Source organism: Mustela erminea, chromosome 11, assembly GCF_009829155.1.
Source record: "Mustela erminea isolate mMusErm1 chromosome 11, mMusErm1.Pri, whole genome shotgun sequence".
NCBI lineage: Eukaryota > Metazoa > Chordata > Mammalia > Carnivora > Mustelidae > Mustela > Mustela erminea.
Genome location: NC_045624.1, coordinates 5921328 through 6152665, shown reverse-complemented (window position 1 = coordinate 6152665; position 231338 = coordinate 5921328). Strand labels below are relative to the sequence as shown.

General features: G+C 51.7%; 12 protein-coding genes and 1 pseudogene across 38 annotated transcripts; 9 read left to right on the top strand and 4 right to left on the bottom strand.

Moving 5' to 3' along the window:
* The first annotated feature begins 15256 nt into the window (after positions 1-15256).
* On the top strand, positions 15257-22431 carry ZNF862 (zinc finger protein 862). The gene is given in 7 exon segments (XM_032305246.1): positions 15257-15260; positions 15441-15448; positions 16567-17189; positions 17192-17585; positions 18317-18328; positions 19155-19300; positions 19303-22431. Coding segments are annotated over 6 exon segments (1212 nt in total). The 5' UTR covers positions 15257-15260; positions 15441-15447; the 3' UTR covers positions 19339-22431.
* Positions 22411-28545, top strand: ATP6V0E2 (ATPase H+ transporting V0 subunit e2). Its single transcript, XM_032305245.1, has 4 exons — positions 22411-22644; positions 23969-24016; positions 26041-26155; positions 26807-28545. Exons 1-3 carry the CDS (start codon positions 22541-22543, stop codon positions 26132-26134), a joined length of 246 nt encoding a protein of 81 aa, XP_032161136.1. The 5' UTR covers positions 22411-22540; the 3' UTR covers positions 26135-26155; positions 26807-28545.
* Positions 28546-36714: 8169 nt separating this feature from the next.
* LRRC61 (leucine rich repeat containing 61) lies at positions 36715-48567 on the top strand. 2 transcript variants are annotated; one of them, XM_032305941.1, is made up of 2 exons: positions 36715-36828; positions 47081-48567. In XM_032305941.1, exon 2 carries the CDS (start codon positions 47250-47252, stop codon positions 48027-48029), a length of 780 nt encoding a protein of 259 aa, XP_032161832.1. In that variant the 5' UTR covers positions 36715-36828; positions 47081-47249; the 3' UTR covers positions 48030-48567. The 2 variants fall into 2 exon arrangements, with proteins under 2 accessions (XP_032161832.1, XP_032161833.1); XM_032305942.1 differs by lacking the exon at positions 36715-36828 and adding an exon at positions 38691-38773.
* Positions 36724-43875, top strand: ZBED6CL (ZBED6 C-terminal like). 2 transcript variants are annotated; one of them, XM_032305924.1, is made up of 2 exons: positions 36724-36828; positions 39276-43875. In XM_032305924.1, exon 2 carries the CDS (start codon positions 39314-39316, stop codon positions 42557-42559), a length of 3246 nt encoding a protein of 1081 aa, XP_032161815.1. In that variant the 5' UTR covers positions 36724-36828; positions 39276-39313; the 3' UTR covers positions 42560-43875. The 2 variants fall into 2 exon arrangements, with proteins under 2 accessions (XP_032161815.1, XP_032161817.1); XM_032305926.1 differs by lacking the exon at positions 36724-36828 and adding an exon at positions 38697-38773.
* A 180-nt stretch (positions 48568-48747) lies between the features above and the next one.
* Positions 48748-52249, bottom strand: RARRES2 (retinoic acid receptor responder 2). 3 transcript variants are annotated; one of them, XM_032305955.1, is made up of 6 exons: positions 52125-52249; positions 50904-51101; positions 50572-50676; positions 49541-49636; positions 49056-49188; positions 48748-48865 (listed from the first exon to the last, which is right to left on the bottom strand). In XM_032305955.1, the coding sequence occupies exons 2-5, from the start codon at positions 51075-51077 to the stop codon at positions 49072-49074; spliced, it is 492 nt and encodes a 163-aa protein (XP_032161846.1). In that variant the 5' UTR covers positions 51078-51101; positions 52125-52249; the 3' UTR covers positions 48748-48865; positions 49056-49071. The 3 variants fall into 3 exon arrangements, with proteins under 3 accessions (XP_032161846.1, XP_032161844.1, XP_032161845.1); XM_032305953.1 differs by having other exon boundaries at positions 52033-52248; XM_032305954.1 differs by lacking the exon at positions 52125-52249 and adding an exon at positions 51496-51626.
* Positions 52250-68261: 16012 nt separating this feature from the next.
* On the top strand, positions 68262-74364 carry REPIN1 (replication initiator 1). 7 transcript variants are annotated; one of them, XR_004277097.1, is made up of 4 exons: positions 68262-68628; positions 69374-69500; positions 70860-73151; positions 74212-74364. XR_004277097.1 is itself a non-coding variant. In XM_032305928.1 (3 exons), the coding sequence occupies exons 1-3, from the start codon at positions 68368-68370 to the stop codon at positions 72587-72589; spliced, it is 2115 nt and encodes a 704-aa protein (XP_032161819.1). In that variant the 5' UTR covers positions 68262-68367; the 3' UTR covers positions 72590-73693. The 7 variants fall into 7 exon arrangements, 5 of the variants coding, with proteins under 5 accessions (XP_032161819.1, XP_032161818.1, XP_032161820.1 ...); XR_004277096.1 differs by lacking the exon at positions 74212-74364 and adding an exon at positions 73373-73693; XM_032305928.1 differs by lacking the exon at positions 74212-74364 and having other exon boundaries at positions 70863-73693.
* Positions 74365-76505: 2141 nt separating this feature from the next.
* ZNF775 (zinc finger protein 775) lies at positions 76506-93746 on the top strand. 8 transcript variants are annotated; one of them, XM_032305932.1, is made up of 5 exons: positions 76506-77322; positions 81379-81431; positions 81469-81560; positions 86526-86595; positions 91722-93746. In XM_032305932.1, exons 1-5 carry the CDS (start codon positions 77192-77194, stop codon positions 93317-93319), a joined length of 1944 nt encoding a protein of 647 aa, XP_032161823.1. In that variant the 5' UTR covers positions 76506-77191; the 3' UTR covers positions 93320-93746. The 8 variants fall into 8 exon arrangements, with proteins under 8 accessions (XP_032161823.1, XP_032161827.1, XP_032161828.1 ...); XM_032305936.1 differs by lacking the exons at positions 81379-81431; positions 81469-81560 and adding an exon at positions 87229-87317 and having other exon boundaries at positions 76507-77322; XM_032305935.1 differs by lacking the exons at positions 81379-81431; positions 81469-81560 and having other exon boundaries at positions 76508-77322.
* Positions 93747-94170: 424 nt separating this feature from the next.
* On the top strand, positions 94171-107813 carry LOC116569599 (zinc finger and SCAN domain-containing protein 2-like). 8 transcript variants are annotated; one of them, XM_032305949.1, is made up of 5 exons: positions 95729-96404; positions 99657-99756; positions 102748-103634; positions 103764-103905; positions 105291-107813. In XM_032305949.1, exon 3 carries the CDS (start codon positions 102776-102778, stop codon positions 103385-103387), a length of 612 nt encoding a protein of 203 aa, XP_032161840.1. In that variant the 5' UTR covers positions 95729-96404; positions 99657-99756; positions 102748-102775; the 3' UTR covers positions 103388-103634; positions 103764-103905; positions 105291-107813. The 8 variants fall into 8 exon arrangements, with proteins under 8 accessions (XP_032161839.1, XP_032161840.1, XP_032161834.1 ...); XM_032305948.1 differs by lacking the exons at positions 95729-96404; positions 99657-99756 and adding an exon at positions 94171-95220; XM_032305943.1 differs by lacking the exon at positions 99657-99756.
* Positions 107814-132384: 24571 nt separating this feature from the next.
* GIMAP8 (GTPase, IMAP family member 8) lies at positions 132385-150155 on the top strand. The gene is given in 11 exon segments (XM_032305807.1): positions 132385-132403; positions 133827-134011; positions 134013-134194; positions 134196-134456; positions 134782-134979; positions 140847-141278; positions 141385-141606; positions 143190-143734; positions 143737-143956; positions 148589-148601; positions 150120-150155. Coding segments are annotated over 11 exon segments (2313 nt in total).
* A 9587-nt stretch (positions 150156-159742) lies between these two features.
* On the bottom strand, positions 159743-160885 carry LOC116569513 (GTPase IMAP family member 1-like). The gene is given in 4 exon segments (XM_032305806.1): positions 159743-159915; positions 159918-160040; positions 160043-160276; positions 160279-160885. Coding segments are annotated over 4 exon segments (1137 nt in total).
* A 17553-nt stretch (positions 160886-178438) lies between these two features.
* Positions 178439-183378, bottom strand: LOC116569512 (annotated as a pseudogene).
* Positions 183379-203395: 20017 nt separating this feature from the next.
* On the bottom strand, positions 203396-211792 carry TMEM176B (transmembrane protein 176B). Of its 3 annotated transcripts, XM_032305323.1 has the most exons (9): positions 211708-211792; positions 211375-211570; positions 208013-208224; positions 206220-206330; positions 205835-205891; positions 205610-205622; positions 205392-205492; positions 204314-204433; positions 203396-203954 (listed from the first exon to the last, which is right to left on the bottom strand). In XM_032305323.1, exons 3-9 carry the CDS (start codon positions 208214-208216, stop codon positions 203862-203864), a joined length of 699 nt encoding a protein of 232 aa, XP_032161214.1. In that variant the 5' UTR covers positions 208217-208224; positions 211375-211570; positions 211708-211792; the 3' UTR covers positions 203396-203861. The 3 variants fall into 3 exon arrangements, with proteins under 3 accessions (XP_032161214.1, XP_032161212.1, XP_032161213.1); XM_032305321.1 differs by having other exon boundaries at positions 205392-205622; XM_032305322.1 differs by having other exon boundaries at positions 205392-205622; positions 208013-208221.
* On the top strand, positions 211687-216409 carry TMEM176A (transmembrane protein 176A). Its single transcript, XM_032305324.1, has 8 exons — positions 211687-212042; positions 212762-212798; positions 212847-213068; positions 213493-213603; positions 214677-214733; positions 214891-215112; positions 215641-215751; positions 216112-216409. The coding sequence occupies exons 1-8, from the start codon at positions 211693-211695 to the stop codon at positions 216166-216168; spliced, it is 1167 nt and encodes a 388-aa protein (XP_032161215.1). The 5' UTR covers positions 211687-211692; the 3' UTR covers positions 216169-216409.
* Positions 216410-231338: the final 14929 nt, after the last annotated feature.

The following is a 231338-nucleotide window of genomic DNA, read 5'->3' as shown; positions in this document are numbered from 1 at the left end:
ACAGGGAGCCCAAGACTTCAGAAACACTAACTGATTTTGTTTTCCAAGGCATGGCTTTAAAAAAAAACATTTTATTAATTTATTTGACAGAGGGGGTGGAGGGGGAGAGCACAAGCAGGGGAAATAGCAGGCAGAGGGAGAGGGAGAAGTAGGCTTTCTGCCAAGCAGGGAGCCTTATGTGGGGCTCCCTCCCAGGATCCAGGGTTCATGACCTGAGCCGAAGGCAGATGCTTAACCGACTGTGCCACGCAGGTGTCCCCAATGCTTGGCTCTTAATTTTGACTCTGCTTTCTCTTTATTAGCCACTTTGTGCTCCTGGGTTGGCTACAATTGTATAGATTGGTCTGTTGGCCTGGAGCAAAAAGCCTTGAGTCCTTGGCCACTGGGCATCTGCACTTGATGCATAAGAAGTTACTGCATAAGAAATGGCTGTGGAGGGGTTTAAAGCTGCCTAAGCTGTATTTCATCTAAGGAGTGAATAAAGAAACTTCTAGTTTAGCTTGAAAGAAAAATCTTAGTGAGTTCATGAGAGTTGTTTCCTCTTTGGAAGGGCTGTGGTGTGAGAGAGGACTTGAGTCTCTCTAGGGGACTGAGGTAGCGACCCTGAGTGGAAGTAACTCAGAAGTGGATCACAGGGGCACCTGGGTGGCTCAGTGGGTTAAAGCCTCTGCCTTCAGCTCAGGTCATGAACCCAGCGTCCTGGGATGGAGCTCCGCATCGGGCTCTCTGTTCAGCAGGGAGCCTGCTTCCCCCCACCTCTCTCTGCCTGCTTCTCTGCCTACTTGTGATCTCTATCTGATAAATAAATAAAATCTTAAAAAAAAGTAGATCACAGCTTAAGGCAAACTTGGGACCAAGCGCATCTACCCAGGAGGTAGGTCATCCCCTTACCCAAAAGACACGAGCCAAATGCAAATGCCTGTCTGGTAGGGGTCCTGGAGAAGGGCATTCCTGCTGAGGACAGAATTCCAGGATTTGGCTTTAATTATCTTCTTTAGCCAACATTTTATTAAATTCAGTGTTCCTATCCATAAATAAGTTGGAACTCCTGAAGACGGTACCGCTGTCTTAGGTTGCCGAGATGAAACTGCAGGGATCTCTTTCTGGCCAGGTTATCTGCCCTTTAAACTTCAAACGGGGGGAGATGCTTAAAGCTCATTTGATTGTCTTCTGTGTCAGGTCCAGTGGGCCTGGGGAGCTGGGGGTCTGAGAGAAGAGAATTCCAAGTAGAGCCTGGGCCACTCTTGCGTGATTTCCAGCTCTTGTATTGCTACACCGAGAGGCCTGTGAGGTACAGTGACCCTAACTATAGGATTTCCGAGCAAATTCCATTGGTCTCTTTTCTCTAAAGGGAAAAACAAGATGGGCCGCATGGAAGAAAGGGACTCACGAAGTCCAGCAGGAGAAGCCAGATGGGACCTGACCCCACAGAAGAAAGCCTGCCTTTCCCACTTCATTACTGAGCATGGCACCACTGAGGTAGATTGTGCAGAAAAAAGCAAAAAAAACCTTGAAACCCCGCTCTATCCAGAAGTCTTGGTTTACGCAGTTCCCATGGTTGGTCATGAATGAGGAGCAGACGGCTCTCTTTTGCTCTGCTTGCCGAGAATATCCATCTGTCAGGGACAAATGGTCAAGATTGATAGAAGGTTATACAGGACCATTCAAGGTGGAGACTCTCAAATACCACGCCAAGAGCAAAGCTCACCTGTTCTGTGTCAATTCCTTGGCAGCATGGGACCCTATCTGCGCAGCCTGTTTCCAGAGTGTCCGAGAGGAATATGAAGATGTCCTGCCCAGCCCAGAGCACCTCTTCACGGCAAAGTACCCCATACTTTACTCCCCGGGGGCTCTGGAAGCCTCTGATAACATGGCCCAGCTCCTGCCAGCACAGGGGCTGAACTGGAGGACCCCGGGGGGAATGGAGCAGTTCCTACACTGTATCTAGACTGCATTCCTGAGTTGAGGCAAAAAGAAATTGCTGATGATGCCCACAGCTCCTCAAAGGTCAACATTTTGCACGATGACACTGCTGAACCCTGTGGCCAGGTAATGTGTTTGTAACGATTGCTGTGTCTCAAGGGGGAAAGATTCCATGCTAGCAGCAACAGGTGTCACAAGACAACGACGGAAAATTAATAGTCATATCTGCTGTGAACATTATAACATTCCATACACTAACATGCTTAGGAGGCACTAGGTGTGGTTTTGGGTGCTTTACTAGTGTTATCTCATTTATTTAAAGGTTTTCTTGTTTATTTTAGAGAGTGAGAGAGTACGCATGGGGGGAGAAGCAGAGGGAGAAGGAGAGAGAGAATCTCAAGCAGACTCCACACTGAGCGTGGAGGCCGATGCGGGGCTGGATCTCACCAGTCTGAGATCAGGACCTGAGCCAGCCGAAACCTGCACTTAACAACCGAGCCACCCAGGTGCTCCATGTTATCTCATTTATTTAAGACCACAGCCCTATTATTTTCATCTCCTTTTTTAGATAACAAAACATAATTAGTGGGACAGAACATTCCAGCTTCTGATAAAAAGGCAACCTCTAAGTTCAGGATAATAATCTTTATCCAGAATCCCAAACAGTCACAGAACTCAGTAAATAATACACGAGCACCAAACCCCAGAGCTCTTAAATAATTAATTTCTAAAATGTTTTCGACTTTAACTTAAGAATCACGCAGCGCTGTTAAACACTGCAGTTCCCTCACACAAGCTGTTTCATGTGATGATTCCGATGCTGCTCTGAGGCCCATGGAACAAGTCCGACTGAACTGGGCTTGTTGGGAGGTCACAGAGCAACCAAGGGACGGATGTGGCCAGAGCCCGAGGGCTCACGGGTGCGCCTAAGCCTGGGCGTGGCCACAGACGGCACCGCCCCCACCCTGCGCATGCGCACAGCGGGACCGGAAGCTCTAGCGCTCACCTCGCGGGTACCTCGCTAGTTCCTCGTTCTTTGCAAAGTTGGCTGTGAGGAACCTCTGCGAACTGCAGTTTTGTGTAACGGAACTTCACCGTTTCTGAACTATTTGATGCAAGCGGGATTTTACTAGAAACCATTCTGAGTGCCCCTCCGGTATCCCCGTGAGAAAAGCCTAGTTGTTCGTACATCATAAGGGCCCAGCTCAAGTTAGGAAGCTTGGATTTTTCCGGAATCTAGAAAAGTGAAGAAGCTCATTTCTCTTCCTGTTCATGTTCCTTCTACTTTTCAGTGTTAGAACCTGCTGAGAAGGTCTGACCGTTTGTGATTTGAATTCCCTTAGGAACAAGGCGTGCGTCCGCCGGGTCACGGAATATAAGCGCCTTCCGTTCTTCGGCATTTCTTCTTCTTCCGCCCTCTCCCAGCGGGGGGTCACGGCCGGGGCTAGAGGCGCAGGGTCACCGCGGTGGTCACGGAGGGGTGGAAGCACCCCCTGGGGACCGGACGGGGCCGAGGGCAGTCATAAGGCTCTAGCATCGGGCCGAGGCTCATTTGTTTTACCAGCTAACTCTGGGCCTCACGAATTGGCTACTTCGACGTTGGATGGAGTCCTTAGTTCCTCCGAGTTACATCTGGGCCTCTCGGCGAGCCCCCAAGAGAAGCAGGCCTCGCTCGAGAAGGACCCTAAAGGTATGCGGCCGCGTGTCTGGCGTAAGAGGCGAGTCGACTGACTGCTGCTCTTTGCTGCAGATCCTTCTGAAGAGGGGCTGTTTGAGGAGGTTCCTGTGGAGTCTGAGGAGCTCCCGGCGGTGTGTGAGGATGTGGCGGTGTGTTTCAGCCGGGAGGCGTGGGGCCTGCCAGTCAAGCGGCAGGAGGAGCTGTACAGAGACGTGATGCGGGGAATTAGGGGCTGTTGGCTTCCCTGGGTAAAGACTCACGTAGACCCTTGTTCGCCATCATCCTCCGACATGGGAAACGCACAAGGGCAGCTGTGGCTTGTGGTCTTCTTCCCACCTCTGCCCTCTCCCCTCTCTGCCCTCTCCCCGTCCACAGGCAGAGAGAGATGGTATTTTTTGCACCTCAGAACTCTCCCCGCTTCGGGCTGCGGTTTTCACCCGGTGCGTCCATCTCGCCGGCCGTCAACCATGCTCCACCGAACACGTGCTGACTTACCTCCTCCGCCCAGATGAGCACAAGCACAGCAAGGTCTCACTTTCGGGGGGGGGGGCGGGGGGCTGGCAGGTTTTCAGGAGAGACAGACACTTGAGTAAGAAACTCTGAATAACACGAGCTCGGTAAAGGGAGTTCAGAAAAGTGCCCTGGGGCTGCTGGGAAGGGTGATTCCATTTTGCTGGGCATGGGTGGGAGGAGTCAGGAAAGTCTTTACAGCGTACAACATGTTTGAACGGAGTCAAAGGACAGGACAGGTGACAGGAGAAGGAAGGCCATCCGGACATGACAGAAGAAAGGACAGCATGACCAGAGGCGTGGAGGCACCTCTCCTTCTGCACCAGGCCTGCTGCCTCGTGCCTGGGGGCCAGCAAGGGTCAGTGGGCTCAGCCGAGGGGTCACTAGGGGGGGCTCTGCAGAAAGAGGAACATGATCGTGCTGGTTACCTTCTCAGAAGAGTGCTCTCTCTCGAATCTGCCTCCCGGTCTCTTTACCTCCTGTATCCGGGGTTCAGGGCTCTCAGGGTCATCAGGAGGGAAAGACAGCTTTTCATCTTAGAAAGCTCTCATTTACGTACTAGCATGTCTGATGACAGCAACCTTCCGGAAGAGGCTGCTGTACGTGACCCAGGAATACAGCAGCCATCCGCACTGTGGCTTCTACAGGAAAGGACCTAAGAATATTTGTGATTTCATTGATGTCCTAGCCCTCGGTCTCTACTGCCCTTTCATGCGCAGCTAAGATATGGATTATGTCCTGCACATTCCTGACCCGTATGCTTGTTTTTATCATTGTTCATCATTTTTAAATGGCTCCCCAAACATTCAGAAATGATGTAACTGGTTTCTTTTATGATGATAGAGGTATTGTCATCATGCCCTCAGTCCAGGGCACTCGTACGAAGTACATCTTCAAAGAGCATCACTATCCCTGTTTAAAAGCAGTGAGAATGGGGATGCCTGAGTGGCTCAGTTGGTTAGGCTGCTGCCTTCGGCTCGGGTCATGATCCCGGGGTCCTGGGATCGAGTCCCGCATTGGGCTCCTTGCTTGGCGGGGAGCCTGCTTCTCTCGCTGCCTCTGCCTGCCACTCTGCCTGCTTGTGTGTACTCTCTCTCTCTCTGACAAATAAATAAATAAAATCGGTGGCAATGAAGGGAAATTCATTTTTGAGAAGTGCACACTCACTTAAAATAAGTTGGCTTTTCCTTGAAAGGAACGTGCAGTAGTGATGCGCCTTGCCCTCGGGACCCGTGGAATGTGGTGGGTGACTGGTGTGGGGCACGGGGCATCTCTGGACGCTGGGCTGGCTGCGCTCCATGTAAGCACTGGTCAGGTTCTCTTTAACTGACATGAGTGAGGAATGGGGAAACCTTTGCTCCCTGGGGGAGATAAGGGATGGTTCGGTCTGGGTTAGGTTCTGTTTGGATGAACGATAAGTATCATCAGAGGAAGGGCAATGAACTTGGCGTGAGGGTTGCAGCAGGAGTCAGGGAAGGCTTTGTAGAGAAAGGGGGCTGTCCTAGTCAGTTACCTGGGGGACTGAAACAGGTGCAGAAGTCTAGAAACAGAGCTGTGTGTGCGACCCCTTTTTGTGACTTTAATTAGGTCTCTAGCAACTATCCTTTAATTGCTGTCTGATTTGGACACTTTTCATGTGTGAGGTATAAAACTTTAAGGAGCCTTCAGAATATAACTGGGAACAGGGCACCTGGGTGGCTCAGTGGGTTAAAGCCTCTGCCTTTGGCTCAGGTCATGATCCCAGGATCCTGGGATCGAGTCCCCCTCGGGCTCTCTGCTCAGCAGGGAGCCTGCTTCCTCCTCTCTCTCTCTGCCTGCCTCTCTGCCCACTTGTGATCTCTGTCAAATAAATAAATAAAATCTTTTTGAAAATGCAAGAATATAACTGGGGACAAACAAAAATGATTTTTATGTTTAAAAATGACCTTTTGAAGGGCGTTGAGCTGATCACTGGGAGACAGAACAGAGTTGAAATACAGTGCAGGTGCTCTTTTGCGTTGGCGAGTGTTTTTTCTCCCATGCTTCATCCTCCCGTGACAACCACTTCAAGAGTTGAGAATCAAATAGTATTTGGTACTTTTAATTATTATTATTATTATTATTTTATGAATAGAACTTCTTGGAGGGAACTTAAATTTTGAAAAAGGAAGCCCCATCATGATTTTCAGAGCCAAGAAAAGTTCTGTTGGCCTTTGAACCAAATCTTCTGTCCATTTTTAACATTTCTTATATTTTGTCTTGAAATACTATGGTCTGCTTATACGGGGTGTTTGGGAGGCTTCTGTGTCTTTCTTTTAGTCTTATGTCTGGAAATCGTAACAGTGCCTTGTGCTGGTTCCTGAGTACATGCCTCGTGTGGGTCCTGTGTTGTGTCTCCTGTCTATACCCTCTCTAATCCTTAAACCAGTCCTCCCAGGTGGGTGGTAGTAGTCTTTACAGGTGAGAAAACAGACCTGGGAATCCCAGCCATGTAGCCGGAAAACGGAGAGACTGAATTTCTTCCTAGTCTGTGTGTTGCGTGTGCCTTACGCTCCCGCTCGTGGGTGTTTATTGCCGGCTGGACTCTCATCTCTTTCCGTTTCAAGATTTGCACAAATCATGTTGTTAATATAATAATAATAATAATACTCCTCCAGGTATAAGATGAGTTTAAGACTTCAAAGAGTATCAGAGTTTTCTAGTCTCCGCTCCCATCCCCAGATCCCCCTGCAGGAGGCTGCTCGTTTGCCCTGCCCTTTCACACCTTCGGGACGGTCACCGTCAGCTTCCTCCCTCTGCCAGAACTGGCTGGAGCAAGGGGACTGGCTGCGCCTGGTGATCAGGTGATCAGCTCGTGCTGCTACAGCTTAGCAGGTGGGGCTCCGGTGGTGGCGGTCACCGGTCATCGCGCTGTTGATTTCCTGTTGCTCGTCTCTGCTGAGGAAACCCAGCTAATGTGTCCATTGTTCTGGTTAGGGTTGACAACTAGTAGATTCATTCTTTTAGATTTTATAATTATTTTACCTGTTCTTAAAAAGACAGTCTCAACTTGATATAGTCAGACTTAGTATTACTTTCTGTCAGATGTTTGGCAGTTAAGTTGCGTAGACGGAAGCTTTTCAACAGATGGAGTGTTTGCAGGGCGAGTCCGCTCACCTGTCACCCCGTCCTCGGCCTCAACAGCTGTCTTTCCAATAGGACTGAACATGTAGAGGACAGTCACTTTGTTTATGGAGAAAAGAAGAGCCGTGTGTTTTGTTTTTAATGCTTTCCTAGTTCAGCCTTTTCTAAAGTAGACTTGCTTATTGGAGCTATTTAATTTATCATTCTACAGAGTTTCCAATTGTTCTTTTATTTCTGTACTTTAAATTCTGGTTTCAGACTTTGGTCATATTTGATGACGTCTCTCGCTTTCCTCCAGAAAGAGAACTCAATGAGATTCCGTTGTTAAGAAATTAATATTGAGGGGGGGCACCTGGGTGGCTCAGTGGGTTAAAGCCTCTGCCTTCGGCTCAGGTCATGATCTCAAGGTCCTGGGATCAAGCCCCACCTCGGGCTCTCTGCTCAGCAGAGGCTCTCTGGCTCTCTGCCTCTCTGCCTACTTGTGATCTCTGTCAAATAAATAAATAAAATCTTAAAAAAAAAAAAAGAAACCAATATTGGTCGGTAACACATTGGCAAAGTAGACATGCCAATATGGGGACTTTGTGGAATCCCTTGTTTTTATTAGTAAAGGTGTTATCATCTGCTATGTGGCAGGTCATACACTTCAGGTGGGCCGTGCCGTGCCTTTTCTATAGGTGAGGTCATCAGCTACAGCTAGACCTCACGGAGCAGGGGCCAGAAGTCACACCTCTAGGGAGAAGCCAAAACCAAGTGAGCAGGCCCTCAGTGAGAGATGAGCTGGGGTTCAAATGGCTCATATGATGTGCCGGAGGCCCCTGCTGCGTGGTGGGCCATGCGATGGCCCCCACATGGGGGCGCTGCAGGAACTAGGAGAGAACCAAGGCAGGGTGCCTGGGCAACTGTCTCCCAGTGCTTCATGGGTGTGGCCTGCCAACCTTGGGATGGCGTGAGCCTGGAAGGGTTAGAAGTCTGCGTGTAAGCCAAACGATTTTTATGGACTTTTATGGAATAGGTGTGTGTGTGTGTGTGTGTGTGTGTGTGTGTACGTATATGCGCCCTTGCTATAGTCAGGTCCCCTTTGCCATTTTTCCATTACTAAAACTTAAAAAAAATTGTTTGAAATTTCCCTCTGTCTCACTCGTTCTGAAGGGAGCAGAAAGGAAAGGTTTTGGGCAACATTTTAGCCACAGCTTCCAAGAAGTCCAGTTGGGGCCCACTATTCCCCAGGGCCAGCGCGGTGATGGGGGGGCAGGCAGAGGGGACCAGTCCCGAAGGAAAATATAAATGAAGTGCACAGATTCGGGGATAGTCAGTGTCCTGTATGTTTCCAGTTACTTACAAGTATTTCTTCATAATTACTTTTTTTTTTAATCTGCATAGTTCTAACAAGACTTAATCCAAAAATGACAGCACCCTGTCCCACCTTTCTGTGTTGCTGGGTCCTCCTCCCCAGAGGCTCTTAGCTGCTTCCTCAGTAACATGCCTCATGATTTCTAAGAAATACACACAGCTGTTATTTTCAAAAGAGTGAAGCTCAGAGAACGCACTCAGAAGACCGCTCTATTCTTCCCGACCGCTACTTGCCTGGGTCAGCTCTGTGCGGCTTTTTTTTCCTCACCCTTTGGGTTGTCCGAAGAAAATCCAAGGAGCTTTACTTGGTATGAATATCACAGGGAGCAAGAAAGGAGCTGTTCACGAACAGGGAGACTTCAAGCCCAAGGTGGTTAAGAGTGTGGCTATCAGCCTTTAAAGCTCAGGTTTTAAACTATGTCCGGGGGAGTTGTTTTGTTTTTGTTTTTGATTTTTTATTGTAATTGGTTACTAGAAATTTACATTCTTTCTGGGGTAGTAGCGCTGTGGAAGTTTTCTTGTGCATAGTGACTGGCTTGGATGTTGTAGTAAGTCACACTGTCATGAAGAAAGCTTCAGTTTCCTTTAAAACCAGTGTCCCTGTATAGGCGAAATGAGGGCGGTTTAAGATTTGATGAGTGTTCGGTCTGGGGCTCTATTCAAACTGTGGCCTCCATTCTGGTTTCTCTTGAGCAGGTGACTTCAGTTGCCATACAGTAAACGATCACAAATCCAGTGGCTAGATATCTGACTCATTTAGAACCTTACCATTCTGGAGGTCAGAAGTCCAGATGGGCTCAGCTGGGTTCTCTGCTTAGGGTCTCACATGGCCAAAGTCAGGGTGTCCATCAGACTAGCCAGGAGGCTCTGGGAAGAATCACTGCCAGCCGCATTCGGGTCATTGGCAGAATTCAGTTCCTTTCAGTTGTAGGACTGAGGTCCCCGTTTGCTGGCTGGCTTTCCCCAGGCAGCATTCTCAGCTCCTACAGGCCGCTCTCTCGTCCCCTCCACATGGGCCGGCAGCCGTGTGTCAATCACTGCTAGTGCTCTGAAGATCCACCTGGCTCTGCTTTTCGAGGGCTGATGTGGTTGGCGGAAGTCACCCAGATAACCTCTCTTTGTCCACGTAACGTCACATAATCACAGGTGTGGTGTCAGGGCACACGTTCCAGCCAGACCGTAAGGAGTGGGGGTGAGGAAAGGCTGGGGTCTGGGAGCTCGTGTTAGAATTCTGCCCACCCCAGGGGAGAATGTCCTTTTTCTTGAGTGATGCGTGCCGAAACATTTCAGGGTAAAGTGGGCATGAAACAATTTCCTCTCAATGGTTTAGAAAAATATTGCCTCTATATTATTTATATATTATTCATACACATACACAGAGGGGGCAAAAGGGGGGGAAGGCACAAGAACGCAAGAGCGTGATAGGGCAAATGAGACAAAATGTTAATGATTGGAGTTCTTCGTATTATTATTGAAGCTTTTTAAAATTCTAAATTTTTTTTATTATTGAAACTTTTTAAAAAGATTTCTACTTATTAGTTGACAGAGAGAGAAAGAAAGCACAATCAGGGGGAGGGGTAGAGGGGTAGAGAAGGGAAAAAAACCAGGAGGGTAGAGGAAGGAAAAATAGGCTCCTCGTGGGGCAGGGAACCCCTCGTGGAGCCGATCCAAGGACCCCGGATCATGACCTGAGCCGAAGGCAGATGCTTTGCCGACTGAGCCACCCGGGTCCCCTATTGAAACTTTTTTAATGGGTTTTAAATGCTACAGAAATGTACACCCTCCCCCCAAATTAGGAAACAAAAGTGTAGTCTTTGTGTAGTAGTTAAAAATCTGGCCTTCAGCTAAAGCTAAAGTTTCTCTTCTCTCCCTCCTCCTGGCCCAGGTGTGGAATCTGGAATGTTGTGGTAGGAAGGAGGAGGTCCTCCTCGTCCCCCTGGGCTGGTTCCATGAATTCTGCTCTGTCCTGGCTGGGAACATGGTGGGTGAATGGGGGGCAGAGGTACACAGGAGGTTGGGACTGTGGAAAGCGGATTCTCTGAGTGAGTGTGGGTTCTCCGCGTCCCCGCCATCACTCGCCGCGGTCCCCTCTACACCGGCGAGCGTCTCCTTTGGCAGTCAGCCCCACGGGGGGCTCATTCTTGGGCTCCCAACAGACAGTCGGGGGCAGAGTCCTTTGAAGTGTGAAGTGGCTCCAGGCTTCTCTTTCCCCCTGGGGCCACATCCAGACCATGGAAGACATATCCTTTCCTTCGACAGACCCTGGGAATGTAGGCTGTTCCCAACATGGCCACCACGAAGGAGCCCATCTGTCAGATTCTGCCTTCAGTCTTCTGCAAGCCTGGATTCATGAGGAGCCCCATAGCCCAGGGGACAGGACAGGATGTCATTCCTTAGGCTTAAAGTCAGGGGAAAGCAGCCCACACCACCGCTCCCCATGGTGGTGAGGGGGGCTCACGGTACAACTGACGTCTCTTTCCAGAAACATCTCTAATATCCAGCTTCCTGACCTCTTCACTTCCAGTGCTCCGACTCCTTCTTTCCGTCGAGGGCTAGGGTCACAGCCCCGTGTTTCGGCCACCCTCTTATCCAAGTCAGGCCTCGGTGATCTAGCTTTCGGACGGGGGACAGTTGGCTCCTATCTTTTTAGACCTTGAGCAAAACAGGCAGACAGACTGACTCACACTTCAGTTTCCTGTTGCATGTGTTTATCGCTGCTCCTGATTTGTTGATTTTGCATGGATTCTCCCTCTTGATTCCTACCTTGGAAGGTGAAGATCCAGCCATCTCCTGCTACCCCGGGCCCCATCCTGTCCCTCTACCCTCTCAGAACAAGAACATCGCACTTTCTTGATGAGTTCAATGTAAATTGTTTCCCTGATTATGATTATGATTACTTATTTCTAATCAAAGTGACATATTAGGATGTTTTTCCTTTGTTGGAGGATGTTACCCCCCCTAATTGAAATATTTTCTTATTTTTTATTTTGCTAGTTTTCTGTCTTCTCCACAATTTTTTAGTATTATTTTTAATTAACATATAATGTATTATGTGCCCCAGGGGTACAGGTCTGTGAGTCATCAGGCTTACACACTTCACAGCACGCACCGTAGCCCATTCTTCTCAACGATTCTTCTCCGGCTCTCCTAGGGAGTTATAAAATTCCTCTGAAGAGTCTTTGTGCCTTGATCAGGCATCCTGCAATGGATCAACTTCCCTTTCTCTGGGGACGTCCGTTACGGAGTCCAGTCCTCCCACTCCGTCTACACTGGTTTTTCCTTAGGTCTACACAGCTGTGGCCTCACACTTCCCTTTGTCCCACTCCCGTCCCCCGGCTTCTTCCAGGTTTATATCTTCATTTCACTGGAGCTCAGCCTCCAGGAACTTCCCAAGAAAGGGCACGCGGGAGGCATGCCTTACTCTGCCCTTAGAGTTGGAAGGTTGGGCATAGAATTCTAGGTTGGAAGGAGTTTTCCTCAGTATTTCGAAAACATTGCCTTCAGGTTTTACTGGTGTTGAGGAATCTAAATGCCTTTTTATAACTAAATCTTTGAACACAGCTGATTTTTTCTACTCTGAAAGGCTCTAAGATTTAGTCCAGTGTTCTGAAGGGTTTAATAATATCGGCGACGTTTCACTTCTCGTCCTGGGCGTCTGGTGCTTCCCTTCGAAGCGAAAACTCGCGTTTTCCAATTTGGGGAAATGTTCTTGTAGGACTTCTTCTTATCGATTTTCTCTTTCTTTCTTCCAGAAAGTCCTGTTAGTTAGATATCAGACTTCCTAAATTGAGCCTCCGGTTTTAGTTTATTTTTTTCTCCTTCTATTTTCTGCTTCTGTCTTTTTTGTTCTACTTTCTTGGAGATTTCTCAAGTTTATTCTCTAACAATTCTGTTGAATGTTTTAATTTCTTCTGTCATATTTTAATTTAATTTAATTTATTTATTTGAGAGAGAGTGTGTGCTGGGGGAGGACCGGGGGGGGGGGGGGAGAACTGCCAGCAGACTCCCGCTGAGCACAGAGCCCCACACAGGGCTCGATCGCATGACCCAGCAATCACAACCTGAGCCAAAACCAAGAGTCGGCAGCCTAACTGACTGAGCTACCCAGGCGCCCCTCTTCTATCTTACTTTGAACCTCAAAGCCCCTGTTGCTCCTTTTGCGATTGACTCTCAACATCTGGGAACATGAATTCTGCTTTTTAATTCTTTTTTTTTTTTTTTTTTTAGTTCCGCTTTGTTCCCAGCAGTTTCTGTAGGTCCTCTGATCCCTTTTCCTACTGATTTCATGTTAGAGGCTTGTCTTAAATAACTGTCCTGTGGCTCACCCAGGTTTCAGAGTGAAGCCTTGAGAAACCCGTCTAGCGGCTCTGCGTGGAGGCTGGGGCTCGTGAAGACGCAGATTTCCCTGCAGGTCTCACTGGAGAGCGGCAGGAGTCGGTGCCCTGTGCGCCCCGGGGGCAGCGGGGAGTGCGGAGGGGCATTTCTGTTTCTCCAAAGACGACTTGCCCAAGTCCCTGCTTGGGGTGGGCCGCCGAGCCTGGGTGTAACCTTGGCGCTGAGTAGCGCACGCATCAGAACGCAGACTGTCTCCATCACTACAGCCTTCTCCTTCCTGTCCCACCACCCCCTCTCTCACTGCTCTAGAACCTTTCTGGTTCAGTTTTTCCAGGAGCTAAACCTCCATTCTCCTCCTCGGGTGAGGGTGGGCAAAGGTGGTGGCGTTCTCGGTTCCCGTGGAGTAGGTGGGAAGCCCCGGGCTGGAGTGGCGTCTGCAGACGGCGCGCCCGCCCTTCCCTCCCGTTCCTTACCTGTCACCTGCCACGGCTCCGGGCGCCTCCAGTCCCTGAGTCTTTCGGACACCCTGCAGTCAGACTCGCTTCCTTCTCCATGCTGCCCCCTTTGCAGCTTTTGGTGTTCGGCTCTGTTCCTTCTTCTCCTTCCCTTCTTCCAAAAGTGCATTAACATTTCTTTGTATTATTTTATTTTATTTTACTTTATTTTTTTAAGATTTTATTTATTTGACAGAGAGAGAGAAATCACAAGTAGGCAGAGAGGCAGGCAGAGAGAGAGAGGGGAGGAAGCAGGCTCCCTGCGGAGCAGAGAGCCCGACGTGGGGCTTGATCCCAGGACCCTGGGATCATGACCTGAGCCGAAGGCTTTAACCCACTGAGCCACCCAGGCGCCCCCATTTCTTTGTATTAGTAGTAGTAGTAGTACTACTCCTTGGCCCTCATCTTAGAGATGTTTTAAGAAGGATACGTGTTCAGTCTACGGCACTTTAACAATGTATGTAATTACATTTTTATGAGTGAATATACGGATACACACATGCACATGTAACAGATATAAATATATACATGCATTCCCGTGATCTGAAACCTGCGGGGTGACAGTGATGACTCTGGCCCCAGAAGCCACAGTTTGCAGTCGCTGCCATGTCCTTCCGCAGAAAGTTTATGCACACATTCACGCACATACCAAAGCACGTAAGTAGATACTGGTGGATTTTATTTTAAATCAAGAAAGCAATTTCTTTTCATACCCTTGAGAATATTTGTATCTTCAGTAAAGGGCAGTGCTTAACCCCAAGGCATGAATCTCTTCTAGTCAGTTTAAGATTCCGTGGCAGGTGTGGCCATTTTTAAGGGGCCTTTTGAGTCTCGTGCGGCTCTCCCATCCCTGCCCACTCCTGCTGTTGCACCCCGTGGCCCCTCCAGACGCGCTCAGCTGACTCCTGGCCCCCACGGCTGGCCCACGGAGCTGAGGCTGTGATTTATCCTGGCCGAGGGCTGCACCTGAATCTGACCGCCTGCTGGGTTTTAGGGCTAGACTGGCACATCAGATGGGAATGTTCTCATCGTGGCCCTGGCTGAGTAGACTTTATTACGAGATAGACATAGAGGCTGAGCTGAACATTTCGGTTTCCACGAGTAGCTCCGGGCGGGCTACCTGACTTGATGGTTCAGAGCAGGGACCTCAGTGTGACTCTCCATCCCCGCGACAGGGCCCACCGCTGCCAAACCGAACTTGATCTCAAAACTGGGACGCCGAGCTGCACCCTGGATCAAGGACCCAGTCGGGCCGAAGTGGGGGAAAGGTTGTCCTCCAGGTGAGTCTTGACCTACCGAGTTCTGAAGGGCACATCCTGGGGCCTCTGTGGCCACGGCAAGTCACCCCTGTCCATTCGGTTGTCCCTGTCCTGCTCCTGCGGCGCACTGGGCCTTGTGTCAGGCTCTGCTGGGCAAAGACGAGCAAGAAACTACCTCTGCCCTCCGAGTGTCAAGTAGGGGAACAGGGACAGTGCGGGACAAAGGGGGCCCTTTGATGAGCAGATGTGCTCACAGGACCCATGGTGGAGCTCACGGGGGCTCATGCGGGAGGCCTGGTTGCAAGGAACTGTGTGACCCTTGGGCCTGGGAGCCGCCCTTCTTCCCTCCTCCTCCGGTTTCCAGGGCTAGTTCCACTGGTCTGTGCGAGCTCCCCGTTCTGCGTCTCTTAGTCGGGGCTTACTGGCTTGCTGCTGCTGCGTAGAATCCTTTCTAAGGCTCATGAGACTTACAGATGTTTAACCTCATTTTTTTGCTGCCTCAAAAGAGGATTAAAGTCACCTGTTCATCCAGTAGCAGCTATGGCCAAGGTGGCTGATTAAGCTTATGAGCTGCTGATGTCACATGATCACAGAGGGGCTGCGTGGGTAGAGACGGAGAGCCCACAAGGATAGCACAAATGTCCTCGGGAGCAGGCTGACTTGCACAGATGATAGTGCGGAAGGGTTTAAAGAGAAGTCACAGATGATCTCTAGAAAGGTAGATAAATCACACTCAACTCTGCATGAGGGACACTCAGTAAATTGGGATGTCTTCACTGAGGGGAGGCTGCAGAGTTCTGGGCAGCAAAACCAAACTCATTTTTATTTGTTGCAAAGGGAAGAAGAAGATGGGGGCCAGAAGAGAGGCAGACACACAAGCCTTGCCCATAGACTCGCCCGTGCCTCCGGCAGCTCCTCTGGAGACACGTAGCTCCTACTGCAATTCCAGCCTTTGTGCAGTCGGAGCAGATGGCCCTGGGATGATCAAGAGAACGTACAGACCCCGTTCCATTCAGAGGTCATGGTTTGGGCAGTTCCCGTGGTTAGTAATTGACCCAAAGGAGACCAAGCTCTTCTGCTCAGCTTGCAAAGAAAGACCGAGTCTCCACGACCAGTCGTCACGGTTAGTCCAAGGTTACACGGGGCCTTTTAAAGTGGAGACTTTAAAATACCACGAGGTCAGCAAAGCACACAAGCTCTGTGTCAACACTGTCGAAATCACCGAGGACACGCCTCCCGCCGCTCTGGTCCCGGAGATGTCCGGTGACCTGATGGCGAGCATGGGCTACCTCTTCAACACTGCCTACTCCATCGCGTACCACTCGCGGCCCCTGAACGACTTCGAGAAGATCCTGCAACTCCTCCAGAGCACCGGGACCATGATTTTGGGCAAGTACCAGAATCGCACAGCCTGCACGCAGCTCATCAAGTACATCTCCAAGACCCTAAGGAAGGAGATCCTCGAGGACGTCCGAAACTCGCCGTGCATGAGCGTGCTGCTGGACCGCTGCACGGACGCCTCAGACCAGGCCTGTCTGGGGATTTATCTCCGCTACTTTACGGGGACGGAGGTGAAAGAGTCGTACATCACCTTAGCCCCTCTCTACAGTGAGACGGTGGACGGCTACTTCGAGACCGTGATCTCTGCCCTGGATGAGTTGGACATCCCCTTCCAGAAGCCTGGCTGGGTGGTGGGCCTGGGAACCGACGGCTCCGCTGTGCTGAGCAGCAGAGGGGGCCTGGTGGAAAAGTTCCAAGAGGTCATCCCCCAGCTGCTGCCCGTCCACTGTGTCGCCCGCCAGCTGCACCTGGCCGTGGTGGACGCGTGTGGGGGCATCGATCTGGTGAAGAAGTGTGACCGGCACATTCGTACGATTTTCAAGTTCTGTCAGTCCTGGAGCAAGAGGCTGAGTGGGCGCGGGGCCCCTGGAGCAGGAGATCCTCCGTCTCAAGGACCTGAACGCCGTGCGCTGGGTGGCCAGCAGGAGGTGCACGCTCAACGCGCTTGTCGTGAGCTGGCCGGCCCTGGCTGGGCACCTCCAGGCTGTGGCGGAAGCTGGGGGCCAGACGGGGCCCAGGGCCAAGGGCCTGCTGAAGCTGATGAAGAGCTTCCACTTCGTCAAGTTCTGCCACTGCCTTTTGGACTTCCTGAGCATCTACAGGCCCCTGTCGGAGGTGTGCCAGAAGGAGATGGTGCCGATCACAGAGGTGAACTCGGCACTGGGACAGGCCTACGCAGCCCTGGAGGCCCTGCGACACCAGGCGGGTCCCAAGGAGGAGGAGTTCAACGCAGGCTTCCGAGAGGGGTGGCTGCACGGCATCTCCCTGGACAGACAGGAGGGGGCGGGGCAGTGCTTGGCAGCGGACTGGGAGAAGGTGATCCTCACGGGGATCGAGTACCTCCAGCGAAGGTTTGACATGGCCCGGGCCCCGCAGCTCAAGAACATGGAGGTGTTTGACACCGTGGCCTGGCCAAGTGGGCTGCAACTGGCCAGTTTCGGGACCGAGGATATTCTGGCCCTTGCCAGGTCCTTCGCGAGCTCTCGCTCCCCACAGGATACGGCAAGGAGGCGCTCCTGGAGGAGTGGCTGGGCCTGAAAGCCCTGGGCAGGAACCTCCCGTTCTCCATGCTCTGTAAGAACGCCATGGCGCAGGGCTGCCGCTTCCCGCTGCTGAGCAGGCTCTTGGCCATCGTGGTCTGCGTGCCCGTGTCCACTGCCTGCTGCGAGCGGGGCTTCAGTGCCATGACCCGGATCAGGACCGATGAGAGGACCAAGCTCTCCAATGAGGTGATCAACATGCTCATGATGACAGCGGTGAACGGGGTGGCCGTCACGGAGTACGACCCACAGCCTGCCATCCAGCACTGGTACCTGACCTCCTCGGGCCGGCGGTTCAGCCATGTCTACGTGTGCGCCCAAGTGCCGCCCCGTAAGCACCGGTGACAGGGTCTCCCGGTGCAGGAGAGCAAGGAAAGCCAGTCTGAGCTTCGTGATCCCACGCTGACCTTGAAGTCTGGGACAGTCTGGCAATGGCAGCTGTCACCTGAGGCTTGGTCTTGGGCATCCCCAGTGGGTGCTCCAGAGGTGACCCGTGCCCTCAGCTTCTAATCCAGAGAGGGAGTCGGGGCACGCGCGCGTGAACACACACACACACACACACACACACCCCAACCGGCAGGGCGTCCGGCTTGGAGTGTGTATCTTCCTAGCCCGTCTGCCCCAGGCTCAGATTCTGGCTCTGCTCACTGCTGGTGACCTCGGGCCAGCTCACCCTGTGCTTTGGTGTTTCTCCGGCCGAGGACATAGCATCTGGCAGGGGATGCCAGTGGCACCCTGTGGAGGTCCAGCCCACTGCCCCAAGTAACCGGAGCACAGAGCAGGGGACAGGCGAGGGCAGCAAGAGCACGTTCTCCACGGGGCTGGGTAGACTCTTTCGGGAAGGAAGAAGTCAGTGCGGTGGCCAGGTTGCAGAGAGGCCTGGGGCTTGCCGGGTCGGGAGGCGTCCTTGACGAGCGGGGCCTCACCGTCCCCCCGGAGCGCTAGGCTGGAGGGCTGGCGTCGGACCTGGCTGGAGGGGAAACTACTTTCTGTGGCAGGTGAGTTACTGGATCTGAGGCAAGACGTTTTCCTCAGTCCAAGTAGTCCTGGAAAACCAAAGAGGCTCTCCAGGCTGTTCACGTTTTATTTCCCAGCGACAGCAGTGAAGTTTCTTCCTTGACAATTTCTTATTTCTGGAAACCTTCCAGCGCTTGTGCTCTCGTGGGCTGCTGCCGGGTCTGTGGTCAGCAGGGGACCGGGTCTCAGGATTGACAGAGGCTCCTCAGGAAGCAGGGTGCCCCGGCCCCACTGCTGGGCAAGGCGAGGGGCCCGGGCTCGAAGTGGAGAGAAGAGACGGGGGGCCCGGGGTGGGGAGGCAGGCGGCGCGTCCTCCATGCACGCATTCGCTGCGTGAGCTGCTCCCCGCGTCCAGTCCTGTGGGGGTGAAGGAGAAAGACCTTCTCGGGCGTGTTCTCACTGGCGTAGAGGGCTTGGTGCCCCTGAAGCAAATAGGGGACACCACCCAGTTGGATAGGATAAGGCCCTCCTTCCTAGGCAGGATTCTCAACCTCTGCCCTGTCGGCACTGAGGGCCGGATCACTCCTTGCCGTGGTACCTGGCCTGTGCCTGGGGATCTTCAGCTTCCCTGACCTGTACCCCGTACACCCACTGGGTCCCCAGAGCAATCACCCAGCTGTAGTGATCAGAAGTGTCTCCAGGCATTGCCATGTGTCCCCGGGAGGGCAGAGTCGCCCTGGGTGAGACCGATGCCCCAGGGTGAGAGAGACCAGAGCAGGACTAGAGCCGGCCTGCCGAGGGCAGCCGCTGTCCCCTCTCTAGCCTGTTCTGCGTGCCATCCTCACCGAGCATACCTTGGGGTACAGCTGACATGGGAAGGGAATCGTCATCCAGTCTGTTCTCCCCTCGGTGTAACTGTGGGTTCTCTTTCCTCTCGCACAAGGAGCGGGGTTCAGGAAGGAGAAGACGGGGCCACTCTTTATGGCGGAGGCTGTGACCCAGAAGCCACCCTTTCCAGCCTACAGGGAGCCAGCGGAGATCCCGAAGGACTGCACTGTGGACCCTCCTGACAGATTCCTATACCCCCACACCCCCACACCAGCCAAGAGGCCCCTGAGCTGTCCTGACAGAGAGCTCCCATAGGACTCCTTGGGATTGCCTTGGAGAACCCCCTGCTGCCCTGACCCTTGGGATTGTGGTGACAGGCTCTCTGCAGAATCTAGGCTGCCCTAGAATCTTCCTTTGCGGGGACTCTGTAAGTACCAGGAAGTGGGCAGTGACAAGCCGGTTAAGCCCATCTCCCAGAGATGCAGGGTAATCAGGAGCAGAAGCCTGTTTACCAAGGCCCCTCTTGAAGCAGCGGTGACCCCACAGCACTGAAACAGGCAGAAGGGTTCCCATCTCAGATTCATCTTCAAGGTGCTTCAGGAAATGATCCTATCAGGAAAGATGTCACTCCATGTTCTGGGGGCAAGAGGACTTCTCTGAAGTGGGAGAAACTGTTGGGGGTAAGGGCTAAAAGGAGCCCCTCAGCCCCCCAGGATGGGGCGGGAGCATTCCAGGGAGGCGGTGGCACGGAGGAGGTGCCTGGGGACCGGCGGAGGGTGACCAGGCTCTGGGGACAACTGGCCTGGCTCTGGGATCTATCACCCTGGCTCCATGGCAGACACAGGGAAGCCTCCACTGCAGACAGGAGACACAGCAGAGAATTCCTTCCCCTCCTCCAGGGCCTCCCTTAGGATGAGCCAAGCAAAACCCTCTACACAAAGCCCTCAAGAGAGGCCGCCTTCCTGTAGCCCCAGGACCACAGAGGAAAGTCTTTCTGGGGGTGAGCTGCTTCCTCTCAGCGGTGGCAGCCCTTCTGTGTGACTTGCACCAGTGCTGGACGTGAGCCCGGGCTCTAGAGGGGCGGACATGGCCATGCTTGCCCCGGGGAGGCTTACGGTCCAGCCCCAGCTCTGCTGCAGGCAGAGGTTCAATCATAATTAATCCCTTCCTCTTTTCTGTGCCTCGATTTCCCTCTCCGTGACATGGCAGCAGAGAATCCAAGTGCCTGCTGGCTCCTGGTCTGCAGGCGGTGCCTCCAGCTCCCATAAAGACAGACATCAGGTGGCACAGAACGGACTTAGCTGCCTTCAGCCCTTGTCCTTGTCCCTTGGTACCAACGTCCTTACTGTGGGAAGATGAGTTCCCTAAGTGTGCCGCTCTTCCCAAAGTTGCTCTGGGACCCAGCCTAGGAATCACTGGGGGTGCTTGTTAAATATGGCTCCCCATACCTGCCTGATCAGATCCGTGGAACTGAGGCTCAGGGATGGTCCATTGTCCGCAGGATCCTCCAGGAACCTTGTGGGCCCACTCAAACTTGAGGACCCCCACCCCATCTCCCCTGTCTCCCAGAAGTAAAGCACTTTCCCCTCCAGGGCAGCTTCATTTTAGAGGCAGGATCTGAGGCTGCTCACCTGGTGGGGAAGATGTGGGGCCTAGGTCCTGCCTTCCCAACCATGGGTGGGAAATGGGTTGGTTAGAGGGAAAAGCTTCTTCACCCCCCCCCCACTTTTCGAGTTTCATACAGGCCAGAAGTGGTGCTGCGTCCCAGCCTCGCGCCTGGCGTCCCTGTCCTGTGCTCCAAGTACAAGGTGTCTGGCCCTCAGCCGGCAGTCTGTCCTCCTCCCAGTCCTAGGGTGGTGCTGGGATCCAGTGTCCCCCAGTACCTGATGTTTCCGACTCTCCCTTCCTGCCCCCCACCCTTAGCACTTAGCCTTAGTGCCCTCGCCTTCCTGTTTTCAGCCGTGGGCTAGAATTCGCCCTCACTCTCTGCCTTTGATTTAGCCTGTGGAAATGCCTCTCTCCCAGTCTCGTGGTCTGAGGTATACCACGGGCCCCTGCAGCTGCAGCTGTGGCCACCCCATGGAGGTAGGAGCCCGGCCCTCCCTCCCCCATCCACGTAAGGTTCTATGGGGAGTTCAGGGATCTGCCCGGGGCTAGGTGTTGTGGGTGTTGAGTTGGTGGGATGGAAGAGAGAAAGACCCTTCAAAGTGGGGGTTGTCACCCTACACCCTATTCCTAGATTCCAAATTGAGGTGACTTTCTGGCAAGCCTCCTCCCCATAGCTTCTTCCATTCTTTTAAGAATCCTCAGAGCACGAGGCCAGTCCCTCCAGCAGTGTTGTGAGTTCCACACGCACAATGCCCCGTGCCGCTCTAGGCACGGAGGTGGGGGCCAGGTAGGGAAGCATCTGGCCTCCACATCCTTGTACTAAGGAAGACCGCACTGCCAGCTTTTGAGAAGGTTGGGCCCCTTGGAGGAGGCGACTAAAAACACTGTTTGTCATAGAGATTTGCACTATCCACATTTCTCGTGGGGTGCAGGCGTGCTAGCTAATGGCGAAGAGGACTAGCCACCTTTTTGTGCAGGACCCAGGACTGACACACGGTGAGCACCAGCCTGAGCTCTGTTTTGTTTCAAGACACTCCCTGCATTTCAAACCCAGGGCCTGGAGATGCCCTTGTTGGAGAGCCATCCTATTTTTGCCTTGCAAGAGAGCAAACTGAAGGGCATGGGGAATAGAAGGGGTGAGGCGCTGCCAGAGTCCTAGCTACGCCTCCACCCTCCTTCTCCTCCTGTAATCTTCATAGCATCCCCTCTGATCCTGGCATCCCCCCATCCCTACCCCCACCCCACAGCTGCTGCCCACAGCGTCTGACGTTCTGAATTAACCTGCAGTATAACCGATGGTTGATTCCAGTAGCCATAGAGACGGGGCGGGAGGGAGGGACCTCAGCGCCCCCCCCCCCCCCCCCCCGTCCTTGCCAGACACCTTAGTGTAATCTACTCCCGACCTCTGCTTCTCTCTCAAGTACATGTGGAGTTCCTAGGGTGCTAAGTATTTGGCAAGACAGTGTGAAGATTGGCCAATTGCCTGGTGCAGGTGTCCGTCAGCAAGGGATGCCCAGGGCGATTGGCAAGGGGAGGTCCTCTCCTCTTCTGGTTTCAATGAGGTGCAAACGAGGTTTAAAAAACCATGTTTAATTCTCAGCATTTTGCTACCTGAATAAAGCTGAGTTTATTTGGACACACGTCTCTGCCCTGTAAGTCCCGCGGGTCAGAGCTGATCAGAAGCTCATCCAAGCTACCTAAACCCCGCGGCGCGGAAGGCCCGCCCCCGCCCGAGAGACGCGCTCGCGCCTGCGCGGGGCCGACTGCGCGCGCTCCCGTGGGCCGCCGGGTCCTGCCGCGCATGCTCGGCGCCCACCGCCCGTCTGGGACCCCGCGCACACGAGCGTCTGCAGTTCGGCGCTGCACCCCAGCCTGGGCAACCCGCGCCCGGCCATGACGGCTCATTCCTTCGCCCTCCCGGTCATCATCTTCACCACGTTCTGGGGTCTCATCGGCATCGCCGGGCCCTGGTTCGTGCCCAAAGGCCCCAACCGCGGGTAAGGATGGCGCGCGGGCCCGGCCTCCCTGCGGACCCCTCCCCGGGCGGCGGCGGGCGGTGCAGCGAGCCCTGGGCCGAGGCCTGCCGGGCGCCGCACTCCTGCTGGTCTGCACGGGCCGCGCGCAGGTCAGAACAGGCGGGCGGTCGGAGCCGAAGGGCAGAGCCGGCTGACACGGGAGGCAGTTGAGGTCCCCACCCCCTCCCAGCCAGTGATGCTAGAGGCCGCAGCTTGGCGTCTGATACGGTTTGCCCACCCCTCGCCGGCAGTGACCTTGAGCGAGTGTTACCCCTTCAAATCTCGCTTCCTTCATAGGTAAAATGATGCTGATACCTGCCTTCTAAGGCTGCGGTGAGGGTTACCCGAGATAATGCTTGCAAAACCCTTACCAGCGCGTCGCACGTGTTATGTATTGAATAATTTTTAGCCGGTATTATTGTTTTTTGAAGGGCCTCTAGCAGATTTCTGTATCGGTTGCACCGTTTATCAGCGTCTACATCATTTTACCCTTGGTTAGGAAGTGCTGTCTCCTCTTGATTACAAGTTCCTCTGGCTGAATTGTCTCCTTCGCCACTGTAGATCCACGAGGCTTAGTAATGTGGAAGGAATGGATCAAATGTAATTTTCTGGCACTTTCAGGTGCTTTAGACCAGGGGTCCTGGGGTCTGGTCTGGATTAGGTTAAGCTTTGGCCGGAGGCTGCTTGGACATATGGGCGCGGTCTCTGGTCCTCAAGATCTGGGGGGCCCAGGGTCCCACCACATCACTTTGTGAACCACTTTAGTCTCTCACCTCTCCTGCAAACCCTGGTGAGTTCTGTCTAACCGAAGTCTCTCCTGCTGCATTTTAAGCTTCTGTCTCCAGTCCTCTTTGTGTGGACACAGGTAGCTAGTCCCTGCTCCCTTTATAACCACTAACGCTGCCTCAGAAATGACTCACGAGCTCCTTGCCTCCTGCCAGCTTCTGTTTTCCATGCCCGTGCCCCATGAAGTTTGGCTGCATGGTGGGATGCTACAAATGCAGCTGGGGGGAACAGGCTGGGGGTGTTACACGAAGATGGAGAAAGAGTGAGTGTGGAGAAGGAGATGGAGTTCGTAACACAACTTGGATGTGGGCAAGACGTGTTTCCCCTGAGGTGACCCTTGGAGTTTCTATCTTCTGTCTTAACAATTCTCACCCTGAATAGAACTCAGCCTCCTGTGTTCAGCGGCATCGGGAAGGGGCAGGAAAGGGGCCAACCCCAGGAGCTCTTTCTCTGGCCCCGGCCAGGCCTTTGGAGGGTGCTGGTTCCACCCATCCTGACCTGCCTGTCTCTTCCATTGCAGAGTGATCATCACCATGCTGGTGGCCACCGCGGTCTGCTGTTACCTCTTGTGAGTACTACTCCCCGGCTCACAGTCGTCCCTCCTCTCCCTAGGCCCCCTCCCCTCTGTCCTGGTGGTGACAGATTCCACTTCTTTTTTTTTTTTTTTAAGATTTTATTTATTTATCAGAGAGAGAGGGAGAGAGAGCGAGCACAGGCAGACAGAAAGGCAGGCAGAGGCAGAGGGAGAGGCAGGCTCCCTGCTGAACAAGGAGCCCAGTGTGGGACTCGATCCCAGAATGCTGGGATCATGACCTGAGCTGAAGGCAGCTGCTTAACCAACTGAGCCACCCAGGCATCCCCAGATTCCACTTCTTAAAGGCTGAGTCCATAAAGCCTGGGAGAGAAGGCGGTTGGGGACAGCAGAGAGAGCGATGGGCTGGAAATCATGGGCCCTGGGGTCCACTTCCAAATGTGTCACCTGAATAGGCTTTGTCTGGTCCATAGGCTGCAGTGGGCCAGCTGGGTCCGGGCATCAGAATCGCCTGGAGAGAGTGTAAAATGCAGCTTTTAGGCCCACGCCCTAGACCCACTCAATCACAGTTTGCAAACGTCTGCACTTTGGAGTCCGTATTTTTAATACTTGCTCCTGGGTGTCTGTGACACAGCCGGTTTTGAACCACCAGATGGGGCGGTAGTCTTCTAACTTGGGACAGGGGGGCCCTGGGGATGTCGAGGAAGAGTTCCAGGGGATCCAAGGACCTGGACAGGGTGAGGGAGTCAGCATTCAGGTCCCGAATGTCCAGATGTTCTCTTCCTAAAACTGCCATTCACCATAGCCCCTCCCCCGTTAGAAGAAAGGACACCTCTCCTTCCACCCAGGCCTCTCACGTCACCTTGCTGCATGTCTAAATCATCCTACCTGCCGACCCAGGGAGTAAGGCCAAGTTCTGGTTTTGAGGGAAGCCCCTCCCCTGATCACTCAAGCCACGTGAAGCCTGTGTGGCTTCCCATCATCCTGGGTCTCAGCCACTCTTTTTGTGGGTCAGGCTTGACATAGCTGGGGTGTTCTGAATTCCGAACAGTCAAAATAGGACAGGTAAGAGCGATGAGCTACTGATTCTTCGAAAGGTGACAGACTGTTTTAAATTAAATGGAATAACAAACCGATAAACGAAAGTGCCTAGAAAATTTCTCAAGACTACCAAATTCATCAAAATGCATAGCATAAGGCCCACCCTTAAAAAAAAGTACATGACTGCTTTCAGATTTGGGTTATGTTTTTTCGTTAAAACCTGTTTTATAGGGGCGCCTGGGTGGCTCAGTGGGTTAAAGCCTCTGCCTTCAGCTCAGGTCATGATCCCAGGGTCCTGGGATCGAGCCCCACATCAAGCTCTCTGCTCAGCAGGGAGCCTGCTTCCTCCTCTCTCTGCCTGCCTCTCTGCCTACTTGTGATCCCTGTCTGTCAAATAAATAAATAAAATCTTAAAAAAAACCCAAAACCAAACCTATTTTATCTAATTGGATCACGAACTATTTATTGCTCTTAGCTGGTTCTGTCCTCTCACTTTATCTAATGTTAACGATTTTCGACCTCCTATTAACAACAAAAAAATTAAACTTATTAAAAATAATGATGACTGTTAGATGTGCCCTTACATGCACAGGAGTGTACGGTTTTCACAGTTCTCCCCAGACAGAGCATCTCTAGACCTGTTGTGCTGTTCCTCGGTCCTTCGGGGATTGGCAGAACGTCCTCATCCGTCCCAAGGAGGGCCTCGGAGGGGCTGCGGTTCGCTGGCTCAGAGACCGGGACGGAGCGGGCGGTGGCTGGGAACCGGGCCGTGCTCTGGCTGTGCTCGATCACAAACACCGAATGGACATCTGGGGAAAGGAGGCTGGCTTCTGAGCGGGACATAGAGGTGGAGGAGGGGGGCAGCTTAAGAGAATGCTGGGCCTAGAAATTATGTTGGCAACACATCAGCTCGGGGATGATGCTGATGACAAAACCCGTGGCCGGGTTGGCATGTGACCAGAGGCAGAGCCAGGGTCCCGCCGCGTCCTGGCTCACCCTCGCTGTGCTGTCCCTGGCAGCTGGCTCATCACTATCCTGGCCCAGCTGAACCCCCTTTTCGGGCCGCAGCTGAAGAATGAGACCATCTGGTACGTCCGCTTCCTGTGGGAGTGACCACTGCCGCTTCGGCCGCAGGTACCGGGGGCCCAGGCCGTGCGGTGGGAAAGGGGACTGAGGTGTGGGAGAAGAGCCGGCAGGGCAGTCATTAGAGTTTCTGCTCATGTTCTTTTATTCTGTTTTTTTATTTGAGAGCGAGATCACAGACCGGGGGGTGGGGGAGGCCGAGGGAGGAGTAGCAGGGAGCCTGATGCGGGACTCGACCCCAGGACTCTGGAATCATGACCTGAGCCCCCAGGTGCCCTAAGAGTTCGTACTTAGACTCAGGCACTCATTTACTGGGTGAGAAAAGACAAAGACGCAGAGCACCTGGTACTGTCCCCGCGTGGTGCCATACAGGGCGTCAGGGACCGAGGGAAGACCAGGGTCTTCGGGTCTTCGGGTCTTCGGAAGACCGAGGCGTCAGGGTCCTCGGGCAACAGCTGAGGCTGAGCCATGGTGGTGGGTTCGGGTGCTGCAGACGGGGGCGGGGTGCAGCATCTCTTCTGGGTGAGGGAGCGTTGGGGCACAGGGCCATGAGACACTGACCGGAGAGAGGGACAGTTGACGTGGGCCGAGTGGCCGAGGCGGAGGCAGGAACAAGGAAGTTCTCCAGGGAGGATGTTGGGGAGGGGTGGGGGGGGGTCTCCGCAGCCAGGAGGTGACCTCTTCATGTGATGTGCTTTTCAGGTGCCCCAGCTCCCTGGATGACTTTGGCTGTCCTGTCCCCGACGACCCCTTTGTCCCCACCCTCACAGCTGTATCTGGGTCCCTTCCTGGCTTCCTCCCCCAGGACCTGCCTGGTTCTAGCAGCTCCTGCCTTCTCCATCCGGTCTGGGCCTCGGGAAGCCCGGAGCTGAGTCAGGCTGGAGCAGAAGATACCAGCCCTCAGACTCCCCCTGCTCCTCCCGAGGAGACCTTGGGCAGGAGCTGATGGGGGTGGGACTTGCCTTTTACCAGCGAGGCAGCCTGTCCTGTGGAGAAGCGGTGTCCAGCCCGGGATGCGCCAAGGCCAGGTCGGGCTGGACCAGGGAGAAAGCCCCGGACGGGGAGTCCGCTGGTTCCCATCAGCTCTGCCATGGTCCTGTTGTGCGACCCCGGGTAGCATCTCTGCCTCCGGGGGCCTCCTTGTCTGTGACACGGAGAGACCCGATCGGGGTGTCGCAAAGGCCTTTCCTGGAATTCTTTAATTTTCGGACACAGATAGATGTGAAATTTCTTAAAAAGTTGAAGTAACGGAAAAAACACTCACACGCAAAAAGCAGCATAGTGATTTGGATCAGAATTGAAACCAGTATGTTTAGGATTCTTTATCGTCCTAAAGTCACTAAAATGGGCTTGCTACAAAAGTTCTATCTCCTTAGAATATCCTCTCCCCCCTGTCTCCGTCCCTCCTCTGCGGGGAAGCTCCGTGCTGTCTGGAGCTGTCTGAGCCCAGCCCCAGGCCTGGAGTCCCTCACTGGATGGCAGGGGAGTGGGTTTCAGAGCCCCCTCCCGCCAGTGGCAGCAACTAGGTCACCTGGAGTCAGAGAGGCTGAAGAGAAACAGGCGTGGGTGAGCCTTGGGTGCCCCTGTGGCCCTCTGGGCCCGTCCTGGCCCTGAGGCCTGCACCAGACCTGTCCGCCCCAGAGTGGCCTGGGCTCTGCGCTGGGAAGGGGAGGGTGGCGGAGCGCCAGCGGACGAGGTCTGGAAGGCAGAACGTGCAGGCACCAGACCAGAGGGAACCCAGGACCCCCACCTGTGCCCTCCTCCCAGGAAATTTGCAGCTGAGAACTCAGGCACCCCGCACCCCCCAGCCCTGCCGCATTGCCCCCCGGGGGAAGGCGCCAATCTTGAATATTTATTGACTGTATTTATGTGATGCGCGTTCCGTTTAGTGGGCATTATCTTTGGAACAGTGGTCAGTTGCGATGCGTCTCACATAAATTTCTTGGTTCTGGGCTTGGCCTGTTGCTCAGAACTCTGGCTCGGGCCTCCCTTTGACATCCCACTACGCCCCCTTTCAGACTCCCTTCCCGTCCTGACCTCTGCGGGCCTCCTGGAGTGGGGGATGTTGAGTCTGGGTGGTCCTGAGAATCTGATTGCGTCCAGTGGCTCATGAAGGTGGCCAGGTCCTGGCTGAGGCCGAGTTTGCTGGCTGCCGTGCCCCTGTCCACCCAGTTCCCACGTGCTCAGTGGGTAGATTGGGGGACACGGGGATGGAGGCTTGGAGCTGCAGGTCTGGATCGTGGACACTGAAAATGACATTCTCCTGCGACCTGGAGGAGAAGGTACAGAAGGTACGGCCATCCCGGCTTCTGCCCAGAATCTGTCCTGGCAGAAGGAAGACACAGCAATGTTCCAGCAGATCTCTGACCCCGACTCATCTGTACCCCAGATACAGAGCACGCAGCCCCTGAGCCTGGGCAATAAAGCAGGTCTCCAGATCTCCAGAGTGTGGCCTGCCTCATTCCTGAATACCTGAATGCACCCACCTGCCTGCTCCCGGGCAGTGACCAGCCACCTGCAGGGGGCTGGAACCCAATGAGCAGGAAGGACTGGCCCTCCAGGGCTGGGGAGTGCAGTTCACGGGCAGGGGGTGGGGGGCAGTGTAAGAGGTTTGGGGGTGGGGAGGCTTGGGGACAAATGAGGGACTAGACCATCAAGGGCCTGGACACTCTCTGAGGAGCTTGCATTGATCCAAAAGGCAGTGCAAAACCACGAAAGGGTTTTAAGGCAGGGGAGTGACATGACCCTATTTGATTTCTAGGATGATCTCTGTAGGGTGTTCCATGGACAGGAGCCTCTTAATAGGGTGCCTGTGGGAGGACGGAGGTGAGGGGCTGGTGGAAGTTCTGGTTAGAGCTGAAGGTAACCGGCCCGTGGGCTGTGGATGGCTCCGGGCTGGGGGCCCTGTGGGGAGCGATGGAGCAGGGGGTCTCTGGTCCTGGTGGCTGGCCAGGCTCCGTGAGGGGCCACAGAGGAGCAGGTTTCTGAGGGGAAATGGTGGCCTATGGTTCCCTTTGTCTCCGGGCAAGTCAGGTGCGCCCCGGGCATCCACATGGAGATGTCCAGTGAGGTCCAGTCGCGTGGGAGGAGGTGCCGGTCTTCAGCATAAAATAATGTGGTCCCTGAGGCCACAGGGTAGAGTGAAGTGTGAGACAAGGCCGGGAAGGAGCCTTCAGGGACACCAGTGATAGGGGACAGGCAGGTAAAGATACAAGAGGTCCTCGGGGAGGCAGGAGCGGACCTGGGTGCCTGTAATTGTCACCGAGTTCCCAGAAGTGATTCAAGAGGAGGGAACGTCCCAGGCATCAGAAGGGCCCCTCCCAAGAAGTCAAGGGAGTGGGGAGAAAGACAACAGACAGTGGGACCCTTGGAAAGACATAGGGACATAAAGGGAATGATACAAGGAGGGGACCTTCTTGGGTCGCCTTTCCTGGGTCCCTGCGGGTCAGGCCCTGGCCCTGGGGACATATCTTGTGAGGCTACGTGGCATCTCCCCTCCTGCTGCTGTAACTGAAGCTTGGGACCCTGCTGTCCCTGCAACTCCCCCTTTAGGGCCTCAGGTCTGGGATGCTGAAGATCACTGGCCCCAAGGCCCCGGGTTGGGGGTGGGGGGTGGCGACATGTGGTTGCTTTCCCCACTCGCTTGCCCTTCCCTGCCTTCCCAGTGTTGCTGGGATGGAATGCTGCAGCTCCTTCCAGACCCTCCTGGGAGGTGCATCTGTCCCCCTGTTCAGGTGGAGTCCTGGGGAGCATCCCCTGCTCTCTAGGCCACCTCTGAGCAGCTCGAGGCTGGCAGCTCCTTCCCCAACTCAGTGACTTTCCCACTGATTCCTTCCTTTCTGCCTGCGCAGCCATTCAGGGGCAGAGGAGAGCAGCCCAGACCGTGGGTGTGTGACTCCCTCCCGGGATCTGGCCCCCCCTCCAACCGCTTGGTGAGGACTGCATGCCTTTCAATGCCTCCAGCCCCACACCCACAACAGAAACTGCAAGGTGAGCAGGAATTGTCCAACATAAACACAGCCAGACATCAGTTAAAGCCATGAAGGCAGGTTTTATTCTGTAACTGATGACAGCAGGGAGATCCGAGCTCAGTTCCATGTGTGCTGAGGTGAGGGGCAGTTAAAGGGAGAACGAGGGAGGAGGGAGGGGGTAAAGCGGGGGCTCAGGTAGAGTCGGGAAAGTGGGAAATCACAAAGGGTTGGTCAATGGAAGGGCCACAAGGTCAACTGTGTCTCCCACAGCCACTGGACTGAGGCCCGATCCTTCCTGATTTCATTTTGGAGGAAAGGACATCCCTGGATTGCAGGAGATCCATACAGCCATGCCTCATGGGGACAGAGGAAGGATTCAGGATTGGAAGCGATTTTTTAAGTAAATGCTCTAAGAAAGGGCAGTAGGTCAGAGATCTGTGGTCGGGCACTGGCTAGAACGGACAGTAAATTCTTCTGACAGCCCAGAGCTTTTTCAAACAAGAGCCCAGCGAGGCTTGGCTGTGCCAGGGAATCCAGCCTTGGGCTGCCTAGAGCCATGCCAGGCTGGCTGAGTCTGGGCATGGGGTCTGGACTGAAGCATGTGTGCTGAGATCCCGTTTTTCACGGTCAGTTTCAAGCACCCACCACCTAACACCCGAACGGCACGTCGATTAGTGTCAGCCTCAGACAGAGACGCTTGGAGAACTCAGTTGAAGCATAAGAACCCTACGGATGGGCGGGGGCAGAGAGTAGGATAACCCGGCACCATACTTCGTGGCAGAGTGGGTTGGGAAGCAGCTTCAGGCCTGGGACGGGACAAGCCAGGAGAGAAGACCCAAAGTGGCCAGGGTAAGCGAAGCTGCACGCACAGAGGGTGGCCGCCAGGGGGCAGTGCTCCAGCGAGGGATCGACACCTCCAGAGACGTTCATGCCACCACGGGCAGTGCCTCCAGAGATTGCGGCCTTAGAACGGGGCTGTTAGTGGATGGGCAGGGACAATTCCCCAGAGGAGATCACAGCCTGGGTGAAATGTCCTTCAAGAGTATGTGAGCGTGACCACAGCCCATGTTTACTGAGCAGTTGCTTCGTGCCAGGCGCTGCTTGGGAAAACCAAAGGGCAAGGAGCTAAGGACACTTGCCAGCTTGATGCTGCTCTGATGCCAGCCTTCCAAGCCATCTCCCACCTCAGCATCCCTGAGAGAGCAGGCATATTCCAGGCTGTAGAAGGGATGCCTCTCAGCCCAGATTCAGAACAGGGAAGAGGAGGTACAGACGGAAGTGTACATTTACCACAGGCCACAGAGTCACCCCTCCTTGATGAAGACCCTCACGTGATCCCCTTGGTGAGTTTTAGTTGCTTGGAATGGAATCAGGATAGTTGGTAGCAATGGGAGTGTGAGGAGCAGAAGTGAAAGCCAGTGGGAGGGCTTATAAGTTCCATATCTGTGTGCTGGGAAATGACCTTTGTTTATAAACCTTGGGGTTTCCCGGAACAAAGTCATTTGGCAGCCACCAGAGTTTTGCTTCACATGTAATAGCAGAAAAGTGAGGGCAGATGGCCAAAGTCCAGTCTAACTCCGACCACGTTCTATTCATGAACCTACCATCGAATGCTAGGATACAGCCAGGCAGCGTACAGCAGAGTCTCTGGGGATGGAGTGAGGGTCCCAGACTTGACATATGCACTCCGGGTGCTTCTTAGGCAGGGCTACACAGGTCTGGGGGCCAGAGTTTTTGAATCGGGTTGGAAGACGATCCACATAAGAGCATTATCTGATATGCTTGAAAATGCAGATTCCTGGGTCCCATCCCAAAGCCTGCTGGATTAGAATGTCACAGAGGAGACGGGATTTTGCGTTTTAAACAAGCCTCCCAAGGGTTCTTGTGCTAGCTGAAACTCTCTAGGACAGGGTTTCCTGACCTCGGCCCTCTCCATAGTTCGGGCTGGATAACTGTTTGTTGGGGCAAGGGCTACTACCCTGAGTTGAGGATGTTTAGCAGTACCCCAGACCTCTACCCACCAGATGCCAGAAGACCCCTGCTCCCAGCTTCTGGTTGACAACCATCTATGTCTCTAGCCTTTTTGAAATGGGGGCAAAGTCCTCCCCACTGCTGTATTGAGAACAAGTACTCTAGAATCTCAACCACTCAGGGAACTGAAACATTTTTTTAAAGATTTTTATTTATTTATTTGACAGACAGAAATCTCAGGCAGAGAGGCAGGCAGGGGGCAGGAGCAGGCTCCCCAGTGAGCAGAGAGAAGGAGGTAGGGCTGGATCCCAGCACCCTGGGATCATGACCTGAGCCAAAGGTAGAGTCACCTTTGAGTCACCCAGGTGCCCTGGAATTGATACATTTTAATCAGTTTAGCAACCCAGAGCTCTTGCAGAAGGGGATTGGAAAGCTTGAGTGCAGCTGGTATCCTGAGCGTTGGGTGTCCCGTGAGCCCTTCCAAGCAGGACCTGGAACTCCTGACCTGGAGACCACAGCCTGGGGAGAAGGATGCACTCAAACTTTAGGGGATTCTTGGAGATCTGAGCAGACCCTAATTCCAGCACTGTGCAGTCCAGCAATAAGCTGGTGGCTCATCAGAGGCCAAGTGAGTGGGGGAGCTCTCTGTTGCACTGAGCCCAGCAAAACCTTGAGCTCACCCTGCCAGGATCTTCCCTGAAAATCATAGGTGGGATGTTTGGAACGGATGTTACCAGAAACTCATGGGAACTACCGCCTTAACTCCTTAACCTCAGGATTAAGTACTGTGACAGCAACAAGGCTCTTCCCTTCATCTGAAAAGAGGTCAGTCTTTCCGGTCAAGGTCAGCCCTGAAAAAGACGTGGGAGACCCTGAGGTGGTAAATCTCTGTACCAGGCCTTCTGTGCCTCACACAGCAGAAACATTGGGCCTGGAAAGATAAATGCAGATGCTGTGGCCTTGACCAGGAGCAACAGCTGTGTCCTGGGTCTGTAGGATTTGATTCAGCAAGCATTCTTGTCTTTATTTTTTCTGCCCAGCCTCCCAAAAGCCCTCCACCTTGCCTGAGTGGCTCAGCTCAGCGTCAAGGTTGAGAATGCACAATCAAGACCTGGGGTGCCTGGGTTCAAATTCCCATTCCACTGGCAGTTAGCTGAGTGCAAGTTTATCTTCAGGATGTTTAGTTTTATTGCTCAGATGGTATAGTAAAAATAGGGCCTGCCTCATCGAGATTGTGAATATGGGCCAAGAGAATGGATCAAAAAGTGACTGGTTCACCAGTAAGTGGGAGCCATAAATCACGTTATTTTATATACGTTAGTTCCATGCCGCTCTTTACTCTGCCAGGATCTCAGCTGCCTTTGCCTGTTTTATTCCCATCACGGACACCATGTTGATCCACTTTGTGGAAACGGAAGTGGCAAGCACTGTGAGCCCTCTGGTATCTAAGATAGGACCCAGGAACTGAGGGCCATGAAACCTGGGGCCTGTTTCTGTTATCTTTCTGTTTCCTGTCAAATGTTCATGACGTTACATGCAGTATCATGTATGCAGTATCACGTACTGCATGAAATTACACATGCAGTATCAATGAAAACACCAAAGATCTGGGGGGAGGTTACTAGAATACACGTGCTTATTCTAAAGTTCTCAGGAGGGGCGCCTGGGTAGTTCAGTCATAACCCCAGGGTCCTGGGATCCAGCCCTGCATCCAGCTCCCTGCTCAGTGGGGAGTCTGCTTCTCCCTCTCCCACTCCCCCTGCTTGTGTTTGCTCTCTCCCTGTGTCTCTCTCTGTCAAATAAATAAAACCTAAAAAAAAAAAAAAGTTCTCAGGAAAATATAAACATGGCAAGAAATAACCGGGAAATTACTGGGAAAAAAAAAAAAAAACCCACAGTATTAAGGAAACGCCCAGATATTTGAAAGTATGATATAGTCATGATTTGCAGAACCACAGAAATGAAAGCAATGCAGAGAGACATCTCTGAGGCACGGAAAGAATCAAGAAAGATTAAAAATGATTCAATAAAGTATAAAGATGAGTACTCTCATTGCAGAGGTCCTGATTTTAGCCCAACCTGGAGGACTGGCCCAGCCTGGACTTGACTTGCTTGGGGCCAGATGAGGGGCACTGGGAGGAGGGGGCAAAAACCGAGACCACCCCGGGGAAGATGGATAGGTAGGACTGCCCAAGGCCCGATAGTGACCCTGGCCTTCGTCCTATCCGTCCGGCTCTAGAGGTGGAAAGAAGCTCAAGGGAGTCTGCGGACAAGACGTGGGCATCTTGGTCGGGGGAAGGGTCCGCCTCTGCTCAGCCCAGGGAACACGGCCTCTGTGCCCCTTAACAATTCAGTTTGGGGAGGTGGTGGAGAGCGCCCCAGGGCACATGGGGACACACGTCCCCTGCGCCGTGGGCGAGGCCTTCGCGACATCAGCAAGCAGCGGGAAACTGCCGCGGAGACCCCCTGGTAGGGCTTCCCCTAAGGCCGGGTGAGCCTTCCAGGCTGCGGCAGGACCATTACGGTTGTTGCGGGCCCTTCCGTCTGTGCGCGCGCACCAGTCGCTGATCGCCCTCGGACAGAGTCCCAGGGCGCAGGGAGCCCGGGTCGGAGAGGACCTTGGCGATCGGTTAGTGGGGGAAGACTAACACCGCTAAGTCAGCGCCAGTAGATTAGCACCGAGGCGTCCCAGCCCCTGTGATAAGACCGCGCGACTTGCAGCCGTACAGCCGGCGCGAGCCCATCGCTTCCGGCCGCGGCCGCCGCGCCTGCGCACTGGGGGCTGCCCCGCCCCCTGCCCCGGCCGGAGGAGCGTACCATCCGCAGGCGGGGGTGGGTGAGAGTCGCTCCCGGAAGTAGCCCTTGCGCGTCCCGGAACCCGAGCCCCTTTCCCCGGCTCCGCGGGGCCTTTGGCGCCTTCCCGAGGCTCCCGCGGTGGCTCTCGGGGGAAACGCGGTGGCCGGCCGAGCGGCGGCGGGTCACTGCCGGCCGTGGTGGGGCGGTCGGCTGCGGCGGGAGCCGCACCTTGCTTCGCGTGCCTGGTCTCAGGGGGCCTAGGTAAGCCGGGGAGGGCGCGTTTCGGTGCCACTTTACGGACCGGGGCGCCGAGGCTCGGGGGACCGGGGCGCCCAGGCCTGCCCTGCCCCGCCCCGCGCCTGGAACGGCCCGGCTGTGTCTCTCCCAGGCCTGCCGCCTGCCAGTGCCCAGTGCCCTGCGCCTAAAACACGCCCGGCGAGGCAGCCCGTACTGGCCCGTGGTTCGTGTCCAGCACGCTCTGTGCCCAGGACAGCCGCGGAACACTCGGTTACATGTTTGGGCTCCCCTAACAAGCCTGGGAGGTGGGTGCTCTTGTGCCTGTGGTGTGGCTGGAAAAGCCGAGGCGCGCTAGTGCCGGCTCCGAGCGGTTGGGTGGCAGCCAGGATGTCAGCCCACGCACCCCGGCCGCCGACCGCGTGCTCTCGCTCCGTTATGGAGCGAAGGGTTCTCCTGGCCTACGCTTTAAGACGGGCCTCATGTTATGTCACTTTTGCATAATGCGAAGTCCAGTGATGCACCCTTACTACTAAAGACAGGTCACATAGGGTTTGCATGTGAGTCAGACCCCAAAAATACATAGTGGTTCTCTCTACGCTTTTCCTTCCACATGTGCCTGGCCTCCCATTCTTCTCACCACCTTTCCTCTCGGCACAGTTGAGCGGGTGAGGGCGTGAGAAGCCGGGACTGGAGGGCCCAGCAAGCCCTTTGCAATGTGGGGTCTGGGATGGGTGGACAGTGGAGGAGCGGAGACAGGAGGGGGCCTGCGGGTTCGGCTGGGTGGTGGGATGCGCTGGGTGGGCAGAGCTCCCCTCAAGGCTCTGGGGGGAGGCGGGCACGAGAGCAATAGAGAAGTGACTCCTTTCCATGTGGGCGTGCACCTGGGAAGAGGGATGCTAAGAGTGCTAGTCCGTGCAGCCAGCACACTTGGAAGTGCTACGGCACCTCCGCTCTCGGGCTCAGCCAGCACGTTGCTGCCTCCGGACACGGATGGCTTCCCCTTGGAAATCTGTAGGCTCCAGAGCAGGGACTGCCGCACCTCTCCCCCAGCCCACACTCGAGGGCTTTCCTGGTGCTACAGCCTGCCTGCCTTCTTTGCTCTCCGAAAAACTAGATTCTTTCTTGTCTCCAAAGATAAACCCGCTCACCGCCCGTGCCCTACATCCCTGACCTTTATCTGGCACATGTACTTGCAAAGGCTTGTTCCAGAAGAACCTCACGTTGGTATATTCAAAAGTAAATTGCGTTAGTAAATGGGATCACGAGAGAGTCCCTCTCTGTCCCCTGGTTCTCCTTTACCTGGGAACTCCCGCATAGTCTGCCTCCGGACCAGCTCTCCAGACTGTCCCTGCTGCCGCCATCCTGCTGCTGTCACCTGCTCCCGTCCTCCCTCCCTGCCTCCCAGGACCCCGCGGCGGCACTCCCGTGGCTGCCTGCTGGGTACCCCGGGGTGGGGGGTGTCTCCGTCTTGTAGTTCTCCTCGGATGTGCATTTGTCTTCTATGGTGAGAAATGTCACCAGGAACTTCTTACAGATAAACTACTGGGGTTTGGGAATGATTTTCTTATCAAATTTTACATCTTAGGTTCACGTGGAGGCTCCCCACGGCACCTGCCTCATAGTCCTCATCCTGTGCGCCTCCGTGGAAGGGAGAGGGGCGGTAGGACTGTTGCTGCCGGTGACTGCACGAGACCCCACCTCTACCCAGGGGGTCCATCCGGAGTTGGGGCTCCTGGAACGTCACCTCGGGTAAGTGGTCCCTCACAAGACAGAATCTGAAGTCCAGTGTCGTAGATTCGGTTTATCTGTAGGTCAGCCCGAGGCCCGGCCTCCGTGGCACCACACACCGCTTGCCTTGCTCTGGCGCCATGGGCCCACTTCAAGTTGTCGTCTTGTCCTGAGTGCCAGTGGGGCGCTTCCTCTCCTGTACTTGTGTCTCTAGGGCACAGTGCTGGCTGTGGGTGGGCCTCCAATGAATTCTTGTTCAACAGTCAAGTGAATCAGGAGTATTTGCAGAAAACAGGTGTGCTGATGGGACAAGGCTAATTGGAGAACAGAACGGGATTGGCGTGGCCCCAGCTGCAGCCCCAACACACAGGTTTGTCCCTTTCCTTGGCCGTCGACAGTGAGGCGGGTCTGGCGCTGGCCCGGTTTCCCCAGCCTGCTCTGCGTTCTCCGTCGGGATGCTGCTTACACAGTGTTTCTGGAGGCCTGCGGCCAGCTCTGCTCTTGCGCTCTGCCACAGACCATCACACTCCCACTCTGGCTTTCCAATTCTTTTGTCCTAAAATCAGAGCAGAGGTCAGCCCACTCCAGTTCTGACATCTCAGGGCATGTGTGGGGCTGGGATGGTGTCTGCCGCTTCAGTAGAGATCTTGTCCGGCCCCTTCACAGTGCCCCATGGCGGTCCGACGTCTGGTGTGGCGCCTGAGTTCCTGGGCACTGGGCCCAAGGTAATGCCTCTGGTCCTTCGGAGACGGGGGCTCAGCGTGAGCCTCACGTTGCCCACCCTCCACGGGCAGAATCTTCCTGGCGCTGCTTCAGTGGGCTTGTCGCCTGCGAAGGCAGGCCTGCCCTCCCTGGTGATTCTTCTCAATGTTTAACATCACTCAGTGCCAGAACGTACTGGTTCTAAATTTTCTGGTTGAGTCTGTATGTCATTCTGGTGTGAAGAGACAAGACCCACTTGCTTTCCGACGTGAGTGGTGGGGCTGTTAGGTTACCTTCCGTGGAGTCTCCCTTTGTCCAGAGAAAGGCATTCTAGCACTAGGCCTTTCCTTCCCTTTCCTTCCCTTTCCACGTACTTCTCTCCTGACTTCTTCGTGTCCCTTTCCTGTCGGGCCAGAACCTGCATGTGACCTAATCTCGAGGAGAACGAGCAAGGGAAAGGAGTTGAGGACTATGCCTCGGCTCGGGGTGGGAGCATCTGGGCGAACAGCTGTCCCGTTGACACGACTGTGGTGACCGCAGGAAGAGCAGGGCGGAGAGGGGAAGCTGAAGAGAAGGCTCTGAGTCAGACACAGGCTCATGTCAGGGTGCGAACGTAGCCCCAGTCTGGGAGGGTGTGCAGGATGAGAAATGGGGCAGGGAGCCTGGGCAACAGCAGGAAGGAACAGGCGGGAGAAAGAGGGACCAGCCCAGAGACTGCAAAGAATTTGCAGGTGAGAGGAAAACCAAGGACATGAGGTGTCCCAGGGCCACAGAGAGATGGGGTTCCAAACGGAAGACATGGCCCAGCACCCTAGTGCGGGCAGGGGAGTCCACTGGAGGAGACTGGTGGCCTTGTCAGGGCAGCGTCAGGGAGCGGCGAAGGCCAGAGCCAGAAGAGCAGGCCTTCGAGGGTCATGGGAGGTGAGGAAGTGTGAGCAGCCCTGCAGGAGCCTCTCTGGGACGGGGAGAGGGGCGTGACAGGACCCTGGGGACGTGAATCGCTGGCATTAGGGGCTGTCCTGTTCTGTGCTCCTGTCCCGTGTTTCCTGGTGCAGACTTCTAGAAAAAGAATTTCAAAAAATCTAGCGAGGCCACTGGCTGCGTCACTGCCTAGTATGTATAGCATCATGACCTGTTTCTGCTGCCCTGCTGGGTGACAGGTACAGCCCAGGGGCACGGGACTAAGCTCTACTCCCTCGGCCTGAGCTTACAGCACCCGGCGCCTGCTCCTCTTCCAGGGAAACCTGCCCCACATCTTGGCAAGGTCAGTCCCCTCCTTGGGGTCTCACAGCCGCAAGTGGCGCTCCTTCACACTGCTTGGCAGCTCGAGCTTTCCATGATGTGAGCTCGGCTCTTCATGTCTGTCTTGCCAGACAGGCTGGAGGCCACGCGCACACAGGGGCTTTGCTTGTCTTCTGGTGTATCCGCAACAAAAGAAACCAGCCGAGTGTGCCAGGTTCTCCGTAAACATGGAGAGGAAAGAGAGAAACCTCAGTTAGCGTGGCCCACATAGACGTTGAGCCCGCTGAGGTCCAGAGAGCTGTGGGGATTTCTGTCCGAGCCGCTCTGCCTGGTCTGCAGGAGCGAGTGCCAGCCTTCACCAAGGGTGTCAGGGCTTGAGAGTTTTGTCCGCGGACTGGTTTCCCGGATCTCCCTACGCCTGCATCCTCTGCTTGCCTGTCTCCCCCCCAGCCTTGCCTTCCCCCTCATGGTCCCCAACGCCAAGCAGGGCAGCTGAGAGCCATTGTCTTCATCTTGCTTTGCAGCCTGGGCCCATCTCCTCATTTCCCGCAAGTTCCCAAGCATGTTGCCAGTAGAAAAACCCAGGAAGCCCCACAAGAGACGTACACGTTCAGGCTCAGCGGGCCAGGAGCCGCCTCTCTGTGCCGACTCCTCCGTGACTGGATCCGGGAGCCCGGCGGCTCCCCCGACTTCTCCTGACTCCGAGTTTCACACCAGAGTTACCAGTACCACTCACGGACTTGGCTGGGGTGCTGTGGGGCGCCTGCTGGAGACGGAGGTTAAGCTAGAGTTTGTAGATACAGAAGAGAGGGCTGTCAGTGGCCATAGGAGAATTGGGTCCTCTGTCTCCCCGAAAGGAAGCGGACAGGATCGGCCTCCACAGAGGAAGAGACCTCATCCTCTCCCCGCTTCCTCGTCGGTCCCGTCACGTGACCAGGTGTTCCTGGGAGAGCAGGAAGAAGGCTCCCCAGGCCTCCATGTCTACAGCGAGAAGAGAAAATCCTGCTCCCGGGGGAGCCCCGACCTTCACGCCGCGGCCTCCCGCGCGAAGTGCCTGGCCAGCCCTGAGTGGAATAAGCCAAAGGGAGACTCTGGCCTCTCTAACCTCAAATGTGTGCTTGGGCAGGAGACCCCTGGGCAGCCTGAGAAGAAGGCGTCCAAACCGAAGGTGCGCGGACAGAGAGAGGACGGGGAGCCCACACTAAAGAAGTCGAGAGACCCAGTGCTCAGCCTGGGCCAGTCCCCCGCGGCCGCAGCGCCGGTCCAGGCGGCCAGTCTGGACAGGTCCGAGGTGGGCCAGCCCCGTGAGAGCGAGAAGGTGAAGCAGGCTGACGTCCTCATAGCCCATCTGGCCAGGGAGGTGCGCCGCCTCAGGAGGTGGAAGAAGAGGCATTTGCTCGCTGCTGTCGGGGAACCATCGTCCCTGGAGAGCCTCCAGAAGCCGCCGTGCCTGAAGAAGCTGGTCAGAATTCTGAAGGCAGAGACCAAGGGCTGGGATTTCCCCAGGCATTCGCCCGGCCGCCTGGACACCGCGGGGCAGAAGCCAGTGTCCGACATCAGACGGTTGTTTACTGCGGACTGCAAGAATGTCTGCCACGTCACGTGCCCTCGCTGTCACGCTAGCGTCCCACAGGGCAGATGGAAGGGCCATTTCCAAACCTCAGGCCTGCTCCGTCACTTGGTGGGTAAGCACGGGCTGGAGAGCGCGAGGAGGCCAGCCGCAGCCAGTCCAGGGGAGAAAGGGGAAGGGACCGAGGAGAAAAAGCGCAAGGGCCTGCCCGCCAGTGCCAAAGGGCTCCCGTCAGCAGGACACGGCCCCGGTGCCTCCACTTCAGGAGACAGTGGCCAGCAGCTGGCCCCGGGCAGGCCTGAGCCCCTGTTCCTGGCTCCACCCCTCTTGCCTGCTTCCACCAAAGATGAACCTGCTGCTCTCCCGCTAGCGGTCGTGGAGGGCCAGGGAGGCCCCTGCACCCCCAGCCTGCCCCGAGGCCAGGCCTGGAACCTGGGCATCGCAGAGCTGCTCTGTAGCCTGGCCTTGCCGCTCTCCTTTGTTTCGGCCCCACCTTTCAGAAGGTTTATGGCCCAGGCGGACCCTTGCTACCACGTGCCGCCTCCAGCCTTCTTCTCCGATACGGCGCTGCCTCTGCTGCACGCGGCCGTGGGCGAGCAGGTGTGTCGGGAGATGCGGCTGGCCGAGGGCGGCTGCGTCCACCTCACCGTGTCCACGGCAGCCCGGGACTCTGCTGTGGACTACGTGGCCGTCACTGCCCACTGGGGGGCAATACGTCCGGGCAGTCGGCAGGGGGCGTCGGAGAGCCCCAGGAAGCAAGCTGTGCTCTGGGTTCGAGGCCTGTCCCAGGAGAGCACCGCGGAGGAGAGGCAGCGGGAGCTGTGGGAGCAGGTCAGCCTGTGGCTCAGCCGCACCTCCCTGCAGCCGGGCTTCCTGGTATCAGGCAGCTGTCTCAGCCTGGAGCAGGCCGTGAGGACGGAGGGCTACACCCACCTCCCCTGCTTTGCCCACTGCCTCGACTCCCTGGTGACAAACTTCCTGTGTCACCATCAAAGCGTCCAGATCATCCTGGGGACGGTCAGGGCCATCTGCAGTCACTTCCAAGGCTCCGCCAGGGCCCGGCAGCTGCTCACCCAGCTGCAGCGGCGGTGCGGCCTCCCGGCCCAGCAGCCCTTTTGGGAGCTCTCAGACCACTGGGTGTCTGCCTTCCGCCTGATGGAGTGGCTGGTGGGGCAGCAGCGGCCGCTGCGGGAGTACGAGGAGGAGCACCAGCTGGGCAAGGCCAGCTCGGCCCTGTCGGCCGTGTTCTGGAGCCTGACGGACAGTCTCGTCACGCTTCTACGGCCCTTCCAGGTGGCAGTCCGGGAGGCGAGCGCGGCTCGGGCTTCTCTGAGCCAGGTGCTGCCGCAGCTCCGCTTCCTGCACATCTTCATGGAGCAGGTGCCCCAGCACTTCGAGGAGCAGGGCAGCGTGGAAGTGGGGGCTGCCGTGCGACTGGCCAAGGGCCTGGCCCTGCAGCTCACCACAGACCAGCAGCTCAACGAGCTCTTCCACCGCAAGGAGTTCGTGCTGGCAACCCTGCTCGACCCCCGCTTCAAGGGCCGGATCGAGGCCATCCTGCCCACAGGGGCCGACATTGACCACTGGAAGCAAGTTCTCGTGTACAAGGTGAAGGAGATTATGGTGTCTGAACAGCCCTTGCCTCCCTCGCCCTCCCCGCACGGCCCCCAGACCACGCATGCAGGCACTACCCTGAGCGGTGGGGGAGCCAGAAGCCTTGGGGCCGAGGAGAGGGGCCAGAAAGAGCCCGTGCGGAGAAGCGGCTCTGGGTCTCTGCTGCTGGGCCGGAGGGAGAGGAGCTTGCTGGAGCAGCTGGAGAGTGTGGGGCTGCTGGCGTCCGAGAGAAGCGGTGCCTCCCTTGCCACCGAGAGCCACCTGGCCAGCGTCATCGTCAAGAAGTACCTGCGTGAGAATGAGACGATCGGCGCCCAGGAGGACCCGCTGATCTACTGGGAGAAGAGGCAGGAGGTCTGGCCGGCCCTGGCAAGACTGGCGACTGTCTATCTGTCCTGTCCCCCAACAGGGGCCTTCTCTGGAAGTGTCTGTGCCTCCCTGGGCAGCCCTGCTCTGGTGCAGCACAGCACCCCTCTCCCAGTGGGGACCATCGAGCGCCTCCTCTTCCTGAAGACCAACCTGGAGAATTTCCCCAACTACACTGCCCCTCCCCTCCTCTTCCCCCAGGAAGACCTGGCCGAGGGGGACGAGGCCGGCGAGGCCGACCTCTGCCTGATTGTCTGAAAGTCCGCCTGCAGGAGAGCTCTGCCCGGGCTCGGAGGGGAGAGCAGACCCGGCACTCCAGGCTGTTCAACGGGACGGGGGTGTCTGGAAGGAGTGGGGACAGTCTGTCATTTCCTGACAGGTTGCCTTTTGCCTCCAGGAAGATGTTTTCCGTCCAGCCGTCGCTTAATTTGTTTCCAGCAGTTTGGGCGTAGAAGAGGTCACATCTGTCAGGAGGTAACTGTAAATCGTCCTGTGCTCTAAGCCTCAGTGCGGTTTGCCATGTGTGTGGGCAGTGAGGGCCCGTGCAGCTTGTCTCTGTACGTGACATGCCCTTAAGGGCTCTGCCTTCTCAAACAGCGACCAGGGACGAGAAGAGGTGCTGGCAGGTGGGAAATATCAGCCAGCGAGGCCAAGTAAGCTAGGCAGCCTTTTCCGCAGTTGGCTTTTGCTGTAGAAGAAAGAAGCGTGTGCTGGAGCAGCCGTGTTAAGAGGGAAGCTTATGCACACACGCACACACCCGTCTTCTTGGGGTCGGTACTTCCTTGTGGATCCCAGAGTGGCCAGAGCACCCCTGCCGATGGGACTGTCCAGCCAGGAGAGCTGATGGAACCGTGATTGGTTTCCAGACTGCTGGAGGCCCTGGGGTTTCTTCCTTTCTACAGTGAAAGCGGTCTCGGGAAGAGCTCCATGGCTGTCCAGGCTCTCTGTAGCTTCGTTTGTGCCCCCCCCCCCCCCGCCCCCTGCAGCACTCACACCTCCCTGTCTCCCCGGTCACTTGCCAAGTGCAAACCCTTCGCCTGGAAGCAAGGAGAGATGCATATGCGACCCACCAGAGCCAGACAGTCCAGAGGACCTGCAGGGCAGGGTCGGAGCTGGGGGGGTCAGGTGAGGAGAGACGGAAAGGGAGAGGCCGGAGGATCAGGGCAGGCCTGTCACCATGATGCGAGCCAGGCTCTCCTTAGGTGCTCGGGCGCCGGAAGGGTGGTAGAGGGAAGGTCGCTAGGCAGAGGTGGGGCAAGGCCCTTGCAGCCCAACTTGCTCTTGGGCCCTGGCTGTGGGGACCAGCCCGGGACGCCTGTCCCCTCGCCTCCCTTGGAAGGGTCGACAGTCCTGCGTCTCTATGAGTCATTCACAATAGGACATTCAGAAGTCACCGAGGATGTAAGGAAGCGCGCAGGAAAAATTAACCAGGATCCTTTCACTCAGACAGGCTTGCTAAGAACCGGACATACTTCTTCTTTTAATCTTGGGAGCATATTCTCTGTCCTGTTGACTATATTGTAATTTCGTAATTACTGCATTTTGTTTCTTAAATAAAGCTTTGTAAGATCATGTTTAGTGGTTGGAGTAGCGTGATTTAAAGTCTGGCCTCTGCCCTCACCCCCCAGAGCTGTTCCAGAACCCCCTGGGCAGGAGGTGAGGCTCGTCTGGGGGGGGCGGCTATGGCTGCAGCTCTTCGCATCCCCAACTCTGTCAAGTGCAGCTGGTGGTGAGATCAGAGTGGGGCCTTGGGTTCTCCCCGTGGCTCTGAGACACACGCCGTCCCATATCTCTCTCTCTAATTCTGACTCGGTAGCCGGGGTGGGGGGCAGGAATGTGAGGGGCCCTAATGTCACCGGCGGTGGGGGAGCGGGCATGTTGCTCCTGGTCCCCTGAGCTCTTCCTGCTGTGGAGTCCCTGCGCCGGCTTTGCAGTGTTGGCCGGCGAGGAGGGCTAGGCAGCAGGCTTGGCAGCACGTGGGAGTCGGGGGAGTGGAAGAGGGTGCCCGAGAAGCTGGCTGGGCCCAAGCAGTAGCTCTTGGGGTGGGGGTGGGGGGATGCAGTTTTGCCCCCAGGGGACATTCGTCAATGTTTGGAGACATTTGAGTGTCATGGCTTGTTGGTGGCCTTGCTACTCTCTTCTTGCGGGTGGCAGACGGGTGCTGCCGAGCATTCTAGAAGGCACAGGATAACCCGTGCAACCAAGACAAACCTGCCTTTGAGCGGCCGAGGAGATAGGGGGCCCTGATCTGCACTGTGCATGGGGGAGGCGCACGGCCAGAGGAAGGCTCTCGAGGGTCTCCGCAACAGCCGGTGACAGAGCACTAGAGGCTGCTCCACGTCGGCCAGCTCTCCCCGAGACACAGCCCTGGCCGGCCCCAGCCAGCTCGTGGACGTCATTTTCCTGCCCACTCCCTAGGGAGGTAAAGTGAGACTCAGCGAAGGCAGCCCTGAATAAGGGAAGACGCGTCCCAAGGAAAGCCGAGCGTCCGCTGTGCCTTCGTCACAGTCTCGTCCATGTGACCGAGCCCTGCTGGCAGACACACGCGGGACCAGGAGCTTCTGTGCACTCCTTTCCAGGGCGGGACCAGGACAGGAGGACTCCGGTTCTCTCGAGAGGAGCACGTCCACCTGGCGGGGCCTGCCCTGTGCTGCTGGCTCGGGTGGGAGCTGGGTGTGCGCGGTGGGGTGGGCGCTTGGTTGCGCCCGCACCGGCCTGCTTGAGGTGTGCAGATGGCGGGTAAGGTGGGAGCGGGGCGGAGCGGAGGTCCATCGGCTGGCGGATCCGTGTTTCACCTCGGTGACTGCAGTGCTGTCCCCGGCGAGCGCTCGGACGGGAGGTTGCACCCGGCCAGGTGGGGATGTGGGGTGGGGAAGACCCGATCCGATCCCCAGCAAATGTGCTCTTGGCTCGTCTGTTTCCTCTGCTGCAAAAAGCGTTCTTCCCAGTTGTAATGTGGGGAGCACGCACAGTTCCCTCCCCTCTCCCCCCCACTGCCCACCCTTCTGGTCCTCATGGCTGCTCCTTTTCACGGGACGCCAGGGCCTTCTGACCACTTTCGCCCCCAAAATAGCGTGTGGCTGGGGAGGCTCTGCATCGCCCTGGAGAGAGGTGTGCAGACACTTAAAGAGATCTGTGTTCCCCGAAGAGGCTGGCCCAGTGCGTCACCCACTCCCACTGGGCACCTCCGCAGGTGACGCTGAATCCCTTCAGCCAAGAGCTCCAGACGCCTCCTCGGCCCAATGCCCACGGTCACCTCAGCTGGATGTCGTCTTGCCCCCCTGCCTGTCCTGTGTGTCCCACACGCATCCAGTAACGTGACTGGGTCCCTGGACTCCAGAGAGCGCCCCTCTGCAGCTCTCACTACCTTCGGTGCGGTCCGGTGCAGTCCGTGTGTCTCTGCATTTACAGCTTCCAGTGCCCAGTGCCCGCCTTGCGCCCCCACTCCCCCCGGTTGCCGCCGCAGGCAGCAGTTTCAACCCCTGCTCGCTACTTCCAAGCCGCAGCAGATCCCGTTCAAACACAGTGACCCAGACTTCTTAGTGGATGTCTCACATCGCTTTTGGGAAGAAATGAAGGGGTGTTGCACACTAGAGGGGAGCTAGGTTAGGACATGGGGACCCCCTTCTCAGAGATGGGGGGGGCTGAGGGAGGGGGAGGAAATCTGGGCGTGGATTCCTTGGAGAAGGAAGTAAAAAGTGGTGTGGATTACATAAATGCAGGCTTGGACTCTCTGATACCCTGGAGGCCAGGCTTTATAAACAGCAGGAGTGGACAGCCCCATGGTTCTTTGCGTCACCCTGCCTGGCCCAGGCCTGGCCAGAGTCGGCAGGGCTGGGAGGCTGCCACTTGGCGCAGAGGCGCCTTCTTGTTTTCCTCTCTGCGGAAACCTTGACCCTTCTGTGGGCGCCGCTGCTGCTGTCTTTCCCGGCCTCGCGCTAGCACCTGGCTTCATGCCGCCCCACAGCCACTGGTGCCTGGAAGGGCCCACCCTCCCCTGCCTTTCTGGAACCTAGGTGCTAGCCAGGCCCTTCCCTCCAGCACGCTCGGCTTCTTTGCCTGGCCTTGGGCCCTCCTTGCCTTCTCTGGTAACCCGAGCTGTGCTGCCCGGCACACAGGGACTGTCGCCCTTCTGTTGGCGCCAGAGCAAAGAGCTGCTGTGGAAGGAGCTGGGGTCGAGGGTGGGCAGCGGCGGCCTCGGGACTGCCCGTGCTGCCCCCTCCTCTGGGGGCCTTTGCTGGCCCGCCCCTCCCTCCTTGACCTCAGTCTCCCCACCTTGCGCAGAGAGCTGAGCCTTCAGGCCCCCCGACCTCAAGCAGAGGTTACAAGTTGGCCCACACAATCTGGAAACCACTTTGAATTCATCGCTCATGTTAAAAAAAACATTGAGTGGAGAACATGTTTGAGAGAACAAGTGAGGCCCAGTGTGCTGTCTTTTGCATCTGCATGTGGAAGGAAACAGAAGACCTGTTAGCTCTTCAGGAATTCATTGAAATGGTTAAAAAGAAATACCTTACAATTTGATAAGGAGAGATCATGAGCAGGTACTGAAAAAGGAAAAGGAAGACATTTTGCCTCCGGTCAGGATACAGAAAACGGGAAGAATTAGTCTGTGGCCCGCGCCCGGAATGCCATCCAGTGTGGCCATCGTCATTGGATCCTGTCTGGGGCCCCTTCTACCCCGGAGGGCTCTGTGTCCTCAGGCAGGCCTGGCCTGCGTCCACGGGCTCCGGAGGGGCTCAGGGGAGGCCGGCTTATGGTGTGATTGTCTCCCCGTAGGATCCCGCTGGCCCTCGAGCAGGGCTGTCGGAAGCGGGCCTCCGGCGCTGGCCCAGGCGGAGTGGATGGTGCCTTTTGCAGGGCGAGCCGTCAGCCGACCCCCGTGGCATCCGCGTCCCTGTGTCAGAGCCGCCAGAGCCCAGGTCTCCCCGCCGACTGACTTCATCCGATGGAGTTGCAGGGTGAGAAGCCGGCAGAGGCCGACGGGGTGCGCGTCACACCCCAGCTGCTCAAGTCTCACTCGGGTGAGTTCGCGCTGGAGTCCATCCTGCTGCTGAAGCTTCGGGGCCTGGGGCTGGTGGACCTGGGCTGCCTGGGGGAGTGCCTGGGGCTCGAGTGGCTGGACCTGTCGGGCAACGCGCTCACGCAGCTGGGCCCGCTGGCCTCCTTGCGCCAGCTGCTGGTGCTCAACGTGGCCGACAACCGGCTGACGGCGCTCGAGCCGCTGGCCGCCTGCGAGAACCTGCAGAGCCTTAATGCCGCAGGCAACCTGCTGGCCACCCCCGGCCAGCTGCAGTGTCTGGCTGGCCTGCGGGGCCTTGAGTACCTGCGGCTGCGGGACCCCCTGGCCCGGCTCAGCAACCCGCTGTGCAGCAGCCCCTCGTACTGGGCGGCCGTCCGAGAGCTGCTCCCCGGCCTCAAGGTCATCGACGGTGAGCGCGTGACAGGCCGGGGCAGCGAGTTCTATCAGCTATGCCGGGACCTGGATAGCTCCCTGCGCCCCAGCCCCAGCCCCGGTCCCGGGGCCACCGAGGCCCAGCCCTGGGTGGAGCCAGGCTACTGGGAGTCTTGGCCCCCCCGGAGCAGCTCCATCCTGGAGGAGGCCTGCCGCCAGTTCCAGCACACCCTGCAGGTGTGCCACGACCTGGACCGCCAGGCCCGCGACAGCCTGGCCCAGGCCGAACGGGCGCTCAGCCCTGCCGGCACTACCTCGTCCTTCGTGTTTTGAGTGTGTCTGCGGTCTGTGGCAGCTGGGCTCACTGTGGCCTGGCTGCCCGCCTCTGCCCCCCTGCAGCGCCGGCTCTCTGTTTCCCCGTGTTCCTAAGAGCAGCCCCCCGCTTCTCCTTCGGGAAGATTCCACAACCTTCCTGCACATAGTTCAAGGGCGCACCTCCCCCGTGGCCTCTAGCAGGGGTAGGGGCCCTGTTCAAGGGGCACGCCCGGCATGAGGCCGTCCCGCCACCTCCACCGTGAGCCTTGGGAGGAGGCCTCTGGAGGAGACGGTCTACAGCCGCAGCCACCCCTGGCCGGAGGCTCAGTGGGAGAGAGTTGCTTCCTCCTAAAGCTAGACGTGAGAAAGGCAGGGAGGGGGTGCGCGCTGGCCCAGCTGGTCCTGGGAGAGGAAGTGGCAGAGCCCCAAAGGTGGCCTTCGCCCACCTTCCGACATTGCCTGTCCCGGTGACCCCCTGCTGTAGTGGCTCATCCTGTGTCACCGTGGAGCCCTCACTGCCTGTTCTCACCCTTATTAAATCTCTCTATTCTAATAAGCACCACTGCCTGTCATTTTCTGTGGGTGAGCTTTGCTTTCCTGAGCGCGAGCACCCGAAGGCAAGACGAGGTCTCTGCGGCCCCTGGTCTCTCCTGCTGCCCCGGCTCTGCTGCTCCTGCAAGACCTTACTCCTGCCGCCGAGCTCAGGGGAAGGGGGCATGCGAGAGGACAGAACGAGTCTGGGAGAGCAGTTTATTGGCTCGGGGATAATGGGCTCGTACTCCCTGGGCTCGGGGACGGCAGGTCGGCGTTGCACTGGTCAGCTCCTGCAGCTGTCCAGGAAGCGGGACAGAATTCTAGAGGGAAAGAGAAAGAAACCCGAGTTTTTGGGTGTGAGGGAGGCTGTTTGGGTCAGTCCAAGCTCTTTTCCCAGACTCCGAATCCTTCCCCCACCTCCGCCCTCAGCCCCACACCGGCCCAGTCTCCAGCCCCAAACACATGAGCGCTGTCCCAGCTCAGTTCTGCCCCCCCGTCCTGGGCACCTACCATCTACCGTCGGGCCTCAGCTCGGGGGCAGGGCCTTGAAGAAGGCAAACTGTCCCGGGAAGTAGTAGCTGTGGGGGTCCTCGCCCGCGCGCTCCACCCTGCCGCACTGAGCCTCCTGGTGCTCCTCGGGCTCCTGCCGGCGGCGGCAGCTGCTCAGGCCCGGGGCACCAGCAGGTTCCGGGGAGGGCGTCCCCGTGGAGAGTACCCCTGGGGACGGTGCTTGCGTGCTCTGTGGCACCCACCTCCACGTCCCTTGGGGAATAGCGGGGCCAGGCCCAGAGCCCCTCCTTGGCCCTCCTCACCCCTCTTCACTTCTCGCCCCTCGCCTCCTCTCTCCGCATACCCCCTCGCCCCTCCTCACCCCTCCCTCCTTGCCCTCTGTGCACCTCAGTCTGTGCTTCGGGCTCTGACCTCTCCCACAGGACCAGCTTCTCCATCTTCCCAGCCTCTTCCCCAGCCTCCCCACCTCCCCTGCCCACTCTTACCCGCAGAGCCTGCGTGTGTATGGGGCAGTGGACCATCCGGCCGAGGACTTTATCTGCAGAGTTCAGTTTGATGCAGGCCAGGCATTTCCGCTTCCTCTGGGGAGGGGAGCATGGGGCCGGGAGAGGAAAGGGGTCAGGGCAGGGGTGCCGCCCCACCAGGGTGGAAGCGGGGGGCTGCCTGAGATGGGGACCGGCTCCCCTGGTGGGTCCTAGATCAGAGGGGTGAGGGGTCATGCGGGCCAGCTGGCTCCGGGCGCAGCCCCCCCGGGGACTGGGAGATTTTAGGCAGCGTACGTGTCTGGGCAGGATTCTTCGCCCAGATGGGTTCTCCCTGCCTGACGTCCCCCTCGAACCACTTTGCAGCTCTGTTATATTTATTTGCGTGTTCTTAAAAAGCTTGATATGGACGCAAGTGTCCTGACATGAAGTCTGGAAAGTCACTGATACAATCCAGTCCGTCCCTTAACAGTGGGAGGGAACAGGCCCTCAGAGCACCCCCGAGTCATAGGCTAGTGCTTGGAACAGCAGGACTGGGGACTGCCCACAGCCATGGGTATGCCCCCAAGGGGGCTAGTTACAGTCAAGCCCTGTGAGGAGTCCGCCTGGGCTGGGCCATCTCTACTCAAAGCCTCACTGAGAGTGGGGAATTCACCAGGCTTGGGGTGGGGGCAGACAAACACCCTGCCGTAGGCTTCCTCCACCACAGACCCGAAGCCAAAGCCAAGCCGAAGCCAAGCCGAGAGAGGAGCCCAGACGGGAGGGGGACTCCCTCTGAAGAACAGATGTTCTCAGAGTAGCCCAGCCCTGGCCACCCACGGCGTCACAGGCCCCGGCTCAGACTGGGCCAGGTGAGCTCCTGGAGAGGCCGCTCCCCTGAGGGACCACTGCTCCAACCGGGGCTTCTTGCTGGCTCTCTTCCTAAACCCCTGTCACAGACCCCTGCCCTGAGCAAATGCCCCATCTCTCTCTCTCTCTCTCTCTCTCTCTCTCACACACACACACAGACAGACACACACAAGCCTGCAACTCACCCCATTGGGCTTGATTTTGCACTCCGCTTTTTTCCAGTCCTTCTTCCGGCAGCTGGTCTGCTGGAGCTTAAATTCCAGCCTCACAAAGGTCCCTGCAGGGAAGGGCTGCCCGCAGACAGAGAAGGGCCAGCAGCCGGCTGAGCTCACGGAGCAATCCGGGGTGTGACCCATCCCTCCTCCCCAGCCCCCCAGGAAGCAGCTGAGAAGGGGGCTGGGGTGTTGGCCTCTCCCTGGAGAACTGGGTGTTCATTGAGCCCGAGGGCTTGGGCACCTGCTTCCTGGGAACGAGCCCCGTCCCACCCCAGGCAACGCCACTTGGCGATGCCGCTCACCGTTTCCGTGGCGCTGTCCACGCCGGTCTCCCTGAAGGCCCACTGGACGGGCGGGTGCTTGTGGAACTCTTCCAGGGCCACCTGCAGGCCACGCTGCTGCGCTGCCGTGAGCTCGGCTCTGCCCAGGCCCACTGCGCCCAGCCACAGGGCCAGAGGCATCAGCAGCTGCCACATGGCGTCGCGTCGGTCTCCCCGGCCCTGCCAACAGTGTTGGGTTCTCAGCTCTTGATGCCAGCTCGCGGCGCTGCCAGCAACCTGGCCCCGGAGCTGGGGGGGAGTGTGGGGGGGTGCCTGACAGGGCTCCGGGCTGGGCTTGGAGGGCCAGGAGGTGGCCCTTTGGTAGAGATCCCTCTGGTATTCCCCTGGTCCTCCCTGCCCCCCACTGTTCCCTGGGCCCAGCTCTGCCCATGTTTGGCCTCCTCCCGGATAGGTGCTGAGTTGGCTTTTGTCCTCAGGCCAACAGCCTGGGAAGCCCTCCTGTTGCCCACTTGCACCCTTGCCCCAACACTTTCTGGCCCATTCCTTCTCCCCCACTTAGTCTCTGGTCCCCTTCCCTGCCCGTTGCTCTCAGAGACCCCCTTGGCTTCCCCACCTCAGCCTCTCCAGGTCGCTTCTCCTTCAGCACTCCGAGCCTGTGGGCTCCTTCCCAGTCCTGGGAACCCTGGCCCCTGCACCCCCTTCTTCCCCCAGGCTAACTCAAGGGGGAGGGGAAGGATATAGAATGGAGGCCAGCTGGAGGCCGAATAGTTTTGGGAGGACGCAAACACGGGGGAGGGGCCCAGAGTGGGGTGGGAACCCGGAGGATGCTTAACCCTCCCTGTGCTGGGGCCGCTCCTGATCACTGGCCCTACCCCACCCCAGACCCCGGAGTCTCCCCTCTGCCCCACCATGGCTTTCTTCGTTAGGCAGCCCCTCCCTCCCTTAACTCCTTTTCTGGGGCCTTCCCACCACCCCTCTCCTAGACCTCCTGATCCTGTCCCTTTATCTGTGACTGGGTTTGCCTGAGTCATGGACTCCCCCCAAAAACTCTGTGTGTACTGGTGGTCTTAGGACCAGAAAGCTGCAGAGGTGGAAACAGAGGTCCCCTCACGGAGAGATCTCAGGGTGTGGCCTTAAAACAAGGACTTACAGACGGGTTGACAAGTCTCTCCCTTGGAGCTGCTCCCTTTGGCTGGTCTCCTTCCGCCCAGCTGCCTCCCTGGCCTTCTCTCCCCTCCTCACCTCTTCTGTGCCTCAGGGTCTCTGCTTCCCGTGGCTGACTCTAGGCCGGGCTGTCAGCCGCTTCCTGCCCCCTCCACTCCTCCTGGTCAGCCCCCATCTCCTCCCACTCCCACCCGTTGGGCCCCTCCAGCTCCCAGCCTGCCCAAGGCTCCTCCCCACCCCATTAGGACCGGCCTCCTGGCAGACAGCCCTCTGAGACCTCCCTCCCATCCACCCACAGGCCTCCCAGCTGCAATCTTGCCGCCAGACCTTGACCCCGACCCTGGCTGACTCTGGCTGACCCTGGCCAAGCCTGGCCAAGCCGCCCTCCCCTCCCCCTCCCCCTGACCAAGGAGCCCAAGCATCTGGTGGTCTTGACCCACTCTCTCCTCCATGAGATATGAGCTGCATTTCCTGCCATCCCACCCCCGCCCCAGTCCCGCCTCTGTAGGGCCGCCTTCTTCTTTGGCTCTCCTGAGTGACCAGTCCCCAGAATCCTCAGACACACATTTCAGGACATTCTTCCCAGAAATACAGACATCTTCAAACCCCATGGGACCTTGAGGAGTCATTTGACCCCTTCCCCTGCTTCCCAAGCCCTAAAACCACACCAGGAAGGAAGGCCTCTCTGTCAGAGTGGATTCTGGTGTCCAGCAACCCTTGTATCACAAGCACACGCGGTCAGTCTTGATCCTGCGTGTCCCATCCTTGCTGGTGAGAAATTCAGGGCTTTCACATAGGCTCCTGGGAGGCCACAGGCTCAGCAGAAGGGTGTGATGGAATTAACAAAGCTAGTGTGGGATGGGGGGGAGCTGTCCAAATACTGCTCAGCTCGTGTGCATCCTGAGCAAATATGAGTGGGCTCGGGGACTCGGTGGGCAGGGAATCAGCCTGGCCATTTCTCCGGCCCCAGGCCCTAAGCTAATTGCCCAAAACAGGGTCTCATTTACCTTCCTGAATCCCTAGTGACTGATGGCCCAGTGTTTGGCATAGATTTTCTCCCCGTCCCTATTCACCCCTGCCATGGATCTCCACACGGAGCTGGCAGCTTCCTTTGCAAAGTGCTCTGGGGGCACCAGAAAGACCCCGGGCTGCAGGGAGCTCGGACAGCTACCGTGGTTCCTTCCATGGCCTCTTGTAGCGCGCGTCGTGTATCTCGCCCCTGGTTGTCTCCTTGCCCATCTCCTTTCTCCTTGTGCATTTATACCATCTTATTCATTCACCATTGTTCTGACGGCATTTTGGGAAGGAGTAGGGATAAACACGTGTGTGTGATCTGTCATGTTTAATCAGAGTCTATGAGTTATTAAAGAAGAAAAATGACTATCTCACCACTATATTATATATATATATATATATATAGAGAGAGAGAGAGAGAGAGAGAGAGTGTGTGTGTGTGTGCGCGCCCCTAAAATTCATATGTTGAGGTCATAACCCCAGGTACCTCCAGAATGTGACAGTATTTGGAGGGTTGGACTTTAAAGAGGTAATTAAGAGAAAAATGAGGTCACATGGGGAGGTTGGGATGTCTGATCCAATATGACTAGGGTCCTTTATGTATTTATTTATTTGACAGACAGAGATCTCAAGTAGGCAGAGAGACAGGCAGAGAGAGATAGAGGGGGGAAGCAGGCTCCCTGCTGAGCAGAGAGCCCGATGCAGGGCTTGATCCCAGGACCCTGAGATCATGACCTGAGCCTAAGGCAGAGATTTTAACCTACTGAGCCACGCAAGGCGCCCCGACTAGGGTCCTTTTAAGAAGAGATTAGGACACAGAGGGAGGACCATGTGGAGACACAGGGAGAAGACAGCCACCTACAAGCTAGGGAGAGGAACTTCAGAGAACCAACACCACCAACGCCTTGATCTTGGTCTTTTGGCCTCAAGAGTTAGCAAAATAATTTTCTATTGTTTAAACCACCCAGTGTGTAGACAGTCTTAGCAAACCTACACACACACACACACACACACACACACACACACAGGAAATCCTTTTCTAAGACTAATCAGGTGCTTTGTGATCAAAGAATTAGCTAGAATGGCTAATACTAAGCTGAAAAAAAAAATCTAAATTGCTTTTTGAGAATAAACATATGAATCCTGTATTTTATCTGGAAAAAATATATAAGAAATCAGGATGCCTTTTGTAATGTTTTAAGGTGGCAAGAAATGAAACTTGGATTTTAATCAGTGGCTGTTTCTTAACATTAACAAGGGGGTGCCTGGGTGGCTTAGTGGGTTAAGCATCTGCCTTTGGCTCAGGTCATGGTTTCAGGGTCCTGGGATCCAGCCCCACATCGGTTCGTTGCTCAGTGGGGAGCCTGCTACCCACTGCCTGCTGCTCTGCCTGCTGCTCTGCCTACTTGTGATCTCTCTCTCTCTGTGTGTGTCAAATAGATAAAATCTTTAAAAAAAAAAAAATGGGGCACCTGAATGGCTCAGTCGTTAGGCATCTGCCTTCGGCTTAGATCGTGATCCCAGGGTCCTGGGATCGAGCCCCGCATCAGGCTCCCTGCTTGGTGGGAAGGCTGCTTCTCCCTCTCCCACTCCCCCTGCTTGTATTCCTGCTCTCACTGTCTCTCTCTGTCAAATAAAAATAAAATCTTTTAAAAAAAATAATGTGCCATGAACATTTAAAAATTTATAATAACTCAAGAAAATTCAACAAACTGGGGGAAGAGCAAGATGGTGGAGGAATAGGAGACCGGAATATCATCAGGTCCCAGGAGTTCAGCCAGATAGTTATCAAACCATTGTGAACACCTACAAACTCAACAGGAGATCAAAGAGAAGATCAAAGCGACCACTTCCTGGAAGGTAGGACGCATGAAGTGAATCTGAGGCAACATTCGGGAAGAGAGACTGTGGGGGAGGGGACTGGCTCCTGGCAAGTGGTAGAGCAGTGGAGAGCACAAAATCTTAGCGAAGTCCACTTCACTGAGAGATGTCGCTTCAGAGGCTAAGCGGTGCATGAGACCCTCACAGGACAGTGTGGTCTCAGGAACTGTGGGGTCACAGAAAGACCAGGGGTGTCTGAGTGTGGCAGAGCTCCCAGGTATCACAGCAGGGAAGCTGACTACAGAGACAGAATTGAGGTGGGGGCTCTCAGCTTGGGGTTACCTTAAACTGTGATCCAAAGCACAGTTGGGCCACTGCTCTTCAAGCAGGGACCCCACAAGTGCAGATCCGGGGAGGAGGGGTGGGGCAGCACACTGAAGGGATCAGCTGGATTTGGAGACTCCAAATGAGGCTGTGTGCCATAGATAGAAATGCTTGATTGCAGGCCAGGTGAGCACGGAACATGGCCAGAGACCAGGGAGACAGGAGGGACTGACTGCTTTTAACCACGAGTCTTGTAGATAAGTAAGAAGAAAGGCAAAATATGTCTGGTCACGTAGTACGTGACCTATAGTTGAGAAAGACCAGACAAAAAGGATTGTCTGACTAACTGCAGGTGCTCTCTGGGGAAGGGGAGGTAATAGAAAGATGAAGCAGGAGGCGTTCCATCTTGAGCAGGCCAGGTGTTTCCAGCTGCTCGGCTTCAAGGACATGTCATCCTCTCCCACAGAGGCCTGTTGCTAGTACAGGTTTTTCTTAAGGCTATCTTTAAGCATGCTTGGTGACTAGCTAATTTCTTATGGGTTATATTTTAAGTAATACATTGTTCTGATGGATGGCTATAGGGAACAAGCATCAAAATCCAGGAGGCACAGAGAACCCCTCTCAGAATCAATAAAAATATGTCCACATCCCATCATCTAATAGTAAAACTTACAAGTCTCAGTGACAAAGATAAAATCCTGAAAGCAGCTTGGGACCAAGTGGTCTGTAACATACAATGATAGAAATATTAGATTGGCAGCAGACCTCTCCACAGAGACTGGCAGGCCACAAAGGACTGGCATGATATATTCAAAGCACTAAACGAGAAAAATATGCAACCAAGAATACTATATTCAGCTAGGCTGTCACTGAAAATAGAAGGAGAGATAAAAAGCTTCCAGGACAAACAAAAATTAAAAGAGTTTGCAAACACCAAACCAGCCCTATTTAAAATATTGAAAGGGGTCCTCTAAGCAAAGAGAGAGCCTAAAAGTAACAGACCAGAAAGGAACAGAGACAGTAACAGACCAGAAAGGAACAGAGACAGTAACAGTCACCTTACAGGCAATACATTGGCATTAAATTCATATCTCTCAATAGCTACCCCAAATGTAAATGGGCTAAATGCCCCAATCAAAAGACACAGGGTGGGGTGCCTGGGTGGCTCAGTGGGTTAAAGCCTCTGCCTTCCGCTCAGGTCATGATCTCAGGGTCCTGGGATCGAGCCCCACATTGGGCTCTCTGCTCAGCTGGGAGCCTGCTTCCCCCCTCCTTCCTGCCTCTCTGCCTACTTGTGATCTCTGTCTGTCAAATAAATAAATAAAATCTTTTTTAAAAAAAGACACAGGGTATCAGAATTGATTAAAAAAACAAGATCCATCTGCAGGATATGCTGTCTGCAAGAAACTCATTTTAGACCCAAAGACACCTCCAGATTTAAAGTAAGGGGTGGAAAACAATTTACCATGCTAATGGACATCAAAAGAAAGCTGGAGTGGCAATCCTTATATCAGATAAATTAGATGTTAAGCCAAAGACTATAATAAGAGATGGGGAAGGACACTATATCATACTTAAAGGGTCTGTCCAACAAGAATATCTAAAAATTTTAAATAGCTATGCCCCTAACATGGGAGCAGCCAATTATATAAACCAATTAATAACAAAATCAAAGAAACACATCAACAATAATACAATAATAGTAGGGGACTTTAACACCCCCCTCACTGAAATGGACAGATCATCCAAGCAAAAGATCAACAAGGAAATAAAGGCTTTAAATGACACACTGGACCGGATGGACATCACAGATATATTCAGAACATTCCATCCCAAAGCAACAGAATACACATTCTTCTCTAGTGCACATGGAACATTCTCCAGAACAGACCCCACCCTGGATCACAAATCAGGTCTCAACTAGTACCAAAAGATTGGGATCATTTCTTGCATATTTTCAGACCACAATGCTTTGTAACTAGAACTCAGCCACAGGAGGAAAGTTGGAAAGAACCTGAATACATGGAGGCTGAAGAGCATCCTACTAAAGAATGAAAAGTTCAACCAGGAAATTAGGAATTGAAAAAAATTCATGGAAACAAGTAAAAATGGAAACACAACTGTTCAAAATCTTTGGGACAGAGCAAAGGTGGTCCTGAGAGGAAAGTATATAGCAATACAAGCCTTTCTCAAGAAACAAGAAAGGTCTCAAGTACACAGCCTAACCCTACACCTAAAGGAGCTGGAGAAAGAACAGCAAAGAAAGCCTAAACCCAGCAGGAGAAGAGAAATAATAAAGATCAGAGCAGAAATCAATGAAATAGAAACCAAAAGAACAATAGAACAAATCAATGAAACTAGGAGCTGGTTCTTTGAAAGAATAAATAATATTGATACCCTGGCCAGACTTATTAAAAAGAAAAGAGAAAGGACCCAAATTAATAAAATCATGAATGAATGAGGGGAGAATACAACCAACACCAAAGAAATACAAACAATTATAAGAACATACTATGAGCAACTATATGTCAGCAAAGTTGACAATGTGGAAGAAATGGGTGCACTTCTAGAGACATATAAACTACCAAAACTGAACCAGGAAGAAACAGAAAACCTGAACAGACCCATAAGGGGATTGAAGCAGTCATCAAAAATCTCCCAACAAACAAGATCCCAGGGCCAGATGGTTTCCCAGGGTAATTCTACCAAACATTTAAAGAAGAATTAATACCTGTTCTCCTGAAACTGTTCCAAAAAATAGAAATGGAAGGAAAACATCCAACCTCATTTTATAAGGCCAGCATTACCTTGGTCCCCAAACCAGACAAAGACCCTACCAAAAAGGAGAATTACAGACCAATATCCTTGATGAACATGGTTGCAAAAATTCTCACCAAAATACTAGCCAATAGAATCCAACAGTACATTAAAAGGATTATTCACCACGACCAAGTGAGATTTATTCCTGGGCTGCAAGTTTGGTTCAACATCTGCAAATCAATTAATGTGATATAATACATTAATAAAAGAAAGAACAAGAACCATATGATAATCTCAATAGATGCTGAAAAAGCATTTGGCAAAGTACAGCATCCTTTCTTGATCAAATTATTCACAGTGTTGGGATAGACGGCATATAACTCCATATCAAAAAAAACATCTCTGAAAAACCCACAGCAAATATCATTCTCAGTGGGGGAAAAACTGAGAGCTTATTCCCTAAGGTCAGGAACACAGCAGGGCTGTCCACTATCACCACTGCTATTCAACTTAGTACTAGAAGTCCTAGCCTCAGCAATCAGACAACAAAAATAAATAAAAGGCATCTGAATCAGCAGAGAAGAAGTCAAACTCTCACTCTTTGCAGATGACATGATACTTTATGTGAAAACCCAAAAGACTCTACTCCAAAACTGCTAGAACAGGAATTCAGTAAAGTGTCAGGATATAAAATCAATGCACAGAAATCAGTTGCATTTCTATACACTAGCAGCAAGACAGAAGAAGAGAAATTAAGGAGTTGATTCCATTTACAATTGCACCCAAAACTGTCAGATACCTAGGAATAAACCTAAGCAAAGAGGCAAAGAATCTGTAAGAAAAGAAATTGGGGAAGACACAAAGAAATGGAAAAAAGTTCCATGCTTATGGATTGAAAGAAAAAATATTGTGAAAATGTCTACACTACCTAAAGCAATCTACACATTTAATGCAATCCCTATAAAATCCCATCAATTTGGGGCACCTGGGTGGCTCAGTGGGTTAAGACCTCTGCCTTTGGCTCGGGTCATCATCCCAGGGTCCTGGGAACTGTATGTCAAATAAATAAATAAATAAAATCTTTTTTAAAAAACCATCCATTATTTTCAAAGAAATGGAACAAATAATCCTAAAAGTTATATGGAACCAGAAAAGACCCTGAACAGCCATAGGAATATTGAAAAAGAAGGCCAAAGTTGGCGGCATCACAATTCCAGACTTCAAGCTCTGTTACAAAGCTATGATCATCAAGTCAGTATGGTTCTGGCGCAAAAACAGACACATCGATCAATGGAACAGAATAGAGAGCCCAGAAATAGACCCTCAACTCTATGGTCAACTAATCTTCGACAAAGCAGGAAAGAATGTCCAATGGAAAAAAGACAGCCCCTTTGACAAATGGTGTTGGAAAAATTGGACAGCCACATGCAGAAGAATGAAACTGGACTATTTCCTTACTCCACACACAAAAACAGACTCAAAATGGACGAAAGACCTCGGTGTGAGATAGGAATCCATCAAAATTCTTGAGGAGAACACAGGCAGCAACCTCTTCAACCTGGGCCGTATCAGCTTCTTCCTAGAAACATCGCCAAAGGCAAGGGAAGCAAGGGCAAAAATGAACTGTTGGGACTTCATCAAGGTAAAAAGTTTTTGCACAGCAAAGGAAACAGTCAAGAAAACCAAAGGACAACTCACAGAATGGGAGAAGATATTCGCTAATGTCTTATCAGATAAAGGGCTAGTATCCAAAATCTATAAAGAACTTGTCAAACTCAACACCCAAAGAACAAATAATCCAATCAAGAAATGGGCAGAAGACATGAACTGACATTTCTGCAAAGGAGACATCCAAATGGCCAACAGACAAATGAAAAAGTGCTCCACATCACTCGGGATCAGGGAAATACAAATCAAAACCACAGTGAGATACACCTCACACCAGTCAGAATGGCTAAAATTAACAAGTCAGGAAATGACAGATGCTGGTGAGGATGTGGAGAAAGAGGAACCCTCCTACACTGTTGGTGGGAATGCAAGCTGGTGCAGCCACTCTGGAAAACAGTATGGAGGTTCCTCAAAAAGTTGAAAATAGAGCTACCCTATGACCCAGCAATCGCACTACTGGGTATTTACCCTAAAGACACAAATGTAGTGATCCGAAGGGGCATGTGTACCCCAATGTTCATAGTATCAATGTCCACAATAGCCAAACTATTGGGAAACTCTAGGAAAGAGCCTAGATGTCCATCCACAGATGAATGGATAAAGAAGATATGGTACACACACACACACACACACACACACAGGAATACTATGCAGCCATCAAAAAACATGAAATCTTCACTTTAGCAACAACATGGATGGAACTAGAGGGTATTACGCTGAGTGAAATAAGTCAATCAGAGAAAGACAATAATCATATGATCTGTCTCATACGAGGAATTTGAGTGTCAGGGTCGAGGGTCGTGGGGGTAGGGAGGGGAAAAAAATGAAAGAAGATGGGATCGGGAGGGAGACAAACCATAAGAAACTCTTAATCTCAGGAAACAAACTGAGGGTTGCTGGGGGGCTGGGGAGGTAGGCATAGGGCGGCGGGGTGATGGACACTGGGGAGTGTATGCGCTATGGTGAGTGCTGTGAATTGTGTAAGACTGATAATTCACACACCTGTATCCCTGAAGCAAATAATACATTATATGTTAATTTTTAAAAAGGAAATAAAAGGGGTGCCTGGGTGGCTCAGTGGGTTAAAGCCTCTGTCTTCAGCTCAGGTAATGATCCCAGGGTCCTGGGATCAAGCCCCGCATCGGGCTCTCTGCTCAGTGGGGAGCCTGCTTCCCTTCCTCTCTCTGCCTGCCTCTCTGCCTACTTGAGATCTCTGTCTGTCAAATAAATAAATAAAATCTTTTTAAAAGGGGGGGGAGAAAATTCAGCAAACTAATAAAAGGAATTTGCGTCTTTATGAAGTATATTTAAACAGCTTCATGGATGTAAAAATATTTTCTTTCTTTTTTCTTCCTTCCTTCCTCCTTCCTTCCCTCCTTCCTTTATTCTTCTTTTTCTTCAGTATTTTCTTAAATCCAAGTGGTTGGAAGGCAGATAGACTGGAGGTCCGTCAGATCTCATGGAGTCCAGTAAGCCGTCCTGGGGGATCCACCACTAGATGGGGATGGTGAGCACAAGCGAGGCCCTTCAAGGGCCCAGTTTCTCAGCCAGTGCTTTCAAATAACAGGCTGTGGAATTATTATTAATTTGGGACAGAGAGAGAGAGAGAGAGAGAACGAGCGAGGGAGCAGGGAAGGACAGAGGGAAAGGGAGAGAGAGAATCCTAAGCAGGCTCCATACCCAGTGCCGAGCCTGAAGCAGGGCCCAGTCTCACAACCCTGAGATCATGGTCTGAGCCAAAGCCAGAGTCAGAGGCTTTAGCTGACGAAGCCACCCAGGCATCCCAGAAATTATCTTTCTTACATACTTGTGGTAGCCTACGATTTTTGATTCCTAGTTTAACCACAGAACTTCTTTAGCTCCCTCTGACCCATAGATCATGATTGTTTGGTTAGAACCGCACACCAGAGCCGCACAGATAAGAAGCAGCAGCCCCACCAGAGGAAGGCAGTTAGAGCAGTTCAGACGCCTTGAAATCAAATATTTTCCAAATGTGCATTTTAGAATTAATTTTATTTTATATATTATTTGTCAGCTCTAGTCATTTAATAGAATGTTACCATGTAGCAGGTATTGTTGTCCTTTCTAATAACGTCCCCCAAATAAACCTTCTTAAACCACATAAGAGGTAACTCTCTACTCGTGTTTTAAGACATCTGGAGCAAACCACTTCTGAGAACATCTGAGACAGCACCGGCCGACTCGGAAGGCAGCGCGTGTAACCGTGAGCCCGATTTGGCCTTGGAACTCATGCGGAGTCTCTGAGCTGAAACTGAGTTTGCATTCTGCCTGCCCACATGCAGTTATCTGAGGAAGGTCTGGGTAGGAATGAGCTACGGTTGGAGGTAGCATTTCTGTTACCCGGCGAACTCGACCGGATGGCCTTCGTGCACAGGAGCATGTGCCACCGGCGGGCGTGACACGTTTGCAGACGCCTGCTTCTGCTAAATGGCGAAGGCTTCGCAGAGATTCGGTTTTAGAATTTTCCTGGTGGTTCCCAATCAAGCTTGGTTTTTCGTAGATTTTAAACCAAGAATGGATACACATGGGGCTTCTAACCCAACTTTAGAATTAAGTTGAAGAAGATACAACCCGAAGCCAGTGTGGAGTAGACAAAGACATAGCGTCCCAAGAATAGAAGAGATTTTACCTCAAACGGGTAAACATGGAGATCTCTAGGTAAAGTCAAGTGCCTTCTCTCTTGGCTGAGACACCGCAATGGTTTGTTGCCACGTTTCCTGGCAGCATATGGTCCCAAGAGCAAATCACCAAGTAGTGGTAAACGTGGTCTCTGGAGTGTCAGATGCCTTCCTTCCCCTGAGCAACGGTCCACCTCAGAGCAGAGATTCCTCAAAGGTCCTCACGTTCCTGTCATTCTAGAATAACATTCCAGATAAAAGAACATGTTGAAGGCACTGCCCCGAGTCCTTGAGGACAGTCTGAGTCCTGAAGGGAGGAGAGTTTCCGACTCGAGTTTTCTTTCTAAATAATTTTTTTCTTTGCCTCACTCACATACCGACTGGAATTTTCCTATGAGGAAAAGTGGTATTTTTCTCTCGCCCTAAGTTCTGTCAGACTCCCTTCATCTGCTTAACAAGCAGGGAGGAGAGTTTAAAGTTTGTGGGGAAACGATGGTCCACACCTCACGCAGGATCCGGTTCGCTCCCGGTGGGCTCGAGGTCTCGCATTTGCTTACCCATTTGGGCCCCAGGCAGGTACCGAGTTCCCCTCCCTGTGGACCTGACACCTTTCCCCTGCACAGCGGCTGCAGGGGGAAAAACAAGCCAGATCCCTGCTTTCCAGTGACATGAACCACGCACGACAGTACAGCTGGGTAGGGGAGCTAGAAGAGCAGCCAGGAGGAGTGGGTGGTGGGCTGACGACGACTCTAAGCCCTGCTCCGGTCCAAGTGTTTGCAGTCTGTGTTGTCACCTTATATGGCAAAGGGCACTGCAGATGTGAGTTGGCTGAGAACCTCGACATGGGGAGATCATGCTGGGGAACCATAACGAAAAACAAGATCTCCTACCAACCCAGGAAAGCTCTCTGCAAAGGCAGAAGAGAAGAAAAGCAGTTGTATTATCCAATAACCACGAAAGCAGCAAGGGACCCACACTGTGGGCCATCCGCTAAGGGATTAGGAAAGCAGGAGGAGGTCTCCCCGCCGTGACACAGCCCAGCAGACCAGACACAGCCTACCACCAGATAGAGGGGAACTCGTCCTCAAGCAAGAGGACTCCCCTGATGGCACCATTTGTGACCCGGAGTGCATCTTCAACGCACCTGGCCACGGGGTGGCCGCCTGTGTTTGCTAATTGCATTTCTCCCAAGGAGCAGTGCGGTCTCTATCCTTAAAACAGGAGATGGCTCTGCAGCCTGGAGCCTGGTGACCTGGAAGTCAGCCCCAACCCCCTCCTTCCGTGGGTCACCCTCTTCCTTGGTGTTGACATTTCAAGGACGCAGCTCCCAGGGCCTTGGGCAGAGGCCTGGGTTCTAAAGCTGGCAGGAGGCTTACAAACCTCTCAAAGGGGCAGAGAGAAATTCACGATGACAACTTTTTGCAAGTAAATGCTCTAAGGAAGGGGTGGGAGAGAGAGTCTTCCTTTTTGCACCAAGGAAAATTAAAGTTTTGATTTATATTTTTCCCCAGAGTTAGCCTGGATTCTCTGGACGGCCTCTACCTGGGATCACAAGTGTCCTTGTGAGTGGGAGAGGTGGGGAGCGGGCACTCCAGCAGGATAGAGTGCACAACTGAAGGGACGTGCTGGCCTGGAAGCTGGAGGAAGGGGCCGTGGGCTCGGGTACACAGAAGGCAGCTCTAGAAGCTGTAAGAGGTGAGGGAACCAGATTTTCCCTAAGAGCCTCCAGAGTGAACACAGCCTGGCCGACACCTCCGTTTCTGCCCAGACTGATTCTGGACTTCTGGCCTCCAGAGCTGGAAGAGAATGAATGGTGCGGTCTTGAGCCACCGGATTTGTGGGCGTTTGTCACAGCAGCCACAGGAAACTCCTGCAGGTGGGCGGTATGGACAGGAGAGAGGCTTGCTGGGAATCACATTCTGAGAAGATGATGCTTGAGCCCGAATCTGAAGAAAGTGATGAGCAAACCCTATAAAGTTGAGCAGGAAGGGCTTTCTAGGCAGAGGGAACAGCCACTGAGAAAGCCTTTGGGGGGACCTGGCTACCGTGGCTAGGCAGTGGCCTCGGGGTGCCCAGTACTAAACGTGGGTGCGGTCAAACCAGCTGGAACCTCAGAGGTCCCAGCAGCCGTCTGCGACGTTCTCAAACAGAACTGTACCGTGTTTCGGAGGGCCACTCGGGGTGGGGAGTGGGGAGGAGGGGACAGGCCTGGGGCAGCCTGGGGCAGCCTGAGGGGCTGCGCAGGGCTGGGGGCAGGGGGCACGCAGCTGGGAGGCGCCCAGGCACGGGCCTCACCGCAGCAAATCAGAACTCTACCTGGTTTCCTTTCGACCAAGCCCATGATTTTCCTTTTAGAAAAAGACCCTTGGAACTAGGTCTGGGACAGCAGTCAGGTGCAGCCATCTGGGTGACATCTCAGTCTGGGGCAGCTCTTACAGGCTGACCTTGCCACTTGCAAGGAGGAGCGCTATGGTCTTTTCCTGGGGAGTTTCCACATGACCCAGCAAGATCCCTTCGCCAGAGGAACGGGCCGGGGACACTCGGGCTCTTCCTCAGCGCGGGTGGCGGCTGCTTTCTCCCCAGGTCTGTGCCTGGAGGGATCAGGATGGAGCGCTGCCTGAGCCCCTGTGAGGGGCCAGCAGGCGTGGCCTCCACACAGCTCAGCGTGGGACCTTTCTGCCTCCTCCGCACACTGCCCGGGGACTCCTGGAAGGAGCTCGGCGAGGCTTCCTGTCCGCCTTCGGGATGCTCTCTGAAGCCCGACCCCACTGTTGTTAGGGGCATTAGAGTGAAGTTCTCTCTTCTCTCTGGCTTCCTGCTCTCCTCCAGCTTTTCAACAGTCATCCATTCAAAGTTTATCAACAAATGGCTTGGTTTTATTTCATATTAAGTACTACCCCAAGAAGGACTTCCATTGCTAAACTGGGCGGAGAAGTCCTCTTAATGTCCTTCCACATTGTGGGAAAACAGCACGGTCTGCTTCTGTGTGGCTCACGATGAGGCCCCGCACATGGCCGGTGGCAGAGGGCGGGCACTAACTCAGTATCTGTTGGCTGTACAGTGAGTCCTATGGGGAGCCCTGGGACCGGCCGTGTATCTGCGAGGGGTGGGTGCGGTTTGCCCGCTGGCAGATGCGGGACTGCTTCTAAGCTGTACTCGGTCCTCTTCCTAAAGAATTTCTGGAGACATTACTCCTCTCATCCCCGGCATGCTCATTTACTTTGCCAATCTAATCCAGTTGTGGGGGCCAGGCACGGTGGGAGGGGAAGAGGATCCTCCCAGAGCCCCTGCCAATTTTGCTGCCTGGTGGGTCCTCTACCCGGTACAGTCCTACTGTTCTCTGGCAAGCAGGTCAGAGCTGAGACAGTCTCCACTGGGTTCGGCCGTTTGGCTGGTTGCGGCACCATCCCCCCATAGCCTCCTCTAAGGGATATTGAAGGGGTGGAGTCCCAAATACCAAGGCCTGGAATTCCTGGCTGGCAGGAAGGCCTGGGAATCCCCCTGGACTCCTGTGTTCCTTTCCCTTCTGCAGAGTGAAGGCCCCATCACTTGCTTTGGCCAAAAGAGGAAGCTACAGCAGGTGGCTTACTCCTGATGGGGCGGGGGGCGGGGGGAGACACTTCTAGTGGGGGCTGGAGAGTAAGGGAGTAGTTTGTGGGCTTAAGTGAGACAGGTTTCCAACAGATGAAGATACTCGGGGGGTCCGCAAAGCAATTCCCCTTGGAGGGGGCCTGAGGGAAGGAAGCATTAGATGCGCACCGCATTTACTCCTGAGCTGATAGGAATCTCACATTTATTCTGCGCCGGGCCCAGCACTCCATGCTTTTCCCACACGTACAGCTTCAGTGGTGAAGAGTAGGGCTGGTTTCCTATCAACCCCTATCTAGCTGTGTGGCCCTGGGGAAATTCCTCCACTTCTCTGAGACTCAGTTGTTTCATCTGTAAAATGAAGAGAAGAGTAGGTTTTCTAGGGTTGTTAAGAGGTTTAACTGAAATGTGTGTGTGAGGGGTTTATCACCCACCAGGACCCACCAGGCAGCAAAAATTGTCTGACACAACAGAAGGACTCCCTACATATTAACTATCTTACTAAGTATTTAGGTAAAAACTAGACTACCTTAGGGGCACCTGAGTGGCGCTGTGGGTCAAGCTGCTGACTCCTGAACTCAGCTCTGCTCTTGATCTCAGGGTTGTTGAGTTCCAGACCCCATGCTGGGCTCCACCCACGCTGAGTGTGCGAACTACTTACCAAACAAACAAAGTGTCTTCTGGATGCTCTCATAGACAAATCCATTCTTCTGTAGCCATCAAACTGGACATGCATCGTATGATATGCTATATGCTATGGACACGATCTGACAAAAGTTTTTCTTCTCATGTTCGTCAATTTTATCACATAAAAAGTATACAACTTATACATTTAATCTACAAATAGAAACTTCGACTGTGAGAGATAAAATAAGACCTGAACAATTGGGGGACAGGGATCTTCAATCTATTCAAATGGATTTTAAAATATTGACAATATTTTTAAATATTCGACAAATTCTAAAGTTTATTCAGAAGAAGAAATGAGTGACTATAGCTGAGAAAATTTATTTGGGGGCAGGGGAGGATTGTGTGTTAGGGGGAGTACTTACACTATATTAAAACTTATTTTCTGTGATAAAAATACACACATAAAATTTAATTTGGGATGCAGGGCTGCACTATATATGACACCAAAGGCAGAAACCATAATAGCCTTTTACTTGATAAGATATGAACCCCCAAACAATGTGAACTAAAGCCAAATTTCCCAACTTAAAAAAATGGACAAATAAAGTGAGCAAAGGGACATAAGTAAATCCGCAGGAAAATACAAAAAGGCAATAAATATGTGTAAAAACGAGCCAGCTAACTAGTAATCTAGGAAATGAAATTCAAAACAATGGGAAATAATGACTTTAAATTTGAAAAAACAGCCTGCATCATCAAGGATATGGAAAAATGGGCATTCTCAAGAGAAAGCTAATAAACTTTCCTGGAAGATAATTTAGAAAGCATTTTAAAAATATACATTGTCTGTGATCCATCAGTTTCCCACTCCTCGGATTGTAAATCAGCCATGCGCAATAAAAGATGAATCTCTAATGGTACAGAAAACCAAGAAAGTTTACTTGCACATTTATGCTGCCATTAAGAATCATATCACAAGAGAATATCTAAAAAAAAAGGGAGAAAACTCACCATATTGTTAGTGAAAAGGGCAGAATACCTTTTTTTGCAGCACATTATCCCAATTACGTCACACATGCATAGATAAGTATAGAAAAAAACACAGGAGGAGACATACCAAATTTGAAATGTAATGACTCCAGGAACTAAAAGTATGAGAGATTTTTATATTCTATTTCCGATAGAACTGGTGCAACAGATCTAAGTGTTTTAAAAATGAATGCACGATTAACATCGACTTTGTTGAAAAATGTAAAAGTACATCACAGCGTCCTAGCCTGGAAAACCGCAAAGCCGCGGCCACCTGCTCGGCGGTGAGTCACGGGCGCGGCCTCGCACCTGCCTCCCCGCTCGCCGCCCCGCGGCCGCGCGGTTCCAAGCGACATGGCCCGCGGCCAGGGCGGCCCCCCGGCCAGGCCCGCGCCCCCGGCCGCGGGAAGCCGCGAACGCCTGCTCGCGGTAATTCCTGGAACAGGGGCATTCTTCTTCTGAAGTTCACACGGTCGGGCCTTTCCTTTCTCCGCTAGTGAACAAGCCGGAAGGCAGACTCTCGCGTCGGCCGCGCCGCGCCCCGCCGGGGGCATCACTCGGTGCTGCCGCGCCGCCGGGGGTCGAGGTGGCCGGCGGCGGCGGCCGCACCCGCGGACGAGTGGCCCAGGGCGGCGGGCGCCCTCTCGGAGGAAGCCAGCGAGGCCGGGCCCAGCCGAGGCACGGCGGTCCGGCCACGCGGTCGCGCAGGGACGCGCGTCCTCCGTAGGGACAAAGGGTCGGGAAACTTGAGCCGGGCCCGTCCCGGAAAATCCGGGCTGCGGTCGCCATGGCGACGGAGCCGGGATCCGGGCGGCCGCCCCCGGCCCGGCCCGCGAGAGGGCGCTGGGATGGGGGCGCGGAGGGGACGGGCCCCGCCGCCCGCCCCGCCCCGCCCTCCGGCCGCGGCCGCCGGCCCCAGCCCGCGACTGACCCTCGGCAGCTCCTGTAGTCACGTGGCGCTGGGAACCGGCGGGGGGGCTGGGCCCGGGCCTGGCAGTTGTGAACTCGAACCTGCCGCTGTCGCCGCGCGGGGTGGGGAGCGCGGCCGCCGGCGCCGGCGTTCCGGCCTCATGGACGCGCGACGCGCCTCCGCGCACCCCGCCGGAGAGGTTCGTCCCGGGCAGGGCGCTGGGTTCCACAGGGGCCCGAGGCGGGCGGCCCTACCTGCCGGGCGCGTGACTGTGTGTGCGCTGTGTTGGGGGGGGCAGTGCTGGACCGAATGGGGGGGCGAGCCCGCGCACCTGCGCACAGGCTCCGCGAGGTGCGCTCTGCGTGGGGACCCGAAAGGGCCCACTCGGAGTGCGCGGAGCCGTGTGTCCGCGACGTGGACGGGGGACACGCGCGTAAACAAAAGGGGCGTGTGGGGTCTCGGCGACCTTTTGCCATCCAGAGGCGCAAGGGGATTGTGCCGGAGACCTGGACACACTAGCTCGCCCTACGCAGCCCCTTGGGAACCGGGCCTGGAATTCCTGTTGGGAGGAGGGTGGGGGAAGGGGAGCCAGCAGGGATTCCAGAGTTTCTGCCATCGGCCGGCCTTTGGCCATCAGCATGGAGAATTCATGCTGTGACCTTACCCGTGGAGGAAATGACCCCCAAACGCTGTCGTGTACTTCCTTGGTGAAGGGGGCACATTCATTGATTAACCCAGTATCCAGGAAGGTCACTGGGCCGCTCAGGGTGTGGGTCTTGGGTGGGGGAAGGGGTGGTGGCTGGCGAGGACACAAAGATGACTGCCCTGGAGGAGCTCAGAGCCTCATGCGTGTTTTCTCTCCCCTCCCCGCAGGTAAGGCTGGCCTCTCTGCACTCAGAGGTCTGAGCTCTGCCATGGGGGTAGGGGTGTCTTTACTGCTGCAGTTTTCTCTGACATCTGGGGGCTACCAGAGTGTGGGCCGAAGCCGGCACTGCAGCCGCAGAAGTATCCCCAGGAACATCCCCAGGAGGGGCTGGAAACAGCCTCATCTCCAGCTCCACGGTCTCCAGGGTAGAGTCTGGCCTTCTTTGTTGGGTTCCTAAATGGTTCCACAGCCCCAGTACTCAGATCTCCTCATCCTGGAGGAAGGAAGTCACCTGTAGCGGGGAAGGACCCCCTTCCCATACCAGCGTCTTCCCTGTGCTCAGTCTGGCCAAGGGGAATGAGTCATGTCTGAGCTCCTGGAGAGGAGTCCGGCGCTAGGGAATTGAGGATGTGTCTGGAGCTTGTAAGCTGGCAGTGAAGGTCCATTAGGAGGCTCCGCACCACCCACCCCTCAGTGGCTGCAAGAAGCTCTCCTTGAGGAATCTGGGCTCCTGGGCACCGTGGAAGAGTGGAATGTGGGGCAGCCTCTGGTGGGGTTAGGGCATGACCTGGCAGCGGACGGGGATTACAGCCTTGCCCTGGTAATGATCCCTACCACCCGAGGGGAGGCAGGGATCTGGGCCCCCGAGGATAGCCAGCTGTGGGTGTTCCTTGGATTCGGGAGAGCTCTCCTTGCAATGTCCTAATCATGTGTGTGGGTAGAGGAGGGCAGGCAGGCAGAGTGTGGGCACAGTCCGGACAGGCCATGACCTGACCCTTAGCATCTAGCACTCCCCTCCTGTTCCCTAGGAGCGCTGCTGTGTCCTGCTCTCCCGCTTGCACCCTGAGCGACTGAGGTCACAGAGGCCCGGAAGGCTCCCCTGTGGTTTGATCAGAGCCCAGGGGAGAGGATAAATATGATAAAGGCCGTGGGAGTTTCTTTCTGTTGGAACTTTACAAACCCAGGTGCAGAGGCAGGAGCACTGGACTGGGAGTTTAGAAGGCCTGTTCCCCGGTCTGGGTTCTGCTTTGGGTTTACTGTGTCCACTCGGGCAAGCCCCCTCTCTCCTTTTTATGCCTCAGAGTTGCTTCATCTGTCAGACTGGGAGCATCGTGTCTTGTCCTGCCTCACTGTTGCTGGGAAGCTCAAATGTAGCGGCAGGAAATAGAAACGAGCGGGGAGCAGCAGGGAAGCACCTGGGAGAGGCGACCACGTTTTCTGATGAGTCCCAAGGCAGGAATATTTGTCCAGCCGATGCTGGAGTGTTTACTCCATGCCAGACACTGGGTGACTGGCGTGAGGGGGATTCCAAGAAGTGTCAGAGTTCCTCCCTTCTGGTAGTTTCCAGGGTTAGCAAATACTTAGTAAATACTTAAATGCACTTGAAATGGTATCTAGAAGCGCAGGATTGAAATGATGTAGAACAGACAAGGAAACAGAATAGTCCAGATTCAAGGGCTGTAGGAGTTCAGAGGGATGAGCTCCTTTCGGGCCTAGGGTTGGCCAGGGAGGAACCGGGGCAGGGTAAGTTGATCCCCAGAGTGACACTGCTTTTCCACCTTCAGCAGAGGAAGAACCCATGCTGGAACGGCGCTGCAAGGGCCCCCTGGCCATGGGTCCAGCCCAGCCCAAGGTCCCTGGGCCCTCCCAGAAGTTGCCCCAGACCCTGGAGAAGGAGCCCCATGGGCTGAGGTTACAAGGCACTTCCGTGGCCCAGTCGGGCGGCCAAGCCCCCAGTAGGGCCCATCGCTGTGCCCACTGCCGAAGGCACTTCCCGGGCTGGGTGGCCCTGTGGCTTCACAGCCGGCACTGCCAGGCCCGGCTGCCGCTACCCTGTCCTGAATGCGGCCGTCGCTTCCGACACGCGCCCTTCTTGGCCCTGCACTGCCAGGTCCACGCGGCTGCCACCCCAGATCTGGGCTTCGCCTGCCACCTCTGCAGGCAGAGCTTCCGAGGCTGGGTGGCCCTTGTTCTGCATCTGCGAGCACACTCGGCGGCAAAGCGGCCCATCGCGTGTCCTGAATGTGCGAGACGCTTCTGGCGGCCGAAGCAGCTTCGAGCGCACGCGCGGAGGTGCCACCCCCCAGCCCCGGAGGCCCGGCCCTTCATATGCGGCAACTGTGGCCGGAGCTTTGCCCAGTGGGACCAGCTAGTCGCTCACAAGCGGGTTCACGTAGCCGAGGCCCTGGAGGAGGCAGCGGCCAAGGCTCTGGGGCCCCGGCCTAGGGGCCGCCCGGCCGTGACCGCCCCACGGCCTGGCGGAGACGCGGTCGACCGCCCCTTCCAGTGCGCCTGCTGCGGCAAGCGCTTTCGGCACAAGCCCAACTTGATCGCCCACCGCCGCGTGCACACGGGCGAGCGGCCCCACCAGTGCCCGGAATGCGGGAAGCGCTTCACCAATAAGCCCTACCTGACCTCACACCGGCGCATCCACACCGGCGAGAAGCCCTACCCGTGCACGGAGTGCGGCCGCCGCTTCCGCCACAAACCCAACCTGCTGTCCCACAGCAAGATCCACAAGCGGTCCGAAGGGTCGGCCCCGGGCGTCCCCGGCGCGGGGAGCCCCCAGCTTCCGGCCGGCCCCCTGGAGGCCTCGCCTGAGCCCCCCGCCGCCGAGGCCGCGCTGAAACCCGCTCGGGAGCGGGCGCCCGAGCCTCCGCCCGAGGACCCCGGAGCGCCCCCGGCCGCCGCGGCCGCCGCGCCCCCGTCCCTGTTCAGCTGCGAGGACTGCGGCCGGAGCTTCCGGCTGGAGCGCTTCCTGCGGGCGCACCAGCGGCAGCACAGCGGCGAGCGGCCCTTCGCCTGCGCCGAGTGCGGCAAGAACTTCGGCAAGAAGACCCACCTGGTGGCGCACTCCCGGGTGCACTCGGGCGAGCGGCCCTTCGCGTGCGAGGAGTGCGGGCGCCGCTTCTCCCAGGGCAGCCACCTGGCGGCCCACCGGCGCGACCACGCCCCCGAGCGGCCCTTCGTCTGCCCGGACTGCGGCAAGGCCTTCCGCCACAAGCCCTACCTGGCGGCCCACCGGCGCATCCACACCGGCGAGAAGCCCTACGTCTGTCCGGACTGCGGCAAGGCCTTCAGCCAGAAGTCCAACCTGGTGTCCCATCGGCGCATCCACACGGGCGAGCGCCCCTACGCCTGCCCCGACTGCGACCGCAGCTTCAGCCAGAAGTCCAACCTCATCACCCACCGGAAGAGCCACATCCGGGACGGCGCCTTCTGCTGCGCCATCTGTGGCCAGACCTTCGACGACGAGGAGAAGCTCCTGGCCCATCAGAAGAAGCATGACGTCTGAGCGGGCAGGGCTGCGGAGGCCGAGGGGCTGGGGGAGTACCCTGGGCGTCACTGACGGGAGAGTGTTGCCGTGGGCCTGGGCTGCGGGTGGGGGGGCCTGTGTTGCCCTTGGTGGAGGCAGGGGATGGGAGAGCCGCCAGTGAGCTGGGCCCTGCTGGAGAGGGAGGTCCAGCCGTCCCCCCGCCCCCAACCCCCACCCCGGGGCACCAGGAGCGGCTCGCGGAGCACGGGACTCCGGCCTCCAGCAGGTGTGGTGTTTGCTGAGGTTCCGTCCTGACTGTCCCATGCCCTGGAAAAGTAGCAATAGCAGCTCCACCTACCCCTTTGAGCCTTCCTGCTGGAGGGGCCACCAGGGGCCAGGAAGACCCTTCCCCTCTGGTGTAAACGCCTTAATGTCCTCGTCTTTTATTATGAGTTCCTTCAGCTTTTTTTTTTTTGGAAGTAGGTGTGGCGTAGTCCCCTAGTAAATGAGCTCTTGGGAGGAAAAGTGGACCAGCTGGATACACCCGGGAGAACCTGCTGGCCTTGTTAGACGGCACCTGGGGCTTTTCCAGCTTGGAGAGGTGAGGCCGCGCTGCTCTAACCTGTCCCACCCTGTTCCCTACCTCCTGCCCCTGCATAGGCACTGGGGCTCCGAGAGACCCATCTACTGTTAGTGCTCAGCTCTGCTCCCCCTTCCTGAGATCAACGCAGCACCCTCCCATCACTTAGACCATCCCCTGGCTGTCAGCAGCCCCCTGTCCAGGCTTCTGTCTGAACACCCCCAACCCTCCACTCGTTGCAGAGCTCAGCATGGTGGGAAGGACTGCCCCGTTGATCATGGAGGGTCGGCGGACAGGCATAAAGGGGCGAGCTTCCCTTTCTCCATTTCTAGGTCATGGATGCCCAGCCTCTGCTTGAACACTTAGGTGACAGGGAGTCCCCACCTCCTGAGGCCCTGGTTCTATTGTAGGATAATTCTAATTGTTAGAAATTCTTCCTTATAATGAATGGAATCCACTTTCCTGTAATTTCTACCTATTGGGCCTTGTTCTGTTCTCTGGAATGAAACAGAACAACCACTCACCCTTCTTTTCAAACTAGAGAATAAAGATTTGGTTTTAGAGCTGGTGGCTGAGTGTTCCTTGCTCCTGGGAAGCTGTGTAGTTTGAAAGAGAAGCAGGGAGCTCTGCTCTGGGATGGGGGGAGGGTCGAGAGGGGAGGAGGGCAGGGGAGGAGTGCCCCCACCTGAGCTCCTTTGCACCTTACTTCCTGTTCTTTCCCAGGGGAGGCTGGGTGCACCCTGTGGGTGGGGCTAGTTCTGCAGGGACTTAGATTTCTGTGGGGTCAAGTCAGACTGGGCAGGGGCCAGTTATCCGGAGGAAAAGGTCTGATCCGAATGTCCTAGAGTGCCTTCCTGGCTGGCCTGCTGATGCTTCCCTGCGCCGTTTCATACACATCAGAGTGCCTGTTCTTGACGGGTATCCGTAGGCCCTTTTCCTGCCAGTTTTAGTGATTTCTGCATAGATCCAGCTTGTGCACACCATGCATAATAGCCACCACGGTTTATGGGAGCCGCACCATGCAAAGTTTACTTAAGTGATCTCACATAATCTCTGGTTGGGAGGTACTCCTCTTTTACAGATAAAAACATTTGCTCAAGGTCGTGTAACTGGTAATCACCAGAGGCCATTTAAACCCGCGTCTCTTGACTCCTGGACCCTAGGCTCCTAACCACCACTACGTGTTTGCTGGGTGAACAGAGTATGCTGCTGCTTTGGTGAAGATAATTTTTTTTTAAAAAGATTTTATTTATTTATTTGACAGAGATCACAATCAGGCAGGAGGCAGGCAGAGAGAGAGGAGGAAGCAGACTCCCCACTAAGCAGAGAGCCCGATGCAGGCCTCTATCCCAGGACTCTGGGATCATGACCTGAGCCGAAGGCAGAGGCTTCAATCCACTGAGCCACCCAGGTGGAAATAATTATTAAATGCCTACCATGCCTGATGTTGTGATGGCAACTAGGGGTTTACCAAGATGAAACCTTGTCCTTACCTCCAGGAGGCCCAAGTCTGGACATATATGTGCACACAAATAATGAGCAGAGGGAGGGAGATGGGGGTGAGTGGCTCGAGCAGGATGGAAGCAGATAGCTTCCAAGTTTCATATTGGTTGAAGCCACTTCAAGCCTTCATGGAGCCACTTAAGAACCTCTATATTGGGGCGCCTGGGTGGTTCAGTGGGTTAAAGCCTCTTCCTTTGGCTCAGGTCATGATCCCAGGGTCCTGGGATCGAGCCCCACATCGGGCTCTCTGCTCTGCGGGGAGCCTGCTTCCCCCTCTCTCTTTGCCTGCCTCTCTGCCTACTTGTGATCTCTGTCTGTCAAATAAATAAATAAAATCTTAAAACCCTCTATAGTTAATGGCAAATTATCTTTCAGAGACTAGAAGCATTGACTCAAGAAAGCCACACATCAGTATGTCTCTTTAAGAGACCCCAGGGATTCAAGGGAAAGAAAGCAATGTTTTTGGGGGGGGCAGGCAGGTAGGTCAAGGTCTGGGGCTGATGAGCAGGGAGCACGAGCCAGGTCCTCCGGCATCTAAGGTTTGTACTTGGGGGTTGGGAAAAAGGATAAGGACGAAGGAATCTGACCAGGGTTTCTGACTGTGAAAGATGACCGTTGGAGGAAGTGCTTGGGGGGTGGGGAAGGCTGGCATTGGGTGTCCATTCGTTCTGTGCTGCACCTGCTTTTGGGCAGAGATGGTGAGGAGAGGTCCAAAGTTCAGGGGAAGTCACTGAAGTGGCCTTGAGGGGGCTGGTCAAGCTGGGACAGAGTGAACTTGTCCATGGGTCCTTCCTGGGTCCCTCAGAGGACCTGGTGGATCCCAAGTCCTTGCTCAGCATGGCACACGCTGACAGCAGTCTTGAGGGAGGAACCGCTCAGGCTGGAGGGGTCAGAGTTCTGCTGACAGGAGCCACACTTCTGAAGTGTCCAGGTTTCCCCCCCCCGCCCACTTTTTTAATACAATTACAAGAAGTCAATTATCTTGTCAAAATTTAATAATGCAGACATATATTTCTTAAATGCCGAAGTCTTTCATTCTCCCCATCCCCAGCCCGTTCTGTCTTTTCTTTTTTCTTAATGTAAATCGGATCCCAGATGTGCTTCATTCTTTCCGTCCTTGAAACACCCTTGGTCATAAAATGCCAGTCTGGAGGAAATCTTTCACTCTGTAGAGGAAACATGCCCAAGACAAGTGGGTTTTCTCACTCATGACCAGTGACAGATCTGGGACCAGAACACCGGAATTCCACACGCCTTTGGTAAACCTCCAGTAGGTATTCTAGAAAATAAAGAGATGGACCGGATTCTTGAAAAAGTTGATGGCCTAGTGGTATCTGGCCTCTGTGTAGGCTTTTATACTTTACACATATTTCTATAGACAACAGAACCAGTTTGGGTCCTGCAAAAGTCAGGAAAGGTAAGTATGTAACTAGGAAATTACTCTTTTACAGATAAGTCAAAGTCCAGAGACAGAAAAACTGCACAAAACTTAGTGGCAAACCGGACAGAATCTCAGTCCGACAGTGTCTATTGTCCTGAAGCCAAACAATAGCTGGGCCACGGCAATGCCCAGGAGACAGCTACTGATTCACTAGAACGAGGCCCACCAGCTGCACAGTCGATGTCTCAGGGAGAGAGAGGCCAGCTCTGTCTTTATCAACCCCCAGTCCCAAAGGCAGTTTCTCAGCAGCTCCAGAGAGAATCCTGCCAGTGGGAGCTGACCCAGCGGGCTGGAGGGAGCAGTGTGAGGAACCTTGTTGGCATAAAGAACATTTGGTTCCAATTAGTGCGGGTAGAAGAGAAAATTCTCTTTTCCGGAGGTCTCCAGGAGCAGTCAAGACCCTCCCTGGAGTGTCCCCTGCTGGGACACTCCACCCAGGAACGTGACCTCTTCAGACCGCTGTTTCCTGACAAGAAAGCGAGGGGGGTGGGTGTAACGAGGTCTCGGCGTGTCTCTCTCATAGAGACCCCAGGATCGTTGATCCGGCGCTCACTACGTGCCCGGCGCCGCGCGCGGTGCGGACGGCGATTTCTCTCGGGTCGCGCGAGATCCGTACAACAGCTTCTCACCCTAACACCTGGTGTACCAAGTGCCACCATGTCTCATGCACACTCGAGTGTGAGCGCCAGAGCGGGCTTCGTGCGTCCTGTCCTCCCGGATCCCGGCACCAAGAGCGGTGCGGGCGCGTCCTGAGTCGGACGGAGAGTTGCGGAACGACGGGATCCATCTGAGCGCGCGTCCGCGGGGCCAGAGCCGGAGGGAGCGCGCGGCGGAGGGAGGGGAAGTACGGGGTGCCGCGGCGCTGTCCGGTCACCAGCACGCCGCCTCGCCCTCACCCCTCCGTCCCTCGGAGCCCTGGACTCCACTCGCGCGCCAGCAGCCAAAGCGTTAACGCCGCGCGGAGCCCCCCCGCGAGGCTCCGCGGGCGGCGGGGTCAGCCCGCCCACCAGGGCTATTGGCTCAGGAGAACAAAGGGGCCGCCCCGCGGGCTTCTCCGATAGGGCGGAGCTGGTCATCTGAGCGGCGCGGCCAATCAGACCGCGGGACGGCCCCGGGGATGGCTAAGCCCGCTAGCCAATCAGGGGCAGGCGCCCGCCCCGCCTGTCCCGGGACTGGCGGGGCCGGAGAGCCCAGTGCCCAAGTCGCCCCGGGGTGGCAGTTCCCGTTAACCTTAACCACAAAGTCAAGGTATTTATTCCCGTCCCCTCCCTCCGAGTCCCTCCGAATCCGGGCGGGAGGGGCGTGCGGAGGGACGGACCGTGCTGTGGGGCCAGCGCCCGGCCCGCTCCTCCCGCGCTGCCTCCACCCACCCTCGGGCTGGCGGCGGCCTCGGGGGGTCTCGGGGTCCCCTGAGCTCCTGGCGCTGCGGCCCCGAACTTTCCCGACCCCCACAGAGCCCCTGGGGAAAGGAGCCCGGGTCGTGCGTGGGAGGGGGCTGCAGGCCGGGGCAGAGAGCAGGAGGGGGCCTGTGAGAGCGGGAGGGACGGGGTGGTGAGCGGAGGGCTTGACCCCTGGTCCCTTCGGGCGCGTTCTGCCCAAGCGCTGTCCCTGTGTTCGGGGCTGTGTCGGCTGTGTCGGCTGTGTCGGAGAGACCGAGCTTTTGAAGGGCAGGAACCCCAGGGCTCGCCGCACGGTGACACAGAGTAGCTGCTTAATAAATGATTCAGTGAGGGGCCATGAAGATTGCGAGGGCGAACAATGAGGGGGAAGCACCACCGAAATTGGAAGTGCGTGTGCGTGTGCGTGTGTTGGGGGAACTCCATTCCAGGAGAATGGGCACAGGAGTCAAGACCTCAGTGGGGGTGGGGGTGGGAGCTGGGGGCTCCTCCTAAAGGGGGAGGCTAACAGAGATGCTGCCTCCTCCCGTCCTTTGGGCTGGGCGGAGCCTGGAGTGTGTCGGGGTCAGTCAGACCTGGGGCTGGGTGTGGTCAGAGCCCAGGACCTTGAGACCGGCTCACGTCCAGGTTACACGGCTAGCGGTTCTTTTTGGGGTCCCCGGGTTCATCTGTAAAATGAAGAGATTAGAGGGTATTAGTCTCCCTTCAACTCTAAGGTTCCATGATTCTGTGCTTCTAATCCGTTTTGGACTTAAATTTCTGTATTGTGTTTCTTTACTAAAATTTTTGTTAATGGTTTACAACACATGGGACCTTGGGTTGGGTGTTGGGGAGAAAGAAATACTCCATGTTAAGCTGTTTACCGTCTTGCTGCGGAGACACATAAAGTATTTTTATCCCATGTACGTGGTATCAGGCTGGGTGGGTACACAGGTCAAACAGAAGGGCCCCTAACTGAGCCTGGCATATCCAAAAAAGGCTTCCTGCACAGAGCGGTCCCTGATCTAGGCTGGCCAGAGGAGAGCTGGGCAAGAGTATTCCAAGACTGGTCATAGGCCAGCCAAGATGCTGCAAGGTCAGAGAGTCACGTGTTGGGACAAGGGGGAGCTGGGAGGCAGGAGAAGCGAGCAGAGGCGGGTTCTAAATGGTCTTGCCAAGAAATTTCTAGCTGAACCTGAAAGTGCTGGGGACCCACTGGGAAGTATTTTGAGCAAAGTAGTAACATGGCCTCATTGTAATTTGGGGGAAATTGCTTTGAGTTCTGGGTGATGAATGGATTATGGAGGGGCAAGATAAGCTATAAAAACTGGTACAGTCTATGGGCAAGAAGAAGTGAGGCCTGAACTGGATGGGGGGAGGGCAGTGGGAGATCTTGGAGGAATTAAAAACAGCTCTGGTACAGCCTTCCCCAGGTGTGCACTGGGACAGTTGTATTCTGGACAGTGAGAGGGGGTGGTGGATTTGAGAGGCCTGATGAAGACCACTGTCCCCCTGGGAGAGGCATGGGGTACCCAGGACAAAGTTCTGAACTTGGTGCTGGTGCCCCAACCCCATGCACCTGCCCCCTGCCCCGCATGAGGGTTAAGCTGAGGAATCCAAGATTTCCTAGTGCAGCAATGGCTGGGAGGGAGGAGTGTGGTCAGAGTGTGCAGAAGGAGACCTCAGTCCGACTCTTTATGAGGCAAGGGGGATCACCTCTGGGCTTTGCTTTCCTCATCTGGCAAGCGGGGGGTTTGGGGGCAGGACATTCCTTACCCGTTCTAAGCTCTAAGGCGTTGGAAAGTGTTTATGAATGAGAAGGTGACATCTGTTCAAAGTGTTGTCAGCAGTTAGTTTCATGTCTTGCCTTCAGATCGGGTCATAGGGGTCCCCAGGCCCTGGTAGGCTCTTGAGTCTTGGACCTTGGGGCTGAGGAGTGTGCGTGCTGCTCTTTCCTCTAAAGGGAGACGGGGGAGCAGAGCCTGGGGATGTGGAGGCCACTGGTGAGGGACAGGTACAGGGCTAGGGAGGGGAGGTGGGGCAGTCGTAGCAAAGGGTGAATGTTGGATGCGTGGAGGCAGAAGTGCTGGAAAGAGGTGCCTCGGAGATGGGCCTGGGGTTACGTCGTGGACCTCTGGGAGGGGGGCAGGCATGACAGGATAAAGCAGCTGCCCCCACTGTCGGTGGACCTGGTTCCCAGCTGATGCCGGTGAAAGCAGCCTGAGGTCATTGAACTGGGCTGTTCTTACCAGGGCAACCCTGAGGTACAGTTCTTATAATGTGGGCGGCAGGGCGGGGGTGACCTAGAAGTAATTCGTCTTGCACTTTGTGAATGTTTCCCACTGTTTTCCCTGCTTGCTTGAGAGCACAGGTCTATCCGAAGGAATATGTGTTAGTATTTTCCAAATAATAATTTTGAGAATTTCTGTGGAATGATGGCCCGTCCTTGCCACTCGCTCCTCTGACCCCTGTCCTAGGACTGAGGGCCGCAGTGTTTGGGAGACCGAGGTCTAAAGGTGCTGGAGCAGAAGGGGCAGAAGGGGCAGGGCTTGGAAGAAGGGCCGTAGCGGGAGGTGCGCGGGACCCCTGGTCCAGTGCTGGGTGCCATCTGGGGGAAGCCGGAGAAGACGGAGGCGTTCTGCGGGAGCTGGGCAGGTGAGGGGAGAGGAAGATGGGGTGGAGGCCCTGGAGGGGGTGGGGAGTCCTTTGGGAGGCCCAGAAGGACCTTGGGCATGCTCATGCTTGGGTGAGGGGAGAAGGTGGGCCTCTAGGTGGTGGCGGCAACACTTCCCTGGTCTGAGCTAGGGCCTCTGGGCCTGCTTGTTTGTCTGTGGGCCCAGGGGCCATGTGAGATGGGAAGCAGGTCTCCTGGGGCCCCGGTGGCAGCTGCATTGTGTTTCTGATAACATTTTAAAGCCACTTGTATGTGTGTCCTCAACAAGAGGAAGGTTGGAGGTCTGGTATGTCCAGGGGCATGACAGAGGACAGACTGCCTCCTTCCCCTCCGTGAAGCTGAGACTTTGAGCCTTAGGCCAGCAGAAGCGTCCAGAGCTTCAAGTCCAGCCCCCCTGCCTGGCGCTCAGGGCCCCCAGCCTCCAGCCCTACTTCCCTTACCACCGTCCACTCAGCCCCCTCCACTCCTGCCCTGTTAGGCACATGCATGTAGCCCAGACTCCCGCCTCCCAGGGCTGTTGAGGGTCCAGTGACCTATACAGGGAGGGGTGTGTGGTCTTGAGATGGTCCCAACAGGAAAGTCCACACACACCCTCTTCCTCCTGCCAGGCCCGCTCACATCGGGGAGCAGAGTTTGGGGTGACTGTGTAGGTGCTGGGGGCCTCTGAAGATTCCAAAACAGCTGGGGCACTTAACAGGTGGTGACTGTCCCTCGATCATACCGCCTCGCTTCTTGGAGCAGGGGCCAGCTGGGGGTGTAGCGGAGTCCCGTGCAGATGCACGCTCCCGCGTTCACGGGCGCACCGCTTGTGTCATGCTCCTATGGCTCGTGCCTGCACGCGCTGGTGTCTGTAGGTCTGCACGCGGGTCTGTGGGTTTCTGAAGGTCTCAGCTTCTCTGTACTTTACATACAGTTTTGCAGCTCTTCCCTTATGTAGGAGCCTCTCTTGTGTTTTTGCCGCTCTGAACCTTGCTTTCCTTAGCTGTGTTAGATGTTAGCTAAGATTGTTTCCGGATGTGTCTGTGTATTTAGCGTTCACCCCCATTTCTCCTCAGATGCCCATCCCCGCGTACTGTACCTGAAACACCACTGACAGTGACTGCAGTTGGATTCCCAGTGGAAAACACCATCCCCCTGTCCCTAGATGGTTGTCATCAGTGACCAAGGACGGGGGCCAAAGGAGCCCTCCCTTCCCGCCTCCACTCACTCACTCATTCACTCATTCATTCATTCATTCATTCATTCATTCAACAGATACACCTTGGAGATGGCGCAGTTCGTTTCCAGACCCCTGCAGGAAAGCAAATCAAGTGGATTTTGATTTCCACTGGTGGTTTCCAGACCCCTGCGCTAAAGCGAATCAAGTGGATCTTGGGTTTCTCGATGCATGCGAGTTTTATTTACACGATACAGTATCTGCTGCGTGTGCGACAGCTGTATGTCTACACCGACAACGTACATGCCTTCGTTAAAAAATACTTCATTGCCCGAACGTGCTGTCCATCATCTGGCCTTTCCGCAGGTCATAATCGCTGATCACAGATCCCCCTAGCAAATATGGTAATGACAAAAATGTTTGGAATAGTGTGAGAATTACCAAAATGTGACACAGTGACAGGAAGTGAGCAAAGGCTGTCGGGAAAAATCGTGCTCCACGCAGACTGGCCACAAACCTTCAGTCTGTAAAAAAAAAATGCAGCATTTGTGAAGTGAAGAAAGCCGGGTGTGGTTGTGAACGGAGCAAGGCCCCTGTCTGCCTGGAGCCCATGGTCAAGCTCAGTGCCATAGCATGGGGCTTCAGGAACCTAGGAATGTCCTCGGCTGTCCTTGCGGGAGCTCGGGCTCCGTGAGGCCGTTGAGCGTGCTTGAAATGCTGCCAGGAGTGATGGAGAATCTGAATTTAAAAGTTAACTTACGTAAATTTGAATAATCAAGTGTGGATAGAAAACAAGGGAAGGGTTGTCCCATACTTTTAGGAGGCGACATGGTCCCCAAGAAGGAACTCTGGTGGGGCCAGGTTGACCCCAGTTTGGTTCTGGCTCTCTTTCTTACCAGCTGTGTGACCTGGGGCAAATGGTTTAACTCTGGGCGCCGTGGTTCCTCAGCCAGAGTTGGTTGTGAAGGAGGAAATGGGCGATGCTTGCTAAGTGTTTGGTGCGCAGTGGCTAGGGACCCTCTCCCTGTCCGTACGGGGGTCTTGGCTGAGCACCCTTCTTTCCATGGCCAAGTCAATATCAAGATCTCAGGGCTGTCCCCCGTGCCCCTCAGTAAGTGAGGTTAGGAGCAGCAGAACCTGGGCCCCTAGGGAGCACTCTGAGAGCACCCCTCACTGGGGTCAAGCCTGAGTGGGGCCACCCAGTTACAAATGCTGTCCTGAGCCACAGTCTCGAGTCTGGGTCCCTGGGCATCTGACCTGTGTGAGCCAGCGCCGTGGGGTCAGGGCAAGGAGATGGGAAGCAGGGGCTGCCTGCAGGGAACCAGGAACTCCCAAGGAAAGAAAGTGGGGAGTGGGCCAGGCAGATTAGAGCGATTAGAGCCTGGGGGGTGGGGGACGGGAGGCGGGGGGATGGGCCATGCGCTGTGGACAAGATGGGGTCAGACCAGCTGAGGGGCCGGAAAGATGTGGCTAATGGAAAGGTGAGCCATTCAGGACGCACGGCAGCCTCGCTAGTGTGGCACAGGCGGTCAGCTCGACGTGGAAGGAGCACTTGGGGCAGAGGACCCCCTGCCTGAGGTTTCCTGTGGGGGCAAGGCGGCTGCTGGTGTAGGGGTGCAGCGGTGGCTGTTGAGGACCTGGGTGTGGGGCTGGTGGGAGCTCGTGGCTGAGGAGGGCCTGCGAGCTGGGCCTGTGGGCCGTGTTTTGGGATGATGCTACCCCTCCCAGCCTCAGCTCCTGGTGGGGGCATGGGGCCAGTCCCCGCTCTGCCAGTGACAAAGGACACATGAGGTGACATCCGCTTCCCCTGCCCCGCCTGCGGCCTGCTCTGTGAAGGTCGTGCGCAGCTGGTGGAAAGTTCCAGGGGCCTGTGGTTGGGAGGGTGTTGGGGGACAGGAATGCGTCCCTGTGCTGCCCCTCCTGTCTGTGGCCTTTCTCTTCGGCCCAGCTGCCGTCTGCTCCCCGCCCTGCCCCCAGGATTCTGCTGGGAGCAAAGCCGCTTTGTTACCTTCCCCTGCCCCCAGACCTTACCACCTGCTGCGGGCACAGTCCTCCCTTTGTGCACGCGGAGAGGTTTGCCAGCAGCTGCCCCACCCGCCCCCCAGCCCCTCTCAGAGGGGGCTCACACCCCAACTGCAGCCTCACCGGGGAGGGCAGGCCCAGGCCCAGAGCCAGGTGCCGGGAAGGGGGAAGTGACCAGGGCCTTGTCCCAAGACCTAGCCCCTGTGTGTTTCCCACCCTCCGTAGAACTTGCTGGGCCAGGAGTGGAGAGGTCGCTGGAGACGGGGGTGAGAGGCCAGGCAGCCTTCCGAGACTCAGTGTGGGCATCGCGGGGGAGCCGGCTCGGCCCTGTTGCCTTCTGTGTCGGCGGGGGCGTTCTACTGGGCAGCCTGCGTGCCAGGCCACGTCGGGGGAGCCAGGGTCAGGGGGGCGGTGAGTGGCAGCCAGAAGGGGCCTGCAGGACAGCGTAGAGGGCAGAGGCAGAAGAGGGTCGCCTGGCTGACCTGCAGACACGTGGCCACACGTAGACACTCCCCTCTGTTCAGCTTTCTCCGGGTTTTTACCTGTAGGACACCTGCTGGCCCGTCTTCTAGAGGCATCCCGCCTGAGCACACAGTGGGAGGTGCCCTCAAGACATGCGGGCCTGCTCCCGTGCCTGTCCTCGGTGCCTCTTCTGTCCCCGGCCCTCTCATTTCTTACTTCTTCTCCTGGGGCCCATGGGGGTCCCCTCCCCTCTGTTCCCATTCCTGTGCTGACTGGGACCACCCTGAGCCCTGGTGTGGTGGGGACAGAATACCCAGGGACACAGGGAGCTGCTCTGTAGCTTGCTGTGAATTACTCACCGGGAACTGAAGCCTTCCTGCCACCGGAGCTGACTTACAGGTCGTACTAATACCCCTGGGAGGACAGAATGGACCAAGTAGGACCCATCTGATTGGGCTCAAGAGGCCCCTTGTTGTGTTGTGTGGGTGTTTTGTGAATAAGGTCAAGGCCCTACCCTCTGTCCTCACCCTGAACTGTGGCCCCAGTCCTCTGGACCCTCTGAGTTTTCCTGAATTAAGTAGCCTCCCCCTTCGCCAGTCCTTTGACCCTCTTCAGGACGACATCGAATCTCCAGTGGGAGAGAGGCCACCCCAAGGTGTGGGACACACAGTAACCTGGCTGGAAGAGGTGGCGCCGGTGCCCTCCTGCTGGGTCTTGCCCTCCCCTCTTCTCCTGCCTGCTTTTTCTCTGCACCACGAGCAGCTTTTAGCCTCTGTAAGAAGCCGCAGTAGGGGTGCACAGCAGACCCCTGGTGGGGAAATAGAAAACAAAATCTCCTGCCAACTCTGAAAAGCTCCCCACAAAAGGAGGAGAGAAAGAGAAGTTTTTTGTTTTTTATTTTTGTTTAAATCAAATAAGTAGGAAAGCAGATAGAAATGCGCACAAGAGATTAGGAAAGCAGGAGGAGGTCCCCGGCCGCCAGCCCCCCACCCAGTGACACAGCCCAGCGGACCAGACACAGCCTGCCACCAGATAGAGCGGAACTCGTCCTCAAGCAAGAGGACTCCCCGATGGCACCATTTGTGACCCGGAGTGCATCCTCAACGCACCAGGCCACAGGGTGGCCGCCGTGTTTGCTAACTGCCTTTCTCCCAAGGAGCAGTGCGGTGTCCTATGCTTACGACGGGAGATGGAGCCAGGAAGTTGCCCCATGGAAGTCAGCACCCACCCCACCCCCGCCACTGGGTCACCCTCTCCCTTGGTGTTTACAGTTCAAGGAGGCCTGGGTTCTAAAACTGGCAAGAGGCTTGTGTAGCTTTTGAAAAGCTTTCCATGCCTCTCTCAAAGGGGCAGAGAGAAATTCACGATGACAACTTTTCTCAAGTAAATGCTCTAAAAGAAAGGGTCAGAGTTTCTTTCCCTCTGTCCCCAGGGAAAACGATTTCTCTCTTTTTAAAATTCATATTTGCCCTCATGCCCTGATCTTGGTAGGGCCTAGATTCCTGGCGTGGGTCCCTGCACACACCGCCCCCCCCCCAAAGTGGCTGTTGGAAGGGAACCTGGGAAGGGGGGGATGCCCTTGGGATGGGGTTTCCTGAGGGCCTGAGGTGGAGAGCAAGAGCAGACGGCTTTCTTCGGGGTGGCCGGGCAGAGAGCCCTGAGGGACCTGGAGGAGCCCCTTGGTAGCAGCAGGGGGAGCTGAGCACCTGGGCTGGGGGCAACACGGGCCGCGGATCCTCACTTGGGCCTTGGCGAGTGTGGGCACGAGGGGGTCCAGGTGTGTGGAACAACCTCAGGAGAGGCAGCCCACGGCACCAAGTGCAGAAAATGATGCCCCTGCCCCCCCGGCCAGTTCAGGTCAGCGGGCCAAGCGGCCAGGCCGCACACCAGCGCCGGAAGCGTCCTCAGGGCGGGGGCTGTGTCCCAGGCCGGGGCGTTCCGCAGTGAGATGGCAGGAGGTGCGCAGACAAGTACGTACTGCGTCAGGTGGCGAAAAGCGTGGCAGCAGAATACGAAGTGGGGTTAGGGTTGTGACAGGAAGGGCCACTCGGAGGAGGTGGCACTGGGGCAGAGACTGAAAGGCGAGGGCCAGGCAGGGATCTGGGGAAGAGCCTGGGCCCCCCCAGCTGACCTGTTCGGGACAATGAGCCAGTTAGGACGCGTCCAAAACCTTGAACATTAAAACAAGGGAAAAAGGTGAGCCCCGGATGGATGAACTCTTCCCTGGGGTCCCCCAGATGGCCTGGGTGTGATCTTGCTTGCAGTAGGGACCGGTGCGGACCTTGAAGGACCTTGAAGGACCTTGAAGGCAGAGACAGCCCTGCCTTTCCGGGCATCTCCACGACCACTCAGGCGGGTCTCCAGGCTTAGCTGGGGTGCATCTGTCACACACATACCCCCCCCGCACCCTCCCCTCCCCCGATGATGTTGAGCCCTCAGGCCTGAGGCTGTGGTCTGGGAGTTGGAAGAGCTGGGGCCTCCTGGGCACCACCATTCCGCTGCCTCTGTGACTCGAGGCATGTCAGGGGCCCTCCCTGGCCTCAGTTTCGTCCTCCTAAAATGGGAATAATGCCTGTTTGACCTGCCTTGCAGGTATGTGTGCAAGTTTACAAAAGCCCCGCACTTCCGACCAAGGTCGGGGACAGAGAAGCTCTTGATAAAGAGGGAAAATGTTCTGTGAGATGGCGGGGGGAGGTGGGGGGACATTTGGTCCTTGTCCCACTGGCCAGCTCTCCTTCCTCTGCCCCCTTCTCCCCCACAGATAGCAAGGCAAGCGCTGGTGCCCGGGAGGCCTCTGCCGATGGAGTGTGGCCTGGCTGGTGTGAGCACAGGTAAGGGAGTCCAGGGACAGGTGGGATCCCGCTGCGGCCTCCCCTGCCAGGCCCATCTTCCCCGCCCTGTCCCCTGTCCTCCCCCTGAGTGTGAGGTGCTGCCCTCACTAGGAGCCTGTGCACTGCTGAATTGCAGAGCGGGACTAGGAGGTAGAAGGTCGTGTCGAAGAAAGCAAAGAAGACAGACTTCGGAAGCTGAGAAAATGACCAAAGGCCATGGGGCTTCGCTAGGCAGAGGGTGTGCGTACACCTGTGCAGAAAGCCAGGCCAGGAGGGCAAGGGAGGCGTTTGCTAACTGTGGGCGGTCACGCTGAGCTAACACTGAAAACCAGACCTCTGGGTAAGACGGTCCCTGTTGGGTTTTGATCAGGAAAGTGCCTTCGGTTTAGACCATGGAAGCTTCCTGGGGTCTCTCTGAGTTCATGGGCCGTGGGGAGGAAACTGCCAGGCAGGTGCTGCTGTGAGCAGACAGGCCTGTGCTCTGGGCACGAGGCCCCCCAGCCCCCAGCATCGCCGGCCCCCGCAGAACCCTGCTGCCGGAAGGCTCTGGGCCTGGGAGCGGGGCAGCCCGTCCCTGGGAATGCCGCCCCTTGGGTCAATGACTCTGGTTTCTTTACTTCCCCGCCCCTCCAGGGGCCTTGTCCCATGGACCCCAGAGCCCCAGCCTTCCCAGAATAACCACCACAACGAACCCAAGATGGAGACAAGCATCAGGCAGTAGGGTAACAAAGGAACGAGTCATCCAGCTCGGCGGGGGCGGCCAAGACATGGACACCGCGCATCCTGGGGGCCGGGTCCTGACAAGGACTTCAGGGAGCATAGTCACCCCACTTCCCAGGCCAGCTCCCCACCACTGCCATGTCAGTTTGAAACCTGGGAACCCCCAGGGTATGTGTATGAGAGAGCAAGAGAGGCTGATGTTACCATAATTACAGTAAAACCGAGGGCGGGTGGTTCCAGACGTTTTGGCAGAAGGAACCTTTTCCCATGGAAACACAAGTAGACTCCTGGTTCAGGCATGAGAGATGGGGTCAGCCAGGGCCCTCTTCCCCACCTCTGGCAGCTTCTAAGTTGCTCTGGGGTCTTAGAGAGGAGGTGGAGGAACACCAGCTTTGACCCTAGAGGATGGAGGCAGCGGGGTCCTGGGCGCCTCTGGGGTCTCAGCCACGTTCTTGCCAGCTCCGGGCCTTCCGCCGCTCCCAGCACCTGCGGCCAGCCTTCCCGAGGGAGGGAGGGACTCTCTCTGGATGGCCAAATTTTTCAGATAATTATGAGCTTACCTCTTTTAAGCACCTTTTAATTTCTATTTATTTTATGTGTGTTTTCTTATTGTGATGAAATATACACAATGTGAAATTGACCATTTAAACCAAGTTTTAGTGCAGGAGCCAGTGGTATAAGTACTTTCACATGATTGTGCAAGCACCACCATAATCTCCAGGACATTTCCATCGCCCCAGACACTGTCACCATTGAGCAGTGGCTCCCCATTGAGCACCTTTGTGTTTTATCTGAACCATTTAGAATTTTTTTTTTAATTTTATTTATTTATTTGACAGAGAGAGAGGGGGAAGCAGGCTATGTGCTAAGCAGAGAGCCCAATGCAGGGCTCGATCCCAGAACCCTGAGATCATGACCTGAGTCGAAGGCAGAGGCTCAACCCACTGAGCCACCCAGGTGCCCCACCATTTATAATTTTTAAAAAAATTATCCTTTTTATAATGACAGAGGAGCCAAACCTATGTTTTAGGACTCCTTCAGCAGGCAGGCCAAGGTCTCTTTTCCTTGTGTTAATACCTGAGCCCTGAGGGAAGGTATCCCTAAGGACCGAAGTCCCTGTGCACACGTGTCAGAGGGGCCTACACACACACAACCCAGTCACTTGTGTCTGCTCTGGGCCTGATGGCAGTGGACAGGAATGTTCTCTGGGCTTTCAGCCAGGCCCATCTTTCTGGCTAGAGATGGCGAGCCTTCCCAGCCATCAGTCACCATGATGAGCATCAAGGTCAGGTTTAATCAGAGCAAGGCAGTGACTTTTGTGGGGTTCCGGGACATAATTGGGAGCCTGTCACTTCGGGACAGCGATGCCCCACTTACCTGAGTATATTTTGGGTTCACTACCTGACTGCTAGTGTGGACACCTAGCCCGTTAAGTACTTTCTCTGGCCAACATTTCAGGGCATCTAAAACCCGCTGATAGTCAAGTACCCTCATTACAGTTGGGTATTCAATTCCTGCCAATGTGCAGTTTGAATCACCACTTTGATCTTCAGATGGTGACTCCTGCTAAAGTGATTTCTCACAACCAAGCACCTGGAGAGGCCTCCGGGGGTCGTTTTGCCGGGAGGAAAACTGGCCCCTCACAGGTACTTCTGAGCCCCCACCCTGCCACCCCATCCCCGTGGCCACCCCATCTTCTAATGTGTCCTCGTGGTGGCTGGTGAGGCTGTGGAGGGGTGGCTGGGCTCTTTGGCCCCGGGACCTGCCAGGTTCTAAGTGAGGTTTTCTTTTTATTTCTTAAAACATTTTGAAGATTTTAAAATTCTAATATTTGAATATTCTCAAAAAATTTGAACAATGCAGATATTAAGATTTTAAACTTCTAATATTTGAATATCCTCATACAAATTCAAACAGCGCAGATAAAGTGGGGGTCCCCCTGGCTTCTCTCATCTAGCCTTATCGGCCCTATCGCCTGCAGGGCACCCACCGCCGGGCTTCCGTGTGGGTTGTCTCGAGTGCGCCTGTGTCTGTACATGGAGAGCCAGCGTGTTATTTTTCATAAATTGGGTCAGACGACTGATCGTTGTTTTTCAGTTTTTTTTAGTTTGTTTTAACATGTTTTGGGAATCTTCACATCCATGTATGTATGGCTCTTTGGCATTTTTCTTTTAATCCCTTGCCCTTGGGCTATAATATCTGCTGGGGTTTCTAGTCTAGGTTCTGTGTCCGCCTAAGAGAGTTTCCTCATAGGCCTGGTTTGCTGAGAACTTACTTCTTCCTCCCTCTAGCCCTTCTTCCTTCTCTCCCCCCAGAAATGTTGGAGTTGATCATGCAACATTTTTACATGGATTGAGATTGTGTCAGGTTTTTCCTGTTTAGAAAGTCAATGTCATGAACATATTGAGCCATCTTTGCTTTCCTGGGTAAGAGCCCAGCAAGGTCATCTGTTGTTCTTTTAATGCTGCTGAACTTGCTTTGCCAATGTTTTGGCTTGTTTGTTTTTGGTGTCTGCTTTCAAAGCTAAACCTATAATTTCCTGCCTGCTCTGCCCTTGTCTTGTTGACACTGGATCGCACTAGCTTGTGGGCCCCCCTCCTTCCCCACAGTCACTGTAAGCTTGGGCTAATGCTTCCCTTGGAGTTTTAGTAAAAACTGTTCTTTTTTCTTTTTTTTTAAAGACTTTATTTATTCATTTGACAGACAGACATCACAAGTAGGTAGAGAGGCAGGCAGAGAGAGAGGAGGAAGCAGGCTCCCCAACAGAGAGCCCCCTGCGGGGCTCCATCCCAGGACCCTGGGATCATGACCTGAGCGGAAGGCAGAGGCTTTAACCCACTGAGCCACCCAGGTGCCCCTGTAAAAGCTGTTCTTATACTTAAGGGGCTTCTTACCCATTTTTGAGGTAAAAGGTTAACTTTCTTTTCTCTCTCTCTCTTAGGACTTTTCTTTCTTTTATCCCCCCTCTTCTTGAGTTAGTTTTGTTAATTTATATGGTCTCACAGAATCATCCATTTTATACAGATTCTTCAAATTCATACAACATTTATGCATTAGTATTTTACGATTTTCAGAATCCTTTTTATATCTCTATGTTTCCTTTACCCTGTAGTCTCTGCATTTATCTATTAATTTCTTCTTCCTACCTCCCTTGGGTTTATTTTGTTGTCTTTTGAATACCAGAATTAAGTTTCTCTTTTTGTTCCCAACTGTTTCATTTCACCTACTTTTTACTAAATGTAAACTTTTTGTTGAAGTATAACACGGAAAAGTGCACAGGTGACAAGCTTTATACGTTCATATAAAGAGAACATGTGCGTGAAACCAGCACCCAGATTGAGTGGGGGAACAATGGGGCCCATGGGTAGCTCTATGGGTTAAGCTTCTGATTGTTGATTGCGGCCCAGGTCCTGATCTCAGAGTGGTGAGATAGAGCCCTGAATCCTGCTCTGTGGAGCCTGTGTAAGATTCTCGACCTCTCCCTCTGCCTCCGCCCTCCACTGCTGGGCTCTCTCTTGCTTAAAAAAATGAAAACAAAAACACTGCCAGATCCCCCGAGGCCTCCAACCACAGCACTGCATCTAGGCCAGCCGTTGTCTTGACTTCTAACTCCTCCGTTAGTTTCGGCAGCTTTTAACCTTCCTACAAATCCTACAATCTGTCTGTTGTGCCTGTCGCAGGCCTCTCCCATCACGGTGTGGGGCGGTGAGAAAGGGGGACAAAGCACCCCAGTAGAACCGAGCTCGCTTTGAGAGGTAGGTTCGCGGTAGTGGGTGGGGGCATTCCTGAGACTGAAGTGCGCGGGGCTTAGTTAGGGCAGGACAGCACCTCTTCTGGGTGCTCCGACCTTTCCGACCTGCTTTCTTGTTTGTTGAAAAAAGGTGGAGTTGCCTAACAGCCAAGGTGGAGGAGGGTTAGGCGCTGGGCCCGGTGGCTGCTGCCACAGCGAGCGTGGCCGCGAAGTGGGTCGTGGTCACCCCACCGTGGGGGCACTGGCCATGCACTCGCTCACCAAGCTCCCGGTGCATGGATTCTTTTAGAAAAAGAATGAGAAGCTTTGAAGCATGGCCGTTTTCTGCTTGTTCCTGGGTTGGAAGACCTTCCCTGCATCTTGGGGTCTCCTGGTGGAAAAGGTGGGGTGGGGGTGTGGCCTTGGAACAGCAGCTTCTCTTCCTTTCTGGCACTTTTCCTTCAGCACATCCCAAGCAGCCTTTCTCTGTCCTTTCTACCATCCCTGCTCTCCTCCCTCTGCCCCGTCGCGTCCTCCCACACTCTCTTCCGCATCCTTTCCTCCCACCGCATTTTCTCATTCATTCATTCATTCATTCATTCCCGGCACTTCCTTCCCTGCAGCCCAGGGGGCAGTGAATGACTCTCCCCGCCCTTTCTCCCTTTGCCTCTGGCAGGAGATGGGCTGGTGATGAAGATCAAGCAGGAGAAGCCAGAGTGGTTGCTGCAGACGCTGGGGCCGCAGGCCGTGCTTTCCGAGAAGGATAAAGAAAACATCTTCCGGCAGCAGCATCGGGGCCTCCCGCCATGCCAGACCATGGGGAAGCCTCGGGCCTTGGGGGGACAGGAGGAGACTGGGGGTCCACGGTGGGCCCCTCCCGCTGAGCAGGCCGCGGGGCTGGCAAGCCGGGCTCTTCCTGCCGGCGAGGGTCACTTCGTGTGCCTGGACTGCGGGAAGAGGTTCAGCTGGTGGTCGTCGCTGAAGATCCACCAGCGCACCCACACCGGGGAGAAGCCGTACCCGTGCGGCAAGTGTGGCAAGAGCTTCAGCCAGAAGCCCAACCTGGCACGCCACCAGCGGCACCACACGGGCGAGCGGCCCTTCTGCTGCCCCGAGTGCGCGAGGCGTTTTAGCCAGAAGCAGCACCTGCTCAAGCACCAGAAGACCCACTCGCGGCCCGCCACCCACTCGTGCCCCGAGTGCGCGCGCTGCTTCCGCCACCAGGTGGGCCTCCGCATCCACCAGCGCGCGCACGCCCGGGACCGCCAGGGCGCCCGCGCGGGGCTGCAGGAGTTGCTGCGGGACGCCGCCGCCCGTCGGGGCTGTCGCCTGCGGCCCGGGCCGCCGCGGGGCCGCCCCGAGTGGGCCTGGCTGGGGCTCTGCCAGGGCTGGTGGCGCCAGGCGGGGGCCCGGGCCGCGATCGCCGCCGCCGCGGGGACAGGCGAGCAGCGCCAGTTCATCTGCAATGAGTGCGGCAAGAGCTTCACGTGGTGGTCGTCCCTGAACATCCACCAGCGCATCCACACGGGCGAGCGGCCCTACCCGTGCCCGGAGTGCGGCCGCCGCTTCAGCCAGAAGCCCAACCTCACGCGCCACTTGCGCAACCACACGGGCGAGCGGCCGCACCCCTGTCCGCACTGCGGCCGCAGCTTCCGCCAGAAGCAGCACCTGCTCAAGCACCAGCGCACGCACCTGCCCGGCGCCCAGGCGGCGCGCTGCCCCAGCTGCGGCCAGAGCTGCCCGAGCCGCGCCGCGCTGCGGGCCCACCAGCGCGCACACGCCGCCCCCGCCGCCCCCGCCACCGAGCCGCCGCTCCCCGGGCCCGCCTTGCGGGACGCGGCGCCACACTCCGAGCCGCCGCCCGAAGCGCCCTCGGGCCTGTCGGCGCCGCCACAGCCGTCGCGGGACCCCCAGCCGGCCCGGGGTCCGGGGGGTGTGCCTTGGGGCCGGGCGCGGGCCGGCCTGAGCGCGCCGGGCGAGCCTCGCCAGTTCATCTGCAACGAGTGCGGCAAGAGCTTCTCGTGGTGGTCGGCGCTCACCATCCACCGGCGCATCCACACCGGCGAGCGGCCCTACCCGTGCCCGGAGTGCGGCCGCCGCTTCAGCCAGAAGCCCAACCTGACGCGCCACCGGCGCAACCACACGGGCGAGCGGCCCTACCTGTGCCCCGCGTGTGGCCGTGGCTTCAGCCAGAAGCAGCACCTGCTCAAGCACCAGCGCGTGCACCGCGGCGCCCTGGCGCCCACCGCCGGCGCCAAGGATCAGGCGCATTAGTGCGCAAGGCGCAGTGGATACGCGGTGGGGACGGGAGGGCATGTTGGAGGGGCCGCGGGGGCCACTAATGGCGGTTTTTACAACCCTCGGGGGTAGAACCCGGTGAAAGAGTGATTTCCTCAAGGCGCTGAAGGCTAGAGGACAGAATTCCAGAAGCATCCCCAAGGGGACAGCCCCAGGCGGGGCTGAGGAAGGAGGTAGGATGATACAGATCTCACTCTGGAGCCTGGATGTGGCCCTCGGTCCCTCAGACGTGGAACCCAGTCCTCAGACCCCAGTGAGGGTGAGGGGGCTGTGAGGGCTCTGGGAGAGGCTCCCCAGACTGTCTCATGCAGGCAGTCCACCGCCAGAGGACAGGCTCCAGGGGGAGTCTTAACAGACTGATGGCAAGGATGGAAGCCAGTGGTGGTGGCTGAGGCGGGCCGAGCATAGTCCCAGTACCAAGGACAATGCCCGGCACTTAATGGCCATTCACTGTGTATTTTTGGAGAGAGTGAATGGTTCCCTGGTCGTCCTTCGCCACGAGTGCCCCAAAGCCCAGGGTGCTGTCATAGCGGGCCGGTCCTTGGGCCTGTATGCCTGTGGTGGTCCTGTGGAGCGTAAGAGGGGCAGTGGCAGCTGAGGCTTGGTAACTTGGGAGGGCCCTGCAGCAGGAAAGAGCCCCATGTGCTGCTCCGACTTAGCAGCCCAGGGGAGCTCCCCACGGCCGTCGCTGACTTGGGTCTTTATCAATGCCAGTGTTGCAGAAGAGAAAAATGAAGGATTGACTGTCTCACGTGGTCTCCTTGTCCTTTGTAAGCCTCCCTTTTGGAACCCCAAGTCTGTGCATGCGCTGCGGTATCCTCAGGACCAGGACAGTGACCTTTAGGCACCAGCCGAGCAGCTTATCACGCCTGGTTCTTGCTGGGAGTGGGCGGCGGTGTTCTCTTGCCCTCTCCAAACCAGTCTGGTATCTTCCCACATCCCTACTCAACCTCTACCCACCTCCACCCCCCCACCCCTGCCTCAGAGGCCCCTTCCAAAGCAAGGTGCTGGGACCCTGGTGCTGACAGGAGGACCCATGGCTCCCGTGTGGGCCTGTGGCCTTGGCTGGTGTCCTCCCATAGGAGGGAAGGGAACTGCCAGAGAGCTGGGTGGGGGGGGTACTAGGGTCTGGATGGCCGGGAGGTGCAAGGAAAAAGCGGGGACCATGCATTCTCTAGGAGGAGGAACCGCATCTGCCTGCCCCTCCCAGGGGCCCAGCGGCTTCTCTGAACTCAGGGAAGTGCTGCCTCCTCCAGGAGCTGCCAGATTTCATCTGGCTTCTGCTTGGTCGGTCACCACTTTCTCAGATTCTGTTGAATTCCTTTCATGTGGCAGGGGCTCTCCTTGCTGTAACATCACAGAAAGACCTGTGGGGGTGATCTGGTTCGCCCAGGGGACACAGTGCCAGGAATGGTTAGCACTCAGCTGGGTGGCCCACTCCTGGGCCTGGGCTTGGTTACGTCACAAGCCCTGCTGTGAACTCGCCCCCTGGGCCCGCTGTGCCCCGTGGTTGCCGTCCCTGTGAGAGCTGGGCTCCCAGTCCAGCGAGGATTTTTCTAGGCCCTAGGTGCTCTCCTGCTTTCCCGGAATGCCTGCCCCCTCCTGCAGCCCCTTTCCCAGGCTGCCCTGCCCAGGGAGGCCCAGTGCCCCGGATCTCAGCACAACCTGCTTTACACATGGGCCGTTGGCATCTTCCACTTTGCCGCTTAGCAAATCCTGAGGCCCAGTCAAGCAAGCCCGTCTCCTCCAGGAAGGCACCCCACAGTACCACTCCTGCATCGGAAAGCCGCTGTCCGCAGGGATAGACCTGCCAGACCCCGGAGCCCCGGGGATTCAGGTGCCTGAGGGGCAGCGCAGACAGCCGCTGAGGATCTCAGGTGGGACTTTCTATTCCATTGAAGGTGTCCTCATCCAGATGGCCTCTGTCTAATGACCAAAGCAGTCCAACAGCTGTGTTGGCAGGACTTGGGGTTAATGAGACCTAAATGCACCCTCTTCCCCGTGCCAGTATGAGGAGGTTTGTTCACTCACAGTGATTGATGCCACAGATGGGTGCTTTGGGTCACAGGGGGTACGGGGCCCCATCCGTCAGAGCGAAGAATTACTGAGACGCGTGTCCCCTTGGCCAGGTCAGGGGATGGTAACACGTTGGCTCACTAACAAGCCTACTGTGTGCCAGGTACTTGGGCCGCCGCAACAAACAGGACTTAAGCAACAGATATTTATTTCTCACAGTCTGGAGGCGGGGAGTCCAAGCTCAAGGTGCTGGCAGATCCGGTTCCTGGTGAGGGCCTATTTCCTGGCTTGCCCTTGACTGCCTTCTTCCTGTGTCCTCACATGGCGGGGGGACGGGGGAACACGCCCTCTTGTATCTCTTATAAGGGCACTAATGTCATCAAGGAAGATCCCAGTTAGAACCTCATAGAAACTTGATTGCCCCCCAAAGGACCCAGATCTGAATGCCATTACATTGTTGGGAGGGAGTCAGGGCTTCAGTATATGAATTTGGGGTGGGGGACACAATTCAGCCTATAGCAACCACGGTCCCTGACCTTGAGTTGACGCACCTTCATGGGAAGTCACTAATACACATGTAGCTCAGTCCGCTCTGAATACATTGTCCCAGCTCCAGCTCCCTGACAAAGCTTTGTTGTTCACTATGTCATTTAGCCTCACTGTGAGGTCAGTGACCGTGGCCGGGGAGTACTCCAGGGAAGAGGGGATGCTGCGGCCCACCGGGTCATGTCACAAACCCAGGGCAGATCCAGGCTGCCTGTTAGCCAAGCTCCTTCCATTGCCACAACCAACGGCTTTTCCAAGGGTGGCCTGGCATTGTCGACTTTAATTTTCATCCCCCTTCGTTGTAAAATAGTAAAAGTAGGCCAGGGAATGCTTGGGAAGAGGCATGTCGTAAAATCATAGAGGAAGGTCAGATCTGTCTCAGGGGTTTACAATCCCGAATGCTCTAGAACATGCGGAGAGAAAAGGGTTTCACAGGCGAACAGGAAACAAACATAAGCAGATCAAGATCGTCAAGGCCTTCTGTCCTGTCCACCTCCAGGTAAGTGCGGGACTGCGGTGGGATCCACAGGCCAGATGAGCTTGGAGCTGGGACTCCCAGAACTGCCGGCGTCATCCGTGTGTTCCTTTGTTAGAAGCAGGCTGGGAGCTAAGAAAAATGACCCAGGAACTGGGGAAACATTGGCTCTTTGGCAGGCAACCTAAGCCTTGAGTCGGCCAGCAAGCTGGCAGCCACCTCAGGAGGCTGGGGCTTCCTGCTTTTCAGCCCTAGCCCTGGGGAGCTGCCGGAGGACGAGGCTGGGAGGCCCACGGGCAGGTGCACAGATGGGGTTGGGGGGAGAGTGGGACCAGCGGAGACTTGGCAGACAGCATCTGGGGGAGTGGAGGATGCTTCTGAGAACATTTCCTTTTATTCTTTAAGTCATTTGGCTAAAAAAAGTATATGCCCTTGACCTTTTGGCAAGAGGAGAAGTGTTGGGGCCGGAAACAGTATGTTTTCATGTGTCACTGCTCTCACTGGATCATGGCAGAGGAGAGAGGAAAATGAACGGCATCCCGTAGGTTTTCCCTTGGGTTAAAAAGAGAGTAGTGCCTCCTAGGTTACTCAGACCGGAAGGGGGCAGTGCCCTAGACAGGCACTGTCCAGGAGAACTTTCTGGGGGTGAGGAAAATGTTCTATAAATGTGCCGTCCAAAACCAAGGCCATCAGCCTCATGTGCCTGGTGAGTACTTGAAGTGCGGCATGAGAAGCTGCGGAACTGAATTTATGTGGGTGCAAGTTTAGTATGGCAAGAAGCACAGGGTTTTCTCCAAACAGAGCTCCATCCCATAAAAAGGAGGTCTCCACCTGTGTTAGGAGGCCAGCTGCAAATTTAAGGACTCAGTTGAATTGATCCTAGGTCACATCTTGGGTCTTAAAGTCAAGGAGAGAGAACTTTGGAGTAGATGAGACCTTGTACCCACAGCCCCACGTCTCCAACTGTGCGTTGGCAGGTCTCCCGGCCCTCGCTGCCAGGGCTGTGGCTTTGCCCGCAACCCCTCATTCCTTACGCTGCATCAGCATGCTGGCAGCTGCAGCCTACGGATGTGTGTGCATTCATTTGCCAGAGTTCGGCTGAGGGCCTGTTCGATGCTGGGCCCTTGGGATCCAGAGATGCCGGAAACACAGCCCCTGCCCTTTGGAGCCCACGACCTGGTGGGAAAACAAAGGTGTGCGCTAAACTGCAGTTTGAAGCCAGAACACGGTGCTTTGGAACGGGGTGTGTAGTGATCCCTGTCCAGTTAGGGGAGATGGGAGGAGTGAGTCAGGAGGGAAGCAGTGACCCAGCTGAGCGGAAAACCCTGGGATGCCGCCCAAAGCAGGAGGAGCTGGAGGAACCCCAGGCTGGGATGTGCAGGAGCAGCTGTCAGGGGCTGGCCGGGAAGCACACGGGGGTGCGGGGGAGACGGTCCATCTAGCATGCCCCCACCCCCTGTGTGTGGGAGAGAGGAGCAGGGTCCCCGCCAGGGCTCCGCTGAGCTGTCCACACCTCTGTCCACAAGGAGGCCACACGCCTGCTGTTCCCTGGGATGCTTTGGCTGGGAGCAACCTAGGCCTTTGTTAGGGTCCAACATCCAGCTATCACACGAGCCTCGTGGAGGGGTGGTGGCTGCCATGCCCACTACGAGCCCCACCTGGGTGAGGAAGCATGGCTTCGTTTGCAGAAAGACTCCCCATCTCCATTCAGTTGTGTCCACCACAGCACATGAGAACCGTGGGGGGAAATGTATATGTGTGTGTGTGCGTGTGTTGCGCGGGGTGCGTGTGTATGGAACCAGAGAGATGAAGTGACTCAGAAGAACTCAGTCATTGGCAGAGCAGAGACTGGAGGCCTCCCGGAGCCTGGGCGCCCTGGGAGCCCTGGGCCCTTGGCATCGCCCACTGAGACAGGGTGGGGTTTAGGGGCTGTCGTCTCCCTCCCACGCCCGTCCCCCAGCTGTGTGCCTTGCGGCTTTGGCATAGCTTACTTAGAAAATGCTGCTAAAAACGTGAGTGATATCTTCGGGTGCATTGTTGGTTTTGTTTTTGAAAAACCTGGTCATTGACTAAGTGTCCCCATTTGTCCTGTAGCCTGTAGAAGGGATGGCAGCCGGTAGCTCTTGGCAGCGACAACTTTTGTAGCAGGAGCTGGGCAGGTGGGAGGCGTGGCTGTTCCGTGAGCAAAGCTCCAGCACCTGGGCAGAGGGGGACTGCGGATCATCAGGGGTTAGGGGGTCCTTTTGGCAATGTCATGTGAACATCTGTCCTGGTGGGTTCATTTCTTTTGGCTTCCCAGAATTCCCTCCCTGGTGCCTCTATTTTATTTATTTATTTATTTATTTTTAAAGATTTTATTTATTTGTCAGAGCAAGTACAGGCAGACAGAGTGGCAGGCAGAGGCAGATGGAGAAGCAGGCTCCCGCTGAGCAAGGAGCCCAATGTGGGACTCGATCCCAGGATGCTGGGATCATGACCTGAGCCGAAGGCAGCGGCTTAACCAACTGAGCCACCCAGGCGTCCCTGGTGCCCCTATTTTAAAGACCAGTCTCCTTGGGATGTCTAGCTCGAGAAGCCCCATTTAGCTCAGTGTGCTGCCACGGGAACACCATGGATGGTGTGGGCTGGTGGGTCCTGGAGAGGCCTGAGAGGGCCAGACGCGGACCTGCTGGGATTAACTGGTTCACAGAGCGAGGTGCGATAGCCCGCAGGGCCGATCTTCAGGTCTGGTGCTGAGAATAAGGATTGAGTGTATTTCCGGGTGGACCTTGCCAGGAACGGTATGGTTCCCAGGAGGGCCCACTGAAACCTGCCGAGGGGCGGGGGCTGCCTCATGGGGCCAGGAGGCCTGTGTCTCCCCAAGCCCCTCCTCAGGGTTGATGCCACCCCAGCAGCCATGTCCACCATCTGTTGTAAGATGCTCTGCCTGGCCCTCCACCTGGCAGCTACCAGGGGCCACAGAGAAAAAGTCTACTTGATATTCCTCTAGTACTTTCTACTTAAAAAAGATCACTTTCCCTTCTGGCCTCTTTATCTATGAAGTGTAAATTCGAAAGCACTTTTTTTTTTTTTTTTTTTTAACTCTTGACAAGCTTATTTCCAGCCATGATCATTGCACCGTGTTTCTGTTTGGGGGTCTAGGTACCAGAGTGATGCCAGGAAGGCTGAGCAGGCTGGTGGGCCAGCCTTGCCGGCGGCCTCGGCCACTTAGGGCTGCGGGTCTCCAGGGAAGCTGCGCCCTCTCAATTTTCTTTTCTTTTCCCATCTATAAAATAGGATAACGATACCCCTGCAACCTAGATGGCACCTGGTTATTGGAAGGCTCCCATGAGATAATGTATGGAAACGGCTTTGTAAAAAGACAAGTAAGGTATAGGTAAGGGGTGTTATTATGGAAGGACAGGTGAAAGCTGGGATTCAGCCCAGCCCTGTCCACGGAGGTGTCATTGGTGGCTCTTTTGTGGGGTATCTTGGCTTGAGCGGAATGGGTCCAGTTCAGAGAAGGCAGGGACAGTTGGGGTATCACTTCTTCCGTGTGCCCTGGCGCCCTGGTGGCATAAACCGGGCCAGAGGGTCCGGGGTGGGGTGGGGGAGGCTTTGGCAACACGGTGAGTTCGGGCAGTTGCTATTCTGCCCCTGCGATGGCTGTCTGCCACCCACAACACCCCGCTCCGACAGGCTCCGCAGCCGCCTGCCTTCACCCCCCCACCCCCGCTTATGCCGCCAGCGCCCCCACACCCCGCTTCCTGGGCTCTGGGGGCCAGGCCGTGGGCCTGGCCAGGCCAGCGCGGCTTTAGGATGAGGGAGGTGAGGAAGAGGCTCGAATTGCCGGCTTGGGGCCTCGGACGATCCTGAAATGGGAATGGCTGAGGCGGGGGGGCCCGGGAGCTTGGGGTGTCTCGCCCGGCGAGGCGTTCTGCTCCCGAACCGGCTCCCGCCCGGTTCCCTCTCCTGCCCGGGCGGGCGCAGCGCTCGCAGCCCTGCTTTTTCCGCCAGCCAGGTCGTTGGCGAGTTAGACCTCCCAGCCTCACGGGGCTGCTGTGCGGCTGCGGCGACGCTGGCGACTGCGGCGCTGCGGAGGAGACCGACGGGCTCGGGAGGCGGCGCCATGTGAGTCCCGGGCCGCCGGGGCTGGGGCCGCGGCGGGAGATTACCGTATTTATCGGGGCCGGTGCCGGACCCTTGGGGGCGGGTCACTGCGGGCGCGCTACCGTATTTGCCGGGAGCCGCGCAGACCCTTTCCTGGAGCGGGGAGCGCCGCGACTTAATTACGTATTTATCCGGGGTTGCGTGATCCTCCCGGGGGTGCTGCGGGAGCTGGGGGGGTGGGTTGCATCCGCGCCCCGAGGGAGCCGGGGCTTGCAGCCGGTTGGGGTGGGTTGCGGCAGCAGGGTGGGAGGCCTACGTATTTTCGTGGGGGCGAGGTTGCGGCGCAGAGTTTACCATATTTCTCCAGGGTCTCTCGGGCCGCGGGAGTTTGCACGGTTGTGTGCGGAGGTTGGGTGGGTGGGGTCAGCTGTTTTGATTCATGCAGCTATTTCATAAAAACGGTGGTGCGGGAAGCTGGCCGTCTTTATGGGGGCGAGGGAGAAGGGGCGCGGGAGTCGCTGCGGGAGAGTTACCGTATTTGCGCTGGGCAGCGCAGACTCTAGAGGAAGGAGCCACTGCTGGAGACCGGAGGAACAGGGGCGCAGCCTGGGCTGTGAGTGCGGGAGGGGATGGAGGAACTTGGGGGAGAAAAGGGGGCCGTTGCTTTAGACCTTCTCCGTAGTCGGGGGCCTTACTCAGGGATTTGCCTGGGGAGAGCCCGGAGGCTGCCTGGAGACAAGGCCCTGCTGAGTCTGGCCAAGAGGACTGTGATGGTCTGTCTTTGCAAATGTCAATGCAGCTAGCTGGGGAAAGCCTTGTGGGTGGGGTCTGCTGCAAGTAGCACTTGCCCCTTCTCCAGGGTGAGTGTGTGTTCCTCGCTGGCCTGGGGAGGGGGAGACAAAAGGGGGATCTTGAAGGTCCCACTCTGCAGATAGGTCGACTGAGGTTGTAGCAAGCAGTGAGATCTGGAAGCGAGGAGAAGGCCTGCGTGGAGGTTCTAGGTCCCTGATGGGGATGGAGGCTGCAGGGGAGTGCCCCCAGCCTACTCTGGAGCAGGTCTGTGTGTTCTGCAGGAGCCCTAGGTTTTTGGGAGGACAGGGAGGTGGTGGCGGCAGACAGTGACCTCCTCCAGGAGCAGTGGTGCTTTGGGTGTCTAACTCTGTGGCAGCCAGGAGAGTGGTGGTGGTCGTGTGTGTGTGTGTGTGTGTGTGTGTGTGTGTGTATTTTGAGGGGAGGTTAGTTTATGAGCAGCTGGTTCATTGAAAAGAGCTTTTGCCATTGAGTCAGGGAACTTAGGGCCTAGTCCTGGCTCACCTTGTGTGACCTTGGGGGAGCAAGCTGACCTCAGTTACCCCATCTAGAAAGCAGGGCTCAGAAAGGCCCTGCTCCTTCCCCAGGGTTGCTGTGAGGACAGTGGCAAACTATTCAAGAGGAACGCAGTGCCCTGGAGAAGAGAAGCCTCACAGAACCGGCATGAATGGAACAGAGCAGAACTTGGGGGTGTTTGTGGAGCACTGGGCCAGGCGTCTGTATCCTGGGGATGCCAAGAGGAATCAAGCTGAGACCAGCTCCTGGGAGCTTACACTCCCTGTCAAGGCATTGCAAACCTTTCAGGGGCAAGCCTCATTCAGATAAACAGAGAGCTGCTGCCTTTCATGTTTAATTGAGATCACTTTCAAGTTCACAGGGTTTTTGTTTTGTTTCTTCTTTTAAGCTTCTCAAAAATATCTTCGACCCACAGCGTGACCCCACCCTTCCCTCCAGATTGGGGATGCACCCCGCTCCTTGAGATTCTAGTTGGAGAGATAAGACCTATCCAGGGGCAGCCTTACTTGTAATACTAGAAGCCCCCTAATGTCACCTATCGGCATATATCCAATGGTTCGTGTGGTGGGCACAGTGCTTGGTGGGGGAGATATGAGAAGGAGACGCTCTGTCCTTAGGGCCGGCACAGGGCCAGGAGACAGCGGGGGCCTGACCTGCATGCCTGTGATGACTCGGGGTCATGGGGTTGGGCCATGGGGCTCAGCAGGGGCTGGAGGGGTCAGGGAAGGCTTTGGGGAAGAGGTGGCACTGTGATTAGTGGGTAGAGGAGAAAGAGGGGCGTTCACGCTGGCCTGAACAAGGCTATAGAGGGGGCCGATGCGGAAGCTGTGGGCAGCCAGTGCGATCTCCTCCCTGAGCTTGGGGACTCCCTGAGCTTGGGGGCCGGCTCATCCTTGGATGCTCCCCCACCGCCCCTCTTCTGACTCCTCTCTCTCCGCTTCTGCCTCCCCAGGGGCTGGTGACTGCGGCTGGAAGCGCCCATGACAGAGCTGGCGTCCTCGGGGGGCGGGTCCCCTGCGGGGGACGGGGAGGAGGGCCTGGGGGACGAGCGAGGCCTGGTCATCCACCACCCCGCGGAGGAGCAGCCCCACCGCTGCCCGCTGTGCGGCCAGACCTTCTCGCAGCAGCCCAGCCTGGTGCGGCACCAGAAGGCGCACGCGGGGGGCGGCCGCGCGGCCGCCTTCGTGTGCCCCGAGTGCGGCAAGGCCTTCAGCGTCAAGCACAACCTCGAGGTGCACCAGCGCACGCACACCGGCGAGCGGCCCTTCCCCTGCCCCGAGTGCGGCCGCTGCTTCAGCCTCAAGCAGAACCTGCTCACGCACCAGCGCATCCACAGCGGCGAGAAGCCGCACCAGTGCGCGCAGTGCGGCCGCTGCTTCCGCGAGCCGCGCTTCCTGCTCAACCACCAGCGCACGCACGCGCGCATGCCCGCGCCGCACCCGCGCCGGCCCGGCGTGTTCGGGGAGCGGCGGCCCTACTTCTGCGCCCGCTGCGGCAAGAGCTTCGCGCGCGAGGGCTCGCTCAAGACCCACCAGCGCAGCCACGGCCACGCGCCCGACGGCCCCGCGGCCCATTTAGGCCGCGTGCTCTGATGCGCCCCGGGCCGGCCGCCGCCGCCCGTCTCCGGCCCCGGGGCCGTGTCCACGACTCCCGGAGAGGGCGCTGGGCCGTCGCCCCCGTTCTGGACGCGATCCCTGGAGACGGGGAGGGCTGGCTCGGGGTCTTGAAGGAGTGGGCCGCTGCCCGGCTTGGGACGCCTCCTCCCGTGTCTTCTCCACCCTCTGGCTGGCCTCTGGGCCCCTGCGTTGGTTTTCCTCATGCTCAGCCGGCCTAGAGTAGGTGAGACCGAAGGGCCACCCAGAGCCCCTCTCAGGCCTGGGCAGGGGTTGGGGGGCGGGCAGGCAGGAGAGGTGGGAGGCCCTGGGCTCTGGGGCTATGACTAGCTTCTTACTAGATCTTCATTCCCAGAATGTCAGAGTTGGAAGCCACTGGAGAGGCCCCTCTCCACAATGCCCAGGCCACCCCCAGCCCCCAAGGCCTCCTGGCCCCATCACTTACTCTCTGGGGTACTTGAGAAGTCACATCACTTCATGACTCAGTTTTTTCATCTGTAAGTTGCATTTAACAAGGGACTTCTCCCTGGGATAGTGTAAGGATTGTAGTTAAACATGACCAGATAAAAGAGGATGACCTCAATGCTCCAGGAACTTCTACTGAGCACCCCGGTGTGTCCCAAGTGCTGTGCTCTTGGGAGGAGGTACAGACACAAAACCTTGGTGGGGGCGGTGGGGACACTTGTTACCAACACGGGGGTTGCAGGCTCTCCTAAGGGACAGACTATAAAGTGCTCTGGGAGGTGGGGGAGGGGGGTGGTGTCCCCAAGACATTCTGATGGCTTAAACTGGGTTCTGGGGTTGAATACAAGTCCTCTAGGGAGAGCGAAGGTGGAGGGCCTCTGAGGCAGGGGTCAGATAGAGGAGGCTCGTATTTGCCCTACAAAGGACCTTGTGGCCTGGGAGAGAGGACACCAAGCTGTTTAATGAGGAGAGCATGGTGATCTCAGACATGCAGCTCAAGGAGAAATGGAAGCACTGTGGGGACAGGTCAGAGTGGGGTGAGCAGGAGCCTTGAGGGTTGTGGGGTTATCTGGGCAAGAGAGAATGAGGCCCCTAGCTAAGAGGCTTGACCAAGGGGAGAGCCAGGTCTGGCCCCCAGGTCCCCGATTCCAAGTCAGGGCTCCAGAGCACAGGCGTCGTGAGCCATGTAGCAGATGAAGAAACTGAGGCTCAGCCAAGCTTGCTCCAAATCTCCCTAAGTGCTTAGTGGTGGAGCAGCGCAAGCCTGGCCCCCAAGACCCTTCATCTCTACCGCACTGCCTGCGAGGGAGGCTCCTGCTAGTGGGAACGTGGAGGGTCGATAGGGGACTGGGACTGGAGACCAGGTGGTAGGATCCTGGGGAGGAGTGCCCCCGGGTGGTGTGGGGGTCTGGGGGAGCATGGCATCCACAGTAGTGGGTTGGGAGGAAGGGAGTTGGAGTATTGCAGGGGACCTGCACTCACAGAGCCCTTGCTCTGTGCCTAGCCTGTGCCACCACCTTGCTAGGTGCCAGAGACCTGTCTCCACCCTCTACCCTTTCTTAGAGCCTCGTGGCTCCTTGGGGGTCAGTGGCCTTCGGCCTGCCACCAGGGGGCCACTGCTATGTGGACGAGTACTTAGTGGCGGAGATGGGGAGATTAAACCGGGACCTGGGACATCCGGAGCTTGAACGCACTGAACTCAAGTTGTCTCAGTGGTAAAATAGACCGACAATCCCAGAGCACTTGGTAGGGGGCTTAGAGGACTGGCTCGAAGCTCCGGACAAGTGCAGGATGGCCCAGCTGACGGCTCCCACCTAGCCACAGGGTCGGGGGAGGGAGCGGGGGGTGGTGCAGGTGGCTGGGTAGGGCTGTGTCAGAGCCCCAGACCTGACCCTGGTTTCTTTGTCTCCATGAACAGATGTGGAGTGGGCAGGCCCTCTGAGCGGTGTGTCAGGCACATCCGGGCCCAGAGACGAGGAATGGGACCCTGTGGGGGCCTGCCCGCTGGCATAAGGACACGTCCCCTAAGAAGACCTATTTCCGGAGGTGTCCTGCAGAGGGGATCCGTGGAGCCTGGAATTGGAGGCGGCTTCCGTGCCCCCGTGGAAAAACTCCCCCAACCTGGTGGGAGTCACAGCTGGAGAAGAGCTCGTCCTGGCGGCCCGGCCACGGTCCACTCTCCTGCGGCCACAGGGACAATGCCTGTGTGGAGAGCCGGCTTCCCTGCAGCTGCCTAAGAGAACTCGGCAAGTCGGTGGCAGACCTGGTTCTAGAGGCAAAGCCTTGCCCAGGTGTGGCCCATACGTGCCGCAGGCGTCGCTCTCAGAGCGACTGTTCTTCGTCCGTGGGAGGCATGAAGCCCTTGGAAAATCTCACAAACGTTATGAACCTTCTCCCCAGGAAAACACGCATACTCATGCAGACACAAAAATCTACAAACAAGTTCAGAGCTCCCGGACACAACCCGCCACTCGTTCTTCACCGGACATAGAACCTGGGTCACTACACAGGTAGCACTTTCCCCTCCCCCGGCTGAGCTTCCTGCCCTCGTCCAGGAATAAAGGATTCTGAGGAGGGGACCCTTCCACTCTCTTCTCCTGGGCCTGACCGTGCATCAGGCTTCTAGAACCTTTCCTCCCTTCCGCGAACATTGCTGGAGGCTCCCTGGGCTGGGTTTGCTCTTGTCTGGTTTGGGGCTGCTTGTGGTGGCTACCTGGCTGCTGGTTTTTGCCACGCAGCCTGGACTTCGATTTCAGCGTAGAGGTGGCAGGGAAAGCTGGCATTTCTATGGATGTGGGGTGAGCGTGAACTTGGACTGAGGCTACCTGGGGGAGGGATCCTGCTTCCAGCAGCCAAGCCACGGCGGGCCGTCCCCTGCTAGACCAGGAGTTCAGCTGCAGCCGGGCATGGGGTGGAGACAGCTGGGCAGGGAGACCGAGCCTCACTCCTGGGGCCTGCCAGTGCTGTGCTGTGGACAGTGGGACAGGGGTGACCACTTTGGTTTTCACCCTGAGCTGGTTGGCCTGGAGCTCACTGGCCTCCTCAGAATGAACCACTTGACCTGAAGAGATGTGGGCGATTAGGGCTGGAATGGGTTGTTGATGACAACCAACCGGTCATGATGCCGTGATATTTAGTGCAATCCTTGGGGGTGGGGAGAGGCCTATAGCCATGGGATTTGGTTCCAAGCCCAGCAGTGTGAGTTGTGTGGGTCACAGTGCAGTTCTGCTGAGAGGTCCCAGGGCCAAGCTACGTTTGGTCAGGCTTGTCGGGAGGCCTCCCCGGCTCCTGGCCGTGGACCTTGCTGGTGGGGTCTCCCATGCGGTCTGGCACAGAGGGTCTATGGGCCATCTGCCATCCGCCTCATCCTGATATCAGACTGCTCAGGGGAGGAGCAGAGGAAGAGGAGGCAATCTGTGCTCTAGAAGCTTCCATGTGCTCTGACCCTTGGCCCGCCTGGAGGGAGCCTCGCAGATGCACTGTCTTCTCTGCTGGTCGTCCTCTCTCTCCCTTCCCTGGAACTTGTCGCCCACACCCACTGTTGCCTTCTCTGTCTTCCCTGGAATTGCTCCAAAATGTGGCCCTTCCCCCACCCTGCCGATCCCTCTTCTCCGCCAGGCCCTCCATCCTCGTCCTCCGAGCAGTCCCTGTGTTGACACGCCATCTCACCGTCGGGGACCCCGGGTTGTCCGTGCGCACGCATGTGGATGTGGAGGGGGGGTCTCCAGCTAGACTGTGAGCTCCCTGAGGGCAAGGGACGGGCCATGTCTTCTCGAAGCCCAATAGGGTCCAGCACGGGGCTGGGCTCCTAACACTCAGGAAATACTTGTCAGCTGGCTGATAGGTCCAGTGCTGGAGGCTGTGCGGTGCCTGGCGGTGAGGAGAGGACCCGTGAGCTCCGCGTGGGTGCATCTTGCTGGGTTGTGAGCTGGCTCCCCCCGGGCAGTAATGGCCATAGAGGCCCTCAGGTCCTCCCCTATCTGGGGCAGCGGGGCAGGAGGGACCCCCGACATGGCTACGCAGGAGTGCGTGGCAGTGGTGTCGGGGCTGGATATTTCCTTTGGCCACTAAGACCGGCCCGGGCTGACAAAGTGGAATAAATGTTCCCTCGACATCAGCTGGTGTGACCTGTGGTCATTTGGGGCTCAGCTGGGAGCAGGGCGGTGGCTTCTAGCTCTGCCTCCGTTCTGTCTCGGGGAGTTATGTTCCGTGGTGGCCAAAGGCTGGAGAAAGCAGAGCTCAAAGCATAGCACAGCATCGCAGCGATGAGTAGCTTGGCCGCCTGCCCCCGTGGGTGAGTGACTTCCCTCCTGCTGTTGGCGAGGCACTGGCACTGATCACAGCCAAGGCTCACCCTGGAACCTTGCTTCTGTGTCCTGTTCTTTTTTTTTTTTTTTTTTTAAACATTTGTTTGAGAGACAGAGCATGAGCGGGGGGAGGGGCAGAGGACGAGAGAGAATCTCAAGCTGACTCCCCGCTGAGTGTGGGCCCCGACTTCAGGCGCCATCTCCTGCCCCTGAGATCATGACCTGAGCCAAAAGCCAAGAGTCAGGGGTGCCTGGGTGGCTGTCGGTGAGGCGTCTGCCTTCAGCTCGGGTCGTGATCCCAGAACCCTGGGATCGAGCCCTGCGTTGGGCTCCCTGCTCAGCGGGGAGCCTACTGCTCCCTCTCCTCCCCACTCACCCTCTCTTTTGCTATCTCTGTCTTTTTTTGTCAAATGAGTAAATAAAATCTTAAAAAAAAAAAATCAAGAGTCAGACGCTCAGCTGAGAAGCCACCCAGGTGCCCCTGTGTTCGGCTCTTTGAGTCAGATTTGGGGTGGCGTAGATTGTTTCTATCAGCCAAAGAACGTCCTGAGGGGCAGTGACTCAAGGAGGGGGGCTTTGGAACTTGGGTCCGCTGGGGGTCCATCCGGCAGCACTCTTGTTCAACTCAAATGGACTGATGACAAAATGGGGACGTGTCGGCTCATGGGGCAGCCGTGCCGGGACTTGATGGTGACAGCCAGGTCCCCAGCCCATCTTTGGCTCTGCCCTTCCTCTTGGGGGCTGCCTCCCCAGCTCGCACACAGGACAAGAAGAAGCCCTCGGCCTGCTGAGGCTCGGTTCCTGCCCTAAAGGCCTGAGCCCTTCGGCAGAAGGCAGTGATCTGAATGGCCAGGCCGGGCCTGCACTGCCGCCAAGGGGTCGGCCCCTCCTGGAGCCCGTGGTCCGAGAGCCAGTGAAGGGCCAGTTCACCAGGGGCAACCAGAAGGAGAAGCAGTGAGTGGGCTCCCGGTGGGTAGGACATCTCTCCTGCTCCCACCAGCACCATCGAACCACCTGGGACCTTGTCCCTGCACAGTGGCTGCCCCATTCCAGGACCCGAGCCAGGAGCTGCATGTCAGTGAGATCCGCAGACAGCGGGGTGTGGGCACTCTGCACTGTCGCTTTCCCTCTTCTGCCCGGCTGGCCTTTTGACTCAGACATTCCGTTCACCCTTCTGGGAGGAGCTGGAGATGCGCGTTCCTCGGAGGCTGGCTCGTGGGTGTGGAGACAAGCTGCCGCCTCCAGCAGGGTTCAGGACCGCGGCCGCAGCCGTCCCCACCCCATCCTAGGGATGTTTGCCAGCAGCACCTCTCCTGACCTGGACAGAAGGGCCCAGAAAGTGTCCAGTTCTGGGTGAGGAAGCAGTTCTTCCCCCCTACTCTGTGGGTCAGCCTCTCCCCTTTGTCTGAGCCCCTTCCAAACATGGCCAGGCCTCAGTGCCCTCACGGGAATGACGTCCCAGCGAAAGGATGTCTGCTATGGATGCTGCTGGCGCCACACCAGCTGCCGTTTCCGAGCTGTTGTGAGTATTGGCTGCTAATGGTTCACAGCCGGTGGGCTATGGGCTGCCGCAGCCAACCCCTACTGAGGCTGACACGGTAGGGGGTGAGCTCTGGAGTGCAGCCGGGGCTCAGAACCCCCCCCGGGGGATCCGAGGACACCAGTTTCCAGCCGAGACCCCAACACTGGCTCTTTCCCTACCCAATCTTGCTTCCCACTCCCCTTCTCCAGAGAGCACTTCTCAATAGTACTTATTCCCCTTGGGCGGAATCCTTGTCTCAGGCTCCGCTTCTAGGAATACCCCAGACTAAGGAAATGTCTTGAGGAATTCAAGCTTGAAGCGCTTTGCACGTGCAAGGGATCACAAGTATCTTTATTCAGTTCTGTGTGGGGCCAGTTACCCGTAGGTTTTCAGCAAAAAACTGCCAGTAGATGAACAGATTGGGGTGCCCATCTCCTTCCCGGGGGGGCCAGGCGTGAGTCCCTAAGTGCTGATTTGGCAGCTCCTCACCAGCTGCTCTGAGGCCCCTCCCAACTGGAGGCAAGGCCCAAGAATCTAGACCAAGGGTCAAGGACTGGTGTCTAGTATTGCTATGTGGCTTTGCAAGACCCTTACAATTTAAAAAATATATTTTAAAAAGATTTGTTTATTTGAGAGAGAGAGAGGGTGAACACAGGTGAGGTAGGGGAGTCGAAGAGGGAGAAGGAAAGAGAGAACAGGGAGCAGACTCCCCGCTGAGCACAGAGCCCAACACGGGGCTTGATCCCGTGACCCTGAGATCGTGACCTGAGCCAAAACCAAGAGGTGGGTGCTCAACCCACTGAGCCACCCAGGCGCCCCAACACCTTTGCCATTTTGAACCGCGGTTAGTTCTGATGCAGGAAATGAGCCGTGCAGACGAGCCACCCTCTGAAGTTTCTTTCAGGGATGAAATTCCGCAGTCGCTTCTGTACCGCTTGTGTGGGCTCTTTGGGGCTGCACGGAGCAGAAACCTCCGCCTTGGTCCCAACACTGTTCCTGTGACTCAGCCACGCTCTTGCTATGGCCGCTGCCTCCTCTACTCCAGAGCAGATGCGTGTAGGACTAGAGCTTTTTTCTTTCTTGAGGCGAGATGACTGCAGTTTCTAGCAGCAGAGACAGAAAGACCCCTTGGAGCAGACCTTTGTTTCTGGAAGGTCCTCGGTTAAACCCACGGAAAACAAATTCTCTCTGCTCGTCCCGAACTAGCCTGGAACATGGGCCGTTTCAAAGGCAGATGCTTCAAGACAACATGTTAGCTGTTGCGTTTAATCATAATTATTTTTATTTTAGTTGTTTAAAGGTTTATTTATTTGAAAGAAAGAGAGTGAGCGCATGCTGAGTGTGGGACCTGGCTTGGGGCTTGATCCCCCCACGGCCCCAGACAGCTGGACCGGCAACACACTGAGCCACCCAGGCGCCCTCATAATAATCTTTTCTAAAAGCTATCGTTAGGCGGAGCCCCTGGGGATAGGGGCCTCTGAAATGTGGGAAGGACCTGAAATTCTTTCATTCGTGAGGGGACGAGCTGGTCCTTCTCCTTGTCTTCTAGGGGCAAGCAGCGCCCCCTGGACATTAAGTTTAAAGCATGTGGGTTCAAGAGAGCCTCTGTTTCTAGAAGCAGTGTGGACTGTGTCCGTGTGCGGGGCCAGAGGCGCTCTGGAGGTGGGTGGCATGGGGTGCGCAGGGGGCCCAGGGAGGTGAGAGAAACACAGGCTGAGGGACAGAGGGGACAGGCGGACTTCTCCGCAGGTGAGCGCTCCCAGAAGTCCCTGGGTGTGTGTGTGGCTTGGGGCTCCTGGAGGAAGCACGGATCACGCGGAGTTCTTGGGGTCGGGGAGGGCTCGGTCTCGATGTGAACGTAAGAAGGACACAAGGGCCGGCTTTCCCACCTCCTGTCTGGGGCTGCCACCGCGCCCTCCGCCTTGGCGCTAATGCTGCCTCCTGCCACTGCCCGTGGCTTCCTTGCCTCCTGCCCTGGGTGTCCTTCTGTTTGTCTCACACGCAGGGTCCCCAAGGTGGCTTTTTGTGGAACCAGGCCCTGTCCCTTGAGGGAGTGAGTCCCTTGGATACAGTCCATTCTCCCGGCATTGCCGACATCGTCAGTGAGCCCTGGGATGGTACCTGTGGCGCAGGCACGCGGGTCCCTATGGCCAGTGTTGGTCGGGGTGGGGTGCCCACAGTGTCAGTCGTGGGGGCTTATGAGGGCATGCCCGAGCACGTGTCCCGGATGGGGGTGAACTGACAGGCTGTCTTGCCTGTCCAGCCAGTTCTCTGCTCTCTCCCTCACTCTTAGCCATATGCCTTGTGCCCTTTTTTTCTTAAGATTTAATTTCTCAGTGTGCCTGCGTGGCTCAGTTGGTTAAAGGTCTGCCTTTAACTCAGGTCATGATCCTGGGGTCTTGGAATCAAGTCCTGCGTTGGGCTCCCTGTTCACTGGGGAACCTGCTTCTTCCTCTCTCTCTGCCACTAACCCCCACTTGTGCTCTCTCTCAAATAAATAAGTAAATAAATAAAGAAAATATTTAAAAAGAACAGATTTAATTTCTCATGTTTTTGGTTGACAGCATTTGAACATCATCTGATGATTCCTTTTCTTGTGTGTAAAGCCCTCAAAGACTCAGAGGAAATTTGCAGGTCTGGGACTGGGGTGTCTGACCCTGGGAGCCCAGGGAACAGGTCGATGGCCTGGTTGCACGAATCCCGGAATGTCGGCTTCGATTGGATTTGTGCTCTGGGTATAGCATTGGGATGGGAACAAAAATATCATTTGGGGAGCGTCTCTCGGTTCCTATTGCCTCCCCCCGAGCTGGAAAGTATTTATGGTCACGTCTCCCTATTGTCTGGTGAGTATTATAAAATGGGTCTGTTTTCTTGACCATCACAGGAGCATATGCAGGAAATCTTAACAATATGAGAAAATCGAGAAGTAGGACCAATAAATACAATAGTCCCATTTATTAGATAACTCTCAAAAAAAAAAAAACACAAAGATCACTGGAAGATCATATTCTGTGAACTCAATGAAATAAAATTAAAATTAATTAATAACAAAATAACTAAAGTTTCTGTATATTCAAGGACTTAAAAACACACTAAAAACACACTTAAAAAACCACTAATAATTCACAGATCACAGAAGACAATGTAAAGGACATGGCAAAGTATGTATGCGTGGATGGTTATGAAAACACGGCATTTCAAAACGTGTGCTGGACTGCGGTGCCTGGGTGCCTCAGTCGGTTGAACGTCTGACTCTTGATTCTGGTTCTGGTGGTGATCTCAGGGCTGTGGGATCGAGCCCCACATGCGGCTTTGTGCTCAGTGAGGAGTCTGCTTGAGATTCTCTCTCTCTCTCCCTCTCTCTCTGCCCCTCCCACAACTTGCACTCTCTCTCTTTCTCTCTCAAATAAGTAAAAATAGCGGGGTCTAGGTGGTTCAGTTGTTTAAGCACCTGACTTCAGCTCAGGTCATAATACCAGGATCCTGGGATGGAGCCCTGCACTGGGCTCCCTGCTCAGCGGGGAGGCTGCTTCCTCCTCTCCCGCTCCCTCTGCCCCTTACCCTGCTCATGCTCTCTCTCTCTTGCAAATAAATGAATAAAATCTTAAAAAAAAAAAACACAAAGAACTTGTGCTGTACAATGAAAGTAGTAATTAGAGGGAAACTTTAGCCTTAAATGTACTCATTCAAAGAGAAGAAAGTTTGAAAATCAAAACGTGAAGAGCTCAGCTTAAAATGTCAGAAAACATACAACAGAATGTGCCCGAAGAAGAACACAGAAGTTGATAGGGTTGCAAACAAAATACTATTAGAGACACAATAAAACCCAAACCAATTCTTTGAAAAGACAAATAAAATAGAGAAATCTCCAGCTAAAAAGAGAGAAGTCACGGATAAATGATGCTGGAAACGGGAAGGAGGGTGTAGCTATGGGCGCGACGCAGATTTTGAAAAATCACAAAAGAATACCACAGTTTATGTCAATTTACAGTCACAGAAAATGGATCATTTTCTAGAAGAACATAAATTCCCCAGAAAGACTTAAACAATCTGAATAGTCCCGTGAGCCTAAGGTAATTGAACCAGTCATCAACTAACACCACCCCACCCCCAATTCAAGACGGGGAGCCCAGGTGGCTTTCACTGGGACAGTGTGTCAACCCCTTGTGAAGAGGGGATCATTACAGTCAGTTCCAGAGAACGGGGGAGAAACATTTCCAAACTCTTAATGAGGTCAAGCAAAACCTTGAAAATGAAACCAAACAGGGACAACACAACGAAGGAGGATTTTTTTAGGTCAGTGTCGCTTAGGAATATAATCACACAAATCCAAAATAAATATTAGCAAATCAAATCCTGAAATCTATTGAGAAATATGTCATGGCCAAGAAGATTTTATTGAACAAAGACATGGATTGTTCAACGTTGGAAAAAAAATCTGTTAAAGAGATATACCCTTCAACAGATAAATGGAGAAAAAACATGGTAATCTCAGCAGATGAAGAAAAAGCTTTAGCTAAGATTCAATGTATTTGTAATTAAAAACCAAAACCAAAAATAAGTAAATAGGACAAAACCAAACCCAAACACATCTATCATAGTTCACTCTGTTGTCTGTTCCTAGGAATTGTTTCATATGTAATGAAATCTTTTTGAGACTACATTTCAAAGTTAGCAAAGTTAGCAAAGCTGCTTCTTGTAGACATTTCCCCGAAGATTTCTTGATTAGAACTTGGCAGATTTCTTTTGGTATTTTGAATTAAAAATAGTCTTCAGTGTCCTCCTAATTTTACAAAACCCATAAGCCCTGGGTGTTGTACCAATGGCTAATTGGGCACCCGGACCTATTTTCGGGGAATTATAGAGTTCCTATCTTTCCATCTTTGAGCATCCCATAAATGGAGTTATTTCCTTTTATAAGGTGCAAGATGTGTGAGATTCGTCATTTGGCTGAGTACGTGGTTAGGTATCGAGAACCTGGTTAAGAGAAAGGGGACCAGACTGACCTTGTTTACGGGTGTAAACGTGCCAGGCATAGTGAATAACCCACAGCAGAGTGAGCATAGACAGCAATATCGTCCTGTAGTTATGGAATGTGATAGATATCGTAGAACTGCAGTCATACTACAATATGGAAATATATCAAGCAACACATCGTACATCTTCAGCTTCCACATAGGCGTACAATGTATTCAAGTAAGAAAACAACCCTAACTTGGGGGCGTCAACACGCCAGGCTTTCGGAGTAGAGGCCGATGGGAGGGTGGCGCCCTCTAGTGCACGTTTGGAGAACTGACGTTGAGCGCCTTCGACTTTGCAAGGAGGGCTGTTTCCCCCAAGGTACCCCGGCCGCGTTCATTTAAGAAGACGCAAGTCAGAGAGCACGGAGGCTGTCAATAAATATTTCTTGAATGAATAAACAGAGCCATGATGTTTTTCAGAAGGCTTCTTGGAAATGAGTCAAAAGAGCCGACTTTGATGAACTGAAGGTTGACGGCTAAGAGAGGAGAGAAGGGGAAATCCCAAGAACAGAGATGTTTTGTTCTTGGTGCGTGTTTCTTCCCTGGTTTCAAGAGGAAACAAGATGGAAATTGGAGTCACTTTCTGAAGAGCATTAGCCCCAAAAACCAGCAATCAAAGTTTGCTCCAAATAGCCCAACACGACCTAAGAGGGCACAGCTGTGACGTGGGTTGGTGCCCGGCGTCCCTGGCTGCGCCAGCCTCAGGACCAGAGGGAGGGAAGCTTGCGGTGGGAGTGGGGAAAGCAGGGAGAAGCTCAAGAGCCGTGGGCTGTTTTCATCAGTAAATAAATCTTCAAAGTGTGGATGCTTCGGTCTGGGGAAGTTTGAGTGCTCAGTGGGTAATAGTTTACTAGCGTCTTCTCAGTTATAATTAGGTTATTGTACTTATGTTAATAAAGGATCTTTAATTTCAGAGATATGTATGGAATGAAACGCTGTCTAGGATTTGCTTCCACCTGGACTGGGTGCAAGGGGTGGGAACCGAGGGGGTGGAGCAAGGGAACAGGTGTTGACAATTTGAAGTCGGTGACAGGCCCCTGAGGCTCCTCTCATTCATTCTATCATTGTTATGTGTTAGAAGATTTCTTAATAACAGCTTAAAGAGTGCTTGCACTCAATCCTTCCAGCTTTTTGAAATTTCCCTTCTTAAGACTGCTAGCAAAGTTAGTGTTGGTGGGGGAGAAGAAATGTTGGAGTTCAGCTTCTGCCCACCATTCGGAAGGAAGATTCCGGAAGGCTCTGGACCATTCTTGAAAAGAGCAACTGTCAAGCAGCCAGCACACACAGCTAGCAGCCTGTTTGAAATGGTAATTTGCTGGTGGAGGTCCAAGTAGCCGGGTGGGTGCCCATTCCAGTGCCGTGTCCTTATCAGGCTCTGCAAAGCCATCCCTAAAGGCTGGGAGTCGGGGAGCACCTGATCTCTGCCTGGCTCGGGGATGGAGGGTGTCCCTTGGCACTCCAGGTGATCTGCCCGCTGGAGCCTGGAGCTGGTGGTTCCACTGGTGGGAGGCGCTGAGAGATCTGGAGTCAAGTGAGAGGCGTCCTCAGAGGCAGACGATGAGACAGCGGCTCCCACTCTCTGCTCCGTCCTTTGCCTTCCCTGGTTTTTGTGGGGCACCAGGGATGTCTGCATATTTCAAATTCGATGTCTGCATACTTCCCCAGCCCCTCCGTGCCTGCTTCCCACTCCTGAGGCTTGGGTTACAATCTAGCATTTATTAGGGACCCCCATGGGATGGGTACTTGCTCATTTACAAGACTGGTCTCATTCAGTCCTCCCCCCCGCATCTCTGAAGTGGGCTCCACTTCCCCCATTATATGGGAGACAATGGACCCATGCAGAGTGCCAGCAGTTAGCTGGGGATGTGCCGTCCAAACAGCAGAGGCAGGACGCACACCTCCATCCACCAAGCTGCCGTCATGTGCATCAAGGAACACAGGAAGCAGGTCTTCTTACCTCCCTTCTAGGAAGGGGGGACCATGCTTGCACAGGTGCACAGAGTCCTGCGGGCTCCCAGCTGGGAAGGCAGAGCTGGGGTCGGGCCTCTTCCTGCAGCCTTGGGCTTCCTCCTTGGTTCTCCGGTCCACGCCTTGTCCACACTCCAGAGTGGAACCGTTGTGAATTCAGAGAATTCTGCGGGCTTTGGTGCTTCTCTGCCCTTTCTCATTCGCCCGCTCTGTCCTTCCCATCTGGGATTCCACACTTGGGGCAGGCAGGGCCCCTTGCCCTGTGGCACTGGACCTGGCCAGCTGGCTTTCGGTGCCCATTCCTCCCTTCCAGCTTTACCTCCAGCTTTCTGCATCTGTGCCCCCAATGCCCGCCTGGCCTGCTCTCAGCGCCCCTGCGATCCAGCTTTCCTCCTTCCTCTGCTCACCGAAATATACTCATCTCGTGCCTCATGCCTGAGCTCCCTGTTAGGGCTCATGAAAATTCACTCAGGCCAAGGGGTTACAAGTGACAGTGGCTTCATGTATTAACCCTCTGGCATGAAATTAACATTCTAGAGCTCCTGGGTGTCTCAGTTGTTTGAGCAACTACCTTTGGCTCAGGTCACGATCCCAGAGTTCTGGGATCGAGTTCCGCATCAGGCTCCCTGCTCAGCAGGAAGTCTGCTTCTCCCTCTGACCTTCCCTCTCATGCTACCTCTCTCTATCTCTCAAATAAATACATAAAATCTATTAAAAAATTAATGTTCTAACTGGGTTTTTAATGCCTTAGACCAGAGGCCCCATGACAGTGTGGTGTTTGGGATGTGGGGGAGAGAGACTTCAGGGGAGAGAGACCTTTCTTGTGACCCCTCAGGCTGTCGTGTCCTGGGTTCTGCTAAGAGACACCTGGGGGACAATGGGCAGCGGGCAACCTTCAGCCTCCTCCCTGCACAGTGGAAGGTGCATCCGCTCCGGGGTGAGACGACCTGAGGTTTAGCTGTGGATTTTTCACAGATGCCCTTTAGCAAGCTGAGTATGTTTCCCTGCATTCCTCGTGTAGGGAGAGTTTTTATTACCAAAGAGCTTTGGATTTTGTCAAACGCTTGTTCTGTGTCTGATCCTGTGGTTTTTGTTGTTTATTCCAGTGATACGGCATATTGGGTGACTTGATTTTAAGATGTCACACCAACCCGGCATTCCTGGAATACATCCCACTTTTTCGTGGTGTATAATCCTTTTTGTATATTTGTGGATTTGGTATGCTAGTATTTTGCTGAGGATTTGCTTGTCTGTATTTTGCTGCAGATTTGTGTATCTGTATTCATAAGACATATTGGTATGTGTTATATTGGTACAATCAGCGTATGTTGCTCTATATGTATAGAGAGAGCTTGCGTGCGCGCGCGTGTGTGTGTGTGTGTGTGTGTGTGTGTGTGTGATGCCTTTGTTTTTTTGGGAAAGTATCTTTTATTTTACTTATTTATTTTTTAAGATTTTATTTATTTATCTGAGAGAGAGAGAGTGCACATGAGCAGTGGGAGTTGGGGGAGAGGGTAGAGGCAGAGGGAGAGGGAGAAGTGGACTCCCCCGCGGGGGAACTATCTTGCAAAATGTAATTGACCAACTTGGGATGACCGGCTGGTGTAACTGACCAGCGCCAGCAGGTGGCAGCAGAGAGTCCTCCCACCTGGGACTCAGCGCAGCTTTACCTGCCCGGAAAGTTCGCGGCCTTTCGGGCCCCGTTTCGATCTCTTAAGTAGAATTTTGTGGCCCTGATGCTTCTAATTCGTTATGCTTCTGAAACACATGTAATCAAATATGGGTGTGGTGTGGCAGAAAACATCGTGGTCCAGGTGTCACGACTCCCAGATGTCACACCTTTGTGGTTAAATTCATTCATTAATTAATCTATTAAAAAAGAAATGGACTTTAAAACTATAAAAATATTTTCCTAGATTTATTGAGATATTATTGGCATTTAACATACATAAGTAAAGTGTGCAGTGGGATGACTTGATACCTGTGTGTGTTGTAAAATGATTACCACACTCTTTCTCTCGCGTAATTCTCTTTTTTTGGTATGTGTGGTGATGACATTTATAATCTACTCTCTTAGCAACTTTCAAGAATATAATGTGATTATGCTCTGCTTCTTGGAAAGGGTCGATTCAGTCCTTGGCCCCAGAGACAGGCTTGGCGGGGCGTCCCAAGGCCGCCACCTGCAAAGGAGGATTTTTATTTAGCTCAGAGTTCTCCTGTTGAATGATTCTTTATTATCTATCCATATTTAGTCTGTCGGAGCCTTAGCACTAGCCCTTAGCCCACGGAGCAGGAGCACCCGAGTTTGAGAAGCAGGAGGCAAGTGACTCTGAGGTTCTTTCTGGCTCGTGGCTGACACCCACCCCAACACCCCAGTGCTTGCTGCTGATGTTCCTTAGCGGACCTAAAGATCTTGACACTGCAAGGTGTGTCTCCAGGAGAGCTGGCCCAGGGCTAGATGCCTGCCGATCTGCCCAGCCCTGATATTCCACAGGGAAGGAGGAAGGTGTAGCTTTCCTTCGGGTACCGTCCAGCTGGGATTAGAGGGGGTGGTTCTTTAAATGCTCGCACTCACGTCCTTGGTCCCCGAAGCCCTGCATGGCGCTGCGTGGCCTTGCGAGCTGGATTCTACCATCCGGCCTCCCTGGGGTACCAGGAGGATATTATCTATGGGTTCACATCAGAAAATGCTATTCTGGACATATAATTATCAAATTATGATGAACCTAGGCGAGGAAGGATTTGTTATGCTTCTGGAACACACGTCATCAAATACGGGTGTGGTGAGGCAGAAAACGTCGTGGGCCAAAACGTCAAAAATACTGTGGGAGGGGAGGATGGGGTTAGGAAGCAGGAAGGGGACTGTGTCCTTGGGGAAGGGAGACAGTTGCGCTTGGAGGTGAGTGGAGTGGTCCCTCTGTCTCTCCACTCCTCTGCCTCTGTCTGAGGCGGGAAGTCCCGGAGAGCTTCCCTGTGGCGCAGGCCTTGTGAGGAGGTTTGGGGCTGGAAAGGTGGGAGGCGTCAGTTTCTACCACGGCGCCCACTGGCATTCGACAGTTGCCAGGCTTGGTTTGGGGACCTGCTATGTACGTGTTTTGGGTTTCTTGGCTTTCTGGCCTTCTCTGGTTCCTTTAGAATTTACATTCAATAGAGACCACCAGGATGGTCCACGATTATATCAATAATCACGAAATCACTGATCTACACCCCCAAATTGGGGGCAGGGCTGTGATGGAGAGAGTCACAGCCAAGAGGTTGGGGCTCACAGTCAGAGGGGACCCGTTTCCTGGGTGCTTGGGGCAGGGCCCTGCTCTGGCAGTGACCTGGTCCAGGCTGTCAGAGTGGACGTGACACTCAGACAGTCTCCAGGCTGAGGCCCAGGGCTCAGCATCTGGTTCCCGAGCAGAGCCTCAGGCTGGAGGTGAGGGAGGCCTCTGGGTCTCACAGTCTCTGGGTCTCTGGGTCTCTCCTCTCCTCTCGTAGTCCTTTTCCTCCAGATGCTCATTTTCTGCCCCACAGGGCTCGGCCCCGAGCTGGGGCGGTCTGACCCAGCCCCGCGCTTTAGTCCCTGCAGGCCCGAGTCAGCAGCACCCGCCACTCGTCCCCCAAGTCCTGCTTCTGGCAGCTTTTCTGCCGCGGAAATTGATTCAGTGATGTACCCAGACGTCTCGCGGTCCCTGGTCAGGCAGTGGGTAAATGTGGTATGGACAGGGTCCTCTGGCCCCTGACACCTGATGGGTTAGGTAAGAGCTGTATCTCCATCAGGCAGACGATCAAACTGCGACCCAGGGTGGCTGGAACGGGCTCCGGTTCACACCGGTGGGGAGAGAGAACTGGCGTTCAGATTCGGGGGCGCTTGACTCTGCCCTGATCTCCCGCCTCTGCTGTCCCCGGGCGTTCTGGACCCCTGACACTCCTTTCAAGATCCAGGGATCCACTTGAGTGTCTGTTAACAGCCACCGGGTGATTACCCCGCATGACCGAGGACTTTGGGGTGACAGTTGCATCGGTCTCAAGCACTGACTGGAGCCAGCTGCCGGCTAAAGGAGAGCCTCGCCGGGGCCCCAAGTTCCTCCCGAGGGCAGGCGTGGCTCCCCGGCACGCAGGAGGGCGGGAGGACTCCGGCCACTGGTCTCCGCCTCGAATTCCCTCCCATGGCCACCATCTCCTCAAGTCTCAGGTCCCCACTAAAGAGCCAGGAGCCAGGCCCACTATGGCCCTAAGAGGAGACGTCATCTGCTCAGGAAGCCAACACTGGGGACCAGATGTCCACTTCCTTGTCTGCAGAACAAGTCCCCAGGGATCCCAGCAGCAGGGACACCTGGACACTGCTCTGGAAGGGTCCTCTGGGGACAGGGGTGCGGGTCTGGTGGGAGCCCAGGAAGCTGGGCACTGGAGGACAGTGTGTGCTCACGGGGTCCCTGCATGCAGCAGCTCAGGGGGCAGTGTGGGGGAGCTGTGCTGGGTCTGCAGCTCGAGGGAGCTGGCCCGGCGCCAGGATCCCAAGGCAAGCCAGAGGCAGAGAATGTGTAACTCCTGGGATATATGTCCAGGAACCCCGAATGGAGGAGTGTGGGTTTTCTCTCATTTACTCATTCATTCATCCCCAGATAGGGGCACTCTCCCTCATGGGCCGGCTTTGTGGGGGAAGCTGGAGTTGCCGCTGGAAGCCAGGGCAGGGTCCTTGCCTGCCGGGAGCTCTCCGCGTGCGCAGCGGTGTTCCGAAGATGGGGAATGACCCAGACACCGCGGAGGAACAGCTTGCTGTGGAGGTCGCGTCACGGCCGAAAGCCTTCCCTTTCCATCTCGAGTTTGGCAGGGTTCTCGCAGTCGAGGACCTGTGCAACCCTCCCAGCCACCCATCCCGGGTGCTCTTCGTCTTGTAAAGCGGAAACTCCGCGTCTGTAAAACCATGATTCCCCATTCCCCTCTCCCAAAAGCTTTGCTTTTTATAGGTGAACAAATTTGAAGAATTTGGAGAAACTTCTGGGAGAAGAACCAGTGTGAAGCTGTCCCCCCTCACAGAAGCCCTGGGAGGGCTCCGCCGGCATAGAAATTCCCCTTCCCCTTAGGCTGACGTGCTCCTTCTCGCTGGGTGGTTTTCTTTACGCTAGAGTCCGTCTCTCGCTAGCCTTTAACCACCCTTGACCTTTCAGAGTCTGATACAAACACGCTGTTTCGCTCCAAAAAGCTGTTTCGCTACCATTATCGATCACTTGCAGTTTAAGAACTTTCTATTTTCACTACTGATTCAGGTCTGGAGGACTCTTGTGTCTGGTCTGGGTTTCTCTAGAACCTTCCAGAAGCAATTCAGCCCTTCCATTTCTTTGCTGCCAGCTGAGGCGGAGAGAGAATGACCACCGCCACAACAACAAGGGAGCCCTTTGTCTTGCCTACAATTAACACCGCAGGACACAGCCAGCCAGCCTGCAGGACAGCCCTTGGTGGCCCTTCTCTGCAAGGGACCAGCAGGACTCTCCCTGCCCTGTGCTCCGTCTGGAACCTCACTGGAAGAGGCCATCATGGGCCTTATGGAGTGGGGAGGTGGAGTGTGGGGGGTGGCGCGTTCTCCCAGTCGCAGAAGTCATAGGAAAGTGTCTCAGGACAGTTTTCCCTCGGGAAGCAGAGAAGCAGGAGCACAGGGCATCTGTTTCTGGCGTTATTTCTTGGTCTCTACGCACCGGGTGACAGTCAGGGAGCGGCTCTGCTCCTAGGCCTGCTGGGGGGGTGGCGGGGAGGGCTTTCCAAACACTTCTGCCTGCTCAGCCCCTGATGGCAGCATGGGGGGGGGGTGCTTCCTGCTTCCTGGCCAGAGGGAAGGTCAGCCTGGTCCTGCCAGATGCCACCTCGCCGCCTGGAGCTCGTCCCCTCTGCTGAGTCTCTCCTTTGGAGAAAAAGGGACAGAAAAACGAAGAGTTCAGGAAACAAAACCAAAAATAGCAGCAGCATCAGCAGAAAAAACAAAAACAAAAACAAAACAAACCACTCAGAAAACCCCAAACCAAAATGCACAGGAAAGAAAACATATCAAGAGCTCCCTGGGGGAATCACAGAGTGGGGCTGGGGACAGCAGCCCGGAGCAGCAGCCCCGAAGCTCCAGGGGGACTCGCGCTCCGCTTCTGCTCCAGCCCGCAGCCTGCTGGGCCCCCACAGTCATTTGCAGGTGGCACTGCTCTTCCTGTCCAGCTCCCCAGGCCTGGGGGATTAAAGCTGGGGGGCAGGGCACCTGGCTGGCTCCGTTCACAGAGTCTGCGACTCTTGATCTTGACTCTCAATCTCTGGGTTGTGGGTTTGAGCCCCACACTGGGTGTAGAGATTACTTGGAAATTGTAATTACTTGGAAAGATTGCATCTTCCCAAGGTGATCTTGAGTCTAGATACGACACCAGCGAAATTTGCAGTAAAGAGGAGAGAAATTGGGTGTTAGTCCGAGGGGAGAGTGGGGTAAGGGAGTTTTCTTTTTTGAGGATGAGAGAACACGCCTGGTTGAATGCTGTTGGCAGTGGTCCCGGAGACAGGGGACACAGATGGCCTCAGGCAAGGAGCATTTGTCAGAGCCGGGTGCCTGAGAAGGGGCAAGAAGAGAGGTTGGTGTACAGTCAGAGGAGCTGGGCTCAGGCCAGGTCGGACAGGTCCGTCGAGGTATTGGGAAGGCAGGTGGAGTCCATGGCACAGCCCAAGGCCGGGAAGGGGTGAGGTGGGAGGAGCTGCGGGGGGGGTATGGGGGGGGCTTAGCGGTGGGGTGCTTGCTGTTTTCCTTAAGAATGAAGAAGACATGGGCGCCCGGGCGGCTCAGTGGGTTAAAGCCTCTGCCTTCAGCTCAGGTCGTGATCCCAAATCGGACTCTCTGCTCAGCAGGGAGCCTGCTTGCCTTCCTCTTTCTCTCTCTCTCTGCCTATTTGTGATCTCTGTCTGTCAAATAAATAAATAAATCTTTAAGAAAAAAAAAAAAAAGAATGAAGAAGACAAGGTCACCCACTGAGCGGGGACGGGGAGTTGGGAGAGTGTTACAAGAGAGGAGAAGCTAAGAAGTAGTTGGCTGGGGCAGAGGGGAGGGGCTAGGGCTGTGAAACCGATACCAGGGTGACAGCCAGAACTGGACGGTAACAGGAGCGCGAGAAGCCCGCCAGCAGGTGTGTGTGTGCTCCCGCCAGCCACTCCCGCCACGCAGACACAGGTGTCGCCGGGTGTGTTCAGACTTGACACTGGTCTGTCTCTACTCCTGCCCCCCCATCTCCCCCTTCTTAGAGAACTTACTGTAGAAACCTTGTAATTGCGATTCTTTCTCCACCCCTTGGAGATGTAAATCTTTTAAAAAGCCTCCTCCCAGTCCTACAACCCAGAACTGTCATTCTCAAGGATGTGGGTATCGTCCCTTTGAAATGTACCCACCAGGGAGTGGCCCATCTCCCAGTCTCTGTGGGAGGGTAGATGCCTAATTGATGGGGGCACCACTCTGCGAACACACCTGGCCCAATCACGGTGACCAGTGTGCCCCTCGAGTCCTTCAGCACTTTGCCACCAGCTTATCCGAATCCTGCAAGTCCCTGACAAAGCTTCAGCACCTGGCCTCTCGTGCGGCCACCAGAGGCCCGAGCGGTCTTCCCTGATGGGGTCGCTTTGTCCAGGGAAGGGACAAAAAGGTCGCTTTGACCCTTCCCCCTGGGCTTTGGTTTCTGATCTGCTCTCCCAGGGAGGCTGCAAAGCAAAGTTCTCATCTTTCCGGGAGTGGGGTGGGGGTGGGGCACAGGCCACAGGGAATGCTTCGTCCTTGCATTTCAGTTCTTGCTCTGGCCTCATAGTTCCTTATTGCTTTAATGCTTCCTGGATGCTTTTGAGAAGACAGCATGTTTATCCTGCTTAATTTCGGTTGTTTCCAGTGGGGGGTTGACATGAATTAAAAGGGAAGGAAGAATCAGTCATGACCTTTGGGACTTCTCTGCCTCCCCTGTCTCTAGTGCCTGAGACTCAGTGTCCCCAAGCTAAAGTACCCCCTCCCCCCCCCACCCCTCCCAAACATGAGTCTCCCACAGCTCTGTCTCCCAGAAGGCCACTAGAAGGGCTTTGACCCCAGACATTCCACAGCCAATCGGTCTGGGATGGCTACCAGCCTTTATGTGAATGAGAAAATGGTGTCTCTACTTCAAGTGAAACATTTATAAATGAGCATATTCTTTCTTTTTTTTTAATTTTTATTTTTTATTAACATATAATGTATTATTAGCCCTAGGCATACAGGTCTGTGAATCGCCAGGTTTACACACTTCACAGCACTCACCATAGCACACACCCTCCCCAGTGTCCATAACCCCACCCCCCTATCCCTACCCCTCCCCCCAACAACCCTGTTTGTTTTGTGAGATTAAGAGTCTCTTATGCTTTGTCTCCCTCCCAATCCCATCTTGTTTCCTTTTTCCTTCCCTACCCTCCAAACCCCCACGTTGCCTCTCAAATTCGTCATATCAGGGAGATCATATGATAATTGTCTTTCTCTGATTGACTTATTTCGAATGAGCGTATTATTTCTTAATAAATAAGTACTGTAACAAACAAGGACATTTCATTCCATCAGAAAACTGTCAAAATATGCGAATTTAGTTACAAGGCACTTTACTACCATCTGCCAAAGTTGTAGTAAACATACAATTCCCATCAGTGAAGTTAAACAACAACAACACAGCTTTTTGAAATAAGGCATCGCCTGTGTGGTGAACAGAACTCCCTTTGATGTGGCAGCCCGAACACTTGCCAGAGCAACCCTGAATTAGCTTCTTTAAAAATTATTTCATTGTCGCCATCATTTAGATACATCATTGATCTGTTCCTTTTTCTTTTTTTTTTTTTTTAAAGATTTTATTTATTTATTTGACAGAGAGAAATCACAAGTACACTGAGAGGCAGGCAGAGAGAGAGAAGGAAGCAGGCTCCCGCCGAGCAGAGAGCCCAACGCGGGACTCGATCCCAGGACCCTGAGATCATGACCCGAGCCGAAGGCAGCGGCTTAACCCACTGAGCCACCCAGGCGCCCCGATCTGTTCCTTTTTCCACTGCATGTCGAGCTGGGACTACTGCAGTACCCTCTAGCTGGTCTTCCTACCTCCAGCCCGACCCCGCCTCCCCACACGCCCAAGCTGCTCACAGCATGCCCAGCGCCTGCGGGGTTCGCCTTCTCCCTCTGCCTGCGTGTCTCTGGCAGGGAAATTTCTACATGCCCTTCACGGCTTCGGACAGGCACAGGCTCTGCTGTGTGGATCCGTTCTCCCATGAGTCTGCTGATGTTCTCCATGACGGTGACCTGCCGCAGAAAATGAACGGTTTATGGATTTGTTTCCAAGTTTGTGTCCCCACTGTGCTGTTTCTCCATCCTGTAGGATTTATGGGGCTTCCTCTTTGCTCCCGTGGCACCCGGGACGGTGCCATATGACAGCTCCTGTCCCATTGCTCCGTAACCATGGTTCAGTCCCTCTTCCCATCATTTGAAGGAGATCACTCCTTCAATGGAGATCTGTCTTGCAGGTTCTTTGAGCCCCTGTGTCTAATAGGGGCCGGTAGATGTTTGCATAGTTTGTGTCTTCCAGGCTTATATGATTTGGGGAAGGCCAGCCCTCTCCCTCCTCACCTCCTCTGACGGGGAGAAGTGCCTGGAAGTGGTCTTACCGCCCTTGTCATTAGCCACAAAGCCACTAGGGGGCAGGAAACCCCCATCCTTCCCTAGATGCCAGCCCAACCAGCCTTCCCCCCAGAATTCAATGTTCTAGGAGCCCGTGTGCTGAAAGATCATTTTGCAAAAATGGTCAGCTCAGCAGATAGCTTGCTAAATCAGTGAGGGATTATTTGAAGCCGTGGTTTTACTCAGAATGCTCCCCAAATGCTTCCGGTTTCAGAAGAAGTGAGCTTTTCCTGGTTTCCTAATTTCCTAATTTCTCTATTTTGGGGAAATGATAGTCCACAAGGCTGTGACTCTGTGCCCCTGAACTGACCTTCACTCCTGGGGGACACAGCTGGGATGGTCGCAAGGTGGGATTGAAGGCTTTTGTCTGATTATTTTAATGAACTGATTATTTTCCCGACAGTACACATTTACTTTTTTATTTTTATTTTTTAATTACTTTTATTAACATATAATGTATTAGTTGCCCCAAGGGTAATGAATTGATTTTATGTGAATTGACCTAGCACCCCAAAGAGGGGTGGGGATTGTTTCTAGAAAGGTCCTTCTCACTAGGGGTGTAAATAGGGTGGGGAAGGGGAGAGGCTGCTTTTTTCTTTTTTCCTAAGATTTTATTTATGTTTTTGAGTGAGTGGGTGAGTGAGAGAGAAAGAGAGAGAGAGAGAAAGAGCAGAGAGGGGCAAGGGGAGAAGCAGACTTCCGATGGAGCCTGACACGGGCTCGATCCCAGGATGCTGGGATCCTGACCTAAGCTGGAAGGTAGATGCTTAACTGACCGAGCCACCCAGGAGTCCCTGGGAGAGACTCTTTTCACCAAGATGTGGCCTGTGCAGACTCAAGTTCTTGGTGGGCAGGGCCACATCTCCAGGTTTTCTTTGGTTTCTTAATGTGGGGGAACATGAAGACCAGCCCAGAGGGGAGGTGGACCCCTTAGGACAGAGCAGCCCCTCAAAGCCAGCTCAGCGCCACCCCCCTGCCCCCTCCCCGAGTCTCCCTCTGGAAGTCTCAGCACCACCTCAGACATTTCAAAGACCAAGGCTGGTGTGATGGTGGGAGCTCCAGTCCAAGGACCATCAGCTTCCACCTTCCCATTAAACGTGTTGTCACAGGGATGACCCTCCAGGACGTGACCTAAAAAGGGCAAAAACAGTGTCTGATCCCACTCATAGGAAGCATATGAAGCCCTCAAAATCGTAGAAACAGAAAGGAGAGGGGCGCCTGCGTGACTCATCTGCCTTTGGCCGGGGTTTCTATCCCAGAGTTCTTAGGAGGAGCCCCCAGGGGGTGGTGCCTGCGAGGGACTCCCTGCTCAGCTGGGAGCCTGCTTTTCCCTCTCCCTCTGCCCCTCCAGAGAGCTCTCCCGCTGTCAAATAAATAAATAAAGTCTTAAAAAAGAAAGAAAGAAAGAAAAGAAAAGAAAAGAAAAGAAAAGAAACAAAGTAGGGAGGTGGTTACCAGGGGCTTGGGGAGGACAACTAGAGGCTAATGGCAACAGAGTTTCACTGTCTCAGGATGGGAAAGTTGCGGAGCTCTTTGGACAACAAGGAATGTACTTGAGGCTCCTAACTGTGCACTTAAAAATAGCTAAGATGGTAAATTTATGTAATGTTATGCGTGTGTTGCCTTTTTAAAAACCATAATAAAGTAAGGCTCAGCGTTCGACTGCCTTCTGCAGTAGGGGGCTTTCGGAAACCATGATCACTCGCAGAAGTTTCTTTTATGGGGCTGCCTGGGTGGCTCAGTGGGTTAAGCCTCTGCCTTCGGCTCAGCTCATGATCTCAGGGTCTTGGGGTCGAGGACCCCTCCGGCTCTCTGCTCAGCAGGGAGCCTGGTTCCCCCCCCCCCCCTCTCTCTGCCTGCCTCTCTGCCTACCTGTGATCTCCATCTGTCAAATAAGTAAATAAGATCTTAAAAAAAAAAAAAGTTTGTTTTTGTTTTTTTTTTTTACAAACGAGTGGGAAGCCAGGGAGCTCTAGCATTGCGAGCGCTTCCCCTGCTCTAGGAAGGAGTCTCTTCGCCAGGACGCGGCGCGCTCCCCAGGTCGGGCTGAAGGGTCCCCCTGGAACGGTGTGAGGAGCTGCCGGAGGTGGGAGAGGGAGAGAGAAAGCAGCGTCTGCCCGGTTTCCGCGGTCCAGGAAGGGGTCTGGTGTCGGGGTGGCGGAGGTCACCTGGAGAAGAACCGCCGGCTGGGCGCGGTCCCCGCCCTGGCCGGGTTCAGCCTCTGCCGGCGCCGCGAGTCCGTCCCGGGGTGGGTGGCCCCTGCACAGTGACCCTCTCTGGGGACCCTCCTGAAGCTCGGCCTGGGCTCCAGCCCCGGCGCCGCCCCTCCAGACCGAGCCTCCGCGCGCGCATCCGCTACTTCCCGCGGGTCCCGGGTGGCGCCAGCCTGGCACCGGTGCCAACGCCACCCCCCACCCCAGCGGACATCAGAGCGGAGACCTCTCGGTGCTCGCCGCTGCTTTCTCTCCATGCTGGCCGCGGGGTCCTCGGGGGCTTCCCCGGAGCCACGGAGCCTGCGACACACGCGGGGACCGGATCGAGGTGCTTGCGCACTGGCGCCGGGTCGAGGCCGCGGCACGTGGCGGCCAGGGCGGGCAGCGGGGTCCCCTGGAGGGCGGGCATCGGGCTCGGGCTTCCCGGCCACCAGCGCTCAGGCCCGGCCCTGGAGTGGGGGGCGGGGAGGCTCGGCGGCTGGCCCGCGGGTCGTGGCCTTCCAGGGGGAGGGCGTCCTCGCGGGGCGCCCCCACCCCACTTAGGGACCGATGGCAGGGCCAGGTCTGGGTGGGAGGGAGCCCGCGGGAGGCCACCCAGCCGCCCTGCGAAGCTAGCAGGTGGGACCCCCGTCTTCCAGGTTCACTTTTCTAGTATTTTCCTTCCCATGCACTTTTGGGTCCCGTTAACTTAGCACTGAAGGTGCCAGTGGTTGCCAGAAACAAGATTGATTTTATCTACTTTGAAGCCTCTCGGGCTCTCACTTTTGAACTCTGTCTCCTCCTCCTGATGACTGACCCGCTGGGCTGGGACGGAGTCCTCCCCAGACTGAGCTCTGGAAGCGTCTCTGGCCATCTTTTTCTGTGGGTGCGAACTGCCCCTTAATGTGGGACAGGTCCCCACACGGTTGGGAGCTTTGCTCCGATGGCTGAAGCCACGCCCCCCTCGGGCTCTATCCTGAGACCTGAGGGCGGATGGGGAGTCGCAACTGAAGTTCTGGAGAGGAAGTTCGCTTTTTCCCTCTCCAGTAACCCGCTGGGGTCTGCAGACGGGTCAGGGAGATGATGGGGGGCAGCCTAAAGGGGAACTGAGGGAGGGGGGTTGGCTCCTGTTTGTCCTTAAATGTGTTTTTATATCCTGGGGAGAAAATGCTACAGGTTGGCAACTGTCCACACGGGGAAGTGCGTCCTGGTTCAATATAGCAGCCTGGCTAGGAGTTTAGCAAAGACTAAGTTAGTCGCTAGGATGGGCAATCGTGTAAAACAGCGGAGCTTAGGTGGGAAATAATTTCCTTTCTTCTTCAGACCTGCTGGAGGTGTCTGCTTCCTTCACCTACTTACCCACTAGTGTATTTTTTTTTTCTTACTTAAAAAAATTGATGTACAAAAAAAAAAATACCACTTCACTGTCTCGGGATACAATATAAGATTTCTCTCTCTCTCTCTCTTTAAGATTTTATTTGACAGAGGGAGAGAGAGCGAGCACATGCAGGGGTAGCCGCAGGCAGAGGGAGAGGGAAAAGGACACTGGGCTTCCTCCCAGGACACTGGGATCATGATCTGAGCCAAAGGTAGAGGCTTAATGGACTGAGGGGAGTCTGCTTCTCCCTCTGCCCCTCCCCCAGCTCATGCTCTCTCTGAGATAAATAAATAAATAATAAAATCTTTTTTGAAAAGATGAAAATAAAATAAATACTTAATAAAGCAGAATGGAAATGAAAAAAAAAAAGTGATGTCACTTTTATCTCCCTCTTCGTTCCTAAAAACTGTTTTTCCTCCTTTCCTCCTTTCTTCCTCTCCCCTACAATCAGTCATTTAACGTTTATGGAGTGTATGCTACGTACCAGGCACAGGAGTGGGGCCTCGGGACACAGAACAAGGCAGGAGCGGTCTCTGCGCTTAAGGAGTTTCCTATTAAGAGCGGTAGAGAGAAAAGAGAACACAGAAGCTAGACACAGTAAATTCTGTCAGATAGGAACAGCATCCTGAGCCAAGTCAAGGAGATTAAGGGAGATGGAGAGTTTGGGGGAGGGTCTCTTCATTCAGACACATGTCGGGGTACTCTTGGGAGCGTCCCAGCGGTGACTAGACCTCAGCTGCCAAGAAGTCTGTTTCTCCTTGGTGTGACAGCTCTGAGGTGTGTGTCCAGGGGAGGCAGCTTTGCCTCCTGCATCCTGTGGAGATCCGGAGACGCCAACCCAGGCCTCCATCTGTGGTAGCTTCTCTGATCCCCACTAAGTCCATTGCCTTTTATTCATGGTGGGCTTCTGGGAGGAGGAGTCTGCGCACAGCCTTTCCTGGCTTCTCCCAGCCAGGGCTCTCCCATCCCCCTCTTCAGGTCTTTCAGCTGCCGGTCTTTGTTCTTCAAGTTCATAGCCATCCACTCTGTCACAGGCAGGTACTTAGCAGCAAATGCCTTCTCTAAGCTGTAGATGTGGTGAATAAGCCGGGGCAAGTCCTCCTTCTCCCGGGACTTACCTTTCAGTGGTGGGAAGACAAAAAAGAAAGCAATAAGCAAGTCCATGCGCAATGTGAAAGGTGGTTGTGGTGGTTGCTGGGGAGAAAAATAGAATGGGGGAGGGGGACGCAAGTGCTGGTGGGGCAGCAGGGAGGGTTGCCCTCAGTTATAGGATGACTGCAGAATGCCTTCTGCATTACAGGGACAAGATGGCAAAGACCTAAAGGAAGGGAAGCTGCTTTGCACAACACTGGGGGGAGAATGTTCTAGTTCAGATGAGTAATCAGCATAGAGCCCCAAGGTGGCATGTTTGGGGATCAGAAGGGAGGCTGATGTGACTGCACCAGACAAAGCGAGGTGGAGGGGGGTGGGGGGTGGGATTGGAGAGGCAGCTAGAGCCCAGATTGCGTAGGGTCTTGTCGACCACTGCAAAGGCTTTGCCCGTTACTTCAAGTCCTTGGGAAGGCATTGGGGGATTTTGGAGTGACGGAGGACATTACCTGCCTCTTGTTTTGGTAGGAGCACACCGGCTGCTGAAGGACAGTAGGCTCCGGAAGGATGGAAGCAGGGGACCAGTGACAGTGGCACTGCAGAAGTCCAGTGAGGAGCTCGTGATCAGTTCAATCTGGAAAAATGATGACAGGCTTGACATGGAGGTGACACTTCAGCTAAGTGGTGAAGAATGAGGAGTTTTCCAGACAGAGAGGAGACCGGTGCGGAGAAGGACGTGCTGGACCTTCTGGATACCTGGAGCCCAGCGGCTAGACTTGAGGTGGGGTCTCTGATCGGGAAAGGCATCCCCAAATGCAGCCTCACATTCTTTTTAAGCCCGCGTGAAACATTTACAAAAATTTTATTGTGTTAAAAAAAAAAAAAAAAAGTAGATCTCGGGCACCTGGGGGCTCAGCCTTTAAGTGTCTGCCTTCAGCTCAGGTCATGATCCCAGGGTTCTGGGATCGAGCCCCGCATCGGGCTTCTTCCTGCTTAGCGGGAAGCCTGCTTCTCCCTCTCCCCACCCCCGCCGCTTGTGTTCCTTCTCTCTGTGTCTCTCTCTGTCAAATAAATAAGTAAAATCTTTAAAAAAAAAAAAAAAAGTAGATCTTGACCAGTGACAAACATTTTATACAGATGTTGTTCTCTGGCCAGAGAGTCATAATATTAGAAATAAATAAAAATATAGCAAGTCTCCCAATACATTTTTAAATTTGGTAATCACTTCTCCAAATTTATGAATCAAAAAGAACTAATGGTTGAAATTAGAATATGTTTAAAACTGACCAACAAAAAGAGAACCCTATGAACATGTCAGTTCTTCTAAAACTAAGCTACACATTCAATGCTATGGCATTCTAGATTTCAAAAGGGATTTCTTAAAGACAAGGAAAAATGATTTTCAAAGTCCTACAGGAGATTAAAAAGCCAAGAAGAGTGTGACAGTTTTGAACAATAGCAAGGGGGACCTACCTCCTTGATCACGTAATGAAGGTTTAAGTATCTTAAGTAGGATAATATTAAGTCATTTTGGTTTTAGTAAGTAACATTTTCTTGTTCAGGAATAGATTGAGTGAGCATTTAGTGGACAGAACAGACAACTGAGGAATAGACTTGTGGAAATTCGGGAACATGGTATCTGACAGAGTCATTTGGAAAAAGACGGGACTGTTCAAGAAATGGTGCTGGGAAACTTGGCTCCTCAAGTGGGTCCTGATTCAGCTGGGAATGCTAATCTTGAACTAATGGTGTCTTACACCAGTGCTTCTGAAACTTGAGTGTTCGTGAGAAGCATCTGGAGCTTGTTCGGTTACAGATTCTTATTCAGGAGGTCTGGGTTCAGACTGAGATTCTGCACTGCTGACATGGCCTCCGTTACTGGCAGTACCGCCAGCCTGTGAACCATGCTTTGAGTAGCAGCCCCTAGATCTTTAGCATATCAGCTGTTTGCTTAACAAAAAGGTGATCTCAGGGTGCCTGGGTGGCTCAGTCGGTTAGGTGTCTGTCTCCCGCTCGGGTCATGACCTCGGAGTCCTGGGATCGAGTCCTGCGTCAGGCTCCTTGCTTGGCGGGGAGCCTGCTTCTCCCTCACTTGTGCTCTCTGGCTCTCTCTTGCTCTCTCCGTCAAATAGATAAATTTTTAAAAACTAATTAATAAATAAATAAATCTTAAAAAAAAAGGTGATGTCAAGGATATTTTGGTAGCTCAGTGATGTCATCAGGAATTCTTTTATCTCTCTGCTTTTCGTTCCTTCAGTGTGATGGCGCACGCTGGCCTTTTGTTCTCTGGTTGGTTACCTCATTGCCTCGTGATATCTGCTGTGATTTCAGATATCACATTTATTGTTTTTAAAGATTTTATTTATTTATTTGAGATAAAGCAAGAGCAAGAGAGCACTAATGGGGGCAGAGAGAGAGAGAGGGAAAAGCAGGCTCTCCACTGAGCAGGGAGCCTGATGCAGGGCTCTATCCTAGGATCCTGGGATCGTAACCTGAGCTGAAGGCAGATGCTTAACCGACTGAGCCACTCAGGGATCCCCGGATATCACATTTACATTCCAAATAAGAAGAAAGCCCAAGGAAATGTTCCCTCATTGTCCTTGGGTAGAACTAGGTCACATGGTTACTCCAGCTGAAAGGAAGCTGGGAAAGAGTGCGTATTAGTTTCTGTTGCTGCTATAACAGATTGCCACACGATCAGGCAATCCAGGTTCTTATTTTATAATTCTGGAGGTCAGAAGCCCTAAAATCAAGGTGCTGGGCAGGATCCTTCCAGAGGCTGTGTGGGAGAATCATTTCCTTGCCTTTTCCAGTTTCTAGAAGCTGCCCCCATCCCCCTTGACTTGTGGCTCTTTATTCTACGTTCAAAGTCAACAATGTAGCATTTTCAAATCGCTCTCACTCTCTGACCTCTGCTTCTGTCCTCCCATCTCCTTTTTCTTACTCTGACTTTCCTGCCTTCCTCTCTGAAGGACCTCTTACAGTGTGAGTCTACTGGGTCCAAGAGATAATCCAAGATTATCTCTCCATCTCAACATCCTTAATCACATTGGCAAGGTCCTTTTCCCATGTAACATAACGTAGCCACAGATTCCGGGGATTAGCACATGGACATCTCAGGGAGGGGACCTTATTCTCTCATAGTGTCTGCTTCTACCCCAGTGTGTATAGTGGGGGACGTACAGAGAGAGAAGGGACTGTCGGTTTAGCCAGCCGTGTGTGACATCTACGTACGGATTTACTTTGGAGACAAGAGCAACAGAGAGGATCCTGGGAAACAGGATTGCTTATCCGAATCTAGTTTGAGTTGACGTCAGTAGCCCCAGTCCTTGGGGTAGAACTAGAAAGAATGCACTTTCTTGCTACCCCTCTGTTGACTTCTCCTGTGTTCCACATGGGTGTGTTGTTTTTGTCCAGCAGAGCCAACGGGGGCCGTATCAGGACCCGGAGCCGGAGCTGAGGCTTCTCCTCTCGGGGAAGAGTGGTGCAGGAGAAAAGCGCCCCAGGAAACATGATTCTGGGCAAAATTGTGTTTGTGTCCAGATGGTGACAAAAACGTGCCAGAGAGCGAGGGGTCCACAGGAGAGGGAAGTTTGTGGTCATCGACACCCCCCACATTTTCTCCTCCATCTCTTGTGCCAAAGACAAGCAACGCAACACTGAAAGCTGCTTGGAGCCTCCACGTCCTGCTGCTGGTAATTGCCATCGGCTGTTATAAGGCGGAGGACAAGGAGGCAGTCACGGGTATCCACGAGCTGTTTGGAGCCAACACCAAGAAGTACATCATTACCGTTTTCACTCAGGAGGATGATTTGGAGTTTGACGCCCTACAAGCTTACGTCAGTGGGGAGGGGTACCTCCCGGAGCTGGCTGAAAACTGCGGAGGCCAAAACTGTGCTCTGACCAACGGGGCAAGCGAGGAGGAGTGGCCCATCAGGTGAGGGGGCTCCTGTACCGGGCCCAGGGTTTGTTGCATGAAAATGGAGGACCATAAATCGTGACCTTCAGAAACGAAAGCCATGAATTCGTGGTAAGATATTCTTAAGGTCTACAAGGATCTTTGTTGCTAGAGCTCTTGGGTGGATGACGGGCAGGGATACGGGAGGTGTGGCACCGTGTGATGGACCATAGGCTTTGTTTAAAGAGATATTTATCTGTGGTCTGCCAACATGAGGCACCAGGTGGTACAGGGCTTTGCATATTACCCTTCTTGGCAAATTAACGGATACATTCAAGTTCTCACCTGACTTTATCCCTCACAGCACTGGACACACAAACGGACCGTCTCTTCCCTTGGCTTCAATACAACTACACTCTTTGTTTTCTAACTCCTTCCCTTGTGGGCTACGCCAGAGATTCCTGAGCTCTCCTCGCGTAGCCTCTGAAAGTTGGCACCTTCAGGGCATGGTTCTAGGCTTTCCTCAACTCTGCCTTCCAGCTCTGAGCTCCGCCGACCGCTAACGGCTTCCAGATTCATCGCTGTCGTCCAGGTCTCTCCTTTCAATCCTGCTCCCGTATCCGACTGCTCCTCGACAGCTCCAGTTGGCTCTCATAGAGGACCTCGGACTTCACACGTCCAGACCTTTGGTTTTCCCTCTGAAATCTCTAAGACTTCCGTTTTCCTCTCAGCTGGGTAAATGGTGGTGCTGCTCACCAGGTCTTAGAACGTAAACCCAGAGGTCGGCTTTGCTGCCGCTACCAGCTGGCAGCTCATATCTGAGAATTCATCAAGTCCTCTGTGGTCAGAAGTCCCGCCTCTCCATTCGCACTGCCCCGTCCGACCCAAGCCAGCCTGGGTTCTCGCCTGTCCTGTCTTACAAACAACCTTCCCCTCTTTCATTCTCGTGCCTTACCCTCAATCCATTTCATACACAAGAGCCATAGTCATATTTTATTTAATTTCTTTTTTAAAAGATTTTATTTATTTGTTTATTTGACAGAGAGAGAGAGAGAGAGAGATCACAAGCAGGCAGAGAGGCAGGTGGGGGTAGGAAGCAGCTCCCCACTGAGTGGAGAGCCTGACACAGGGCTCCATCCCAGGATCCTGAGATCATGACCTGAGCTGAAGGCAGAGGCTTAACCCACTGAACCACCCAGGGGCCCTTATTTAATTTCTTTTTTTTTTTTTTCAAGATTTTACTTATTTATTTGACACAGAGAAAGAGAGAGTACAAGCAGGGGGAGCGGCAGAGGGAGAGGGAGAAGTGGGCTCCCTGCTCAGCAGGTGAGCGTGAAGCCCCGACAGGACGGAGGTGAGAAGGACAGCAACAATTATTGAGCACCTACTGAGTCCCAGACACATGAACAGACAACTTCCTCACGAGCGCTCTGTGTACCCTGTTCTACAGATGAGGACCCTGAGGCTCCAGAGAACTCGTCGCTCTCTTATCTCCTAGGTCTGCCCTCCTTCTTTTTCCTTTATAACCATCCTTCTGTCTCTTGAAGGCTGTCTGGAGCAGGAATGTCTGCAGAGAGGATCAGAGCATGGGATGAGCTCTGTGCACTGTACCCTGAACACGACACCCTCTTGTTTAAAATGTGGTGGTGACTGTCCACTGATCTTCAGACTGAGTTCAGAATCCCCGACCTGAGCCAGTCCCTAACCCTCTAACTTGCTCTTCAGGTGTTGGTCTCACTGGCCTTCCCTGTGGTCCTTGACTTGCATTCATGTCCATTCTGGAGCGTCCTACCTGTGATTTGGTCCACCTGGACACTTTCCCTTTCCCATCCGACCCCGTGCCAGGTCTGCTTTTGTGTACCCATCTCCCTCAGCATGAACTCACTTCCTCAGCGCGTCTTCACCACCCGCCCCTCCTTCCATCATGGCGCTCCTCCCGTGGCCACCAGCAGGCAAGTTAAGTGATTGCTGTGAATATACTTGTGGTGGTTGCCTCCCCATAGACTCCCTGAGGGACGGAACTCATTTCCATTCTATTGACCCAGGATCTTATTTTTGTCTTCCATAAAACAGAGATAATAATATGTATCTCAGAGATTATCAGCTGCCCCTATTATTATTATTGTTGGGTTGGCGGCTCCGCGAACGCAGGAGGAACAAATAAATGGTCGCCGGGCCGCCATCTTCCAGGCCGCCCTCTTCCTTTACCCATGACTCTCCCGCCGGAAGGACGTATGCCAAGGACATGTCACCATAAGTAAACCAATACCCACGTAGGAAACAGGAACATTAGGACTCTCCCTACCCTCCAACCACCAAATACCTTACCATATACAGTTGTGAACCCACACCCCGAATACCTTATCTTTATATGGCTGTGAACCTATGCTCTGTCTTAACCCAAATAAAAGACCCACTTGACCCCCTCCCGGGTGCGACTTCCCTAACTCTCCTCTCCCGAGTCTCGGAACTTCCCCCAAGAGCGCCTTTAATAAACCTTGCCTTGCACCTATCTTGCCTGGTGTCATATGTATCTCGCCTATAAAACCTTACAGTTATTAGCATTATTATGGATGTGTATAAGGTTCACATAAGTTATGGAGACATTAAGGACATTAACAACCTGGAGACTCAGCAAGATTCCCACTTTTAGGACTATTACCCAGAAATAAAACATTCACATACGTAAAGATGTACGTGTAAGGGTACTTCTCATGGCATCTCTTGAGATAGTAAAACCAGAAATAACCTGACAGTCTACCAGTAAAGGAACTGTTACGTTAGGATGGAATGTTCCATGTCCATGCCTTGGAGCAAATAGCACATCCTAAAAAAACAGAGCTGATCTATGGGGACTGACTTGTACAGCTGTACAGGACATATTCTGAAGCAGATTGCAGAGCAAGATGCCTACCAAGTCTCCCTGTGTGTTCATATATGCTTGTGTGTATGCGTATAAACTTAGAAAAACACAGAAGGATGTATGTTAATTAGCAGCTGCTCCTTTTACAGTGGGTGAGAAATTTAAAAATTATTACTTTTTAGATCATACACATTTGCACTGCAACAACCTTTGGCACTTAAAACACGTGAAAGCATTTGAGTTGTGCCGGGTAAGACGCAAGAAGTCTGAGGGTCAGAGCTGAGAGGGGAGGATCCGGGGAGACGGATGGCAGAGGGACCCACAGCTTGGGGTAAGGCCGGGTAAGAAAGCAGAGGGAAAATTTCCTTGGCTGGCATGGAGATTTAACAAAAATAGGGTTAAAATAAAGTATTGGACGCTTCTAGGAATAGCAGACTCATCAGGATTGTATGTAATTTTTACCCTCTCTTTTGATTCCATGACAATTTAAATTTTGGGGAGCTTGTCTGCTTTACCAGGCAGGGGAAGGGAATACCAATTGTGTGTTTGGTTCCATTTGCCCACCTGGTTGGGGAAAGTTCCAAATGTCCCTGGTTCTTACGTCAGAAACAGCTTCATTTCTATCCTGGGGGCGCAGTGTGGGGAGAAGACACCAGAGATGTGTAGGAGTTTCACGCCCAATCTCCTCCTTTCCCTCGGTCTCTCAGATGGACATTCCAGACATCACTGGGCTAGCTTCTTAAGCCTCTGGATTTTCTCCAGAACAGCAGAAACTCTGGAAGACTTGGAAAGCAACTGCCATTATTGTTGGGAGACTGGCGAGAAGGAAAGTTAGAGCTTCGGGCTCCATACCTTGGTTAGATGGCATTTGTGCGGCTCCTCTGAGCAAGAACAAGATCCATCTTCATACTTCTGGGAAGCCTGTTGTAGTGTCGGCAGTGGGGTCTAAAGCTCGACTGACATTGTGGACGGGTCTGCAAAAGCCAACAAGGAACATGACCATGGCCTTGATCTGACCACACCGTCCTCATTAAATTACTCTGAATTATATACTTGTGTCTCCATTTCTTTACTTTGCAAAAAGATGAAATTTTAGGTCCCTGTGCATCATTTCCACCTTTATTTTCTAGGATTATATGAATGAAGCCACGACCAGAAGGGGGACAAGCCACACATTAAGAATGATCCTTAAAAATGGCAAGCTTACATCTGTATCCTTTTGAATGCATCATGAGCCAAAATGAGGTGGAAAAATTAGATAAGTAGGATCAGAGATGTACTCTGGAGGCCTAGCTTAGGTTGGTGTCCGCAGCTTGTTCCCTAGGGAACTCCTAACACTTGGGAGTAGGTTCTGGACATGGTGTGGGTGTCCTGGGCCTTCCCTGGATGTTATGAAGGTGGGCTTGCCTTCCATGGCTTCTTTCCTGACTCAGCCTTGTCTTTCTGGCCCTGGATCCAGGACTATACAATGTTGACTCCCCCTGGGAAAGCAGAAATCACCTTCATGGTGATTCCACTCATTTGTGGAGTTCACTGGGGGAGGTCAGAATCCTTGTAATGATCGCCACTAACGATACATCCTGCACCCCTCACGAGTCAGTCCCTGTAAGAGCCTCCTTGTTCTGTTTCGTAGGTGCAATTTTGTCCAAGGTAAGGGGCGTACATGACTAAGTCAACTGTCCCTTTATTGATGGACTTTTAGGTTACTTCTGGGCCAGCTCTGTGCAAGAACTGAGTATTCAGCAGTGAATTAGACAGCTGAGATCTCTGTCCTCATAGAATTCCCCTAAGAATAATAATAATAACTATTATAATTTCAATTTTAATGATAATCACAATTGACATTATGTACTGGAAAATATATAAATAATTCAATCTTCCCAGCATATAATTCTCATGATAACTGTACACATCTATTCCTCTAACAGCCCTATGAAGAGGGTGGTATTATCATTATTCTCACTTACAGAGGAGTAAACTTAGCCAGAGACATGTGGACTCAGGCAAAAGTAGGGATTTAAAATTCTTTTGATGCCCTTCAGTCAAGACCTCCTGGAACTTGCTTGTTATGTCCCCAAATGATTCCTCGTGGCCCTGAGGAAATAGCACGCCATGGAGAACTGGGGATACCTCAGAATGAGGGCATTGGAAGGCACTTTATCTTGGTAGGATGCAGACTTGTGTGAGCTGATTTTGGGGAAAGCAGGAGCTTTCCCAAGACAACAAGGATGAGCTGTCACCTGTGTTTTGATGGTTTTCTTTAAAAGTGTGTCATTCCACCTCCCAGACCTGCGGCTCAGAGGCCCAGGAGTGATCCACACTGATAGTGCCCGGGGTGCCTCAGTCCCTGAATATTCCCGGAAGTGGCTGACCCTGACCTTTGCTCAGCCTGAAGGTCTGGCGCTGACCTTGGATAGAAGAGTAGTGGTGGGTGCAGGGCACGTGTGTGGAGAGAGTTTTGTGGCCCAGGTTTCTACAGTAACTTATCTACATACAATTAACATAGAGTAAAATGCACAAATCTTAAGTGTATAGCTCTGTAACCCCCAGGTAGATAAAGATCTGGAGCATTTCCAGGGCGCCTGGGTGGCTCAGTCGGTTAAGTGTCTGCCTTCAGCTCAGGTCATGATTCCAGGGTCCTGGGATGGAGCCCCACATCCGGCTCCCTGCTCACCGGGGAGCCTGCTTCTCCCTCTGCCTCTGCCTGCTGCTCTGCCCACTTGTGCTCTCTCTTCCTCTCTAATAAATAAATAAAACCTTTAAAAAATAGCAAATTAAAAAAAAAAAAAGATCTGGAGCATTTCCATCACTTCCCAAGTTTCTGCTGCATCTCCCCAAGAGGGAACTGAATCCAGACTTCTGGCGGCATAGACTAATTTCGTCTGTTCTTGAACTTCATGGAGTGAGACCCCATAGTGTGTGTTTTGTGTCTGGCTTCTTTCATTTAGCATGTTTTGAAGATCCACGCATGTTACATATCAATAGTTCATCCATTCATTCTTTCGTTTTTGTTTTTGATTGCTGAGCAGTATAACATTTTATAAATATACTATCAAGGGGCATTTTATTTTATTTTATTCATTTATTTTTTCCATGGGGCATTTTATTTATTTATTTGTTTGTTTGTTTATTTATTTATTTTAAAAGATTTTATTTATTTGACAGAGAGAGACACAGCGAGAGAGGGAACAGAAGCAGTGGGAGTGGGAGAGGGAGAAGCAGGCTTCCCGCCGAGCAGGAAATCTGATGTGGGGCTCGATACCAGGATCCTGGGATCATGACCTGAGCCGAAGGCAGATGCTTAGCAACTGAGCCACCCAGGCGCATCCCACATGGGGCATTTTATACTCAGTCTCCCTTGTTCTGCTTAATCCATGGACTTCGCAGCCCAGGCACTTACCTTTGGTAGCAAAATGAAAGGAAATCTAAGGACCAAGACCTCATGAGGCCAAGTTTAACATTTTCACTTTCCTGGGAAATCGTGACCATTTTTACATTATCTCTTCATTTATTCATGGGCCCCTTTGCGGCTTTGACTCAGAGAGGTAGCTCCTGACCGGGAGTAGTGTCCTGCTGCTCAGAACACTACCGGCCTTCTCTGTAAAAACCGACAAGGATGAGAAAGCAGAACATCTGCCCGCATCTCTGAACTCAGCTACAAGGGGAGATGTTGAATCTGCTCTTTTTCCCCCTGGGCAAGAGGAGAAGCCACTTCTGGCCCCAGGATGTGAGCTGAACCCTGGGCCACCGGAGCTGAAGGTCCTGCTTGTAGGCAAGCGTGGAGCTGGGAAGAGTGCAGCTGGGAACAGCCTTCTGCGGAATCGAGTCTTTAAGACCAAATTCAGCGAAGGGTCAGCCCCCCAGAGGTTTGTGTCTGCGAGCAGAATCTGGAGAGAGAGGAAAGCTGTGATCACGATGCTCCAGAAATCTCGTCTTCAAGGGACCTTAAAACGGAGCTCCAGAGACCTGCCCTTGGGTGCCCCCTCGCCCTCCTGCTGGTAATGCCGCTGGGCTCCTTCACCGAGAAAGATGAGGCGGTCCTGGACGCCACCCGGCCAGATTCGGAGACAAATTTGTGAAGTACCTGATCATTCTCTCCACCAGGAAAGAAGACCTCGGGGATCAGAATCTACGGATGTTCCTGAAACACAGAAATAAAGCTCTCTACAACCTCACTGACGTGTGCAGTGACCGGTACTTCGTCTTCAACTGCTGAGTGACGAGGGAAGAGGAGCAGAGCCAGGCAGGCGAGCTCCTGCAAACAGTTGTGGGCATTGCAACAGAATGGGGGCAGGCCCTGCAGCTTCACAGGGGAAGGTACACAGCGTCTAAAATCATTTTCTAGATGCGAGTTTTTTCCAATCTCTTCTTCTCCCCACAGTGTATCTGTTGCCTGCGGCTCAAGACTCAGTGCTCATGATGAGATAGATGGTTCTGGAAAGTTGGTTTACTCTTCTCTTCCTCTTAAGCCGACTCTGACACTCCCTCCTTCTCCCTCTCTTGACTTCTTGGTTCCTTACTCTTCACTCGTTGGAGAGGGGAGGCCATTCTGAAGAGAGGAGGATGGGGACTGGCAGCCCGAGTCCTCACACGGCATTAGGTGGGTTTCTCAGCCCAGCCACACCGCCCACGGCTCTAGCAGACGTCCCCGTGCACTCGGTGCTACATGCTCATTGCCCTGAGCTGACATTCTTCCAAGTCAACATGACTCACCCGTTGCCTTCACTTCAAACGCCCTCCCCTGAGAAGAACACAGATTCAGAAGATTGTGTCTGCTCAGGAGCCCTTGTACAGTCCTCACGGAGGGCCGGGTGCTCGGGAGCCGGCTCAAGAAGTGGAGACATGCAGGGAGGTCCGGAGAGTCTGTGTGGAGAAAGCCCAGTTTGTAATGGACTTTGGAGAGTGGGCAGGGTTCGGGCAGCTGGCAGAAAGCTGGAAGACACCTCAGAGAAAACTCCAGCAGGGAAATGGGACTGAGCCTACCCCTCAAGGGGCCGGCCGAGGGAGTGGCCATGATGGACACGGAGGGTTCACACCTCTACAGGACATGGGACGGCCATCATAGACCCGATCGTGGAGGTCTTTGAGAACCACCCGCTCTGAGGGTGTGGAAGCAGGGACTGAAATCCATGACAAATGTGAGACTGTTGGAAGATGGATCTAGAATCCTGTAAGCATAACTATGAAACTGTGGGTTCAGGATACGCAATGCAATAATTTGCCCTAGAAGAGCACAGGGTAGGCTTTCCTTCCTCTTTGTTGTAAGGTGGATATGGGTACATCGGCAAAGAACGTATGATGGAGAGAACAGTGAAAAGGCCAGTGCAGAAGAGAAAGACCACAGTACAGGTGGAGAGTCATAAGGAGCCCCCACGAGCTCCCACTGCCAGGTCTCTAGCATCTGTCATTCAATTTTTAGGGACATCTGTTCTCCATCATCACCACACAAAACAGCGTGAGTGTGTGTTTGTTATTATAACCACGAAGTGCCTTTTGACGCATCAGTGAAAAACACAATTCAGCTTAATGTGGTTTTAATGAGAAGTGAATTTTTGGTGATCCAAATGAAGGAACGAGGAATCTGTCAATGGTATATGTAGTTGCTTTTTCACGAACAGTCAATTCCGTGGAGTAATTTCTCAAACGCATCAAGGAGATTTTGCGGCAGTTAGCATTAGTTGGCAATAGGAAGACATCGTAGCAGCAGGAACAGAAGACCAAGGGATGAGATCTGGAGTCTGGATGCAGCTGAGTAGACGGTGGGAAGTAAAGGCAGGGTCCCTCACAAGGTGCCAGGGAGTCAGAGAAGTTACCAGAAGGAGGGGGTGAATTCAGAGGTAGGAACAGTGCCATGTTGTGGGTGCGCACGGGGCAGAGATGGTGGTCCAAGTCATGCTTCTCATTCCCAGAGCGCGTGTCCGGAACCATGCTTGGGCAGAGAGCTGCTGCGTCAGAGGGTGGCCCGAGTGCTCTCGGAGCATCCTCTGCCATGGCATCTGGCAGCGCTTTGAAAACTGCCCCCAGATCAGCCCGTGGTCATCCATCTTTCCTGCTTTCTTTTCAACAGAGACCCTGAGCACTGCGCTGGTGGGGAAGCGCGCCACCGGGAGCACCATCCTTGGGGACCCCGACTTCCGCTCACGTTTCCAAGCACAGGCGGTGACCTCGACGTGCCAGAGCAGCAAGAGGATGTGGGGCAGGCTGCAGGTGGTGGTTGTGGACACGCCTTCACTCTACCTGACGACCAGTGCGGAGGGAGGTCTGTCCCAGCTGGAGGAGGAGGTCAGAGGCTGTTTGTCCTGTTGTGAAGAAGGGAACAAGGTTCTGGTCCTGGTGTTCCAGCTGGGATGGTTCACTCAGGAGGACAAAAGGGCAGTGAAGGACTTGGAGAGCATTTTCGGAGAGGAAGGACACAACGTGCTGTTCACTTGGAAGGAAGATCTTGAGTCAGGGGACCTGAAGAGTATGTGCAGAGCACAGATAACAAAACTCTTAAGAACATCATTAAAAGGTGTGTGGGGGCGGGCCGAGTCTGTGCTTCTAATAACAGAGAAATGGGCCAAACCAGGGAAAACCAGGCAACAGATCTTCTGGAAATGGCTGATAAGCTGATAAAGAGCCACGGAGGGCAGGGGGTCCCCACGAATGGGAGAAAGTCAGCAAAATCATTAAAAATGCCCAGGAAGGGGACACCTGGGTGACTTAGTGGGTTAAAGCCTCTGCCTTCAGCTCAGGTCATGATCTCAGGGTCCTGGGATCAAGCCCCGCATCGGGTTCTCTGCTTGGCGGGGAGCCTGCTTCTCCCCCCCCGCCCCGCCCCGCCTGCCTCTCTGCCTACTTGTGATTTCCGTTTGTCAAATAAATAAATAAAATCTTTTTAAAAAAATGCCCAGGAAAAGCACAAACCCACAAATTTACTGAAGAATTTGAAGGAGATTTTATTGTAGGCAGCAGACGTGTGTGGGAGTCTCTCTAAGGTAGAGCCACCCTCACTTGGGGACGGAACGCGGTAGGGCTGGTGGGGTGGGGGAAGGCTCCAGGACCCTGGCAGGCATGTGCAGCTCAGCCCAGGTTGCTTCAGCTCTTTGTGGGTAAACAAATCATCAGGTTCCTCTCTAAAGGAGAAAGAAGAAATTAGGTGGGGGAATTCTAGAAAGAGGCTTCAGAGATTCGGTGATTTTGAGGGTCAGAATTAAGTCACATGAATCACCTCACCTGAGTACGTAAAGTGGCTTCAGGCCAAGGCCAGGGCCAAGGCCAGCCTGGGGTCAAATACAGAAACCTGCCCAAGGACGGGGTGATGCAGATCCAGACAACTCCTGGCATGGCAGAATGGAGAAGCTGGACTCATGCAAACCTCCGCGAGCCCCTGCTACACCCCCTACCCCCAAGATGACTCAGGGCCAGCAGGTTCCTTTCCTCACCAGGGGGCTGTTCCTTAGTGCTCCCTTCTTTCCAGGCCTGAATGGAAAGTGAGACCCTGTCAACTCTTCTTTCTTGTCCCTTAGGAAATAAACATGAGTCTAGGAGGTTTCAAAAGACTTTATTGCTAATCCTCGCCGTGAAATAGAGCAGGACAAAACTCAGACACATGGTGAAATTGCCAAGATTAGCCAATATTGCAGATTTCCAGAATTCTTTTTTTTTTTTAAGATTATGTTTATTTATTTGACAGACAGAGATCACAAGCAGGCAGAGAGGCAGGCAGAGAGAGAGGGGGAAGCAGGCTCCCTGCTGAGTGGAGAGCCCGATGTGGGGCTCGATCCCAGGACTCTGGGATCATGACCTGAGCTGAAGGCAGAGGCTTTAACCCACTGAGCCACCTAGGCGCCTCAATTTCCAGAATTCTATGTAGGAGTCTAGATTGCCTCTAGAAAAGTTTATTGAAAATTCCTTTGTCCTGGGTGATGGACACTGGAGAGAGTATGTGTTGTAGTGAGCACTGGGTGTTGTATGAGACTCAGGAATCACTGACCCGTACCCCTAAGACAAATAATACATTCTATGTTGATTAATTGAATTTAACTAACTAACTAAACTTTTTAGAAAAGAAAACTCCTTTGCACTTTTCTCTTTTTTTAATCCCCAAGGGTTAGAAATTAGGGTAAAGTTCAGAGAGCTCAAAGAATAATGTCTTGAACACATTAAGGGCTTATTGAGTCTCACGTCAGGAAGTCCACGGGGAGGGAGTGTGAGGCCGCTGTGGCCTCCACACTTCCAGCTGCTTCTTGGGTCTGGGACGGGGGTATCCTGCTGAGGCTGAGTGGACGATGTTGAGGGCTGCTTCGTGTGGGCAGTAAGCAAGGGGAGAACTGTGGGGTCTGCCCCCAGGTAAGCGGTCGGATGTTATCACCGTGAACTGTTCTGTGTATGCTTTGAGGACAGGATCTGTCATCTGCTATTGCTTTTTGAAGGTATCAGCTGCCTTCAAGTTTAACCTCTTCATCAGAGCCCGGACTGTCGCCATTAATACTGTTGTACTCTCCCTAACCCTGTATGAGACAAGTTCTGGAAAATGTGTGTATAAATACATTCGGTTGAATGAAATAATAAAGGTGAATTATTCAATAATTTCACATCCACGTCCTCCTGGTTGCTATTTTTCTGACTTGGGGAAGAACCCGCCGCCATGGAGAGGCAATGCAGATGTTGATAGACACCCTGACTTTGGGGAGGTTTTTGTGTCTTTGGTGCATGAGGACCTTCGGAATGGGTGATAGCTCAGGAACCCCACAGTCCAGGCATTTCAGTGTAGCAAGGACAAATATGTTAGAACCAGGAGCATGGGAGCAATAAAGTCTAGAAGGCATTTTGTGCCTCTTCCCAGAACTTCCCTTTTGTTGGAAGGCAGGCACAGAGCCCAGGGCACTACCCATGGCATTGGGAGCTGCATTAGGTGACGGATGTGTGGGCTAAGCCGTGGGACATCTTCTCCCAGCTGGGACCTAACATCCATCTCCCCTTTCCTTTAGGACCACATTAGAGGGGTGGGACATTATGTTGGTTCCCCTGGGGGGCACCTGCTGGGAGTTAGGAGTACAAGAGGTTTCTCTGGGGGCAGGGGACAAGGTAGTAGCTGTTAAAGGCTGAAGAGGAAGCAGAACGGGGCTGAGAGCTTTCCTACTGTGATGCAGATCTGACACTTGCCCAAGGAAAGCGGGCAGGCACTGCTTGATGGGGAGAGCAGCACCCTGGACCAGCCGGGGCCACCTGAATAGGGAGTTCTAGGGCAAAGACTGGTGCATAGCGACGGCGTTCTGCAAGGACAGACACTGGCGGCTCCTGGTGCTCAGCCCTGGGCGGGGGGCTGCCTGGGAAGGGCATGGCTTTGGCCCAGAAGCTAAAGTAGGTCCTGAAAGGGTTGCAGCTGGAGGCCGCCGGCTAACTGTCCTCCTTGGAGCAGAGAGAAGTTTTCTTCTTTTCTTTTCTCAGTGCTGCATGTTAGATCCCCGGAAGTTACTCATCTTATAGCCGGGAGTTCGCACCCTTGGACTAAAACCTCCCACCCCCCCACCTCCCCAACTAGCTCCCAACAACCACCATCCTACTCTGTTTCTTCAAGTTGGAATTTTTTTTTTAGATTCCACGTGTAAGTGAGATCATAGAGTGTTCGTCTGTCTGACTGATTTCACTGAGCGTAATGCCCTCAAGATCCATCCATCCTGTGACAAAGGACAGGATTTCCTTTTCTTTTTTTTAAATGGCTGAAGAATATCCCATTGTCTCTATACACTAGGCTTTCTTCATCCATTCATCTGTGGACAGACACTGAGGTTGCTTCCACATCTTGGCTTTGTGAATAACGCGCAATGAACATGGCGGGGACGGGGCGTGCAGAATTCCTTCAAGATCCTGATTGGCTTTTCTTTGGCTATACACCCAGAAGTGGGACTGACGGATCACGTGGTAGTTCTCCTTTTAATTTCTTTTTTTTAATCAAAGATTTTATTCTGAAGTCATCTCTACACCCAACATGGAGCTCAAACTCATATCCCAGATACTAAGAGTCGCGAGCCCCACTGATGGAGCCAGCCAGGCAGCCCTATTTTTAATTTCTTGAGGAACCCCTACACTGTTTGCTGCAGTGGCTCCACAAATTTACATCCCCGCCACAGTGTGTAGAGTTCCCTTTTCTTCACTTCCTCGTGGACACCAGTTATAGCTTGTCCCTTTGATAACAGCCATTCTCACACATGTGAGGTGGTATCTCATTGTGGTTTTGATTTGCATTTCCCTGGTGATCAGGGACGTTGAGCATCTTTTCATGTATCTGCTGGCCATTTGTATGTCTTCTTTGGAAAAATATTGTTTCAGGACCTTTGTCCATGTTTTAATCAGATTGCTTTTTGTTGGTGTGTGGGTTGAATTGTATGAGTTCCTCATAAACTTTGGATAGTAACTTCTCAGATATATCGTAAGCAAATATTTTCTCCCATTCTGTATGTCACTTTCTCATTTTGTTAATTGCTTCTTTGGCTGTGCCAAAGCTTTCTACTTTAATATTATCCCACTTGTCTGTTTACTTTAGTTGTTTGTGCAAAAAAATTATTGCCCAGACCAGGATCAGGGAGTATTTCCCTGAGCACTCGTCCAGTGGTTTTACCATTCTGGGTCACGAATTTAAATCTTTAATTCACTTTGAGTTAATTTTTGAATAATATGAGAGTCTAATTTCATTCTTTTGCATGCAGATATGTGGTATCCCAACACCATTTACTGAAGAGATGATCATTTCCCCTATTTATTCTTGGCTTCCTTGTCAAAGATTACTTGACTAAATTTGCTTTTTTTTTTAAATTTTAAAATATTTTATTTATTTGTCAGAAAGAGAGAGAGAGAGAGAGCATAAGCAGGGGGTGTGGCAGACAGAGGGAGAAGCAGACTCCCTGCTGAGCCAGGAGGCTGATGCAGGACTCGATCCCAGGACTCTGGGATCATGACCTGAGCCAAAGGAAGACACTTAACCAACTGACCCATCCAGGCATCCCTTGACTAAATTTTCTTGAAGGGAGAACCTTCGAGAGTGGTGCACCTTCGTAGCTGTCACAGCTGGCTGGCACGCTCCCTGCAGAGCCTTTTGTTCATATGTTTTCAGAGATCAGCTCCTGCAGGTTTCCACTGGGCCTCTCTTCCTGTGAGGCAACTAAAAGAGGAAGATTTCTAGGATGACCTGTGGCCCTTGTCACTGCATTCAACCTTGGGCTGCGTGCAACTCATGGTCTTCCTCCTCCACTGTCCCTTCTCATTTCCCTTGCCTTGGCTTTCATTTCTGTTTCTGTCTGTGTGACCCACACTCTCGTTCCTACAGATCTGAGATCCTGGTAAGACGCTAAGAGTCTCTCAAACATATGTGCCTTAGCAAGACCACTAAAGGCTGGCCATGAGTTGCTCATCCTGCCCATTCAGTGAGGTATGTAGTGGGCTGGCTCCCAGATGGGAATGACCTTGCCCCACAGGGTAGGTCTGGCAATCTCTAGAGACATTTTTGGTTGTCACAACAGGGGGTTGCTACTGGCATGTAGTAAGCGGGGACCAGAGAAGCTGCTAAATGTCCTACACTACACAGAACAGTCTGCCTAATCAAAGAAGATCGGGCCCCATCCGCCAGTAGGACGCAGATGAGAGACCCTGATGGAGTGATCAAGGTGGCATATTGAAGGATGTCCAGATGTTCCAGCTGTCTCTGGAGTAGACAGTGGGAGAAGTAACTTCTAAGGAGGTGGTTTTCCCCTATTCACAGTGTTTCCATTGCCCGAATGCCCTGCATATGTACCTATTTGTCACATGGGGTCATCCGATGTCCCTAGCCTCCCCCCAAGCCTCTCCTTCCTCATGGGGACCCCATTCACGTCCTCTTCTCGCTCTTCCTGCCCTGGGAAAGACCTTGTGCAGACTGTGGCATGTGTGGTGAGTTTAACTTCCAGAGTGGAAAAAAAAAAAAAGTGTGCTGATGACGAAGATAGAAAATCTGGGAAAAAACTCATCTTCCTATCGTATCATTACAACGGTTAGTGCCATGGACCCATGGGCCCAGCTTTCCCTGTTGCTATGACGCTTCTCCCCAGCACACAGAGACATCAGCACAGCTCACCCTCCAGTTTTCCAGAAGGGACAATGAGATGCTAACGAGGAGCCTTCGTGGTTATAATTCTTGCGTTTATTTCTGAGAACAGACACAAGATGTGCTTACCAGATCGGTGTGAGATCTACCTGTGAACAACGTGATACTTCAGCTACAAACATTTCCTGTTTTCCTCTTCTTATCTAACCCCGTCTTCGTAAATGCTAGTGGGTGCTGTGGTGGTGGGCCTGTGTTTCCTGATCCCCAGATTAATAGGGGTTGATCCAGGATCAGGTGTTATGTCCCAAATATAGTCTTTGGAAATATATTTGTAATTTGTCTGTGCTAAGGCTACGGTAAGTTTAAAGTGAGGTCATTTACATAATGAATGTTTTCCTAGAGTTCACTCTTCCTGCTTAAGCGGTCCTCCAGAGCCCCTGCAAGTTCTTGCTTGTTTTCCTCAGGTGTATTTCTGAGGTTCCCCAAAGGATGAATTATATAAGCTCCTGAAAATGTCTGTGACCCGCCATGTGGTACTTGCCATGCTTTTCTTCTTTTCCTGATGTGAATCCTCTGCTGAGTAACTGCCTGGAAGGCCCTGTTATCATCAGGCATGATTTTCAGACTTACTGGTCACCAAGTCTTCAGGTTCTCAATATTGCCATGTCTCCTGGGGACTGGAGCATCCGCCAAACACCTCCGGTGTTTCTTGTGGGCAATGAGGTTCTTGTGGGCACCACTGCTGACTCCGCTGGCGACTCACCCCCTTTCTCCCCAGGTTACCTACATTGGAAACAGTGACACACTCCACTGAGGCCCACGCCAAGAACTGGACTTAGACAAAAATCCTCAACAAAATACTAGCAAATTGAATACAACAACTTATAAAAAGAAGTGTAGACCATGAGAAGTAAGGACCATCTAGAAATATGTATACCTGGGATTTAACCCTGGGAATACAAGATTGGTTCAATGCGTAAATATCCATCAGTGTGTTTTATCACATTAATAGAATGAAGGACATGATTATCTCAATAGGTACAGATAAAACATTTGACAAGAGCCAAACCCATGTATGATGAAACACTCAATAAACTAGGAAGAAATACAATCATGGTGTGCTTCACAACTGTCCAAATTCCTTGGTAGTTAAAGCAAAGATGTTCATTCTATGGCCTCCATGTAACTCTCCGCTCACAATTCTTACTCTTATGGTCACACCCCAGGGTCCTGTCCTCCTGCCGCAGCCCTCCCCTCCTCCCCAGACACACACGCATGCTGTGGATGGCCGCTCCAACTCATCACTTAGATTTAAGATCCATCTTATATCTCATATGCGAGGAGCCCAAGACGGGGCTCGAACCCACTATCCTGAGACCAAGACCTGAGCTGAGATGAAGAGTTGGACACTTAACCAACTGATTCATCCAGGTGTCCTACATCTCATATTTTTTCTTTTCTTTTTTTTTTCCCAAAGATTTTATTTATTTATTTGACAGACAGAGATCACAAGTAGGCAGAGAGGCAGGCAGAGAGAGAGGAGGAAGCAGACTCCCCGCTGAGCAGAGAGCCCCATGTGGGGCTAGATCTCAGGACCCTGAGATCATGACCTGAGCAGAAGGCAGAGGCTTAACCCACTGAGCCACCCAGGCGTCCCCCACACCTCATATTCTTGAGTAAAGTTTTCTGACCGAGCCAAGGCTGACTTAAGCGCCTCTCCTGTTTCATTCCGTGACATTCTTTGCATACCCAGACCCACGGCTTCCTATTTCTTGCCTCTATATCTAAGTACATTATAAAATCCTCGGTGACAGGAACTCCTTATTGTTAAGTCACATTCCAGCACTTGATATGTCCAAGGCCTACAGTTTTTAATTTGTCGCTCAGACGTCAGTCAGCTTTGCCCCACTCCTTGGTGAAGGGTTACATCTGGTCCAGCCCGTCATTGCATAATGCGTGAGGGCTCCAGTGCCCCCTGCTATTTCTGAGTACCCCTCACTTCTCCCTCAGCCTTTTCTGTTACCTCATTTCTATGAAATTATGCACTGTTTCTGTTTCAGGCTATGCCCCCTGAAAGCCGAAAACGCAGTGTTAGTGTTTCTTTTTAAAAAACTGTCTTCGAACACAATTATTCATACTCAGATTTTTCCTTCTGTTTTTAACTTGAGGAACTGTACTGGGACTGTGCCGAGTACAAGAGTGAGCTCCCGGCCTTCCACTCTCATTCTGATCGCTCCCTTCGCTTTGCTCTCCTCCCTTTTAAAAAAAAATTTTTAAGATGCTTTTACTAATGTATATGAGATCCTGTCCCTTCCTGGACAGCAATGGCATTTCTCTTCCAGTCTGCCAAGCTTTGATGAACAAAAGCCCCTCACTAGTACCCTCCCCCAACCCAGCAACCCTGTCCTGCATTATACTGAACGGTAGGAAAAGTCAATCTATTTATTTATTTTTAAAATATTTTATTTATTATTTATTTAACAGAGAGAGATCACAAGTAGGCAGAGAGGCAGGCAGAGAGAGTGGGGGAAGCAGGCTCCCTGCTGAGCAGAGAGCCCGATGCAGGGCTCGATCCCAGGACCCTGGGACCATGACCTGAGCCGAAGGCAGAGGCTTTATCCCACTGAGCCACCCAGGCGCCCTGGAAAAGTCAATTTAATAAACTTAATTTAAAATTAAAAAATTTCCCACATATTCAGAATATTGGATAAAGTTTAGGCAAACATCGAGGGTGGACCCAAAAGTGTGCAGGGAGCGCCATCCAGTTCAGCAGAAGACAGGTTTGCACTGATTCTTGGCCTCCCGCTCGTTTTCTATGAACAGTGAAAAGACTCGGCTCAGCTCTTGGAGGGGGCGTCGCTCTTGGAACCTTCTCCAGCTGTGCTTGTTTCTGGCTGTTTGTTCGTCTCTGCCAGTTATTTCGGCTCTTGTGATGTGGGCTGAGAGATGTTTTATGCTATGGTCTTGCTTTGCGGCTTTTGGCCTCATTTTTCCTTTGCCTTTTCGGAGCGGTTTTCCGTAAAGGGTCATTACTTGGCTCTCGTGGTTTCACGTTCTGGGCGTCTTCTCGTGCAGGTGGACCGCAAGGACTTGTTTTGTCAGCTGGGGTCCTGAAAGTCAGTCCCACGTTGGCTCTTCACTAGGGACTTTGCTTAGAACTGCTTGAGAAGTTACTGATTTCACCGGAGATACTATGTCCGAAGCTTTCTGCTAAGAACGCAGCCGTATTTCTGCGTTTGATGGCCCGGTGCTCTTGCGCAGGAAGGCACTTGTATAATGCAAAATCTTGCGTCCATTCTTAGTACACAGCCGCTATGCTGTGCTCCTTCCTCATCGAGGCCCCAAGCAAACTTTGTTACATTAGAGGCTACTGGTGAACTGAAGGACTCAGACGGTGGTTCTAGGTCTGGTACACATGGGGGCCTGGTATATGCTATCTAAGCTCTCCGGCCTCAGGGTCCGCTCTTGTCAAAAAATCAGTTTTCTCCTGTGTTGGAGAGAGCTGGAGTCCCTGACATCCCGGGAGTGGACGGAGGCGGCTGTCACCGGTGCCCCAGGGATGTGAGCCGCGGTGTGCCCGGCATCCTGGAAGGCCTGTTCTCACACAGCCTGGAAGGTGTCTGCCCAGACCAGGCAGCCACTCTCAGATTTTTCACCAAGGGGCTAAATGACACAGTTGAGCTGATCATGCCCAGAGGTTGGCTAAGCCGGCACACGGGCAGGGGGGGCCATTCGTCCATTCTTGAGCAAAGTCATCTCCACGCAAGGTGGAAAGGAGTGAGTGTTGGACACATACGCAGTAGGGAAAATATTCTCCCCTCTTCTCTTCAACGTCAAAGGAGGTTGGCTGGGGCACCTGGGTGGCTCAGTGGGTCGGGCCGCTGCCTTCGGCTCGGGTCATGATCTCAGGGTCATGGGATCGAGTCCCACATCGGGCTCTCTGCTCAGCAGGGAGCCTGCTTCCCTTCCCCTCTCTCTCTGCCTACTTGTGATCTCTCTCTCTCTCTTTCTCTGTCAAATAAATAAATAAATAAATCTTTTAAAAAGAAAAAAAAAAAGGAGGTCGGCTTTAGCAATGGGTAGAAAAAAAGAGGAAATTGGTTTTTGCCACTTACTTTTCCATCCTTTGTGACAGAGTCTTGAGTGTCTTCCAAACACAGCAAAGTCCCTTTTCAGCCTTAAACTTTGACACGGGAGGGACATACATCAATAAGGGCTTTGCTCAGGTTCCGGTGATGGTTTAGGGAGTCGTGAAGCTGCTAGCACAGAGAAGAAGACGCTTCTGGTACCTTCTATGACTGATTACTGGCTGGATTTCATTGTGGCCGGAGAATGCACTCCATAGAGTTTCAACTTTCTTGTATTCGTTGAGATTTGTCTTGTAGCCCAGGATGTGGTCCGTCCAGGCCCTTGTTGGGTGTGTACCCGAAAAGGATGTGTCCGCTCTGCTTGTTTCAGTCAATATCAGTGGGATCCTGCTGATTGATGGTTTTATGGGGCCAATTCTCCTTGAACCTTGCTCATTTCTCATCGCTGCTCTGTCAGGGGTTGAGAGAGGGATATGGAGTCTCTGAACAGAATTGTGGATGCATCAATTTTTCTTTCTGTTCTTTCAGTTTTTGCTTCACGTGTTCCACCATTCTGTTTTTGGAAACAACATGTTCAGGATTGCTTTATTTCTTGATGGGCTGGCCTTTTCATCATTGTCTAATGTCCATCCCTGGTTTTGGTAATTTTCTTTGTTCTGAAGGTGACTTTATTTGATACTAATATGGCCACTCTTTCTCTCCTTCGCATGTTTAATATTTGCACAATTTATCTTTTCTCATCCTTTTATTTTCAGCTTGTTTGTACAGTAACAGCCGAAATTAGTTTTCTTGGAAGCAGCATATAGTTGGGTCATATGATTTAATCTACTCTTCAGTGTCTACCTTTTAATTTAGACCCCTACATTTAGTAGAATTAATTATTGAGGTTTTAGGGCATAAGTCTGCCATTTTTATTTTGGTTTTTTTCCTTTGTTCTCTCCCATGTTTTCACATCTTCAATTTCTCCTCTACATTCCTGTGGGTTACTTGAACACTTTTATAATTCTATTCTGATTTTAATATAGTGTTTTTGTATTTATTCATTTATTTTAGTGTTGCTTTAAATTCCGAGTAGTTAGCATACAGTGGACTGTGGGTTTCAGGTGTACAAATTAGTGATTTGACACTTCCATACCATACCGGCTGCTCGTCGCAAGTGTCCTCCTTAACCCCATCACCTGCATCACCCATGTCCCTCCCCCACACCTCCCCTCCAGGAACCATTAGTTTGCTGTCTATAGTTAAGAGTCTGTTTTCTGGGGGTGCCTGGGTGGCTCAGTGGGTTAAGCCTCTGCTTTTGGCTCAGGTCATGATCTCAGGGTCCTGGGATCAAGCTCCACATCAGGCTCTCTGCTCAGTGGGGAACCTGCTTCTCCCTCTCTCTCTGTCTGCCTCTCTGCCTACTTGTGATCTCTCTCTGTGTCAAATAAATAAATAAAATCTTTTTAAAAAAGAGTCTGTTTTCTGGTTTTCCTCTCTCTTTTTTCCCACTATGATCACTTGTTTTGTTTTTTAAATTCCACATATGAGTGAAATCAGATGGTATTTGTCTTTCTCTAACTGACTTATTCTAATTAGCATAATAGTCTCTTGCTCCATCCAGGTCATTGCAAATGGTAAGATTTCATTCTTTTGATGGCTGAGTAATATTCCATTATATATATGAGCCCTATATATATGCTATTGTTGATAATGCTGCTATAAACATCAGGGTGCAGTAGCCCTTTGAATTAGTATTTTTGTGTTCCTTGGGTAAATACCTAGCATTTACCTAGCATGCTGAGTCAGGCTAGTTCTATTTTTAACTTTTTGAGGAACCTCCACACTGTTTTCCAGAGTGGCTGCACCAGCTTGCGTTCCCACCTGATGTGAGAGGGTTCCCCTTTCTCCACATCCTCGCCAACACCTGCTGTTTCCTGTGTTGTTGATTTTAGCCACTCTGACAGGTGTGAGGCGATCGCTCATTGTCGTACTGATTTGTAGTTCCCTGAGAACGACGGAGCATGTTTTCATGGGTCTGTTGGCCATCTCTCTGTCTTCTTTGGAAAAAAGTCTATTCATGTCTTTTGCCTATTTTTTTTAACAGGATTATTCAGTTTGGGGTGTTGAGTTTTATAAGTTCTTTATATTTTGGATGCTACCCTTTTATCAGAGATGTCACTTGCAAATATCTTCTCCCATTCTGTCAGTTACCTTTTACTTTTATTGATTGTTTCCTTTGTTGAGCAGAAGCCTTTTATTTTGATGAAGTCCCCAGTAGTTTATTTTTGCTTTTGTTTCCTTTGCCTCAGGAGACAGATCTAGTCAGGCATTGTTACAGTCAATGTCAAAAAGGTTGCTGCCAGTGTTGTCCTCTAGGATTTTGATGGTTTCCTGTCTCACATTCAGGTCTTTAATCCACTTTGAATTTAGTTTTGTGTATAGGGTAAGACGGTGGTCCACTTTCATTCTGCACGTGGCTGTCCAGCTTCCCCGACACCATTTGTCGAAGACACTGTCTTTTCTCCATTGAATATTCTTCCCTGTTTTGTCAAAGATAAATTGACCATACAGTTGCGGGGTCATTTCTGGGTTTTCTGTTCTGTTCTGTTGATCTATGTGTCTATTTTTGCACTATAATACTTAGAACAACCACTGAAATAGTTTTTCAAAAAGAAACACTATTTTAAAGTGTCCCTTTCTGAAAAGCTAATCAATTGTTTAGAGGTTGTTCTAGGTTATATTCATAAACATATAATATTTTATATATATATATATATATATATATATACTTACTTATATATAAACTTGCCACCGTCCGTTGGTGATATTTTACCAGCCAGAGTGAAGTGTATGAACTTAACCTCCCTTTACAACACTGAACCTCCCCTGTCTACAATATAATTGTCCTAAATTTATTTCTTCTACATAAATTTAGAGCCACATCAGACGATGTTGTGATATATTCTTCCATCATCAAACATAATTAGAACTCATTTTTGGTACTTTTTCTTCCAGGCATTCCAAGGTTCCTTCTTTCATTGTTTCCTTTCTGTTTCAAATCCTCCTCAGTCCTTTAGAGAAGGTCTCCTGGTGACAAATGCCCTTAATTAGTTTTCCTTCACCTGAGAATGCCATGATTCCCCTTTTATTCTTGAAGAACATATTCTCTGGCAACAGAATTCTGGGTTGACAGTCCTTTTCTTTCAACACTTGAAAAATGCTTTGTCCCTTCCTTCTGACATCCATGGTTCCAAATGAGAAGTCTGGAGACGACCCTGTACCTCTCCAGGGTCTGCCACTTCTATAGCCCCTGTCTACAGAATGGTAGGGGCCAGGCACCCAGCCCCCATCCCACTATGTTTTTAGGGTCAGGGCAGGTATCTTTCCAGGGGCTTCCAGTCCATCCTTATGTAGGATCACCTGGTGCCTGAATGTCACCCAGCTTCACTGTGGGCCTCAGCTTGCTTTGGTTTTATCCACAGCTTCCCCTTTGGGACTGATGTCCTTCCTAGGTCATTACTGCCACTACTGGGCCATCCTTAGAGAAGGGTGAATTGGGGGCAGCCCACACTCCCTTACTGCCCTGCCTACTCACATCTATGTGCGACCCGCCATTTCCTCTCCTGGAAAGGCACAAACACGTAATTCTTGTGTGTGGACCAGGCTTAACAAGAGAGAATCACAATGTGAAGGATGTTCAGTAGGCTCTTGAACAATGTCAGTGTGAACGGCGTGGGTCCACTTTGATGCGAAATTATTTTAAAAAATACATACTGTACAGCACTGTGTGGGGCATCTCCTGGCTCAATCATTGGAGCATGTGGCTCCTGCTATCAGGGTTGTGGGTTTGAGTCCCATGTAGGGTATAGAGATTACCTATACCCTAAAAATTACCTGTGAATAAAAACTTGAAAAAAATTACACATTCTGTATAGTACTATAAATGTATTTTACCTCCTTGTGATTTTCTTAACATTGCCATCTTTCTAGTTTATTGTAAGACTACAACATATAATACACATAACATACAAAATATGTGTTAATCAACCATGTACGTTATTAGTAAAGTTTAGGGGGAGTCAAAAGTTATTTCAGATATTGGATATAAATAATAAAATTTTTTAAATTGTATCTGGAACAAAAGTTATGCTCAGATATTCAGTTGTGGCAGAGGAGGGGGAGCTCAGTGCCCCTGTCGAGTTGTTCAAACCATCAACTGTGTATTTCCTAGGGCTGCTTTAACGAAGTACCACGAACTGGGTGGCTTATACAGAAATTTATTTTCTCACAATTCTGGAGGCCAGAAATCCAAAATGAGAGTGTTGGCAGGACCACACTCCCCGTGAAGACTGAAAGGAGGTTCCTTCCTTGCCTCCCCAGGTCCAGTGGCCCCATGGGCTCCTTGGCTGCATGGTCCCACGTCTGCCTCCATCTTTAGGGGACTGTCTCCCTCTTGTGTGTGTCTTTGGCCACACTTCCCTCCTCTTATTTAGTTCTAAATAAGGTCACATTCATAAGTACCGGGGATTCGGACTTGAACATATCTTTCTGGGGGGAACACGATTCAGCCCACGAGAGGGGAGAAAAGCTTAAAAAGTGAAGGTGAGGGTCTCCTGGGTGGCTCAGTTCTTTGAGTGCCCAACCCTCGATTTCAGCTCAGGTCTTGATCTCTGGGTCCTGAGCTCAAGCCCCGTGTTGGGCTCCTGGCTGGGCGTGGAACCTACTTAAAATGACAACAACAACAACAACACATTTCAAAAAGTGAACTTGAATATAAATGTTGACGGAGTACAAGGAACCAAATCAAACCCTCTCACAGACAATCACGAGCCCACCCCAGTGGTTGGACATTCCGTACAAACGGAATCATACCTTTATGTGATTTTTTTGTGTGTCTGGTTTCTGTCACTTAGCATAAAGCTTTCAAAGCTCATTCATGCTGTGGCCTGAATCTGTACTCCCTTTCTTTCTTTTAAAAAAGATATTATTCATTTATTTGACAGACAGAGATCACAAGTTGGCAGAGAAGCAGGCAGAGAGAGAGAGGAAGGGAAGCAGGCTCCCCGCTGAGCAGAGAGCTTGATGCGGGGCTCGATCCCAGGATGCTGTGATCATGACCTGAGCCAAAGGCAGAGGCTTTAACCCACTGAGCCATCCAGGTGCCCCATGTACTCCCTTTCTTTTTATGGCTAAATAATATTCCCTCCTCCAGATGTGCCCTAGTTTGTGTATCCGTCCATCCGCTGATGCACGTTTGGGTTGCTTCCACTTTCTTGGTGATTTTGAATCACGCTGCTACGAACATTCACGTACACGTTGTTGTGTTTTCAGTGCTCTTGGGTGCATACCTAGAACTGGGGCTCCTGAGTCACGTGGTACCTCTGTGTTTAACGTTTTGAGGACCTGCTGGACTCTGTTTCATACAGTCAGTCCATGTGGCAGCCTTACCTGCAATGTATCAGGGGCCAGTCTCTCCACACCCTCACTGGTATTTGTTAGTTTTCCTTTTTGCTTTCTTTTTTAAAAATTATAACCATCCTGTGAATATGAAGTGGCATCTTATTTTGGTTTTGATTTGCATTTCCTGCTGCCTCATGACATTGAGCATCTTTTTGTGTGTTTACTATTTGTGTATCTTCTTTGGAGAAATGTCTAATCAACTTTTTTACCCATTTAAAAACCGAGTTAGTTGTCTTTTAGGTCTGCCTTCAAGCTGCGGAGGAGTGGGAATGGCCACACCCGGGGAGACGTCGCCTTGCTGGTGGATGGACAGTTTTACACCAACCTTTCTGTTCTTCCGACCACCTGCCTGAGTGGGCGTGGGTGTGCTTGCACTGGGGCGGAGGGCTTCTGCAGACTCCGTTAGGAAGGCCAGGACTTAGTGTCTGTTCAACAGGAATGTACGGCAGAACAAACATCCACCATGTAAAGGAAATACCCATTTCCTCTAACACAATGTGATGGTTTCGTGTATTTATTTATTCAACTCAGATTCAACTCAAGTAAAGGAGGATGGACTGAGGCTCTGCTGTGTGGGCTGCTCCCCCTGGGGCCGTGGGGGAGTCCAGGACACATGAGGGCAAAGACAGGAGCGAAGACAATGCCATGACGGGGAAGGGCAGCCTGAGCTCAGGGAAAACCGAGGAAGACAGCGCTGGATGTCGCTTCAGTGAAAGCAGAGCGCGGGGAGGGCCACGCCCCAGGGACGGTTTTGCGGGAGACTGGCCCTGCCAGGATTCTGCTTTGGTAATTAGGGCTAAGGAAGGAGGACAGAAGAGCCTGTGGACCCTGAAGGAACACATCCCCAGCGGTGAAGTGCTCATCAGTCAGTTCATGGGACCTTGACCCATGTCAAGTGGGGACTGACCTCCCGCAAGGCCTTTGGTCCCAGCCGCCTGCGCCGCCCCCTCTCCAGCCGGCGCCGCCCCCGCTCCCGCCCCCAGGGGCAGGTCGCCAGCCGCTTGGCCCCCTGCCGCAGCCTGTCGTCGGGGGACGCGTGGCGAGGGTCCCCGCCAGGCGGTACACGGCGTTGGTGAAGGGCGCGCCCGGGGACTCCCGCGCCAGCCGCTCCACCCGCACCAGCAGCTCGTCCACCCGCGCCCGGCGCTCCGCGGCCGCCGTCCGGTTGTGAGGGCGCACACGCGGCCGCCGCACTCGGCCACCAGGGCCCGCGGCGCGCGGTTGTCGGTGTCGCGCACATAGTTGTGCAGCGACGCCCCCTCCAGGTCCTCGCGGCGGGTGACGACGACGACCGCCGGCGCCAGGACGCGGGCCCCGAACAGCTGGCGGACGCCGCGCTCCGCAGGCTCGTCCCGGGCCGGGAAGCGGCCCGGCGGGGGGACCAGCACCAGCGCGTGCGGCCCGACGCCGACAGCAGGTGGCAGCGGCCGCGCTCGGTGCAGTCGGGGTCGGCGCGACCGCCTTCGACGCCGAACAGGTCCGAGGTGTCGGTGACCTCCGGGCGCCAGCGGCCGCAGCGGCGGCTCCCCAGGGCGCAGGCCCAGGTCACCAAGGTGGCCGCGAGCCTGGACGGGAGGCGCGTGTGGCCCAGGATGCTGCTGCAGGTGGCGCTCCTGCCCGCACCGGTCTTGCCGGCCAGGATGAGCCCGAGGCGGGGCTCGTGCGCGGGTGGCGCGTCGTCCCAGTCCTGGGGACCCGTGAGGACAGAGTAGGCGTGGGCTGCCGCCCTCGGAGCGAAGGGGGGAGCCCGCCTCCCGCTCCCCCGGGCCTCAGGGGTGCCCGTGGAGCACAGGAGAGCGCCAGGCCTTGGGCTTCTGCTTCTCCAGCCGAGCCTTTCCTCGGGGCTCCGGTCTGAGCGTGTTCCACTCCGGGGCGTCTGTGTCGCCCCGTCTTCTCTCTTGTCTTCCGCTGCAGCACATGCACCGGTACTGGCTCCAGCAGCTTTGCGCCTCTCTCTGGAGGGCACCCGTCGACGATGGCAGGCCTTGGCTTCTGCTGACACAATCTCTGGCATCCATGCCCTGCACCTGCCCTGGCCCCTGGGATGCTTCTCCGGATGCAGCCCCAGCGGCGAGAGGTGGGAGGGAACGCGAGGCCTTCGAGTGAAGGGTTTCCTGGAGGCCCGGCCACCCTGGGCTGAATCACAGCCCCAGCTTTGCCCGCTGAGTGACTCTCGGGGAAGCTGCTTCATCGGAGTGTCAAGCCTCCTCTGCAGGGAAGGGAGAGGTGACAGCTGATTCCCCCGGGATAACCCTTCCTCCTGCCTTTCGCCTGCCCCTCCTCCCTCTCTTACACCTGCTGCTGGAAGATACCTGCTAAGCCCCAATCCTTGTTCTCTAGCACATTCTACTTGGTAAATCGTGTTCCCTCTAGTTTATGATCTCATTCCTTCTACCTCCTAGTCTGTGGGGGTCAGAGTAGATTTCTTATCCTCAGTTTACCCTTGGGGTGTGGAGGCACAGACTGGTCAAAGCACTGACTATCTCTCCGTAGGGCAGGCGCAGAGGCAAATCAGGGCTCTTGCTGTCTCCCCCCAGCATGGAGACGCCTCTGGGATTCGTGTCTGTTCAGTCTTGGGTTGGTCCTTCCCCTTGTTCCCCAGAGCTGACACCTGGGGCCAGGTACACACCATGAGCACATTCTGACCACAGGCATTTTCGTCATCTCTTGCCACCTTCCGTCCTCCCGTTCTTGCCTGAAAGAGTCCCAAACACAACCGGATCCTTCCTTCTTTCATTTATCAGACAGATGTGACTACCTATGCGGGGTCAGGCAGGGCCCAAGGAGCTGGTGACACGGCAGCGAAAAGGTCATGGCCCTGCCTTACCCTGAACATCAGCAGGTAGGGGAGAAGCCTGTTCTTGAAGAGACTGTCTTTTTTCCATTGGATATTCTTTCCTGCTTTGTCGAAGGTTAATTGATCATACAGCTGTGAGTTCGTTTCTGGGCTCTCTACTCTGTTCCACCGATCTGCGTGTCTGTTTTTGTGCCAGTGTCATCCCGTCTGGATGATGACAACTTTGTAAAGGAGGTTGAAGTGGTGATGCCACAAGCTTTGGTTTTCTTTTTCAAAATTCTTTTTTGCTATTTGGGGTCTTCTCTGGTTCTATAAAAATTTTAGGATTATTTGTTCCAACTCTGGAAAAGTTGGTGGTATTTTGATAGGAATTACGTTAAATGTATAGTCTTTATATATATATATATCTAAAGTAAATATATTTATATTTTTATAGGAATTATGTTATATTTTATTTATTTTTTTTTAAAGATTTTATTTATTTATTTGAGAGAGAAACAGTGAGAGAGAGCATGAGCGAGGAGAAGGTCAGAGAGCGAAGCAGACTCCCCATGGAGCTGGGAGCCCGATGCGGGACTCGATCCCGGGACTCCAGGATCATGACCTGAGCCGAAGGCAGTCGTCCAACCAACTGAGCCACCCAGGCGTCCCAATATATTTTATAGGAATTACGTTAAATATATTGTCTCTATATATATATATAAAGTAAATATATTTACTCTATTTTCCAGCTATATTTCCAGCAATATATCCAATTATATTGAGGTATAACTTTGAAAAATAAAAATCATATATTGACAGATTTTAAAAATTGGCAAATAAAAATGTATCTGTTCAAGGTACAGAGCTTGATGATTTGATATAGGTATACACTGAGAAATAGTCACCACAATCAAGCTAATTAATATATCCACCTCCTCACACAGTTACCATTTTTCCTTCTTTCTTTCTTTGGGAGAACACTTGCCCCTTGGTGGGCACTAACGTTGTTTCCAGTTTTTGTGCTATTCTGAATACCACCACTATAAATATCACAGACATTTCCTTGCATGGAAAGGAAGCACATATGTCTGCTGCGTGTGTCCCTCTGAGGAGGATAGCTCAGTACTGACTATGTGTAATATTTGGGTTTCCTGGGTACGATAGACTTTCCCAAAGGGGTTCTACCAATTTACATTTTCACCAGACGTCACGTGAGAGTTCTATTTGCTCCATAGCCCCAGAAGTTTCCTTTATACAGAATGTTTGCAAAATTTTCAAGTCAATTCTTAGGCATTTTATTTTTTGTTGTTGCTGGGAGGGATTGTGATACTTTAAATCACAAGTTATGTCTAATTAGTTATTGTTTGTATGTTAGTTTTGTAAGTTAGTCAGTTCTTACAGTTTTTATTTAAATAGCATTTATTAATTTATCAGGTTGTCTGATCACTTATAGGAGCTTATTGGTTTTTTCCCTTCTTTTAAGATTTATTTATTTATTTTAAAGAGAATGTGTGTGGGGGGGAGAGCAGGGGAAGTGGCAGAGGGAGAGGGAGAAAGAAAATCTCAAGCTGACTCCAGCAGGAGCACAGAGCCCGATGTGGGGCTCAATCCCAGGACCCTGAGATCATGACTTGACCTGAAATCAAGAGTTAGATGCTTAACTGACCAAGCCATCAGGTGCCCCTTGGTTTAGTCTTTTGATTTTTCCAGATATAAAATCATAGCATTTACAAATAACAATAATTTTACATCCACCTTATGTTTTTGTACATGCAATTTATTTGTCTTTTATGGTTTTTGTGTATATTTCCTTTAAACATTGATAATGGTGTTAATGATGAACATTTTAAACCTCCAAATCTCCATTAAACCTCCAAAATGTGTAGTCAAATCTTTTTATTAATAGAGCACCTTCCCAGAGAAGCATCTTGGTTCCAGCTCGTCACAGCAGCTTCTGAGAACAAAGATGGGATGAGGCATTCAAGTAAATAAATAAAGGAAGTCCACCAAGACCAGAGCAGAGGCTGGAATCAAATGGGGAGAAACAGGTGGGAAGTGACCAGATCATCCATTTCATCCAAAGTGGGGATGGGGGGAGGGAAAGCTCAGTAAATTGGATGATCACAGCACGTCACAGACCCACTAAGAGAGGGTGATTTAATTTCAAGATCTTGTTTCCCCTACCCCTTCCTGCTGCCACACCGACAGGACTTTGGTGTAAAAACAGTGACTTAAAGCCAAAAGACCAGCAAGGCACAAACTCTATTTAAGAAGGGCTTCTTAGGGAAACCCACAAACAACAGCGAAATGAGACAGGAGTCCTGGAGAAAACCGCCTGCGCTTACGGCTGCAGCAAACATGAGCACAGCCCAGCTCCCACACAGATGAACACACACGCTCCTGCTGCAGCCCTCACGACCTCACTTCCGGATTCCCGTAGGTCGTGTCCAGCTTGGCACGTCGGTACAAGGCGTGCTGAGAAGCAAGAAGGACAGTCTGGACACACAGAGCAAACCAGACTCAGAGAAGACTCAGATTTTGGGATTGTTAGACGTGTGTGTGTGTGTGTGTGTGTGTACACATACATAAAGAGTTTTATTATAAAGAATTGGCTACGTGATTTTTTTTTTAAAGATTCTATTTATTTATTTGACAGAGAGAGAGAGATCACAAGTAGGCAGAGAGGCAAGCAGAGAGAGAGAGAGGGGGAAGCAGGCTCTCTGCTGAGCAGAGAGCCCGATTTAGGGCTTGATCCCAGGACCCTGGGATCATGACCTGAGCCAAAGGCAGAGGCTTAACCCACTGAGCCACCCAGGCGCCCCTACATGATTTATTCTAAGGGTTTGGCTCAACTGTCGTGCAGCTGACAAGTCCCAAGGCCCATGGCGCCAGGGGCTGGAGGCCCAGGGGAATTGCGGAGGCAACTCCAGTCTGAGGACGGGGCAGCTCAGGACCCAGGAAGGACCAGTGCTTCTGTTCCAGTCCTTGTCCTGAGAGAAAATCCTTAAAGGAAGCTGGAATTAAGGATGGAGGAGGAGACAACAGCTCTCTGCCACGATGCTGGAAGATCTGGGATATCTGCAGGAAGCGGGAACTCGCTCAAAACTCGCTCAAAATCCCGCCCCTGGCACAAAATTTCCTGCAGGATCTGCTGCTTCTTTCTAAGCCTCTGAGATCTCGTTGTCCTCCTTCAGGATCAAAATAATAACAACACTGGTTTCTGGTTTCTCCTGTTCAAGCTACCACAGCTGCCGAGGAAAAGCGAAGGGCAGGTCTTCTGACTGAGGAGAGCCCGGCCGGGGTGTCCCCGGCACCTCCTGCTCCTCCCCACAGCCACTGCCGCTCGTTCAAGGGCAATTCTGGCGCTGAGCTTTCTCGTCCCGCTTTGCTGAAAAACAGAAGCCACGTCCCTCCTCTGTTCGCACGCCGTGGACACCCTCCTCTACCTCCTCCATTCAAGATCCCCAGAAGTCCAGGATGGGTCTGCCCCAAAGGGAAAAACAAAGAATTCACAAGAGCACGCGAGCCCAGGAGACAGAAAACACTGCCGTTCCTCTTGCCCAACAGCTGACAGAGTGGTGAGGGTAAGGGCCTATGTAGCCAGAGCAACCCCATCTCGGTTCAACAGCCGTTCTGTTGTCTGTGCAGTAAACGGAAACGGACCCTGCCCCACTCCGCCCAGAGAAACTTACTTAGAAACAAGTCCGGGAAACCAGTCAAATGTAGTCGGCCAGTTCCTGATCACGGAGCCCGGAATACAAGGACGAGTCAGGCCAGATGGAGACACCCGATCAGTACGAAGTACTGTTTGTAACAGTGAGAAGGTCTCGCCCAAACCTAAATGACTCCATCTTGGGAAGGACGGCCACCTTGTTACTCACACTGAGTCTGTTAGCTGACTAAGCCTTCCCGGGAAGTACTGTTTGTAACGGTTCCTGATGTGGGGTAATCTTGAATAACAAGTCACCAGACCGCATGGAACTAGCCAATCAGCAAGAGACACACAAACCCGGTGGGTTGAGATACCAAGATACCGGTTGCAGTTTTACCCAATAGAAGGTGGCCTGTAAGCTGGGGAGGGGGGGTCGCTCTCTTCGGAGATGGCCCTGGCCAGTCAGTCTGACTTCTCATGCTTGGCATAAAATAAAGCTTTGAATAACTTTCACCTTGTCTCAGTCTCGTTCCTTTGATAATGGACCCCAACAGTGAGTCCGAGTGTGTGGGGGAGTGTGTCTGTGTGCGTGTGTGTTGTGTCTGTGCTTGTATGTGTAGTTTCTGTATATGTGTCTAGTATGTATGTTTCCGTGTGTGTTGTGTTTGTGTGAGTATGTGTTGTGTTTGGGAGTTGTTGGATGGAGTATGTGAGATGTGTTTGTGTGTATGTGTGTGTATGGCTATGCTGTATGTTTCTGTGTGTGTTATGTTTGTGTCTATGTGAGTTTATGTGTAAGCATTTGTGTGTATGTTTATATGTGTTCACATATTTGTGAATGTGTGTGTGGTATGCTTTGAGAGTAGGTGTGTAGGTGGTATCTGTATATGTTTGTGAGTGTGTGTTTGTATGTTTGTGAGTGTGGGTGTGTGTTGTGTTTCTGTGTCTATGTGAGTGTGTGGGTGTGTGCTGTGTGTTGCATGTATGTTTCTGAATGCGTGTTGTGTTTGTGAGTGTTGCTGTGTATTGTGTTTGTGAGTATCGGTGTGTGTTGTGTTTGTGTCAGCGTGTGTTGCGTTTGTGAGTGTGCGGGTGTGTGTATATTTGTGAGGGTGTGTTTACATGATTGTGAGTGTGGGTGTGTGTGGTGTTTGTGAGTGTGGGTGTGTGTTGCACTTGTGTGTATATGTTTGTGAGTGAGTGTTTGTATGTTTGTGAGTGTGAGCGTGTGTTGTGTTCCTGGTTGGAGGGACGTGGCCATGCTTGGCAAGGAGGACTAGGAGTTGCTCTAGAAAATGTCATAAAGTGTATTGGAATCTCCCAGGGGAAGAGACCACAGGAACACTTAGTTCAGGCCCAGCATTCACACTTCTGGGGACACCAAGGCCCAGGCAGTGTGGCTGTCCGAACTGATGGTGGCTGGACATGAGCGCTGAGGTCCCCTGGCTCCCAGCAGGTCTCTGCCCCACACCCTGAAGGCCCCTCCCTGTCATCCTGACCGCAGAAACCAGCCACCCACCCGTTGCCTTCTGCAATCCTCACTGCCGAAGCTTCCCCAAGGTCAGGCCTGCACTGCCCTTTGTAGTCCAAGATCCCTGTGACTCACCACGCCGAGCCATGCCAGCCCCTCCCCACAACTTCCTGCCCATGCCCTCCAGATCTCTCCATTGTTCTCAGGACCCAGGGTCAGAGCGGCCTCTGCTCTCTGCTCCTGTCCGTCCTCCAAGAACTGCTCCAGGTCCTTGTCTGTCCAAATGCCACCTGCTCCCGAGAGGCCAGGGCCGCTCACCATTTCCAGGAAATCTCTTAGATGACAGGCGAGACCACAGTTCTGGGGGCGGGGGGAGGGGAGCGAAAGACATGGGGTTCCCTCAGACCTCCCGCTCCTCATTCAGCCTGCTCCCCTCAAACCAATATTTCTGGCAGGAGAAAGGCAAAACTCAGGTGTTAAAACTGTTGAAAAACTAATAAGACAGATTGTGATTTTCTCTAGGCAGAGGAAGAAGAAGACGGACATGTTTTTGAGGACAATCCCAAAGGAGCACTGTGTCAGGCTCCTAGACGAGACATTTTAGGAGGTAAACTACTTTCTAGCAGAAATCAACGTGAGAGGGATGTGGTTGGGACATCCGGAGGGCAGGTGGTCCACTGGGACCCACAGCGGGGCTCATCCCGGTCAGAGATGTGAGCCCCTGGGCCACCGCCGAAGGCCCTTCTTGACCACAGCCAAAGGAAAGCTCCCTGACAGGCAGAGCAGGTGAAAGGAAGGAGGAGACATAGTGCCACTTGCTGCCTTTACTAAGTCTCTGTGCCAGGCCCAAGGAAAAGGATCTGTGCATCTGTGCATTCAGGGCTTTTGTCCTCGGGAAGGATATGCTGACGGTCAGTGTGACCAAAGGCTCACCCGGGCCTGAGGCTCTGAAGCCAACAGACCCTGTGCAGGTGCTTGGCTGGATCCCGTGTGAGAGCTTGTGGGGTCCTATGGGTTGCAGAGCACCAAGGGAACCAGCAGGATGTCCTCGGCTGATCGTTGCTTCAGAGCTGGGCTTGCTTTCCTACAAGGCTCTGTCCCCTAAGACCTATTGCATCAAGGTCAGGCGCTGGACTTCCAAGAGCTCAACCTGGGGAGGTAGAATCTGGGAGAGCTGGAAATCCGTCCGTTTTCCTGGCCAGCAGAAATTACTTGTGATTCATTGTGTATTTAAACACAAATGCTTTTTTTTTTTTTTTTAACTCCATGAACCACCAGGACTAAGCTACCAGGAGAGTGCCGTTTTACTAAACCACATAAGAAAATTGCCAATATAAGTGTTGACACCTGCTTTTCCTTTTCTTCTTTTTTGTTTTTTTCTAAGATTTTATTTATTCATTTGACAGAGAGAGACACAGCAAGAGAGGGAACAAGCAGGGGGAGGGGGAAAGGGAGAAGCAGGCTTCCTGCCTAGCAGGGAGCCCGATGCGGGGTTCGATCCCAGGACCCTGGGATCATGCCCTGAGCCAAAGGTAGATGCTTAATGACTGAGCCATCCAGGCGCCCCGATGTATGTTTTCTTGCAGTGGTCAAGGTTAACTGTTACTCGAAAAGTCCTCCCCAGAGCCCAAGTGATACATTAAAGTTCTGGGCCTGCTCCAGCTCCAGGCCGGCCAGGACGGGAGCTGCTGTCACTGTCCCGCTTCACGTTGGCCAGGAGGGCAGGGAGGAACGCCACCCTCCGTGCTTCCTTGACACTCCCAGCCACTCACCCACGTTCCTCTCGAGCCAGCCGGGGGAAGCTAGAGGGAGGCAAAGCCATTCGGTCAGCATTGGCAGCATGGAAGGCAGCAGAGAAGCCCGTGGCCGCTCAGGAGAGCGAGAGCAAGACGATGCCGATGCCTTCAGGAGGCTTGACGCTCTGTCGCTGAGACACACCAGTCTCTTCGGTGGGGAGCAGACTCGGAAACCTGCCGCTGTTTGGCATTTCTGGGCTCTGGGTCTGGGATCTGGAAGGCCGGAAGGAATCTCCCTTTCCCGTCCCTCAGCCCCACGGACACTGGGTTTCTCGATACTCAGTTGGCATCTCCTAGTCCTTTCTCTGAGCTCATGTTTCTGATATTCTGCTGGATGAGAACGTCCAACCCAGTCTTTAAGGTGTTGCCTAAGAGCATGGACCCAGCATGGCCCTGAGCTTGGAGCCTGGGGTCTGGCTGAGGTGGTCCTGCATTCGCAGCATTCCCAGTGGGAAAGGCTGAAGAAGGAGATGCAGTCGGTTGCCTCAGGGGGAAGTCATAGAGGCAGAGGCCATGTTCTTTCCTTCCTTCTCTTACTGAGGAGGACCTTCCATCAGGGATGTTCAGCAAAGCTCAGGCTCCCATATTCGTGCTGAGCTCATTCCCAGCTGAGTGAGAAGAGAGGCCCTGAGAAGGAGTTTCCAAATGGCGCTACCCAGCAACCTCCCTTCTGGGTAGATACCACTGAACCGGGAGCAGGGACTCAGAGACGTGAGCTCTAAAGTTCACGGCAGCACCGTTCACCGTAGTGAAATGTGGAAACAACCCAGCTGCTCACAGGTGAACGTGAAGAAACAAACAGCACTCTGTACCTGCAACGGAGGTACAAGGGAATTCTGATGCGGGCTGCAACACGGACGAACCCGGAAACATTCTGCTGAGTGAAGTAAGCCAGATACAGAAAAGCAAATACAATTACAATTTGGGACGATGAAAACACACTTGAGATGCACAGTGCAGATGTCGCACAACACAGTGAATGGCCTGAACGTCACTGAGTGGCCTGCTTCAAAATGAGTTCGATGGCAAATTGTATATTGTATTTTATAATAATAATAATAAGCTTTTTAAAAGCAAGACAGAATGTGAGCCCCGCAGTCTCCAGTGCAGACTCCATGCCTTCCCCTCTCCACCCACACCCCGTTCAGCTCTGACCCCAGCTCTGGCTGCTTTGCCTCGCTGACTCCGTGCTCCTAGGCCAGGGGAGGACCCACGGAGCCCGCGGTCGCTGAGGCTGCTCCAGGTGGGGAACACAGGCAGCGGGCAAAGCACCACTGGAAACAGCATTCTGGGCAGGAGAGAGTTCGAGTCTAAGCTCAGCAAGGCCTGGGGACACTTACCCTCCAGCACAGCATCTGTGGGAGCTCAAGGGGGTTGACACACCCAATGTCCTGTCCCCACTGGCCAGGCTGGAGGCAGCGGTGCAGGCCATCTGCAAGGCGGTGGCCTTCTGGGTGCCCAGACTGCATGTGGTGTTGCTGGTGACGCCGCTGGGCCACTTCACCGAGGAGGAAAGAACAGAACAGAAATGAAAAATCAACTTGTTATTAGAAAATCTATTATTACCATTCACCTTATTAATAGATAGAAGGAAAAAGAATCAAACTGTTATTCCCATAGATTATTTTTGAAAGCTTTTGACCAAATTTATTAGCTATTCATGATTAATAATAGGATAACTATTCACTCAAGAAAAAAGTGGCTGGGGAATACTTGCTGAAAATGACACACACACACACACAAATCATAGACTACCATGGTCGAGTATCTCACTTACTTCAATGGGAGTCACTGAAGACATATCGGGAGCCAAGCAAGTGTGTCCAACCACTACCATTCAACATCATGGTGGAGGTTTTAGCCAATTCAATGAGATGAGAGACATCAATTAGGGATGTAAAGCTAAGAACAGAAGGAGTAACAAAGTGTGGTGGATCCATCAGATGGAATCCTAGTCAGCAATAAAAGAGGACAAGCTACGGACACACACCACTTAGACGGTTCTCAGAATCTTTATGCTGAGTGAAGCCAGTCTCAAAAGAGACTTTTACTTATCTCTAGATTCTCTGTGTTTTCTTATGGTATAAAATCTACCCTGAAGTCAAACAATTTATGAAATGTTTATAAATGGATGAATAGATAGATACAAACTCCTAAACCTCAAGAGATGGTAATATACCACATGTCTCATTCTTCTACTGTATGAACCACAATGAGTAGTATATATCAAGGACACTCTACCTGTCTTCTGCTCTGAGAGACAAATGGGCAACACTGCTCTCAGGGTACTTCCTTTGGGCCTCCCATCTCATGGACCTGTATTTCCTTTTTCTTAGGAGGTAGATTTGGCTCTTTCATTAAATATTTTGTAAGGGCCTATTTAGCCAGAGTGGCTCCATCTCAGTTGAACAGCCATTTTGTTGTTTATGCAGTATAATGTAAACTGACCCTGCCCCCCCACCCAGCCCCAGGGGACTTACTTAAAAGCAAGTCTGGGAAACTAGTAAAATATGGTCGACCAGTCCCAGGTAACAGAGCCCAAATACAAGGGCAGGCCAGGCCAGGTGGAGACATCCAATCAGTGGAGTGCACATACTGTCTCCCAAGCTACCAAGGAGTGTGGGCCCCGACTTTTGGGTGCCTTTTGGGTGCCAATTCTGACCAAGGTGATAAGCTAGTTCAAATATCTACTATAGGGTAAATTGTAATTTAATTGGTCACCCGTGTGTGACCTAGCATGACTATGCAACTTTCTCTGTGTGTTACAATCTCATTGGCCACCTGTGTGTGCCAGGCTCAACCACACGGACTTTGCCCTTTAAAACTTAGTTTGTGGGGTGCCTGGGTGGCTCAGTGGGTTAAAGCCTCTGCCTTCAGCTCAGGTCATGATTCCAGGGTCCTGGGATGGAGCCCCGCATCAGGTCTTCTGCTCTGCAGGGAGCCTGCTTCCCTTCCTCTCTCTCTGCCTGCCTCTCTGCCTACTTGTGATATCTGTCTGTCAAATAAATAAATGAAATCTTAATAAATAAATAAGTAAATAAATAAATAAATAAATAAATAAAACTTAGTCTGTAAGGCTGGGAGATGTTGCCCTCTCTGTAAGAGGCGGCCCCGACCATTTGGTTTGATTCTCGATGCTTGGCACGAAATAAAGCTTTGCTTGACCTTCGCTTTGTATCAGTCTTGCTCCTTTGACCATAGACCTAACATTGGGGGCTCATCCAGGATCAAACAATGAGGACTGAGCCAGCATCAGAATTTCTGGGAAAAGCCTCCGGAGGTAATATCTCGAGATCACATCCTTCAAGATCCTGTCTGTTTGTCTGTCTGGTTGTGGAGTTCCAGGGTATAGCCCACCAGGGAAATACTGGACACAGTATCACTACCCAGGGCTGGAGTGGATGCGGGGATGCCCCATCCCTCCTCAGGTAGATCGCCAGGGGTTTCAAGTCCCCCTAGGTAGTCAGAGGACCTGCCATGGAGTTTGAGTCCCCCTAGGCAGTCAGGGGGTTCGAGTCCCCCTAGGTGGTCACCGGGGCTCAAGTCCCCCAGGCGGTCTGGGGACTGAGAAAATCCCCACTGGCGGCAGGTTCTAGGTAAGGGCCGCTGGGTCTGTGGTTGTCTTTGTCTTGTCTTTTTGTTGTCTGTTGTGATGTTTGTATTTGAAGGAATGGGCAAGTAGAGAGTAAGGGGACTCTGACTTTTATCTCTCTGTTCCTTTTAATAGATGTGGGGCTTCTCCCTCACTCATTTCTTGTGTTAATGGCTATAACTGGAGCCAACCGTGGTTAGTCTAACTCGAGACAGAGACTTTAAGAAATATTCCCAAGCAGCTACCGAAACTCCCTTTGTTTCGGGAAAATCCCTTGCCTTCTCTAGCCCGACGTGGACTGCCTAGCTCCTCCCCCTTGCTGGCGGGAAAGCATGGCATCTGCTCCTCTATTGGAGCTGATGAGCTCTAAACCTGGAAACCCTTTCTCTGCCTTCTGGTGGCACTTTGTTCTTCTGTCTCCCCTTTCTGTTTCTGCACCAACTTGGGTGTGGTCTGCATAACTGGCTCTAGACCATCCTTGGTGCTTCCTGCACCATGGCTCCTTCTCTCTTCACTGTCAGGAACAAGAAGAGCACCCCTGGACATAACACCGCCCACTCCAGATCTTCCCACCCGTTTCTCAGGTAAACATTGGAAGTGGAGTGGGCCCAGGTGGAACATAAATCAGTATTTGAACTAAGTTAAGTTTGTTGGGTTAATTAGGATGAACATGTCTTTTGAGCTAACAGCAGTAAATGTGAAACTTCAATCAAACTTTACTGAGGGGCAAATAAGCTCGTGTTATTTGTTAACATCTGTTAACAAAGAGATGACTAAACTGATGGCTAATTGTCTGTCTCAAAGTTTTAATGGATAATTGTTAAAGTAGCTTTCAAAGTCTTTGGTAACCTCAAACTTCAAACCAAATGGGATAAAATGCTAGAGGGTTGGTTGCTGGAACTAGGTTTGTGCTTTTGAAATCTGTTGGTAAACATATTTTGTGCTTAACTGATTCATAAATTTGCCTTCTAAGAATTCTGTTGTAACAGTTCACAATTGGTTAATATTTAGTCTTCATTAGAGATTGAGATGTTTCTAAGAAAATATAAATTGTTTTCTCTTTGCCTGCTCAGAATTGTAAATGAGATCTCTTTGACTCATAAAGCTTTTCCCTGAATGCTAAGTTACTCAGGAAGTACTAAAAAACCAATGATAAACCTTAGGTTACATTTGGGTAAATGCTGTAACTACTCTAGAGGTTCTATACATTTCCTAGTTTTAATGTTTTGATAGGGTCATCACTTGATATTTAACCATATCTATTCTGAGTTTTTGTCATTTGTAATTGTTTTAATTCTCTTGTAAAATGAATTTCACCTTAAAGAAAATTCATATGGGAGATTTTCAGGACAAATACAGGTCTTTGATATGTTAAAATTCTGGAACTGAAATGGGTAAGAATTTCCAGAATTCTGGAATTCAGAATTCCTTCAAACACAAACATCACAACAGACAACAAAAAGAAAAAAGCAGCATTCAGACTAAACCAGAAATAGTAACATGGGACTAGATGAACTGAAAGATTGTAATGTTGTGTTTCTTAATGTTTTGTCTTATTTTAAACATTGCTGGTTCTGTAATGTTTGCTCTTCCAGACTAGGGAAACTTTTTCTTAAGTTATCTGTAACTTACAGAGATGTAAAAGTATTCATTTGTAAACAAATCAGGGCATTCAACTTTCCTCTCTATCTGAACCCTCTGAAACTCAAAAGGTCTCAGAAAGTATTCTTTCTTCCTTGGCAATCAGTCATTTGCATAAGTTCAATAAGAATCTGTTCTCCTTGTAACAGGACACCATTGGAAACACTGGTTATTTTACCAAGGCTTTGACTGGAATGTCATATTTGAAAAAGACTCAGATATGACCAGACAGCTTAAAGGAACTAAGGTTGACTTTATGAAACCTGGATCTGTAAAGCCCTTTGGAAATGCTAGTCTGATACCTGGCTTACAGAGTTCCCAGCAGCCTCAACAGGTGAGTAAAAGATGTCACGTCCTGGCAGGTGCAGGAACCTCAGGATGCTTTGGGGACCTCAGGAAGAGGAATTTGCCCAAATTGACAGGTATTGCAGGCATGTCTGATGGCAAGTACATGACTTGGCTTCTGGCTTGGAGAGGCTACTAAAAGTTCAACCTAGAGATTCCTTATAAGAAATTCCAGAAAAGCAGATTCTAAAAGATCTATATGATCACTCACTGTTCTTGCTGAGCTTATGTAAATAATTAAGCCTAGTTTGTTAAAACTGGACTTGTTTTTCAAATAAATTAATCCTGATTTGGCTATCTCTGGAAATGAGGGTTATTTTAGAGAGAAAAATTATGTTTTAATAACACACCTTTATGGATGTTAAATTCTAGAATTCATTGTCTTTAAATGTTTGTTTACCTAAGCTAGACAACTTGAGGTAAACTTCAGAGAAGTTGCACAATAGCTCGTTTAGACGATCTTGCCTTTGCCAGTCAGTCAGCCCCAGATATAAGGAGGAAACTTTGGAAAATTAAAGGATTTGAAGGGAAGAATCTGACTGAGTTAGTGGGAATAACAGAAAAGATGTTTAACAACTGGAAAGTATGGACACAAGTATATGTTAGTTTTTGTGGATACCTTTTCAGTCTGGGTAGAGACTTTTTCCACCAAACATGAGATGGCAGGAGTGGTAGCCAAAAAGCTACTAGAGGTTTGGGCTACCTCTCGTGGTTAGGTCAGACAACGGCCCTGCATTTGTGAGTTCACAAATGGCCAAGGCTGTGCACACTAATTGGAAACTACATTGTGCCTACTGGCCCCAGAGTTCCAGGTAGAGAGAATGAACCGGACTCTTAAAGAGACCTTGACAAAGCTAATTCTGGAGACTTGTGGTGGATGGGTGGATCTCCTTCCTCTCGCCCTCCTCAGGGCATGATGTATACCCTACTTAAACAAGGTAACCCCATTTGAAATAATGTTTGAGAGATACCCCCACTCCCGGCTCTGCCCTCAGCTACAAGAGGTTGCCCTAGCAGAAATGACTGATCAGTCTGTACTCCAGTCACTGCAGGCATTACAGTATGTCTTAAAAAGAGCCCAGGCAGGGATCCGAGCTGCCCACACTGAGACAGAGACAGAGACAGAGGTGGAACCACATCCTTACCAACCCAGGGACTTGGTTTGGATACGCCACCACCAAGTGGGAAACTTGGAGCCTCACTGGAAGGGATCATTTGCTGTCATCCTGACCACCCCACAGCAATAAAAGTAGAAGGCACCAGGGCCTAGATTCACGCGGGTCGCGTCAAATGAGCCGAGGAAGAGGACGCCCCCAGAGATGGACCCCGCCAATCGTGGACTAAAGCTAAGAATCAAAAAACAATGAGTTCATTGAGTTCATTGTTGCTCTTATTGTTATAGTATAGGTGGGAAATAGAGACAATTGGGGCTTGACATGTTATTTCTAGAAAAAGGGGGGCTCTGTGTACCCCTAGGAAAGGAATGATGTTTCTGGGTAAATCACACTGGAGTCATTAAAAACAGTCTGGCAGCCATTAAAATGAGGCTAGAAGAGTCAAGGATTTGACTAATCTCCAGAGAAAGGAGGGGAATGTAAAGGCCTATTTAGCCAGAGTAGCTCCATCTCAGTTGAACAGCCATTTTGTTGTGTATACAGTAAAACTGAAACTGACCCTGCCTCCCCACCAGGGGACTTACTTAAAAGCAAGTCTGGGAAACTAGTAAAATATGGTCGACCAGTCCCAGGTAACAAAGCCCAAATACAAGGGCGGATCAGGCCAGGTGGAGACATCCAATCAGTGGAGCACACATACTGTCTCCTTAGCTACCAAGGAGTATGGGCCCTGCCTTTTGGGCGCCTTTTGGGTGCCAATTCTGACCAAGGTGATAAGCTAGTTCAAATATCTACTATAGGGTAAATTGTAATTCAATTGGCCACCGTGTGTGACCTAGCATGACTATGCAACTTTCTCTGTGTGTTACAATCTCCTTGGCCACCTGTGTGTGGCCAGGCTCAACCACATGGCCTTTGCCCTTTAAAATTTAGTCTGGGGGCACCTGGGTGGCTCAGTAGATTAAGCCTCTGCCTTCGGCTTGGGTCATGATCACAAGGTCCTGGGATCGAGCCCCACGTCCAGCTCTCTGCTCTTCGGGGAGCCTGCTTCCTCCTCTCTCTCTACTTGCCTCCCTGCCTACTTGTGATCTCTGCCTGTCAAATAAATAAATAAAATCTTAAAAAAAAAAAAAGTTAGTCTGTAAGGCTGGGAGGGGTTGCCCTCTCTGTAAGAGGTGGCCCTGACTGGTCAGTTTGATTCTCCATGCTTGGCACGAAATAAAGCTTTGCTTGACCTTTGCTTTGTATCAGTCTCACTTCTTTGATCACAGACCTGGCAATTTGTTTACAGAAGGTCATAACACAATAGGATGTTAAATTCATAATGATTTTGGCTGAAACTCCAGAGATAAAAATAGTAGATTCAAAGTGCACTCACATCTATAGAGTAAAATCAAATCTGTCTCACTCTGAGTGATGATTTTGAAAGGAATTGTAAGCTTCTTTGTGTTGTGCTTCTCTTATCCTCAAGCCTTTGCTAACATTTATTAAATGTACAGTCTAGGGCCTCCTGGGTGTCTCAGTTGGTTAAGTGTCTGCTTTTGGCTCAAATCATAATCCCAGGGTCCTGGAATGGAGCCCCACATTGGGCTCCTTGCTCAATGGGAAGTCTGCTTCTCCCTCTCCTTCTGTCCTTCCCCCTCCACTTTCTCTCTCTCTCAAATAAATAACTAAAATATATATTTTTTAATGTACAGTCTAGGGCACCTGGGTGGCTCAGTTGGTTAAGTGGCTGCTTTTGGCTTGGGTCATGGTCCCAGGGTCGTGGTGTCAAGCCCTGCATTGGGCTCCCTCCCAGCAGGGAAACTGCTTCTCCTTCTCCCTCTGCTGCCGCCCCCACCACCCCCACTTGTGTGCTTGCTCTCTTTCTCTCTGTCAAATAAATAAATAAAATCTTTTAAAAATAACAAAATAAAATGTACAGTCTTAACTCATATGTGTTTTGGGAAAATAAGCAAGAGGTATATGGCCCTTGGGCCAAAATGGCTTGGAGCATGGAAAAGCCAATTTCAAGATGGCAGAGCAAGGAGAGTTGACATAAGACACATATGACCACGAGGAACCTGGAAATGTGCTTTGGGAAGCCTGGAAATGATTAGGTTAGAAGTACCCTGTAGAAAGGAATAGAGACATCTCCTACTGTTGTCCATATCTTAAAGGGGAATTTTTGCACAGGGAAAACCAGAAAGGTCTCTGAAATCTTGGTTACACATGATTTCTATGGGCGCCGAATGAATGAATCCAAGGGAAATGTGGTAGTTGACTGGCAGAGGGGTTGGCAATGTGGCTGGAATCTTCCAGGAAAAAGAAGGAGAGATCTCTTGAAGGTTGACCAAGACTAGCTCCCAAATCATCTTAAGCTTTTATCCAAAAAGTGAAACTCATCCCTGTGTTCTTAGAAGAAGGAGTAACGTTATTTTCTAAGAAAAAGTGGACTTTGATTCTTTATGAGTATGAGAGATCAGAGAAGTTTTATTATAAAAACAAGAACCACGTAATTCAACTGGGTGAGGCACAGTAGAGTGCAGAGGACCTTCAAAGCAGTAAGTAATCAAGCTGTGGTAGCAACAGTTAGTTTCATAAGAAAAGGAGAAAACAGGTTAATTCAGCCACTATTTTGCATTTAATTTGGTCAAAGAGCTGCTATGGAGATGTCTGAACACAGAAAACATTGTTTCCTTATGTGTTGAATCTTTGTCTGTCACCCACTCTTTCTGGCATTTCACTTAGTTGAATTCTAAGAGATCTATTTTCCTGATGACTCTTTGTTCTTCAATGGGCAGATGATAAGGAACAACTTGAGTCCTTCTGTAAAAGTGTAATTAAACAAATTTCCAATCATCTGGAAAGAATTCTGTAAGTATCTCCATCTAAAGATTACTCAACACAAAGAACTAATCTTTCTAACAAACCATATGTGTAAGGTGAACACTGTATCCTGAAGGCAAAAATAAGGGAGTAGAAGTCACAGAGGAAGATGATCCAGAAAACTAGAAAGAAGCTAGAGGAGAAAGTTTTACTAGGGAGAAACAGAGAAAGCTTGGGGTCATCTTCTTGGAAGAATTCACGAGGTAGAAAGCATCCATACTTTCTGCTCTGGACTTCCACCAATCGACAATTTGTCCTTCCTCTGTTAAGTCAGCCAACCCTCTACAGATTGCTAACAGTGAACTTTATTACATCCTTCGGGAGAGCCTGGGAGACGCAGCTGAGAGCACTCTGACTTTGGTGAATGAGTCATGGGGGCAGGACCACCAGAAAGCACGCAGGAAGTAGATCTTTGCATTCTGTTCAATCTTCCTTAAACAGAAGTGAGAAAACAAAGCAAGCCATCTCCATGCTTGCATGATTACGTCAAGTATCCCACTTTTACTCTCAACTTCCTCTCTGGCATTTTGCTGCTTTAGAGCACAGAAAGCCTCCTTCTCTGCCAATCCCCACTCTGTTTCTTCCTTTCACGCTGTTTCTGCTGCTTCAGTTTATCTTCCAGCTTTCTGATTTTCTCTTCAAACTCCTCTCTGATCTGCATTTTCTGTCTCTCTAGCTCTGCTCTGTAAAATTCTTGTGTCACTTGGACTTGTTTCTGAATCTCCTCTTCGGCCTTTTGGTACATCTTCTTGGTGTAGCAGCCTCCTTTGTTCTCCACCACCACATGCTGGACCAGGACCAGCAGCTGCATTCTCTGGGCCTCCAGCTCAGCTCCTATCGCCCGATTGTTGAATGGGCAGTAGCGATCCCCAAACTCATGCACCAGCTCTCGGATGCTGTCTGGAGTGTCTCTAAGAATTTATGGAAACCGATGTCCTCCAACTCATCTCATCTCATACATGAGAGAATCATGTATGTCCTAGCTCAGGTCCAAACATCTGCAGAATCTTCTCCATGGCCTTCTGGTTTTCCTGCATGTACCAGCCCAGCGGAACCACCAGGAACAGAGCGTGAGGCCCCGGGGAGGTCAGGAGGACACAGTGAGCAATCTTCTTCCTCATGTCAGCATCCTGTACCTCAGTGTCGAAAATATCAGGTGTATCCACCATGACAAGTTCTCTCCTGTGCCACCAGCTACTCCGTTTCTTACAGACCATGGTGACTGATTTTGCTGCAGGACTGGAAGCAAGCACTTTCTGTGCAAGGATGTTGTTGCCCGTTGCACTTTTTCCTGCTCCAGTCTTACCCACTAAGACAAGTCTCAATTGTGAATCTCTGCGGTCTTGGGTTTCAAGCCCTGAGGCATCAGGAAACAAAAGTCACAGCATTAGGATGGACCTCTGGCTGTTTCCCCAGCAGGGCTCCTGTTCCCCTCACACACTCCTCCTCTCTGGCCCCCCTCCCGTGCGTGACCTCTGCACTCACAGGAGCACTACGGAAGGCCCTTCTACAGAAGCCTACTGAAAGTCTTCATGAAGCCTGATGTTCCCCTGCAGCACGTGGGGGAGGTCCAAGGGCTTTCCAGGATTCCACGGAGCTTCTTACTCTTATCTTTTTAGCAAAATAGCCCACAGAAGTGGAAACAAAAGAGTTCAAGAAGAGAATTCGGAGCTGTCGTGAGTAGCTGTTCCTTGTAAGAGCAATGCAGGAAGTAACTCGAAAACTGACTTTGGGACATCTCCGTGGGAGCTCCTCCCCCAGTTTGTATTCAAAATGGAACTTTTCTTCTTTCCATCAAGAAGCCAGGTAGGCGGGTTCTACAACCCATCCCATCCTCACAGGATACAAAAGGGATGCCTTGGCAGGAAGACAAAGCGCTATTGCTCCTGACTCTACCCTTCCCCTGACAACCTTACCTCTCACGCTTAACTTTCCTGTTTCTGAAATGCAGTGTGATTGGCGTGCCCATCACCCACGCAGACACATCCCACACATCCTTTACAGTAGACTTCGAGTCTTGAATTCTTCCTCAGGTCTTCCTCTACAAATCCTAGTTTAAATTCTGCATTATGGGTCATGAGGATCCCATATTTCAATAACGGGGATCATGCACACATTAAAGGCTGGAACTTCCAGTCCCCAGCACTCAGAAAAACTGGGATATAAAATATGGTAAGATAACTGAGTGAGCAATATTTCATTTGTCAAGTAAAAAGACAACGATTTATTTGATTTGCTCATTTTTCTTCTGGGTATGTCTTCCTTTCCAAAATAGAATATAAGGTTGAGAGAAATCAGCTCACAGAAGTTGCATGTTCAGTAGGCCCTAACACAGGTTAATTGAATTAATAATGTTTCTGCACATCTCTGAGGGAAAATATCTTTTAAATGATTCTTGCATGAAAACATCAGGTCATGGCATGAGTACTACCGCACAGATGAGTCGTTCACAAAAAGTACTTTTGAATATAAGAATGCATGATGGTAGGGGTGCCTGGGCGGCTTAGTGGGTTAAAGCCTCTGTTATGATCCCAGGGTCCTGGGATCCAGCCGTACATTGGGCTCTCTCCTCTGCGGGGAGCCTGCTTCCTCCTCTCTCTCTGCCTGCCTCTCTACCTACTTGTGATCTTTGTCAAATAAATAAATAAAATCTTAAAAAAAAAAGAATTGCATGATGGCAAAGAGCAGTTTGGTCCAGCAATGTTATCTGACATGTATTAAGAATATGTTTACTTATGAGAGTCTTTTTCTTCCGTGATACTTGTGTTGAACTCCATTCCTGATACTAACGATGAAGCTTAGTACAATCAGGGATTTAAAATCTTATTTTTTTCCAGACTTAATCTCTAATCCATCTCCCTAAAATTCACTGATACAGTAAATACTCTCAGTCATGTTCATAGACCAAAGGACGACTGTAAAAACTCTAATGATTTGAATTTTGGATGTGTGCAATCACTGTAGATGATAGAAAGTCAGCCCTCCAACTTTGAAGTTTCTCAATTATTTTATTTTTTCAAAAATTTATTTATTTATTTGTCAAATAAAGATCGAGAGAGAGAGAGAGCACAAGCAGGGAGAACAGTAGGCAGAGGCAGAAGCAGGCTCCCTGCTGAGCAAGGAGTTCGATGTGGGACTTGAACTCAGGACCCAGACCTCAGCTGAAGGCAGATGCCCAACAGACTGAGCCACCCAGCCGTCCCAGGTTCTCAATTGTTTTAGCAAGACAGAACCTTTCAAATACTCACTGCCAATGTCACAGCTTGGAAAGGAAAGGAAGAGATTTTTCTGGTGGCAGAAAACACTAGAAGGAATTTCAAACCAACAGCAGCAATAAAGATGAAGGAATGCTCTCAGAGGAAAGTGGGAATCCTGTGATTTATCAATCAGAATTCTAGCAGCAAAATGATGGTCTACTCTCATTGGGTCCTTGGGGGAAGGTGAGAGAAGAGACTTCCTACAAACTGTGGATACAGAGCTTTGGAAAATGACAAAGGGGAGTGCTAGTAACAGTGAGAAAATGATACCCCAACCCTAGGGGGGTGAACAAAGAATGGAACCCAGAGCCACCATGAGAGGAGCTGTCGCCTTTAGCTTAGGTTTGCAGCTGGTCAGAAATGGCCCTGCAGGGAGAGAGGCAGGAGAAAGAAGACCCAGCCTTGCTTTTCTACTCCCCTGGGGTCTCCTACTTGGACTTCCCACTGGCCAGACCAAGAAGAAGTCAGAGAGTAAGAGATCCCACCGATGTAGTCAGTCCATCGAGATCAGCCTCCTGGGGCAGAGATCTAGGGTGAAGAAGGCTGAAGTGTGGGTCTGCAGAGGTCAATGAAAAATATTGGGCACAGAAAACATTTTTAAGCTACAATCAGACACACTTTAAGTTAGGATGGGACCTAAAAAAGAAAAGAGAGAAAAGCAATAAGAGAATCTCCCAGAACCACAGAACCAGCTTTCCAGAGAAACCCAACGCTTCACTAAATAAATCACTCATAGCCCAACCCTGCAGCAGCACATGTCACCAGTGGCACTAACATGTGATGGATGCAGCATTTCTTCTTTGAATTCTCCTAAATTGAGTCTTTCGAGTCTATATATCATTGCCTGAGAATGCCAAGTTTGTAACTTTGTAAATTTGTCGGCACTGGAGGAGGGATGGGCTAATGGGAGGTGGGGGGGACCAAGCTGGGAAGAGGTTTCATTCCGGTTAGCTGTCACTGCAGAACAAACGATTCCGAAGCTCAGTGGCTTAAAGCAACAACCACCATTTTTTTTTCTCATCAATCTGCAATTTGGGCAGGACTCAGTGGGGATTGCTCAGCTTTGCCCTTTGCAACTCTGTCTGAGGCAGTGGGGCAGGTAGAGAGCCTGCTTCCGTGTCACCTAGCAAGTGGGTCCAGCTGGAAGATAAAGAGAAAGGGAGAGGGAAGGAGAGTTGGTCAGCAACGTCAAGCTGGGAGACTTAACAGGCAACATGGCCTTTGTCACAACATCATGGCGCGGTTCTGAGGGCAAGCATCCCAGCAGGGCAAGGACCATTTTCCTTGTCTAGGCTTAGAGTCCCAAAGGGTTGTTTCAGCCATGTGTTATTTATCAAAACAGTCACAAAATCTGTCCAATTCCAAGGTAGGGGACACAGACCCCTCATCTCAGTGGGAGAAGTAATGAAGTCAGATGGTGAGAAGAATAAGTAAGTAGAACACATTGTCACAGCCATCTTTAGGAAATACAGTCTACCGCTATTACAAGTCAGTAAATTCAGAAGCAAAAAGCAGAAGCAAAAGTGAAATTGACAGGACTACCAAAAAATATATCATATTTTTGAAAACAACCTCATAATCCCATTTAAATCCTCTAAAAGTATACTCCTCTCAGCTTCTTCCCTTAGATTTTTTATTTGTTCATCATACTTTATCTCCAGCCCTTTTATTTTTTCCTCTTGTTCTTACTGTGATTTATGAGTATATTCTTTTTCTACTTGTTTAATTTCTTTATTTAATGGATCAGTGTAGATTTTCTTCAGGACTTTCTGTCCTTTTTTTCAGACTCTTTTCCATGTTCTTATAAACAGTATCAGAAAAGTAAGCCCCACCGTTACTCTACATCATCTCTCCCACCATCCCCATCAGCTCCTGCACTGGAGCTTCTTCTCAGCTTCTGTGGCTCTGTTATCGAAGGCGCAGAAGCAGTTCCCACAATCCTTGATGATGTCCTTCAGGATGGGATCTACATCTGTTATACAGTCACACATGCTAAATCCTCCCAGCTATCTTTGGGAGTGAACAAAACGATCATGGGCTTCAAGGCTGCCTTCCCAAAGACAGCCTTGATCAATGCCATGGTCTTCTGCTCTTCCTCCATTCCCTCTAGTAGCCCAGCTGCAGAACCAGGAAGATGGCTTGGGGCCCAGAGCAGGAGGAGAGGACACACTGGCTGATTTCCCTGCAGGTGGTTTCTGGGGTCTCCTTGGTGTCAAAGAGCCCTGGGGTGTCAACAACAAGAAGATTCCACCCCTTCCATTCCCAAGATGCTTTTTGACCCTTTTTGGTAACAGAGTGGGGAGGAATTCTAGAGTCAAATGCTTTTCTTCCAAGGAGAGTGTTTGCTGTTGCGCTCTTCCCATTTCCAGTTTTCCCTACCAGAACCACCCTCAGTGTTGTCCTTCAGGTCGGCCATGTCAATATCAAGAGGATCTGGGACTTAGGTATCCCCAGACGCGAAGGAAGGGAAGGAGAAGAAAAGGGGTGAATGAAGGTATGTGGAAAACATTACCCCCTCGTTTCTCCTTCCTGTTCCTCTTTGAAAACGTGTCACAGTCTACTAACCATGTTGATCCCACAAAGACAGAAAGATGAAACAGTGTTTGAACTGTTGAAGGTGTTTGAACACCATGGAAGAAACAACAAAATAGTTAAAGAGTTTCCACACCATATCAGGTCCACATGGTGTCATGGGGAACTCACTTCAGCCCTTCAAGAGCTAAGAATCTCCATGCTTCTAAAGCTATTCCTGATGATTTAAAAAGAAGGAAAACTTTCGATTCTTTCTACGACAGAGGTAAATACTGATCCCGAAGACTAACAAAGATTTCACCAATAAATAAAGCTACAGACCTGTCTCATTTGTGAATACTAATACAAAAATCCTAAATACATTATTAGACACTAACAAGTGATACACCATGATTAAATGTGATTTATTTCAGAAATCCTAGGGTGGTTCAATATGAGAAAAAGTGCTATAACAACACATTCCCATGAATAGATTAAGATGAAAATACCTACATGCAGAAAAGACATTTCACCAAATGCAATACTGATTCATGTTTAAAGCATTTCATAAAATTTAAGTTATTAGATACTTCTTTAATGTGATCTTATATACATATAAATTAAAAATTTTTGTAATCACTTTTTTTCCCCCTGCAGCTAAAAGAGTTGACTATAAAATTCATTTGGATGAATAAAAAAGGAAATTAGCTCAGGCAATCAAGAAAGAGAAGAACTATGAGGGACTGGCTCTACCAGATAGCAGAGCATTTTAACCTCTTTAATTAAGGCACTATGACATCAGTGCATGAATGGAGAGAAAGAACAGTGAAACCAAACCAGAAAATTCAGAAACAGCCCAAATTAATCATACTGTATTCATGAATATTCAAGTCAATTATATTATGCTACATTTATATTCAATAAGTCAGCATCTCACATCAGTGGGGGAAAAGACAGACTAATAACCAGCACTGGGATAACTATAAAACCATACAGAAAAACACAAAAGTGCATCCACTTTCTTATGTCATTCAAATTCTAAATAGATTAGAAATCTAAACATAAAATATTAATCCATATACTAGAAGAGGGGCAAATTCTGCATAACTTGGGGTGGGGAAAATATTTCTAAGATTTTAAAGAAAGGGAAGTAAGAGAAAAGACTCATAAATTTGATTACATGAAAATCTAAAAGATAATGTGAAGCAAAGAACACTACAGGCAATAAAAACTCAAATGTCAAAATATGGGAAAAATTTTTTCCAGCCTATATAAAAAAGGGTTGATTTTCCCATTATAAAAAGAATAATAATGAATAAAAGAGAAAAGCAGCCTATTTTATGGAGAATTCCTAAAAGTAGAGAAACCAAAGACCAATAGCTTGATAGAAAATGGAATAAGACATAGGAGTCAACAGTTCAAAGGACAAAGAGTAAATGACCCCTGAATATACTAGAAGATATTAACACTCACTCAAAATAGAGAAAAAGAAATCAAACATACAAAAGATAAGATAACTAAATTTAAAAAATTCAAATTACACTGAGGTACTATTTCTCATCTACAGGTTTGCAAAAATCCAAAAATTTGCTGGTATAATCTGTTGGTAAAGGTTTAGAAGAAATATGTCCTCTTCTCCACAGCTAATGGGAATGGAAAAACAGCCCAAACCCTACAGAGGAGAAGTTAGCACTATCTTGGAAAAGTACTTGCACATTTATCCTTGGAGTATGAGTCCCAATTTTAGGGCATATGCCTATATATGAGGACAAGCCACCCCAAAATGTGCCACTTTGACATGCTGATTATTTTAAATAAAAGTTACTAAAGAGACAGCCTGTGCAAGAAGGACACTCAGACCTTTCTCTGTCCCCCTGCAAGTTGGAAACTAATCTTCCAGGTGAAAGGTGCCCTCCCTGTCCCAGGAGCTAAAGAGACATCCTTGTGACCAGAGATGGGGGATTTGGAGCTGAGAAGGCTCTACGGACAACTCTTGTTACTTTTTACTCCTTTACAACCACAGCCCAAAGTCTGTTTAGAATTCCTTATTAACTGAAGCTCCCAGTCAAGCTTTCTTTGTTTTGTCAATTCCTCCCAGATTCATTGTCTCTTGGTCTAAAAAGTATAAGAACTGCCTGCCTTGGTCATTTCTTTTGGTCTCAATTTCCTTCCTCCTCGCACACTCTGTTGTTGTTGTTGTTGTTTTCTCCTCTTAATCTGTCTCAAGTAAGTGTAATTCTTAGTCCAGCTGGAGGTCGCTGAAGGGTAGAGGAGGACTTTTTCCTTCCCTGCATCCCAAAGCTACACCGACAAAAATACAGGGAAAAAATTATGCATAAGTCTATTCACTGCATCACTACTTGTAATAGCAAAAGACCAAATATCTATCATATGCCCATAAATAGGGGACTGGTTGAATAAACGAAGATATATTCACACTGTGAGGTGTTGAGGAGAACGAGAACTTTCTCTGTATGCCGCTATGGAGAGATCCCTCCGTATGCCGCTATGGAGAGATCTCTCCGTATGCCGCTATGGAGAGATCTCCTGGACATTCCCTGAGGCAAAAAAAAGGCAAAGTGAAGAAAATACAGCATAATTTTACTACCATTTCTCTAATAAGGAGGAACATGAAGTATATGTATAAACTATTATATATATATATATATATTTTTTTTTTTTTTCCACGTACATGAAAAACCAGTGGCAAGAAAATCTGAAAACTAAACAAACAAAAAATCTACTTTTGTGGGGCTGGGAGGAACAGGTGGAGGGGACAAGGACAGAAGCTGGAAACTACACTTCTTTAAATACACTTAGATTTCACAGATTTGATCTTGAATGCATGTACTGGTATTCCCTGCTTTTTTAAAGTTTGAATTACTTGGGCCACCTGGGGAGCTCAGTTGGTTCAGCCTCTGCCTTCAGATCAGATCATGTCCTCAGGGTCCTGGGATCAGGCCCCACATTGGGCTCCCTGCTCCGTGGAGAGCCGGCTTCTTCCTCTACCTCTGCTGCTCCCCCTGTTTGTGCTTTCTGTTTATTTCTCTATCAAATAAACAAACAAACAAACAAATAAATCTTTTTAAAAAAATAAAAAAAAAAAGTTGAATCACACCACTTTGCTTTTATGAAAGAACTGCACATGAACTTGTTTTTACTAATCAAAGTAAATTCAAAGAGGATTTTCATTTTTACAAAAAATGCTGAAAGCAAAAACAGTGTTCAGCATTTGTTTCACATTTAGATGAGCCACTGGCGAGACAGCACACATCTTGGGCCGTGAGAATGATGCTGCCAAGCCCCAAGAACCCCACAAAGCATCTCAGCATCCAGCTGCCAGAGCTTTGAACTATGTGAACATGTGGACTTTATGTCAATTGATTTTGTGCATTTGTTAGCAAGTTGTGTCTGAAGCTATTAGAAATGTATAAGGGAGGTGACATTGGGGGATCTCAGAATACCCCCCAAATTTTTCCATATACATTAATGGTAATTGTTTCTCTTCGTTTTGGTTTCTGAAAGATTTTATAGGAATGTTCTGCTTTCAGATAGTAGGGGAAACCTGTAATAGTTTATATAAATATACAATAAAACCATATTTTAAAACATTAGTAGTAAGTGGCACCTGGGGGACTCAGTTGGTTAGGTGTCCAACTCTTGATCTCAGCTCAGGACTTGATCTCAAGGTTAAGTTCAGGCCCCACATTAGACTTCAGCATGGAGACACTTTGTTTGTTTGTTTAATCTATTTATTTGCAAGAGAGAGTGAGGCAGAGCATGGGAGGTAGGGGCAAAGGGGGAAGCAGACTCCCTGCTGTGCAGGGAGCCTGATGTGGGGCTCAATCCCAGGACCTTGGGATCATGACCCAAGATGAAGGCAGATGCCTAACAGACTGAGCCACCCAGGCAGCCCTACTTTAAATACATACATACATACATATTTTTAAAAATACCCGTAAAAGTCAAAAGCAAATGACACATAGAGTATTCGGTGAGATGGACAAACCACACAAAAAACTGGTCAAAGAAACTTGAAAATGCAGTAATTTCATTGTCTATCCCTAGTGGAATATACCATAAGATCAAAAAGGAAAAAACTTGCCAAAATGATCTAAAATTGCTTTCAGGAATCCTATTCTGTTCTTAGAATTGTGTATGTGTGTGTGTATGCGTGTGTAGTTTTGAAGGCCAGTGACAAGCCCAGTGGCAACGAGCATCCTGAGTGACCATACTGTGCTCTTCAAATGCCATTTCCCACTAAAAATACTAGGACTCTTAGGTGAAAGTACCGATCCCAGTCTGGTCTAGGAAACATGCAAGTAGATTCTAGGCTGTCTCGTGACACTATAAAGCAAGGATGCTAACAAAAATTACTCAGACCTTTTGATGGCTGCATAGTATTCCATTGTTCATAAAAAAATAATAAATTTAATTTTAAAAAAAACAGGAGAAAAAAATTACTCAGAGCACAGGGCGCCTACATGGCTCAGTCGGCAGAGCATGCAACTCTTGATCTCGGGGCTATGCTGGGTATAGAGATTACTTTAAAAAATTGCCTGAATCTTATCAAAAGGACTAAAGAGTCAGCTTGAAGAGGCTCTGGCAGAGATGGGGCAATTGAGGATCCACAGAATAATATTTCCAATGGATTGAAACAGATCAAATATGCTAAGATCCACAACTTCATAATATCATCATCTTAAAAGAAGTCACTTGTTCCCTTCAGAGTATGCCTAAAAATAATTTCATCATTCTGAATATGGACAAATAAAGGGAAAGAATCAAGTATGTCTTTTGTGTTCTCTAACTGTACCTCCTGGAAATGGAAGAACCATTGAGGGGAAGTTTCTTTTTATAGGGTTATTCCATCTAATAAATGAAGAAAGATTGATGGGATTAGCATATCATAATTTGTGACGCTCGATGAAACCATTTTACTCTAGGCTGTCATTAGTGTCTGCTAAATCACAGGAAGAGAGAGAAGGGAATGTAGTGTGCCTTCTGATGCACATTTACAACAGCTCCCATGAAATAGACCCACCCAAAAAACCAGGCAAACCTTAATCTGATCAAGCCTCTCCTTAAATATAAATTCCTTCAAAACACTGAAATTAGACGAGCACATTAATGGACATCAGGAGGATTTAATCAACAAGATGCACACTGTCCAACTGTTAAACAACAACAATGACAACGACAACAATTTCACAGACAGAAACAGAAAGGTAGAGACTTTTCCATTAAGCTAAACTTAAGACATATCAAATAATTGCAATTTATGAACCTTATTGGGATCTGGTTTCAAACAATTTTTAAAATTATGAGACCATCGGGGAATCTGAATACATATGGTAATTTTTAAAAAATTACTAATTGCTTTTCAAAGCCTGAAAAAGTCATATTTTTAGTGGTCTTTATCTTTCAGACATACATACTCAAATTCTTACTGATAAGTGATACAGTGTCTGACATTTGTTTCAAAATAATCTGGGATGGGTGGGAGGGGTTTATAGATGAAACAAGACTGACACAAATTGATAATTGTTGAAGGTACATAGAAGTTCTCTTTATCTTTGAATGAGTTGAAAATCTCCCACAACTGGTGTGCCTGGGTGGCTCAGTCCATTAAGCGTCTGCCTCCTGCTCAGGTCATGATCCCAGCGTCCTGGGATCGAGCCCCACATCGGGGTCCCTGCTCAGTGGTGAGCCTGCTTTTCCCACCCCCTCCCTTCTCCCTGTACTTGCCACTCCACCTGCTTGTGCTCTATCACTTAAATGAATAAAATCTTAAAAAAAAATATTGTCCACAATAAAAAATTTAACTTGTTCTTAATATAACACCTACTGAATGTATACTATATACCAAGCCCCTGATAAATAGGTTTTGTACATTAACTCCTTTACTCCTCAAAAATACCTGAAAGGAAGCTAATTTTATTATTCTAATTTTTAAGGTCTATTTATTTATTATTTAAATAATCTCTATCCCAACATGGGACATGATCCTGAGATCAAAAGTCACACACAGGCTCTTCTGACGGAGCCAGACAGGCACCTCTATCCTAATCATTTAAATGAGGAAATTGATGTGGCTCAGAAATGCGGAGAGACTTGCCCAAGGTCCAGTGCTGATGGGCATTGAGCAAAGGAGGGATCCAGTTCAAAGTCTGTCTGACCACCATCCTCATGCATGACCACTGCACACTACGGCCTCTTCCTGGTTCCTTCTCAGGTCCTTGATTCCACATTTCCGCTTACACTGAATCAGAAATAGATCAGGGGTGGGGCACCTGGGTGGCTCAGTGGGTTAAAGCCTCTGCCTTCCGCTCAGGTCATGGTCTCAGGGTCCTGGGATCAAGCCCCACAGTGGGTTCTCTGCACAGTGGGGAGCCTGCTCCCCGCCCCCACCCCGCTCTCTCTACCTGCCTCTCTGCCTACTAGTGATCTCTCTCTCTCTCTGTCAAATAAATAAATAAAATTTAAAAATATATATATTACTTATGTCCACTTGAAAATCTGCACACAAATATTTATAGCAGTTTTATTCATAATTGCCAAAATGTGGAAACAACCAAGATATCTTTCAATAAGTGAATGGATAAATAAACAGTGGTATATCAGATAATGGAATATTATGGAATGTTAAAAAGAAATGAGCTTTCAAGCTATGAAAACACATGGAGGAAAGTTAAATATGTATTTTAAATGAAATAAGCTCATCTGAAAAGGTGATGTACTCTGTGATTCCAACTCTATGACATTCTAGAAAAGGCAAAACTATGGAGACAGTAAAGGATCAGTGGGTTGCCACAGTTTGGGAGGATAGACTCGTAGGTGGAGCAGAATGAGCCACCCAGGTGCCCCTGGAGTTTCCTTTTGGGGGGAATGTTTTAAAGTATGGATTTAATGTCCTTGAGAGATATAAGACTATATGGGGGCATATGAAAAGGACACAAGAGGCAACATGAAAGAGGTCCCAATGACCAAAGCCTTTTTTTTATAGTTATACTCCAGCTAATAAACACAGACGAATGATAAAGTATTTGAATTTTGCAACCCCTAATAAGTGAATAGATCTAGGCAATGATGATCAATGATTACTAGATATCCCTAAAATAGACACAACTCTTCATCATATGCCTCCAGAAGGAAGAGTACACACTATGTGTAAGTTGCAGTACATGGACCTTTTGTGGATCTATATTCAAATTTTTAAAAAGTAAAGTAAAAAAAAAAAAGTGCATGACAACTGGGGAGGACGGAACACTGCCTAGATATTTAATAGTAAATATTCATTTCCTAAATGTGATTTGAATAAAAGGGGGAGTCCTACTATAGACAAAGGGCTGATATCCAAGATGTATAAAGAACTTCTCAAACTCAACACCCAAAAAACAGATCATCATGTCAAAAAATGGTCAGAAGACATGGACACTTCTTCAAAGAAGACATACAAGTGGTTAGCAGAACATGAAAAAAGGTTCATCATCATTAGCCATCAGGGAGATTCAAATCAAAACCACATTGAGATACCACCTCACACCAGTAAGAATGGCCAAAATTAACAAGACAGTAAACAACAAGTGTTGAAGAGGATGTGGAGAAAAGGGAACCCTCTTACACTGTTGGTGGGAATGCAAGCTGGTGCAACCACTTTGGAAAACAGTACGGAGATTCCTTAAGAAATTAAAAATAGAGCTACCCTATGACCCTGCAATTGCACTACTGGGTATTTACCCCAAAGATACAGATGTAGTGAAAAGAAGGGCCATATGCACCCCAATGTTCATAGTAGCAATGGCCACTATAGCCAAACTGTGGCAAGAGCTGAGATGCCCTTCAACCAATGAATAGATAAAGAAGATATTGTCCATATATACAATGGAGTATTATGCCCCCATCCAAAAGGATGAATACCCAACTTTTGTATCAACATGGATGGGACTGGAGGAGATTATACTGAGTGAAATAAGTCAAGCAGAGAGAGTCAATTATCATGTGGTTTCACTTACTTGTGGAACACAAGGAATAACACGGAGGACATTAGGAAAAGGAAAGAAAAAGTGAATCAGGTGGAAATTGGAGGGGGAGAGGAAGCATGAGAGACTGTGGACTCTGAGAAACAAACTGAGGCTTTTAGAGGGGAGGGGAGTTGGGGGATGGGTGAGCCTGGTGGTGGGTATTAAGGAGGGCATGCATTGCATGGAGCATTGGGTGTGGTGCATAAACAATGAATCTTGGAATACTGCATCAAAAACTAATCATGTATTTTATGATGGCTAACATAACAAAACAAAAATTTTTTTAAAAAGGAGAGTCCTAGTGCTTTAGAGTTATGTACTGAAATGTTCACAGATAAAATGGTGATATCAAAGATTGGCTTTTGAATAATCAGGAGAGAAAGGGATGAGGTTTAGATGAAAAAAAGATTGCCACGTATGATAATGCTGGACTCCTAATGATGGATTCATTAAGTTCAGTACACTGGTTTTTTTTTTTAGCTTCTCTCTATATAGAATTTCCAACTCAAAATATATTGACAAAGGTTTGTCAAAGTTCACAGTATTTCCATTTTTCCAAACATTTTCAATATATTGGGTTAAACAGGATAACTTCCAACCTCTCTGGGAAAGAGTTAGAAATATAGTACAGTCATTTTATAGGCCTTGAAAAGCTTTTTTGGCATACTTCCCAGAGATTGCAAAATCTAATGTTTCCAATGACTGGCTAATAAATCCTTTTGGAAGTCAAGCAGTATACACTGTCTTGTTTTCAACAAAAAAGAAGGCAGATGTATCCATTAACAGACAATTAAAAATTAATGACAGATTGCTATTATGGTTTTGACATTTATCTTGGAAGGAGTACTAAGAATTAAGTGGTATTGCCATAACAAAATTGTTTCCATTCCTATTTATTTATTTATGTGAATGAGGTTTCTCATTACCTTTCTTGGGTTCCGTTATCAAAGGAGCAAGACTGATACAAAGCGAAGGTCAAGCAAAGCTTTATTTCGCGCCAGTATCAAGAATCAAACCGGCCTGGGCCATCTCTTACAGAGAGAGCGACCCCCCACAGCCTCACAGACTAGCTTTTATAGGGCAGAAGCCATGTGGTTGAGCCTGGCCAATGAGATTGGAACACACAGAGAAAGTTGCATAGTCATGCTAGGTCACACATGGGTGGCCAATTGAATTACAATTTACTCTATAGTAGCTATTTGAACTAGTCTATCACTTTGGTCAGAATTGGCACTCAAGTTGGCGCCAGAAAAGGAGGGGCCCACATTCTTTGGTGGTTAGGGAGGTAGTATGTGTGCTTTACTGATTGGACGCCTCCATCCGGCCTGACGCGTCCTTGCATCTGGGCTCTGTTATCTCTGCCTGACCTGACCCGTTCTTGTATCTGGGCTCTGTTATCAGGGACTGGTCAGCTACATTTTACTGGTTTCCCAAACTTGTTTCTAAGTAAATTCCTCGGGGGGGGGGGCAGGGTCATTTTAAGTTTACTGCACAAACAACAAAATGGCTCTTTTACTGAGATGGAGTCGCTCTGGCTAAGTAGGCCCTTACACCTTCACCAGTTAAAACTAAATATGGGAATAGAATTAATCTGAACATTGTCTCATTCTAGCAAAGAATAATAATCATGCATGTATATATGAAATAAATGGGGGAAAAAGCCTCCTTTGCCTCACTGAGAGATGCATTTCCAAAATAAAAAAGTTACTGTTTTTTTTTTTCTGGAAATGTGATACATTTGTGTTGCTTTGATCAGTTGTGTACTAATAACACCTTAGTAATAACCAAATACAGAAGAGACTGTTCAAACTTAAAGCTTTATGGTCATATAATTTTTTTCAATTTTCACATACATTTTTAAAACAGAAATGTGTGTGACCAGGGTGATAAGAATTTCCTGGCACAAAAATCCATTATAATAAAACACAATTCTGTGGGAGAGGTAAATGGGCAGTGAAGGAGAAAAAGGAACAGACTATTAGGAAGGAGCTCACGTATTTTTTAAATAGCTTCTGATTACTATTCAATTTCTGGTTTTATACTATTTTTTAATATCTACAATGTGCTAGAAACTGCATTCTTTGCAAGCATTCATGAAAAAATTTTAGAAGTTCAGTTTAAAATAGTGAAGAGAGGGGTGACTGGATGGCTCAGTGGGTTAAGCTCTGCCTTCAGCTCAGGTCATGATCTCAGGACTCAGGGTCCTGGGATCGAGCCCTGTGTTGGGCTCTCTGCTCAGCAGGGAGCCTGCTTCCCCCTCTCTCCTTGCCTCTCTGCCTATTTGTGATCTCTCTCTCTGTCAAATAAATAAAGTCTTAGAAATAAATACATTTTTAAAATGCTGAAGAGAGCATTCGGATTTTTAAAATTCTTTTAGTGAATACAAAAGCAAAAACATTGCCTGAGATAAACTCATACATAAATACGTGATGATATTTTTATTTAAAAAGTTCATTAAGGGGGCACCTGGGTGGCTCAGTGGGTTAAGCCTCTGCCTTCGGCTCAGGTCATGATCTCGGGGTCCATCGGGACTCTCTGCTCAGTGGGGAATCTGCTTCCTCCTCTCTCTCTGCCTGCCTCTCTGCCTGCTTGTGATCTCTGCCTGTCAAATAAATAAATAAAATATATTTTTTAAAAAGCTCATTAAGGTTAAAACCTAGAAACAACACAAATATCCATCAACAGTTGACTCAAAAAACAAATTGCAGAATGCTCATACAATGGAAAAATACACAGCAGTAAAAACGGGCAAAGTACAGGTCCCACCATCAACATGGATGATATCAAATATATTATGTTGAACAAAAGGAGCAATTCCCAGGAACACACAGAGTCTGATTCCATTTTTGTTGAGATTAATAATGGACAAAACTAAAAATAGGTATTATTTAGGGCAACAGACATAACTTTTACAGTAAAATTGTATGATTACACCATGGTGAGAGGGAGGAATGGTGATGTGGTCAAGAAGGGAGTGATGGGGACAGAGTGGAGAACCTCAATGTCAATGCTCTGTCTCCTCAACGGGGTATTTACTTGATGGATCTTCTTCAAACCGTACCTACACTCATATGTATGATATGCTGAACTACAAAACATTCCACCACGCTGAAAAGCATGAAATGAGATCTGAACTAATAGAAAAATATGCTATGTTCTCATGAAAATACCATACTATAGGGCACCTGGGTGGCTCAGTGGGTTAAGCCGCTGCCTTCCGCTGAGGTCATGATCTCAGGGTCCTGGGATCGAGTCCCGCATCGGGATCTCTGCTCAGCAGGGAGCCTGCTTCCTCCTCTCTCTCTCTATGCCTGCCTCTCTGCCTACTTGTGATCTCTCTCTGTCAAATAAATAAATAAAATCTTTTAAAAAAAAAAAAAAGAAAGAAAGAAAATACCATACTATAAAAGTGTACAATCTTCCAAAATTGATAGATATTTAATTTAGTTCCAATTGAAATCCCAACTTGTCACGTGCAGAAGTAGGTAACACATTCTTCTTATTTTAAAAGATTTATTTATTTGAGAGAGAGAGATGTATGTGCAAGGGGAGAGGCAGAAGAAGAAGGAGAGAGGAATCCTGAAGCAGACTCCCCACTGAGCCTGGAGCCAGAGGGGTGCAGGGCCCAACCCCAGGACCCTGGGCCAAAATCAAGTCAACAGCTTTACCAACTGAGACACCCAGGTGTCCTAGATAACACTTTCTTAAGGTTCCCATGGGATGAAAAATGCCTAAACATAATCAAATCAGTCTTATATTGACTTAAACATAGACAAACTAATAAAATAATACAGAATACACAGTGAATCCCGGTTAATAATGGAATTTAATATATGACAAAAACTAGGGAATTAACAGTTGAATTAGTCAGTGTTGTTCACCCAAATAGTTTTCTAACTAGAAGACAAAAAAGCTGAGCTCCTATCTTACACTATATACAAATCTACAAAGAATTGAATTCTCATCTGTAAAGAATAAGACAAAAATATTAGAACAAAATATCGGAAACTAGATGTACAATCCGAGGGTTGGGTATACTTTCTTAACCAAGACATGAAGACAGAAATTATCAAAGAAAAAAATAGCTTTCAACATTTTATTATGACAAAGATGCCATAAATGAAGTGAAAAGAGAAAAAAGAAAAAAGAGAGAGAAAAAAGAAACCTACCAGATTTGAAAAAAGATGAAAAATTTAAATCTGTTTCCAAAAGAGTTCACTCAAGTCCAGGAAGGGTACACCATGTGTGCAGACTGTTGGCAGGTGGCGATAAACAGCCAGCGCGTGTATGAAAAGATACTCAACTTCATGAACAGGAGAGGAGATGAGAATTAACATAACAACATGCAAAAACTGGGAAAAGTTATACTATCTACCACGGACAAAATTTAGCGCTGAAGTTAAGGAGAAGAACGAAGGATGCTTTAATGTACCGCCCGTGAAATGTACATTATTGCAGCCTTTTGGGAAAGCTCTCTGATGACATTTATTGCCTTTTTAAATATTTATATGCTCCCATGAGTGATCCTATCCAAAGACTTCCTCTCATAGCAATAGAAGGTCCGGTCAGTGCAGTCCGCAGCCCGCAGCCATGTTTCCAGGGACAAAAATACAGGAAGTGAAGTCAAAGCTCATCAGGAGGGAGATTGGAAGTATGCTGTGCAGCCATAAAAAGAATGTTAAACAGGGGCGCCTAGGTGGCTTTGTTGGTTAAGTCTCTGCCTTGGCTCAGATCATGATCTGGGGGTCCTGGGATCAAGCCCCAAATGGGGGGGGGAGCCTACATCTCCCTATCCCTTTGTCCCCCACTGCTGATGCTGTCTCTCTCAAATAAATAAATAAAATCTTTTTTTTTTTTTCCAAAGGATGCTAAATGAGCTATTTGGATGTTCTTCATTTCCCTTCTTCTTCTCTTAGGGCCGGTTTTTCTCTCAGCTCATTTAGCCTCTATTTTCCACAAGTACCCGCGCGTCCTAGGCTGTCGCCTGGTCCTTGCGCATGAGGGAGGGGCAGCCTGCATGGACGCTATGCACGTGTATATTTGCATCCATTGCAAAAAATATATACAATCTGTTATGCTACACATATGTTGTTTTAAGAAGATTTACTTTATTTATTTTTTAGAGACAGAAGGAGAGAGAACGGGGAGGGGGATGGGCAGAGGGAGACAGAATCTCAAGCAGACTCCCCGCTTAAAAATAGACAAACTAATAAAATAATACAGAATACACAGTGAATCCCAGTTAATAATGGAATTTAATATATGACAAGGACTCCATATATGATATAGGATAAGGGCTTTAATATATGACACAGGGCTCGATCTCATGACCCTGAGATCATGACCTGAGCCAAAATCAAGAGTCAGACGCCTAACTGACTGAGCCACCCAGGTGGCCCTACACATAAGTTTTTGCAACCCAAATTTGTTCATAAAGGAGCGGTAGTTTAGGGAACTGGTGCCAGTATAAAGTGACAGTCACGTTGGTGGCATATGTGATTTTCTCCCCAGTGTTAGATAACGTTCTATCCCACCAAGTAACAACAATTGAGCAAGTGCCTGGGTTCACTCCCATCTCAGGATGCTTTGAGAGCAGCACCCCAGGGTCTGGGACCTAGAGATTCCCGGACATCAGCTCAAATGCCAGGTCGAGATCTCTGTTTCTCCCCATATTAATTAGAATGGTTTCAACTGCAAGTGACTTAAGCAAGAGATGACTTGTTCTGTCACATACTAAAATGGCAAGGGTCGCTCCTGCTTCAGGCACTGTTACAATACCCCCCGCCGTGGGTTTTTCCCACCTCCACTCTGATTCGACAGCTTGTCTTCATTCTAGAGCCCATAGGGTGGTCTTTGGCAGCTCCAGGAAGACCTCTGGGGTGGCAGTATGGCTGTTACCACTCCAACTCTACAGCCTTCCAGGTTCAAGTTCAGCGTAAAGAGCCAGAGCCTTTTCTGGTAGTCTTTGGGGTACACTCTGATGGGACTAGTTTAGGTGTGTGCACTCCTGAAACCACAAGCATGGTCTGGGGGAAATTTTCTGCGGCTTGGTCCAAGCTTGGGCCACATCCTTTATCCCTGGAACTGAGGCTAAAGCCCCACCGTGAACGCATAGCCAGACAGTGAGGAAAAGAGATCTCCCAAATGGAGAAGGAATGGAAACACGGGGCTGTTCCTAAAAAGGGGGAGAATGAATGCCAAGGCTACTTTGCTATGAGATCCCACACTAACATTAGTCCCTTGGTTCTCAAAAAGCATTTTCCCCACCTCACTACATTTCAAATTTCAACCAAGAAAAGATAGGTACCCTGAGAAAGTTTCCAAACGGTTCTGATGTATCTCCTAGTGGGAGTGCCCTGATCCCACGCTGGAAACCGCAGCCCTACTCAGTGACCACCCAAATACGTGCCATTAATCACAATGCAAATGGAGTGTAAATGGCTCAGACACATCCCGTGCACCGCTGGAAAAAATAATTTGTGCCATTTATTGATTCATCCAACAAATATTTAGAAGGTGTCCTCCCAAGGCTCCCTAATACCACTCCTGTGTATACAAACAGGAGGGTGTGTTTACCATTGCAATTCACTGCTGACTTCCAAACTTATATTTACAGACGACATCAGCCATCCACAGGAGACTGGCCCACTGAATGTGCTCCAAGCTTACACAGAATCTGACCTGTGCTTAAACAGGAAGAGAGCTGACACACACGGCAACACAGGAGGACCTTGAAGCAAGCCAGTCACAGAAGAATAAATATTGTGTGATTCCACTTATATAAGGTACTTAGAGCATAAAATTCACAGAGACTGAAAGTAGAAGGTGGTTACCAGGGGCGACAGGGAAGCGGGGGAGGGGAAGTTAATGTTTAATGGGACAGAGTTTCAGTTGGGGAAGATAAAATGTTCTAGACACACGTGATGGCTGTACGACCGTGGGAATGTGCTTAATGTGACTGAACCTTACATTTAAACATGGTTAAAATGGTAAAAAAAAAAAAAATTACATAAAAATAAATAAATGAAATATCATGAGTCAGTAGCAGAAAACAACCAAGACTTCAAACTCTGGTGTTACTTCCTACAGAAAATACAACAAATAATGCGGGAAGTTTAAAGAAATAAAATAGACCCTCAGCCAGCGTGACTGAGGAACAAGAGAGGGTCCAAAGAGGAGAGAAGGTTTGAAAAAGCCACAACGATAACGTCCAGAAATGTTTAACAAAAATCTAAAATTGAGCAGAAGGTTTAAAATCAGATTATAATAACTAGGGGGTAATGAGTCAATTGGGCAAATAATTATGAAGAAGCTATCCGGAATGCAGCAGGTAGAAACAGAGGTGGAAAGTAAAACAGAAAAGGAACAAGGAGATGGGGAGGCTGCAGTGACAGGTCCAACTCGGCTCTGACCAAGAATTCGGAGGGAATTACAGGGGAGAGTGTAGGAAATGGACCGATCACAGGCGTAACGCAGAGTGTCTCAGGTTTTACCAACAAAAGTGAGGGGGCACCTGGGTGGCCCAGTCAGTTGAGTGTCTGACACTTGGTTTCGGCTCAGGGTCCTGATCTCAGGGTTGTGGGATCGAGCCCTGGTTCCGGCTGCACGCTCAGGATGACGTCTGCTGCAGACTGCCTCTCCCTCTCCCTCTGCCCTCCCCGCTCTGCGTGCATGTGCTCCCTCTCTCTCTCAAGTAAATAAATCTTTAAAAACAAAAGTGTGAATTCTGGGACTCAGAATTCTTTAAAATAATTCCTCAGGAAGAATTTTTTTAAGGGAAAATAGATTCATACACACCCACATTCAGAAGTAAATCTTCAAAACACCAAAGAAAGGGGAAAGATCTTAAAAGCCGTTAGAATCGGTTACATTTTTTAAAAAAAGATTTTATTTATTTTTTTTTTTCAGAGAGAGCAGAAGCACAGAGAGCTGCAGGCCAGACAGGCAGAGGGGGAAGCAGGCTCCCTGCCAAACAAGGAGCCCGATGTGGGACTCCATCCCAGAACCCTGGAATCATGACCTGAGCCAAAGGCAGATGCTTAACCAACACGAGCCACCCAGGCACCCCAGAATTGGTTACGTTTCATTAAAGGAAGAATTGTCTATCCAGTGAAACTATTTCTCTCAAGCTGGGTATAATAAAGAATATTCTGATCAAGATAAAGTGAGAAGGGGCACCTGGGTGGCTCAGTGGGTTAAGCCGCTGCCTTCGGCTCAGGTCATGATCCCAGGGTCCTGGGATCGAGTCCCGCATCAGGCTCTCTGCTAAGCAGGGAGCCTGCTTCCTCCTCTCTCTCTCTCTGCCTGCCTCTATGCCTACTTGTGATCTCTCTCTGTCAAATAAATAAATAAAATCTTCAAAAAAAAAAAAAGATAAAGTGAGAAGGTTTACCACCAAGAGACCTTTACTTTTAAAGTAATTAGAAAGGATATACCTTAAGGAAGAAGAAAAAGCAGTATCAGAAAGAAGCCTAGAATTACGAGAAGAAAAGGAGAGCTTTTGTTCTTAGTAAAAACATGAGCAGATCTAAGCAAACACTGAGTACACACAAAAAAGTAAGACATCTAATCCGAGAGGTTAAAATAATCCAAGACAGAATCTGAAATTTAAGACAAGGAGATCGTATAACAAGGAGCATTCTAAAGGCATTATATTTTTCAGATAGAGAATTATTTGATTAAGTGTACAAGTGGTTTTTTTAAGATACCAACGGGATAAAAATAATTATAATTTAAAAATAATAAAATAAATAATAATAATAAAATAATAATTGATCAAAGATAATAATAAACCAGAAATCCTCATGAAGGGGTGGCCTCTAGAGGGGCTGGGAGAGAAATGAACTCAGTGGGTAAATACCGAAGAAGTTCATAGCAGCCCCTAGCGTTGAAAACGAATAGTTGTGATGTCTCCTTCTTACCTGAGAAGGACTTTTTTAAAATAAGAGTTGACAGTTTCTCCTAAACCTTCATTGCTCATTTTTTATGAACAGTTCTTTGGTTTGGAGTCTCCAGGGCCTTCTTTGCTCGATTTGAGACAATGGGGTTTAACCAGTCAGATATCCAGAAGCATTTCCGAAGAGACTGTGCTTTTCGCAGGGGCAAGAAATAGTGAAGAACACTCCCAGAAGTTTGCCCAACGGCCCCTGCCCTGGGTAGCTAATGGACGGAGGGTGGGGAAATCGCCAGGTGCCTCCCAGACTGAGCAAGGACAGACACCACCCCCGTCACTACATCCGCAGGTTGGAGCTGAGCCAAGAGAGTCCCAACCCGGGCCCTACGGAGGCCCTGCCCTTCACTCCTCGTCCAGGTCCCAGGCCCTCCCCGTCCAGCGGCCCAGTCTATGCCAGAGGGGGAAGTCGAGCTCCAACCAGTGCAGTTTTAAAAATGAACAGCACCGGGTCTTGAACACTAAATGTGAGGCCATTTCCAGGTTATGGAATCTGGAATCTGGTCCTGATGCTAAAGGACCCCATATCCAACAAGAAAATGGGGAGTTGACAAAACACAGTTACAAGCAGGGATTAGAGGGGTGTGTGGGAGGCTCAGGGAATCGAGCCTCTGGCTCTTGATCTCAGCTCAGGTCTTGATCTAGAATTCGAGCCCCGCGTTGGGCTTCAAAACAAAATAAAGCAGTGAGTGATTAGAGAATGAAGCCATTTCCTGTTTATACTCTGGTTTTAAATCCTCCAGCAAATACAGACCGGCTTGGGATTACTTGCCTGACCCCATGTCAGGTTCCGGAGGTTGTTTCCATCTGTATATACACAGTTTCAGCACCAAAATGGAGCCATGCAGACAGACCAATAACTGTGGGCTTTTCTAAGTAAACAAGAGCAGGGGAGAAGGGTTTGGCATCTGATTTCCTACAGAAAAGGACAAGATTCAGAAACTTCCAGGGCTAGTCACGGGATGGGGAGAAAAGGGCCAGAGAGAGGGAGCAGCCCCACCTTCCCTCAGAGACTTAACAACTTTCGGGGGCGGGGGAGGGAGGAAGTTGCCAGACTCCGACATTAAAAGACTATTTCATGAAAAAACATCCAAAAAAACAAAAACAAACAAACAAATTAAACTAAAAAACTACCAAGCTGACATTTATTTACATGACATTTAGTATGAAAAATGAAAAACACTTCTGTCTGATCTGGCCATAAATGGACTGGTTTAGAAACACTGGTGCACAGAAGTTAACAGCATCTACCGAGTTCTTACAAAGAATTAAAACGAAATGATGAAATGCGAGGAGGCTGGTTCCATATCTGAATACACCCAGCAAGTCGGCCACGTGATCATCTCTCCCCACGCTTCTCAAACTGCACTCAGCGCAGGAAGGACCACCTTGTGCATCTTGTGAAAATGGAAATTTTGATTCAGTGGGTCTGGGGTGGGGCAGAGTGTGTATCTCCAGCAAGCTCTCCAAGTTGCCCCAAGTTTCCTATGCCACAGGCCAGCGCATCTGGGACAGATTCACACTTGAGGCTCCCGTCAATCACCCAATAAAACTAGCCACTCCCCCCACCCCCCTGGGGTTCCCAGAAGACCTGGTAGTAAAGCTTTCAGGCTTTGTGGCCCATTCAGTCTCCGTTGAGACTGCTCACCTCTGCCCTTGGAGCGTAGACAGTGTGTGAGCAAATGGCTGTGGTTGTATTTCAATAAAACTTTATTTACAGAAATAAGCGACAGACCAGATTTGACCTTCAGGGTGAAATTTACCAACCCCTTTCCAATACTCTGAACATGCTTCTGGGGCATCTCTGTGGCCTTTTCTTACACAAGCTTATTTACAAACCTCTGTCTACGGACTAAGCAGAGAGGGAGCCCTGGGGAGAGAGACGCAGGCCCCGCGTCCTGAAGGCCCCCACACAGGGCCACGCCTCACTCATTCTAGCGGCTCTGCACCTGCTCAGCACGGCCCCGTGAGGCAGCACCGTGCGGTGGGTGAAGGTGAGGGCTCGGGGGCAGGCTGCCTGGATTTGAAGACCAGTTCTTCCCCCGTGGTCTGCCAAGCAGGGATAAACCCTACCTCACGGAGATTTCATGAAGCCACACGGAGATGCTAGCCTGTCGACGGTGTTGGAATCAGAAGGAAAAAAAAAAGCCAGAATAACAATCATTTGTTAATTCTAAAGACCACAACCTGCTTTCTTACCCTTCAGAAATGCTTTTATCTGTATATGTATAGTATATATTAATAGAGGTATAAAGGAAATGAAAAACGTTTTTTAAATTCTTCATATCATTTAAAAAGAAAGTGAAGGATAATGCGGGGGTGTGTGAGAATGTGTGTTTGTGCGTGTGTGCATGTGTGCAGTTGTAGAGAGCGAATAAACTCTACCGTAGGAAGGGGGGGGGGAGCGAGAGGAGAGAGCAAACAGTCTTGTTTTATGCCTCACATAGTTCTATAACCCCCGCCCAGAAAGTTATAGTCAAAATTACAGATGCTTAAAGACACTCTCAGCAGGCAAAAAGGTTCTCAGTGTATGAGAGTTACTTTCACTTTACTTTGAACACAAGGAAATCGTAAGAAGGAAGTTTGCCCCTTGGGATGTAGAGTGGAACATAATTACATTTAGTCTCACTGGGACCTTGTTTCCACGTCGCAAACTGGCCCACGTTTAAAGCCAAACATATCAGCACAGAGAAAGGCATTTTCATGGCACACCATGAGCAGAAGCAAGGGAGACCGCCTCTTTTCTGGCCAAAATTATTTTTTCTGTTGTTTCTGTTTAATCAGCATCGGAGAAAAGGTGACAACACCTGTTCCTTGAATTGAGGCCATTGGCGTGGGAAGAGGAGGAGGTTGGAACAGTGGCCAAAGGACAGGCAGGTGCGAGGGGCAGGGCACTGAGGAGTCATGGGGAGGGCACTTTGTCCTCTCCAGAGGCCCTGGGCTACGCTGGCCGGGGGCATGCGGAGGCCCAGGCAGGCTCTGCAGCAGCTCATAGGATGATGGTAGCCACAGTCTTCTCCTTGGCAGGGGAGGAAGGCACTGAGTTTTCCCCCAATAGCTTTTTCTCTGACCCTTCCTCATTCTGAAAACAAAAACAAAAACAAAAACAGGGGAAATCAATCATTGCTGGATAAAAGATGGGGCCTAGTTAGCTTCGTAGAACTTGAAATCAGGTAAAAGAAAGAAGGAGGGGAAGGAAAAGGTATAGAGGAGGGGGAGCTACCCAGAGGTCTGGGACAGGAAGTCCAAAGGAGGTCCTGAAGGGGCGGAGGGCAGCAGCTAACCCCAACACGTTGAAAGCACATGCTCCCCAAATGGCAAAGGACACAGCTGAGTGCTGGAAAGAAGCCGAGTGATGCTCCTGGCCCTGATGTCCCTCCCTGTCCCCAGAGCTTCACCAAACAAACCCATTCTTTCCCGGGCCCCTCCCCGACAGCTCACCAGGGGCCGGGAGCTCTGGCCACACAAGCTTCGAAGCCCCATGCTCAGGGAAGCCAAAGGTATGATCAGTTGCAGGACACAGACAGCCAGGAGCAGAGCACGGATGCCTAGGAACAAATCCTGGAGATGCAGGAAGCAAAACGACACAGTCAGGAGTCTGCTCCTCTGAGTCTGCTCTTGCTACCACCTTACCAACCCAGCCAGGTACCAGACTCTGTCCAACTGACCACTTCCCACCGAAGCAGATGGCGTTTTCCAACCATGGGGCAGCCATAGCGTCTACCCCATTGACTTGTCTGCCATGTGACCTGACCACACCCTGTGAAGAGCTGGGTCTACTTCTCCACCCTTAGAATCTGGAACAGCCTGTAACTGTTTTGCACAACAAAAAGGTACACTGGGGGTGACACTAAGCCAGTCATAGCGGTAGCCTCTCATTGGCCTGGTGGCTTCCATTTCCCACCTACTGAAATATTCGCAGTGAGAGACTTCCTGTTAGAACCTAGTTGCGATGCCCTGAGAAGCCCAAGCCAGATGGAGAAGCCATCGTAGGCTCTCTGGTGGACAGCCTCAGCTGAGCTCCCAGCCATGTGAGCACCATCTTGGACATCCCGCCATCTTGAAGATCCGACCTGATCAAGCTCTCAGATGGCCTAACCCCTCCACCCCCACCACTGACGTCTGACTACAACTGCATGAGAAAACCCAAGGGAAGACTGCTTTGAACCCAGCCAGCCCACAGACTGGGAGAAGTAATGATACATGATGGTCCTCAGCCACAGCATGTTGGGTGTTGTGTTATGCAGCAGTACGTAACTAGGACAGCCGCACACCGGAAAAGATAGAAGGATGTTCTGTGACATCCTCACTAACTGCTCTTTGCACATCATCTCCTTTGAGTCAGAAATTCTTATGCCATGAGGGTCTGAGAAATATCTCCAGCTTAAGTTAAAACCTCCTGAACCACAGACTAGGATGAGGCCCACACTCCAAGAATCTACATCTCTGCCTGCCAGTGCCCCAGCTCCTTGGGAACAGACCGTGTGTGGGTCCCTGGAAGACTGGACCCCGTTCTCACCATCAGCATCTGCATGTAGGCTCTGCAACTGTCTTCATCCCGCCATGATGTGCGAGTCCTTTGCCACCTCTCTTTGTACCCGGCAGTCGTGTTGGGAAGATCTGGGGAGTCACAGGCGGAGTCGATGTAAATGAAACCATCACTTGGCATGGTCAGGCTGTTCACACAGAGGACAAGGACAGCCACGGCTGTGGCGACACTGGCCAGGGTCAGCAGACCTGATGCACAGCCCTAGAAAGACAAAGTGCAGGGTACAGAACCTCCTTAATGAGAGCCGCGAGGTCCTGGCCCCAAACCTGTCTCTTCTTCCTCACTTCCTGCCCCAGGAAACCCTCCCCAGTCCTCCAGATAAGATCCTGAGACATTACGAACCAAAGGGAAGAAAACAGAAAAATAGAGCCGAAAAACAGAATAGGAGGGGGCAGAGGACACCCAAGACTCACGGAGAGTTTGCCCCGGTGCTTCTCATGGACGAGGGTTCCAGCTCCTGCTACAATAGCCTGAAGAGAGAAAATGCCGGAAAAGGCTTCTAGTTGACTCTCCTGAAGCGACCACCCCACCCCTTCCCAGGACAGCCGATTCGAAGCAGGATCCAAGGGACTGGCAAAGACACGGAGCACATGGACAGGACGCCGTCTCAGCTGCCCTGCCCGCCCAGCCTGGCCTGCAGAAGGGAGCAGCAGGGATTTGCTCGCCCCTTAAGGCTGCTTCCTCATGGCAAAGGGCATTCGGATCCAGGTCTTTGGTTTCTTCCCCAAATCCCTGCCCCAGATCCCTTGCCCAGAACCACTTGCCTGACACCAGGCTTACAGCCCCTTCCTCACTCACCACAGACCCCGCCCAGAAGGCACAGCCAGAGGCACGCAGCTTAGTCCAGGGCCCGAAGGAGAGCAGCACCCCCAGAGCACAGCTCACAGCGCCCAGCAGGGTCTGGATCACCTGCAAGACAGAGTGAGAAGCCAACTCCCTTCCCCCCAACCCAGACGCCCCAGGACAGGCCACCCAGCTCCCGCCTAGCTGGCTGCCCTCTCCTTTTCCTGTCTTGACCTCTCTGCACCTCTGATTATGGAAGGTTCCGTCGCCTTCACATCCACGAAGCAGCGTGTCATGGCTCTCTTCCCCTCCCTCTGACATGACTGGCTTTTTATCATGACTTTTTCCTCACTTCCACTCTTGGTCATCCCACTGGAGGAGTCCCACTTTTTTCTCCTCGTCCCCCCTTAAGAATCCCACCATCTTGTCCAGGAGAAGCCGAGAGGACCCCTTTCAAGAAGGAGGGCCAGCGGGCGGCCTTCAGGGCTCGTCAGCTCCAAGGTCCCTTCACCTTTCAAGCCACAGGTACTCTTCGGGGACGGCCACCAGCCCTCGGTGAAGCAGGCAGTGAATGCAACAGCCATTTCCACCCAATGCAGCTTCCCATGAAGAGGCCGTTGCTGCTCCCGAGCTCCCTGCGGGCCCTCGTCAGGCCTGCGTCAGGATCTGGTGGCTCCCCTTGCCCAATCTTGCTCCCTCCTTTCTCATTCCTACGTGTGACCCTCCAACAGACCTTTGGCACATTTAACCCTGACTCACGTCTGCTTCCTGGAGAACCCGGCTGTCATTCCCTCTTGGCGGCCACCACCTGCTCAGCCCACCAGCACCTCAGATCTGTCACATCCAAGCTCCTCTCCTTGCCCGCACTTCCAGTGTCTGCCTTGCCCGCCTCCCAGGCCCTCAGGCTCCTGGTCCCCGACATGCCAACCTCACCGTGTTCTTGGATTCCTCTCCCTCCTGTACCCCAAGCCCACTCACCCCCAGGTCATGGAGATGTCATCTGCCGATGACGGAGACTCCTCTCTCTCCTTGTCATTTCTGCTGGGCCTGGCCAGGCGCAGACCCTCCACCCTTCTTCCCTGGGCCCCTCCTGGCCGGGAGGCAGGTTCGTAAACAGGGAGGCAGCCTTCCCACCTCGGACGCTGATTCGGGACGCTTCTCGCCTTGTCAGTCAAGACTCTGAGCAGTAGGGCCCTGGGCTGCATTTCCAGTCCGATCTGCCCTGAGTCCCATTCTCTTCACTCTGAAAGAACTTGCGCAGTGCTTTCTGGCTCCTTCCCCCCTGCTCCTGCCACTTTTCTCGACCTGGCCTTCCTTTTCTTCCATCCTTCACCTCTATCTGGCTACACCTACTCTTCGTCCACACAAGTCTGGCTCAGATGCCAACTGCCGCAGGTCGAACCCTAGGAATGTTACCTGCTCTACCTTTCATTCTAGGCATGTGTATGGTGGTGTGATCCCTTCTGACGGATGCTGAGCTCTTTTAGGCTAGAGCCTAAGGACTCTCTGTAGTTTTCCCCGAAGTGCCTATAATATTGTCGCGCATCTGCGGGCCCTCAGTCCACCAGGGTTCCATGAAACTCCGCGAACAGCCACCCGTCCCCCACCTCCGACCGGGACCCCCCCACTGTACCAACGAAGAGTCCCATCGTCCTTTTCCATCTACATGGGTGGGGCAACCTACCAAAACTTTCTTTTCCCAAAAAAGATGAGATACAAACAGTAAGTTCTCATGAGGAATCAACCCACTTTTTTTTTCATCCCGTTGAAGGGGAGTCACCGCCCTCTGTAGCGCCCACCCCTCTTACCCCCAGTGTCAGCTGCCCGTAGCTCATCCTGGCCTTGGAGGGGGCCGTGTCCCGAGGGTGAGAAAAGACGTCCTTCAGGGAAGCCCCAGCTTTTAACAGTTGAGCCAAAGCTGATTCCTGGTGGACGTGGATGTTGATGTGGCTGCGCTGGGACAGCGTAGAGGCCACATCGACCCCGTTCACGGTCACCACGCTTTGGGGCATCCTGCCTGCTGGGAAGAAGATGTACAAAAGCGAGGTCTGGGAAGCAGCGAAGATAAAAAGGAATATGTTGCATGAGTAAAGGGAGAGAACAGTCCCTTGTCAAGATCCAAAGGGTCTTCCCAGAGCAGGTGGCAGTGTCACAGCGGCCTTAATCTGGGATGCAAGCCCAAGTCACCTCCAGAGTTCTTTACCACATATATTCCTGGACCTCTCCCCAGAACGGTCTGACACAGTCTGTCTAAGTCTCAGGTTGGGCAAGGAAAGGAATCTGAATTAGTTCAGGGACTTAGTATATATATTTATGCATAATACTTCCATATGGTTAAAAAATTCAAAAGATACAAAGGGACAGACCTTTAAAACGCTCCCTCCCATCTTTCCTTCCCAGTCACCTCGTTTCCTTCTAGTTGGAAACGGAAGTTATCATTTTTTACATATCCTACAATGACATTTTTTGTATAGGAAAGCACATAAAATATAATCTCCTCCCCCCTTTCCCACAAAGAGCAGGAGACTAAACACACCATCTACACAATGATTTGTTCACCGAACTATGTTTTGAAGATAATTGTACATCAGTCCATAGAATGCTTTCTCACTCATGTGTCTGGCTGCGCAGCATTCCATTATCAGAATGCATCAGGATTGTTCCCAGCAGGCTCTTATTTTTTTTTAAGATTTTATTTATTTATTTGAGAGAGAGAAGAGAGAGAGAGAGCATAAACAGGGGGAGTGACAGAGGGGGAGAGAGAGAAGCAGGCTCCCCTCAGAGCAGGAAGCTCAATGTGAGGCTTCATCCCAGGCCCATGGGATCTTGACCCGAGCCGAAGGCAGAGGCTTAACCGAGCCACCCAGGTGCCCCTCAGTCAGCCCCTATTGACAGACATCGATTTCCTCTTGCAAACAATGGGGAATCACCAGGTCAATGGGAACATGCATGTGTCATTTTAATAGATACCGCCCTGTGTGGGGCTACCCCATGCCATCCACAAGCAGAAGCAAGGTCAAAGCACGTCCACTGCCCCTCTCCATGGCCAGCAGGAGGTGTCAGCAAATTTTTAAATCTTTTTCTTTTTCTTTTTCTTTTTTTTTAAAGATTTTATTTATTTATTTGACAGAGAGAGATCACAAGTAGGCAGAGAGGCAGGCAGAGAGAGATAGGGAAGCAGGTTCCCCACTGAGCAGGGACCCCAATGCGGGACTCGATCCCAGGACCCTGAGATCATGACCCGAGCCGAAGGCAGCGGCTTAACCCACTGAGCCACCCAGGTGCCCCTTTTTAATCTTTTTCAAATGTCTATCAGGAAAATTACATCTTATTATTTTAAACTGATTTTAATCAGTTTTATGCAGCAAAATGCCCCCTTTTCAGGGGGCATCTCAGTGAGGTTTAACAAATTCATACATTCGTACAACCCCAACCGCCGTCACGGTAGAGAACATTTCCATACGCAAAAAATTCCATAATGTTCTGTCCCCAGTAAACCCCTCGACCTCTGGCCCAAGGCAACCACTGATCTGCTTTCTGTGACTATCCCAGTATCGTTTCAATCCGTAGTTGTCTTACGATGAGTGATACTGGACTGGTCATCTTTTCATATGTTTAAGACACTGTTTTTTCCTTCTTTTGTGCGCTCTCTGTTCGTAGCCAAGTCCTTCTTGTTTTACTGCTATGTTTTGTATAGGATCTCGGGTATTTGAAAAATTATCATCTGTGACAGGATTTCCAGATATTTCTTTACAACTTGTGATCTATTTTCTAGTTAACCAGTTTCCATCTTTATTCTGATTTCTGGGTTTTATATCATACTTAAAAAGGACTTTCCCACATCAAGATTATAAAATAATTCTTCCCTGTTTTCTTTCAAGTAGTGTTATGCTTTCGGTTTTCACATTTAAATGTTGATCCATCTGGGGTTTATCTTGTAAGTTGGAAGGTACAGATCCAAGTTGCTGTGGGGTTTCTTTCCCCAGATGGTTAACTTCTGAAGGGTATGTTCTGTTCGAGGAATATATTATCTTTCTCCTACTGCTTTAAAATGTTCTCCTGAGCAAAACCAAAATTCTCCTGGGAATTCAGATCTATTCTAGTCATTATATTCTATTGTTGAGTGTGGTGAGTTAGGTACCATCACCACGATTTTAATGACGAGGATGGAGTTTAATATTTAATTGAACTATTTCATGACCCTCCGTGTTATTTTTTCTTTTATTGCCTTTTTTTGCTAGGTTACGTCTCCATATGCACTTTGGAATCAACTTGCCCAGCCCCAAAAGCAATCCTCCGCGGTGATGCTAATGGGCGCTCTCCTTCAGCATCCCGGATGGAAATCATGACATTGTAACAATTCTAACATCAGCAAGATGGCGACCCTACAGCCTTCCCTTTTATTCTGCGTCCTTCAGAGCAGTGTCATTCTTGTACCCACCTGGGCACAGTAGTACTCGAAAGGCCGAGTATAAAGCACAGGTGTTGGACAATTCTGCAGATGCACAAGTAGGTTCAGATTTCTTCACTGATACACTCAAGGATGTGTGCCTTGGGTCAGCCGGATCTCCCCCTTGGGCCCCAGGAGCCAGCACCATGGGGCAGCCCTGAATGTGCCTTGGGCTCCAGCTCCCTAAGCCCCTGGGCACCACCGCTTCCCCCACCACACTCCAACCCAGGCTCAGCCAAGCCCCCTGCTTGTCTGCTGGACCAGGCCGGTCCCATGAGGACTCTCCCCCCATGCCCTCTGGGCTTCACGGTGTGAGGCTTGTCCCTGCTGCTCTGGCCATTCTCTCTGCCCTGCTCTTCCCAGTGCTTCTGGGGCTGGGGAGAGAGGAGCAGGACCCGTGCCACAGCGGGGCCCTCCACCTTTCAGCTCCACTCTGGAGGAGCTCTCGCCACCCAGCCGCCTGAGCATCAGCCATTGCACTGGGCAGGCCCGATGAGGCTTGTGCAGCCAAACACATGCCCCCCACCCAGGTCACACCCTGTTGAGGGCATCCCTCCGCACCCCTAGCAAGTCCCGTGGGAACTGGGAATGAGGAGAGAGCAGCATCCTGGGAGATAGGACGGGGGCTTTGGGGACTGGCCTTGGAGACTCCTCAAGAGAGCAAGGTCCAATGGTGAGAGTCTCCTGGGAAGGGGCCACCTGGCCAGGGGCCCTGCTCACCTGCTGTCCTCTGGGAGCCTCAGCAGAGCAGGACTGGGAGGATCCACCCGCAGCTGAGGACCCGTAGTTGGGAAAGAGAAGAGTAGAGGGAAGGCGTGGAGGGAGGAAGGTCTGACCTTCAGCTTTGCAACTTCCCAGAAAACAGCTGGGGCAACAGGGCCCCTCTAGGGGGATTCCGTCTTGAGTTATAACCAGGCTGGTGAGAAAGGCAGAGTGCATGCATGTGAGTACACACACACACACGCACGCACGCACGCACGCACTCCGACTGACTCTCACAACACAGATGGGGCCCCCACCCACAGCAGCCGCAGACCCATGCTCAGAAAGTACCTGCCCAAGCGGTCATGGGGGAGAAGACAGCTTCCGGGCTCTCCCAGGGCTCCTCAGCTTTGTGGGCTCCCGGGCCCCCCACCTCTCATGCACGCTCTAGGCTGGACCCCAGGGATGGGCAGGCAGCTGGAAACCCCCCCCACAGGGGCCCCTCTGCCAGGCTGTCTTCTCGAAAGGATGCTGAGGTTCACCACGCCCCGCTCCGACCCTGCGCTTCTGGTGTTGCACCAACCTCCTCCTCCATCCGCTGGGTTTCCAGCTCCAGCCAGCCCAGCCCAGCCCAGCCGGCCATCCCTGCAGGCGCACTCACCCGCAGGGGCTCCTAAGGAGAGCAGGTGAGGCGGGTGACAGCCAGGCAGGCCTTTTCCAGGACCCCTCCTCACTGGACTCCCCACCCAACCCCTCACAGGCCACCAAAGCCTGGCCCAGAACTTGCTGGGGAGGGAGGGAGGGACCAACTGCCAGTGGAGAATGGACTCCGGGAAGCCGGCAGGAGCAGAGGCCGGTGTGTCCCTGCTTGATGCCCAGTCCGCCTGGCCTTGCCCTCCATCTGCACCCGCAGCGCGTCCCTTCATTGTTGGGGGGAGCGGGGGGCGGCAACTTGAATGGGCAGAGCCGTGACTCTTGGTGGACAGGGAGGTATTTAGGGGCTGAGGGGTGTCCGCAGGCCCATCGGCAGAGTAGCTGCAGCAACAGGACCTGGGGCCCTGGGGTTCAGCAGCGCGGCCCTGGGGTTCAGCCCCATAGCGGGATGCCTCAGGGTAGGGATGGGGATGGCGGGCTGGCGGAAGAGGGAGGAGAGGTGAGGACTGCGGGGCGCTGCTTCGGCGGGACCCTGACGCGGGGGGAGGATGAGACCTGGGGGAGGCTCCAGCGGGCTTGGCCGTCGCAACAGCACCAGCAGAGCCAGGCCGTCCTGACCCAACACCCTTGAGAAAGGGCCGGCAACGTTGTTCTGTGACAGGGACCCCCCCACCGGCTTCGAAGGCCAATGGGATCTTTGAACACGTCCGCCGGCTTTCCCTCGCTGTGCCTCTCCCTTCCTCTCTCTCAGGCAGGTGTCCGCACGCATGGCGACAGCTGACACACGCGTGGAGACAGCTGACACACGCGTGGAGACAGCTGACACACGCGTGGAGACAGCTGACACACGCGTGGAGACAGCTGACACACGCGTGGAGACAGCCGACCGTGGTGAGGCGGCCCCTGAGGCCCCAGAGCCCACCCGCATCGACGTGCACATCCACCAGGAGTCGGCTCTGGCCACGCTCCTGATCCGCGCCTGCTCCCAGCTTCGGTCCCCCACCCCGGACGCCGTCTCCCGGACCGGGGGCCGGAGCCGGCTGCTGGTGGCCTCCTGGGTGAGTAGGGGCCCAGAAGGGCCCTCAGGCTCCCTGTGTCAGGGAAAGAGGACCCTGCTTCTGCTGTGCACATCCATGGCCAGCCTCTCTGAACTGGAAGCTCAGCCAGTTTTCTCTTCTTAGAAATCCGGATCGCCTGTGCTCCGTTTCCAGCTCTTTTACTCACTCACTGTCCTTCTCAGTGAAAGCTGACGGAGGGTGGGCTTTGGGCTGGGAGGGTGCAGGAGAGCCGTGGCCATTTAAAGTCCTACGCGGTGGAGCCCTGAGCCACCCTCTCCCTCTGCCTGACCCAGTGTGGGCTGCTCCCCCTCCCCCGTCCCCTCCCCCCTCTCTCTCTCTCGTGGTTCCAGCTGTTCACACCTGAGGTGGCTCCTGGGCCCAGGAGTCTGGGAGCCACAACCTCCGGCTCGTCATCTCTCTCCAGGTGGTACAGATCGCGCTGGGGGTGCTGAGCGGCGCCCTGGGAGGCTTCCTCTACTTCTTCCACTTCTGCACCTTGCGTGGCTCCGGAGCTGCCCTCTGGACAGGGGCTGTGGTGAGTCGGGCAGGTGGATGGTGGACAGGCCAAGAAGGGGCAGATTCGCCTCCAGTCGGAGGGGACAGACCATCACCGTCATCACCAGGATACTCTAAAAGGTGTCCCTAGTCGAAAAGCCCCGAAGTTATTGAGGCTGATTCCCTGTTTCTACAGATGAGAAAATAGCCAAGGGAAACGGTGGTCTGACCAAAGTCACCTGGCCAGCGGTCATGGTTTCCCGCCAGCCTGGCCGCCTCCCCACCATGTTCAGCAGCAAACATCAACCAAAGACCTGGGACCCAGCTCATTTCCAGACACTTGCCCTGAGTTGGGCAGGCAGAACGTACTGGAGTGTGTATACTCTACAAGACGAGGGCAACTCCTGGTCATTTCCCACCGTCCTCTGCGGGTCCTCCACGTGCGGGGAATCCAATGGGTGCCACGGAACAACAGTGGCAAACGTTTACAGATGCGTGTGTGCGATCTACAAGAGGGGCTCGGGGGCAGGTCGTGGTAGCACCGAGAGGCCCTTCGGCACACCCGCACTCACGGCATATTGATGGAGAGAAGAGCCAGAATAATCGTCCTCGTCCCCCCAATGGCAAAACACTCAGATTAGTTCTAGCATCGCCAAATGGGATTCAAACCTGTCCATCCTCCAGGATGCCCCAGACGTCCTGTTCTGTCAGCCCGGGTGGCGGGCACTGCCGGACAGGCGCCTGGACCGGAGGCCACCCACAGACCCATCCTGCACAGAGAGCTTCTCCAACAACCTAGGGCTTCTGCGCCCCCATCGGAACCCCCATAAAGCACCATTGCTTTAAAAGAACAGTTTTGGAGAAGGGAAGAAGGGAAGGAAGGCTCCTCGATGTCACTAAATCAGAGGGTCCTGACGCCTCAGGAGTTTGACCCAGGCCTACCTACAGACAACAAAGCTTAGCTCAAAACCTTAGGTTCACATGGAGTGTCCCCAGGAAGGATGGGCCGATGGTTGGCTCTGTCTGTGGGGGTTACTGAGGGAAACGGAATCAGACTGCTGGAGGGCTTGCGTCCCCTGTGCTAGCCCCGGTCCTGCTTCCCTCTCTCCCCAGGCTGTGCTGGCTGGAGCTGTCGCCTTCATTTACGAGAAACGGGGCGGCATCTACTGGGTGAGTTTGGGGCGGGACGCCAGGCCCAGAAGCTGGAGGCCCAGAAGCTGGAGGCCACCCCAGCCCAGCCTCCTGCCCGGAGCGTGCCCGTCTCTCCTCGGCTGGGCTCCTGGAGACGGAGCCTCCCAGGTCTCACTCTGCCTTCTCTCCTCACCAGGCCTTGCTAAAGACCCTGCTCGCCCTGGCAACTTTCGCCACGTCCATTGCCGCCGTCGCCATTGGGGCTCGTTATTTCCACGAGTACAAGTTTCATTTTAGAGACTATATCTGTCAGGTCTCCTCAACGGGTTTGTCCTGGGGCGCTGCGCCCTGGACCACTCCAAGTCCAGAAGAAACCAGAAGACTGCACCTGTGCCTTTCCTACCTGAGCATGCTGAAGGTCGGTGGGGGGTGGGCGGAGGAAGGGGCGCAGCAGGCTCTGGGCGGGGAGGGCCAAGATGCGAGAGCAAGGCCGGGTCCCCTGTTGCACACACCCAGCTAGACTACTGTCACCGCAGCTGCGGCACTGAACAGACCGGAAACAGTCCCCGTGATTGGGGGTGTTCCAGACTCGTGGGACACACAAACCCTGAAATGATCATAAATGAACCAGCGCTGCAGGGGTGCACAGTGCTACGGAGGGATTACTGCACATCCTTCCTGGGTCCTCTCCAGCCTCGGGGCTGCTGGGGCACCGATTCATAGCCCGAGCGCATCTCTGTTCCGAGGAGGACGCCGAGGCCTGAGAGGAGGGGTTTCTGGCTGCTCTCTGTGTGCTGGACTCGTGCACACCCCCTCCCTCATGCACGGCTCCTTCCTCAGCCCGGCCAGAAGCTACGGGTGTTAGGATGAAGCAGGGGGAGGCGCTGTGCTGGAAATGAGGGAGAGCACAGAGCAGATGGCACAGTGACTGGCCCTCTGTCCCCAGGCCCTGTTCATAAGCTTTCAGGCCATGCTGTTGGGTGTCTGGGTTCTGCTGTTTCTGGCATCTCTGGTCCCCCTCTGTCTGTACTGCTGGAGAAGGTCCCAAAGTAAGAAGGTGAGTCCCTAAAGTTTGTGTCTATATATTGGGCAGCAGGGGTGTCCAGAGGAGCAGAGATGGACAAGATGTGGCTTGGGGAGGGAAAAGGACCCTTATAGTGAGTCCCAAGGGGCATCGTGTCTGTCTTTCTACCCCAGTGGGGGCCTGGCCCAGAGAACCCCTGTCCCTGACCAAGTGGCCTCCTAGGACTAAGACCCCCAGGAAGCCAGGAAAGTCTGTATCCATGCGGGGCCATTGGGGGTATTGGCATCAGGTACCCTGAGGCTAGTGCTAATCTAGCTCCAGAACGAAGCTGCTCTGGAGGAAAGAATTTGCACCTCCTCTCCCCACGCTATCTTGCCCCTCTGCATCCCTTAGGAAACAGACCAGAAAAAACTGCTGGGAGTGAGGGAAACCCAGCTGTGCTTCTCCTGAGTGTCCATGCCTGGTGTCTCCCTGGACTAGGCATCCCTGCCTCTGGCTCCTGGGAGAAGGACCGGTCTGGGGAAGGAGCCTGCACTAGCTCCGCTTGTCCTTCCGCCACCCCACCCCGGCCATGGCCACGGCCACCAATCGTGATACGAGTCTTGCTCATTTCTGGCTCACCTTCACCATCCCACCCTGCTTCACAGCCCCTCATGAGCAGCGATGACAATAAACTGTCTTGTTTCTCACAGCTTCTTGCTTAGTTATTCCAGGGACTTCTCTTGGCTGGGCAAGGCGGTGGGTCGGGGGAGTCAGCGCAAATCTACCAAGGTCCTCCATCTCCCAGTCCCCCATCTGGGTTTGGAGTTGCCAACCTTGAAAGTAAACTCTCCTGGAGGCTGGTTCTGGGACTGGAGGTCCAAATGCCCGGGCAGAAGGTGAAAGGGAGCAGGACTCTAAGCCCCTCTGCCTACAATTCAGATGTAAGAGACTGAACGCAGGGCAAACTGAGAATTGGACTTTTGTTGTTGTTGTTGTTTGTAAATAGTGAGAAATAGATGACATAAAGCCGTCACTTTGGAAATTATTTGTTAAAGACAGACAATGACATAGAAACCCTGAATTTGTTCCATGAGAAAGTACCCACAACTGCCAGACACAGCACAATTCATGTAGGTTTAAGTTCATGGCTAATTTGAATAGGCCCCCATAGAAGCAGGAGCATGAATTCAGAGTGCTGAGTCCTGAAATTCGTATCCACCTGCTTGGGAGTCCCGCAGTCACGCACACACTCGGTGTTCCACTGGAAGGATCCATAGGACTCTGTGTGGGGTTGTAGTCACAGCTACATTTAGCCACAGCAGTGTCAGCAAGGGACGAAGGCATATTGGGTGGACTCTGGAGGAATCTGGGCTCAGGTGTCCTACGTCCTCCCACCACTGAGACCACATAGTAACACTGTTCAAAGGTGGGGAAAAGATAGTAAAGTTTCCCCAAACTGAGAAGCACTTTGAGACCAGAAAACAAAGAGGCCACTCCATTGAATTTATATAGAGTTTTATTGGGGTTCAGGGATGGGTGGGGGTGGGGGTGGGGGGTCCCTGGCAGCTGCAGAGTTACTCTCCTCAGTGTCCAGACCTTAGTCCACAGATTTTGCACAGTGATCACACATGAAGGAGGGCACTGTCGTGAGATCAAAGGGTTCACGTGCACATCAGACAGCTTGCGTGTTCCTAATTACAGCAACCCTTTGTTAAAGCTTGTGACACTCCTGTGCATCAGAAAAGGGAAAGACTGTGTTATCTCTAACAGATAGGGGATCTTCAAAACAAGCCTCCCCCCATCCCGACCTTGGCCAGTATTTCTAATCTAGCAAACATGAACAGGATGTGGGGGAGGGGCTCAAGGACGAAGCAGTATTGTCAGCACTCCTACAAACATATATGCAGTGTTTCTGCTCAGGGAAGGACACTGAAGACCCAGAACCCAGGGTTTTTACTGGAGGCTGGTCACATAGGCACTTTCTTCACCTGCACAACCAACACAGATTCTCAGAAGAAAAGCAAGTGTCCACCTGAAATCACATTGTGTGTAAGTCTAGGCAAGCAGATTTGGTGCAATTCAGTGCTGCAAGCACACAACAAAAAACTTATCAGCATAAGAACATTCCAAAAGCCAAATTCTGAGAAGGCAGACAAGAGCCAGCCCTCCAAGCAGGGCCCAGTAAAGAGCAGCCTTTGTGTTAATGCTTTCCTGCTCACTGCTCTGGAGGTGTCTGTCAAATTCTGTAACCCAAAACTTTATTTAATAACCACGCTGAAGAGGTGCCTGGGTGGCTCAGTCATTAAGTGTCTGCCTTCAACTCAGGTCATGATCCCAGAGTCCTAGGATCAAGCCCCACATTGGGCTCCTTGCTCATCAGGAAGCATGCTTCTCCCTCTCCCACTCCCCCTGCTTGTGTTCCTTCTCTCACTGTGTCTCTCTCTGTCAAATAAATAAAATCTTTCAAAAAAAAAAAAAGGCAATTAAAGTATTGGCAAAAATAAGAGCTCAGCAAAAAATTATCGGACAGATTTTTTAATCCCAAAGTGAACCTCCAGAATCCAATGTTACAGTAATTAAAATAACCCCCCCCCCCCCAGTAAACAGATTAGACATAGCTGCAGAGAGAAATAGTAAATTGGAAAATAGGTCTGATGGAGTTATCTGAAATGCAGCTCAGATAGAAAACAGAGATGGAAAATAGCAATTTAAGAGACACTTTGATCTGAGGTATAGACAGAATTCCAAGAGGAAGAAATAGAGTAATAGACGAGAAATATCAAATATAATGGCTGCGGAATTTTCTGAATTAAGAAAACACAAGAATTCTTGGATAGAAGAAGCTCTACAAACACAAAGCAGGATAAATAAAAAGAAATCCTCATCTAAACACATGAGAGTAAAGGATGTCCGGATGGCTAGGTTGGTTAAGCACCCTGCTCTTGGTTTTGGCTCCGGTCATATCTCAGGTGGTGAGATAGAGCCCTGTGTCCGGCTCCATGCTTAGCACAGAGTCAGCTTGAGATTCTCTCCCTATCCCTCTGCTCCTCTTCCTGCTCTCTCTCAGGTAAAATAAATAAAATCTTTAAAGACATCAGAGTTAAATTTCAGACAACAAAAAGAATGTATCAAAAACAGTCAAGGGCAGTATTATATCACACCCCTCCTGGCAAGGAATGAGTAGATTAAAGGGGTATGAGGTCTTTACGCTGTTTGGAAAAGAAGTTAAAGATGTTGATTATATTTAACGTTTGTCAACTCATTCATTCATGTGCTCATTCACCTAACACCTAAATTTAAGTGTTTCAGTAATTCAATAGTAATTACTGAAAGAATAAGAAAAAAAATCTTAAAACTTTAAATTTCTGCTTGGAGAAAAATATAGAATGAGAAAATTCAATTAAAGCAAAATAAGAACAGAGAAAAGATAAAAAAGAGACATTTTAAAAAGCAAAACAGGGGCGCCTGGGTGGCTTAGCTGACTAAGTGTTCAACTCTTGATCTCAACCCAGGTCTTGATCTCAGGGTGCTGGGCATGGAGCCACCTTAAAAAGAAGAAGGAGGAAGAGTGGGAGGAGGAGGAAGAGGGGGAGGAGAGGGAGAAAACCAAATAGAAAGCAGACAACAGAAGATGGCTATAAACTAAGTTATATGAGTATTTGCAGTAAATACAAATGGACTAAATAATCTCTTTAAAATGCAAAGATAGATTGCATTTTTAAAAGAGATTTTATTTATTTCAGAGAAAGAGAGAGAGTATGAGCAGAGGGAGTGGGACTGGGAGTGGGAAAGGAAGCAGCAGACTCCCCGCTGAGCAGGGAGCCAGAGATGGGGGGGGCTTGATCCCAGGACCCTGGGATCATGACCTGAGCGAAAGACAGATGCCTAACCGACGGAGCCACCCAGGCGCCCCAAGATAAGATGGCATTTGTATAAAATTCATCCATAAGCTGTTTACAAGAAACACATCTAAAACAATTCAGAAAGATTTTGAGGGTAAGAGGATATAAAAATTACATATTTTAGTTATAATACAAATATTTTTGTTACATAACAATTAAGTTGCTATCGCTCTGTTAAAATCAGACTTTGAGGCAGAGAGCGTTCCTACATATGAAGAAGCCACTGTGGTCAATGAAGCAGTCACTCTCTCCTTCCTTCTCCCATTTCATCCATTCCCTCCTGGAAGCAGGAACCTGTACCTCCAGCTGGAGGAACCATCTTGTAGACAGAAAGGTACCATCCATGGGCTGGACATGGTTCAAAGGAAGCCCAAAGAAGCCCTGTGCCTTCTATAGCATCACTGCATGTGCCAAACTAGCCCCGGATTGCTCACCTTTTAATATATGTATGAGAAAAATTAATTCCATACTGATTTTTTAAAAAGAAGAAAACAGGGCACCTGGGTGGCTCAGTGGGTAAAGCCTCTGCCTTTGGCTCAGGTCATGATCCCAGAGTGCTGGGATCGAGTCCCGCATTGGGCTCTCTGCTCAGCAGGGAGGCTGCTTCCCCGTCTCTCTCTGCCTGCCTCTGCCTACTTGTGATCTCTGTCTGTCAAATAAATAAGTAAATAAAATCTTTTCAAAAAATAAAAAGGAGAAAATAACTTCTTAAAGAAGCTATTTACAATAACAATGAAACTGTAAGCTACTTACGATCAAACCTATATAAATCAAGACATTAATAAGATTATTAGGAAATGTTTACAAATACCTTAAAAAAATAGAAATACATATACCATGTCCATAGAAGTAAGGACTTAGTTCTTGTAAGGACTTAGTTCTGTAAAGACGGCATCTCGCTTCAAATGGATGCATAAATTCAATGCAATTCCAATTAGAATCTCAACAGATTTAGTACTTGCTTACCAGATTCTCCAAGTGACACAGACCAAAAGACCAAGAAGAGCAAACAACCTCACTGTCCCATGAAACCCAAATAAGGAGTTGGACAAGGCAGGCATTCAGACCAGGCAGCTCCCCAGCTGGCAGAGCCAAAAGAGAGACAACAGGGAGAATGAAGCAGGCACGGTCCTCTGGACAAGTTCTGAGTCTGAAGTCAGAAGACCAGACCACAGATCTCAGCACAACGTTAGGTCAGTTACAAATACCTTCTAAGCAATAGTCTTCTCACTTCCTTTATTTTTATTTTTTTAAAAGATTTTATTTATTTAGTCAATCAGAGAAACACAATTATCATATGATCTCCCTGATATGAAAATCTGAGAGGCAATGTGGGAGGTTTGGGGGGTAGGGAAGGAAAAAATGAAACAAGATGGGATGGGGGGGGGGAGCCAAACCATAAGAGACTCTCAATTTCACAAAACAAACTGAGGGTTGCTGGGGGCGGGGGGTAGAGAGAGGGTGGTGGGGTTATGGACATTGGGGAGGGTATGTGCTATGGTGAGTGCTGTGAAGTGCGTAAGCCTGGCGACTCACAGACCTGTACCCCGGGGGCTAATAATACATTATATGTTAATAAAAAATTAAAAATAAAAAAAGAATTTATTTATTTATTTGGCAGAGAGAGACACAGCAAGAGAGGGAACACAAGCAGAGGGAGTGGGAGAGGGAGAAGCAGGCTCTCCACTGAGCAGGAAGCCCGATGCGGGGCTCAATCCCAGGACCCTGAGATCATGACCTGAGCCAAAGGCAGAAGCTTAAGGACTAAGTCACCCAGGTGCCCCAGTCTTTTCACTTTTAAAACAGAAGCAATTATGCCTAAAACCCAGGGATAATGGGAGGATTGAGAGATAAATATAAGTCAAACAGGGTCTAAAAATTGGACACTTCATGGTATAAATTTGTCAAACAAATATGGATTACTTTCAAGAAGAAGTGTCATTTGTGAAAAATGAGAGTCAGAGAAGAAAAACTGAGGTATGATCAACCAGTATCAGACCAAAGAGTGAGATGGTCAGACTCTTATTTTTACTTGAATTGTCTGGACCTGTGCATGTTCCCTTGGAATCCTACCACCTGGGTATGCCTAGGATGGTCCTAGATAGATAGATTGATTGATAGATCCCACAGAAGGGTTCTGCTTTGCTCTGTTCGAGTCCAGTGAGTGGGAGGTCAGCCACTGACCATATTCCTTCTGACCCATAATACAGCCTTGCCAGTGAGTTCTGGTGAGTTCTGCATTTCGCTAGATGTGCTCCTGGCTCTGCCCCAACTTCCACCAGCAAAGGTTCCCACAACTTGTAGGAGGGCAACTCAATCTTGATATTCATCCAGAAGATCATCCATCTTGACCATTCCTGACACACCTAGCTTTGTGCTTGCTCTTGAGTTCTTCAGAATTGAAGAATGTAGATACCTACGTATCTCAAAACTAAGATGAAAAGCAGGGAGTTGGATAACAGGAAAATTGGGATAGCAGAGTTTCCTCCCAGCAGGGGTGAATGGGGAGGAGGAAGGTGTGTCTACAGAGAACTGCACAGAGGTCTACAGTAGAGGTCAGAGTTTCTTCTTAACCTAGATGGTGGACATATTATGATTATGTTTATGAAAACTGCACATATCCATTTTCTATCCTCTTCTGTATGAATGAGATAATCACAATAAAAGCACACATCAGGGGACGCCTGGGTGGCTCAGTAGGTTAAGCAGCTGCCTTCGGCTCAGGTCATGATCCCAGCGTCCTGGGATCAAGTCCCACATCGGGCTCCTTGCTCGGCAGGGAGCCTGCTTCTCCCTCTGTCTCTGCCTGCCTCTCTGTCTGCCTGTGCTCGCTCTCTCTCTCTCTCTCTCTGACAAATAAATAAAATCTTTAAAAAAAAAAAGCACACATCAGGACTTCATTTACTTGAGTTAATTTCAAAACAATATAAAATAATGACTACTGCAAAAGTCATTAATTATATCAATTGGTATAAAACCTATCAATGATAAGTAAACCTTTTTTCCTTCAGGATGCCTAAATTTGGAAAAGGATCAAAAGGATCAAAAGCAGGCAAAGACAATGGGAGGAAGAAGACAACTGTGTCTCAGCCAGAGACAGAGAAAGCTGATGGAGATGGTGCTTGATCTGAGCTGTCTCCTTCAAAGAGAAACACAGCCAGCCTGAGATGACCTTTCAGGGAGGGATCTTAGGGAGTGAATACCCAAGCTACCCCACTCTTATCTCTTGCTAGTATTCCCTACTGACCAAACCCAACATCATAGAACATGAGAGCTTACTGATGTAATCAAAACAAGACTCTTTTGGGGGGCACAGAGTAGGCTACAGAAAGGTAGAAAGACTAGAGAGACAAATGAAAGGTATCCAGAAGAATGACTATTGTTCATGTGAAGAAATATAGTTGAAAAAGTCCCAGATTTATTGAAAGACATAAAAATCAAGATTCAGGAAGCACAATAAACCCTACACAGAATGAACTCAAAGAAATACAAGGATAGACTTCTAAACTGCTAAAAACTAAAGACAAAGAAAAAATCTTGAAAACAACCAAACAAAAATGACCCGTTACCTATAGAGAAGAATGATCCAAATTTCTGTGGTTTCTCATCAGAAGCCGTGATAGCCAGAGGAAGTGGCACAATATTTTTTGTAATTGTTAAGTAGAGGCACATTGTGGTACAGAAACATCTTGGTGTGACTGAACAAGGTGTAGCACGAGGAGTTTTGGGGTCAATAGTACTGTTCCTAGATCATGGTAGTGGTTATATGAATCTATGCATGTATTAAAATTCACAGAACTGTTCATGGAACAAACAAGAAGATCAGTTTTACTATAATGATAAACAGATAAATTTGGGATTATTTGCCTATCTCTATCTCCAAATCTTTGAGTCCTTTTTATATATCTATATCTAAATCTATATATATCTTCATTTTCCCCATCAAAACAGATACCTCAAGATTGTGATCTTAGCTGTATTTTCAAATAAATTGCTTTTGAGGTTTTATTGGGGAGGTTGTTGTTTTTTAAGAAAATACAGGGATGGCATGACATCTTTATTTCCTGCAGAAGAGGAAACCATAGATCAGGAACTCTGAGGACGCTGGGAAGGAGGGCGGGGCGGTAGGGAGGCGGAGGGGGTGCTGTGGGCGGGGCTTGTGAAGGGGCCAGGTTTTCTCCAAGGCTCAGATCCGCCAGATGCAATAAACAAAGGAGGTTGCCAGATTCTGACAGTAAAACACCACTTCTGAGCAGAAGGGTGAACTGGATTGGCGTTCGTTTATCTGAATGAAGAATGGAAAGAATTTATAACCAGTCAAGCCATAAAAGGACTGATTTGGAAACAAGATGGAAGAGAAACCCATACCATCTTTAGCTTGAGGAAGTAACCCAAGAGGGCCTTTATTTTAACTTTGCAAACGTTTCTTAGGACAGTAGGTTTTCTAAACTTAATGACTGAGTTCAAAAACAAAATTATAGCAAGATTCCATTTAAATTCAAATCTCCAATTCCCTAACTGAATTCTCCCTCTAAGCCACATAGATGCGATTAACCTCGCCACCTAGTGGCTACTAAAAGTTTTCTTCCGGAGAAAAGAAAAAAATAATAATAATAACTTTTTCCTAACAATTCTTTGAGGACGATCAATGCATTTTTTTAAAAAAACAAATATCTACTAATACCCCCATGTGGCAGGTACGGTGGGTGCTGGAAATGAAACCATGAACAGGTTACTTCGCCTAACCCAGGTGCCACCGAAGAGGAAGAGCCAATAAGTCCTGACGTTTCCCCCGCTCCATCAGGAATGCTCTGACGCAACTGGTCACAATCATGTCATTATACCCCCCAAACTCCAAAAGTAGAGGGCAGGTGGGGTGCTTCCTACAGCTCCACTGTCTCCAGTAAGTTTTCTCCCTGCCCCAGCTCATCCGCTCCAGGGACACAGTTGAGGAACCAGATATCCCAGTTCTGAGCTGGGCTCACCCCATCCCAGCGCACCCTGCCTGAGCATCCACAGAGATGTTAGCTGGATCCTGTCCCACCCTGGCCCCGCGACGCACACTTCTGCCGACTCACTGAAAGACCTTCCACACTCACAAGAATGGTCAGGAAGCAATCTTCAGGAAAGCTCTTCTTGGAAAATCGGGAGCCACAGCAGAAGGACCCCAGGAGTGGCCTCTCCCTCCCCCGCCCAGCCAGGTCTTCAGCCGCAAAAGAATCTGCCCACCCGGCTGTGGAAGCAGGGCAACCCAGGTCCCAAAGCAGAACGCCCTGAGAACATCGCTCCAAGCCCCCACAGTCCGGGCACCATCGGCTCAAAAGACAAGAAGGATTTCTTAAACAGGACACAAAAAGCATCCGCCGTAAAGGAAAAGACCGATAATCCAAAGACATTAAAATTAGAAACTTCTGACCCTCCAAAGAATGAAGAACACAAAAAGACAAGCCACATAACAGGTGGTGCATATGCCCCCCGGGGCATACAAGCCTGTCCCTGCCGTGGAGGGGAAATCAGCCCGGGGCATAGTGCCTGCCCACCGTGGGCACGCGCGCAACCTTTGCTGAGCGCCTCGAACCAGCGCACAGGGGTTCCCAAACTCCGCGAGCCGCGCTACCCCGACACGAGGTGGCGCTGTTCGCAATCACGGCGGGGTGGGAAGGCGGGGCTAAGAGCGCCGCTGTGGCCACATCCTCGCAGCCAATGGGCAACCTGCCTGCTGCTCACTCTCTAACAGCCAATGAGCAGGGAGCGGTGGTCTCGCGGACGGAGAGGACACGCCCCGACGCACCGTGGGCTTTTACTCCGACGCGGGCGGGGGTGGGGGGCGAGGTACCCTCTCTACCCTAGCGGAGGCCGGCGCCGAGGGATGTGCTCTTGCAGGGAGTCCCCGCTCCCGGGCCCCATCCCCTGCCGCCCGGCCTGACCGCCGGCGCCCTGCTGGACGGAACCTCCAACGGCTGCCCCGGGAGCACCCACCCGTCCTGGGTCGCGCGGGAGAAGGGACAGCCCTGGCTGAAGCGATCACGCTGACCCCACCTCGACAGACTTGCCCCAGCCGTCTGCAACCCTTTCTCAAATAGGCGACCTACCCTCGCTCAAAAGCCCCCATCGGACACTCTACCATGCGTGTTCTTTGCAGCGGCCTGACCTCCCCAACTAGAAGGTCAGCCTTGAAGTCAGGGCTGGCTCAGGCGTGTTTGCATCCCCCACAGTCCTTACCAGAGGATGTCCCAGGGACATCTTTAGGGCCTCTTTAAAGGGCCCTAAAGGACCTCTTTAAACATTGCCCAGCTCTGCCTAACTCTTAGGACGATGCTGGATCCTTTGCTTGATCCAAATAGAATGAGGCTTTCCTGTCACTCCCTAACCTGGGAAAGGAAACAGGATGACAGGTGGTACAGAATTATTTTGGGATCCGGAACGCTGCAGGTTAACCTTGTCCATGATCCCCAGCACCATGTTCTCTGCCTGAGGGCGCACGGATTGAGTCCCCTCGAGGCACTTCGGTTGAATTTGGGTGCTCCAAATAGAAGATGTGGAAGCCAATTAGGTTCTGCCCTAGAGACTTGGTCTGGGAGCATTCTTTCTAACAGAGCCTGTGGCCAGACCTGAAGAAAGAAATAAAAGCGAGGTACTTCTGTGCTGAGTTTGCAGTAGAAGATGGACTCACTCGTGTTGGCCGTAAGCAACAGAAATGAGCCCGAGGTTTCGTATGGTTTCAGAAGAGAACCGGGGCTCTCCATATTCAGGCCGCCAAAGAATACACTGGATACGGGTGTCCGTCTTGCAGGGCTCCGGTGACCGCCCTGCCAGGGACCGGGAATGGCTCCAGACTTCCTTACTTGCCACTATGGCTTTTCTGGTTGACAAAGGGGGAGCCGGAAGAAGAAAGGAAGTGCCACGTTCTCACGGATGTGAGCCCTTCCCTCCCACTGTGCTCAGACCCAGAGACGCAGACTCAGTCTCTGGAAGGACACCAGGATTCCTCAATGTGCTCCGTGTTCTTGCTTCTCCAGACGTATTTCTCAACCTTCCACCTTGCCCCGTGCCCTGGCAGGCTGGCCTTTATGGGCTGCATTCCCGCGTTCCCTCGTGCCATGGGTTCAGCCCCTTGGTGGCCCTGACAAGTAAATGAGATCGCCTTGGAAAATAGTCCCTTCCTTAAACCCTCTTCAGTCCCCCTGTGAGAATGCCAGCTGTTTCCTAACAGGACCCTAGGTGGCATGCTGAGGGTTTTTTTTACTTTAACTTTACCCTGGAATTAACCTCACTCACTATACAAATAGAATATCTCCATCATGCCAGATCTGAGCTACACACCAGGGAGGCAGCGACGAAAGACAGAGGTTACAGTGAATCAAATCAGGGATGATGACGGCTGCATTGGAGGCTGGTAAGGGCAGGGGCATAGCCTGGGAGGGAGATGGTCAAGGGGAAACCACAGAGTCAAAGGCAGTGAGGCAAAGATGGGGGACGGGGTGGACCGGTTCTGAGCAGAGGCAGCCTGCAGAGACGTGGGAGGGAGCCGCATCCCAAGGAGCAATGGGAGTCCCAGCGACCACAGCAGCCACCATAACAGGATCCAACCTGTGGGAGCCCTTGTGGCGGACCTGGACACGACAAGGAGTGGTCAGATCCCCATGGTGGAAAGGTCGTTCTGGCAGCGACCAACAGATTGGAGGAGGCAAGTTTGGGAGCAGGGAGCCCGAGAAGAGTCTCCTGCAGGAAATGGGGGGAACCGTAATGACCACAGCAGGGGGAGTGGAGCACTGGTGAGAGACGAGGCAGCTGTTCTGGAAAGGGACTCAGTGGTGTGGGCGGGGCTGGGGACGGCCACAGCCAGAGAAGGAAGTCCCAGTCTGCCAGGACTGTCAGACGTCAGGCTGCACGATTTAGGTGGACGCCGCTGGCATCCCCGTGACCAAGGAGGCAAGAAACCTGGAGGGACCTTGTGTTCTGCTTGGAGTTTGTTGAGCCGGAGGTTCCGATGGGATAAGGAAATGGAAATGCTCGTGAGGAAATGCAGTATAGATCTGAAGCTTCAAATAGTGCAGACCACAGCTAGGCACTTAATAATCATTTTGAAAGACATTGGAGAAGGGTACCTGGGTGATTCAGTCCATTAAACAAACATCTGACTTCTGATTTCAGCGCGGGTCTTGATCTCACAGTCGTGAGCTCAAGCCCCACATTGGGCTCCACTCTGGACACTTAAAAAGAGAGAGAGACATCGGAGAAATGGCACAGGCCAGGAGTCCTGACAAGCTTCCTGCTTCCGTGGTGTTTATTGAGAAGTAATCAGTGAACAGCGCTACAATGGCGAATGTTTCTCCTGCACGGGCTCCATGCCAGGCATCATACCAAGTACTTCATGGCAAGTCCCTTTCCCTCACTTGTGGTCATCCTCCCAGTAACCCTCGAAGGCGCTGACTAGTGTGATTCCCATTTTACAAAGGGGATACGAACCTCAGAGAGGTTAAGTGACCTGCCCAAGGTCACACAGCTAAGAAAATGTCGTAAATAGTTGTTGAATCCAGAGAGCCTAACTCCTGACCCTGGGCTTTTTCTTCATCATTTTACTGAATTAGCACCTCCATGACTCAGTCTGTACAACAATTTTCTTTTTATTTCTTCATGTTCCTTACCTCCAGGAACAGGCAGGCCATAAAGATAAGGCTAGAATTAACTACCCTCCTCCTACAGACTGTGCACTCTCAGACCTGGATCCGTCCTAGCTTTGTCACCCCCCACTAATGCTGATGCAAACATAGGGGGACGGAGCCCTTCGGCTAGTTACCAGCTTCTCTCCGAACTCCACTCCAGACGACGCATTTCAAGTCAGGTAAGCAGCTGCGCAGAAAATCCAGTTGGGGTGTGACTAGTGCCATGAGAGGTAAAGAGGCAAACCCACGTGTGCTGCCCCGTTTACAGCACTCCCTAGGCTCCTCAGTGCCTCCAGGAAGAAGTCCCCGTCCTCTCCACATCTGGCCCCCGTCTGTCTCTCCAGCTGCGCCCACCAATCCCTCCGCAAAGCAGACAACCTTGCCGTGCAGAACTGCTCTCTGTTCTGGAACTTTCCACCAAGGGTCAAGTTTCCATCTTTTCCCCCAGTCTTTTACCGTGAAAACTGTCAAACATACAGAAAGTTGGAGGGGAACTTACAGTGCAAACTCATAGATCAGTCACTTAGACTCTACTATGAACATTTTATAAGATCTGCCTTATCACGCATACCTATCCTTTCCTTTTTCCATTTTGGTTTTTTTTTTTTTATGCATGCCAAGGCAAGCTGTATACAAGTATACACTTCAGCACACGTCTTATTAAGTAGAGTCCCATATTGGTTTTTGGTTCTGCCTTTTTCCCCTTTGAGATGGAATTAACATGCAAGGAAATGTACAGATCAGAGCTGTGTGTATTGGTTTTCTTGTTGCTGGAACAAATGCTCACACACTTAGTGTCTTAAAACAAAGGTATTCTCCTATAGAGAATTCTGGGTGTTAGAAGTCCAAAATCAAACCGGACCAAAGTCAAGGTATGAGCCGTTCGTTCCTTCTGTAGGCTGTGAGTGGACATCTACTTCCTTGCCTTCTTCTTCTTCTAGAACATTCCTTGGCTCATGACCCCCTTCCTCCCAGAGCTCCAGCCTCTTGCTCTCAGAGTCCTGCCTCCTCTGGCCTCCTGCCTCCCTCTTCTGAGGACTCCATGGTTACACCTGGAAAATGCCAACATCTGGGTGCCTTTAACTTCATCACAGCTGTGCTGTTCCTTTTGCTCCATAAAGTTATTTATTCACAGGTTCTGAGGACTAGGGTGTGGTCCTCCCGGAGAGCCACTTTTCAGCCTAGCCCATACACCCTTTAATGAGTTTTTCCAAACGCATACACCTTACACATGTGTATACACATGTAAGCCAACGCCCTCTCCCCGTTGAGATATGGGACATTCCCACCAGCCCCAGAAAGTTCTGTCATACCCCCTCTTGGCCAGTGCCCTCTCCCGCTGCCACTACCCAGAGGCAACCACTGTTCAGATGTTTGGCCCCTTTTAGAACCTCCTGTGGATGGAATTGTAAGGTATTTTGTCTTTTGTATCTGGCTTCTTCCACACGGACAACATCACTGAGGCTTACCCGTGTGGAAGGGTCAGTAAAAGTCTGTTCCTTTTTATTACGGCACAATCATCTATCATACGAATCAACCACCATCGGTTTATCCATTCACCTGTTGATGGACTTCGAGCTGTTCCACTTTTTTTGTCTGCCTGTACTTTGGGACCAGCTGCTGACCGAGATCCTTCAGGCTAGCCGCTGCCCCCCACATCAGCTCCTTTCGCACGCAATCAGCCCCACATTCCTTGGCCTCGCAAGGACTGTCCTCTTTCAAGGTCCAGCACAAAAGGTTACCCCCTCGGGAACCTTTGATAAAGCCTTGCCCCAAACCCAGACCAGGGGACGGACGTCCCTCCTCTGTACCCTGGGCACACCTCGGTCTCTGCATCTGACCACGTGTGACACTTATTTGTCTCTAGGCCCCTCTGTCCTCACTCAGGACCACATCCCCAAGAGCTAGGGCCGGGGCATTCATACCTGCACATGGAGCGGCGCCTTAGGTCTGCATGATGGCCTTCGTCACCGTTTTCCCGGTCAGTGACTATCCCGAGGGGAGTTCCAGGTTGTGGCTGCCTTGTTTGGAAACCAAAACCCTGAAGAACATGGACACAGGGAAGGATTCTCAAGGACAAAGCAGGTTGGACAGTCTCTCGTGAGACTCTGAGGCACCGTGGAGCGCAGGCCCCTGAAACAGGAAGACCCTCTCAGCATCCTGGGCCCTTGCCGGTGACAGCCTGAGGGCAAACCCAGGAAAAAGCAGAATTGTGGCGCATTTTCTGAGCAACAGGAAAAACCCAGTGATTAGAGGAACTCCGGGAGATATTCTTGGTGTGGGAACCCACCAAGGAACCCCATGGCAGAGAAGCCTTTTCTACCCTGAGGGCTCGCAAATCTCCAAAGCCACAGAGGCCTCTGGAAAACACTGGCTCTCAGTCCCTATGATGCTGGAAAAGCCTTGAATTGTGTCCAGAGCAAAGGCAGCCTGCTAACAGACCTGAGCACCCACACTGGGCGGACCCTTCGGCTCGTGCACTGGGAAGTCAGCACCATCCCTCAGGGGGACACGCTAGAGGTCCAGCCAACTGGTGTGAGTGAGGACTCTTCTCCCAGGCAGCCGCCTCCAGGAGTTGCTGCTGGTGCACCGTTAGACCCCTCCTGTGGGGAGGGCCCTCAGCTGTCTGCTCCAGCTGGTCCAGAACGGAGACCGGAAGCTTGAAAAGGAAACCTCCCATGGGTGGAATCTGGATTTAACTGGGACAGACTCTGATGGCTTAAGAGTCAGAGATGAAGCACCCGTTGAGGTGCGAGAGTGTCTAATCTTTACCTAGAAGAGCTAATTTTTCAGAATTGGGGCCCGCCTTCTAGGAGAAATTCTAATGTTGAGATAATAAGAGATATACCTGAATAAATGAAATACTCAAATATCTGAAGAATTTTTTAACTATGTACAAGCAAAAGCAGGAGCATGCTAGGACATGCTTCCTAGCTCTGGGCTTGCTCAGGCTCACCCTAACATAGACACAAAAGCTTCTTTCCAGAAACAGCCTGGAAGGAATACTCGTGCTGTCGAAGAGGGCTCAGGATAGGACTCTGGTACAGGACGGTGCCCCGTTGCCCCTTAC

Bases quoted from the DNA above. Each gene is read 5' to 3' on its own strand.
- REPIN1 (XM_032305927.1), top strand. From the start codon at position 68,368: ATGGGGGCGCGGAGGGGACGGGCCCCGCCGCCCGCCCCGCCCCGCCCT. The intron at 68,629-69,373 runs GTTCGTCCCGGG...TTACTGCTGCAG, and splicing joins CCGCGCACCCCGCCGGAGAG to TTTTCTCTGACATCTGGGGG. The intron at 69,501-70,859 runs GTAGAGTCTGGC...TTCCACCTTCAG, and splicing joins CCAGCTCCACGGTCTCCAGG to CAGAGGAAGAACCCATGCTG.
- ZBED6CL (XM_032305924.1), top strand. From the start codon at position 39,314: ATGTTGCCAGTAGAAAAACCCAGGAAGCCCCACAAGAGACGTACACGT.
- ATP6V0E2 (XM_032305245.1), top strand. From the start codon at position 22,541: ATGACGGCTCATTCCTTCGCCCTCCCGGTCATCATCTTCACCACGTTC. The intron at 22,645-23,968 runs GTAAGGATGGCG...CTTCCATTGCAG, and splicing joins CCCAAAGGCCCCAACCGCGG to AGTGATCATCACCATGCTGG. The intron at 24,017-26,040 runs GTGAGTACTACT...TGTCCCTGGCAG, and splicing joins GCGGTCTGCTGTTACCTCTT to CTGGCTCATCACTATCCTGG.
- TMEM176B (XM_032305321.1), bottom strand. From the start codon at position 208,216: ATGCCCCAAAGCGTGGTGACCGTGAACGGGGTCGATGTGGCCTCTACG. The intron at 206,331-208,012 runs GTAAGAGGGGTG...TCTGTCTTGCAG, and splicing joins ACGGGCAGCTGACACTGGGG to GTGATCCAGACCCTGCTGGG. The intron at 203,955-204,313 runs GTGAGCTGTCGG...TTTTGTTTTCAG, and splicing joins GCCAGAGCTCCCGGCCCCTG to AATGAGGAAGGGTCAGAGAA.
- ZNF775 (XM_032305932.1), top strand. From the start codon at position 77,192: ATGGCTAAGCCCGCTAGCCAATCAGGGGCAGGCGCCCGCCCCGCCTGT. The intron at 77,323-81,378 runs GTATTTATTCCC...TTCATTCAACAG, and splicing joins ACCTTAACCACAAAGTCAAG to ATACACCTTGGAGATGGCGC. The intron at 81,561-86,525 runs GTATGTCTACAC...TCTCCCCCACAG, and splicing joins CTGCTGCGTGTGCGACAGCT to ATAGCAAGGCAAGCGCTGGT.
- LOC116569599 (XM_032305948.1), top strand. From the start codon at position 102,776: ATGACAGAGCTGGCGTCCTCGGGGGGCGGGTCCCCTGCGGGGGACGGG.
- RARRES2 (XM_032305955.1), bottom strand. From the start codon at position 51,077: ATGTGGCAGCTGCTGATGCCTCTGGCCCTGTGGCTGGGCGCAGTGGGC. The intron at 49,637-50,571 runs GTGAGTTGCAGG...TCCCCTCCCCAG, and splicing joins GCAAAATCAAGCCCAATGGG to AGGAAGCGGAAATGCCTGGC. The intron at 49,189-49,540 runs GTAAGAGTGGGC...CGCCGCCGGCAG, and splicing joins TACACACGCAGGCTCTGCGG to GAGCCCGAGGAGCACCAGGA.
- TMEM176A (XM_032305324.1), top strand. From the start codon at position 211,693: ATGCTCAGAAAGTACCTGCCCAAGCGGTCATGGGGGAGAAGACAGCTT. The intron at 212,043-212,761 runs GTGAGGCGGGTG...CCTCTCTCTCAG, and splicing joins GGGGCTCCTAAGGAGAGCAG to GCAGGTGTCCGCACGCATGG. The intron at 213,604-214,676 runs GTGAGTCGGGCA...CTCTCTCCCCAG, and splicing joins CCCTCTGGACAGGGGCTGTG to GCTGTGCTGGCTGGAGCTGT.
- LRRC61 (XM_032305941.1), top strand. From the start codon at position 47,250: ATGGAGTTGCAGGGTGAGAAGCCGGCAGAGGCCGACGGGGTGCGCGTC.